General features: G+C 38.4%; 11 protein-coding genes and 1 long non-coding RNA gene across 25 annotated transcripts; 3 read left to right on the top strand and 9 right to left on the bottom strand.

Moving 5' to 3' along the window:
* Window positions 1–36,152: 36,152 nt before the first annotated feature.
* On the bottom strand, window positions 36,153–46,227 carry LOC110832712 (kelch-like protein 10). Its single transcript, XM_022069962.2, has 10 exons — window positions 44,698–46,227; window positions 42,650–42,804; window positions 42,198–42,449; window positions 41,381–41,660; window positions 40,621–40,860; window positions 39,592–39,761; window positions 39,113–39,285; window positions 38,071–38,232; window positions 36,914–37,115; window positions 36,153–36,425 (listed from the first exon to the last, which is right to left on the bottom strand). The coding sequence occupies exons 2-10, from the start codon at window positions 42,799–42,801 to the stop codon at window positions 36,299–36,301; spliced, it is 1,758 nt and encodes a 585-aa protein (XP_021925654.1). The 5' UTR covers window positions 42,802–42,804; window positions 44,698–46,227; the 3' UTR covers window positions 36,153–36,298.
* Window positions 46,228–46,260: 33 nt separating this feature from the next.
* Window positions 46,261–62,384, bottom strand: Orc1 (origin recognition complex subunit 1). 3 transcript variants are annotated; one of them, XR_015538025.1, is made up of 16 exons: window positions 61,782–62,384; window positions 60,827–60,954; window positions 59,887–60,056; window positions 58,836–59,310; window positions 56,729–57,987; window positions 56,000–56,122; window positions 54,567–55,538; window positions 53,190–53,386; window positions 52,698–52,806; window positions 51,770–51,940; window positions 50,874–51,023; window positions 49,772–49,887; window positions 48,751–48,918; window positions 48,193–48,317; window positions 47,155–47,413; window positions 46,261–46,382 (listed from the first exon to the last, which is right to left on the bottom strand). XR_015538025.1 is itself a non-coding variant. In XM_087359358.1 (15 exons), exons 1-15 carry the CDS (start codon window positions 61,865–61,867, stop codon window positions 47,256–47,258), a joined length of 4,407 nt encoding a protein of 1,468 aa, XP_087215484.1. In that variant the 5' UTR covers window positions 61,868–62,384; the 3' UTR covers window positions 46,514–47,255. The 3 variants fall into 3 exon arrangements, 2 of the variants coding, with proteins under 2 accessions (XP_087215484.1, XP_087215485.1); XM_087359358.1 differs by lacking the exon at window positions 46,261–46,382 and having other exon boundaries at window positions 46,514–47,413; XM_087359359.1 differs by lacking the exon at window positions 46,261–46,382 and having other exon boundaries at window positions 46,514–47,413; window positions 59,887–60,053.
* A 370-nt stretch (window positions 62,385–62,754) lies between these two features.
* On the bottom strand, window positions 62,755–80,214 carry jumu (Forkhead box protein N4 jumeau). 3 transcript variants are annotated; one of them, XM_022069976.2, is made up of 6 exons: window positions 79,725–80,214; window positions 76,959–77,891; window positions 75,315–75,547; window positions 74,648–74,904; window positions 73,327–73,509; window positions 62,755–72,963 (listed from the first exon to the last, which is right to left on the bottom strand). In XM_022069976.2, exons 2-6 carry the CDS (start codon window positions 77,870–77,872, stop codon window positions 72,784–72,786), a joined length of 1,767 nt encoding a protein of 588 aa, XP_021925668.1. In that variant the 5' UTR covers window positions 77,873–77,891; window positions 79,725–80,214; the 3' UTR covers window positions 62,755–72,783. The 3 variants fall into 3 exon arrangements, with proteins under 3 accessions (XP_021925668.1, XP_021925667.1, XP_021925671.1); XM_022069975.2 differs by lacking the exon at window positions 79,725–80,214 and adding an exon at window positions 79,120–79,495; XM_022069979.2 differs by lacking the exons at window positions 73,327–73,509; window positions 79,725–80,214 and adding an exon at window positions 79,120–79,518.
* Window positions 80,215–80,595: 381 nt separating this feature from the next.
* LOC110832721 (aminoacylase-1) lies at window positions 80,596–93,011 on the bottom strand. Its single transcript, XM_022069980.2, has 9 exons — window positions 92,851–93,011; window positions 89,970–90,139; window positions 89,408–89,579; window positions 88,827–88,973; window positions 87,891–88,078; window positions 85,802–86,031; window positions 84,876–84,936; window positions 84,365–84,546; window positions 80,596–84,281 (listed from the first exon to the last, which is right to left on the bottom strand). The coding sequence occupies exons 1-8, from the start codon at window positions 92,948–92,950 to the stop codon at window positions 84,388–84,390; spliced, it is 1,227 nt and encodes a 408-aa protein (XP_021925672.1). The 5' UTR covers window positions 92,951–93,011; the 3' UTR covers window positions 80,596–84,281; window positions 84,365–84,387.
* Window positions 93,012–94,162: 1,151 nt separating this feature from the next.
* Window positions 94,163–129,198, bottom strand: LOC110832728 (uncharacterized). 5 transcript variants are annotated; one of them, XM_087359354.1, is made up of 23 exons: window positions 129,082–129,198; window positions 119,748–119,888; window positions 119,004–119,661; window positions 118,719–118,848; window positions 117,723–117,873; window positions 116,856–117,018; window positions 115,861–115,908; window positions 115,410–115,603; window positions 114,726–115,018; window positions 114,070–114,330; window positions 113,711–113,959; window positions 112,694–112,911; window positions 111,894–112,224; window positions 110,602–110,858; window positions 110,076–110,364; window positions 108,950–109,141; window positions 107,483–107,891; window positions 106,890–107,074; window positions 105,756–106,190; window positions 104,329–104,841; window positions 103,294–103,576; window positions 103,065–103,208; window positions 94,163–102,743 (listed from the first exon to the last, which is right to left on the bottom strand). In XM_087359354.1, the coding sequence occupies exons 3-23, from the start codon at window positions 119,585–119,587 to the stop codon at window positions 101,887–101,889; spliced, it is 6,186 nt and encodes a 2,061-aa protein (XP_087215480.1). In that variant the 5' UTR covers window positions 119,588–119,661; window positions 119,748–119,888; window positions 129,082–129,198; the 3' UTR covers window positions 94,163–101,886. The 5 variants fall into 5 exon arrangements, with proteins under 5 accessions (XP_087215480.1, XP_087215479.1, XP_087215482.1 ...); XM_087359353.1 differs by having other exon boundaries at window positions 128,922–129,158; XM_087359356.1 differs by having other exon boundaries at window positions 104,338–104,841; window positions 128,922–129,158.
* Window positions 129,199–129,398: 200 nt separating this feature from the next.
* On the top strand, window positions 129,399–131,965 carry LOC110832722 (protein MANBAL). Its single transcript, XM_022069981.2, has 3 exons — window positions 129,399–129,619; window positions 129,862–130,003; window positions 130,589–131,965. The coding sequence occupies exons 2-3, from the start codon at window positions 129,872–129,874 to the stop codon at window positions 130,700–130,702; spliced, it is 246 nt and encodes an 81-aa protein (XP_021925673.1). The 5' UTR covers window positions 129,399–129,619; window positions 129,862–129,871; the 3' UTR covers window positions 130,703–131,965.
* A 911-nt stretch (window positions 131,966–132,876) lies between these two features.
* On the bottom strand, window positions 132,877–157,364 carry LOC110832723 (constitutive coactivator of PPAR-gamma-like protein 1 homolog). Its single transcript, XM_022069982.2, has 20 exons — window positions 157,090–157,364; window positions 153,671–153,983; window positions 153,299–153,471; window positions 152,940–153,053; window positions 152,532–152,678; window positions 151,903–152,070; window positions 151,464–151,659; window positions 150,179–150,303; window positions 149,873–150,062; window positions 148,889–149,022; window positions 147,736–147,891; window positions 146,929–147,085; window positions 145,373–145,511; window positions 145,113–145,238; window positions 144,728–144,842; window positions 143,913–144,213; window positions 143,289–143,575; window positions 141,114–141,269; window positions 139,916–140,022; window positions 132,877–139,644 (listed from the first exon to the last, which is right to left on the bottom strand). Exons 2-20 carry the CDS (start codon window positions 153,894–153,896, stop codon window positions 139,362–139,364), a joined length of 3,300 nt encoding a protein of 1,099 aa, XP_021925674.2. The 5' UTR covers window positions 153,897–153,983; window positions 157,090–157,364; the 3' UTR covers window positions 132,877–139,361.
* Window positions 157,365–158,862: 1,498 nt separating this feature from the next.
* cwo (transcription factor cwo) lies at window positions 158,863–181,665 on the bottom strand. 4 transcript variants are annotated; one of them, XM_022069951.2, is made up of 7 exons: window positions 181,528–181,665; window positions 177,314–177,385; window positions 175,450–175,525; window positions 164,327–164,516; window positions 163,293–163,511; window positions 161,908–162,156; window positions 158,863–161,383 (listed from the first exon to the last, which is right to left on the bottom strand). In XM_022069951.2, the coding sequence occupies exons 4-7, from the start codon at window positions 164,508–164,510 to the stop codon at window positions 160,491–160,493; spliced, it is 1,545 nt and encodes a 514-aa protein (XP_021925643.1). In that variant the 5' UTR covers window positions 164,511–164,516; window positions 175,450–175,525; window positions 177,314–177,385; window positions 181,528–181,665; the 3' UTR covers window positions 158,863–160,490. The 4 variants fall into 4 exon arrangements, with proteins under 4 accessions (XP_021925643.1, XP_021925639.1, XP_021925640.1 ...); XM_022069947.2 differs by lacking the exon at window positions 181,528–181,665 and adding an exon at window positions 180,699–180,937; XM_022069948.2 differs by lacking the exon at window positions 181,528–181,665 and adding an exon at window positions 180,699–180,937 and having other exon boundaries at window positions 177,326–177,385.
* LOC110832707 (uncharacterized) lies at window positions 181,256–182,679 on the top strand. Its single transcript, XR_002544023.2, has 3 exons — window positions 181,256–181,479; window positions 181,619–181,745; window positions 182,115–182,679. It is a non-coding gene; the product is annotated as an uncharacterized LOC110832707 (long non-coding RNA).
* Window positions 182,680–182,874: 195 nt separating this feature from the next.
* Window positions 182,875–199,414, bottom strand: scaf6 (SR-related CTD associated factor 6). 3 transcript variants are annotated; one of them, XM_087359400.1, is made up of 16 exons: window positions 199,243–199,414; window positions 198,056–198,226; window positions 197,289–197,572; window positions 196,342–196,577; window positions 196,045–196,119; window positions 194,241–194,352; window positions 193,624–193,903; window positions 192,752–193,036; window positions 191,532–191,683; window positions 191,278–191,411; window positions 190,525–190,710; window positions 189,903–190,124; window positions 189,529–189,639; window positions 188,987–189,131; window positions 188,421–188,587; window positions 182,875–183,807 (listed from the first exon to the last, which is right to left on the bottom strand). In XM_087359400.1, exons 1-15 carry the CDS (start codon window positions 199,265–199,267, stop codon window positions 188,459–188,461), a joined length of 2,547 nt encoding a protein of 848 aa, XP_087215526.1. In that variant the 5' UTR covers window positions 199,268–199,414; the 3' UTR covers window positions 182,875–183,807; window positions 188,421–188,458. The 3 variants fall into 3 exon arrangements, with proteins under 3 accessions (XP_087215526.1, XP_021925650.2, XP_021925651.2); XM_022069958.2 differs by lacking the exon at window positions 182,875–183,807 and adding an exon at window positions 184,929–185,231; XM_022069959.2 differs by lacking the exon at window positions 182,875–183,807 and adding an exon at window positions 184,929–185,231 and having other exon boundaries at window positions 190,525–190,695; window positions 199,243–199,413.
* Window positions 199,415–199,454: 40 nt separating this feature from the next.
* Window positions 199,455–201,087, top strand: LOC110832709 (DNA polymerase epsilon subunit 4). Its single transcript, XM_022069956.2, has 2 exons — window positions 199,455–200,073; window positions 200,793–201,087. The coding sequence occupies exons 1-2, from the start codon at window positions 199,861–199,863 to the stop codon at window positions 200,934–200,936; spliced, it is 357 nt and encodes a 118-aa protein (XP_021925648.1). The 5' UTR covers window positions 199,455–199,860; the 3' UTR covers window positions 200,937–201,087.
* A 942-nt stretch (window positions 201,088–202,029) lies between these two features.
* Window positions 202,030–215,100, bottom strand: LOC110832727 (uncharacterized). The gene is made up of 9 exons (XM_087359399.1): window positions 213,279–215,100; window positions 212,566–212,826; window positions 211,775–211,933; window positions 210,647–210,773; window positions 209,937–210,233; window positions 208,793–208,946; window positions 207,517–207,744; window positions 206,689–206,930; window positions 202,030–205,761 (listed from the first exon to the last, which is right to left on the bottom strand). The coding sequence occupies exons 1-9, from the start codon at window positions 214,684–214,686 to the stop codon at window positions 205,635–205,637; spliced, it is 3,003 nt and encodes a 1,000-aa protein (XP_087215525.1). The 5' UTR covers window positions 214,687–215,100; the 3' UTR covers window positions 202,030–205,634.
* Between the last annotated feature and the right edge of the window lie 564 nt (window positions 215,101–215,664).

Here is a 215,664-nt window from a genome sequence, read left to right as displayed (position 1 = left end):
TGTACTTCACAGTCTCAGCTGGACACGGTGACTGCTTTACACGGTGTGATTCTCTGTCTCTGCATGCTTCACCCGCTTCGTGCCGCAATCGGTCTCTAACGGACGCGCTGTCTGCCACACAGCCCCTACAATATCCGGTCTCTCATGAGACAGACACCGAGGGCATCGGTGACCGAGTCTTGCAAAGAGAGTGTGGGAAAATCCTCTATTGACACAGTTTGGAAACTTTCTGATCGCAACTCGTATGTGTCTGCAAGACACGGCTTCTATCCCACCTGTTTTCTGCCTACCACTGTGTGTGCAAAAACCGGCAAGTCGAAAATCACGAAGAGACCCAAGTCCTGAAAAGTTCCAAGTGAGAAGTCACTTGTCCCAAGTCTTGAGAAGTCGCATGTCTCAAGTCTTGAGAAGTCGCATGTCCCAAGTCGTTAGAAGTCACATGTCCCAAGCCTTGAGAAGTCGCATGTCCCAAGTCTTGAGAAATAGCATGTCCCAAGTCTTCAGAAGTCCCTTGTCTCAAGCCTTGAGAAGTGCGAGTCCCAAGTCTTCAGAAGTAACTTGTCCCAAGTCCTGAGAAGTCACCTGTCCCAAGTCGCGAGAAGACAATTGTCCCAAGAGTTGAGAATTGCGTGTCCCAAGTCTTGAGAAGTCACTTGCCGAAGTATTGAGAATTCATTTGTCCCAAGTCTTGAGAAGTCAATTGTCCCAAGTCTTGAGAAGTCACTTGTCCCCCGTCTTGAGAAGTGCGTGTCTCAAGTCTTGAGAAGCCACTTGTCCCAAGTTTTGAAAATCCACTTGTCCCAAGTCTTAAGAAGTCACTTGTCTCAAATCTTGAGAAGTCACTTGTCCCAAGTCTTGAGAAGTCACTTGTCCCAAAACTTCAGAAGTCACTTGTCCCATGTCTTGAGAAGTCACTTGTCCCAAGTATTGAGAAGTGCGTGTACCAACTCTTGAGAAGTCATTTGCCACAAGTCTTGCGAAGTCACTTGTCCCAAGACTTGATAAGTCACTTGTCCCAAGTCTTCAGAAGTCACTTGTCCCAAGTCTTGACATTTCACTTGTCCCAAGACTTGTGAATGCACTTGTCCCAAGTCTTGAGAAGAGCGTGACCCAAGTCTTCAAAAGTCTGTTGTCCCAAGTCTTGAGAAGTCACTTGCCCCAAGTCTTGAGAAGTCACTTATCCCAAGTCTTGAGAAGTCACTTGTCCCAAGTCTTGAGAAGTGCGTGTCCCAAGTCTTGAGAAGTCATTTGTCCTAAGTCTTGAGAAGTCACTTATCCCAAGTCTTGAGAAGTCACTTGTCCCAAGTCTTGAGAAGTGCGTGTCCCAAGTCTTGAGAAATCACTTGTCCCAACTCTTGAGTACTCACTTGACCCAAGTTTTGAGAAGTCACTTGCCCCAAGTTTTGAGAAGTCAATTGCCCCAAGTATTGAGAATTCACCTGTCTCAAGTCTTGAGAAACCACTTGTAACAAGTCTTGAGAAGTGCGTGTCCCAAAGTTTGAGAAGTCACTTGTCCCAAATCTTGAGAAGCCACTTGTCCCAAGTCTTGAGAAGACACTTGTCCCAAGTCTTGAGAAGTACGTGTCCCAAATCGAGAAGTCAATTACCCAAGTCTTTAGAATACACTGGTCCCAAGACTTAAGAAGTCACTTGTCCGAAGTCTTGAGAAGTCACTTGTCCCAAGTCTTGAGAAGTCACTTGTCCCAAATCTAGAGAATTCACTTGTCCCAAGTCTTGAGAAGTGCGTCTCCCAAGTCTTCAGAAGTCAATTGTCCCAAGTCTTCAGAAGTCACTTGTCCCAAGTCTTGTGAAGTCACTTGTCCTAAGTCTTGAGTAGTCTCTTGTCCCAAGTCTTGAGAAGTCACATGTCCCAAGTCTAGATAAATCATGTGCCCCAAGTCTTGAGAAGTGCGTTTCCCAAGACTTGAGAAGTCACTTGTCCATTTCATGAGAAGTCACTTGTCCTATGACTTGAGAAGTCACTTGTCCCAAGACTTGAGAAGTCACATATTCCAATTCTTGCGAAATAACTTGTCCCAAGTCTTGAGAAGTGCGTGTCCCAAGTCTTGAGAAGTCACTTGTCCCAAGTCTTGAGAAGTGCGTGTCTAAAGTCTTGAGAATTCACTTGTCCCAAGTCTTGAGAAGTCACTTGACCCAAGTCTTGAGAAGTCACTTGTCCCAAGACTTCAGAAGTCACTTGACCCAAGTCTTGAGAATTCACTTGTCCCAAGTATTGAGAAGTCACTTATCCCAAGTCTTGAGAAGTCACTTGTCCCAAGTCTTGAGAAATGCGTGTCCAAAGTTTTGAGAAGCCACTTGTCCCAAGACTTGAGAAGTCACTTGTCCCAAGTGTTGAGAAGTGCGTGTCCCAAGTCTTGAGAAGTCACTTGTCCCAAGTCTTGAGAAGTCCGTGTCCCAAGTCTTGAGAATTCACTTGTCCCAAGTCTTGAGAAGTCACTTGTCACAAGTCTTGAGAAGTCACTTGTCCCAAGTCTTCAGAAGTGGGTGTCCCAAGTCTTGAGAAGTCGCTTGTCCCAAGTCTTCAAAAGCCACTTGTCCCAAGACTTAAGAAGTTAGTTGTCCCAAGTCTTGAGAAGTACGTGTCCCAAGTCTTGCGAAGTAATTGTCCCAAGTCTTGAGAAGTCATTTGTCCCAAGTCTTGAGAAGTCACTTGCCCTAAGTCTTAAGAAGTCACTTGTCCAAAGCCTTGAGAAGTCACTTGTACCAAGTCTTGAGAAGTGCGTGTTCCAAGTCTTGAGAAGTCACTTGTCCCAAGACTTGAGAAGTCACTTGTCCCAAGTCTTTTGGAGTGCGTGTCCCAAGCCTTGAGAAGCCACTTGTCCCAAAACTTGAGAAATGCGTGTACCAAGTCTAGAGAAGTTACTTGTCCCAAGTCTTGAGAAATCAGTTGTCCCAAGACTTGAGAAATCACTTGTACCAAGTCTTGAGAAGTTCGTGTCCCAAGTATTGAGAAGTCACTTACCCAAGACTTGAGATGTCACTTGCCCCTACTCTTGAGAAGTGCGTATCCAAAGTCTTGAGAAGTCAATTGTCCCAAGTCTTGAGAAGTGTGTGTACCAAGTCTTGAAAAGCCACTTGTCCCAAGTCTTGAGAAGTCACTTGTCCCAAGTCTTGAGAAGTGCGTGTCCCAAATCTTGAGAAGTCACTTGTCACAAGTCTTGAGAAGTCACTTGTTCCGAGTCTTGAGAAGTGCGTGTCCCAAGTTTTGAGAAGTCACTTGTCCCAAGTCTTGATAAGTCACTTGTCCCAAGTCTTGAGAAGTCACATGTCCCAAGTCTTGAGAAGACACTTGTCCCAAGAGTTGAGAATTGCGAGTCCCAAGTCTTGAGAAGTCACTTGCCGAAGTCTAGAGAATTCATTTGTCCCAAGTCTTGAGAAGTCAATTGTCCCAAGTCTTGAGAAGTCACTTGTCCCCGTCTTGATAAGTGCGTGTCCCAAGTCTTGAGAAGCCACTTGTCCCAAGTTTTAAAAAGCCACTTGTCCCAAGTCTTAAGAAGTCACTTGTCTCAAATCTTGAGAAGTCACTTGTCCCAAGTCTTGACAAGTCACTTGTCCCAAAACTTCAGAAGTCACTTGTCCCATGTCTTGAGAAGTCACTTGTCCCATGTCTTGAGAAGTCACTTGTAACAAGTATTGAGAAGCCATTTGCCCCAAGTCTTCCGAAGTTACTTGTCACAAGTATTGAAAAGTGCGTTTCCCAAGTCATGAGAAGTCACTTGTCCCAAGTCTTGAGAAGTCACTTGTCCCACGTCTTGAGATGTGCGTGTAACAAACCTTGAGAAGTCAGTTGTCCCAAGTCTTGAGAAGTCAATTATCCCAACACTTGAGAAGTCAATGTTCAATATTTGGGACACGCACTTCTCAAGGCTTGGGACAAGTGTCTTCTCAAGACTTGAGACAAGTGACTTCTCAAGTCTTGGGACATGTGACTTCCCAAGAAGTGGGACAAGTGACTTCGCAAGACTTGGGACACGCACTTCTCAAGAGTTGGGACAAGTGACTTCTCAAGACTTGGGAAACGCACTTCACAAGACTTGGGACAAGTGACTTCTCAAGACTTGAGACACGCACTTCTCAAAACTTGGGACAAGTGACTTCTCAAGAATTGGGACAAGTGACTTCTCAAGACTTGGAACAAGTAACTTCTCAAGATTTGGGACACGCACTTCTCAAGACTTGGGACAAGTGACTTCTCAAGACTTGGGACACGCACTTCTCAAGACCTCAGCCAAGTGACTTCTCAAGACTTGGGCCACGCACTTCTCAAGACTTGAGTCAAGTGACTTCACAAGACTTGGGACATGTGACTTCTAAAGACTTCGAACACGCACTTGTCAAGACTTGGGACAAATGACTTCTCAAACTTGGGACAAGTTACTTCTCAAGACTTGAGACAAGTGACTTGTCAGGGCTTGGGACGAGTGACTTCTCAAGGCTTGGGACAAGTGACTTCTCAAGACTTGGGACAAGTGACTTCTCAAGACTTGGGACAAGTGACTTCTCAAGCCTTGCTACACGCACATCTCAAGACTTCGGGCAAGTGTCTTCTCAAGACTTGGGACAAGTGACTTCTCAAGACTTGGGACAAGTGGCTTCCCAAGACTTGGGACACGCACTTCTCAACACTTGGGACAAGCGACTTCTCAAGACTTGGGACACGCACTTCTCAAGACTTGGGACAAGTGACTTCTCAAGACTTGGGACATGTGACTTCTCAAGCTTTGGGACAAATGACTTCTCAAGACTTGGGACACGCACTTCTCAAGACTTGGGACAAGTGACTTCTCAAGACTTGGTACAAGTGACTTCTCAAAACTTGGGACACGCACTTCTCAAGACTTGGGACAAGTGACTTCTCAACACTTGGGACACGCAATTCTCAAGACTTGGGACAAGTGACTTCTCAAGACTTGGTACAAGTGACTTCTCAAGACTTGGGACACGCACTTCTCAGGTCTTGGGACAAGTGACTTCTCAAGACTTGGGACACGCAATTCTCAAGACTTGGGACAAGGGACTTCTCAAGTCTTGGGACACGCACTTCTCAAGACTTGGGACAAGTGACTTCTCAAGACTTGGGACATGTGACTTCTCAAGACATGGGTCAAATGACTTCTCAAGATTTGGGACACGCACTTCTCAAGACTTGGGACAAGTGACTTCTCAAGACTTGGTACAAGTGACTTCTCAAAACTTGGGACACGCACTTCTCAAGACTTGGGACAAGTGACTTCTCAATACTTGGGATACGCACTTCTCAAGACTTGGGACACGCACTTCTCAAGTCTTGTGACAAGTGACTTCTCAAGACTTGGGACACGCAATTCTCAAGACTTGGGACAAGTGACTTCTCAAGACTTGGGAAAAGAACTTCTCAAGACTTGGGACAAGTGACTTCTAAAGACTTGGGACACGAACTTCTCAAGACTTGGGACACGCACTTCTAAGGACTTGGGACACGTGACTTCTCAAGACTTGGGACACGCACTTCTCAAGACTTGGGACAAGTGACTTCTCAAAACTTGGGACACGCACTTCTCAAGACCTGGGACACGTACTTCTCAAGACTTGGGACAAGTGACATCTCAAGACTTGGGACACGCACTTCTCAAGACATGGGACAAGTGACTTCTCAAGACTTGGGACAAGAACTTCTCAATACCTGGGACAAGTGACTTCTCAAGACTTTGGACAGTCACTTCTGAAAACTTGGGACAAGTGACTTCTCAAGACTTGGGACACGCACTTCTCAAGTCTTGGGACAAGTGACTTCTCAAGACTTGGGACACGCACTTCTCAAGACTTGGGACAAGTGACTTCTCAAGACTTGGTACAAGTGACTTCTCAAATCTTGGGACACGCACTTTTCAAGATTTGGGTCAAGTGACTTCTCAAGACTTGGGACACGCACTTCTCAAAACTTGGTACAAGTGACTTCTCAAGACTTGGGACAAGTGACTTTTCAAGACTTGGGACAAGTGACTTCTCAAGACTCGGGACACGCACTCCTCAAGACTTGGGACAAGTGACTTCTCAAAACTTGGGACAAGTGACTTCTCAAGACTTGTGACAAGTGACTTCTCAAGACTTGGGACACGTTTTTCTCAAGACTTGGGACAAGTGACTTCTCAAGACTTGGGACACGCACTTCTCAAGACTTGGGACACGAACTTCTCAAGACTGGGGACAAGTGACTTCTCAAGACTTGGGACAAGTGACTTCTCAAGACTTGGGAGACGCACTTCTCAAGGCTTGGGACAAGTGAATTCTCAAGTTTTGGGACAAGTGACTTCTCAAGACTTGGGACAATTGACTTCTCAAGACTTGGTACAAGTGACTTCTCAAGACTTGGGACACGCACTTCTAAGGACTTGGGACAAGTGACTTCTCAAGACTTGGGACAAGTGACTTCTCAAAACTTGGGACACGTGACTTCTCAAGACTTGGGACACGCAATTCTCAAGACTTGGGACAAGTGACTTTTCAAGGCTTGGGACACGCACTTCTCAAGACTTGGGACAAGTGACTTCTCAAGACTTGGTACAAGTGACTTCTCAAAACTTGGGACACGCACTTCTCAAAACTTGGGACACGCACTTCTCAAGACTTGGGACAAGTGACTTTTCAAGACTTAGGAGACGCACTTCTACAGACTTGGGACAAGTGACTTCTCAAGATTTGGGACACGCACTTCTCAAGACTTGGGACAAGTGACTTCTCAAGACTTGGGACACGCACTTCTCAAGACTTGGGACAAGTGACTTCTCAAGACTTGGGACAAGTGACTTCTCAAGACCTGGGACACGCACTTCTCAAGACTTGGGACAAGGGACTTCTCAAGACTTGGGACACGCACATCTCAATACTTGGAACAAGTGACTTCTCAAGACTTTGGACAGTCACTTCTGAAAACTTGGGACAAGTGACTTCTCAAGACTTATGACACGCACTTCTGAAGGCTTGGGACAAGTGACTTCTCAAGACTTGAGACACGAACTTCTCAAGACATTTGACACGCCCTTCTAAGGACTTGGGACAAGTGACTTCTTAAGACTTGGGACACGTGACTTCTCAAGACTTGGGACACGCACTTCTCAAGACTTGGGACAAGTGACTTCTCAAAACTTGGGACACGTGACTTCTCAAGACCTGGGACACGTACTTCTCAAGACTTGGGACAAGTGACATCTCAAGGCTTGGTAAAAGTGACTTCTCAAAACTTGGGAAACGCAATTCTCAAGACTTGGGACAAGTGACTTCTCAAGTTTTGGGACAGCCACTTCTCAAGACTTCGGACACTAACATCTCAAGACTTGGGACAAGTGTCTTCTCAAGACTTGGGACAAGTGACTTCTCAAGACTTGGGAGACGCATTTCTCAAGACTTGGGACAAGTGAATTCTCAAGATTTGGGACAAGTGACTTCTCAAGACTTGGGATAAGTGACTTCTCAAGACTTGGGACAACTGACTTCTCAAGACTTGGGACACGCACTTCTAAGGACTTGGGACAAGTGACTTCTCAAGACTTGGGACAAGTGACTTCTCAAAACTTGGGACACGTGACTTCTCAAGACTTGGGTCACGCAACTCTCAAGACTTTTGACAAGTGACTTTTCAAGGCTTGGGACACGCACTTCTCAAGACTTGGGACAAGTGACTTCTCAAGACTTGGTACAAGTGACTTCTGAAAACTTGGGACACGCACTTCTCAAGACTTGAGACAAGTGACTTCTCAAGACTTAGGAGACGCACTTCTCCAGACTTGGGACAAGTGACTTCTCAAGACTTGGGACACGCACTTCTCAAGACTTGGGACAAGTGACTTCTCAACACTTGGGACACGCACTTCTCAAGACTTGGGACAAGTGACTTCTCAAGACTTGGGACAAGTGCCTTCTCATGACTTGGGACATGTGACTTCTCAAGACTTGGGACAAGTGACTTCTCAAGGCATGGGACAAGTGGCTTCTCAAGACTTGGGACACGCACTTCTCAAGACTTGGGACACGCACTTCTCAAGACTTGGGACAAGTGACTTCTCAAGACTTATGACACGCACTTCTCAAGACTTGGGACAAGTGACTTCCTAAGACTTGGTACAAGTGATTTCTCAAAACATGGGACACGCACTTTTCAAGACTTGGGTCAAGTGACTTCTCAAGTCTTGGGACACGCACTTCTCAAGACTTGGGACAAGTGACTTCTCAAGACTTGGGACACGCACGTCTCAAGACTTGGGACAAGTGAATTTTCAAGTCTTGGGACACGCACTTCTCAAGACTTGGTACAAGTGACTTCTCAAGACTTGGGACACGCACTTCTCAAGTCTTGGGACAAGGGACTTCTCAAGACTTGGGACACGCACTTCTCAATACTTGGGACAAGTGACTTCTCAAGACTTGGGACAAGTGACTTCTCAAGACTTGGGACAAGAACTTCTCAAGACTTGGGACAAGGACTTCTCAAGACTTGGGACAAGTGACTTCTCAAGACTTGGGTGTCTAGTCCTGATAGGGATGGGACAGGTCAAATTTAGAAGGAAAAATTTTCAAATTTTTCGAAAAATCAAAAAACGCTGCAAATCTTCTGAAATGCGCACAATACCAAAAATTTTCGGATAATTCGGAAAAAAATTAAAAGTTGAAATTTTTCAAAAATTCTTAGTTTTGTGCTCTTTTTGGACGATTTGCAACGTTTTTCGATTTTTCGAAATTTTTCGAAAAAATTGAAATTTCTCAAAGGGGTACCCCTTTGAGAATTTTCAAAATTTTTCGAAATTTTAAAAAAATTAAAAACGACTGCAAATGGCGTGAAACGCGAAGAAAACTAAGAATTTTCGAAAAAAATTGAATTCAGCTAAGACAGGTGAGGCAAAGCCCTAAACAAGCAGACAAGACTTGGGACAATAACTTCTCAAGACTTGGGACAAGGACTTCTCAAGACTTGGGACAAGAACTTCTCAAGACTTGGGACAAGAACTTCTCAAGACTTGGGACGAGTGACTTCTCAAGACTTAGCACAACTGACTTCTCAAGACTTGGGACAAGAACTTCTCAAGACTTGGGACAAGTGACTTCTCAAGACTTGGGACAAGAACTTCTCAAGACTTGGGACAAGTGACGTCTCAAGACTTGGGACACGCAATTCTCAAGACTTGGGACAAGGGACTTCTCAAATCTTGGGACACGCACTTCTCAAGACTTGGGACAAGTGACTTCTCAAGACTTGGGACATGTGACTTCTCAAGACATGGGTCAAATGACTTCTCAAGATTTGGGACACGCACTTCTCAAGACTTGGGACAAGTGACTTCTCAAGACTTGGTACAAGTGACTTCTCAAAACTTGGGACACGCACTTCTCAAGACTTGGGACAAGTGACTTCTCAATACTTGGGATACGCACTTCTCAAGACTTGGGACTAGTAACTTCTCAAGACTTGGGACACGCACTTCTCAAGTCTTGTGACAAGTGACTTCTCAAGACTTGGGACACGCAATTCTCAAGACTTGGGACAAGTGACTTCTCAAGACTTGGGAAAAGGACTTCTCAAGACTTGGGACAAGTGACTTCTCAAGACTTGGGACACGCACGTCTCAAGACTTGGGACAAGTGAATTTTCAAGTCTTGGGACACGCACTTCTCAAGACTTGGTACAAGTGACTTCTCAAGACTTGGGACACGCACTTCTCAAGACTTGGGACACGCACTTCTCAATACTTGGGACAAGTGACTTCTCAAGACTTGGGACAAGTGACTTCTCAAGACTTGGGACAAGAACTTCTCAGGACTTGGGACAAGGACTTCTCAAGACTTGGGACAAGTGACTTCTCAAGACTTGGGTGTCTAGTCCTGATAGGGATGGGACAGGTCAAATTTAGAAGGAAAAATTTTCAAATTTTTCGAAAAATCAAAAAACGCTGCAAATCTTCTGAAATGCGCACAATACCAAAAATTTTCGGATAATTCGGAAAAAAATTAAAAGTTGAAATTTTTCAAAAATTCTTAGTTTTGTGCGCATTTTTGGACGATTTGCAACGTTTTTCGATTTTTCGAAATTTTTCGAAAAAATTGAAATTTCTCAAAGGGGTACCCCTTTCAGAATTTTCAAAATTTTTCGAAATTTTAAAAAAATTAAAAACGACTGCAAATGGCGTGAAACGCGAAGAAAACTAAGAATTTTCGAAAAAAATTGAATTCAGCTAAGACAGGTGAGGCACAGCCCTAAACAAGCAGACAAGACTTGGGACAATAACTTCTCAAGACTTGGGACAAGAACTTCTCAAGACTTGGGACGAGTGACTTCTCAAGACTTAGCACAAGTGACTTCTCAAGACTTGGGACAAGAACTTCTCAAGACTTGGGACAAGTGACTTCTCAAGACTTGGGACAAGAACTTCTCAAGACTTGGGACGAGTGACTTCTCAAGACTTGGGACAAGAACTTCTCAAGACTTGGGACGAGTGACTTCTCAAGACTTGGGACGAGTGACTTCTCAAGACTTGGGACGAGTGACTTCTCAAGACTTGGGACGAGTGACTTCTCAAGACTTGGGACAAGAACTTCTCAAGACTTGGGACAAGGACTTCTCAAGACTTGGGACGAGTGACTTCTCAAGACTTGGGACGAGTGACTTCTCAAGACTTGGGACGAGTGACTTCTCAAGACTTGGGACAAGAACTTCTCAAGACTTGGGACAAGGACTTCTCAAGACTTGGGACGAGTGACTTCTCAAGACTTGGGACGAGTGACTTCTCAAGACTTGGGACAAGTGACTTCTCAAGACTTGGGACAAGGACTTCTCAAGACTTGGGACAAGGACTTCTCAAGACTTGGGACAAGGACTTCTCAAGACTTGGGACAAGTGACTTCTCAAGACTTGGGTGTCTAGTCCTGCTAGGGATGGGACAGGTCAAATTTAGAAGGGAAAATTTTCAAATTTTTCGAAAAATCAAAAACGCTGCAAATCTTCTGAAATGCGCACAAAACCAAAAATTTTCGGATAATTCGGAAAAAAATTAAAAGTTGAAATTTTTCAAAAATTCTTAGTTTTGTGCTCTTTTTGGACGATTTGCAACGTTTTTCGATTTTTCGAAATTTTTCGAAAAAATTGAAATTTCTCAAAGGGGTACCCCTTTCAGAATTTTCAAAATTTTTCGAAATTTTAAAAAAAATTAAAAACGACTGCAAATGGCGTGAAACGCGAAGAAAACTAAGAATTTTCGAAAAAAATTGAATTCAGCTAAGACAGGTGAGGCACAGCCCTAAACAAGCAGACAAGACTTGGGACAATAACTTCTCAAGACTTGGGACAAGAACTTCTCAAGACTTGGGACGAGTGACTTCTCAAGACTTGGGACAAGAACTTCTCAAGACCTGGGACGAGTGACTTCTCAAGACTTGGGACGAGTGACTTCTCAAGACTTGGGACGAGTGACTTCTCAAGACTTGGGACGAGTGACTTCTCAAGACTTGGGACAAGAACTTCTCAAGACTTGGGACAAGGACTTCTCAAGACTTGGGACGAGTGACTTCTCAAGACTTGGGACGAGTGACTTCTCAAGACTTGGGACGAGTGACTTCTCAAGACTTGGGACAAGAACTTCTCAAGACTTGGGACAAGGACTTCTCAAGACTTGGGACGAGTGACTTCTCAAGACTTGGGACGAGTGACTTCTCAAGACTTTTGACAAGTGACTTCTCAAGACTTGGGACAAGGACTTCTCAAGACTTGGGACAAGGACTTCTCAAGACTTGGGACAAGGACTTCTCAAGACTTGGGACAAGTGACTTCTCAAGACTTGGGTGTCTAGTCCTGATAGGGATGGACAGGTCAAATTTAGAAGGGAAAATTTTCAAATTTTTCGAAAAATCAAAAAACGCTTCAAATCTTCTGAAATGCGCACAAAACCAAAAATTTTCGGAAAATTCGGAAAAAAATTAAAAGTTGAAATTTTTCAAAAATTCTTAGTTTTGTGCGCTTTTTGGACGATTTGCAACGTTTTTCGATTTTTCGAAATTTTTCGAAAAAATTTAAATTTCTCAAAGGGGTACCCCTTTGAGAATTTTCAAAATTTTTCGAAATTTTAAAAAAATTAAAAACGACTGCAAATGGCGTGAAACGCGAAGAAAACTAAGAATTTTCGAAAAAAATTGAATTCAGCTAAGACAGGTGAGGCAAAGCCCTAAACAAGCAGACAAGACTTGGGACAATAACTTCTCAAGACTTGGGACAAGGACTTCTCAAGACTTGGGACAAGAACTTCTCAAGACTTGGGACAAGAACTTCTCAAGACTTGGGACGAGTGACTTCTCAAGACTTAGCACAACTGACTTCTCAAGACTTGGGACAAGAACTTCTCAAGACTTGGGACAAGTGACTTCTCAAGACTTGGGACAAGAACTTCTCAAGACTTGGGACAAGTGACGTCTCAAGACTTGGGACACGCAATTCTCAAGACTTGGGACAAGGGACTTCTCAAATCTTGGGACACGCACTTCTCAAGACTTGGGACAAGTGACTTCTCAAGACTTGGGACATGTGACTTCTCAAGACATGGGTCAAATGACTTCTCAAGATTTGGGACACGCACTTCTCAAGACTTGGGACAAGTGACTTCTCAAGACTTGGTACAAGTGACTTCTCAAAACTTGGGACACGCACTTCTCAAGACTTGGGACAAGTGACTTCTCAATACTTGGGATACGCACTTCTCAAGACTTGGGACTAGTAACATCTCAAGACTTGGGACACGCACTTCTCAAGTCTTGTGACAAGTGACTTCTCAAGACTTGGGACACGCAATTCTCAAGACTTGGGACAAGTGACTTCTCAAGACTTGGGAAAAGGACTTCTCAAGACTTGGGACAAGTGACTTCTCAAGACTTGGGACACGCACGTCTCAAGACTTGGGACAAGTGAATTTTCAAGTCTTGGGACACGCACTTCTCAAGACTTGGTACAAGTGACTTCTCAAGACTTGGGACACGCCCTTCTCAAGACTTGGGACAAGGGACTTCTCAAGACTTGGGACACGCACTTCTCAATACTTGGGACAAGTGACTTCTCAAGACTTGGGACAAGTGACTTCTCAAGACTTGGGACAAGAACTTCTCAAGACTTGGGACAAGGACTTCTCAAGACTTGGGACAAGTGACTTCTCAAGACTTGGGTGTCTAGTCCTGATAGGGATGGGACAGGTCAAATTTAGAAGGAAAAATTTTCAAATTTTTCGAAAAATCAAAAAACGCTGCAAATCTTCTGAAATGCGCACAATACCAAAAATTTTCGGATAATTCGGAAAAAAATTAAAAGTTGAAATTTTTCAAAAATTCTTAGTTTTGTGCGCATTTTTGGACGATTTGCAACGTTTTTCGATTTTTCGAAATTTTTCGAAAAAATTGAAATTTCTCAAAGGGGTACCCCTTTCAGAATTTTCAAAATTTTTCGAAATTTTAAAAAAATTAAAAACGACTGCAAATGGCGTGAAACGCGAAGAAAACTAAGAATTTTCGAAAAAAATTGAATTCAGCTAAGACAGGTGAGGCACAGCCCTAAACAAGCAGACAAGACTTGGGACAATAACTTCTCAAGACTTGGGACAAGAACTTCTCAAGACTTGGGACGAGTGACTTCTCAAGACTTAGCACAAGTGACTTCTCAAGACTTGGGACAAGAACTTCTCAAGACTTGGGACAAGTGACTTCTCAAGACTTGGGACAAGAACTTCTCAAGACTTGGGACGAGTGACTTCTCAAGACTTGGGACAAGAACTTCTCAAGACTTGGGACGAGTGACTTCTGAAGACTTGGGACGAGTGACTTCTCAAGACTTGGGACGAGTGACTTCTCAAGACTTGGGACGAGTGACTTCTCAAGACTTGGGACAAGAACTTCTCAAGACTTGGGACAAGGACTTCTCAAGACTTGGGACGAGTGACTTCTCAAGACTTGGGACGAGTGACTTCTCAAGACTTGGGACGAGTGACTTCTCAAGACTTGGGACAAGAACTTCTCAAGACTTGGGACAAGGACTTCTCAAGACTTGGGACGAGTGACTTCTCAAGACTTGGGACGAGTGACTTCTCAAGACTTGGGACGAGTGACTTCTCAAGACTTGGGACAAGAACTTCTCAAGACTTGGGACGAGTGACTTCTCAAGACTTAGGACAAGTGACTTCTCAAGACTTGGGACGAGTGACTTCTCAAGACTTGGGACGAGTGACTTCTCAAGACTTGGGACAAGAACTTCTCAAGACTTGGGACAAGTGACTTCTCAAGACTTGGGACAAGAACTTCTCAAGACTTGGGACGAGTGACATCTCAAGACTTGGGACGAGTGACTTCTCAAGACTTGGGACAAGTGACTTCTCAAGACTTGGGAAAGAACTTCTCAAGACTTGGGACAAGGACTTCTCAAGACTTGGGACAAGTGACTTCTCAAGAATTGGGTGTCTAGTCCTGATAGGGATGGGACAGGTCAAATTTAGAAGGAAAATTTTTCAAATTTTTCGAAAAATCAAAAAACGCTGCAAATCTTCTGAAATGCGCACAAAACCAAAAATTTTCGGAAAATTCGGAAAAAAATTAAAAGTTGAAATTTTTCAAAAATTCTTAGTTTTGTGCGCTTTTTGGACGATTTGCAACGTTTTTCAATTTTTCGAAATTTTTCGAAAAAATTGAAATTTCTCAAAGGGGTACCCCTTTGAGAATTTTCAAAATTTTTCGAAATTTTAAAAAAATTAAAAACGACTGCAAATGGCGTGAAACGCGAAGAAAACTAAGAATTTTCGAAAAAAATTGAATTCAGCTAAGACAGGTGAGGCAAAGCACTAAACAAGCAGACAAGACTTGGGACAATAACTTCTCAAGACTTGGGACAAGGACTTCTCAAGACTTGGGACAAGAACTTCTCAAGACTTGGGACAAGAACTTCTCAAGACATGGGACGAGTGACTTCTCAAGACTTAGCACAAGTGACTTCTCAAGACTTGGGACAAGAACTTCTCAAGACTTGGGACAAGTGACTTCTCAAGACTTGGGACAAGAACTTCTCAAGACTTGGGACGAGTGACTTCTCAAGACTTGGGACAAGAACTTCTCAAGACTTGGGACGAGTGACTTCTCAAGACTTAGCACAAGTGACTTCTCAAGACTTGGGACAAGAACTTCTCAAGACTTGGGACAAGTGACTTCTCAAGACTTGGGACAAGAACTTCTCAAGACTTGGGACGAGTGACTTCTCAAGACTTGGGACAAGAACTTCTCAAGACTTGGGACGAGTGACTTCTCAAGACTTAGGACAAGTGACTTCTCAAGTCTTGGGACGAGTGACTTCTCAAGACTTGGGACGAGTGACTTCTCAAGACTTGGGACAAGAACTTCTCAAGACTTGGGACAAGTGACTTCTCAAGACTTGGGACAAGAACTTCTCAAGACTTGGGACAAGAACTTCTCAAGACTTGGGACGAGTGACATCTCAAGACTTGGGACGAGTGACTTCTCAAGACTTGGGAAAAGTGACTTCTCAAGACTTGGGACAAGAACTTCTCAAGACTTTGGACAAGGACTTCTCAAGACTTGGGACAAGTGACTTCTCAAGAATTGGGAGACGCACTTCTCAAGGCTTGGGACAAGTGAATTCTCAAGACTTGGGAGACGCACTTCTCAAGGCTTGGGACAAGTGAATTCTCAAGTTTTGGGACAAGTGACTTCTCAAGACTTGGGACAATTGACTTCTCAAGACTTGGTACAAGTGACTTCTCAAGACTTGGGACACGCACTTCTAAGGACTTGGGACAAGTGACTTCTCAAGACTTGGGACAAGTGACTTATCAAAACTTGGGACACGTGACTTCTCAAGACTTGGGACACGCAATTCTCAAGACTTGGGACAAGTGACTTTTCAAGGCTTGGGACACGCACTTCTCAAGACTTGGGACAAGTGACTTCTCAAGACTTGGTACAAGTGACTTCTCAAAACTTGGGACACGCACTTCTCAAAACTTGGGACACGCACTTCTCAAGACTTGGGACAAGTGACTTTTCAAGACTTAGGAGACGCACTTCTCCAGACTTGGGACAAGTGACTTCTCAAGATTTGGGACACGCACTTCTCAAGACTTGGGACAAGTGACTTCTCAAGACTTGGGACACGCACTTCTCAAGACTTGGGACAAGTGACTTCTCAAGACTTGGGACAAGTGACTTCTCAAGACCTGGGACACGCACTTCTCAAGACTTGGGACAAGGGACTTCTCAAGACTTGGGACACGCACATCTCAAGACTTGGGACACGCACATCTCAATACTTGAAACAAGTGACTTCTCAAGACTTTGGACAATCACTTCTGAAAACTTGGGACAAGTGACTTCTCAAGACTTATGACACGCACTTCTGAAGGCTTGGGACAAGTGACTTCTCAAGACTTGAGACACGAACTTCTCAAGACATTTGACACGCCCTTCTAAGGACTTGGGACAAGTGACTTCTTAAGACTTGGGACACGTGACTTCTCAAGACTTGGGACACGCACTTCTCAAGACTTAGGACAAGTGACTTCTCAAAACTTGGGACACGTGACTTCTCAAGACCTGGGACACGTACTTCTCAAAACTTGGGACACGCAATTCTCAAGACTTGGGACAAGTGACTTCTCAAGTTTTGGGACAGCCACTTCTCAAGACTTCGGACACTAACATCTAAAGACTTGGGACAAGAACTTCTCAAGACTTGGGACGAGTGACTTCTCAAGACTTGGGACAAGAACTTCTCAAGATCTGGGACGAGTGACTTCTCAAGACTTGGGACGAGTGACTTCTCAAGACTTGGGACGAGTGACTTCTCAAGACTTGGGACGAGTGACTTCTCAAGACTTGGGACAAGAACTTCTCAAGACTTGGAACAAGGACTTCTCAAGACTTGGGACGAGTGACTTCTCAAGACTTGGGACGAGTGACTTCTCAAGACTTGGGACAAGAACTTCTCAAGACTTGGGACAAGGACTTCTCAAGACTTGGGACGAGTGACTTCTCAAGACTTGGGACGAGTGACTTCTCAAGACTTTTGACAAGTGACTTCTCAAGACTTGGGACAAGGACTTCTCAAGACTTGGGACAAGGACTTCTCAAGACTTGGGACAAGGACTTCTCAAGACTTGGGACAAGTGACTTCTCAAGACTTGGGTGTCTAGTCCTGATAGGGATGGACAGGTCAAATTTAGAAGGGAAAATTTTCAAATTTTTCGAAAAATCAAAAAACGCTTCAAATCTTCTGAAATGCGCACAAAACCAAAAATTTTCGGAAAATTCGGAAAAAAATTAAAAGTTGAAATTTTTCAAAAATTCTTAGTTTTGTGCGCTTTTTGGACGATTTGCAACGTTTTTCGATTTTTCGAAATTTTTCGAAAAAATTGAAATTTCTCAAAGGGGTACCCCTTTGATAATTTTCAAAATTTTTCGAAATTTTAAAAAAATTAAAAACGACTGCAAATGGCGTGAAACGCGAAGAAAACTAAGAATTTTCGAAAAAAATTGAATTCAGCTAAGACAGGTGAGGCAAAGCCCTAAACAAGCAGACAAGACTTGGGACAATAACTTCTCAAGACTTGGGACAAGGACTTCTCAAGACTTGGGACAAGAACTTCTCAAGACTTGGGACTAGAACTTCTCAAGACTTGGGACGAGTGACTTCTCAAGACTTAGCACAAGTGACTTCTCAAGACTTGGGACAAGAACTTCTCAAGACTTGGGACAAGTGACTTCTCAAGACTTGGGACAAGAACTTCTCAAGACTTGGGACAAGTGACGTCTCAAGACTTGGGACACGCAATTCTCAAGACTTGGGACAAGGGACTTCTCAAGTCTTGGGACACGCACTTCTCAAGACTTGGGACAAGTGACTTCTCAAGACTTGGGACATGTGACTTCTCAAGACATGGGTCAAATGACTTCTCAAGATTTGGGACACGCACTTCTCAAGACTTGGGACAAGTGACTTCTCAAGACTTGGTACAAGTGACTTCTCAAAACTTGGGACACGCACTTCTCAAGACTTGGGACAAGTGACTTCTCAATACTTGGGATACGCACTTCTCAAGACTTGGGACTAGTAACTTCTCAAGACTTGGGACACGCACTTCTCAAGTCTTGTGACAAGTGACTTCTCAAGACTTGGGAAAAGGACTTCTCAAGACTTGGGACAAGTGACTTCTCAAGACTTGGGACACGCACTTCTCAAGACTTGGGACACGCACGTCTCAAGACTTGGGACAAGTGAATTTTCAAGTCTTGGGACACGCACTTCTCAAGACTTGGTACAAGTGACTTCTCAAGACTTGGGACACGCACTTCTCAAGACTTGGGACAAGGGACTTCTCAAGACTTGGGACACGCACTTCTCAATACTTGGGACAAGTGACTTCTCAAGACTTGGGACAAGTGACTTCTCAAGACTTGGGACAAGAACTTCTCAAGACTTGGGACAAGGACTTCTCAAGACTTGTGACAAGTGACTTCTCAAGACTTGGGTGTCTAGTCCTGATAGGGATGGGACAGGTCAAATTTAGAAGGAAAAATTTTCAAATTTTTCGAAAAATCAAAAAACGCTGCAAATCTTCTGAAATGCGCACAATACCAAAAATTTTCGGATAATTCGGAAAAAAATTAAAAGTTGAAATTTTTCAAAAATTCTTAGTTTTGTGCGCTTTTTGGACGATTTGCAACGTTTTTCGATTTTTCGAAATTTTTCGAAAAAATTAAAATTTCTCAAAGGGGTACCCCTTTCAGAATTTTCAAAATTTTTCGAAATTTTAAAAAAATTAAAAACGACTGCAAATGGCGTGAAACGCGAAGAAAACTAAGAATTTTCGAAAAAAATTGAATTCAGCTAAGACAGGTGAGGCACAGCCCTAAACAAGCAGACAAGACTTGGGACAATAACTTCTCAAGACTTGGGACAAGAACTTCTCAAGACTTGGGACAAGAACTTCTCAAGACTTGGGACGAGTGACTTCTCAAGACTTAGCACAAGTGACTTCTCAAGACTTGGGACAAGAACTTCTCAAGACTTGGGACAAGTGACTTCTCAAGACTTGGGACAAGAACTTCTCAAGACTTGGGACGAGTGACTTCTCAAGACTTGGGACAAGAACTTCTCAAGACTTGGGACGAGTGACTTCTCAAGACTTGGGACGAGTGACTTCTCAAGACTTGGGACGAGTGACTTCTCAAGACTTGGGACGAGTGACTTCTCAAGACTTGGGACAAGAACTTCTCAAGACTTGGGACAAGGACTTCTCAAGACTTGGGACGAGTGACTTCTCAAGACTTGGGACGAGTGACTTCTCAAGACTTGGGACGAGTGACTTCACAAGACTTGGGACAAGAACTTCTCAAGACTTGGGACAAGGACTTCTCAAGACTTGGGACGAGTGACTTCTCAAGACTTGGGACGAGTGACTTCTCAAGACTTGGGACAAGTGACTTCTCAAGACTTGGGACAAGGACTTCTCAAGACTTGGGACAAGGACTTCTCAAGACTTGGGACAAGGACTTCTCAAGACTTATGACAAGTGACATCTCAAGACTTGGGTGTCTAGTCCTGCTAGGGATGGGACAGGTCAAATTTAGAAGGGAAAATTTTCAAATTTTTCGAAAAATCAAAAAACGCTTCAAATCTTCTGAAATGCGCACAAAACCAAAAATTTTCGGAAAATTCGGAAAAAAATTAAAAGTTGAAATTTTTCAAAAATACTTAGTTTTGTGCGCTTTTTGGACGATTTGCAACGTTTTTCAATTTTTCGAAATTTTTCGAAAAAATTGAAATTTCTCAAAGGGGTACCCCTTTGAGAATTTTCAAAATTTTTCGAAATTTTAAAAAAATTAAAAACGACTGCAAATGGCGTGAAACGCGAAGAAAACTAAGAATTTTCGAAAAAAATTGAATTCAGCTAAGACAGGTGAGGCAAAGCCCTAAACAAGGAGACAAGACTTGGGACAATAACTTCTCAAGACTTGGGACAAGGACTTCTCAAGACTTGGGACAAGAACTTCTCAAGACTTGGGACAAGAACTCCTCAAGACTTGGGACGAGTGACTTCTCAAGACTTAGCACAAGTGACTTCTCAAGACTTGGGACAAGAACTTCTCAAGACTTGGGACAAGTGACTTCTCAAGACTTGGGACAAGAACTTCTCAAGACTTGGGACGAGTGACTTCTCAAGACTTGGGACAAGAACTTCTCAAGACTTGGTACGAGTGACTTCTCAAGACTTAGGACAAGTGACTTCTCAAGACTTGGGACGAGTGACTTCTCAAGACTTGGGACGAGTGACTTCTCAAGACTTGGGACAAGAACTTCTCAAGACTTGGGACATGTGACTTCTCAAGACTTGGGACAAGAACTTCTCAAGACTTGGGACAAGAACTTCTCAAGACTTGGGACGAGTGACATCTCAAGACTTGGGACGAGTGACTTCTCAAGACTTGGGAAAAGTGACTTCTCAAGACTTGGGACAAGAACTTCTCAACACTTGGGACAAGGACTTCTCAAGACTTGGGACAAGTGACTTCTCAAGACTTGGGTGTCTAGTCCTGATAGGGATGGGACAGGTCAAATTTAGAAGAATTTTTCAAATTTTTCAAAAATCAAAAAACGCTGCAAATCTTCTGAAATGCGCACAAAACCAAAAATTTTCTTAAAATTCGGAAAAAAATTAAAAGTTGAAATTTTTCAAAAATTCTTAGTTTTGCGCGCTTTTTGGACGATATGCAACGTTTTTCGATTTTTCGAAATTTTTCGAAAAAATTGAAATTTCTCAAAGGGGTACCCCTTTGAGAAATTTCAAAATTTTTCGGAATTTTAAAAAAATTAAAAACGACTGCAAATGGCGAGAAACGCGAAGAAAACTAAGAATTTTCGAAAAAAATTGAATTCAGCTAAAACAGGTGAGGCAAAGCCATAAACAAGCAGACAAGACTTGGGACAATAACTTCTCAAGACTTGGGACAAGGACTTCTCAAGACTTGGGACAAGAACTTCTCAAGACTTGGGACAAGAACTTCTCAAGACTTGGGACGAGTGACTTCTCAAGACTTAGCACAAGTGACTTCTCAAGACTTGGGACAAGAACTTCTCAAGACTTGGGACAAGTGACTTCTCAAGACTTGGGACAAGAACTTCTCAAGACTTGGGACGAGTGACTTCTCAAGACTTGGGACAAGAACTTCTCAAGACTTGGGACGAGTGACTTCTCAAGACTTAGGACAAGTGACTTCTCAAGACTTGGGACGAGTGACTTCTCAATTCTTGGGACGAGTGACTTCTCAAGACTTGGGACAAGAACTTCTCAAGACTTGGGACATGTGACTTCTCAAGACTTGGGACAAGAACTTCTCAAGACTTGGGACAAGAACTTCTCAAGACTTGGGACGAGTGACATCTCAAGACTTGGGACGAGTGACTTCTCAAGACTTGGGAAAAGTGACTTCTCAAGACTTGGGACAAGAACTTCTCAAGACTTGGGACAAGGACTTCTCAAGACTTGGGACAAGTGACTTCTCAAGACTTGGGTGTCTAGTCCTGATAGGGATGGGACAGGTCAAATTTAGAAGGAGAATTTTTCAAATTTTTCGAAAAATCAAAAAACGCTGCAAATCTTCTGAAATGCGCACAAAACCAAAAATTTTCGGAAAATTCGGAAAAAAATTAAAAGTTGAAATTTTTCAAAAATTCTTAGTTTTGCGCGCTTTTTGGACGATTTGCAACGTTTTTCGATTTTTCGAAATTTTTCGAAAAAATTGAAATTTCTCAAAGGGGTACCCCTTTGAGAAATTTCAAAATTTTTCGGAATTTTAAAAAAATTAAAAACGACTGCAAATGGCGAGAAACGCGAAGAAAACTAAGAATTTTCGAAAAAAATTGAATTCAGCTAAAACAGGTGAGGCAAAGCCATAAACAAGCAGACAAGACTTGGGACAATAACTTCTCAAGACTTGGGACAAGGACTTCTCAAGACTTGGGACAAGAACTTCTCAAGACTTGGAACAAGAACTTCTCAAGACTTGGGACGAGTGACTTCTCAAGACTTAGCACAAGTGACTTCTCAAGACTTGGGACAAGAACTTCTCAAGACTTGGGACAAGTGACTTCTCAAGACTTGGGACAAGAACTTCTCAAGGCTTGGGACGAGTGACTTCTCAAGACTTGGGACAAGAACTTCTCAAGACTTGGGACGAGTGACTTCTCAAGACTTAGGAGAAGTGACTTCTCAAGACTTGGGACGAGTGACTTCTCAAGACTTGGGACGAGTGACTTCTCAAGACTTGGGACAAGAACTTCTCAAGACTTGGGACAAGTGACTTCTCAAAACTTGGGACAAGAACCTCTCAAGACTTGGGACAAGAACTTCTCAAGACTTGGGACGAGTGACATCTCAAGACTTGGGACGAGTGCCTTCTCAAGACTTGGGACAAGTGACTTCTCAAGACTTGGGACAAGAACTTCTCAAGACTTGGGACAAGGACTTCTCAAGACATGGGACAAGAACTTCTCAAGACTTGGGACGAGTGACTTCTCAAGACTTGGGACGAGTAACTTCTCAAGACTTGGGACAAGAACTTCTCAAGACTTGGGACAAGTGACTTCTCAAGACTTGGGACGAGTGACTTCTCAGGACTTGGGATGAGTGACTTCTCAAGACTTGGGACAAGTGACTTCTCAAGACTTGGGACAAGTGACTTCTCAAGACTTGAGACAAGAACATCTCAAGACTTGGGACAAGGACTTCTCAAGACTTGGTACAAGTGACTTCTAAAAACTTGGGACACGCACTTCTCAAGACTTGGGACAAGTGACTTCTCAAGACTTGGGACACGCACTTCTCAAGACTTGGGACAAGTGACTTCTCAAGACTTGGGACACGCACTTCTCAAGACTTGGGACAAGTGACTTCTCAAGTCTTGCGACAAGTGCCTTCTCAAGACTTGGGACAAGTGACGTCTCAAGACTTGGGACACGCAATTCTCAAGACTTGGGACAAGGGACTTCTCAAGTCTTGGGACACGCACTTCTCAAGACTTGGGACAAGTGACTTCTGAAGACTTGGGACATGTGACTTCTCAAGACATGGGTCAAATGACTTCTCAAGATTTGGGACACGCACTTCTCAAGACTTGGGACAAGTGACTTCTCAAGACTTGGTACAAGTGACTTCTCAAAACTTGGGACACGCACTTCTCAAGACTTGGGACAAGTGACTTCTCAATACTTGGGATACGCACTTCTCAAAACTTGGGACTAGTAACTTATCAAGACTTGGGACACGCACTTCTCAAGTCTTGTGACAAGTGACTTCTCAAGACTTGGGACACGCAATTCTCAAGACTTGGGACAAGTGACTTCTCAAGACTTGGGAAAAGGACTTCTCAAGACTTGGGACAAGTGACTTCTAAAGACTTGGGACACGAACTTCTCAAGACTTGGGACAAGTGACTTCTCAAAACTTGGGACACGCACTTCTCAAGACCTGGGACACGTACTTCTCAAGACTTGGGACAAGTGACATCTCAAGGCTTGGTAAAAGTGACTTCTCAAAACTTGGGACAAGCAATTCTCAAGACTTGGGACAAGTGACATCTCAAGACTTGGGACACGCACTTCTCATGACATGGGACAAGTGACTTCTCAAGACTTGGGACAAGAACTTCTCAATACCTGGGACAAGTGACTTCTCAAGACTTTGGACAGTCACTTCTGAAAACTTGGGACAAGTGACTTCTCAAGACTTGGGACACGCACTTCTCAAGTCTTGGGACAAGTGACTTCTCAAGACTTGGGACACGCACTTCTCAAGACTTGGGACAAGTGACTTCTCAAGACTTGGTACAAGTGACTTCTCAAATCTTGGGACACGCACTTTTCAAGATTTGGGTCAAGTGACTTCTCAAGACTAGGGACACGCACTTCTCAAGACTTGGTACAAGTGACTTCTCAAGACTTGGGACAAGTGACTTCTCAAGACTTGGGACAAGTGACTTCTCAAGACTCGGGACACGCACTTCTCAAGACTTGTGACAAGTGACTTCTCAAGACTTGGGACACGTTTTTCTCAAGACTTGGGACAAGTGACTTCTCAAGACTCGGGACACGCACTTCTCAAGACTTGTGACAAGTGACTTCTCAAGACTTGGGACACGTTTTTCTCAAGACTTGGGACAAGTGACTTCTCAAGACTTGGGAGACGCACTTCTCAAGACTTGGGACAAGTGAATTCTCAAGTTTTGGGACAAGTGACTTCTCAAGACTTGGGACAATTGACTTCTCAAGACTTGGTACAAGTGACTTCTCAAGACTTGGTACATGCACTTCTAAGGACTTGGGACAAGTGACTTCTCAAGACTTGGGACACGCAATTCTCAAGACTTGGGATAAGTGACTTTTCAAGGCTTGGGACACGCACTTCTCAAGACTTGGGACAAGTGACTTCTCAAGACTTGGTACAAGTGACTTCTCAAAACTTGGGACACGCACTTCTCAAAACTTGGGACACGCACTTCTCAAGACTTGGGACAAGTGACTTTTCAAGACTTAGGAGACGCACTTCTCCAGACTTGGGACAAGTGACTTCTCAAGATTTGGGACACGCACTTCTCAAGACTTGGGACAAGTGACTTCTCAAGACTTGGGACACGCACTTCTCAAGACATGGGACAAGTGACTTCTCAAGACTTGGGACAAGTGACTTCTCAAGACCTGGGACACGCACTTCTCAAGACTTGGGACAAGGGTCTTTTCAAGACTTGGGACACGCACATCTCAATACTTGGAACAAGTGACTTCTCAAGACTTTGGACAGTCACTTCTGAAAACTTGGGACAAGTGACTTCTCAAGACTTATGACACGCACTTCTGAAGGCTTGGGACAAGTGACTTCTCAAGACTTGAGACACGAACTTCTCCAGACATTTGACACGCCCTTCTAAGGACTTGGGACAAGTGACTTCTTAAGACTTGGGACACGTGACTTCTCAAGACTTGGGACACGCACTTCTCAAGACTTGGGACAAGTGACTTCTCAAAACTTGGGACAAGTGACTTCTCAAGACCTGGGACACGTACTTCTCAAGACTTGGGACAAGTGACATCTCAAGGCTTGGTAAAAGTGACTTCTCAAAACTTGGGACACGCAATTCTCAAGACTTGGGACAAGTGACTTCTCAAGTTTTGGGACACGCACTTCTCAAGACTTCGGACACTAACATCTCAAGACTTGGGACAAGTGTCTTCTCAAGACTTGGGACAAGTGACTTCTCAAGACTTGGGAGACGCACTTCTCAAGACTTGGGACAAGTGAATTCTCAAGATTTGGGACAAGAGACTTCTCAAGACTTGGGATAAGTGACTTCTCAAGACTTGGGACAACTGACTTCTCAAGACTTGGGACACGCACTTCTAAGGACTTGGGGCAAGTTACTTCTCAAGACTTGGGACAAGTGACTTCTCAAAACTTGGGACACGTGACTTCTCAAGACTTGGGTCACGCAACTCTCAAGACTTTTGACAAGTGACTTTTCAAGGCTTGGGACACGCACTTCTCAAGACTTGGGACAAGTGACTTCTCAAGACTTGGTACAAGTGACTTCTGAAAACTTGGGACACGCACTTCTCAAGACTTGAGACAAGTGACTTCTCAAGACTTAGGAGACGCACTTCTCCAGACTTGGGACAAGTGACTTCTCAAGACTTGGGACACGCACTTCTCAAGACTTGGGACAAGTGACTTCTCAACACTTGGGACACGCACTTCTCAAGACTTGGGACAAGTGACTTCTCAAGACTTAGGACAATTGCCTTCTCATGACTTGGGACAAGTGACTTCTCAAGACTTGGGACACGCACTTCTCAAGACTTGGGACAAGTGACTTCTCAAGATTTGGGACATGTGACTTCTCAAGACTTGGGACAAGTGACTTCTCAAGACTTGGGACAAGTGGCTTCTCAAGACTTGGGACACGCACTTCTCAAGACTTGGGACACGCACTTCTCAAGACTTGGGACAAGTGACTTCTCAAGACTTATGACACGCACTTCTCAAGACTTGGGACAAGTGACTTCCTAAGACATGGTACAAGTGATTTCTCAAAACATGGTACACGCACTTTTCAAGACATGGGTCAAGTGACTTCTCAAGACTTGGGACACGCACTTCTCAAGACTTGGGACAAGTGACTTCTCAAGACTTGGGACACGCACGTCTCAAGACTTGGGACAAGTGAATTTTCAAGTCTTGGGACACGCACTTCTCAAGACTTGGTACAAGTGACTTCTCAAGACTTGGGACACGCACTTCTCAAGACTTCGGACAAGGGACTTCTCAAGACTTGGGACACGCACTTCTCAATACTTGGGACAAGAGACTTCTCAAGACTTTGGACAGTCACTTCTGAAAACTTCGGACAAGTGACTTCTCAAGACTTGGGACACGCACTTCTCAAGACTTGGGACATGTGACTTCTCAAGACTTGGGACACGCACTTCTCAAGACTTGGGATAAGTGACTTCTCAAGACTTGGTACAAGTGACTTCTCAAAATTTGGGACACGCACTTTTCAAGACCTGGGTCAAGTGACTTCTCAAGACTTGGGACACGCACTTCGCAACACTTGGGACAAGTGACTTCTCAAGATTTGGGACATGTGACTTCTCAAGACTTGGGACAAGTGAGTTCTCAAGACTTGGGACAAGTGGCTTCTCAAGACTTGGGACACGCACTTCTCAAGACTTGGGACACGCACTTCTCAAGACTTGGGACAAGTGACTTCTCAAGAGTTGGGACACGCACTTCTCAAGACTAGGGACAATTGACTTCTCAAGACTCGGGACACGCACTTCTCAAGACTTGGGACAAGTGACTTCTCAAGACTTGCGACAAGTGTCTTCTCAAGACTTGGGACAAGTGACTTCTCAAGACTTGGGACACGCACTTATCAAGACTTGGGACAAGGGACTTCTCAAGTCTTGGGAAACGCACTTCTCAAGACTTGGGACACGCACTTATCAAGACTTGTGACAAGTGACTTCTCAAGACTTGGGACACGATTTTCTCAAGACTTGGGACAAGTGACTTCTCAAGACTTGGGACACGCACTTCTCAAGACTTGGGACACGAACTTCTCAAGACTGGGGACAAGTGACTTCTCAAAACTTGGGACAAGTGACTTCTCAAGACTTGGGACAAGTGACTTCTTAAGACTTGGGACAAGTGTCTTCTCAAGACTTGGGACAAGTGACTTCTCAAGACTTACCACACGCACTTCTCAAGAGTTGGGACAAGTGTTTCTCAAGACTTGGGACAAGTGACTTCTCAAGACTTGGGACACGCACTTCTCAAGACTTGGGACAAGTGACTTCTCAAGACTTGGGACACGTGACTTCTTAAGACTTGGGACACGCACTTCTCAAGATTTGGGACAAGTGACTTCTCAACACTTGGGACAACTGACTTCTCAAGACCTGGGACAAGTGACATCTCAAGGCTTGGTAAAAGTGTCTTCTCAAAACTTGGGAAACGCAATTCTCAAGACTTGGGACAAGTGACTTCTCAAGTTTTGGGACACGCACTTCTCAAGACTTCGGACACTAACTTCTCAAGACTTGGGACAAGTGACTTCTCAAGACTTGGGACAAGTGACTTCTCAAGACTTGGGACAAGTGACTTCTCAAGACTTGGGACAAGTGACTTCTTAAGACTTGGGACAAATGACTTCTCAAGACTTGGGAGACGCACTTCTCAAGACTTGGGACAAGTGAATTCTCAAGATTTGGGACAATTGACTTTTCAAGACTTGGGACAAGTGACTTCTCAATACTTGGGACAAGTGACTTCTCAAGACTTGGGACACGCACTTCTAAGGACTTGGTACAAGTGGCTTCTCAAGACTTGGGACACGCACTTCTCAAGACTTGGGACACGCACTTCTCAAGACTTGGGACAAGTGACTTCTCAAGACTTGCGACACGCACTTCTCAAGACTTGGGACAATTGACTTCTCAAGACTTGGGACACACACTTCTCAAGACTTGGGACAAGTGACTTCTCAAGGCTTGCGACAAGTAGCTTCTCAAGACTTGGGACAAGTGACTTCTCAAGACTTGGGACACGCACTTCTCAAGACTTGGGACAAGGGACTTCTCAAGTCTTGGGACACGCACTTCTCAAGACTTGGGACAAGTGACTTCTCAAGACTTGGGACATGTGACTTCTCAAGACTTGGGACAAATGACTTCTCGAAACTTGGGACACGCACTTCTCAAGACTTGGGACAAGAGACTTCTCAAGACTTGGTACAAGTGACTTCTCAAAACTTGGGACACGCACTTCTCAAGACGTGGGACAAGTGACTTCTCAACACTTGGGACACGCACTTCTCAAGACTTGGGACTAGTGACTTCTCAAGACTTGGTACAAGTGACTTCTCAAGACTTGGGACACGCAATTCTCAAGACTTGGGACAAGTGACTTCTCAAGTCTTGGGAAAAGGACATCTCAAGACTTCGGACAAGTGACTTCTCAAGACTTGGGACACGAACTTCTCAAGACTTGGGACACGCACTTCTAAGGACTTGGGACAAGTGACTTCTTAAGACTTGGGACAAGTGACTTCTCAAGACTTGGGACAAGTGACTTCTCAAAACTTGGTACAAGTGACTTCTCAAGACCTGGGACACATACTTCTCAAGACTTGGGACAAGTGACATCTCAAAGCTTGGTAAAAGTGACTTCTCAAAACTTGGTACATGCAATTCCCAAGACTTGGGACAAGTGACTTCTCAAGACTTGGGACACGCACTTCTCATGACATGGGACAAGTGACTTCTCAAGACTTGGGACAAGAACTTCTCAATACTTGGGACAAGTGACTTCTCAAGACTTTGGACAGTCACTTCTGAAAACTTGGGTCAAGTGACTTCTCAAGACTTGGGACACGCACTTCTCAAGACTTGGGACAAGTGACTTCTCAAGACTTGGTACAAGTGGCTTCTCAAATCTTGGGACACGCACTTTTCAAGACTTGGGTCAAGTGACTTCTCAAGACTTGGGACACGCACTTCTCAAGACTTGGTACAAGTGACTTCTCAAGACTTGTGACAAGTGACTTCTCAAGACTTGGGACAAGTGACTTCTCAAGACTCGGGACACGCACTTCTCAAGACTTGGGACAAGTGACTTCTCAAAACTTCGGACAAGTGACTTCTCAAGACTTGTGACAAGTGACTTCTCAAGACTTGGGACACGTTTTTCTCAAGACTTGCGACAAGTGACTTCTCAAGACTTGAGACACGCACTTCTCAAGACTTGGGACACGAACTTCTCAATACTTGGTACAAGTGACTTCTCAAGATTTGGGACAAGTGACTTCTGAAGACTTGGGACTTCTCAAGTCCCGGGACACGCACTTCTCAAGACTTGGGACAAGTGACTTCTCAAAACTTGGGACAAGTGACTTCTCAAGACTTGGGACAAGTGACTTCTCAAGACTTGGGACACGCACTTCTCAAGACTTGGGGCAAGTGACTTCTCAAGATTTGGGACACGCACTTCTCAAGACTTGGGCAAGTGACTTATCAAGACTTGTGACAAGTGACTTCTCAAGACTTGGGACACGATTTTCTCAAGACTTGGGACAAGTGACTTCTCAAGACTTGGGACACGAACTTCTCAAGACTGGGGACAAGTGACTTCTCAAGTCTTGGGACAAGTGACTTCTATAGACTTGGGACAAGTGACTTCTTAAGACTTGGGACAAGTGCCTTCTCAAGTCTTGGGACAAGTGACTTCTCAAGACTTACCACACGCACTTCTCAAGAGTTGAGACAAGTGTTTCTCAAGACTTGGGACAAGTGACTTCTCAAGACTTGGGACACGCACTTCTCAAGACTTGGGACAAGTGACTTCTCAAGACTTGGGACACGTGACTTCTCAAGACTTGGGACACGCACTTCTCAAGATTTGGGACAAGTGACTTCTCAACACTTGGGACAACTGACTTCTCAAGACCTGGGACACGTACTTCTCAAGACTTGGGACAAGTGACATCTCAAGACTTGGTAAAAGTGACTTCTCAAAACTTGGGAAACGCAATTCTCAAGACTTGGGACAAGTGACTTCTCAAGTTTTGGGACACGCACTTCTCAAGACTTCGGACACTAACTTCTCAAGACTTGGGACAAGTGACTTCTCAAGACTTGGGACAAGTGACTTCTTAAGACTTGGGACAAATGACTTCTCAAGACTTGGGAGACGCACTTCTCAAGACTTGGGACAAGTGAATTCTCAAGATTTGGGACAAGTGACTTTTCAAGACTTGGGACACGCACTTCTCAAGACTTGGGACAAGTGACTTCTCAAGACTTGGGACACGCACTTCTCAAGACTTGGGACAAGTGACTTCTCAAGACTTGGGACACGCACGTCTCAAGACTTGGGACAAGTGAATTTTCAAGTCTTGGGACACGCACTTCTCAAGACTTGGTACAAGTGACTTCTCAAGACTTGGGACACGCACTTCTCAAGACTTGGGACAAGGGACTTCTCAAGACTTGGGACACGCACTTCTCAATACTTGGGACAAGTGACTTCTCAAGACTTTGGACAGCCACTTCTGAAAACTTGGGACAAGTGACTTCTCAAGACTTGGGACACGCACTTCTCAAGACTTGGAACAAGTGACTTCTCAAGACTTGGGACACGCACTTCTCAAGACTTGGGACAAGTGACTTCTCAAGACTTGGTACAAGTGACTTCTCAAAACTTGGGACACGCACTTTTCAAGACTTGGGTCAAGTGACTTCTCAAGACTTGGGACACGCACTTCGCAACACTTGGGACAAGTGACTTCTCAAGATTTGGGACATGTGACTTCTCAAGACTTGGGACAAGTGACTTCTCAAGACTTGGGACAAGTGGCTTCTCAAGACTTGGGACACGCACTTCTCAAGACTTGGGACACGCACTTCTCAAGACTTGGGACAAGTGACTTCTCAAGCCTTGGGACACGCACTTCTCAATACTTGGTACAAGTGACTTCTCAAGATTTGGGACAAGTGACTTCTGAAGACTTGGGACTTCTCAAGTCCCGGGACACGCACTTCTCAAGACTTGGGACAAGTGACTTCTCAAAACTTGGGACAAGTGACTTCTCAAGACTTGGGACAAGTGACTTCTCAAGACTTGGGACACGCACTTCTCAAGACTTGGGGCAAGTGACTTCTCAAGATTTGGGACACGCACTTCTCAAGACTTGGGCAAGTGACTTATCAAGACTTGTGACAAGTGACTTCTCAAGACTTGGGACACGATTTTCTCAAGACTTGGGACAAGTGACTTCTCAAGACTTGGGACATGAACTTCTCAAGACTGGGGACAAGTGACTTCTCAAGTCTTGGGACAAGTGACTTCTATAGACTTGGGACAAGTGACTTCTTAAGACTTGGGACAAGTGCCTTCTCAAGTCTTGGGACAAGTGACTTCTCAAGACTTACCACACGCACTTCTCAAGAGTTGAGACAAGTGTTTCTCAAGACTTGGGACAAGTGACTTCTCAAGACTTGGGACACGCACTTCTCAAGACTTGGGACAAGTGACTTCTCAAGACTTGGGACACGTGACTTCTCAAGACTTGGGACACGCACTTCTCAAGATTTGGGACAAGTGACTTCTCAACACTTGGGACAACTGACTTCTCAAGACCTGGGACACGTACTTCTCAAGACTTGGGACAAGTGACATCTCAAGACTTGGTAAAAGTGACTTCTCAAAACTTGGGAAACGCAATTCTCAAGACTTGGGACAAGTGACTTCTCAAGTTTTGGGACACGCACTTCTCAAGACTTCGGACACTAACTTCTCAAGACTTGGGACAAGTGACTTCTCAAGACTTGGGACAAGTGACTTCTTAAGACTTGGGACAAATGACTTCTCAAGACTTGGGAGACGCACTTCTCAAGACTTGGGACAAGTGAATTCTCAAGATTTGGGACAAGTGACTTTTCAAGACTTGGGACACGCACTTCTCAAGACTTGGGACAAGTGACTTCTCAAGACTTGGGACACGCACTTCTCAAGACTTGGGACAAGTGACTTCTCAAGACTTGGGACACGCACGTCTCAAGACTTGGTACAAGTGAATTTTCAAGTCTTGGGACACGCACTTCTCAAGACTTGGTACAAGTGACTTCTCAAGACTTGGGACACGCACTTCTCAAGACTTGGGACAAGGGACTTCTCAAGACTTGGGACACGCACTTCTCAATACTTGGGACAAGTGACTTCTCAAGACTTTGGACAGCCACTTCTGAAAACTTGGGACAAGTGACTTCTCAAGACTTGGGACACGCACTTCTCAAGACTTGGAACAAGTGACTTCTCAAGACTTGGGACACGCACTTCTCAAGACTTGGGACAAGTGACTTCTCAAGACTTGGTACAAGTGACTTCTCAAAACTTGGGACACGCACTTTTCAAGACTTGGGTCAAGTGACTTCTCAAGACTTGGGACACGCACTTCGCAACACTTGGGACAAGTGACTTCTCAAGATTTGGGACATGTGACTTCTCAAGACTTGGGACAAGTGACTTCTCAAGACTTGGGACAAGTGGCTTCTCAAGACTTGGGACACGCACTTCTCAAGACTTGGGACACGCACTTCTCAAGACTTGGGACAAGTGACTTCTCAAGCCTTGGGACACGCACTTCTCAAGACTTGGGACAATTGATTTCTCAAGACTTGGGACACGCACTTCTCAAGACTTGGGACAAGTGACTTCTCAAGACTTGCGACAAGTGTCTTCTCAAGACTTGGGACAAGTGACTTCTCAAGACTTGGGACACGCACTTATCAAAACTTGGGACAAGGGACTTCTCAAGTCTTGGGACACGCACTTCTCAAGACTTGGGACACGCACTTCTCAAGACTTGGTACAAGTGACTTCTCAAGATTTGGGACAAGTGACTTCTGAAGACTTGGGACTTCTCAAGACTCGGGACACGCACTTCTCAAGACTTGTGACAAGTGACTTCTCAAAACTTGGGACAAGTGACTTCTCAAGACTTGGGACAAGTGACTTCTCAAGACTTGAGACACGCACTTCTCAAGACTTGGGACAAGTGACTTCTCAAGATTTGGGACACGCACTTCTCAAGACTTGCGACAAGTGACTTATCAAGACTTGTGACAAGTGACTTCTCAAGACTTGGGACACGATTTTCTCAAGACTTGGGACAAGTGACTTCTCAAGACTTGGGACACGCACTTCTCAAGACTTGGGACACGCACTTCTCAAGACTTGGGACACGAACTTCTCAAGACTGGGGACAAGTGCCTTCTCAAGACTTGGGACAAGTGACTTCTCAAGACTTACCACACGCACTTCTCAAGAGTTGGGACAAGTGTTTCTCAAGACTTGTGACAAGTGACTTCTCAAGACTTGGGACACGCACTTCTCAAGACTTGGGACAAGTGACTTCTCAAGACTTGGGACACGTGACTTCTTATGACTTGGGACACGCACTTCTCAAGATTTGGGGCAAGTGACTTCTCAACACTTGGGACAACTGACTTCTCAAGACCTGGGACACGTACTTCTCAAGACTTGGGACAAGTGACATCTCAAGGCTTGGTAAAAGTGTCTTCTCAAAACTTGTGAAACGCAATTCTCAAGACTTGGGACAAGTGACTTCTCAAGTTTTGGGACACGCACTTCTCAAGACTTCGGACACTAACTTCTCAAGACTTGGGACAAGTGACTTCTCAAGACTTGGGACAAGTGACTTCTCAAGACTTGGGACAAGTGACTTCTCAAGACTTGGGACAAGTGACTTCTTAAGACTTGGGACAAATGACTTCTCAAGACTTGGGAGACGCACTTCTCAATACTTGGGACAAGTGAATTCTCAAGATTTGGGACAAGTGACTTCTCAAGACTTGGGACACGCACTTCTAAGGACTTGGGACACGCACTTCTCAAGACTTGGGACACGCACTTCTCAAGACTTGGGACAAGTGACTTCTCAAGACTTGGGACACGCACTTCTCAAGACTTGGGACAATTGACTTCTCAAGACTTGGGACACGCACTTCTCAAGACTTGGGACAAGTGACTTCTCAAGACTTGCGACAAGTGCCTTCTCAAGACTTGGGACAAGTGACTTCTCAAGACTTGGGACAGGCACTTCTCAAGACTTGGGACAAGGGACTTCTCAAGTCTTGGGACACGCACTTCTCAAGACTTGGGACAAGTGACTTCTCAAGACTTGGGACATGTGACTTCTCAAGACTTGGGACAAATGACTTCTCAAGACTTGGGACACGCACTTCTCAAGACTTGGGACAAGTGACTTCTCAAGACTTGGTACAAGTGACTTCTCAAAACTTGGGACACGCACTTCTCAAGACTTGGGACAAGTGACTTCTCAACACTTGGGACACGCACTTCTCAAGACTTGGGACACGCACTTCTAAGGACTTGGGACAAGTGACTTCTTAAGACTTGGGACACGTGACTTCTCAAGACTTGGGACAAGTGACTTCTCAAAACTTGGTACAAGTGACTTCTCAAGACCTGGGACACGTACTTCTCAAGACTTGGGACAAGTGACATCTCAAGGCTTGGTAAAAGTGACTTCTCAAAACTTGGTACACGCAATTCCCAAGACTTGGGACAAGTGACTTCTCAAGTCTTGGGGCACGCACTTCTCAAGACATGGGACAAGTGACTTCTCAAGACTTGGGACAAGAACTTCTCAATACTTGGGACAAGTGACTTCTCAAGACTTTGGACAGTCACTTCTGAAAACTTGGGACAAGTGACTTCTCAAGACTTGGGACACGCACTTCTCAAGACTTGGGACAAGTGACTTCTCAAGACTTGGTACAAGTGACTTCTCAAATCTTGGGACACGCACTTTTCAAGACTTGGGTCAAGTGACTTCTCAAGACTTGGGACACGCACTTCTCAAGACTTGGTACAAGTGACTTCTCAAGACTTGTGACAAGTGACTTCTCAAGGCTTGGGACAAGTGACTTCTCAAGACTCGGGACACGCACTTCTCAAGACTTGGGACAAGTGACTTCTCAAAACTTGGGACAAGTGACTTCTCAAGACTTGTGACAAGTGACTTCTCAAGACTTGGGACACGTTTTTCTCAAGACTTGGGACAAGTGACTTCTCAAGACTTGGGACACGCACTTCTCAAGACTTGGGACACGAACTTCTCAAGACTGGGGACAAGTGACTTCTCAAGACTTGGGACAAGTGACTTCTCAAGACTTGGGACAAGTGACTTCTTAAGACTTTGGACAAGTGACTTCTCAAGATTTGGGACAAGTGACTTCTCAAGACTTACCACACGCACTTCTCAAGAGTTGGGACAAGTGACTTCTCAAGACTTGGGACACGCACTTCTCAGGACTTGGGACAAGTGACTTCTCAAGACCCGGTCTCTGATGGGCCGTCTCTGCAAAGCTCGGCTCCACTGCCTCTGCAACGAAAGTTTTCTGTAGTACTCATTTCCTCCAACACGGTGTCTCTGATTCACACGATCTCTGGTCTTCTATTTCTCTGCCGGTTTCAGTGTCTGCAACACGCAGTCTCCAGTAGACACTGCCTCTGCTTCGTCCTGTCTCTGCATGTCTCAGTCTCTGCAACACGGAGTCTCTGCTTGAAACGGTGCGTGCCTCAACCGACATCTGCTTGACTCGATCTCTGCCTCACCCAATCTTTGCTTGACATTCTCTTCGACCCACTAGGTCTTTGCATGACACTGTCTCTCACACATGTCTCTGCTTGAAGCGATCTGTGCCTCACCCGGTACGTCGAACCAGGTCTTTTTACAGACGGCCTGGCATATATAGGATGAGATCGGTTCGTGCAAGCCCGATCCCTGTAGAGAACGCGGACATTTCAGACAGTGTGCGGTACACACCGTGTCATGCAGATATCGGTTCTGGCAGGGATATTGTGGGGATGATATTGAAAAAATTATCAAATTTTTCAAAATTTTCAAAAAATTCAGGAATTTTTTTTTACAAATTCCCAATACAAATTTATAATAATAATTAATAATGTTTCCTTCTTTGCTGCAAACAATAATTCTCTTTATTTTTTGTAGCTCCTAGATCAACTCCCACATTTCTACATTTCGTAGGAAAGTAATTAAAATTAATGTGTTCGTCGTGGTTGGAATCAACTGCAAACTATTTATATTTCCAATATAGCATTTATTTACGATCTTCCTCCATCAATTTGTCTCTGTGTTTGTATGAGTAATCTCTTGCATTCGGTAGGTTCTTGACGACACAAGTCGACATCAGGAGTCTACTAATATTCATGTTTGTCACCTGGTGCCTGCAATTTTAAATATTAAAAGTGAAAACAAACCCTTTTTCATCATCCACCAGTATTATCTACACTCAAGACAAGTTTTATCACATTTCACTGACACAGTTACAGAAAATATGTAGCTCAACATGCGATGATGTAACTCATGAAGGAATACGTCTTCTACCATAAATAATTTGTTTAGTATAAATTTAATAGAAATGCAATTTGAATGTCAGTGCATTTATGTAAAGAATTTGACCATTTTCTTCATAATATATATATATACTTTCTCTTTTGGGGTTCTAAAATATCAGAGATTTCGGTGTGGAACAAGTATAAAAGAATTAACTTTGTGAGTCGTAAAATGTGTTGACCTAAAAATATCCATGTCTCATGGGCTGGCTCTGTCTTTGGGTAGAATGGAAAACTTCTTGAAGCTAAGGGCACAGGCTTCCACCGAAAGTAACAGTTTGTGATTATACAGTTCTGAACAATGAAACAAACAAACAAACCATTTATCTTCCTTGTCATTGTAACGTTTGACACTGAAGTCAGCTTTCCCTCTGCAAAATCCACCGATGACAAATATCGTGTCGTCGATCACTTCTGCATTTAAGTTATATGAATTGAAATTCATGGCATGGATCACGGTCCACTTGTCTTCTACAGGGTCGTACTTTTCGGTATTGAGCTCCCATGATGAGTTCTTTCCTCCTATACACACACACAAATTCCGTAATAGGTCACAGCATATAAAAAATCAGCGGGGCCCTTCTTGATATTTGTAACTCTGTCACCTAGCCACGAAATTTTTGGCCTTTATAGAGCCACAAGATTCATTACCTTATTCACAAAAGTCTGTAGTTGACCTCATCTCACATACTCTAGATCCTTAAAAACATTTTAATATTATACTTCCTTTTAAGGCTATGTATCACAACTGGTGTCTTATCTTAAACTTTACCAATTATAACTTTCTAGATGTTTGTATTTCTCGTATCTTTCGTGCTTCACACTCCGACCGTCTTACCCGACGGACGATACGCTCTTAAAATTTATCCGTAAACTGAACGAATGAATTAAATAAAACGAAGAAAATTCATTTCCTTTTGCAGTGTTAATATTAGCGGCAGGAACGAAATTAAGGATGAAATAGCTACAATATTATTTTCGTACTTGTAGCATCAGGGAATTGCGCCTGACATCTGTTATCTGCTTCATGAACTGCTTGCGAAAATAGTGTTCAACAACAACACAAGATGCGCTGTTCAAAACGGCGTTACAAGAACAAGTAACGGAAAGCAAAGACTGCGAAGGGACTGCTTTAAACCATCGGCTTTTTGGGGATAACAGCACAGCAAACTGAAATTTCCTTGCTACAAGAACAAAATATTTACCTTTAAAACTGGGACATACGTTACTTGAAATACCACAAGAGATTATGCGTTGTTAGTTAGGTAGTTAGTTAGTTAAGTGTTCTTTGTTGAGAATTTAATCGAAACCACGAATCGAGGTTAAAATTACTGACAAACTAACTCTGTAATGACAGGAGAAAAATGCTGTTCATAAAATATCAGTCACACAAAAATAAAACCAGGAAGACATTTCACAATAGCAAGTTCTGTAAAAATGATAGAGGAGCATCACTCGGAATGTCCAGAGTTCTCACCTAGGGCGTACAGACAGCCGTGGAACGCGACGCAAGAAAAATTCTTACGTTCAGAAAACATTGATGCAACGAACGTCCATTGGTCGGTGTCCGGGTCATAGACTTCCACCGAGGTTAGATAACTATACAAATCTGTAACTCCACCAGCGACGTATATTTTATCTGTAAAAACCAATTACCTATATGACACGAACTGTACACATATTTGGTGTAGGAGGAGGCATTATACCGGGTCATGTAGATCACAGACATGGGATAATCCCTACTTAAATTTGTAAATCTACTAATGATATTGTATTTAATCTCCCCCTTCGTGTCACAGAAACTGCACAAACACGGCTTTCTCTGTTCATCTGTTTCTTTGTTTCGAAATCAGACAATCAGCGTGTCAAAGAAAACGATTTTAACTGATAGAATTTAAAATAAACAGCATAAACTGATTAAATTAATGCATAATGGAAACGATGGTAAGTTACATCTTCTTTGAAAGGAATTTTATTTGATTTGGTACCAGAGATGTAAGGTACAAACTGCTAAAAGTGCTCTACATTTATAATATAATATGTTATTTACGTGAGATTATTAAATGTCTCAAAAAAACTTATTACATCTGTATTATATAAGAGCCAATTTGATAGTTTGATGGTTGTTTGCATTCACTCCTAGTGTACAATAAAAAGGCAAAAGATGATGCACAGAGACATCTTACGAGAGCAAAAGAAACCATCACGCACTCAGAAACTTCAAGCCGTTGCAGTCTGTGAAAAAACGTAGTACGTAGCACGGATAAGATAAAGAGGTATTAAAAGAATATGGGACAATAGAATGAGGGAAACTAAGACCAAGTTGAAGAGGAATGCGTTGATGATGAAGGCATAAAGTTCGTCTTTAAACGTCGGCAGAAGCCAAACGACAGCCATCTTTATATTAGCCACCTAACATAACCTAAAATCCTGCGATTCCTTCAAACGTTCTTGCGTTGTTAAAAGCGGACAGACTGACAGACTAATTCACACGTTTCTGTTTCACAGGATTTACGTACCATTCAGTACGGCCGCACTTGCATCGGATCGCTCTGTGTTCATAGAATCGATCCACCACCACTTGTTCTTCTTGCAGTCGTATCTTTCCGCCGTTCTGTGTTTCACACTTTTGCCACCGCTACCACCCATGGCGTACACTGCACCTCGCAGAACAGCCACACTTAAACCGAGTCTGAAACGAAAAAAAAGTACACGCTCTGCTATGCTCATTTATTGCTGATTAAAAGATGCATTTCCTCTCGCAGAACGCAATTGTTCGCTCGTCATTGTTAAATCATAATTCACATGAATTTAAAAAGCAAATCGTATTCTTAAAATCAACATTGTCGCATTCACACTTTTCACGATGCTCCTGTATGTGAGTGGTACAATTGTATATCCCCTTCCCACATTTATATCTTGACTAACATAGCGACTATCAGCTTTTTAAGAAGGACTCTGTTCCAAGGAGTTCCTTAGTTACCAAGCTGCATCTTACCTGCGTTCATGCATAGGCGACACCTCGCGGCATGTCTTCGTAACAGCGTTGAAACAGCGACATGAATTTAAACCTTCAGAGCCGTCGGAACCACCAATGACGTAAATGTCGAAACCGACCACTGCCGTGCCATAGTCGGATCTCGTACCGATCGAATCGACCCCCTCCACCTGCAGGAACGACAGATTATGGATTTATGTTTCTCTGGGTCATTCAGTCTTCTAAAGTGAAGTCCTTACATTAGAGTTCAAGCGACCAACCACCGGAGCACAGGTACAACCCGAAACAGTGGACCGAAATTGCTACTACGCAGATGACAAACATCGACACTGATCAGTGATTCATTTATTACGTTGAAATACACTGACGATCAACGATGACTTCGTTTCATGTCTAAAATCAGCAGACAGGTTGCCATGACAGTTTATGTAGGACGCTTATTTTAAATGGTATTTAAGGCAAACTTCACATCTTTGGTCGATTCCTGTTAGAACTTACATTGAACATGAGACTCGGCATTTGTGTAATTTATTTATTTGTTTATTATTAAGATAGTGTAGTTGCGTCATATTGTGACTTATTAAATTAAAATTAAATTATTTGGTTATTCCGTCAAATCACAATGTATTTAAAATAAGATAATTAAAATAATTAAAATAATTAAAATATCATTCTGTGTTCCATATCGAATAATCGAATAATCGATTGTAACTGTTCCAATTGTAAATCGATTATTCGATATGGAACACAGAATGATATTTTAATTATTTTAATTATCTTATTTTAAATACATTGTGATTTGACGGAATAACCAAATAATTTAATGTTGTTTATTATTTTTAATTCATGTATCTGTAGCTTCTCACTGCGATGGAAATAAACGAACACGAAGTAAAGAGGAAACGAGATGCTTGTGATTAACCTTAAATAAACAATTACTTATCAAGAATTAGCCAAACGGGGTGAATTTTTTTTCTCGGAGACGTCATTTAACAAGGCATAGTAAAAGTCGAAATTCGTGCAACTCACCACACTCCACCGGTCTGCTCGTACGTCGTACGCTTCGATCAAATCTGTATCTCTTGTGTTAGAACGCCCACCAATAGCAAAGAGAATGTCCAGTGGGATTCGAGGGTAGGCAATCTTTGGTGTCACGAATTCCTTGCGTTCTCCCTTCGTCATCATTTCCACGTCGTGCAGAAACGTCAGCGTCTCCGAGATCAATGGTCTGCACGCCTCATTCTCCGTCACGTAAGGGTGATTTGATAGCTGTTTAACAGTTCAATGTGGACCTTATAAACTTTTACGAATTGATTGCATGCTCCATTGCAGAGGAGACAAGAAATTCATACAAATTTTGGTTTGGAACTCACCGAAATAGACTATGGAATATACAGGTAAATATGTTTTTTGCTTTATATAACGACGTTCGTAATAAATGCACAGGTTGTAGAGAGAAGCGAAATCAAGATTAAATCGATCTTAGAAAATACTATTGAAATGTGTTTCAACCGAAAGTTAAATACTTCAGTAAGGTTTTCATTTTGAGTTACATTCAAAAAATGTAAATTATTTCTCGTCTCTCCCGCTCGAGATGCACATTCTTTTTGATTCGATAACTTTAATTAGTCGTCAAAATTACGTAACATCGAAAGGAAATTATGTCAATTAGTTGGAATTATACGTGACGAACATTTACATTAATTAGTTACGAACACGTGTGAATATGGAATTGAAAATGCGGGCTTCAATTCTCATAATCATCCACGATTTCAGGGGCAATACTGACCTCGTCCTTGAAAAATTTTGCGTCAAGTCGTCCCAGTCTGACGCCCTTCAAAAGGTCCGCGATGTGACCTTTCCTGTTGTCCGGGTCGTGGTTGATCCACCGGAGAATGCACTCCCACACAACTCTCTCGTCCGTCACGTTCAGTTCCTCGGTCCCGATTATCGCTTGCAGCTCCTCAACAGGCAGTTCCAAAAGTTCTTCGCTCTTCTGAGACACTTCCACGAAGTAGCGCAGAACGAAGCGACGAGCGGAAGTCTCGAGGTCGGCGATGAAGTATAACCTGCGACAGCGAGGGTAAGAATCGATCTCCTTCGAACTCTGAGATATTGAAACCCTGCAGCAGGAACTGGATTCTCAAGCATTTGCACACCAAAGTATTTCGCCTTCAGTTTTTAACTTAGCCCTTTGAAGCCCGAATGCGGGAATCGGATAATCGAGACTCGGTTAACAGAGGTTTTGCTGTATGCAGAAAGATATGGGGCTGATTGTTTTGGGAGGATTATGTAAGAAGCAAGGAATTCCCAATAGAAGGCAGATTTAATTATGACCATGCAATAAGGTCGCTTTTAAGCCACGGTGGTCTAGCGGTTAGAACGCTGGCCTTGTAATCCTGGGGGTCTCGGGTTCGATTCCCGGCGGTGCCCGAATTTATAACTTGTGTTGGGCAAGGCCGTGGTCTAGGCAACACGGAGTTTTCCTCCGTGGCATCCCAACAATTACTCCATTCACACACAGAAGAAGGCAATGGCAAACCACTTCTGGATCATCTGCCAAGTAAAGCTGGGGTCACAGCTAATGACAAATGAACATCAATTACCTTGCGAAATGCATGATGTCGATACAGTTGACGGCATCCATCGCGTCCTTGAGGAAGTCGCAGCAGAGTTCAGTAACGTCCTGTAAGCACAAGTAGTCAGCCGTCACGAGTAACTGACGCACGTTCTCGGAGTGGATGTCCATCTTACGAGAATAAACATAATTCAGTATGTGGGCCATCATGTCTGAGCTGACTCCGTGGAGGAGAATGTCAGTCTTCTCACTGGTGTGCAGTGTCGTCGTGAAGAGGGCCCTGAAACGTCGATTTGGAGAAACGGCGAGCAGAAAATTACAAGTCGTGCGCATAAACTTAAAGTTTTTTATGACTCACGTAGCCAAATTAAAGTATCCTTTTGTGTATGTGGTGGATAAAGTTTTGTTTCTTACATACACATATTAATTATTTGTTAATTATTTCACATATTAATCAACGACGTCATTAAATAGACAAACCTGAAATATGCGCTGAACGTCGAGAGAATTAATCTGCGGACTGGGAAGACGCCGCCGTCCTCTAACCTCAACACCGCGTCACATAAGAGGTTCTTCTCTCTCAGTACTGTCAGGGGGACAAACGTTTCGGTGCGATTTTGGTTTGACTCCATCTCCTGAAAAACATTCCATCACTGTTACAGATTTCTCTTCATACTGAGAGTGACTGAGAGGGAACACGATACTGAGAATAATATCTGGTCCTGCGAGAGATTTACTGACAAGGGAATCGTAAAAATTGCGTAATATGGAGCTTTATAGATCTCCTCACTAAATAATAAATTGTGGGCTGTCAGATCAAGGATGATTAAATGGGCTGGGCATGTAGAACACATGGCAAGAAGTACAACTTCTTGATCGTAAGACCTGAAACGAAAAGTTAACTCGAGGGTCCTCTGCGTTGTTAGGATAATATTAAAATGGATCTTAGAGAAGTGGGGAATGAAGGTGTGGCTTGTGGATGTGGCTTAGAGGCGGGATCTTGGAAAGACGAACATGAAACTTCATGTTTCATAAAAGGCGAGATATTTGATTACTTAGGTTACTGTTAGATTCTCAAGGACGACTTCGTCTCCAGCGACTCAATTTGTTTCTTTGTTACAGAAATGCCTGTTGAGATTCAATACAAAATGACAAATCTTTAAATATGACTGATATAACTAACTAACTAACTAGATGTCTTACTGAACACGAAGGTTCATCACCGAACTAACCAAAGCCCTCCACCAAACCCTGTCCTGGGCCAACAAAATCCAGTCGCCTTCTACTTACGTAGATATTACGTATAAAATTTCAATGTAATCTATAAGGTCTTAGACGCCTCTGCTTTGGTGAACCGATTTAAAAAAATGTACGACAAAAATATTCCATAGAAATTGCGTGACCTTTGATGCAGGACTAGACAGTTAAAAAATAAATTTTGGAAAAAGAATTCTACGCCTTTTCATAAGCATAAAGTTTTCGAGTTCTTTTCTCTCTGTAGAACTAAAAGTGCTTAAGAGCTCACATGATTAAGGACTTTCTGCCTAAGTTACACATTTATCTACACTACAAGCACAAAATGTAAATTAAATTTATCAAATGAACACGAGAAGTCACAGAACCTGTTCGTTGTTCTACCGCATGCGAAGATCAGGCCTACATCACGCTACCCACAATGCAATGTGCAGGATATTCTATGAAAAGTCGACTGGTACTCAGCTCGTCAAAGAATAGCTCACTTTCTTTACTGAACCAGAAGGTTCATCATCGTGTTCAGAAAGCCCGCCACCAGGGTCTATCCTGAGCCAGTTGCATCCAGTTCGCTCCATTTCCCAAAGATCCATCTTAATGTTATCCTCCCACCTACGCCGAGGTATTCCCAGAGGTCTCCTTCAGGCCTTGTAAACACTCAACTCACCCTAACATCGGGTGAGGACCACAGGCCTCGGAGCTCGTCATGCATTTTTCTCTATTATCTGTCTCACTCCCGTTTTGGGTACAAACATCTTCCTCAACACTCTGTTGTCAGAGACCCTCAGTCTATGTTCCTCCCTCAGAGTGAAAGACCACGTTTTGCACCCATAAATACTTTGCACTCAATATTAGCAATCATTCCCCGGATTTAATCTACTGTTGTAGGAAGATTCGTCGATAATTAGGCTTTTAAATCCGAAATAAAATGTCTTCACAGTTCCCTAAAACGCTTTAATAATGTCGATGTATCAACAGATGTAAAGTTTTAGAATTATTATTCAGAATATAAACCCCACTTCTTAAGATCAATATATTTTTATTAAGATTCTAGGATATGAAACACGTTTTATTCTTCTAAAATTTTAAAATGTTAATCGCCTACTGGATTATTATTTTACTATCAATGATGCCATGAAAAAACAGAAGTCAATCGAATATTAATTGAAATTGTGTTAAAAAGAAGACGAGCCTAATTCTCTTACACGAGTTCACAAATGCAGATGAAAACACGTAAATGTGATGAACAACAATAACAATAAATAGGAATCCCTTACCTCAAACTTTGTTCAGTTGTAAGAGACCACGATGTCCACCGGCAATTACCAATTTAATCCAAACTAAAATGGAGTATCACAGATTTCTTAATAATTCTTATAAAAGATAAGTACTCGTGTTATTCTAAGAGGTTTTTAAGAGCACAAAATTCTCTTCTCTATGACGCACTTCTTCTACAAGCGATTCACAGCTCAGCTCTTTCCGCAATGACGAAAGCGGATTGTTGACGGCAATAATGAAACACAACAATGCCGAGTAAACAGATGACGTAACAATTTGTTTCTTAGGTAATGGAATGGAGTGCAATACGGTTCATTCAGGCTATTATACTGCATGCATATTAAATGAGAAAAGAGCCTTACGGCATGCTCAGCCAATATTGTTGCAGGCGTGGGTTAGAAATTCAAATTGCATTGTTATACACGCAGGTGTTCAAATAAAAATTGACCATTGTCGGTCAATATTTACACATTGTTGGTAGTTGAGAAAACAACAAAGATAATTACTCTAACTTATAATTTGGTTACGTTCAGTCATAATAGAAAGTACTTTCCCTATGAGAAGAGGACACATTTAAAAATAATCGAAAGAGACGAGAAGAAAACTACAATTCCAGTTGCCCTTATTTAAAAATGACGCCCGGCTTCTGTACACTTGATTAATTTTAAAGATGATTTTTGAGGGGCCCGGGCGCTGGGCCAGAGAAAATGTTTCCTTCCTTCGAATCCCGCTAAAGATGTTTCATGTTGCTCGGACAGCAAGTACGAGGGAAGAATGGCGAATTCTGTTTCTTCCTGGGAAATGATTTGACTGACAAAGGTTACAAGCCCGAAAACTGTCTGAGACCCAGAAGATGAATTTGTAAGAAGCTGTCGTATTTCGCCTTAGTAAATACCGCAGAGTCTACTGGTCATGTGTTGACATTGAAGAAGAGACATGGAGCGATTATTCCTTAAGACAAATGAGAGAACACAAGTAGGTCGGAAGTCTGAGAAAAGTGTCCTGGGTTCGACTTCCTTCAAGGGCGGTTCCTTTAACTCCGAAACTAAGCGATACAGAACAATGGCGCCAGGATCAGAGTTTTTTTGCCTCGAAGGGGAGATTACGGAAACAAAGGCCTCGACACTGGGTTCGAATCCTGACTAGAAGAGTGGTTTCTGTTGACAGGAACGCAACCGCGATAAGTGAGCGACGCCAAGGAAAAATTCTTGCGTTTCAGAGAGGAAATTACAGGATCTAAGGTCACATACTCGAATACAGTCCTTGGTTTGAGTCTATCTTAAGATGTTGAAGCAAACTATTTTTTGGACCAAAAACCAATAAAAATGCCGTTTTGGAGACTGGAGTGTCCTAGATACAGCGTCATTCATTAAAAAAACAACGCCAATAAATTGTTGTGTCGATTGTTAAAACTGTTTTCTTTCATGTTGAATTAACGCATACTTTCCTGCGGTTAATTGTTCCCACATCAAAACACCGAATAAATAAAAAATCACGTGACACGATTTACGTGAATTAAAAAATTTAGATTTTCATAATGGGGGATAAAATCACGCACATTAATTTTCAGTTGTATTGATGCAACTCCGTGTCCGCACGATGAGGTCTCTGTACGACCCTTTCTCTGAAGTGCCGCCTCTGTCGGACCCGGTCTCTCCTGTTCCGGATGTCTTGTGGAACGACTCTGAAAATTCGAAAATTACATGGGAGTGACCTGGAAGAAACATGCAGTATGGAGAATCCTGACTAGAAACTGGTCACAGGGATGAGGAGTGTCTGGGATAAAACAAAGAGATCTAATTCCGTCAAGGGAAATAACAGTGCTCGGAAATACACGTTTATAGCATAAAAAATTCACAATATTTTCTTTCTTTCATAAAACGTTTTGCTAGTAAAAATGTATTTTGTTAAAACATTTAAGTGTCTTTCGCACATGCAATAACTGTATGTCCTCTGACAAAAAGTTTTGTGAACACAAGTAGTGTCTCCATCTTCTACCAAGATTTAGCTTCAAGACTAACAGTAATTATGGAGAGTGAAGCACATCAAGGAAGTTACATCAGAGATATTCGCAATAAGCATCGATAAATAATAATAATGGTTCGTCCACAACGGTCAGTGTTTTCGAGACAGTTACTGCACTACCGGGCCACTCTGAATCTTTGCCTGATCGTACCAAATCTGGTGCAGCCTGGGAACTATGGAATGCAGCTCACACAACTGGCGACTACATATCAAACTCCTTTCAACGTCGACAAACCTCTCTCTATAAATCTCCTTACCACTCCTTTCCCTGTCTCCAGCCTTTCTTATCCTCTTACGTCTCCCACGCACTCCCTAACTCCGTCTGCCCCCTCCCCCACTCCATCTTCAGGGAAGAACAAGTACGCGTTAGAACATCAGGTTACAACGTACAAAATAAATTAGACGAGTTCCTATTCAAGACTACAACTTACCAAATACATAACAAAATATTCCACCAGTACGCCAAATGTTACATGACGATCATCTAATCACGTGGCACGTACGTGACAAAGAAATTATCTGCGTTGAGATATCACAATACTTTCAGGGCATAGTAAAGGTCATCAGAACTGACATTCAGCAGAACTCGTTGATGCATATCTGCCCTGGAATGTTCAGTCAGGAGCAGACGACAGCTTCCAAGTCGTGCACAGATTCCAAGGGATTCCGTAACCGACGGCACCGCGTAGCCTGAAATAAAAATATTAAGTCCTGTTTCCTTTTTTTGGCTTTGTCAATATAGGTTATTCAGTGATGGACAATTGGATCACTGTAAATAATAAGTGAGGAAGGAGATGAAAGAGGCTACATCCTAATTTTAGGTCCTGTCGCACAATTTTCATAGAAAGGCCGAAGAACACAAAAACCTAATGCATAAATCTTTAAAAAAAATTACTGATAAGCTTCACACTGTGTGAATCTTGCAATCATTATGGACAGTAAGCAAAAAAAAAAATGCATCTATTTGTGAATGTAACAATAAATATTTCCGTTCAATTAGCGATAAATAAGACCTACGTAATATTACGGCTCTTGAATTGTCAACAAGGATTCACTGTATACTAAGAGAAACATTTTAATAACCACAATCTTCAATCTAATATAGTAACAATACTTTAACGCATTATGATATTAAAAAACAAAAGCACAGAACTCCATTCCTGTCATTACTCCGTTTCAGTGTGGCAGTTACAATCGTCATTAAAATCTGAGAGGTCATTCATTGAACGGTTTTGCCCAGAGACATTAATTTTTAAAAAGTGTCCTTCAGTCCCTCCAGGAAAATTTCAGATAGTTAATTAAAATAGCTCATGACCACCTCCTCCCAATCCTTATTTGAAAAAAAAATACGTAGTTAACATAGCATTGTAATATAAACCACGAAACATACTGCTCGCCTATTGCAGCCCATTTTGTACATATTTATCCATTTTCACCTACTGTATTCATTTTGATGAAACAAAACTCACCATCAAATACGCACAGAGTCCTTAACTGGATATAAACTTTGTCGAATACAGTCTCCTCGACACCCGTGCGCTGAATCTCAGATGCGACTGCTTGCAAGAATAGCTGTTCCATTTTGCTACAGTACCTGCAAAGATATAATTCTTGTCTATACGTCACATTTTTCATTCCGAAGTTTCAGCCGAAACATAGAGGCGGGAGAAGACGATACACGCATCAGTGCTTTCCCATTTGTGAAAAGCTGACTTACAAGGTTCGACTGATGACTTTTTTGAAAACATAATCAGAATTCAGTAACATGAACCCACTGTCTAGCTGAGTAACTTCTCAAGAAAAGGTCGTAAGCATATAATTATCTGACGAAGATGGCTGTGTTCTGGGTTGTAGCGCCACGTAGTCTGGTATAAATTTACCAATGTTTCAGAGGTTGCCCTAATGATGGAAGCAGCAATGACATCTGAAACGGCGGTAAACTTCAACCAGACTACGTGGCGTTACGACCCAGAACACATCCATCTTCTTACTCACAACCATGAGAACCTCAAATCCTACTCAGTTACCTGATGACTTGAACTTTTGTGGAAGCAATCATTTCAGCCAATGCTTGGTCCACATGCTGCATTGCTACTGTTCCATCACTGCCCTCGGCGTCCCCTTCGGCAAACTCAGTCGCTCGTCGGCAGATGTCTAAGGCTCGCCTTGCGTCTCCTGACACAGCTGCCACCTTTCTGTAGCAAACAGTACTCATTAATCATTTCATTGCTTCTTGAATATTTTTAAAATTTACATTTGACTGACAGTTCAGTGGGCGTATAAATGCTACATTCCTCTCCTTAGGCGAGATTCACATTGAAACAACTAGCAACAGGCAGTAATAAGGCTACTAAAGAATAACAAACTATTGAGCTGGTGCAAATTACAGAAAATGTTTTATGCAACTATCATTTCATTCATTAATGTTTACATAAAATATGAGTGTGATTGATCTGGTGAGAATGTACAGGTGATACGATACCATGCATCGCCTATCACTTGTTGCCTGTTGCTTCAGTGTGAATCCTGCCATAAACTTTATTGTCATCACCATCAATCCATTCGGAACTATAAATGTAGCAATTAATTATCAATTATAATTCAAATGGCATATTCTCCGTTATGCAACCTACAATTCAATACCCACGAAACAGCTCAAAAAATCAGAATTATAAAGACAAAAATTAATGGAAATGTGAAGGAACAGAGATTACATCAAGCAAACACTACCACTGTAAATGATGGTAGAGTATCACATCAAAATAACAGGAATTAGCGTATAACGAATGAGCTGACAGAAATGTTTTTAGAAAGAGGATATCAAAATTTATGTTTTAACAAGAAATGCAAGTAGAAAATTAGAAATAATTTTAATAAATATACAGAACATTAGAAACGAAATTATAATTTGTAAATCCTTCATAGTTTTTAACATATTGTTTGAACAAGATGGTAAAATATTTTGGCTAGGGGATGTTTTAGCATAATTATGAATTGAATGGTATATAAGACAGTTAGAGAACTCATTAACAATAGCACTTCACCTACCTAGCCACTAGCTGAATGGCATCTGGGTCAAATGCCTGCAGACCTCTAAGCCGCGCCATAACGATCTCCTGTAACTGCTTATGAGTATACGGGTGAAACGTAACTCTCGTCAGACCCTAAAAACAAAGCATCTGTTTCAAAACTTCAAGCACAACTGTCCAAAACACACTGAGAGAAGAAGTTCTCATAAAGTTATACAGTGTAATCTTTATTGCAAGCATCCCACATTTCTTATTTTTTTACACCCCTCTCATCAATCTTTGAGATATAACGGCATATACTGCAATATAATATTCACTAAAGTCTCAATAGATTAAAAATATTACTGTCTAATAAAGCAATGTGTCATCAAATAAAAACTGACACAAACCTCTTACATATACACAATAAAATTCCATTGCAACGACTTCGTGGCCTTCAAAATTAAACATGTTGCCAAAAAAAGTGACTAGTTCTTGTAAATCATATTGCACTCATGCAAAAATGTAGCATAAAAACAAAGACTGTGTGCTACTTCTCAATTCCGTGCCTTATCGGACATTAAGTATTTCTTTCGCTGTCAAAAGTTATGGCTACTGACGAACATCAAAATTCACAGTAACAATAACCATGAAGGATAGTTTTTTGGTACATATAACATCTTTTCCAAAAATATCAGGAAGCATATCAATTTTATACCCCATAATAACTCTGCTTTCGAACATTCTTCGAGCTTCGATTTACAAAACCGAAAATAAACCCGAACGAAACAACCAGCTACAGAGAATGACAATGGGACTTCAGAACAACAATTTGTTTGCACCTACAGTTTCCAGTGAAACTAGTACTACCAGTTCGAATAAACTTAATTAGCATTTTTCAGCACAATTTAGAACAGTAAAACTGTGTCTCAGCCCCACTAAGGGACATGAAGATAAAGTTCCAGACATTCTACACTTCAGTACATGGTTAGCTACATGCTCTGTGCTCTGACCACCTTTAACCCCATGAAAATGGCCCCTATTACCCACTGGATAGGAGATTGGGTGGGTCTCAAACCTGTTCTAAACGTAATAGAAATTAGATCAATTTCTGCCTCTGCTAGCAATTAATCACAACTTACCAGTCTACTGGTCACTCGCCCCATCAGCAGCCTCTCCGGTAAGTCCATCGTGTTGGCAATGGTAAGCACAACAAGACGTGATGCAGCTTTTGTAGGCCAGTCTAACAAGTTGTACACGACATCTTGCCGTCTGGTCCACAGCAGATCCAACTGTAAAATAATTTCATCAAACTGCACTGCGTGGCAAACACGGAATTTTCACTAGCGTCCACTTGTAACACTGGTTGCGAACAGAACTGCCTCGACTCTTAATCTATAATTTCAACTTCCAGAATAGATGTATCACTACTGAACTCAAAAAAATCAATGTCTTCAACTTCACAATCACAGCAGTCGAGTCATTTTTGAATTCCATGTTACCAAATAACATCAACAACTTGAAAGAATGTAACAGGCCAATTACTACACAAAGCATAAATAGGTAGCATCTGTCTGACTAGTGAACACTGGCTCCATATAGTGAGAAGAAGCTCAAGTTATTGCCAGGAATGAAAGAAATTTAGAGAACTCGTAGCGCCACCTCCCTCAGAATACAAACCCAGACATTTTCAACAATTTGAGAACCTCAAGTCTGACATTATAAAAAAATTGTTTCAATGATGCACATTGGAACAGTAATTAGTTTAAGTTAGTTATAGTTTTTTTCATTATTATTTACAATTTAAATAGACCTGTGTGGGCAATCACGCAAAAAGACAATTAAGACATGCATTACAACCAATGGAGTAATTCCCACTTGGCTTTTCATTACCCAGTCGCAAATACAATAAACGAAAACAGTAAATACAAGAAAAGAAACCCCAAAACTTGTATTTCTAACAAAGTCTCAGATTAGTTTATGATAAACATTTCTACAAAATCTATAGTATAATTCAAAAGGAACTGTGACTGGTTACCTCATCTACCAAAAGTAACGTAGTTATGCGTCTGTGCGCGGTACGAGAAAATCTGCGCTCCAGTAGCTGCTGCGCTTGTTCTGCTGTCACAGTCTGACCAGTGAGCGCATTCAGTAACTGCACGTACGCCTGCCTCGGTTCCGTAAGCCACATACCATTCAGCTCTATAAACTGGGGGGGAAGGAGAAAAAAACACTATATGAAGCGGCAGTAGGATTATATAGAATTAATTGAATAACACATTTCCTTTCAAAAACTGTGCGTGCGTAATTTTCCACTGAATATTACTTCCATGGCTCCGATAATCAACATACCATTTATGTTGTTTCCAGTTATAATCTCTAACTTTCTATTTTTTGCTTGGCTCTCAAAGGCAAGGGAATCCATTTCCTGTAACCATCCACAGGGCAGGAATCCATTCATTCCCAATCATAGAGATCAATATGGACCCCAAAGGATGGTAATACACGGTATTCACAAAGACCTGTCTTTGTCAGAGGTCAGGGACATGAAAGGGGTGCCAGGACACGGCAAGTAACAAATGCGAAACATTTGACACGAGATTTCAGTACCTCAGTGTAAGATCACCAAATCTCGTACTTCAAAAATTAAATTACAATGACCTGAGCACTTACCATCTGTAGTTTACTTTGTGTGTCATCCTGCATTGGTAAACTAGGTTCTGGTTTAGGAGAGACAGAGCGAAAGTGGCTGAAGGGAAGTAGACGGAATCATCAGAAGGAATGTGGAAAGACAGGAACAACACAACTCTGAAAAATATAAATACTATTATGAAGAATTTAACATGTCACACAGCAAAATTGTTTTTCTGTTTGTCCTATAAGTAAAAAAAACAAAAAATACAATGAAATATTTGGATTTCAACAATTGGGTGACGGAAGCAGCAAATATGGCTGGTTCAATTTACCTTAAAATCTGGAATGTCCCTTCGTGACACTGCCTCCTGCAAACTGCGAACAACCTCCTGTACTGTAGCAGTCTTCCCAGTCCCAGGCACACCGCTTATATACATACACCTGGAACATAATTAACAATTTTTTACTCATATCCAGCAAATTCATTTGACGTTATTTCTTCTGAGGTTTGCATTTTCTTGAAAGAAATTCAATACCCATGTTGAGCTCCTGCGTATACTTTTAGCCCCTGTTTACGGTTCGTTACAGGCCTCCAAGCTACAACGGTTACGACAGAAATCACATTCTTGTTTCATTTCACCCTGTCAGGGTTTTGAGAGACAGACTATGTGAACGAAAAGATCAAAGAATGAACATAGTAGACATGTAGAATGCTTATGAAAAAAGTAAAAAGAGAAATGGCACTGGTCATGTTTCCTTCAACTTTTTAATTTCTGAAAACTGACATCAATCACTGAAGAATCCATTTATCTAATGTAACTCACCCACCAGCCCCATCCAAAATCTTGCCTTCGATGAAACGATAGATGTTTTCAAACTCCTTTTCGCGGCAAGGAAGGGACATGGGTATTGCAGCAACATGTAGCCTAGAACGTGCCTCCCCCAACACACTACAGGGTGTTGAAACGGAACTGGCACGAGTAGGAACAGACGGAGTCAGCAGTGCACGTCGTGCAGATCCCTGCATGAAATAACATGTAGGATTGAAGGTTTTCACAGAGGTGAGTCAGAAGGTAGCCGTCTTCTGGGTTGTTGCGCCGTGTAGTCCTGTAGAAGTTTACTGACGAATCAGAGGTCCATCAGGGCAATGATGGAGGCAGCAAGGATCTCTGAAATGTCGATAAACTTCTACCACACTACATGGCGCAACATTCCAGAAGACAGCTACCTTCATGAAATAACATATCCTAATACAGATCTAAATGGAAAATTCAACAAGGAATCAGGTTAGAATCACAAACTCAAGTTTTCATTAACTTCCTAAAACAAGCTTCATATGCAAACAAATAGTACAGAAAAAAGCCTTGTACAATGTATATTAATTATCCTTTAGTATATTTTGTATTGTCTGCATGTCTTTTTTACAAGTACGGCGTTTCAGAAGCTGGTTTTATTTCTGTTTTCAGGTGACCACTAGAAGGAATAAATACTAATGTTACATATTAAGTATAGCAGATGACTCTGAGGGGTTAAAACATTTCAAGTACTGATACATTTAGTACGAGGCGCGTCCACAAAGTAAGTTTCCCACTCGTCCCACAGCTAGCAAACCTTATATTGCGCGAAGCGACTGTGCGTACGTGATAGAGCAATGACGTAGCATGGCGCATGCACTAACGGCACCTCCCGCGTTCTCACAGTAGCATCGTTGCAGCTGTTGAAGATGGAGGTTCTTATTCCAGCTCCCGCCGACTGTGAAGTGCGGTCAGTGATAATGCTAGGCCGCACACGGCTCGACGGACAGAAAGTCTCCTGCAGGAGTTCAGCTGGGAGGTGTTTAATCATCCACCCTACAGCCCGGACCTCGCTCCCAGTGATTTCCATCTTTTCCTACACCTCAAGAAATTCCTGTCCGGTCAGCGTCAGCGTTTTGAGAATGACAGAGAGACAGAGATGGTTGTCACACAGTGGTTCCAATCCCAGGCGGCAGACTTCTACGACACAGGTATTCAAAAGTTGGTCCCACGGTATGACAAATGTCTCAATTCCGGTGGCGAATATGTTGAAAAATAGCTGGACACTTGCTGTATCTGTTGAAATAAATATTTCCATGAAATTGTGTTTTGTTTCTGTAAACGGCCCCAGGGAAACTTACTTTGTGGACGAGCCTCGTATTTTGACATATTCAGCAGACCACATACCCTCTTAGAAACTGGAGTGGTAAATGCCTGTGGTGTAACTCCTGACTTTGGAGTATTAGGAGTGACCGGAGTCACATAAGTATCTTGCTTCCTCAATGAACTCTTAGGAGTGCCTTTAGTCCTGTCCATAACTTGATTTCTCAATGAACTCTTAGGAGTGACAGGAGTCCCATCAGCAACTTGCTCTCCCAACAAATTCTTAGGAGTGACTTTAGTCCTGTCCATAACTTGACTTCTCAATGAACTCTTAGGAGTGACAGGAGTCCCATCAGCAACTTGCTCTCTCAACAAATTCTTAGGAGTGACTTTAGTCCTGTCCATAACTTGACTTCTCAATGAACTCTTAGGAGTGACAGGAGTCCCATCAGCAACTTGCTCTCCCAACAAAATCTTAGGAGTGACTTTAGTCCTGTCCATAACTTGACTTCTCAATGAACTCTTAGGAGCGACAGGAGTCCCATCAGCAAATTGCTCTCCCAACAAATTCTTAGGAGTGACTTTAGTCCTGTCCATAACTTGACTTCTCAATGAACTCTTAGGAGCGACAGGAGTCCCATCAGCAAATTGCTCTCCCAACAAATTCTTAGGAGTGACTTTAGTCCTGTCCATAACTTGACTTCTCAATGAACTCTTAGGAGCGATAGGAGTCCCATCAGCAAATTGCTCTCCCAACAAATTCTTAGGAGTGACTTTAGTCCTGTCCATAACTTGACTTCTCAATGAACTCTTAGGACTTGTGGCACATGTATCCCAATCTGACTCATACCACTTATTTGGTTTATGTCTTCGAGAAGAGGATCGTACACAAGACGATACTTTATGATCAGTCTTCAGAGACTTTGGTGTGTGAGGCTCATGAGCTCTGTATCGCTTGGATCTTGATGTACTGCCAGGTTCATAGTCACTGTCATTGTCAATGTCACTGTCACTGATAACGTGCCTTTTGCGTCTCCTGGGAGTGGTAACCTCAATCTAGAAAGACAAAATACAGTAAGAAATTAAATTTAAGACTCTCTGAAGGTTTGTAAAAATGGCTGATTCATTATATTGCAATTACCTTGGCTTCTGTCCACTGTCTGAGGAAGAGTTAATATACAACAAACGAAAAGCAATAATGCTCACCAGTATCATCACACTCAAACCTAAATATATATTTGAACTCTCTCACACCTCTGGGAGAATGAACTCAATTAGTCTCTTATGCAGCCATTGATGCCTCATACTACTTGATCTCTAAAAAAGTTCTAACCATGCAGAATGTATCACTACATGATGCCTGAGCTGAGGGCTTCTTCTCTCCCTACACTTGGCTGGACTTAGAATACGTAAGTTCACTTTCATTTCAGCAGACTTTCGTATGGCTCATCAATTTGTTTGACCGAGAAACACATTTCCTAATCGGATTTAAATTTTAAAAAAACTGTGTATATTACCTCCTGAGTAATATCACAATCATTATGACCGTTGGTTCTGCACAGTTTGAGTCGTAACGATGACCTACAACTTGCAGCTTCACCATCACTGTTATCTTCTGGGACAGAAACCCAATAATCCTCCTGGAACACAGAATTCAGCTCCGCATCAACTTTTTTCTCAAAGAGATTCAAAGGTTTAACTTTGGATTATATTTTCCTCCTTAACACATCTTTCCTAAACAACACTTCCAAATGTGTTATGCATACTGATCTGATTATGAGCAAAACGTCTACAAGCATATAGTAATATTCTTGCACAAATGGATCCAAGAGTTTAAAATGCAGAAACTTTGCATTCCTCAATGGAAATGATTTTCATCCATTCTTAGCATAGTTGATAACAGTAAAGTAAAGTAAAGTTTGTCCCGCTACGTGCCATACAGGCGCTTGGGGTGAGTGAGTGGAGGTATAGCTACTCTCTTTCTTGACCTCGGCACTAAATGGGGGTGAGTGGTCGGCATCACGCCCCGGCCGGCTTTACCCCCAGGAAAGGACCCCGGTACCCATTGTAGAGGAGGCTGGGTGGGCCCCAGAGCCGGTCTGGACGCAGAGGCCAGAGGAAAAATCCTCTGCCCCCGTCGGGGAATGAGTCCTACTGGAAAATATTACTGACACACTCCAGACAAACAATCGGCAAAAAGCCGTTATGATCGAAAAGCATAAGTAATTTTAAAAACAGTAACTTACATTTTTGTGTTGAAGATTCTGATGCCTATTCAAAGCCTCAGAATTCTTCATGGATTCCAAATAGTAATCAATCACATGTGACTTATGAATAGTTTTCAGATTATTAACAACATTACTTGCACAATCTGTTTCAGGAGACGAAAGTTCTGTCCTGTTCTTAACCCCCTCTGATCCTTTGGTCCTTTTATCTTTCAATGAAATACTTGCATCAGTAACATCATTCCTGTTACAGCTCTCTAAACTCAGTAACTTCCTTTCTGTCCCATCGTCTTCATAAGAAAGCTTCTTCTTGGCAGAAGTATGATGATTTTTTGGTCTATTTGTACATGACTGTGATTCTGACAATTTGTCTGCTTTGTTGCCAGAGTGCCCCTCATTCACAACCAACGTGCGACCTGGCGTAGAAACTGAAGCCGATGTACGAGACCTCACAGAGTTTTTATGAGGTGATGCCTTCAAACACTTCAATTGTGCACGGCCTTCATCGTTTCGTTGACGCTGCTCTGGATGTTGTGTCTTGTTTCTTTTGTCTTGTTTGTTGTTTCTTGCAGTCTTAGAAGGAGATGCTAATACAGATGATACATCAGAATTATCTTTCTCAAAATCTGATATCTCAGAAGTGGGTTTTATGGAATTAATATCTGCTTTACTTTCACATTTATGGATGTTACCTTCCCTTAACAGTCTACCAGAAAAAATGAAACTAGAAGATCCTGAACTTCGCTGGACCTGTTTGGTTTCAACATCTGTAGTACTAGCTTCAGATGTCTTTTTGACACGTAAAACAGCACTTTCAGATTCCTCGGCAATTCTACGACGAGAGCTTTTCAGCTGAGAATTCTGGTCACATTTAGATTTATCAGTTACTTCGTCAGGCATAAAAACTTCATCATTAAAATCCTGATCATCCAACAATTCAAAAATGTCTTTGTCCTTTAATTTCGTTTTATGAGTAAAATTCTTCGTTTGTAAAATCTCCTTGTCTTTTGACATTCTGAATTTTTCTGTTTTCCCTGGTTTTGCATCATTCATCCATTTCTTTTTACATCTCAATCCTGCGATGCTCTCTACCTCGTCATCACTGCCTGACGTCAGATCTCCAATTTCTTTCAAGCTTACGCTCTTGACAGATGGCCGTGTCCTTTCACGTCCGATGCTTTTCAAAGGCTTCTCGTCTGAATCCCACGATCCGATGGGTATCTTCACTACTGAAAGTTTATTTCTTTCATCCTTAATTCCACACCACATCAAGCTTGGCTCTGAAAATGAGAACATCACAACACATCGGAAAGACAAAATCTTACTACAGCAGACAATAAATCTTTACAACATTGTGTCATGCAATAATAATTACTTACATGACTTACTGACAGACACTAGTAGCTATACCATCAGACTTAGACACACTTTTACATAACCTACCTCCATGAAACAGAGTCTTTCTTGAGAAGCTAATAGTATGCTCAGCGAGTGAAGAAATTCCCTCCCTTTCATGAAATAGAAACTTTCATTGCAGTCGACACAAGAAAACATTACTAGTTCCCATAAAAGCTACTTCTGAAACCCGGTAACATGCCAGTCTTTTACACTGAGGTAGAGGATACCCCTTGTCAGCTGATCTCTTATTCAGTACATTCACAACTATCCTCCATATCCACACGCCAACCAATTCATTCGCAACCTGCGGATATGCCATTTCGTGGTAACAAGGGACCTAATTAACATGCCCGTAGAAATGAATACCTTCCTCAAGTACATAGTCTAATGAAACCGAAACTGATTAACACATTTTCAATTTGCGCTGAGATCATCAACAGGCGATCCAGTAGTGTCAGAGTTAACTCTTCCTCTCTGACTTTTGGTGATCAACACAATGAATTAAATACAAGTAAAAATAAGCTTCCATTTTATGAGCTTCACAGAAAATCCTAAATAAAGGAAGGCAACAATCATAAACATTCAACATTGTTACAATTCCAGAAAGTACTTATTTTAATTCTTGTGTCTACACTACAACGCCGAAGCTGTTAACCTCACAGCAGAAGATGAACATTCAACATGCGATTAAAGTCCATAGAATTTGAAATAAATAACTATTTCCAGATACCTGCCAATGGTATGTCAGGTGAACTTGGTCGAACTCTATCTTCAATAAATTCCGGTCCGTCTACATCCAAATTTAACTTTTTGACACGAACATAACATAAATGTCCAAGCATAGCTTCACTTGCTTTTGTTTTAACATGTTTCATTTGTCCAGTTTCCATTTCTAGATCGACAGCATCTTTTTTAAGACTCCTATAGATGTTAATTCTCTTCGCAGGTGACGGATTTAATTCAGACTTCTGAATGTTTCCATTACATTTCTTTCTTTGTTTTTCTCTATCTGCTTCCATGACATTATCTTCTGTGAAATTAGATCCGTTCACTTCAATTCCATCAGAATCCAGGTATGGCCATATCTTCGCCGACCGGCTCGAACCCACAAGCTTGTAGCGACAAACAAACACTGGAACACGTACATGTCCCTCAACCTTCTTAACTTCAATAACTGGATCATCATCCACCTTAGCTCGTACTACCTAGAACAGTCACGGGAACACCAGAATAAAAGATATATATAAAGTGTAAATAAAAAAATTGTAAAAAATCTATAATCTACATGAAATTATTAAAAAAACAACTGAATTAAAGGGTCAGCTGGTGGTCTTGAGTTTCAACACTACTTTCATTCACAGGGTTCTGGGTTTGATATCAAGTCAGAACTGCGTGTGAATTTTTCTGCTCCGACAAAGATAAACCTTCAGAAATGTTAATGCCAACCTCCACCCCAACACGGTTTGGAAGCCATTTTAGGCTATAGGCCCTTTATGCTGGCTATCAGTCTCAAAATACAGAACAGAATCTGCGCTACGGGTGCTCCTACCTCAGAAGCACATTCTACGCCACTGCTGAGTTAAGCGGAGGCCAGATAGATGGCGGGCACACACTGAACCTTTCTATCGGTACTACTTAGCAAGGTAAGAGGAGCAGTTACATGCCAACATGAAACTCCACGGAATGCTTCAACTTTTAATCAAGGTCTTACATTCAACAGAAATTTTAATACCTCTGAAATGAAACCACCTACCCTGGTACACCTTTTAGCCACAACTTACCACACAGTTGCTGAAAAATGTTTCGATGCTGACATCATTATCAAATGGCCTCTCATCTAGTATAATTTCCACCTTACTGTCCAACTTCAGAGATTTTATACTTCTTTTAGGCACATCTTGTGGTCGAGAGTACCATCTGACTATGGCTCGATATGGGTCTTCATTGTCTGCTAAAATAATACATACACGACACGGTATATTAAATTTTAAAAATTGCCACCACAATTCTGTGCTATATTTCTATTGCTGCATATAAAGTGTTTGATAAAAAATGTATGTCTGTCTGTCTTTGTGTAAGTTTTTAATAACTTCAAACTTCCAGAGGCATAATGCCTGGAACTCTGATGTAATTAGGGCTTTCAAAAGCTCACAAAGGATAAAAGAAATTGATTTATAAGACAGTAAAAGCAGTTGAATGTCTACACACAACATGTAATAGTTTTTTGAGGGTCCTTTCACACATCTAACAACTTTTGATAACATTATAGTCAACACAGTTGAAGTGTTTCAAGCACAGAGATTACTCTTAAAGGCACTTTGAGTTCATAAGTTTTATATATTCTAATGTATAGCTGCTGCTGGACTGGTCTATAAATTCCTTGGTAAGATTTCAGGTTCTCATGGTAACAAGTACAGAGACAGCTCTCTTCTGGTATGTTGTGTCACGTAGTCTACTGCCTCCATTTTATCAGGGCCCCAATGATGGAGGCAGTAAACACCTCGGAAGTTGTAACCGACTACATAATCTAACACCCCAGTAGACAGCCATCTTCAAGAAATTCCTTGTTTTCATGAATCCAGAAGTTTATCGCTGTATTCATAAAAACCCATAACTGAACTCTATCCTTAGACAGTTAGAACCAGTCCACAGAAATCAAAACAAATATATAAGCACAAATATTAAAATAAACAATGTACCCTATACAAAAATCAAGTTTACCTGTTTCATACAGTTGAATGATCTCAGCTACATCACACCCCTCCGGTGTGTCTGGATGAACAGAATCTGCATTTGACACCAAAACAAACCCACCCACCTTGCCTTGAATTGACCCATATGTGAATGCACTGGTAGAAATAAAACAAATATAAGAAGCACTTGTCATAGACAGAACATATTACAAGGTTCCAAAGGAATAAGTTCCATGAATATCAAGAAATGTAAAACAGAACTCTGTATTAGCAACACAAATATTATCTCTTTTAAAATGCAAATTAAACAAGGACTTCTGGGGGAAAAAACTCATTGAACAGACATCCAGTCCTATAAAACTTTTGTTAATGTGATATTTACATATAACCATGAAAAATTAACTATAACTCTTAAAGTAAAAAAGTATGAATATTATTTTCATACAAAAGTATTGCAAAAAAATAGCTGAAATCAGTGAGTAGAACATGTGCTGTAATAACAATTTAATAAATCAACATAAGTTTACCAATGCTATAATTCAAATTCGGTAATTTCAAATTATGATCACAGCAAGGGCATGTATCATCAGTAGAACATTTCGCAAATTCATACATTTTATATAATGTTCCATGAAAGAGTCCTTGACAAGCTCACAATCTTGTCAAGACATTCACCGCCTAAATCACCTATCATTCATAACCCACCACCAATAGCTATCTGAAATCAAATAAAACCAATCCATAACCAATCAATTTTCCAACGAGCTACTATCTAGGCCTAGGTCTTCTGAATACATCTTTCCTTCATGCTAACCAAACAAACTTCTATATATCTCCCCTATACGTGCCTCTACCAATTTCATGATTTCAGCCTTGTTGATTTAATTATCCTAATATTAGGTGAAGTGTAACAATTATGAATCTCCTCATTATGCAACTTTGTCCAGTGAATAATAAACGTTAATACAACTATCCGCACTTGCCTGTAGAATGTTTTCTCCCTGTACGAATCATGGACAAATGAGATCGCTTCGCCTACCCATTTCGGGAGATTTCTTGTGAATTTCATTACAACAGATATTATTGACTCTTCTCAGACATAACACGATAAAACAAACGACCACTTGCAATATCACAAGCCTTTCCACATATATTGTGTTGTACAACACCACATGAAGTTTTCGCGCCTTGCACTACGATGCTCAGGATCGCCAATCATCATTGTCTTAAAACAAAATTTATTTCGTAAGATTTGAAATTCTCATTGCGGAAAAGATGTCGATGTTCTTATTTTGTACGGACTTGTGGTTCGCGGGTTAGCTCAGTCAGTATAATGACTAAGCTATGGAATGGACGACCGAGGTCCGATCCCCGACGCGGGCAGAGGATTTTTCCTCTAGCGTCTTATCCATTGGGTACCGTGGTCCTTCCCCGAGGGTAAAGCGTAGCCGGGACGTGATGCTAACCACCCCCCACAAGCGCCTTCACAGACAGTGGAGCAGTTTTACTCTTTCTTTTGTGGCTGGATATAAACGTTTCGGAAGAACATACTTCCTCCATTTTCAGACCTCAAAATGGAGGCAGTTTTCTCTTCCTTAACGTCTCCAGACCTGATGATGAAGGCAGAATGTAACGCTTTGTTTAATCTGAACCTATTCAAGGATGTGATACTGGGCAAAAAATAAACCAAACTACCTTACCTTCATGACCACTTAATGTGTTGGGTCAGAAATGAAGCCCCTAAGTAATTGCTGCAGACACTTTAACATTTCAAATATGAAAGACATTTTGAAGGAACAGTAGCAGACTAGAGACTCAGAATGTGAAACAAGAATGGAGATGAATACTGGAAGAATGTTTCAAAGGATTACCACACTGAATTAAAGTTTTAAGCTAACACAGGTTTTATAGTTGTAATGAAATACAAAGTGATTTGCAAACGAATACTCTGTCAAATACAGTTTTATCAATTATCAAAAGATATCTTTATTTATAAAGTTTGTTGTATTTTCTATTTTAGCAAACTACAGTATAATTCATTTATACATTGTTTTTCTTTCTCACAGCAGTCATTAGTCTTTAAAACAGTTGCACAAACACAGAATGCTTAATGTTAAACTGAAAAGAACTTAAACAGCAGTCAGATTCAATCACTAATTACAATTTGCATCACATATTCATCAAGTTCTTATAAATATGGTTCAGCTACCTTCAACATAATTATTACAATACTTCAGCTTCCTTTTAATATAAAGATATGTTTCAGTTTAATGGTGACTTCATGCTGTAAAAGTTGAATTGTGATTCCTTTGCCTGTCTATTTATTAAGTTTTGAAATGTATTCATTTGCTTTCCATGTACCAATTTATATAAAAAAAGAGTCCTGTAAATACTCTTTTGTATACATTCTGAAATGGAGACAAGTGATTAAATGTTTTTAAGTTTATGTTACTGGAAATACATGAAATCTAAACAAGTTTAGTCCAAGCAAAACTAATATTCCTGTCACTGCTAAGAGACTGGACTGGCTAGACTGTATTCTAGTCTTGCCTTGGATGAAGTAGATGGATTTTGGCAATTTCCAGTAACATATAAAAATATTATATAATGACATGATTACTTCAACAATCCAACTGATTAGTATAATAGTCTTTAAAACAAAAGACAAGATCAGGTCAAAATACAAGATGATCAAGGCAGCTGTATCAATTGAACCACTAAATAAAAACTGTATGCAGACAAAACTCATATTACACCAACTGCTAATTTTCTACTACAATGAATGGTTTACAAATTATTGTACTGTACAATATGGTCCCTGAAATATTCCGTAAACTCGGCCTTATCTTTAACGAGCAGGTGGAAATGTTCTTGTATAGCTAAATTTATATTCAGTCAGAGAAAACCAAGAGGTAGCAAAAAAATCTAAAAACATTTGTCACCAATTAAATATGATATATATCCACATATCCATGAAATGTGCAAAATACAATAAAATCGGTACATAGAGAAATTGGCTTTAGACATATTTCTTAATCCTCTGTTTTAATGAAAGGAAACAGCATTATTCACTATATGTCTAATTCAGATTTCACAATTATTCTATTTCATACGCACAAACAGAAGACGTAATCAGATAACTGTTACTTATTGCAGTGTGTTTGTAAATTCACATAAGTCTGGTAAATAATAACTTAGCATATACTGATGTGTATCCGGTTGTACAAGTAAAATAAGGGTGGGGAGGAGGGAGGGAGAGTGAGAATTAGTTCAGTCCAAACCACACACAATAAATTTACTCGTGCATCTTTTACACACTTCTTGGAATGCAGTTGCAAGATGAGAAAACACTGCACACTGCACAAACATACATCACAAATGAGAGTAAAATTATACATGTACAGTCTTGTTTTATATATTTCATATACATATCCCCTCCTTTCCATATCTGGTTAAACCATAAGCATATAGTCAGGTCATAGTCAGATAAAATAAGGGGCCTAATGTATTTGTGAATCGAGTAAAACTATTAGAACACAAATTTCAGTCATGTGTATACACAAACATAGATTATCCTAAAAATGGTGTATTAAAACCACACAAATTACCTTCCTTGCATCAATTTCACTCGTAAATACAAGCTATATTTAAAACGTACGTATCTCAGACCTATGGTAATATTTTGTGTATGTACAAATATACAGACTTGAACTCCAGTTTAAGCATAACTGTTCAAAATACAAAGAAAAGGCATTCTGTCTGTGTTCAACAAAGTTGTCGAGAGTTCATATCCTACAAATTTTCTGACAAGAGAGCATTAGGAATAGCATATTTTTAAAAACATGTCTATATCATGAAAATATGTTAGTGATATCTTACATCAACTATTTATATACTACATAATTCCTACTAAGAATTCCAGAGAGGTAGAAAGTATGTATAAAACATCCATTTCCCTGAATTAATTTCCTTTATATACACACAACTATTACAGTAGAGGGAAATAGGCCAACTTACAACTCATTTACATCTAATCGTGATTTATGTCAACTACAGAGCATTGCAGTGTGACAGGTTAAAGTTTACCCTAATATATTCCCAAAATTAATGTTTGTATTTACCACACAAAAATATTGCCATATGTGAGTGATAATTTGTTCCAGCATTGAAGCAGAATAAAAAGGAGCAAACTGTTAAATAAATACAGAGGAAATTAACACAGAAAAATATTAGTGGGAGACAAAAAACTTGAGTTCTGTTCACCTCAGATAAATAAGTTCCCACTGGATTTTTTTAAGTGCACCCAATTTCAGGGAAGTCTGTAGTTCAGCCAGCACAGTCCCATTCATCCCGCAGTATCCGAGTTCCAAGTAAACAATTACACCTACACAGGCTGGTAACGTTAATATTATCGATGTCGGTCTTATGGGTTTTAACGTCATGTGGACTTGTAGGCAAAACCAACAGCTTCAACCCTGAAAATGGAAACAGTATCTACCTACAAGTCCACACAGTGGGAGTTACAACCCAGAAGACATCATCATCTTCACCACTGTACGAACCTCAAATCACAATTTATTATTGGTTGTGGAAATATTAATCTCCTTATCAAATATTACTGAATATACAAATGCACTCAATAGTGACACAAAAAATAGAAAACACCAATTGGAAACAAATGAACACGTAGCAATTAACTCGGTGTTTAGTTGCGGCCTTTGATGTATTATAATCATCATGCATTCTCATTCCAACAAGCATGAAGATTTCCCATGTTAAATGTATATTTTAAAATGTTTATAAATATGCAAAGAATAAACAAAACGAATAAGAATAATGCAGTTCTACGTTACATTGTTATACAGTCCCTAGTCTACAAGTGTTTGGGTGCTTCCGCTGTATCCAATCCACCCTCCCTCTTTATGCCGTTTACTTAATTTCTCAAACACTGTGGGATGAACTGTAATTTGATTTAGCAATTTAATAATACAGAAGTCAATAAGACCTGGATTCAGCACAACAAAGCCGAGTTGCTCGAGAGCTCATGTAATGATTGGGAAACATGACACAGCAAACAGCAGGACTCTTAATGTGCTGAATCTAGGGCCGGTAACCTCCCGCACTTCGCAATCACCTGTCAGATGATCTTCAACAAGAATGAGTATATACTCCTTGAAACATGTAGAATGAATTTAAATACATTTGGATGCCAGTATTTTAAATGTTTATACATAGGACATTTTATATTGTTATTCCACATGAAAGTTTTCATGTTAACACCCATGCCTTAGCAATTATTTCTTATGCCTAATGGCATTGTTGTACTCAGAGAAACCACTTCGCATTTTGAACCCTATCTGACACACTACGTACCACAGAAATGGCATTACCATCTTGACCAAATTTCATAAGAATCTGTTACACAAAAAAAAAGCTTTAAAGTGCTGCCATTAGTGGTCAAAATGCAATCTTTCTAGAGAATTTTGAAGTCACGATTTCCCCTCCAGTCACTGGAAAATTTAACTGGAGTTTAAAAGAAACACAAGCTAAAGAACTCAAAGTTGTCAAAATACTGGGTAGCCTAGGACTTCAAGTATAAATAACAAATAGGACACGAACCTGATGAAAGTTACACTGCTTTCAACTATTGTCTGACTATGACCCAGATTATGGTTTACTTATGTACTTCCTCCTCATTTGCCTTTGAATATCACACATCTGCTGTCACTGGAAAGAAAATACATAACTACACATTACAATCTGAGAGTTGAAATATCAGGACAGCAGACTTCAACCTTCCTAACAAATAAATGACGTGTTAAATCTCAGGGACCAGCTAATGGTTCAGAGTAATATTTGTCACACACAACATGCCAATTACAGAGGAAGTAAACGTATAATTAACTCAAGACTGCCCCTGTGTTCAGAAGTACTGTACATGTACACGTTAGAAAACTCTTCATAAATGACATTTTTTCAAGAAATGTTCGTCATAAGTACTGATTTGCCAAGGCTAAAATGCCGAGATAAACTCTAAACAGACACAAAAAAACTGTAGAGTACATTTTGTAAGATCTGTGAAGACATCAGTATTTGTAATTTGAGAGACCCCGAACACGTACTTTTGAAATGGAAAAGCACCAATTCAATCTGTCTCAGGTTTACCAGACTGAGGTAAGTTTTAGCAAATATGGTTGATACCTACTCTTCCATTTCAAGTAATAATCATTACAGAAATCCTATTTACAGATCATGTAATACTTATGCAAAAATTTGTAAAAATGAGAACTATACAACACACAATTACTTGCTTCACTTTCATAAAAGCAATCATGCAGATGAAAAATATATGTATGCTGCGTGCAGACTGCTTCATAAAATCACTCAGCAACAAATCATAACATTTTGAAAAAGAATACCATACAACTCATATACAGTAAAAAACACTTATTTGTACACTTCTCACTTTCATGGCGAGAACACCTCAGATTTTATTTTTATAAGACTAGGATTTTGGCAAAGATCATTACAGCTAATTTCTATCAGTCTTTGCCATGCTATTCTTTTTACGACATTACTACCTCTGATTTCATTATTGAGATCTTGCAGTAACACAGTATATGCCAGACTCGAAAGACAAACAAAAATCATCATATCTCTCTCACTGACGGCAGTTATTACAAATCTTTGAACCATGGACAGAGAATCCTGAACTTTTTTCAAACACTAACATGTTAATTAAACATCACCTTTATTCAGAATCATACTCCACTGCCTAAAAATTACTCAAAATGAAGCACACGCACAAAAATCCAGGCCTAACCCATTTCAAATTTATCTCAACATTACCGTGAATATCACATCAAACCCAGAAGAACGTAAAAAAAAGAACACTTCTTTATACAGCTTTTATAGCAATGGAAACATCATCTCTCGTGTGCATAAATAAGGCAAAACATGTCAAACTTGTGTTCAGGTCTCGGCTTTGTAGTCTTGTGAGCTGGGAAAATGTACAGAGAAGACATGACATTGGTCAACAGTTTATCACTTATACCCAAAGCCATCACACTGAAAAGATGTTAGCAAAGTCAAGTCCTGAACAGTACCATACGCCTCTCCTACCCTGGTTATGTATACAAATTAACGGCACAGAAGAGATGTTTTACACAATGCAGACACAGGAAAATTTTCCAAAAAAGCCAATATTTATGGACAATTCTTTAAAATAATAGTTGCCTTGAAAACTTCAGTATGAAGATAATCCTATATCGGACTTCTACTCCATTCTGTAGGGAATCCCTACAGAACACAGCAGTATATTTTATTTGAAAATGGGAGTAGACATGTTAAATGGTATTTGAAAACAGTGATACAAGCAGCTGCAGAACTTTGAATGGAAGATAAATATTTAAACTCTATACAGGAGCTGTCACAAGATTCACTTGTTGGAGGGAAGACGGTTAACCAAATTAAGTTCTTACAGATCCAAATGACACTAAAATACAATCTGTAACCTATCTTCTGGCTAATAAATTAGCTATGTTTAATGTAAGATTTGAGGTTTTCACAACGGCGAGTAAGAAGATTTCTGTCTTCTGGGTCGTTGCGCTGTGTAGTCCGGTCGATGTTAACCAACGTTTCAGAGGTCATACTGCCTCCGTCATCAAGGCGATGAATGTTTAAATCATACTTCACCTTACTGAGATAATGATGAATACTAAGGATCATGAAGGAAGGATGCAGAAGATTAGGGCACTATCCTAGCATGTCTAAAGGAACTAACCAAAACAAGTTATGCAAAATTTTGAAGAGGAAACCAATTAAAGATCAAAGTACAGATGACAGAATAACGAGAGACTTATTCAAAATTTTTTACTTCCAAACATGTTCTGAAGAATGAAACAATCTTCCAAATGCAAGTACTGGCTCATGTATTTGTTAAACCCTTTTTACAGTTCTGTTCTCTGTCTCAGAGATCAAAGAACATGATAGCCCTACAAGGATGTACACGTTTACTGTCCAGGAACACGTTTTTGTGAAGACAAGCTGAGTCTTCGGCCACAAACTATCAGCACAGGCATACGCAACTGAAGATAAAAATATCCAATGCAAAACAAATGTTACACATCAGAGCATATATTCCTAATTTTGTACACATACAAAAGCAAAGTGACAATCTGTTGATTGATTCACTGAATTTCTCAGGTGTCCTTTGAACAGTAAATACAAACATGTCTGATATTTACATGACATTTGTAGCTGTTCTTTCCAAAAAAAATAAAAAAATTCTCTGTAAAAATATTCATGGAAAATTTTAAATAATACTTCAGTGGGTTTATTAACAGCTCAGAGTGATGAACTGCCCTGATGATGGAGGCAGCAAACACATTTGAAATGTCAGTACACTTCTACCAGACTACAAGGTGAAATAACATATAAAACTGAACTCTAAAATATATAAATTCACGCAAATCAGAAAAAATTATATGCAGTGCAACCCATTTGTATCATCATATGCTGATAAAACATCTCCCACAAAATCATGTTTTTTCTGGGTCCTTATTTAAGTAGACAGAACTGCATTCTAAAATGCAATGACACCAGTATAATAAAATTTACACGTAATGAGAATAGCCACAAAGCAAATATTTAACTACCGCAACTATGCAGTCATCCAAGAATTGATAGGAGCCACACAATCAATTGATGCCTCCACAAGTAGCTTAGGCCAACATCATATAGGTGTTATGGTAAAAGGCTTGCCAACTGCATGTCACCAAAACATTTTATCATGTGTGAATTATGTTTGCGCTGCCTGGTCATAATTCACATTCACATTCAGTTCAGTGCAACATAGTGCTATATATCACTGACAGTAGTCTAAATGTTCCCAAAATGGCACAGATACAATACAGATTAGTAACTGTGCAGTACACAGTCTGTGATCAGTGAGATGAAACACTGCATCAAACAACTGTAACTTTAATAATGTGTACATTTACACTACACATCACATTTCAGAATATCCAACAGATAATTAGCAGAAATCCAATAATTTAAATAATTCAATCTTATCTGAAAACTGACATTGTCCACAAAGCAATCTAAATCCCTATACCTGCTTCCACTGCAATCAGAACTTCAGAATTGACTCCCCACACAAAAAAAGCAATATTTTCATAGTGTGCCGAACATAAATAAACAGCATAACATTACAGTGAAATCCCCTTTCATAGTTTTCAAGGACCAATAAATGTGAACATTACAGTGAGGAAAATCTTAAATGGCAGAAATGTAACATTGAGATTACTAACTTGTGATAAATAAAATAAAAATGTTAAATGAAGAAAAACCTTAAAAAAGAAATAATAATAATCCGTGGCGTAACAGCCCTCCGAGAGCCAAAGCCAACTAGCTGGCCTCACGTTCACATGCCTAAGCAGAGGTGAACGATCATCCAACCAGATATAGGGTGGCGTGTGGTCAGCATGACGAACACCCAGCCATTGCTACTTTTCATGACTGGATTATACTACCCATTGTAGCTCCCCAATTACCGCACGATGCTGGGTTGGCACCGGTCCCATACACCGGTCGAAAATCTCACGAGAAATTCCTTTCCCCGAGACTCGAACCAGCGTGCATTCCGCATCACCAGTCCAAAGCATGATGCCTCAGACGGTGAAGCTACGGCGCGGGACAAATAAGAAATATTAAATGGGAATTTCACTGTAACTTCATACAAATCATTCCTATTTTTCATTAAGTCATATAACGTTTGTGTCAACTACAAATTTACATATTTGCAACTGAACACATAAATCTGTTGCACCACAGCCAAGATAAATGGTCTTTGCATTTTGAGTAATGTATGGCATGTTTAGGAGTTCATACATGAATACTGTTCTTGTTCTCAACCAGTAACTGTCCATTTATACTGACACAGTATTTGAGTCCTTGCCTGCACCACATTTATTATTATAAAATGACTGCGCGCAGAGCATCGTACTTGCACGGGTATTAGAAACTCCGCTCATATGGTTGGGTGGGTGGGTGGGGGGTGGCGAAACAGCACCAAGTCTTACTTAGGTACTAAGTACTCCTTCACAAGTAACTGTTGGTCCCACCAGCAAAAATATACTTGTCTGTACTATGATACAAGGCACTTTAAAACAATTTTCCCACAATACTAGTACAATGTGCAAAGTAACATAATGACGTTTGTTTTTAAAACTGACGTAAGTATATAAGCACAGTCACAAAACCATATGCTTTTCAGAACACAACCAGACAAACTTAAAATTATTGTCCACTTGCCTCCATTTGTCAATGCAGTAAACTGCTTTACAACTTAAAAAAACTAATTAAAATCAAATGTGTCACATTTACCAACTAACATTTACGTTAATTCAACAGAAATCACGTCCATGTCTTTGGCTCAAAGATACAAAAAGAGTGAGATTCTGAATACTTAAATGGCAAGAAAAAACATCATTGGGGGGAGGGGCAGTACGTTACTCTTTACTGCATTGAGCCTTATCCGTAACGGAGCACACGATGATGTATTCAAGACTTTCGAGCAAACGAGCAATATTCTGCATGGAACTACATTAAACACATTCACTGCCACTTGATGCACGTGTCCCATGGCTCTTGCCCCTAACACAGACACAACAATCCTGAACTACGGAGCAAGTTTTAGACTAATGAAGAGAGGGTAATGCTTACTCAAACTAGATTCTGCAAAATCCTAAGGAATGATCTTGGACCTTTTGCCACCTTGTCAGGTTATTTGCCAGCCGCAGTAGCCACGCGGTCTGAGGCATGATCCTAGTGTGCCTGACTGCTGCGACCGTGGGTTCAAGTCCCACTCAAGGCACGGATGTTTGTATAGGTAGAGGCCTTGCGTTGGGCTGATCACTCACCAAGGAGTCCTACCATTATCCAAACAGATCAATTAAATGAATAAATAAACCTTGACATCCACCGGTAAAAGAGGATATATAGAAAGAAGAAGTCAGGTTATTTGTATATTTTTAGGAAGAATTTTTCCAAGTCTTCTTATGCACAAATTTTGTCTGATGCAAAACTTAGTTTCTAAAACTTTAAACTTTTCCATATTAGTCTTCTCACTACAATATGCCCCCTCCCCAAACAAAAAAAAGAAACATATAACACTTAACCTGCAATCTGCGAGACAAACTTCTATAAAATTCTTGCCATTCCTGCTTGTCCCAAGCTAAGTTAGAATGGGGAAGACCTGCGAGCATGATATCTACTGAGCGCTATAAGCAAGTGGAAGTACGTTCAAAGCATCAAAGCTAGGGACTGTAAATAAAGCCCTCCACAAACTTTTTTAAACATACGCAACTCCTCTGCATATTTGACAAAGTACTGCATGTAACCAATTCAAAATGCATCGATATGCTCTTGTACGCTGAAGAGTTAAATTTAAATGTTAGTTGGGTTGGCCCCCTCCAGTTCTATTTTGGTACAGGTCACCCTGTTCTAATTCCTCATAAATCAATGACATGTACCTCATAGGTTAATTAAAATACAAAAGTACAGCTAGAATCTGGTGCATTATATCACGCAAAAACTCCTAAAACACATCGGGTCCTGCGATCAGTCACTTAGATAGGCAGTAGCGAACACGATAAATGATCAAAAGAAGACTACTGACAAAGATCGACAAGTCGAACTTGGCAAAGAGGTTAACGCTAATACTGCCTACATCCAACTCAATGCTGCTGCATTGTACAGTCACTCAAAAGCACTATGAAAGAAAGTTAAATAATGAATTACAACTTCAAAATGATTGAAAAAAATGCTTCAGTTTACAGTAACTTAATATTACACCACGTAACTATTAATTTCTTTCAGGTACAACATTTGAAGTAAGACTGGAGCCAGTGTTTCTAAAGTAAGGAGACAAATGGACAATGCTAAAATGACATTGCACTGCCATTAAAAGAAATTATCTTCTTATGGATCGTCCAGTTTGATTAATGATGAAGCAGACGGAGACGCTCGAAGGAGTAAGGGCGTTTTTCTTCTTGATCCTACGACACTACTAGTTCCACTGACTGTTGACGCTACTACCATTGGTTTATACACATAATTGCCCTGTATTGTGTTGCCATTTAATCTGCTTCGTTTAGTAACCTGTCAAGACAACAAGCATACTATTATCATATATCAATTAATGCTATGCAATTCAATTAACATGATATGACAGCTTCAGAAACACAATTTAATCAACTATCCACTTTATAAAATCAACTTGTTCACAATCCCACACCATCCTCCATAAATAAATACTTGCCAACAGATTCCATCGACTTATGTAAGGCAGGTCAGAGCAAGAGAACTTTTGAAGAAACAAGAATAAGTTTCAGAGCACTGAATAATAAAATTGCCTATGAACCGAATTTCTTCCATTAATTCTAAACAGCCGTGGTTATCAGATGCATAACGTTAAGCCAAAGAAGAAGGGAAAGAAACAACATACTAAAAATCAAATCTAACCTCAACATTTTCTGCCGAAGTACTGTCTTCCTGTTTTGACTTGGAGGAGGATGATGATGTAACTGGGAGAGAAATGCTACTGTAAGATGTTATAAGGTCACTAGACATAGCTGGTGTCAGAGTAATACCAAGATTTAGTTTTTCATCCTGTGCATCCAATTCTTCATAAATTCCATCAGCTACCTGCAGAGATAAAATAATTTTGTTTAACCCAAATGAAGGCTGACACACCATAACAAGACCGTGATCAAACACACGTAAAGCTGCCCTCAAACTACACTCTGAGCACGATGTCCGAGACAGAGAGTAAAGAATACGATACGGAAGGTTACCAGAACAGAACCCATACACAGTACTTTCATTATTTTAAATATTATAGTGAGGAATCTTGTCTTTGTACAGGTAATTTTAGTGAGGTACAGCTATTAACTGCAGTGTTCATTATAAGCTTAGTAATACAGGTAGACTCCGATTCACGCTGGGGTTACGTACGTTCCACCTTCTCAGGGTCGTTAGCCGGAGTGGCATAAATCGAGGAAGAATTATAATGTACTGTAATGGCAGACAAGGGGAAAGTAACTGACGCCGACACTAACGCCGCCCAGGTACCCACTTCCTATGCTGCGTTTACGCTTGCGTTTTCAAATTTTCTTCTCAGACTTGTTTTATTTTTTCAATATTATTTTAAAAGGGTGTTGACGTGAAACAGCGTAAAATAAACCGTCGTAAAGTGGGGCCTACCTGTATTCCTTTTTGGCCAAAACTGTCTTCCTTTCTCTCAAAGCCAAACCACGACATCCCTGTCATTGAAAAGGGGAGGAACCCTAAAATGACAGCAGGTGGGGCACGGGTAAAGCTGTGACAGGTCCAGGAGAAAGGGTGTGGGTTATTGTCTGATTGTTTTCCTCGCCTCTCATAAATCATGGACCAGGTAGTTTTAACATGATTTCCTGAACATACATAGATCATTCAACATTCATTTCATTGCCATATAGCCAGATTGATCGAGGGGGAGAGGTCCTCCAGGTTGGGGGTTGGTCGCAAGGCTAACAATCTTGCACCGTAAAAAGGAAGATGTTTCGAAATCTCAATCAGAGCCTTGGACAGACGGACCTAACAGAGGACCGAATACGGACCGGAGAATTGAGGAGGCCATGGACCGAATAAGGACCGGAGAGCAATAGTAGAAGAAGAAGAAGAAGAATAAGGCTGTAAACCATGCACTATTAAAAATATCTAGATGTGAGATAAGCCAGAAGCAGGGATCATGGGAATAAATGTGCGAAGACATCAAATGCAGTTCTAAAGCAATAATCATTACCTCAATATCAAACCCGGTAAGACTCGATTCATCAAACGAGTCTGTTCCGCCACCTCCATTGAGTTGGTTGATGTCGATGAACTCGGGAACATTCTGAGAGGCAGAGAGCGGAGTGAGCGGTGTGGGCGGTGCACTACCACCCAATTCATCATCGCTATCTTCGCCACCTGACAAACTTGTACCACATCCGCCACTCATATTCGAGAGACCTGAAAACTCGCGCTTCATCTCTCCCCTCTCCAACATCTCCAGATTTTCTGCACACACACAAAAAATCACAAAATGTACAAACTAGACACTGATTACGATTCTCAGCACCTACAAAAAATTTAAAATACTTAAAACACCCTATTTCCTGAAAGTTATTGATCTTGGTAACATCAGAGCTTTTCGGGAACCCAGCCCACTCCTTTGGTTGAAAAGGGATTGACTGTGACATTTATTTTTAATTAAATTAATAAAAAAATATACAACAGAAGATAGGTCTTTGTTCAACACAGTTTTAATTTGAGTGAATTTTGTCGTAAATGATGACATTTTCGGAGATGGACAAGAATGATAAAACATTTCAATTAATTTCGCTATATTTAAATTGTAATGTAACATGTTATTAATATTCCACTATTTTGTCACAAAATCTGACCTTAAACAAAACATGGATATTTACCTGGACAAATCATTGCTTTTCTAATTGCCATTGGATCTTTCTTGGACCACTTCTGAACCTCTTCATCCATTTTGGCAATCTTAGCTGGGTTCATTGCCCACAAGCAACCCTTGCGTTGGCTTCCGTTACCTGCCGGCTTCTCTATCTTTTCAAAACATTTATTCAAACTCAAATTATGTCGCACTGAATTTTTCCAACCATTTGGAGCTGTCTTGAAGTATGGAAAGTGTTCACTGTGAATAATTATAGAAGCAAGTCATTAATGCAGTCAAACTCCAACACAGTGCACTTCTATAGTGTCCAGTGATTTTGTCAGCACTTAAGGATCTAACTCCTAGGCCACTCTGTCAGAAACGATCGTAGGAGTCTGACACAAATTCAGAAACAGCCAAGAAAATTGAAAGAGATTTTATGTACAGCTTATGTGTCGAGTGTTCACTGCATTGTAAACGTCCCATGGCCTTGCATTCAAACATAAGACAAACACGTCAGCAGATCGTATTCCTTTGCATTTTGTGAATATTATCATCTTTGGTACTTGTTGGTTATCGGGACACAAAACGGGAGAGTCGAATATCTGGACTTGGATTGGACAGAAAACTGTGAATGCGTATCAGTATACCCGTATACTCGGTTGTTGTTATCTGTTGGTTCGTTGTTATTTATTGCTGTTCGGTACCATGTTAAAAATTTGGGATTTACCTAACAGTGAGGAAGATTCTGTCTCCTGTTCATGTGGCGGCATACAAATGATAACGCCGATATTTTTAAAACGATTCTAAAATTTATAAGCGAATTTTGGCCTCCGTAGACAGGTTGTAACAACAATTAACATCTCATGCATATCCAAATAAAATATAATAATTTGTCATTTATTGAAATAATAATAACTTTCAAGTTTATGTCATTTATCCACACACATTAGCCTAACCTAACCTATTTTTAAAGCGATGTGCCCTGATAACCCACAAGTACCTCATCTTCGTATAAATTCAACACAAATGTTTAAACACTTTCTAGAAGCACAATAGAGTAATGGAAGAGTAAACATTCCCACAAAAGTAAGAAAGGATCTGGCTGTCAAACGAAAGATGACCGCCACCTGTCAAAAAATCATCTTCTAAGGAATATGTACCAACTTTATAACAATGTAAAATTAACCCTTACAAAGCAATGTATTTGAACACTTCATTCTTCCAATATACTTCATACCTCTTCCCACAATAATACAATCATACCTCATGAGATCACGATAATACAGAGTTCCTGCCAGTAGGTGGCTCTGCCAGCAATATACTAAAGCACACTGCCCAAGCTCGTGGTATGTCTTTTAGCTATAAATATGGCAGAACAGAGACGATAATAACTTCTGCAAATACAGGGTCGTTAGCTGAAGCAGCATAAATCGAGGAAGAATTATAATGTATTGTACTGGCGGACGAGGAGAAAGCAACTGATGCCGACACTAGTGCCACCTAGGTACCCATTTCCTGTGCTGCATTTACTCTTGCATTTTCTTCTTATATTTTTTTTATTTATTTTTTCATCATTATTTTAAAAGGGTGTTAAAGTGAAACAGCGTAAAATGAAGCGTCGTAAAGCGGGACCTACCCGTAACATAACTAACATTAAAGAAATACTTACCACATGAAGTTATAAATTTCGGAGACAGGCAAACTTCCTGTCTTGCTGTTCTTTAAAGCCATCGCTATAAGACAAGAATAGGAGTAGGCAGGCTTCGGATATGGTCTTTCATCATAATCCACGTCAGCTGCAAAATGCTTTGTATTATTGTTCAAATGCGATTGTCTCTTATGGTTGCTTTGATGATGAGAAAGTGTCACAGTTCTCACATTGCTCACTTGAATATGAGCTAAGTGTTTTTGTTGGGATGATTTTGTACTACTACTTATTATCGGGACGGTTTTTATCAATGACGATGAAAGTCCACTGCAATTTGAGGTGCTCACATGACTTGACTGTGAAGATGATGTTGGATTTGTTACCCTTACTGTAGTAGATGTCAGCTGATGAGACTGAGTTGGCGAACCACACGATGAAGCTGTTGTGGTCAGAGTCCTCACAAAGTTAGATGTCTTTTCGGCTCTTGACGAAGAATCTGAGGGTGAAAATGTCTGTTCTTCAACGGGAGACAAAGATGATGCAGAGGATGAAGATGTTGTGATTAATAAATTTGAACTCGAAGAACTGTTATATATATTTGTAAATGCAGTCGTTGGCGGAACTGAGACCAAAGTCATTGGCATTACACTGCTGGGGTTCACCATCATGGCTGCTGCATCACTGCCTACAAAATCCAAGTTAAAATTTGAATTTGAAGAATTGCTGTTTCCACTGTGAAGACAACCATTACTCGTGAACCACATGGTCATGTCACCAGATCCACCTAAAGCTTCGTCTAAATCAAGCGGTGGTAACTCACTAAGCGACAGACTTAAATCTGTGCCTGCTAATACACTATCTATTTCTGTCTTTATATCACAATCCAGCATTTCTTGTAATGACAGCGTGTCCTGTGTGCTTAGATAGAGGTCCATCTTGAGATACCACTGCCTCCTAGAAAAGAATAAATAACAGTTTGGATTTTTGTCACATTTTCCATTCCTCCCACCTTAAACAACTTGCTTGTTGCAAAACCTTCATGAAATGCGCCTTTACTTTCTCGAGTGTTCTAACAGTTCTTATAAATAATCAGTAAACACCAAACTACAGCAAACGAACATAAGCACAACTCTTAACAGCACGTTAGACTTTCTACACATTATCGCAATGATGATCTTCATGACCTGTACTCCTCACCTGATATTTTTACAATGATTAAATCAACAAGGATAAGTTGGGTGGGACATGCGGCATGCATAGGAGAGGGGAGGGGAGTTTACAAGGTAATGAATGGTTAAGAGGCTTGGAGGGAGGAGATAGAGTGAAAAATTCCAGAAAAAAACTAGATGATATCTATTACATATTTGCAAATCACGGATGTCAAAACAACATATGCACTTTCTAAACACATTACAATTCTAACATACATTTCTCTTTTGCCAGGATTGCCACTAATGACAACTAGTCTTCATATCCATTAGTTATTTACAGAGTAGCCAATAAATAGTAATGGCATTTACAGTTTACTACAGTACTGCAGCAAAAATAATTATATACAAAAGCATTGCCATTATTAGTTACAAGTATTTATAACAGCTGTGAATTTTTGGTTAAGGTAAATTCTTCAATAGAGTAGGAGTGACATAAGAGACATTCTTTTAGTGCTGAATAAAACTTTTTCTTACAGTGATTTAGATATCTAACTGTAGGCAGAAGATTATGAAATAATTTAATCCAAATATAATAAATGTGGGTGCTTTTCATACAAAGTTTAAATAATTTCTATCCCACACAGAAGCTACGTACTCCCACTACTAGAAAAAAAAGCTTTTATGATCGAAGTATGCAACTCGTTTAAATTGGGTACAGAGCAATCATTCAGAACAGTGCAATTATGCCTCCAGATTTAAAATATCAGAATCACTACAATGTAGGCACTGTAGTAATTAAAAACCTCAACAGAAAATAACAATGGAAAGCTGTGTTTCAAGCAAAAGGGGCTGATTTATTTCAAAATATCGCAATGTCCCTTCATGTTTGATCTACTTATTAAATCTCTTCTAACAAGATATTTTGTGCAATATGTAATTTGGTGTAAAATTAGAGAATGAGTAATTTAAAATTCTACCTAATTATGAAACATGCAAGACATGGAATTTGTATAGTTTATTTACCAACTTACGCATTTTGCATGGTAAAAATTACTGGCATACATGAAATGAGCTTCCTGGGGTTAAATACATAAACCATAACCCTCAAAGTAATCATGTCAACTATAAGTCAAATATATTTGGTATATTGATATGCATTAAATCATAATTCCAACATGGATTGGGTATTTGCCAGTTCTACCTTCCACAGCAGTAATGAACAATACGTGGAAAATAAAATGTTCCGAACCACGAAAAAGAAATTAAACACACACATTTATCGTTGCCATAGTTACGATCAGATCCATAGCAACCTTGAAAATGGTGTTCCCGCCTAGACAAAAAGTGAACTCGTCCACAATTCACAACATTCTAAAACGCATATAACTCCCAGGAAAACGATATTATACATCTATTATAATAGCAACAACCACACTTTATACATGCAATATATACACAGTCAAACTATACACCTTTGATAAAGAAGTCAAATAAAATGTTGAATTTTAAATTTCAAGAGCGGGCTCAGCAAGTAACGAATTCCACTGTGCCGATGTCAAGTCATATTACAATAAATTTTGCACTATTTTAACATAAAGTAGACACATTCTGCATGCAATACATTTCCATCACTTACCGTATATGCACCTAGATAAATTAACAGACGTCTTCGTATATTATCTTCCCTTTCCACCATGTATATTTAACAATTTTCTGCACAAACCAAACTTACACACAACATCCCATTCTCCTATGGAAACCGTAGAATGTCTGTTGGCCCCGGACAAAGACAGCCTGAAATTTGAAATTCAGCGCTCGTCATTGGCTAGTACAAATCGTAGGATTTTCCCGGGTTTGCGTGATTGGTGAATCCATGAAAGGGGGATGAGGCCGTGTCCAAATCGAAAATGGTGCACATGGCTGACAGTAAATAACACCAACAAAATATTGTTTATAAACACATCACTTAGGATTACTTCTTAAGTCACACCACGCTTTGATATAATTATCATCGCTCCCGAAATTACAAAGTAAAAAACAGATAAAACAATGTGTTCTACCTGCATTAAACGTAACTCGGAACAACCATGTTTCACCAAGAGAAAGAACACACCCAAGACCCAACCCTTTAATCTTTATAAACATGGCCGTCACGAACAGGCGGCAAAATCATGAAAGGAACAGCAAATTAAGAAATTGAACAGAAGTTCTTACTTCAAGCTTTAAACTGACAACTACTACAAAACTTACATCAACAGAAAATAAACGTTTACCTATTATTCTAACTGAACTAATAATAATGATAAAATTAAAAGTATGTTTACCCCGGAACAGTCTATTACGGCTAAAAATGGAGGGGCGAAGGTAGGCGAAGTAAACAAGACAAAGGCGGGAAATAATTGCCTGAAGCACAGTTGAACCACGTGCTCCTTTTTAAATGCACGTGGTAAAATGGGCAAAGAATCTTACATATTAATTGAATATGGTACAATCATCGGAACTAAACATTAAGGATACATCAAATGTACTTTTTACTTTTACAATAAATTTATACAAATTAGCAGAAGTTGCTTCCATTACGTACCAACATTACACATTCTTATTTCATATACCAGTCATCATACACAATAATTCCCCGGAAAAATACATTCTGTTCATAAACATTTATGGCCAATTAAATGACACAAATATTTCACATGTGACCCATTTATTCTGAATGGTGAGGTGTCTAATTCTAGCACACTGCTGCTTCTTTCTGGACTATTAGGGTCAAGGGTAATTTCACCTCACAGTAAACAAAAATGTAAAATGGAATGGGATTTTTGGATGTAAGAAACATCTGCCAAAGCAGAAGTTCCAAAGCATCATAAAATCTAGTCTCTAAAGCAGACACCAGAGGAAAACGAATAAATCTGAATGCACATAAGCCATTACACCATTACACAATCAGAAGTACAATAACCAAAAACTTGTGTCAAATAAAATATGTTTGAACTAATCTATTACTAATTTTGAACCAATAAATATTTAACCAATAATTTTCCAATAGCCATTACCAAAAAAGTCTTTGAACTGCACAAGTACTAGAATCATGAGTTTGAATCCCACTTGCGGCACGGATGTCCACGCTGCCACATTCCACTGTCCTGTGTCGGTAGAGATGCTGCAAGAAGCAAATACCCTGTCCAAGGAATCCTATCAAGTGTCTAGGATTCATAGTTTCTTAAGCACTGACAAGTTATGATATTGATAGTGTTCCAAATTATATCAATAAAATCTTCTCGGGCAATCAGCCGCGTTAGCTGGTTACCATTACCGAGAAGATGTTATTGATTGTACTCGCCGCGAAAGTCTCAAATCCTATATTTAAATGTCACTTTCAGTATTATCAAATTGATAAAACTAAATTGCATGATGCTCCATTGACTGTCTTAATTAATTCAATTATAAATCTCTTACAAGGACATTATCTTCTGACATGTCACACCATTCCTCTTATAGGTGGCATTCAATGTTTTAAAAGAACACATCACCTCCATCTTCAGGGTTTGATGCCTTCATTTTCTACCATTCTGACAGAATCGGTACATCCACAACTAACTTTTACCGAGATGAAGAAGAAGAAGAAGATTTTATGAAAAATCAAGACTTTCTTTTCATTTTACATTTTTTTTTTTTTTACTTCTGAAATTGCACAACTGATTACAGGGTCAGAATTTCACGCATCTCAGAAATAGGCTGATACACAACACAGATATCCAAGTATTCAACAAACAGGTTATCTAAAAATGATTTACCTTCAACATAAAATTGTGATAATTTCAAAATATTGTGCTAATTGGTGCTCATACATTTTTGAAGTATCTCACATACATGATAATGGCACACTCCAAATTTTCATACATGTTTATTTAAAATGTTGATTAAATAAAAGTTCCAGATAAAACTGATATACATATAACAACAGGCACACAATTTTATATAAGTCCAACTTACACTTCAGTAGTCAAGTAGTGTCAAACGGACTTGTTTGCGGCAGTGACGCGTCTCGTATACTGTGCATCACATAAACAATGATGCAGAGCACATAAAAATGTCAAGCCACACAAGTTACTGTTCTTATATACTACCCATTATCATTCCTCACTAAGATAAATTACACAAATAGTGAAAAAGTAGGATAAAACATATTATAATCAAAAAATCGCATTTAAAATCGTAACACTTTCTCACAAAATTTTACAAATCTGTTCTGGAACTGAATCTGTAAAATATATATAAAAACACATGGAGAAGAATTCTGAGCAAATCAAATGGCAAAAAGCGCTGCTCTAACGAATGAACATATTTGGCTTTAATTACCGTAAATTTATGTTTTGGTATCTATTCTTCCTACGGAGTAATTGCTGAATTTGCCCCAGATTGCATTATCTAAATAGAAGCAGTATATGTGTATATATATACACACACACAAATATGAATTCCCTGATTTTGTATTAATATAATATTAAACATATCTCTAATATACAAACATGATAAACAATATCAAATCAAATTTAACAAAACAATATAACATAACTTACCAACACTCAAGCACAAAATATAAAAAAATTGGATCAATACAAAAGAACAAAGGCCAACAGGGATGATTAAGAACACCGCATACCACAACGTTATTCCTCATTAGGTTCTATACATGTTTGCACAATGGATGAAAAAACTGGCACCTTTCATCACAGTCACTTTCCAGACAAATTTTGTCAGTGAGGAGTCACTATACTCATCAACAAAGTTCACGGTGAATAAATATTCATATTACATTCTTCCAGCATCTTTAAGGTCCTTTCTCTCATAAGAGCTCATCTTTCTCTTAACAACCTTTATAATATCATTCAAATTATTTATACTTGTCGCAAGATACCTCTGAGCTTCATCAACTCTTACAAATAAACACGTTGGTGGCCGTCCGGCCAGTCAGCCAAGATATGCGGAGCGAGAGAAAGACTGCCATGTGAAAACATACTGTGTCCTGCACCCCCTTACCCTTTACATCCCCCGTTCCACTCTTACTATGACACAGCTCGCACACACAGATATTTTGCATTCAGCAATTGTATATAGCGCTGATAACGACTGAGCACGGCAAAATTAAAAATATGTCAACTATAAACATTATTAGGCCACCTAAGGATAGCAAGCATCTATCATTTAACATAAACTCTCAAGAATGAGTAGGAGCTATGCATCCCCTCCCCCAAGCGCCTACAAGGCGTATAGTGGAACAGCTTTACATTTACTTTTTTATAAATAAATAATAAGCGACGATAGTATAATGGGAATGTTATTTGTGCTTGATGCTAGCTCAGAATTTATATTGCTATACCTTAAGAATTTCCACGATGCACGTATTTTTGCATGTAATTTATTTATTCAAATCAGTCGCGATATCCTGTCATCTGCACTGTACAACAAAACTTTGAAAGAAAAAATATTTACTAACCATGATAGAATAACTTACATCAGAATAACCATAATAAAACACTTTGTTATTAATGAATTATAACAAAGAAACTGTAAGCTTCAAAATGGCACTAAGGCTGGGGCCATGCGACCGTACTAAGTACGTCCGTCGTAACGAAGTTCGTGACGTCCGTCATAGAATTATGAAGGGGCATATAGGGTACAACACACGAAGCACACGCACATGTGTGTTGTATCCTATATGCCCCTTCATAATTCTATGACGGACATCACGAACTGCGTTACGACGGACGTACTTTGTACGGTCGTGTGGCGCCAGCCTAAGACGTTAAACCACTATAAAATCACAAAGCAGTAAAAGTGCAAATGAGGTAATCAAATTTGAAGTGGGCTCTATTTCTATGGTCTGTGGAAATCAACTGAATATCCTACAAAATTAACCTACTCTTTACTAACGTATGATCAAGGCGGTAGCCCGAAAAGAATTTACTATACTCTTTACTAATTAAAAAAATGCACATACACAATTGGTTTTATCTACTTCAAAAATTAAAGACGTATTTTGCACAATGGCAAGTAAACGTACGTAAACAAAGTTCAGTTAGCATACAACAGGAAGGAGATTACTCAATACGGTAAAGGTGAATACACTACTGCTGACGCTGCTACTCACAATTTCAACATCACTTCATGTGAAGGCATCTTTGCAAACCTATAAAAATAGACATATCGAGTAAGACGGGGACATTGACAGAGCACTGGAAACAGAGCTTTGGATATTTCTGACAAACTTACATGACCCATGAAGATACAAACACTCATTTCTTTGCAGAGGGAACATTGCCAACAGCCGGGATAATCTGGTAATAGATGTCGATGCCCTTCAGGAACACATCTTCATTGAGAAATTCATCATGATCATGAAGCAGTACTGGAGTTTTATTCATTGGCGAGAACCCTAGGGCAGGTAAACCAACCTGAAAGAAAGCAGATTATATTTCAGTTTCTCACAGCAATAAGTATGAACACAGCTGTTATTTACGATGCTATGCCATGTAGTCTGGTAAACATTAACTGACATTTTGAGGTAATCACCTTGATGACAGAGACAGTGAGCTCCTCTGAAACATTGCTTAATATCTACCACACTACACAGCGCAAGATTCCAGAAGAGTCATGTTCATAAAAAAAAAAGCACTTTGTTTCCAGCCACTTTTAAAGTAAAACAGCACTTTTGTAATCCAAATATACACAGTTAAATGTACATTCAAATCCAATTGCACAAGATATCTTACTCTGAACTTACCCCTCTCACATAACGGCTATCCGTTCCACCAGGAAATATATCAGGTTTCAATTCTAACTTCCTAAAACAGGTAAAACACACAATAAAATTAATAAGAACAGGCAGATGTATTCTTAGCGGTGGCATTAAAAGACATGTTTATTCATTTCTGCAAGATGCCAACCTGCTGTCTGGGTATGTACGCTCATAACGGGTTGTAAACCAAGTAGATATCAGACAGGTGGTGGGTGATCATAACAGGTTTGACGATGTTTTTCCAAAGGGACCAACTTAAGAAGCACTGTTGTTATAACTAATTCCACAAAGCAGAGCCCCTGCACTTTGTGGAAACTAATGTTCAATAGTATATTCACAAATGCCTACCCCGAGGTAGTTGAATCCAGCTTGTATAAGTGGATCTCTCGGTGTGACAGAAACTGATTTACACATCATTTCTCTTTATTCCACAATCATCCTACTATTCAACACTACATAACCTATGTGGCTGAAACAAAGTCATTGAACACCTAAAAGTAAAGCTGTCCCACTATACGCCATGCAGGCGCTTGGGGGGAGTGGAGGTATAGCTCCTCTCTTCCAAAATAACAGTGATGACTTTTGTTTTAACTCTCAGTAACACATAATCACTGCCAAATTATTAATGACATTCTTCCATCAAGTAACTTAATCCTTTCCATGATAGATTTTATTAACACAAACTTTCCTTTGATAGTGTATTTCCAAGTTGGAAAGTCACATATAGTTAGGCTTACTTGTCGAATGATGATGCGATACACCTTCGTCAAAGATCCTTGCAAATACCATAGTAATTAGAATAATAACGTTCATAACCCATGCACAGCACGACAAGTTAAACCCTATTAATACTCCTTTCATAGTTCCAAATTATCAACATCTTAATTATATAAATCAGAATAAGAACTCACATATCATCACAAGCTCTCTTGAAAGCAAGCCACCACGGGTTGGAACTGTCCAGTTTGGTCACCTGTATTTTGGGTTCCTTCTGCTCAAACTCAACGTACGTGCCAGGCCCCGCTTCAGTACACCATCTATTCACCATAGCCTCAAACTCTGCATGATCTACTGTCACAGCCAATCGCACATCAAACACTACCACCAATTCTGGAGGAACAACATTTGATTGAACACCACCCTGTGACACAAAAAATACAACGGCCTTTCAGATTTTGTTCCATTTCAAAATGTCTCTGGCTGAGATTAAAAAAAAATGAGACAGTACGGGTCTACGAAAGGTAATTTCATTCATATTTGTTACAAAATGTAATTCTAAAAAAAGCCTTAACAATTTCATTCTTGGTACAATCGCTGATATTCACACTGCTTTTGCCACCGTTATTCCACCATATTCAAAAACAAAACACACTCAATCTCACATAATACCACATAATTACATTTTAGTATAATACTGGCAGAAAAACCTAACAGCAGAATTAGATACAATTATCCCTGGCAGAGTCACCTACTCGCAGACGCTTTGTACTACCATAATGTAGAATTATAATGTTTTAATTATATAGATCTATGATTATATCAAACCAGCATAATTATATCCACTAAATTATTACATTACGAACTAAACCGGCCAAAATTACGAAATATTTCATCAGAAATAAACCGTTCCTATGAACCCGCAAAGAATGTAACACAAATGAATCAACCACTACAAATTTCTGGAAATATAGATGTCAGTAATTTGATTCATACCCCATCACAGACTCAAATTCCTAATTATTTACTGGCACAGCGAAGCTTCCGAGTAATTAAAACTATTCCGGCAAACAATCTGTTGTACTTACCTCACCATTCTTACTGATCAGTGCAGACATGAAACAAAGATGCAACAATTTTCAAATTCAATTTCCGCAACACATTTCTTGTAATGCGAGTTGTTCGCACACAGACATAAAATAATCCATAATCATTACAAATTATGCAAGTCCTTCAGATCAGAGTTCGGCATCGTCTTCTTTTCATTCTACTCGAAAATACTATAAATAACAGGCAAAACTGGTGCTTAAACCGCGAATGCATTTCAGGACCAGACAGTGTGGGGGTAAAGCTCAATTCATTCCGCACCACGAGACTAGAAACAGCTGAATGATCAGCCACTTTATTCCCGTGGAATTGGCGTACATATTCACTAGATGTAAGGCTGGATTAGGACGAGAGACAGCTTGAATGCAGTAACAACAAAAAGGAAGATGTTTCGAAACCTCAATCAAAGCCTCAGACAGACGGACCTAACAGAGGACCGAATAGAAGAGGAGAATTGAGGAGGTCATGGACCGAATACGGACCGGAGAGCCATAGAAGAAGAAAGATATATAAATTACACGAGAGTCATTTTGATGATTTTGGTTGGATGTGAGATTTCACGTTCTCATGGCGGCAAATATGAAAATGACCAATGATTTTGGATGCTGTGGTGCATAGTCTGGTAGAAGCTTACTGCCATTTAAAGGTGCTTACTGCCTCCGGCATCAGGGTGTTGATGATGAAGGCAGCAAGCACCTAAGAAATGTCTGTAAACGTCTACCAGACTACACGACGCAACAACCCAGAAGACGGCAATTTTCAAACTCGCCGCCGTGAAAACCTCAAATCCTACAAAGAGAATAAGGTATTAAGATACTATTGCCAACTGAATTACAATAAGATTTTTACACTAGTTATAAGTAAAAAGAAAAACAACAATAAGAACAGATTTAGGCAATAACAATAAGCAATTTAAATTTAATGTTTCCTCCTCTCAGGTAACATCTGATCCACATTATATCCTAAATCATGGCATAAGAAACCATGTTGTGTTTCGTTCTAAATTAAATATTTTATCATAATATACAAATGGTAAAAAAAATAGTTGATCTTAATTTAGGATACATCACTTTTGGTGCCTGCTTCTTGTCGTGAACGCTCGTCTAAGGATTATCTGACTAGTCTTTTATAATCTTAGATACTGACATGTTTACCAAGAAGAATTATCATTATCACCTTAAGTTGCGTCAGGTTCACAGTAGTGATATCACCAACAGTTAGGCTTGGGTTTGACCCCAACTTCTTTTTCTCTTGCTCTCGAAAGTCCATGAAACGGTCTATAATGATGCGAACTTTCTCTCCAGCTGTATCTGGCAGCAGCAAGGACCCATGACCTGGAGTACCCGGGCAGTGTACGAACATATCTGACAATTAAAAGCACAAAACTCATTCATTACATAATACTAGAACTTGAAAGGAAATGTTAAATATTTTATTCAATTTACTTTCATAATTTTAAATATTGGAAGAACCCCCCCCCCCCAAAAAAAAAAAATCACGATAACCTCAGGTCATCCCCGATAATGCAGAAGAAAGTGTATATTACTGCAACACAATGGATAAATTACAAAACAGTACATTTAATTGAAGCAACCTATTTTCTGTGCATTATCTATCGTCCAAGACTAAATAGAAACCAATAAAATCATGACGTTTCAGAGATTGGAGTTTATTTCTGTCTTCAGGTAAAACATACTCTGTTGGGTCAAATCGACAGAGCTAATCCCTATCTGAAAGATACTTAATCACACACTCCTTTTACTCTATTGATGAATTTCTAATTTTCGCAAAGAAGTCGTAATGTTTATTCGGGTTTCTTTGTCTTCATGTAATATAAATGAGTAGTATAATTTATCTACTGTATGTAATGGGTGGATGTAATGTACCAATTATGTGAACCCTTTGTTTATAATATGTGAAACTTTATAAAAGTATGAATAATACGTAACTGCATTGTATTATTACAACTTATTCCCCATCCTTCTGTCATCTGACTTACTTATGGATCCACAGAATGCAATAAAGATGTACGTATTAGTTACTCGTTACAGCAAGCCAGCGTCACTCATAAGAAAAACACAAAGAATTGAAGAGTACGAAGATCATACTTACGCCATATACTCCGCTCTCCATAAAAGAGTGAAAATTGTTCAAAAGGACTTGCCATGCCTTCATCCAGGGCAAAGCCGATGTTCAAGTCACGGAAGTCAGGAGTGCTGACAAACTTAGCCATGCCATCTTTACCACCAATCTCTTCGTCTGAAATACCAGAATATGAAACTGAAATATTCCATCATTCTACGACCGACATTACTGGCAACACATTTAATACAGAGGATTTTAATATTGATAAAATTATCGGTTCTCAATAAGAAGTGATTCACGCTTTCATGGAAGTAAAAGTTTAGACCGTGATACTGTATAGACTTTCAAATGGGTAACAATGTTTCAGAGGAACCTTTAAGACTTCTTCATGGTGCCATAAGGTAGAATACCTTACAGTCCAGAAGTTGTTTTCTTCATTTAACTGCCTAACAGACTTCGCTTAATTTTACAAACACCCAAACAGCGATTATTATTACACCTAACTCTTCTTTTATAACGTGTTCATCAGTTACACTAAACTTTCTACAAAAACAACTAAAATATAAAAAAGTTAAGTTATTCACTATTTCAGAGTAATTAATAATCACCTGGCACAAATGAAATGTGAATTGTCCTTCTGAGTCGGACTCCTTCAGATTTGAGACGGCGTACAGCCTCCAAATACTGAATTCCCACGCATTTCATATCTTGTGCCCCACGGGCAAATATGTTCCCATTTTTATCCTTATCGGCACTAAAAGGGTCATGTGTCCATTTCTCCTAAAAATGAAAGGCATTTACAAGCGTGAGAGACAATCAACAAGACTGGAAAGATGTACTCTCTGAAGTACACTAAAAATCCAAAGGTGTTCTTTATATAGCAGGGTTACCAAAAGAATAACAATGGTACTGACGGTCACACTTGCAACAATACAATTCAAGGTCTTATTTATGAAAGTAGCAGAAATTAAGATGCAGGAACTTTTTTCTGTAACGGTTCAAGAAATAAACACAAAAGCTTCAAAATTCCATTACTTGTAACAAAAGCAATTGTTAATTTCGTCTCACAAGCCACATCTTTGTGACACCTTTTAAACAAACACGCTGATTTTTGTTTTATTTGTCGAGTGTTACTACTACTGCTCTAGTCCTTACATCAGCAGAACTTACAGGAAATACTGGAACTACATCCATGTGAGAGTTCAGCAGTACTGATGGAAGTCCTGGCTCCAAACCTTCCCATGTCAACACCACAATCGGTTTCCCAAACACTACAGAATAAACTTGTAGTGGTAAACCTAGTTGAACCGCTTGTTTCTTCAGGAATGCAACGCAGTCATCTGCACAGAATATGCAGACAAAAAAATTAACTCCTATGATAGTCTAATAATACAGCACATTGAGTATTTCAAATGTCGGTAACATCTGAATGTGCTCATAAGCGCGAAAAAATTCCATATTATCTTTCAAATAGCCCAAAGCAAAAGGTCTCGGGAAGGCAAGTCCACATATGAAGATGGCTATCTTCTGAGTTGTTGCACCATGTAGTCTGATAGAAGTTTACCGACGTTTCAGAGGTCATACTGCCTCCATCATCAGGGTGATGCAGCAGCAAGGACCTCTGAAATGTTGCTAAACTTCTACCGGTCCACAACAACCCAGAAGACAGCCATCTTCAGACTCCCGGCCGTGAAAACCTCAAATCCTACAAGTCCAGATAAAGATAAATTATACGGTCACCACAGAACTCTTTAAAAATGGCCACTGTGGAGTATCGCATGTGCACGGTTATACCATCTCACTGTAACCAGAAATCACATTCAGATTCATCCAGTATTGAGATGAAAAATGCGTAATCAGTACCTAGACAAGCTCAGCATTCGCAGCATCTATATACATAAGAAGCAATATTGGTTGGTGGTCATTTTGTAGTATACAGATATTGATACAGGTTAACATACATGCATTGATGGAAATGCATTAACTAATTATTACATTTCTCACAATTCCAGACATCTATCCTCCCAACCTGCATTCCACAACATGGACAAAAGACAATGATATATTTCTGTTACATCACTCTGAAGGGCCGACCATGAAAGTCTTAACAAACTGCCTGATACATATGAAACGAAAGAGCAAACATAAGATAAGTGATAAGATCTACCAACAATAAAACAAGAAGAGACCATAGCAGAAAACAGTCTTTGTTTTAAACCTACGAGACAGTAGGATTATGCATTAATTAGAAGAAAAAGATGCCACTATGACTTCTCTGAAAGTAAGACACTATACTTGATAAGCTACCCCAGCAACTATTTTTAATTTCTAAAAAGCATTGATATGCCATGAAAGGTAGAGGATTGGGTACATAACCTTGAAAGCCTGCATGTTCCACATGCAGGGTATTAGACAATAATACCTTCAAGATTTTATCTTCCTTATGAATTATTTGTACTTGCTGTCTCGTATCTATAAAGTCAGATTTAATAAGACTGTACGACTTCCATTGTGAAACAGTTTATCAAGAAGTAGTTTATGGCCAATATGATCAAGTGTTTTTCTTAAATACAGAAGGACAGTTACTAATTATTTTATGATTAACATTTTTAATTGCAATTTCTACAGTTCAGACTACTGCATCTTTTGCTACACTATGAACTACTAAGAATACTTTGATTACCAAATGTCACAAACTGATTTGATTTAATTTTACTCTCCTCAGTATCTCCGGATGGACGATAGTTATTTACTTTGTAGGATTTGAGGTTTTCACAGCGGCGAGACCAAACAAGGCTGCCTTCTGGGTTGTAGCGACCTGTAGTCAGGTAGACGTTTACCAACGTTTCAGAGGTCCTTGTCATCTCCATGATCAAGGGCAATGAGTAATCACCGTGATAATGGATTTTCCTATAACTCAAACCGATTCCATGCGTGCGGCTTATTTCTACCAGATGTATTAATGTCAGCATGCTCAGCTTAGTAATCTGACATCATTAGACTGTATTACTACAGTTATGAAGCACTGACCTGGTATATTAGTCATTACTGGTATAATGCCGATGCAGCAACATCCATAACTTAAGCTGGCTCATGAATAGTTAAAGTTAAATTATAAGTAACTCCACACAGCAGATTCCTTCTTGAGAAGCTGAGAGAATGCTCAGCTCTCAATAAATGACCTTTATTTTAAGGAAAACAAAGACACATTGCCATGTTCACAACAGTTCACCGCCGGTTCCTATCCTGAGCCAGATAAATCTAGTTTGCACCCCAAACCTCATTTCCCTAAGATAAATTTTAATATTAACCTCCCACCTATGCCTAGGTCTTCTGAGTGGTCACTTCCCTTCGGGTTTGTGAACCAAAATTTCGTACACTTTTTAATCGCCCCATGCACACTATATGTCATACCCATATCCCCCTCCTTGATATTATCACCGTAATATTTGGTGAAGAAGAATGTTAACAAGTTCATCAGTCCCTATTCCATCATCCACTTATACCCAAAACCTTGTATCCAACTACCAAAGATATCATGTAAGATTATTCCAAAGTAAATTTTCGTTACATTTCGTATTCTTAATAAGAATCGAACACGGCAACATCTACAATTACCAAAATTGTTCCTGACAATAAATGTTACGCATTTGCTGCAACAGCACCTTGACCAAAAAATTAGTCATTTTCTACAATGCAGGATTATGCCATTGTGTAGGTTCTACAGTGGGTGTGGTTGACATTGCAGAATGTAAAAGTTATCATTGCAAATAACATTACGTTCAAAATTGTATCACTGACAGACAAAGCAATTATTCTACATCGGATAAGTGCGAATGTTTGCAATATAGATTAAAACGAACATTAATAATATGTCACGTAATCAACATTCACAACTCACGTTTCAATAAGGGAAAGGTCAACTTGTCACTCATTCCCCCACTCCATTATACGGAAAGCGTATTTAAATAAATCCTCAAAGTTGCAGTAACCATTTAATTTAAGCAACATGTCCAGTTATTGAATACATCCAGTTTTCAATTAAACATACCGTAATTCACGTCCGGCTGAACGGAGGGGATACGTAAATATTCACGAAAATTAGCAACAGCTTCATCCTCTACACCTGCTTCTTTCTTCCCTGGTGACATCGCTAGCCAACGTTGCGCTTTGCACAGTTCAACTATTGCAGCAGACACCTCTAGTCAACCAATAAAGATCGACCATTTGTTGTACGTCACTGTACACAACCAATTATAAGATTTTCAGCTGACGATGTTGTGGGAGACATTTTATTTGCAAGCTTGAAGTAGCTTAGATATTTACCATTTATATTATGCCCTGCATTACTCAGCCATGTGCCATAAATAAAGTAATAATAACACACATCTAGCCCTACATGCTTATCAGCCTGTATTGTTTACAAACGTTACATCACCTCAGATACTAATTTATTTTGACGTGTGTGTGTGTGTGCATCGTCTTAAGCCGAATTATTACGTTAAATTACGCTTCCACGTACCTCATTTTGTTAATTTTCAAAGAATATTTCTGGTAGTGCACATACACATACTTGCTATCCAACACATGCATTGACTTTTATTAGTTGGTCCATTTAATGTATGATTATTGACATTGCTGTTTACTTTTGGTGATTTAACCAATCATAAGTTGCTCTACAACTTCTGGCATGAAGTTGGAGACAATGTTTCTCTGAAATGCTTGTATCTCACCTACTGGTCCACATAGTGTCAAAACCCTGAATGTCACCCTTGCCATTAACAGAACTTTCAATCTCAGTATGTTCCTGATTTTTAGCCATAAACCGGTGATTAAACATGGACAAATAATCAATACTTCACTTGTACATATAGGTTGTCCCACAAAATATTTTTACACAATACAATACAGTGGCCACTTAAATAAGTTGCTCACCGCAGTCAACTGTTCCATGATGCTAATGGTCATTCTGAACATCCACACTAGATTTGCTAATCCACCAAGTGCCAATGCTAAATTACGTAATAGTATAGTTTTGGCAAGGCTCTTCATATGAGGAATTAACCTGACACAAGCCCTCTACCTATACAGGACAACACGACACAGAAAGACAGACAATCATCTAAGCCTCGAGTAGGATTATCACATTGTTTGATTTATCAAAGCCCACACCCCTACACTGCACAGCCACTGCGACCAGCAAAAATAATCAATGCATACAGAAAATAAAAATGCAAAGTTTCATCAGGACCAATGTCTGTGGATTAACATAAATCCTTAAATAATTTTGTCATCTTCCTCCTACTTATAACTGTTCACTTTCAGGACTGAAAGGGGATATGGATTATGTTAACAGAGTCAGGTTAAATCTTTACCTTATGATATTTATTCTTCATGTAGTGCTTTGCTCCTAAGCTCTATTACAGTTTTCAGAGAATAAAAGTTTCAAATAATTAAATGTCAATAAACATTATGTACAAGTTAAAACCATACATACATAAAAATTCCTGTCTGCTACCTTTATGATAGCAATACTTTTATCACACCATATACACAAACACATTTTAGTATACTTGACACATGCATACTGGCAACCTACGCCAACTTTTGATTTAACCAGGTCAAGTCACCCTTTCATTTTATTATATAGCCTCTTTCCTAGCCATATTTTAAATGAAACATGTTTTAGTATACTGTTAAACCTCAAAACTGTTCATAAAATCTCCAGTGTTGACCACTGATTTCTTATTAATTTTCTGTTCCCACTATCTTATTGCACACAGTATTTTATATGTCAATTTGCCACAATTTGAATTATTTTTATTTATTACAATGTATTTTATTATATTACAATCCCACAAGTTGAGCACACCTTGTTTGTGCTATTACAAATTACTCCACTTTAAAATAACTATAATTTTTACTTGAAAATGTTCTCATATCAGAATCCATCATGAGGGTTGTGGAGTGTGTTTCTTTGTTAATGTTATTAGAAAATTCACTGCACCTTAAAATATTTACAACTGGATTTCAAATCTTGTTCCACTTGAACTGGTTCATTCTTTACATGCAACAGATGCACGGTGAGGGCTGCCAATTTATTTCCCTTTCTCCCATGCCGACCCTTTGTTATTCACAAAACAAGTGTTAATAATTTGTAGTTTTGTACAGTACGTTTGGTTTTCTGGCAGCTGGATTACATAACCTAAAAGCTTTCTTTTTAATACTGCTAACTCTGGAGTGCTATGTATTGTTTCATGCTGATACAAAAAATGTGTTGTAACTGTTTACATGTTGGCCATTTGTTGTCAGTCAGAGTATACAAAAACATGGTGTATATAGTGTGATACATAAATTACTATCAGAAGACACCACAGACATGTTTGTAGTAAATATTACTACCTTGTGAATTAAGCTATTCACCATTAAAATACTTATCCTATAGCTCAGAAAAGTTCCCTTATCACTATTTATAAACAAAACACATTCAATAAAAGGTAATTATATCATGTTCTGAATCTATGCAGAAGAATCTATTATATTTACAACACACATTACACCAATATTATAAAAATTGTTTTGTACTCCTATGTGCACCATTACTTTACCCATGAAAATACCTTTTTACTGAATGGGTAAAAATATGAGGTTTCTCAAAACCTGCCAATTATAGCCACATAATCCACAATGGACTACTCTACTAAATGCCAGTATTTAAGTGTGTGTGTGTGCATAGTAATAAATGTGTTTCATCCATTATGGACATATTTACAAGCACAAGAAAAGACATTTTTGTAAGTATGAGCTTTATTAACACTTCATATCTGAACTTTACTTACTACTACTCCACTTCAACCAGACAGCATACAATATTTATATATTATGCCAACAATACTATACAAATAGTATTACAGTACAAGTCACATTATCAGATAAACAGAAAAGACATTCCTTTTCAAAGTTTAACCAATAATGACTGCACATAATGAATGTCACTGTGAGATGGCAGATAGTGGTACAAGCATCAATAAACCATCATCATAATTCATGTCATTTTGTCAGAAAATATAATAAATCCTCACACATTTCAAATACATGAAGCAATTCTAAATAATTTCCAATATAATCCTTCCAAAATTGGACAAATTAATCTAAAACTGAGTAGGATCCCATAACCCATTTGCACAGGGAAACAACATTACATTTTTAACTTTGAACAAAATGAAAAATGAACAATACTAACTAAAACTTCAAATAAAAAAAACTGAATAGCATTCATCTCAAAAATATTAGTGTCTTTTTGTACCAATAAAAAGGAGTATGGAGTAATACTGGGCTTAAATGTCACTATTTCAAATTGACACCTCCAAGCTTACACACAAAAAAGAGATAAGCCATCCATTTTAAAGCATGTCCAATGATCACAAGAGCAATTTCCTGAAATGAAGTTCTCTTCATATACAAGACCTGAAATGAATATTAAATTTGAAGCAAAATACGTAAAGAAACACTGTATTTAAAAGTTCAGTAAGAAATTAAACTAAGAAAAGATTATGGATAAGTTTAAAAAAATGTAAACTGAAGTATAACTTAATGACATAACTAGAACAAGAATATACAACAAAAATAAAGCATTTCTAATTCTGAACAGTAGGAATCCATATGTTTTGACTTAACCCTTGCTGTAAAAGATGTTCAGCTAAATTATTTTATTGTTATTTTCATTGTAATTAAATGTGAATTTATATTAATATGCAAGAGTATTAGGCTCATTAAATGACTGGATTTTTCTACCTTCAGGCTTATTAAATTATTTCGCTGGATATTTCAGTCTCCTACCAATATCATCATTAGACATCGCAATGTTTTAGTATCACGTTTAAAATTGTTTCTCTCATTTTTCAATATCAAAACGTATGTGGTGAATTTATTCTGAACGTGAGATTCTTTTCTGATACAACACAATTTGTGATGGAGTGCTAGCTCACAACAAAATCAACATATAGTAAAGCAGTCTATTTGACGGACGAGCTTACCAATATATTTGAAAATGTGTTGGTACAATATACAAAGTGTGGGGTGGGGGAAGATGGTAATTCTTATTGCAATGAACTTCCAGTAGCATTCTTATAGTGTACATTCATGCAGTCTTTCTTATGGGCCTCAAGACAAAATTTTGAATATAAAACTGCAGGGTGAGGTATTAGGATTCACCATACGCAGCCCACATGCTACATTATCAAGACTTTGTGAAATCAACTTCAAACACACAGCAACAAAATTTTTATATGTGGAAGTTGCAGAAGGCCAATTTGTTTTACTTTCCAGTGGAGGATAAAAAGAACCAACCACTTGACAGATACATTAACTTGGAATAATCAAATATATTACCATTATTACAGCATAATGTCACCTCATATACTTATCTGAGATTCTGTATAAAAGTTCCAAGTGTATGTCAGATGAGATTCAAGTTTTAAATTAAATGGGATGTTATAACCAATCACATTAAAAATAATATGCACTAAACAACTTGCACTTAAAAGTTTTTGAAATACATGAAACTGCCTTAAGTGATTATTCACTGAACATCCCCTAAGGTGATTACAGATTTAATTAAAAAAAAATATTTCTGCATTACCTCCTAATGTGTTTGTGTAAAGTTCAAAATATAATCAGAGTACAAAAAATCTTGAATTTGGATTAATTACTGTTTTGTTTACTTGATGGCACTTAAACCAATTCAATTTTTATCAATTGCTGATATTATGACAGATAACACAGGACTCAGAATAATTACAAAAAATGTTTTCCCATATGACCGTTCATTACAGATGTAGGCAAATTTGTACAATAAAACTGATAAAATGACATAAAAGTCCTCTTTTTTCCTTTCTTTTTTTATCCAACCTTTTACCTCTACACAAAAATTTGTTGTTATTCAATGACCTAAGCTGCTATATATGTCTTGTGTTACATGATCATCATATATCTAATACTTTTGACTTACTTTTTCAAATTACACTGGCCAAACTTTTTGTGTCAATAATATGGACAAAATAAGCTGCTTATCTCTTCACTAAATCCGATATACTGATCATGAAAATGAAAGTTAAAAAATTTGTAACCCGCAGCTTTTTATTATCCCCTAAATTTCATTTTATTCAAAATACTATATGAACTTATATTACCTATTGAAATATGGACTTTATTTTGAGTTAACTTGGAATCACTATCAAAACATCATACGCTTACATTATGGATGCTAATATAACAAATCCACTAAGAGAAATACACAAAGAAATAAGTACTTGGATTCCACTAATAAAATATCATAATCTCGCATTATGGTTGACAAACAGAAAAACAGGCAAAAATACAAAAGTTAAAAAAATACTCTATTCTGACTATACATTCATACAAAAAGTTATTTTTCCTTCATATAAACAATGCTATCTTCTCTTTCCCATATAGTTTTTTGATTAAACTGATGTGCAAATTTTTTTTTAAATCCACATCTGCAATATGCATGTCAGAATTAACATAAAAAGTTAGTTTTCAAACATGTTATAAAAACCTTGCTGACTAGCACAATTATATTCACTGAAATGCAACAGCTTAAAAGCGATGATTCCTGTGCTTTTCAGTACGATTGCCAGCCTAAAATAAATTTTCTATTAAAAATAAAATACTCAAGCAGTTTCTGTACTAGAAGCATTTACTCTCCGTGCATACCAGATGAAATCACACAAACACGCAGTCTACTCACTGTTGCTACTATGACAGTGTTTCTGGCCATAATATTATGGAATGCCTTTAACTGGCCTGCTAAAACAAACACAATGAATAACTTTTCACCATTTATTTGAACACTGTTAAGCACCATTAAAATATCCTCCCCCATTCTACCGCCTCAAATTCTGGTGTGGGGTTATTTTTCATAATTTAGCTTTATCTGAACTAAAACTTTTGGAAAATATTGTTTTAAAATAAGCTTATAACTGCCAATTGAAGACAAGCACAAAAAGGGGGAAATGACATTTTTCAGTTTTTAAAGGAGGGACCAAAAACTGTTTTAAATGGCTAGTATCACACTTTTTTAGCCTTAATAAACATGCATAAGCATTTTAAAGAACACTTTGAACAGTACATGTTTATTTGATCAAGAAAAAGTAATTTTATTAATGGAATCATCTTTTTACTCCAAACTTACTTAGTGTCAAATTCTTTCATCTTCTGTTCACAAAATGTCACTTTCCACACTATTTACGGAAGACAAAGATTTTAGGAATTTGTAGCACCATGTCGCACTCAATGGACATGGTACTCTGCTTTTGTATTGCATCTTTGATTGCAATCCTGCCTTCGTACGCAAATGGAGCCAACAGTAAAAACACTGAATGGGCCGCATGACTTCAAAAACATGAAAAATAAGATGCATGAGCATATGCAGAGCATTCCAGAGTTCCATGTTGCCAGACACCGAACTAGTTTGGATCAAGAAAGGGATATGTTTCAACATCCTTCCCTTGCACAAATGTCGTGGATAAGTTTCGAACACCTGATCAGAAGCAACTTGGTGGATTTATCCATGCCTTACACAATAAAATTGGGCTATTCTTGTCTTTTAATAACTAAAAACACAATTTTGACCTTTTAAAGTTACCCCCTTCTTGCATCAAGATCTTCAGCTCCACCTAAAGAAGGTACAGCAACCACCAGACTACACAGTATCACAACCCAGAAAACCATAATATCCTCACCAGCATGAAAACCTAAAATCTCAAACACTCACAATTAACACATCATCATCATCATCATTTTACTTGTAACTCTGATAAACACCACCTCAAACAGAATTAATATTATCAGATCATAAAATAAAATAAAATGAAGCAGATAAACACTTCTACTCAAACAGCTTAATCACATTTCAGGTGTGACAGAATTGGTGTGCTGGGCGGGTTAGCGTATGGGCATGAAGAACAATTATTCTAAAGAAGAAACATCTGTTCCAAACCTTCTTCTCTCAAGTATTCAAATTAAAATACACTGGATCTATGCATCTATATATGTGCGCAAAATGTATCGACTTTCAAGCTATTATCATCTCGGGTTATATTATTAACTGGCAAACAGTATCATACCGATCCCAATAACAAAGTCAACAACATGAATTTTCAAAGCTATCTATGATTCAGTGTTACATGCAATGCCAAATTTGAACAAGTACTTATTACCAATAAGAATGAAACTAACAGGCTGACAGGATGAAGTATTCAGCAATGTCAATGAAACATCCAATTTATGGTGAAGTTAACTATACGAATAAAGTATTTAATTTGTGAATTACCAGTGTGTCTACGGAAATTCAACTACGTGGACGAAACATTCAGTTTATGTACTGTCAATACATTTATGACAAGTCAACAGTGTGGATGAGATATTCAGTTTATGTAACATCAGTACGTCTATGACGAAGTTAACTGTATGGCTCAAAAATCCGATTTACGTATCACCAGCATCTATAGAATTCCTTGTTTTTGGTGTTTCCTAATGCAGAGTATGTAAAGAAAAAGGAAACACAACTTTCAGACTAGAACACAACAAAGTGCATTTTAAATGTGTGTGAATATTAACAACCGACGACATAAATTGCATTTTAAATTAATTTATACAAATTTTTCTCATCATTCAAATTAATAAAAAATCTTAATAAAATGTATTCTCTCAAACTTCAAAACATCTAAACTGTGCTCTTCTGTGAACAGTTCTCAATGTTCGATTTTAACGTATATTTTTCATACTTGTATTAAAATTACTCAGAAAATATTAAAATTCTTCTTCTAAAATACCAGAAATAATGTTATTTCCCTGTGGCTCAATGGTAACTTTATTTTAAATAAAGACTTCAAATTCTGCAGTTGTTTAATACATAATTTTCAATTTTAAAGACATTCATATGTCATCAGATGTATTGTTACAGATCACCACGTGAATATGATCTAGAATAAGCATAACAGGAAAAAAAAAAAAAGAAAGAAAGAAAGATCAACTGAAAATAGCTTTCAAACATAGCACACATTTCACACTGTCATAAAAAAAGCTATATGCTTTTAAAGCATGTAATGAACTGGGTGAAGTCGTAGAACAATTAATTCAACATCAACATGAAATTCACTGGGTCACTTGCAAAACTTTCTTCAGTCAGTCCCCATTCTGATGGCACTGCACAAGTATTTTGTAATTCAATCACAAAGGTTCCTACGGGCTATACTCCCAAAAATTTAATTCACATCCGCAGCTGTGTTCATTTCTTCGAGACAACACGTTCTTCAGAGTAACACATTCAAATAGGTCCACTGTTGATCCTTCATGTTTTTACTCTGAGGTTCCATGGTGTTATTTGTACTCAGTGGCTTTAATATTATGTTAAGATTTACCTATTACATAGACACCAAACTATAACACAGAAAGCAAATTTGCATAGCACAAACACACCACACTTTTAATTATAGTGAAAAAATTATAGTTATATAATAAGCAAAAATTTGGACATGGAACTCTTACATTTTCATGCCACCTTGCCATTAAATGAAAGATGTTACTTCTTGAAACACAAACATGTACTCAACACCAATTACAAAATTAAATTTCCTTTTTGAATATCATACTTGTTTCTTCTATACAACTATTTACAGAGAAACTGAAAAAAAAAATAGATACGGGACAGAATACAGCAAGAAAAATTATACAATTACATTATTTACAACAGCTTAAAAACACAGGATAAACTTGTTAAGACGACTTTTAAAGTCTACTAATAGGATAGGGCTACGAAGAAATAGACAATTTTGCAAAACATGATACTTCATGGTTAACTGTATGACAAACTGAACAGTTCGTACCACGTCTGTTAAGTTCACACCCCCAAATTAAACAAGAAATACGAAGAGGAATCATGGCTGTATTCCTGGCCCTAGCTGATGAAGCTGAGAAGACAAGATAACAACCATAAATTACAAATACATATATTACTATCTCATCTGTGAAATAATTACTCCCACATATATTTGTACAAATATACTTAAGTTCGAGGTGGCAGAGGTGGTGGTGGAGGCGGAGGGGGTGGGGGGTAGTAGGCCTTTGCAGCCGCCACAGTAAAGAAGGTTGACGTACTTCCTGGAGCTGTCTGTTGCTGCTGGGGTGAAGAATCTGTCTGATGATTTATAGACGGCAGAGGTGGATTCACAAAATGTGTACTTCCTTGTGAAGTTCCATTATTTGGGATAGCTCTTCCAGGACCTACCACCATAACAGTCTGAGGAGATAAATTTGATGATGCTGTACCATACGATCCTTGCACAACAAACTGAGTATTCCCAGCATTTGGTGGCGGTGGTGGAGGCGGAGGCGGTGTTGTAAGGAGGAATTTCTGTGTTGCCTTACAACTTCCACTGTTGACCGCAGAAGACTGATACACTGTTGCCACTGAAGGTGGCACAGCAAGGCCCTTCACAGACGTGACAGCATTTGGCAACCCCTTTACTCCCAGACCAGCTGGGAAGGATCCATATGTTTGATTTTTCAATGGATTAGTAAGAGTGTACAGATTATATCCTTGTCCACTCAAGGGCTGGCGATTTGAGGGCGGCAAGTTTGAATTTGTTGATACGTAACCTGCATTACCATTGGTAGAAATGTAATTTACTGACGTACCGACAGGAACAGAATTGTTTGGTACAAGAATTGAAGGATATACAGGTGATAAAGTTGAATTGGCTTGGCCAAGTTTGGGTGCGGATGAATACATCGTAACTGAATGCTGTGTATTAGACACCAGTGATGGTGAAGTAGTTATTTCTGGTGGGGGGAGGGGGGGTGGTGGTGGCGGCGGTGGAGGCGGGGCTTTCTTCTTTCCATCCTTGGCATCTTGGACCAAACCTGTAAAACATACAAAAGGGTTCCTTTTAGCATAACTCACTTTGTATTCTTTAATCTTTCATTGCTATGTGGCTAAGTTCCCCACAAAGATCTCTATTTGCCATGTTAGTAAAAGTGGAAAATTCTTCCTCTATTCCAGTTTGAAGAAGTCTAGAAGGGGTTTTGGAAGCAGTCTGTCCAAATGTTATACAAGTAACACATATCATTACCCCCCCCCCCCCCTCAATCCCATATCTATTCTTATATAATTTAATGCACAAAAAACATTCACAACAGCTGCCAGTGCAGCGGTTAAGCGATGTAAGTCCAAAAACTGCTCACCTTGCTTACGTGCTCTTTCTTGTTCCTCGTCATCACTGAGAAAGAGCCCAAATTCTCTTCGTAGTCTCTCTGTGAGATTCTCCCTCTGACGCTCAACAAGAGTTGGAGCGGAGTTCCACCGCATGTAAGTTTCTTCCCCAACACCTAATCACAGAAACAGTAACACAATACGTGACAAGGTCCTTTAGAAATGTTGGAACACCTTAACACATTTCCACAGAAACGTCACCTCTTTTATCATCCAATGTATCCGTATGAAGAAAAAGTGGGAGTGCAGAGAGCGTTGGCGAGCTGTCAAGTAAAAGGTTCCTGCTGGCGACAGAGGCACCTGCATTAGGTGCGTCATCATCCGATGACACAGATGAGGACGAACTACTTGAGCTGTCTGTACGACCCCTACTCCCTCGACAAGCTGGCGAATTTCTAGTGCCTACATCACACTCAACCCCTCCAGAATTAAGTTCTGTACTGCTGTTACGCTGTTTGCGTTGACGATATTCAGATATGGAAAGCTGAAACAGAAATCAATGTCACTGTAAAAAGCAATTAATTCATAAACTCAATTAATTTTGTCATCAGAACCTTAAACAACACAACAAATCAAAAATCTCATTCATTATATTCTCATTATTTTTAACTCTAACAGGCAGACAAAACTGGACGCAACATCTCAAGTCTGAGGCTCTCACGGCAGTAAAGATGTTGACAGTGGTCTTCCATGTGATCTTGTAGGTCGGTACAAACATTTTGGAGGAATGTACCACCTCCATCTTTAGGGTAATGGAAACATGATAACCACCTACAAGAATGCACTCATAATACAGAAGACCACAACAGATGACATATTATTCCTACATCACATTTTTGGAGCAAACACTTTCAGGACTTTTACCCTAATTTTGTCCTTTGAGGCCACCATTTTAAAACCAATTTTGTATATATAAATTGTACTAAATGTTCCATGAAAATTCCTTTATATACTTAAGTCTTTACATGATTCAGGAAAGTAGATTAGCTTGAAATCTACCTTTATTTATGAGAAGTTATTAAACAGCATCGAGGAGCTACAAGCAGGATTTGAAATGAACAAGCTGATCATATAAGCATTAAGAACATCTGCCTCAAATTAGACAAACAAAAAAAAATGTTTAACCTAAATTATGACACAGGTAAACTCAACTAAACTAAACTAAAAATCAAACACATCCTAACTGAGACACAAGACATCTTAAATACTTTAGTAATAGTCTACATTAGTTCCTACCGTTCTAACCTTGCGCTTTGCGGGTTGGGCTGTCGCAGAGCTTACTACTGATGTTTGTGCGGCAGAAAGAGTTTCATCTCTTGATACTTGAGGATGTTTCAATGTTGAATCATGGAGCTCCACTGACATATCACCTTTACAGGAATCAATATATCCACTCTCCATATCTGATAAAGTTACTTCAGGCATTTTCTGATAAAAATCTGAGCATGACGATATTTCAGCAACTTCTTTGCCACTCCTTGTGAAGGAATGTTGCACGAGAGTTACATCCGAAGAATCCATACTAGCAGTGCCTTGTTCTTTCACGTTAACATCAACTACAGTTCTGTTCCCATTAAGTATCTCTGTTTCACTGCCAACAGTATCTTCACAACCTTGTTTACTGCTATCGTCATGGTTTCCAATACCTTCCTGATCTTCAAAACCTCTACAACCCTCTTCTTCAGTCTCTTCACTTGAATTAACAGATAATTCAAATCTGACATCCGCAATATTTTCTCTCAGTGTGGCCTGAAAAATACAGAGCATTTTCCTAAGCTGACAGCGCCTGTCACTTCCCTACCACCATCCAGTGACAACCCGCTATCTGTCTGAGCAGAGAACTGACTCGACCTTCAAACAGAAGAATCCATCTGCGCAGGCAAACAGCAATTCTAATGCGCGGATAACATCAGGTGACTCTCAACTCTTCATTAGATTTCTATCTTTCTAGTGTTTAGTGCCATTCTTGTACTTTTTTTCTATTTCGCATTTTTTACGTTATTTGGTATATCACCCAGGTCACTGGTAACACACCCATAGTATCAAATATCATGCAGATTCCATCAACAGTGGGAATATTTAAGGAAAGACATTGTTTTTTAGGACAGCATTTAGCATAATTTCATGGCTTCAAGGTCAAGTCAATTCTCTACTCGGACAATCATCAGGATGCAAGCTGCCGTACTCAAATACAAACTGAAGTTGGTATCATTAAGCCAAGCAAATGCTGTCTCAAGTGGAATGACGAAACACTACAACATACGCAAAATTAAACATCGTGGAATTTGTCAAATTTTGCCCAGTTTATCAGAAACTTTAGCAAAAGACACGCTTTATTAACATTTCAAGGTGACACAAAGGATGCTAAAATGAGCTATACTGAGATTAAAACTGTTTTTCAATAATGATTTAAAGCAATTCCACATCATAAAACAAATTTTATATTTAATGCAGAAGCACAAAACTGATGTGTTATACCTACATATCCATTCAGAATGCAGCGTAACAAAGAATGGTCAGTAATCGAGTAACAAGATGACCAACATGATATACTTATGTGGTTCAACATTAACATAACATAATAAGGATGTACCTTTTCTTTGCACAGACAATCAACATCTAAAATGAGAAAAATGAACACAAATAGAAATATTTTTACAAACCTCAGATTCAATGTCATGTAATGGAGAAGCTGGAGTTTCATCATCATTATCATCATCGTCGTCTTCACCATCCACCGAAGACTCTCTTGCCTGAATATGTTCTTCGATTTCCTCTTTTTCTTTCTCCTCCAAGTCAGTGTCATCTTGTTCTGATTGGTCGATTTCCCTCCCAATTAAAACTACGCCATCTGTACCCCCGTCCCTCATAATGGCATCATTTTCATCGCCTTGTAATAATATACTGTGAGTGGGGTAGTCCGTTACTGGCACGTTTTTGATAGCACCTTGTCTTGCATAACAATCATTTATAGGACTACAATGCCCATCAAAATTCTGTTCACATTTTTCTTCCCTGCCTTCATAATCACCATCATTAATCAAATGGGTTTCATCATCTACTGGTGAGGCAACAGTATCATCTTCCTCACATCCACCCTGCAGAGAAAAACAACATCCTAATAAAAGAGCTTACAAATGCTGACCTTAATATTCTGGGTTGCGGCACCACGTGGCGTTATAGGCGACTACTGTTTTACAAGAACTATCACCTCCAACTTCAGGATCAATTAAACCTGACAATGGAGGTGATTCATTCCTCCGAAATGATGGTAACCACCTGCAAGACCACGTGGCATCACGACTCGGAAAACCAAGAATTAAATCTTTTCTGCCGCGAGCACCTCAAATCTCAGATGACTTACTTTCGCTCACCCGTAGCAAAACATACCTCTCACCCCTCGACACATCAGATTGTAACATCACGATTATAAAAACAAATCATGTCTGCATCGAGTTCAGTTGTCTTCGAAGACTGACAATCACACAGACATTTCCAACTTGCACCACTGGCATCCAAGACCATCTGCAACTGACATCGGAAATTTTGCGCAAATGCAGCCCCAAAGTATCTTCACCGACGCTGGTCGATGCAGACGAAACTTCTTGTCGCAGTTCAATTGAGCGTACATTGTTCTTGTAAATTACATTAGCTCACAGACACGAAATACAATGTTAAAATTAGGGCATTTATGTAGGAACACACTGTACTTTTCCTATATTAGTATGCTAACAATCACGCAGTCCAGGGACACACAGAAATATGATAGAAGTAAAAGAATAATACTCCAGGCTCACCAAGTTCATACCGGTCACATCATACTGCGCACATTTTTGAGACAGCGGTGAGTTGCTTGACAAATGATGATCAGTTAACATTGTGGGAGTTGTAGGTGGAGTCACAGACTGTTCTGATGACAACGACTCCCGTGCCAATCGACGCTTCTTTAACGGAGTAACATAATCCGGGCAAGGTGGAGAACCTGCAAGCAACAATATTTTAAAAAATTTGGCTACGAAAGTCTTTCGATCTGTAATAATTACAAACAACAAAATATCCAGAATTCATGAGCATGACTATAAACAGAGATGAACGTTATTTTCATGGAAACTCAATTTTATTTCAAAATAAAACAACGTCAACATTACCAAAATTTTATGTAATATACTAAAAATTTCCAAGGTACGATCATGACAGTTTCTATAAGCAAAAGCATCTGAAGTAATAATTTATTTTCTATTTACAAATTGTCAATTTAAAAACAGTATTTATGGAACAAAGTATGTTTGTAAATTGAGGGAAAAGTAGATATGTAAAATTTCTCAACTAATTAATTTGGGCTTAATAAAATCATATAGCACAATGCTTTAAACAGATATTAAAATAATACCTGTTCTGCTGTTTGGACTGGCACAAGAATTTGTGGTAGGGGAATCACATTCCTCACTAATGGCCTGACGCAGCCATCTCTTCTTCGCAGAACCAACTCCACCTCCTGGAGCAGATGGTGCTCCCTTACTGCTAAGAGTTGTTCGGCACAAGAGAGGTGCTGATGGTGCGCTAGATCCCAATGCAACTCTGTTAGCTGCTTGGGTAAGAGTTGCCAGAGACTTTGAAGGTGAGTGATGAGTGGAATACCCATAGCTGTCAGCTACTTGTGGACTTAATACGAGATCTGTTGGATTAAGGGTGAGCTCACTTGGGCGTAAAAGGATGGGAGATGTCAAAGGGGGAGGAATAGTTGATGAAGGAGTTGATGGAAGTTCAGGTGACTTGTTAAGCCATTCATTCATCAGAACCTGGACACACAAAGGAAAGCGAACTTATGAAAACCCCACAGAAAGTTATAAAATAACCCCTTACCTGGCAATCATGTATATTTGATCCCCAAATGGCAAGACCACAAAATGTATGTACTAACACACAAATAACACTTATATGCTACTTTGCATAGACCCTCTCAGAGGGTCTTAAGTGAAGAAATAACTCGAACTTGAAGCCATGACATCATTCCGAATGCTGTCCTTAAAAAATTACCCACTACCAAAAATGTTCTCACTTTTGGAGCAAACTACATACTATTGGTGTTACCAGTGACTGTGCGTTTGCACAGATGGGCACTTTCGGTTGAACATCAAGTCAATTCTCCACTCAGACATGTACCAGTAAGTTTACTACAGTCACCTATTATACAGGTAGAAGAAAAGTGGGCGGGGAAAGAATAACATGCCAGTTAAGGAGTTAAGAATCTACAAATTACATACACATCCTTTACAATCACCTAACATTAGTGTTATTTATACAAAAATTCTAATTAATCCAATATCTTGTTACGATATGGATTTATCATCCTTCCTTTAATCATTTTACTTATGATACCAAAGCACATGTATTACATCTTGCTCATTGCGCTGCTATATACAACAAATGTTAAAAAACATAGGAATTCTATTACTTAACAAAATGGCCAACTCCCCTCGACCAAAAAGATTATATTAGAAAAACTACAAAATCAATAAAGACTGACAATAACAGACAAAAATCAAAAGGAACCATATTGTCTTCTGTTATATAAGGTATACACAATAGTATACAAAGATGGCTGTCTTCTGGGTTGTAGCGCTATGTAGTCTGGTAAAAGCAACCTGACTACAAAGCGCTACAACCCAGAAGACAGCCATCTTTGTACACATTACCATGAGGACCTCAAATTCTACAGAGTATGAGACTTTATGAATAGCATAAAAAGTGATATTAAGAACACCATACACAGAAAATATTTTCAAAACCAACTGATAATGGACAACCTAAGACACCACAATTACATAAACGTAATCAAAGAAATAAATAATCATACTTTCTTTGTCTTCGGGAACTTGAATCCAGGTGCAAGAGGCCCCACAGCTGCCGCAACCAGTAGGCAGGCCGAAGACAGAGGTGTGGGAGGCGTGGAGCCTTGCGAGCTACCACTACTACTGCTATTCGCACTGTCACAAAATAATGTGGGGTTTACGCCTCCTTGCGCCTGTGGTGTAGTGCTGCTTGGTAACTGAAATCCGAATTTCCAGGTACAATTACATTTATTCCCAGAACCACAACAAACGTTAGCACAGAACTTCATTAAATTAAGCAACAACATTCATCAAACATGGATTATGAAAAAACCTGCATATCAGGCACAGAAAATAATGAACAACCATTGCCTTATACTGTACAGAAGTTTGGGATCACATAAAATTATTACAAATGCTCAAATTGAAGGCCTTCATGTTAAATACACGTCATGTGTAAAGCCTACATGTGCGCCACACATTTTATACAATGTCCGGAGTTACCTTCTTTTATGATCTTATCCTTGAATTGTTTGATTGTTTGTCGTCAAAATTGTTAATGAAGAAACAGAAAGATCAACCTGCTGTGGGAGTAACAATACGTGACTCCAAAACTCTACACCACTGGTCCCAAACCTTTTTGGGCCCACGGGCACATTTGAGAGTTTATGAGATCGTGGCGGGCACCAACCAATTAACAAAGCCAAATTTTATTTTATCTGGACAAATAATACGCAAAACAACACGACGTTTAATGATACAAGAAACCATGCAATCAACAATACGTAGTTTTATAAGTACAATTATTATTACTCAAGTGGGAAGTTAGTGTGATGTTTGGCGCTGCATTTCATCGGCCAGTTTTTTCAAATTTGGGAGTGTAGGATGATGTTGCTGCTCGCAAACAATCGTCAAGATGGGCGTCAGTAAGTCGAGATCTGCGCTTTGATTTTATAATGTTCGTGGTTGAACGGCCTTCATTATTCAGTGTAACCTCTTTCCGTAACAATGTGGGCGCCATGGCGCCGGCGGGCACCGCGTTGGGGACCACTGCTCTACATCATCACAAGAATCAAAGTTAGCCTATAGTTCCACAATTCTATACCACTTTATATACAGTTAATAAGACAAATTCATTAATGCTCTATTTACCCTATCAAGATGTGGTGGAGTATGCTGATATGATGGAACTGAGTCTTGGTGTGGCGTACTGCCACTGGCCAAAGCCAGCAGCAAGCCTGCAGCTGCCGACACTGGTGAGGGCTGATGACTGACTGTAGAAGAAGCCTGTGGGGAATGAAGAAGTCCGGTGTTAGACGAAACCGCAACAGCTTCATCTGCAGACGTCATGTCCGAGTCTCCGGAGTTTAATCGCGTTCTCCTCCTTTGTGGAGGCGGAGGATGCTGTGACGTACTGTTTGCTCTTCCACGACCTCTGCGCCTGCATTAAGGACAGAGTTGAAAGTGAGAGTGACATCTCTGGTCTACAAGGGACATGAATGAGGTAAGTGACTTTTAAATACCTACTTCAATGCAAAAATATGTCTCATCAAAATGAAATTAATTTGGAAATCTGCTAAGCTAGGTTTCTATGACATCTTACTGTTATTTCCCCATGTTTAAATTATCTGATTCAGGCCCAGAAAATTTTAACGTAATAATAGTTTTCCCTTAATACCTCTTCCTCCTCTGTCTGTCAGCAGTAGAAGGCTTAACAGTGGACCCATGGCTCCTTGGACCTTCATCCCTGACTTCAACTGGAACTTTCTTTGTATCCAACACCGGTTCCTTCTTAGACGTGCTGCTGTTTGCGGCATCGTGCTGATGCTCCTTACGGTGGGCCTGCTTCGCTTGATTTTCTTGTCTTCGTTGTTCCGCTTTCTCTAATCGTTCAAACGCCTTCATAATTGCTTCCATTTTACGTTCTTCACGTGTCTATAAAGGCATTAAAACATTAGTCAGTAAACCGCTTACTACAAAATTCTGATTTACAATGACACTGTAAATACATAATTATTTTAAAAATATGGAATTTACTGACAGAACCCCCTTCAACAAGACATACTCACCAATGTAATTATGTTCAGAACATGTTTCACAAAAATCAATGTGTCTACAATGATAATTTCCCTAAATGAATGAGGAACATACATTTATGAAAAGGTACGAGCAAACTACTTGATGTGTGAGTCATCTGAATGTTCCGTTTGTGTTTGAAGATCTCACGTTACTGACAAAGAGTATTAAATCTGTATTAAAGCGATTCATTTCTAGAGATAAAACACATTTTTCACAGCTAGTAAAATTACTATCAACTTCCTAGAATTACGATGTCACCCACATGCCAAGTGCTCTGCCCAAATATACTGGTGATCATTCCAAAGAAGATTATCTGTTTCAGTCACATAAGGAAACACACATATTAAAAAATTTCAATCATACACAATCAAAATCCTTTTGAAAAAGATACTTGCGACACACAAGAGCTCCCACACTTTAGAAGTCAATGACAACATTAATTCTACAGCTTAGTGTTTTTAACATTAGCTAGCTATATAAAAAAACCACCACCCACAGAAAAAGCCATGACATTTAAAAAAGGAAATACAGATGTAACAATGTATAATTTTCATTACTAATTCTGCTGGGGTTTGAGTACCTCAGTAACCCCAAGAGATATGCTGGCGGTAGCATAGCTACTGGTAGGGCCTCCCTAGCCAAATTGGTCGAGGGGGAGAGGTCAGACTAAGACAGGTACCCTGGTCCTCCAGGTTGGGGGTTGGTCGCAAAACTAACAACCTTGCACCGTAAAAAGGAAGATGTTTCGAAACCTCGATCGAAGCCTCGGACAGACCTAACAGAGGACCAAATGGAAGAGGAGAATTGAGGAGGACATGGACCGAATACGGACCGGAGAGCCATAGAAGAAGAATAATTCTGCAAGAACATGTAAGCAAGCTATGAATTTACCAATTTTCTCTTCTTATCTTGTTGATCAGGAACTGAATCTGACACTGCCTGATCATGGTCTGATTCTACTTTTTGCTGCTGTTGCTTTGGTGGTGGTGGTGGCGGCGGCGGTTGTTGTTGTTGCTGCTCTGGCTGCTCATGTGGAATTTTGGTAGGTGAACGCGCACTTGTGGAAGTTCTCCTCAAAGGTAGGCCGTCAACACTATTAGTGTTCATTAAACCTTGACTGTTACCACTGTTTACATTGTTCTGGTGTTGTTGTAACGATACCGTCGAGGGATCGGCATCTTCAGATAAAGTTGTTCTCCTCCCACGTCGTCGACGTTCTCTACTGTTAAATGAAACCGACTATAATAATGTACTTGGAAACAAACTGCAAAAATTCCAATCATTCACATGTTATTCAAATGCAACAACCCTTTGAAGTCAAATCTCGTTTAAATACTATTTCGGTTCATACCATGAAAAGAAATAATCGCTGTTTACTGTGAGAAACAAACAATACAAAAATTCAATATGCGGTGTTAGTTCTCGTTAAAGCAACTGCCACATATAGTAACCACTTGGCTTTAAAGGGTTCATCACGCAGTTAATAATAGAATCTATTCAGCAATTCTGGATCAATTTATATTTAATCTCACAAACCTTCCAAACAAAGAAAAAAACGCAGATGATGATAATTCTTATTGCTCGGTGAGAGATACTGCATCTGGACAGAAAACATTTTAAAAAAATATCAAAATTTCATACATCCACTTTAAACTTAAGATCATCAATCTAGTACATATTAAAGCACTTACTCGGTTGGTTCATGAATGCCATTTCTCCTGTTAAGTGCTGTGCATTCCTTGGGATTTCCACATGCACATACAAACTGCTGAGGGCTTCCACCATTGTTCAACAACGCAGAAGCATCCTGTGTCCCATCATGGCTTATAGTAATCTCAAAGTTCTTTTCTACGCTGGATATTGTAACAACATACAAGTGCAGAATGCCCTTTTCGATGCAGTGACGTATCTGAACCAACACACACAAAAAAAAAGAACCATAATTAAAACAAACAAAACACAATAAAGTTAGTGCACTAAAAGAAGCAATGAAATCTTACTGAGCTCTTCTAAATGCAAAAGGATGTAACATCAAACATTGTTTTATAATTAACTGCCAACGTTCATTGTGATAAGAAAGGTAAATACCAAACATAGCTCTTTATGCATTAAACTATTATCATTGCCAACAAAACAGTAGCGAACATGTCATATTTACCCACATACGTGAAAACTTTTTCTCATAAATGCGTATCTGAGAAAACAAGTATCGCGTTACATGCTAGTGTACTCAAAAATGCTGTAGTAAGTGTAATGTTGCAGTAGACCAGAAGTATTTGTTCTGGGGTTGGCAGTGAAAGATGGAGGAAGCTTTAATATATACACATATTACGTCTACATTTATTGTGAAAGCAAAAAAGTCAAATGCCAGTTGTATAAACTATGGGTAAACATGTTGAAAAAAAAACAGAGGTTCTACACATCACAGATATCAAAAAGGGTTTACTGGGTCTACTGCAGCTATAATGCAAACAAAATCACAAACATGACTCAATATTACAGTATTAAGGTGTCTTCAGATTCACTTAATTACTGCACTTTCAGGGCACAGAGATAATGTATTAGTAAACATTAACAAATTTTAAATCCTGAATTCAAATTCTGGACTAGGTACAGCGATGTGATTGCACAAGAATTGCAAATTTTGAAGTATTAGGTTAGGTTAGATTAGGTTTAAAATGTTATCCTTCTCAAATGGTCACACTCACCTCTGCATTAGGTTTGCAAGATCTGCGTATGAATCTGGCATCATTACCGTACGTTCTCGTATCTACGCATACCTCTGTACCATCTTTAGGCAGCCGATAAAAGAAAATAAATGGTCCAGGAGGTGGACGGGTTCTTCTGTTGTTCATGACGGTTAATGACGGAGGGCGGTGCTGAGTAGAAAGCATATACTTTCCCCTCAGCTCTATCACTGGCTGGTTCGCTGATAATAACGTCGTTGAAACAAGAATCTAAAAATACGGAATATAATTTTGTTATTAAATAATAAAGAAGCTATAAAATTATAATAATGACATGACAGCATATATAATTAGGTTTCTCATAAAGTATAAAATCTCACCCTAACACTTGGTGCAAGCTGTGAAACTCTGCACTTCGTTGCTCCACTGGTCACACTATGAAGATTTCCTGCCTTCAAGTCAGAGTGAAACCCATTCACCTTTATACTTGAGATTCGAGCACGCAGTTCAGGGGAATAATGGTTTGTAACAGCTTCTTCATAGTTATCAATCCACTGACGAAGCTGAAGCATGGTGCCCGAGTTAGACACTGATTTATCCAAACCATCCTGACTCTCGTCTTCGCTTGTTCGGCCCTTACTCTGAAAATCGCAGAAAAAAACACATTTTCTGTAAGTACACGGCACATACTGTTCTTATGTTCAGACTTACTCATTTTCTGGTGCATTCACAACAGAAGCTGCAAAAATACGCCCACGGACATCATCTTGTCCATCAGAGCCAGTGTATGGATTTTCATAATTTAATCTGGAGAACTTCATCTGTTAAAATTTTTTGTCAAAATTATACAACAGACACTGTTTTTTAACCAAAACCATTTTGAACTTAAGCTGCTCTGTGACATATAAACTATCCTCCAAAAACCAGCACAAGTGTCTCATACTACACTGTGCTTAATCAGAAGAATACGGCAATATACGTTTTCTTCCGAAAGTTATTTTTTCCATTTATCGTTATCACATTTTCTATTACGTACCTTTCTTCTTGCAGGGGTCCTTTTATTTTCTGTGCTTGCCCTTGTTTCCTTCTTCCTATTCTGACCCAAACTGGCCCTTCTCTGCGTAGCGGACACAGCTGAAGGTGCAGATTGCGACTGATCTTTTGCCGACTCCCTTCTCTGTCTTTGCGGTTTTCTAACACTGGCCATATTATTATTGCTTGTCACATTTTTCTTGTTATTTGTACTAGTAGGCTCACTCTTATGTCTAGAAACTGTGTTAGCTGCAGCATGTTTCTTAGACGTCAGGGTTGAAGCAGAGTTGATTACACCTTAAAAAAAAAACATTTTAAAAATGAATACTTCATTTGCCGCTGTTCGTAAAACATTTAACGATACGTATCCCGAGAATAATGTATCAAATAAGCAATACACCAACTTGTAACAAAATTTTTGAACACGGCAAGTGTATACAACGGGAAGACCGTCATCAGACAGTGTTGACGAGTGAGACACTTGGAAATGTTGAAGATACGCCAACAAACAACCTACCTGTCCTGTTGTGCCGTCACCAAAGCTTACAAATGTCTGTAATTAGGGCTGAGTTTTAAACGGAAAATTCTGCATCTTGAACAAACAGGAACACTAAACTGCGCTCATAAAAAATTGGCTTCTACATACTAAAACCTATATGTCCCACAACAACTTTATGAACGCACTTACCACCATCTATATCGGCAGAGGATGAAGACGAGGTGTCGCTGGAGCTGTCCGTGTTAAGAAGCTCTTCTCTTTTCCTGAGTTGTAACGTCCGCGCGTGCTGACGATCTACGCGACGGGGCTGACACCTTTCACACATATATTCATCAGGGATGTTGGATCGATCTATACCCATACAATCTACGTGTTGCCACACACTGAAATAAAAAAACCAAAAGATGCTCAGTGAACTATTTAAAGTAAATAAAATTACAAATACAAAATTACTCTAATAATTAAAATAACCGACATTTTTGGCCCCACGCCATCTATTTCTTACAGTCCTTTCCAGTTCACAAAATTTGTACTGTAGGTACCTTACGAAACCACCGCCAATGATCAAATTTTCCGCTAAAATAACTACATCAAATACGTGACAAAAACAATACGCCCAACATAAAAAATGGATACTTACAAGCACTTATCACAGCATATCATATAGCCATCATCATGTTCAAAATCACTGAAAAGAAAAAAAATTGAAGATAATATACCATGACAATTTGAAAGGTTGGGGGGGGGGACTCCTGCCACACCGTGCATAAATCTAACACCAAGAGAGGGGAGAGAAACTTACAGTTAGGGTAATATTTTGCCAAGATGGAATTTGCTGAATGCAACTAGAGTCACTCACAAATAGAATAGTAATAATCGTCAAATACAAAACAAATCCCAAAACAAAAAACCACATACAAATGCAAATATAGCATTAAAATAAATAAGATAATAAAAACCTAAAATATTCAAAAACGAATAATGTTACTGGAACTCTATGAAAGAAGTCTCAAAAATTTTGATTTTGTAATTTAAAAGTTGACAGTGGAACCACGGTTCCGGAGAATCTGACGTAAATACGTCTCTGTAATGTAATGAAATGTAATAATTCTTATATAAGATAAGTACTTTTGATATTTTTACCAGCACAAAATTATCTAGTCTACGACGCACTTCTTCTACAAGCGATTCACAGCTCAGCTCTTTCCGCAATAACAAAAGCAGATTGTTGACGGCAATAAAGAAACACAACAATGCCGAGTAAACAGATGACGCAACAATTAGTTTCTTAGGTAAAGGAGTAAAGCATTGTTATGCACGCAGGAGTTCATATAAAAGCCGGCCATTGTCAGTCCATATTTACACATTGTTGGTATGGATCTTACACATCTTCGTTACGCTTTTTTGCCGAGTGACCCTTCCGTATAGACGTATTTACGTCAAAAAGACACCTATACTTAAAAGGTACATTAAAATAGTTTACTAAGCTGATGTAAAATATAATATCTTATTCATCTCCTTCCCCCTTTGATGACATTCAAGTCTTTTCTGCCTTTCGCTCAACTTCTCTTCCAGTGTTATGTTAATCACACAATTAGCCATAAATCGTTATTCACATGAAACAAGTCAACTAACCAGATGCAACGTGTAACACTATCTTCATCATCGCCTTCTCCCTCAGGAGCCGTTTCAGTCTCTTCTCCTTCCGGCTCAACTTCTCTTCCAGTGTTACTGCTAATCACACTATTAGCATCATCATCATTACTGGCCCCATCACGGAGAGTCAACAATCCAGAACCTAAAACCAACCACACAAAACATAAAAATCATCATGGCCTACGAAAGCAACCAATTTTGAAGGAAATTAATAAAACTTCCTGTTTCCTAACTAGTAACGTCATACTACTCCGATGTCATACCAACTTTCAATAACAAAATAAAATAAATCAAATAATCCTTAAAAGATGGAGCATAATTTACATAATTAACAGAAATCTGACAACACAGTTCACTTTATTCTCGTCGTTTCTTGGCTCTACTATCAGGTTGTGGGTTTTTGCCGCCTCCTTTTCAGAGGTTTCTTGGTCTTGAAGCGTGCATTTATGCGTAGTGAGTGACGAGCTCACTGACTGCACAATTTCTACTCAATCCTGATTTGACTGCCAGAGCCATCTAGCAGTGAATCAGGAGAGACTTGGGTGAGAACTGGAAGCTGAATTTTTGTTACGAAATGTCTCGTATCATGCTCGTAAGGTCCTTTTACGTGCCGTAAATCTACGACGTGGGACCGCCGGCTTTACTTCCCCTCCGAAGAAAATTGTGCTGTGGATTTTTATCACCCTTAAAAAATCCCTCGGCCGGGATCGAACCCGCAAACCTTGGGTCCAGTGGCAAAGTTCACTTTATTACTTCAATAAAAGTGTCCAAAACACATGTACCGAAATTTTACAATCTCGATACAGTGCACACACCCAATTTATTCGAAAAAAGACGAAGTCATACCATATTGATAAACCGATCCACCTGATGGTAGACTGTTAGGTCCTAACGTAACGGCACTGGCTGCTCCATTCATCGATTTCCCATGATGTGATGGTGACAGAGGCGGTGATGCTGGAGGAGGTGCTCCATAGTTATGATCTTGTAGAACAAACTGTAAAAACAAAATAATTTCTTACTGGAACACTCAAATAATATACAACCTGAGTTCTCGAGAAACTCCGCAAAGACGCTGAGGTTGTTAACACCATAAAAAAGATAAAGTTGGAATATTTTGGTCATATCATGAGAAATAGTGATAGATACGAATGCTTCAGCTGATAATCCAAGGAAAAGTATTCAGGCCAACAATCTCCTGGCTTCAGAACCTAAAAACTTGGTTCTCGATGTCCACTGGAGGGCTGTTTCAAGTAGCAGCCAGTAAAGCTCAAATTGCTCTGCCGATCGCAAACATCCGGAACGGATAGGTACTTTAAGAAGAAGAAATATTAAAACCAAACAAATGTAAGTAAACGTATATATCAACAGAGTCATACTTCAGAATGCTCCTGTATTTTAATAAGCGTTCATCTCACTTCCATTTATAAATACCAGATTTGCTTGGTTTTAAGAGTTTTTTCACACTTCAAAATGCCTTATATTTGACGGTATCAAAGGATCGACAAGGCACAAAAACCAATTAATAAATCAAAGGCACGTCTTAGCCATTTTGAACAGCGCTGAAATGGTGTGTTAAAAGAAAATAATTATTTGGGTTTAGTCAAGCTTATGGATGAGCAGCTGGAAGCAACAGAAAGTACAGCGTTTCAAGGTCTAATGATACAAATAGTACCAAAAAAATTCCAAGCTACGACACAGAAATCTCAATTTTCCCCAGAGCATGCAAACAGTGAGTACTGACTCAGGATACTGCCATTACGTTACATTTCAGGCATAACTACATACCCTGCCCTCTGGTTTGAGGGATTTAAAGCCTTCTAAGTAACAGACTCCATTTACCTTCACTATTTCCATCCTCCGTTCTTCTGTCAAAGCCTGATGCGAAACAGAAACGTTACTCAGAAACTTATGCCTCCCCGCCAAACCCACCTTCTCTTCTTCTGCGTTTACAACTCCTGCACGTTCTAACCTAAAATACAAGAAACCGAATTAATTTCTGTACAGACTTCTGCGACAAACAAGGCCTCAAGTACGAAAGAAGCTACAAAATTCTCGAGCACTGAACAACCTATGGAATAAGGATTATGTATTAAATGACATAGTCGTATACATACTAGTCCTTACCCCTGTTCATTAGTCGATGCCCTCGCATCTCCTACAGATTTTCCCACTGTAGCCGACTGTTGTGGTTGCACCACCTGCTGTTGAACATACAACTGCTGCATGCTACAATTAATACCGCCCTTAACATTGCTGTTTGCAACAGTATTTGTACTAGGTCTCTGTATCACTTGAGTGTGGCGAACGTGTTGCTGCATTTGGGCCGTCCCCGTAATTTGGTTCACTGCCTGGGGATAATTCAGACTGACATTCCTTCCAACGGGAAAAGTGGCACTGGCTGTTGGGGATGACTTTGCAATTGTCACCGATGAATTTGATGCCAACATCTGCGGCGTAGACGTAGCTACGACAGTCGTTCCCAACTGCACGATTAAACTCATTGGTTCTTCAGACAAAGAATTCTGAGTCTGATGGGGAATAAATGTTCCGAGGGAGGTGGCGGCTGCGTTCCGTCTACCGCTGGCATTCGCCGGAATGATAGTCGGTGAAGGTGCCTGACCGACCACAAAACTTCTCCCGCCTTGGGCGAGAGTTGTGGCTGTGAAAGGACTTCGCACAAGTCTGGCAGTAGTCGTAGTACGAACCATCTCAGCAGCAGAAGAAGCACTAACACTAACAACATGGCGCTGATGATGACCACCCGCACCGCGGTTCGCTGAACCTGCCAACATATTGAATAACATGTACAAACAGTAAATCACTTATACCTAATTTATATTCAAGAATATATTCTCCGGTTAATCCCACCTGCCGAACCACCACCGCCTGCCGCAGCACCACCCAACTTGATCACCGATGGGGCCGACGTCTTGAAGGCCGGCAATTAAATGGTTGCAGATAGTCTATGTGGTGATTATCATAAATATTCCTGATAGTACCAAGCTGAAACTAAAGACAAACAAGCAAATGTTTGCAGAAATATATGAAGTTACACAAATGCTTCTGGCTTCAATGCTCAACAGGTACAATGAAAATATTATATTTTAGGCCACTCTTAATAAAGTTTCATCAACAAGATATTCTGAAAAGAACATTCAACCATGGACCGAATACGTACCGGAGAGCCACAGAAGAATAAGAAGAAGAATACATGATTTACAATTGCTTATTTAACTTGAATTACTTACGCTTAATATGTTATCAAATTTGTGCACTTTAGAGTATCAATATTTCGTGCAAACACCATATCTATACAAGATTTTGATCTAGTAGTACTACATTCAGGATTTAACATCAACATTAAGCCAAACGTTTCCTCCATAAATGTGACAAAGCTTTGATTTTCCTCCTTCTTTAAATCAATGTTAAAATCTCCTGCCAATATTATGAGCATTGTATTATGACCTTCTGTGGCCGTAAATTTGGGAGGAAACCTTCCCAAAAGACTCAAAACAAATCTCCTACAATCATCAATAGGTGTGTTGTCAGAAATATACAGAGTAACAATTAAAACTTTTTCAACATTGACCACACACTCTGCCGCACAAATATCACCTCTCTTTTCAGCTGCAGCTATTCTGCAAACTGCTCCATCCTCCTTAGGTAATTTCATCAACAGTTGTGGGGGTAGCCATGGTAGTTGCTCCATGTTTCTCGTACATAGCCACTCCTCCTGCTATTTGTTCGTCACGCATAAATTGCGTGATGCATTTATAACCTTCCAAATTTACAGTTTCATTCTTGTGCATCAACGTTTCGGTATCAGTTATCACTGTATCCGTCGATATGTCTTGCACATAAGTTTTTAAACTCTGTACGTTTAGAGTAGTCATTTTTAGATCACGAATACCAGCACTCCTTATGAATGCTCTCACCGAAGCAGTCAACGTGGGCAATATGTGTTTCTAACCGCCACAGCTCAGTGCGCAAGTCCTTTACCTTTGTATTATTTTTTCCTTTGGCATGTGATGTACAAACCGTCCAACGATGTAACGCGAGAAAGGACAACGTACACCAACTGATGATCTAGACTCTTGTAGTTGAATACAATTTGTTGAAACGTACCACCCTGCGACTTATATTCTAAAACTTTTTAACAGCACAATATTATCTACTCTACGACGCATTTCTTCTACAAGCAATTCACAGCTCAGCTCTTTCCGCACTAACGAAAGCGGATTGTTGACGGCAGTAATGAAACACAACAATGCCGAGTAAACAGATGACATAATTATTTTCTTAGGTAAAGGAGTAAAGCATTGTTATGCACGCAGGAGTTCATATAAAAGCCGGCCATTGTCAGTCCATATTTACACATTGTTGGTATGGATCTTACACATCTTCGCAACGCTGATTTTGCCGAATGACCCTTCCTTATAGACGTATTTACGTCAAAAAACATATTTCACGCAGCTGCAATACATTGTCAATTTACATTCCATACACGGATAGCCTAACTAAAAATTACATACTTCACAAAGATAGCAAAAACATTTCTTCAGTATCTTGTGTGCATGGTCAGTAATTGGGTGGTGAACTGGAACGTATAAAGAGAGTAGCCTCCAATGGCAAGGCATCCATAAAATACTTCATCAAAAGTGGCCAACTGGTTTAAATATTGTGTGTGGAAGGGAAAGGAACACACCACATATTCATAAACATCACCTTTCTTATAGAATAAAAATGAACGTAACACTTCCAGGATGCGGGGTGCAAATTCTGTAATAACAGAAAATGAGGTTAAAACTGTGGCATCATCTCGATTGTGGAACTTAGAATACATCTCCTAACCTGAAAACAATTCTTTATGAAATGGGATTCATGTATATTAATGGCAAAACACTTTACCAAAAGCATGTTTGTAGCATCAATTACTTCTATTAATATCGGTAAAGGTAAAGTTGTCTCTGGTGTTTAACAAAGCACCATGTCATGCGGATGTATGGAGGAGTGGAGGTATAACGCCATTAACCCGAGGTGAGTAGTTAGCTTAGCGCTCAAAGCGCTTCTTCCCCCAGTGAAAAAACCTGGTACTAACTGGTTTGGAGGCTGGGTGGGCTCCAGAGCTGGTACGGACATTGTGGACATAACAATAACAAAGCCTGTCACAATAGTGAGCCACTTCTTCAGTGTGATCAGTCCCCGTCAATGCGTATTCCAAATCGGGATTTCGAATCGGTTCTCAGACGTAAACTGGAACAGCCAATCATACATCGGTCCACGCAGGCACAAACAATGGCAGACATTAATCGCTGGTAACGAGCGTATTCTTTCATATGACCTTCCTTGGCGGATAACTTTTTTTTCTCGGTTCCGAGCTACGTTGCCATATATTGATGGCACCAAAATAACAGTCGATCATTCAACATGGAAACAAAAATCAGGCAACCCCGATATTTACCAGTTCATGAGAAGTACGTGTTGTTTTTATAACGAAGATCAATCTTGGTTCACACTGAATGACTACTTGCAGATGCATAACAAGTTTGTTGCAGAATGTGCTCCCTCCATACCATAACAAGAAATAAAAGGCTATTGCATTAAATCAGATACTGCATAGAACTATACGTACACGTGACACAAGGGCAATGTAAGTTCTCTGCCAAACATACTGAATAAAAAAAACATATAAAATACAGTACAGAACCGGAGCAGAATTGCGACTTATTAACAGATGACAAATAATAGTTCAAATGTTTCGTTACATTTCTACTGAGATGAAAACTTTTGTAGCATCAGGACTGCGTCAAGGTGAAAGAAATATCTCGAAACTGACATTACCATCTACGAACGCAATCGTGGTGGGAGAAAGTGCCACCACGGATGCAAAGCTGATGAAAAGGTGTATGTCAGGGGTGGCCAACCCAAATGATCTTTCGGGCCACTTTGGAAATGCATCATAACTCCGCGGGCCACATATAAAATTATATATCCCCATATTAGATTTAGATACACTACAGACATTTTTTTGGAGTGAAAAATATTATTTTAAAATCAAAGTTAATTTTTTCTCATAATTTCGACAGATAATTTTTGAATATATGGATGCACAAATAATGTATTTTTTTAATACATTGGTTTTCACTACTTTGGCCATTATAAAATAAATATATTTTGTAAAAGTGTGATGAATCTCGCGGGCCGGAAAAATGTTCAAGGCGGGTCACATGCGGCCCGCGGGTTGGCCACCCCTGGTGTATGTAGTAAGGAAGAAATTCACTCACAAACGCCAATCTTAAAGTGTAACGAGGCTTCCAGTGTCGATGGATAAAAACTACGTCTGTCTCCACTCTGCACGTTTATCTTTTCAACTACGAAAACTGAACACGTCTGCCAGCAAAATACTAGATATGTGTGGCTGAAAATTGATCGACATAAGCAACAAACATGATGTATTATTTTGAGTTGGGACCCGTGTAGTCTTTTGTAGTAGGTTACCAATGTTTGCAAACACCTACAAGCCTACACGACATAACCCAGAAGACCACAATCGACATCTTCACCGCCGGGGGAACCTTCCACAAGGATTTTGACAGAAAATCACGCCCCCGAGGTGGAATTGGTCCTTCCATCTTTTCCTTGGTTGGCCAATGTCACAAAAAAGTTTGCCTGTCACGGTAAGAGTTCGGGGAATATTTGTCCCATTTCTTTGGTATTGTCTTATGACAGTAACCTAATTTTTTTTTCGAAAATGTCTTTCAATTACTCCGTTTAATTTATATATTTTTTTTAATATTAATCCCAAAATTCATGTTAATTTTCATACTTGATACACGGCATCCCATAAACTTAAACGAATTCACCTGTTCCACTATTTATTAATTTATAACAAAGACACGGCTGTAGCGCCGTAGTCTGGTAGTTTACCAACGTTTCAGAGGCCCTTGATTCCTCCCCATCATCAGGTCAAGAACCTCAAAACCAATTTATAATAATTTTAACTCTGCCCATGCAACTCCCGCCCACTTTGTTTTCCTAGCTGATACTGCCATTTGGTTGAAATATTTTCTTCAATCTCAGGATATATTCATCTTCATTTTCTGCCCCGTCAGAACCTCAAATCTAAAATATTTTGTAAATCCTTTTCGTATTATGAACTCAAGCATGCTATGCATCTTTCAGGTTATGTGCAATTTACTTTGTGTTCCAATAATAGAGGTCAACAACGATTGAAAAAAAATCTAGTTTTCTCTCCGCACTTCCTGACAAACCGGCAACATTGGTCCCGGTTGTCGAGCAAATAAAAATGGCCGCCGCTTGCAATTCACTGCAGAGCATAGAGGGGCTCCGATTAGGAGAGGACTTTTTAAGTGTGAGCATGCCGAGCCAGCAGACAAAATGGTGGGCGGGAGAGTACGAGAGAACGATAATAAACAGACACAACCGAGAGAAATTGGAGAGAAGAGACAAGCTCAGTAATGGGTGGGGCAACAGTGTATAACGCAAAACGAGAACCATCACGGAAACTAGGAGAAGTTTTTCAAGACATCTGTTGGATTTACTGGAATACATGCAACACTTTGGGGACATGTAAGGAGTTGCAGAGATTAGTAGGCTCAGTCTATTTTGAGCAAGCAAAATATGCAAATAAAGGATATAGCCGACTCAATCCCTCATTGTGTTCGCCACTCCTGCAAGATATTTAGCAATGGATACAATAAAGATTATGCAGAAAAAAGTAGAATCCCACTTAAATACCCATCTAACTGGAAAGTACTTTATCTCTGACACTGTGCATGATGATAACGCGTTTCAAAATATTTATAGCATCTTCCCGTAAAAGTGTATGAAAAATATTCCCATAACCTACTGCAGGAAGTGAGGAATGTGACGTCACAGACATGATTGCGAGAAAATCAATTTATGACACAGTACAGAGAATGCGCCAGACAAGCCTGGAAGACGTCACTGTCATGCGCAAAGGCAAACATTTGAGCAGACTCGACAAACCGTAGTTCTCGAAGTGCTATTTATTTATTTAATTAATTAATTAATTTGCGGTTTATTTCATGACGGTATCAGTAGTGTCAAATGATGGGAATGAATTGCAAAGGTTATGGAAGGCCACAGTCGTAGCTTTTAATTTTAATTATTATCCCAGCATATGCCTGGATAGACTGAGGAAAACCTATCAGAATAGATGGACCACGATTTAAACAATACGAAGCAGAAGGGCAACTTTTTATATAAATGCAACATAATGCAGTCTTCTTGATTCAATAAATGAACCTGATACCATCAGTCAGTCTTTAGGAAATGTAATACAGAATTATCCCCCTACAGCTGTGTAATATACGTGTTCCGGGACAAGCAACGTTCTCTTTTGGTACGGTACACTGAGCAAATGGTTTTAAGCTATTATTAAAACAAATAAGTGTTAATGTATGAACACGTTTTCAGGCATATTAATGAACACAAAAACAATACAATAAAAGTAAAATAAATTTAGTGTGTAACTAAAAGCATCATAATTTATAATATTAATGCAACAGAATTATGTTAAATTTTCAGTCACTTTCATGAATCTTGAGGTCAGTATGGGTATGTTACCACCACTAATGACAAACTATTGTCTACCTGAAAAAGGTAAATATACAGATGAAATTCAAAGTAATCCAGATGCAACTTCACTTTGCCTCAATTAGTTACCCACATTTCCACATCCGACCCCAATGACAGATGAAAGGGGTGAGGTACGTTCATGTTTAATTTCATGTTATCAAGTTATATTGAGCTGTTGTAAAAATCATGGCTGATTGCTGAAAAATGATTTTTCATACTATGTAATACAAATACATTTTTAAATTTGTATCAAATGCATAAATTCCTTGTTCAGTTGTATACACAAATTTAGCCATACATATAACTCACTGGCAGATACATACATGGGCAATTATGTATCCCTTGTTCAAAAGCATTCAGACACAACTTCCCACTAACACCTTTATTTAATATGTCCTTTAGAGTTTTTTCTGCAACATTTCTCTACAAATTTTTGGAGAAAAGTATAAGATGATGGCTTCCTCACAAACCTTCTCAACTTCAAATCACAGAGTTACATATTTTGATCCTGCATCAGCTTGCATCTGACAGAATTTTCACCCAGACAACCTACATTTTACAGTAGGGTTTAAAATTCAATACCATATGTGGCATCTGTATGTAAAGCAGCAGACAAGACAAGAATCAAAGTTTGTTTTCAAATCCTTCTGATTAAATAAAATAAATGAGCTTGTAGGAACTAGTAACAAATAATTCTGTGGGCCCATTTACAAGTGTTTTCAGGACGGATGTGGCCTGCAGGCCACCAGTTAGACCATATTGTTTAAGCCAATAAAGGTGATTGGTTACCTTATGGTAAGAGGAGAGAAAAACTCAATGGAAGGAGGTTGTTGGAAATAATTTTGTTTGTACTTAAACTGTATCTGTAATTAATAAGATACAGATTCTACAGACTACAAGACATCCATAAAGTCTGCAGACTTCTCCAGCATTAATAAACAATTATGTTTTACTTGTTTTTGTTTGTTGTTATTATCGTTATTTTACTTGCCAATTAACTTTTAAATACGTTAAGCTATATTAGTATAACTAAACTGAGTGCCAAAGAGGCCAGAAAAAACTATCAATGCATAACATACACAAGATATGTTATCTCATGAGCAGTGCACTAACATATAATATTTTCACCAGTGAAGTGAAAGTGAAGTAAATAAAACGTTAAAATAAGATTATGGAATTTTTCTAGTTACTTCTATGATATTAAATCACACTCAAAGTGATCCTAAAATTCAAAAGCCATGATTTTGTCCTACATTCATTTCTAAGGCAGCAAATATTTCACTAGAATTTTCTACAGTTCTTTGTTTCTGCACAATAATATTTCAATATGAAAGTAACTGATTTGAAACAATAAAAAAATTATCCAGTTTATCAAACTGAATATAGCACTATTCCAAATGTTTTTTTAAGGTCGCCTGCAATTGAAATTATAACAAAATATTCTAGTAGTTTAGAATTAAGACTAGTCAATATTTAGAATGAAAACAGCAACAAAACAGTTAAAATAAACTTAGCTTCCAGAGAGATTAAAAAATAAATCCAAACTTCAGAATGAAACTTGGAAACACTATAAACTAAGTTACTTCTCACGTTTTAATTGTTCGGCAAAATAGATTCCGGCTGCATTTGAGTCACTAGTCTAGATTCAACGTGTAAAATTTCAATAATCACCACAAGTTCAACTTAAAATGTTATATTCAAAATTTCACAAACCAATAAATCTCCATTCAATGTTATTAAAAAACTACACACTGTTGTGTGTGCCACCAACTTTTAACAATGCCCAACTACATGGATAATGCTAATTATATTTTTACTTTACCATCAAAGACAATCATTTTTAACATTTCTTGTTAATGCTTTCAACATAAATAAAATCACAGGAACAGAATTTTTTCCCCAGAGAATACAAGTAACACCATGAGGTAGTTCACATGGTATGAAAATGTACTTCCTTCTTCCAACAATACTACATTATTGAAAAATGATGCCATGGTGTACAACTTTCTTAAAATTCTGTGCTTACTAATTTGTTTGTCACGTCTTATTCATATTCAAAGGCATAATTAACAAAACGCGCTAATTATATGTTTATATTATTTTACAATGATTATCAAAGCTGAAGGAAATAGAAGGATCCTATCCAGAACTTAAATCAAACTTTCAAGAATCTATGAAATACAGAACACAGATCAGGTAGGTAGAACCACCTTACTCCAGGCTAGGCAGATTACAGACAGGGCTTCACACAACCAATCATGACCTCTATACGCAGCACTTACAGAAGATGTTCATATAGCCATCAATGTTATGCATTATTTTAATATAATTACCTCTACAATCTCCAAGATACTATCCTGAAGCATATCTCATTTATAGATAACACCAATATCCTTATAACACAGTTATATCAGTACTGATAAAATTAAAATACCAAACAATCAAAATATTTTGAAAATGCCGAACAGATTATTTTACTGTACATCTGGAGAGCATAAGAATATAGCAGACAGAACTTTAAAAATTATAAACCAAGTATCTTTATATGACTTATCTTGAAACAGCATTGACAACCCACACAAGATAAGCTCGAAAAATCTGTGTGTATACAACATGACTGGATACAACAGATATTAATGCTTTCCACCGAAACTGTGGATTGCCTTTACAATATGGTAACCACGTACATGTTACAAATTTCAGCTTTAATTATTCATTTCTGGACACCGTAAAACAATTCTTATCTCCTTGAAAACCCTAACTTATCAATGATTTTGTGTTTTATTTATGCTTAAAAGACACAACTGGTCACTACTGTCAACAGCACTTTACAAGTGTTTTAGATGTAAACACCAATGAGAATGATACTAACACAATAATGTATATTATAAGGACCTATACACAGAAATAACAACTAGTTATGAATTTCATGTTAAAAGCACATATTTTAAATTCAGGGAAAAATTTAAACACATGCTTGTAAAATGCAAGTGAAATGAGTTGTGGTTCGCGATTTAAAGTATCCGAAATAAATCACAATTCTAGTCTTTCATAAATAGGCCTACACTTTATCTAGTCATAATTGTCTGTTAATACGTTAAATGAAAATACAAACACACGTACACAAATAACTGCCAACAGTTCGCACATTCGTCAATTTGTGGATGTAAAAAAAATTGTGAACAAAGTAGTTTCCCTCATAAGAACAGGCAAAATTCCTTTACGTGAATGCAAAGCTGAATTGCACTTCGAAGATAAAATGACTTTTCTTTAAAAAAACCACAAACTTCAAAAACTTTTTGTGTACATGTATTGCGGTTTAAACAAAATGCAAATATTGCGTGAAACTTACAAATTACTTCTAACATACTGATACATCTTCCTTTTCAACAGAATTGTTAATTTATTACATAAACTTACCTACAACTGACAGCAAAGCAATCGTACACTTCAAACTTCAATGTAAACACTGACATTCTAATACATATAATGCAAAGGCAACTTGAAAGAAAAATTAGATATTAAAGGAAACTCAATCCCTTTAATTATTATGCTACTATAAGTGAAGTTTATCACACACCTTTCACCAAATAACCTCTATTTTTGTATCACACTAAAAATCCTCCATCAATCCTAATCATGGCGGCTATTCTTTGCTACAAAACAATGGTTTACATCCACGGACTCCGGTACATACATACTCTCACACCCAGGGCAGTTCTTCCGTTACCAAGTGTAAATAGAATTTGTCAAAATAGTTAATACATTATACCACCTACACAGAAACAAAGGATTTAAGAGATAAATTATTATTCATACTACTCTCAAATTTGTTTATAAATAACATTAATAAACTGTATGTTTAAAGGGGAATAGGTCACTCTTGGCTACATTCTACTATTAAACGTGCAAGAAATATGGTTAAAGTTAGTTCCGCAGTCTTGCTGGTCCGACCACAACCTCTTTATGATTTATACAGAAAGGTGCCAGTTTATAAACAAGAAACGTGTTGCTCGTACAAGTGTATGATGGCTTTGACAGCTAATGTAACTTTGTACTGGATCGGCTGAAATAACCATAATAAGGAAGCAGTATCGTGTGGTCATCGTAAGAAGAATGTAAGACAAGACCAGAGCTAAGAAATACAGAAACCCATGATTAAAAATTTCAAAAGCAATATTTTGCGCAAATGTATCCATTTTTAAGTATACAGATCAATTACTGTATTGTTATCCTTAAGACACTAAAAAGTTGTGTAATGAAGTTGATCCCTTACCTGCATTTGAGAGCAGAGGCATAGTATGGTGTTTAGAAAGACATCACATTCACATTTTTTTTTTAATTATATTCCTTCTTGCAGTAACCTCACCATGACCGAAGATTTTGTTGAGTCAGTTCTGCGCTGTGGTTTATACCTTGGAGCCATATTCCAGCTAATATGTATCGCAGCTGCAGTTGTTATGCCTGATAAAATGTGTGATTCTAATTCCAGCTACTGTAAGGTAATGCAAGATAGTGTTCATTCCTAGAATGTCTGTAATCCACCATGGCCATACATGACAGTATATGTAACCTAACCTAGTATGAAGGTAAATTAGAAAGGTACAATTAGGAACTTACTGATGAAGGAATTGGTTGTCTGTCTTTTAATGATTGATATGCTGTGTGCATGGAGAGGGGCAAAGACTATATATATTGAATGGATATAAATGGGTGGCCAAAGATAGCATATAATTACAAATATATAATGCAAACAGAAGAACTCCGGGTTTGTTGGCTCTTGTAAACACTCATTTCTAATTTCAGCTTCAATTTATTATTTCACATGACCTCCATATCCAAAAAAATGCTCCATCCCCTACTTAGGTTTGCCTCTTACTTTCCTATGTCCTTGTGTTGTTGCATTAAGGCTAAGAGAAAACAAAAGTTTATCAAATAGAATGGCATATAAATTAAAGCAGTTTAATTGGCAAATCCTTATCTGTTCGGCACTCAAATCTTCCAGTCGTAATCAGTGTTCTGTGACCTATGCAGTTGAAAAATTATCTAAAATTCAATTGCCATGAATCTTGGTTTCCTGTTGACAGGAACTGGAGCTTAGTGATGATGAAGGATCTGATCACAGCACACCACAAACCACACCTCGTCGTCCATATGCTCACCATCGACCTAGAAAGCAAGAAAAGAAGAAACGCAGATAATTTTTATGGCACCAATGTCTCCTTGAAAAAAATGTGTGAATAGCAATCAGGAGGAATACCATTTCTGCTTTACGTAGTTATTTATAAAATTATAATAAGCCAGAAATTGTTATTCTCTGTAACATCTTGGAAATATGTGGTTACTAATTTGTGATGTAGATAGGATTTGAGGTCCTCACAGTGGTAAATACAAAGATGGCTGCCATCTGGGTTGCAGCAGCATGTAGTCTGGTAGACGAGTACCCATCACCCTGATGATGGAGGCAGCAGGACCTCTGAAGCATTGGTAAACTTCTACCAGACTACAAGGCACAACAATCAAGAAGACAGCCATGTTTTCAGTGCGTATCAGGAAATGTATTCTATGGGTTATAACATTCCTTCTCCATTCAGTATGTTTTGATTACTGTGTCGGGTGTGGATCTCTCTATGTCTTACCCGACGTGATTAACTTCCATTCTTCTGTATGGACATCCATACCATCTGGTGTTAATTTTTTATTATTTACTGTACTATGTAACATATAAAATTATTATTTCATTCATACTTTTACCTTGTGTGAATAGCAATCAGGAGGAATACCATTTCTGCTTTACGTAGTTATTTATAAAATTATAATAAGCCAGAAATTGTTATTCTCTGTAACATCTTGGAAATATGTGGTTACTAATTTGTGATGTAGATAGGATTTGAGGTCCTCACAGTGGTAAATACAAAGATGGCTGCCATCTGGGTTGCAGCAGCATGTAGTCTGGTAGACGAGTACCCATCACCCTGATGATGGAGGCAGCAGGACCTCTGAAGCATTGGTAAACTTCTACCAGACTACAAGGCACAACAATCAAGAAGACAGCCATGTTTTCAGTGCGTATCAGGAAATGTATTCTATGGGTTATAACATTCCTTCTCCATTCAGTATGTTTTGATTACTGTGTCGGGTGTGGATCTCTCTATGTCTTACCCGACGTGATTAACTTCCATTCTTCTGTATGGACATCCATACCATCTGGTGTTAATTTTTTATTATTTACTGTACTATGTAACATATAAAATTATTATTTCATTCATACTTTTACCTTTTGGTCTCACTTTGCTATTTTTAAATCTCATTTCTGTTGTGTTTGGTTGATAAAGGCTGTGGATGATTCATAGCATCTTTAAGAAAGAAAGGAAGGAAAAAAGGTCTCTCTTGTAAGTCAGTTTCTGTGAAATTTGTAGTAAATCCTATAACACTGGACTTGGAAATAAATGGCTTAAAGACTTTCTCAGCAACCGCTAATTCTACCCTCCTCATCACACCTTTCACCCATCCTCAATTTCTTCTATCTGACCTCTTTCTTTACCTGCTCCCATTTTTATCTTGGTCTCCCTGTTGGGCAGTCCTTTCACTTTCATGTTCTTAACCTTCTTTGTGATTCTTTGTTCATTCTTACATGTCCATACTATCATAGTTGTTAATCTTTAAATTCAACGTCTGTCATATCTTCCTTCATTTTTCCCTTCTATATAACTTAAATTCCCATCCCTGCTTGCCATTAGTCATCGAGGCTCTCCGTAATGATGATAAAACTAGATCCAGGCCACGGACTACATATATGATGATTCCATCACGAAAGTGAAATCCAATCAGTAAATCTGAAGATCATTAAAGTGATGAAAGGTGTTGCACACAAACATTAAAATCATGTTCACTGAAAACATACCTATGGTCACAACCTACTTCCCTAAAGCCTAGTATTAAACCCCCACCTCCTCGCGAGTGGCTTCCCCACCAAAATTCTGTATATATTCTAGCTGCTCAACCTATTTTGGCTTTGAAGACTTCACTATCTTCAATAATACTAGATCACTTGTGTAAATCATTAAGTTTATAATAAACTGCTAACTTCATTGTATATGCATCAAAATATTTTCTTCAGTTGACTGAATATCAATTAATTACAACATCAAGAAGTTTTGCAACCTTTGAATCTCCTTATTAAATGGGTTCCAAGAATGCTTTCCACAGGATTAAAGGTGCTGGTCTGCCTACTTACTGATCCTTGCTTCAATGTCCCATGTTTATAAATGGACAGCTTTACATTCTGTTCGTGCAAAAGTACACTGATGACGTGTGCTCTCACAATAAATTACATCAGCACTAAAATCCCTTAGCAAAAAGAACAAACATTACATAGAGTACCATCCTTAATTTTTATTACACCACAAAAACTTGACTTTTTTCCATGCCAATTTCAATCCAAATTTATTCCCTTGGTCAAAGCAACATGAAAGAAACAATTACTAAATATGAATGAACAGAAACAGACATTACTGTCTTGCCAATTAGACAGGAGGTTCATTACAGAGAAAATAATAATCAGAGGTTTAATGCACAAACAAGATATCAGAACAAATGACATTATTTAACTTGGAAATAAATGTTATGTAACTTGTGGCTTCAGAGATGAACATCCAAAATTCACAGCTGGTGATAAAAATGTTGCTTAAACCAAGAGAACATATACATACAATCCATCAATCCAAATGTCTCTAACCATCAGTTATTCTATTAACTAAATCTCCATTCCATAAAAGTCTATGTTTCTGACGACAGTATTCTGACCAGTTAATCGTTTTCCACAAAAGAAACAAATAATCTTGTTTTTAAAAAAAAAGTTACTTTAACATACAATGTTAGCTACTTATTACATAACCTTGAACTTTTAAGCTTAATTTTTAAAGGTTGCACACATACATGATTTCAGTATTGATTTAAGTCTTACTTTTCACTCATCACCAAAATTTAAGCCTGCAATTTGAATGCTACATCTAATTTCATATCCAAGAAACCTCCATATTGATTTGGTAAGACATAAAACTTGAGATACCAATAATATGCAATATATGTTTTTTTAACATTTTACAGATAAGGTTACACTGTATTATTAAAAGCAAATGGAGATATAAAGTAATTCTGCTTGTTAAAGATAAAATATTTTGCTTACTTTCTCTTTTAATGCTTTTACATTATGGAAAGCCGTCATACCAAACCAACGAATGGCACAAGGTGACTGTTTTACAGTAAACATGAAGAAAGAGCTGAACTAAAATTTCATTCTTCTGAACTATATTTATAAAATTAAATGTCTCCATATGCTTTTACTTGAAATTCCTACAATAACAATTGTTTTTAGAAACACAACAAAAAATGAACGCTATTTTAAAATGCAGAGAACAAATATTTCATTGAAGACTTTTTTGTCTTTCTGTGGTTTAGCTGTAACAACCACAAGAAAAGTGGGGGAGAAATTTTAGGGGCCCACTGTCATTAAACTTTTTTTGATACTTTTTATGTTTCTTAGATACATAAATCCTTATTTATAGAACTATTATATGGCATGATGCTTACTATGTACGATAAAAAGTTTCAAATGTGAAACAAACATTACAACTAGGGGAAAAGAGCACAGCATAAAGCCCCATTTCCCCCAAAATGCAAAAAACAAATATCTGTTTGAAACTGCAAGCAACAATCATCACACATTTACACATTTCTTCCATAAAACTGTGTAACAGGAAAATCTGTATATTACTTCCTCTTGAAACCAGATCAATAGAAACACAATATTTTGTTACTTTCTTGTATTTCACACCTTCTTAGTGCATGCTTGCACTCCATTCAAAGACAAAAAGACAGCCTGCCCTACTTGTGCATAGAGGTGAACCATTTCTGATACACATTTTATACACACGAAAATACAATTAAACGAAGTTAAGCTAGAACATTTTCAACTGTCATATATGAATACGAACAACTGCCTTATTATACAAGCTTATACTGATAATGTATTAATAATGCATTAACTTTAATTAAAGTCATGTTTATTAAAAGGAAAAAGGCAACGCTAAAATAAGTTTTAACTTGCTCTGCACCAATGACTTACCTGGGCAGCATAAAATTTAAAATGAGCTCTTGGTCATGATGATAAGTGACACATGCAACACTCAATCATCACTTAAGCTCCTGTACAAAATAGTTTGTGACAGTTACTTTACGCCCCAATGAAGCATTCCACTCACTACGTGACGGGCAAGACCAAAATAAAACTATTATAACGCAAGTTCTTTCTCCAATTTTTAAATGATTACTGTGTCCACAAACTGCCTTCAATCATCTGTATTTTAATAATAAAAAGAGCAGTATTACTTAAACCAAGTCACAGTGCAAGCAAGTTCACTATAAGTTTTATGTAGACAAAATCCTAACAAGACTACAAAATAAATTGATTCTGGAATAAAAATTACTATTTGTTCATAATTTTGTGGACCATGCATTCCACTAAAAACAAACCTGTCATTTCCATAATTTTATTATGTTCAAATACTCTCTTTATGAAACATTCTCTTTTTGTATATTATACAGTACCTAAATTATGTTCACGAGAAAAGTCATCATGATGGTGTCACCAATTTTAAATAAATGCTGCATCACAGAATGAAAAAGGTTTAGCAGCTTGCATTTTCCATCATTGGACTGATCAATGTTTACTGTCAAAAAAAAAAAGAGAGTGTGGGTTCCATTTCAGTACCTTCTATGCTGTTTATACTAGTTTCTGAACAATACACTTTGTTCTAAAGCACACTGAAGCAGAAAACCAAATAGTTTTAAAACAGCTAAATTAGATTCACACACCATCAGTTGGACTTACTCAATTCTGTAAATAACTGCTTCTATTTTGTGTTCCTTCTCACTCATGAAAGGTTGACTTCTGTTGTAATATTTATATAAACACATGGAGAAAATGTAATTATAAATATATGTCTTAAACCTAAGTGCAGAAGGTTGTAATTTCTTATTCCTTACACTTTTCTTTATAAACACATTACCAAAAGACATATAGTGGGCCCCTACAAGGAAAATAATGTGTTATCCAAGATACTTATCATTCATTTAAATATAACAATTAACTATAGTATGTTCAAGAATGTGACACAGTTTTGGGGGAAAAAATTCATGTTTAATTCCCTATCCATAGTGTTCAATTGATTAGTCTGACATTATATATATGAGATAAATTCATTTATCTTTCCATTTCTTTTACCTAGACGTGCATTAATACACGTACTGGAGGTTTACAAAAAAAGTTATCTTGAGATGAAATGTTTCAAATTTGTTTCCTACATCTGCATGTATGAAAAAGGATGCTCCCAATATCAACCTAAGGAAAGGATCCCATATAATTCCATACTCTTTTCCCCTGAAAGTTAATTACTTATAGATGTAATTACATATTTATGAAGGCCAGTAATACCTTCACAATATTGAACTTATTCTGATGATACGCATATCCCTAGCGCGTCTTAAATTTTTGGCATCAGCCATGTTTTATATGGTATTTCAGAGCTTCTGATTAAGAAACTACCGTGTATTATCAAGGTTTCTGGCATAAGCTTTATTTTTTAATGAGCTTGTAGTAATGTCAAGACATTAAGGTGGGTATATAATAAAAGAAGCTATGCATAAACATAGTTTCCTATTCATCTGATTTGTCAGAAATGTTGTATTTCACTTTTCCAACCTACTCATTTGTATCAGAATCAGAATATAGCAATATCAAGGAATTTTACAGGCATGAAAATACCACATTAAATGGAACAAACCACTGCTTAGTATACTCTTCCCTTCCACAGTAACTATATCAAAGGAAATCTTGAGATTCCTATAAATTTGTTAAGTAGAAATCACTGACTCATGAGCTGGTCTTGAAAATTACAGAGGAGGTGTACATAAGTTCAATTCATTTCTATCTTCTATTCTTTCAATAATCCATTCCAGATTCCAATGCACACAGGCATCTTTCAAGTATTTTTTTTTTCTTCGTAATAGCATACACACCAAAATTCAGTATTTCACCAAATCTCAATAAATGTTAAACAACCTTCATTCATGCTTCAAAAAAAATTCACAGCTTTAAGGGTGGCCTCATCTCTTCCTATCACCTAAAATTCTTACCAGTTGTACGTATTCCGATAGCAATCTACACTGCAAACAATTCCCTCTTTTAATGCTTTCAGTCAGTGCCGTAACAGGTAGGAAGGATACCTCATTCAACTGCCAGGAAAAAAAAAGATAAATACACAACACATTGCCACTTTATCTACAGCAAATGATTTCCATTCTATTATTCTTCCCCACAATTTTAACATTAAGAACAGTTGAATCTTCCAAACACTGTTGAAAATGAATATACATAACCAATACAAGTCGGTAATGCAACAGAAAATTTCTTTCTACGCTTGTCAACGTTCGTCATTTCTTAAAGATACAATTTCCATTTCAAATGGAGCATTAAGAAATTTACATCACTAAAAATTTGCATTTAGTGACAAGTCACATTCTAAGGTATTTAATATCAGTAAATGGTCAATACAAAAAAGGAAAACAGGATCATATTATTTCAGATAAACACGCAATTACAATAGAAAATAAAAAGCATATTCAACTGCAAACAAAATGAAAAAGTCCTCGAGACACAATAGCAAACACACACATGAAATTCACAAAGTTATATAATGAATTTTCTTATTCATGTGGCAATACTGAAAATTATTGATTAAATGAACATTACAAAGACATGCTGACTTCACAGTATTGTTGATAATCAGTGAAAAGTGGTTACAGATCAGAGTGACATTTACGTAACTAACACAAAGTAAATCCACAAGACATTTGCCTAGGATAGCCATATTTTAAAATGGTAGACGTGGATAAGAAAAATTTAACTGCTAACAAAAATTAATATATGAAACTGAATACTCACACTGGTTATGCAAATCAGGAACAAATTTGTGTTACCCTAAATTGTTTTCACTGGCAATGTTAACTTCCATGCAAGTTTGTTCTGCTATAAATTAATTACAACTTTACATTCCTGGCTGCTAAGGGTTACATCCTTCCCCACCTGCTTCTTCTTGCATCAGACTTCATTCTTGGCAAATTGCATTTTTTAAAGTTACATCATATGAATACAATGTATATCTTCGTAACAATATAACAAAACATAGAAAAATAGATCATCGATTTTTTCTTCATATTCTTTCTTCAATTTTTAAATTATTCTCTTTAAATAGTTTTGAATTCAGTGCTGTTGTTTCACAAGTCTCCCGTTCCATATCAACTGTCACACGAATGTCCAGTTATGTAACGAGCGAATCGCACCGATAAATTTGACTACAACTAACACTCTTGAATTCGCATCGTCTGTTCTCGTTAACGACCGCACAAGCTCCACATTTCCCCGAAGAAAGTCTTTCGAAGGAACGTGCACTTCCTTAAAATTGAACACACAGTAAAAGCATAGAGTCTGCTCTCTTTTTCTGGTTCAGATGACAAATTTCTCACGTCGAGTCCAATGCAGAGAAACACGAAACATTGCCATTAATAACTTACCTTCATCGTTGTGTTATCCAAAATTTGTAAATGGTCACTGCAAGTAATGCAAACTAAGTCATGTTAATAGGCTTCTGTCATGGAAGATGTTACCCTTTAATTCCAAGACCACACACTGCAGCCATTACAAAGGGTAACAGCGTAGATGCTTCCATGTTTATTCACACGAACTTAGTTTGCCAGTTGAACAAATACGATCATGGGCATGTATATATGATGAAAAATATATATATAAAAAAAATCATCATCATAGGTCGACTTCTGTGATGCGAAACTCACATTTTTAATAATCAAATTCACAGCAAATCAACAAAATCCATGCCCAAAATTTATCCATGTACCATTTAAGTTGTATGTAGTTTGGTTAACTTTGTATATTACAATTTTTGTGATAATCGTGAAACATTAATTCAAAGCTGTCATTCTGCTGTCAGGTAGAGTTTGATAATGTCCAAAAGGAGATTGAACTAAACACATTTCTATGAGGACTCAAATGTATGAAACATAAACATATACACAGCCAATAAAATAGCGACGATCATGAGACAATTACGTAGTCTTCGTCTTAACTTCGTATGATGAATTTCTGTATTGTAAGTTGTTAATCTAGAATAGCCGTGAAATATGAGTTACATCGTCCACTAGTCATAAGATTCAAAATATCCCTTGAAATCATTTCAAACTGCAGCAACATCCCTCTTTGTTAACCACATTGTTCTGATTTTTAATACAAATATATAACGAGTGGCTATGTCCATTTCTAAATTCAATTTCAATTTAACAAAAATTTGAACAGCAACCAAGGTCTTCCATACAGAAGAAATAATCAAAAGAAAAACTGTATCCATTACGTAACTTCAGCCCATGCAACAGTTCTTGCACAGAATAAAATGAGAATCTTTTTAGTTGCGCTAGAATCATAAAACCAATGTCCATGCTAACATACGTTTGGCCGTCATCACATTTAAAATAACATAACTGAAAAAACAAGGGGGTTCATTTAAAATAAACTAAACACTGCTCACTTAATGCAGAATAACACTACACACAATTTCTTCTACTACTTTATGTCAGATCAGTCCAATACATAAAACACGTCAAAAAAAACACCAAACACTTTAAAACTCACACCAACATATACAATTCTGCATAATGAAGTCAGTGTACTATCAAACATGGAAATGTTTATTTCCATCTCCTTTTGGACACAAACATTTACTACATAACTTAATTTTCAGAAGTCGGTACACCTGCTAATACTGATGTAGCAGGCCCATCACCCTGACTTTTATGTTCAATACCATCTACAAGGGTAAGGGAAATTTTACCATCTTTTGGTATTTTTGAACTAGATAAATCACATTTATCGGGAATGGTTACTGTAGTAGTTGTGGGCAAAACATCATCAAATTGACCAGGTGTCACTTTGTTTGCTCCGATGACAGAGTCGCCACCTCCACCAGAATCACCGATGTCATTACCTAGGAGCTCTGATGCAGGGCGAGCATCACTGTAAAAAGTTTAAAAAAATGTAATTGTAATTCCAGCACTCAAAAGACAGGTAAAACCCGGTAAATTACAAATTCGAAGGATTCAAATAAAATAGTGTGACCTAAATACAACCCCACAATCAAAATCAATTACATCTTCCAGTTTAAAATAATCTCTACATTGTATATATAAATAATGACAAGACTTTAGCTCTCGTAATATTATTCATGTTCCCACTACTTCTGCTTGCTACAATTCAAATCAAAGCAAGCAAAAGTTTAAATTCTTACCTACTATCTTGGGCTTCTACCGTCATGCCTCGGCCCCTGACCCTCTCCGAATCTCTGTGAATTATTTTTTTGCTGCCAGATGAACTCTTCCTTTTATTGCCGCCAGGCTACGATAAAACATTCAAGCACACCTATAAAACCTGAGTGACCAAGTTCTGGTAACACTCACTACTACGTGGATGTGAAACGTCACAAAATTTAAGTCAAAATAATAAACTAGTCAACATATGATACATAAATTCTATAATCATTTTTAGACATTCTTGAGTTACCTCTATACATGAATTTGTGAAGATGAAATCAGTGTGCCAAAGTATTAGTACGATAGTTCAGACCTAATTTTTTACCACTCACATTTGGACCTTCTACAGATTAATTTATATGATAGCATTTCTGTACTCTTCCCTGTATGAAAAGTAATATAGGTTGTAAACACAAAATCCCCACTTAATGGTACCTGCACCTTGTTGTGGTGGTGGGGCTTGAGTACCTCAGTGACCCCAAGAGCTACTGGTAGGGCCTCCCAAGCCAGATTGGTCGAGGGGGAGAGGTCAGACTAAGACAGGTACCCTGGTCCTCCAGGTTGGGGGTTGGTCGCAAGGCTAACAACCTTGCGCCATAAAAAGGAAGATGTTTCGAAACCTCAATCAAAGCCTCGGACAGACGGACCTAACAGAGGACCGAATGAAAGAAGAGAATTGAGGAGGTCGTGGACCGAATACGGACCGGAGAGCCATAGAAGAAGATAAACACAAAATAAATAGGCCTCTGACCTACGTTTTCAAAAACACTCAAGAAAATTTATATAATTATCCTAAAGCTGTAGTAAAGCAAAGCTGTCCTGCTACACACCACGGCACCTGCGACAAAGAGGAGGCATAGCTCCTACTCATTCCCAATCTCGGTACAAGAATGGGGTGAGTGGTTAGTGCCACGCCCTGGCCACACTTTATCACTCGGGAAAGAAACCTCTGTACCCACTGGATAGAAAGCTTGGTGGGCCCCAGAGACAGTCTCGATGCAGAGGCAACAATAAAAATTCTTTGCCATCAGGGATCAAACCCTCGTCATCAAGATAAGTAAAAATACAGCAAACGACAGCCACAGATAAAGATGCTACTTTGCCGACCTCTTCTTACAGAAACAACGCCCCACAGTTTCAAAAGTGTCAACAAGTTTAAATTGTGCACGACATTACCTGACTCTTCTTAGCTCTGCCAGCCCCAACTGAACTCTTGCCAGACACACCACGTGTGTGAAATGTAGGACGGCCAGCTGGACCGAGAACTGCCATATTGTACCCAGACATGATGCCACTCTGTCGATATGTTTTTAAACCACCAACTGAAGTAACCTAAGAAGACAATACAAATAGAATTAAACACTTTACTGCGTGTGCATTAAACGAGACAAGGTAAATGTCAATAATAGTGGAAAGATAAACTCCAATCACGAGTTTGCATATTTTCCAAATGTATCCTTTCAAAGTTTCAGAGACCACTGATGTATTTCTGTACGTGTTTATGTGTAATTTTCAACTTATGAACCAAAGATCAATTTTCACAGAATATAGAGGACACCCAACTTCATACACTTTTGTAATCGCATTACATTTACGACTCACGAAGTGGAAGCAATACTACCACCAAAATTACACATGGTGATAGACCTTAAAAAACATGCAACTGCTGTTGAGGTAATTTATTTTTCTTTTACAGAATATAAATAAAAACCTGGCAACATTTCAATTTGGCTTTCAGTTTGAAAGCGTTAATTACTGAACCACAAGAATTAGGAATACAGAAATTATTATGAAGATACATTATAACTTCACCTACAAAGTATGTATGAATATAGTAATACACTGTAACTTATTTACAACTGCAAGCAATATAAACTCATTCATTCCAGAAGGAATCGATTCTACAACCATCTGTTCACAAGTTCAGACTACGAAGCCACCGGTTAAATTAAATTGCCTTATATTGTTGAACTACAGTACAAAGATACAGTATGTACATATGACAAAGACAAGTCTTGAATTTTGCCCAGAAGAATGGCAAGAGAAAATTTAGAAAATAATGAACTATTTTTAACTCATCACCAAAATCATATTTGCCTGACAACTTTTGTCTCAAGGTCACTAACGTCAAATATAATCAAAATCTGATTGGTATTTCCTGAGATGCAGTTAAATAGTACAAATAAGGTTTGGAGTAGATAATAAACATATTTATAAATTCTGTCTATGAAACATTTCTTTATATGTTAAAAACTACAAACTTCAAAATCATACATCGCAGGTTTCAAGAAATGCAAGTTATTCACAGAAATAGATCTCTAAGACCAACTGTTAATTCATCCCGCTGGCCTCTGTATGCAGATGAAGGATGTCAAGAAAAACAGGGATTGTAAACTACTGAAAAAAATTATCTGTTGGAAGAATTACCATTGCATTTCATACACACTATGCAAGTTAAAAGCAATTCTTCTCTTCGCTATTGCACCATGTGCAGACCAGCTGCTCCACAGTGGAACAGAGGTTGAATAAAAGGTGCTTAAAAGACAACCACATTACATTTGGAAAGCAGAAATTAACCTGTTCCAGCATAACAAAGCTATATAAAATTAAACATGTTCTGCTATCCTGCATAATGAGAGGTCCAAATTCTTCTAGCATTCTTGTATCTGTTTTTAAACATTTCTTCTAGGTACGTCGTAGTCAAAGCAAAGAACTTCGGCTTGTTACGCGAATGGTAATGTGTGCTCAAATGAAAGCTCTCACTTTATGCTTCTGATACTACTTCATGTCACCCCTTGGATCAACAGCTTATTAGCCAAAGATAAACCAACTTCTCAGATATCGTACCAAGTAGTGCCGTAGAAATTCATCAATGTTTCAGACATGTTTGCTGCCTCTGAAACGTCTGTGAACTTCTACCAGACTACACAGCACATCAACAAGATAAGTCATCTTCATATTCACCAATGTGAGAACCCGAGATCTCAGTATATTATTCTTTTACGCGTCAAAACGTTTTGTGCTAGCACCAGGGACTTTCCATAATATTACGAGATACAAAATTCTGTTACCAAGAGAGCCATGATGGACTGTGAAATTCTGCATTCGTTCAATTTCACGACAGGTTACTAAAAATTACTACATTCATGGGGGCTGAATATTTCAATTTTCTCCAAATGCAAATTAAGGTTCCTTTCAAAAGACTTACATCATCAAAGGGTTATATCCACAAATTAAATGTAAACACTGATTATGAAGGCCCTAATGGATTCACCAGTCATGCTGTACTATTTATTATAGATAACGCAATATTACATTGGTTCACAACAGTGAATCATCTTTAATTTCTACCTGTGGAGGAATAAGTCTAATGCCTCTGTGCGCAGTAATGGGTCCAGAATGTGGTGGCCCACCCAATCCACCTCTGGTGCCATAGTTGGGACCCCAACTTCCAACAACTACACCAGCAATCTCTAACTGCCCACCTCTGGTAGGAACAGACCGACGCAGCATACCTCGAGCAACACCATTGTTTGCGGAATACATGTTACCTCCTCGCCCCACGGGCAAAGTGCGGGGGCTCACCAACGCACCACCCGCTGGCATAATATTGGAGGGAGACAGAGAAATGCGGTTACCTGCACAGAAAATAAAATTATTAATTTCGTGCGAACAATATTACTGTAGGAAGTGACTCCATAGCAAGACATGCAACAAATATCAAAGATTGGCAAAGAAAGTATCAAATAAAAACCAGAAAATGATTTTGCTTTGGTTTCATTTACATTATTCTCTTTCCATAAAACTGCCTTCTGAATTGATGTAGTTTTTAAAATGCTGAACCCGGGTCTTCCCACCATTTACAGTGCATGCAAGACATCACTTCCGAATCATAAAGAAAGCTGAGAACAAACATTTACTCTCTGTTTCATGTCACATCGTTTCACAACAACCGAGTCGGTGTCCGCAACTTACTTGCCATCTGGGGAAGCGGAGGTCTCGCAAACTGTACATCAAGTCCCTCCAGGACAGCCTTACGCATTCGTTCTACCTTCACAACGTGGTCAATGTGATGGTCACATAGCTCCAGGAGGTTTTTCACAACACTTGTTCTTGCAAGTTTATGATGGAATAACTTTCCATCAAAAAACAGCCACGGGCAGCACATGAGCCACGGGATAGGGGCGCCACAAGCGTCGTTTGCGAGCAACGCTGTCTCCACCCCTTGCATGAACAAAGCAGCCAACTGGACGCCACGACTAGTCACCATAGGGAGCTAAAACAACGTTCAAGAATCGATACATTTGAGATTATCTTCAACATATCGAAACAGCAGTATTAACACTTCTTACACTTGTCATGCATGATTTTGTATGTAGCAGATACGTCAGACGTCATAGTACAATGAACTCTTGCAGATACTGAGAAGGAAAGTTCAAGACTTGGACAAGCTTTATCAGTTCTGCCTCAATAGTTTCAAATACAAAAAAAACTCATTTCAAAATATGTTGTTATTATTATTAACACAATAAAAGATTTTTAGGTTAACGTTTTACAGTTCCAGCACAACATTCTTTTAACATTCAAACCAGTTGTCCATAACAAATACAAGAAAACTAAAATTATCAGACTGGCTAAATTCGCCAACTTTCAGGCTGGGGCCACACGACCATACAACGGACGTACTTTGTACGGTCGTGTGGCCCCAGCCTTAATGTAACCACTCCCAACTTACATAATCACTCTACCAACCTGATATTAAAAAAAGAACAAATTTACATAAAATGTACCTGCAATTCTTGAAGGTAATGAGCATTCATCAGTTCTGGGGAAAAAGCCTGTGCAATGAACGCATCAAGTTCTGGTTTACGGAGAATTTTCTTGTCAGTAAATGACATTATGTATCTAAAATGCAATATAAAACCACATCATTTACATTCACAATCAAGAACACAAATTCTAATAATTGTAACAGAATTTCAGAAAAGGTTTGACAAACAATTTCTATAATAGATTATATAAATTCTAATAAATATGTAAACTTTGCTGTATTTACTCCTAACCTCCATTATGATTTATTTACAATACAGTAATCTCTCACAAACTGAGGTTTTGCATGCGCATACATTATTTAATATGTACGCACAGAAAATTTTTTAAACATTGACCACATACCTGAGTACAGAAGCCATAACAAGCAGATGTTGCGGAACATAACCAGGATTCAGCATCAGTGGAGTATCGGAGCGCATACAAGTAAGGAACGCCCGAAGGCGGCGACGCTTGTCATCGATCGCAGATCTAGAGGATCAAAGAGCACAGCCTATTAATTCAAGAACGTAAAAACAAACCAGGTTAACACTTAAAAAAGTCTGCGCACGAACTCACGTGAATAAATCTCACAATACGTCCCATGTTTTATACAGAATACATACCCGAACCAAAGTCTCTGAATAGTCGGCACTCCCCACCCAATCTGCTCTGCTTTGATCAAGTCTGGAGTGTGATACGGATTGCTTCTGGACCAAACCCATTCTTTTACGTGAAGTTCTGGAATGTCACACTTCTCAGGATCTAAAAACAAAGAAAATAAAATAACTGAAATGAAAGACGTTCTCACTTTTTACAGAAATTCAATTCAATTCTTTTTATTAGAGTGCTGCATCAACAGCCAGTCGGCCAATTACAGATGCAGCACAACAATAAAACAGGAATATAAACTGTGGTCACTCAAATATAAGCAACGACACACGTATTGGGCACTACATTAATAATTACTACTGTTCAATCCGACAAAACGCTGGTCGATTATAAAACACTTTCAGCACTGAGAAGATACAAATTTGTAGCCTTTGAGGGCATACAAACATGTTACTGGCACTGGCAGTAACTGTTTAACTGTTGAAAACAAGAATTATAATATTGGCAAGCAAATGCCTAATATGTTCATTTTATAAGATCTTTGAAATATTCAATGTTTAAATTATACACGTCTTATTACTAAGTGGTGTGACGGGCAATTCTGTATGTAAACATTGAAAAATCATATGACAGCCAAGTAAAAAACCTCATGATAGTCATACGTCTCTTGTGAAAATTTAAAATATGACTGCATAACAATCCTAATTACAGAATTTTTTTAGATTGGTTAAGTTTCATACGCCTACAGCCCACCAACATGCGGAGAGGTTGCCACGTTATAACCCCAAAATACTGGAATATCCAGTCCAAGAGCATTACAGTGTGAATAAGAAAGATATATCATTTCTGCATATCAGAACACCAAAGGAGGGCCTGTACATTTATGGATAGACAACGTACATTCCACCACAAGGCTTGGTGTGGCGGCTGGCATTTGTGCGTGATAATTCAGGATTTCCCCGTCTTTCATCTCAAACTGTTCTTTGACATACCAGTCATATTATAATCCCTAAGGATACCAAGTCCAAGAAATCAAATGTAGCGAATAGCCATATTTATCTAACTAGCTTTTATGCAACAAAGTCTGTAAATTATGTACCAAATTCTCACCAGTCAATAAGTCATCATCGAACAAACTGACTTTCTCGATTCTGTCAACTTTTAATGTAGTCCATTAGCGAAACCACGAGAAAGAAGAGTATATCTCATGGTATTAGTATGGACAAACACATATCACACTTCCTATGACCTACTCCTCACACAGAAATAGTTAAATGACCTTTCTCTGGAAGCAAAACATTTGCTCAATTCCAATTTCCTTGCTCTTCCATCAAATTAAATTCACTGCATTTCCTCATTTTTAAGACACCATCGACTGTAAGATGCACCCTTGATTTAGTAACGGGTTTTCAGGAAAACAAGCGACACTATAACAATTCTCAGATCCTACCAAATGTAAGATGCAACCCGATTTCAGAAACTTTATAATGGGGCGGGGGTGTCCGTCGTTGTCGTCAAAGCAAGGAAATGCAGTAATTCAATTGATGCATCATGCCATCCCAATACTCACCACCTTTTTCTTTGCTCCTGGAAGCCATATACATGTAATGATGAAGGTTGAACAGAATTGCATACACCATCTGCCTCACAGGTCGATATAACAGATGAATACTGGGCAATTCTTTGTTAGTTTCATCCTCCATTAACACGGGAAGTTTTATTTCACCCTGGGATGAACAACAATCGACAATTCCAAAAAAACAAATTAATCCTTCCAAACAAACAAAAAAAAAACAGCAAAGTTTTCTTTTTTACTCGCTACTTAGCCGTGCCTCGGACAGCCTCGAGACAGACCCAAACACTGAACCTCCCAGATAAGAAGCAGGAGTGTAAACCTCTCAATTTCAATGCTCACACATGTAACCAAAGCATCAGAAATATGATCACTCAATTGCCATGTGAAAGATAACATGTCACTTCCATCATCAAGGTGACGTGCTCCTCCAACAATGGCAACCGTCCACACGACTATACAGCATTAGAATGTACAAGACCACAATCAAAATGTTCCTGCCATAACCTCAAATTCCAGTGGAGCAAGACAGTTCTCAAAGACTCAATTTTCTTTTTGAATTATTTTAAGTAAGAAAGCAACAAAACACAAAACTTTTTATAAGAACGTTCTGAAGCGTTATGTGATGCACCATTTGATTTTGTCCTTGTAACCTAGTACAAGAATATGACATAAAAATGTATAAAAGTGCAGAGTAAAATCTACTGTGAATAAGCACTGATAAATTCCAATGACAATATTTTTGACACTAATTAAATATTTTTGACATCAGCCTTTCATTCCCACAAAATGTAAAATGCCTACCTGCGTTAAAATTTGGTATATGTATGGTGACATGAGTCCTTTCTGGTGTCTCTCGCTGGCCGTACGCATCACTTCAGGTGGTATGTTTGGCAGTGAAGTAAGTTTATTGGGAGAAGGTCCAATCACATCCTCTGCACCAGCAACTGACTTAGAATTCTCAAACACATACAAGAACTACTGTAGCATATTCTCCATTAGAATAAATGTCACTTCAAATTGCATTTTAATCTGCTGAAACTGTCTTTAAAATTACAGTTCTCGTTTCCAAATCAAAATTAAAGACGAGTCACACAGAGCAAATCTTTCATATCACCAAGATACAAGCCTTTTTTTCCCCCGTATCCAGCACACACCGTTCAGCATGGTGTGCATTGGTGGTTAGCAGGATTCACGACCCATCAGTACACGGGTTTGATCGGAACTGCGACATTTAACGCTCCTGCTGTGACCCCCTTTTTTGGGAGATGATGATAAAAGTGGAGTAATTGTTGGGATGCCACGGAGAAACTGGGGAAACCCCGGAGGAAAACTCCGTGATGCCTGGACCACGGCCTTGCCCAACACAAGTTGTAAATCTGAGCACCGCCGGGAATCGAACCCGGGGCCCTGGTTTTACAAGCCCAGCATTCTAACTGGTAGACGACCGTGGCGGTATGATACGAGCCGTTTAGTAAATATGACACAGTTTCGTTGGAAATTTTATGAGTTGTAAACACTTTCAATGCAAGTTCAAGACTTACGCTTACCACGCAAACGTCAGCACAATGCAGCATAATCTGAATACCTACACCAGTAAACACCAACAGTTTAAAAGGTGTAATTGTTAGAGTATACCAACATTCAAAAAGCATTTTTCATACATCACGCAGGTTGCCGTTGCAATATCATGATCCTGGTTCAGTTATGAAACATTCTTGAACTGATGAGCCCAAATTCAACAATTTCCTCGCGTATTTTCTGCTCTAACTTCATTCAAAGTCCCACTGTTGAGTGGGCGATGAGTCACTCAGACTTCTGAAGGGTCGGTTAACTTCTACCAGATTACCTGGCGCAACAACTCAGTAGACACCCTTCTTCGACTAACAAGTGACTCTCGACCTTCAATCTACCGCAGTATTACCACACACACTCACAAGCACGCTTTGATATTTACCTGATTGTTCCAACCAACTTCTGGTGTAAGTCTACACGGAGAAGTAGCACTGGAACTGCTACTTGAACTCGACGAACTGATTAACAAATTGGCCGCGTGATTGCCACCGTTGACGGCGTGAGAATTCGATACCCCTGCCAACAGAACACGTTCATCATGGACGTTGCAAAACATCCAAGATTATCGACATTTCACCAAAATCCATTACGCAAAATACATCTTAATTATGCATTCACTTAATGCACTGTCCAAGGAAGACATAAAATGCATTTAAAAACATAAACTGTTTACATTACTTTGACCAATAAAAGGCTTTTACTGATAAGTTTCCATGACACCACATGACTACATTTGAACTCGCGCAATTCTGATAGGCCCTCCACAATTTACAAAATCGTAATACTTCAAATTGTAGTACATATTTTCCAAATTTGTTCTTTGTCATTTCACATCCATCATGTCTGTTCATTGTTGATATAAATTCTCACGTGTCTGTAAAAGTCCCAAAGTAACATTAAGTTTATCACTGAAACAAATTACTTTTTCCTTCGTGTTATCGCCGCGCCTTATACAATGCTCAAAATCAAACAAAATAACTGCAGTGCATCCAACAGATTCACCTTAAAGATTAAACAATATAAACAGCTAATTTCAAAACCAAGCATTGATTGCCAAAATTATGTTCACAAGACGGCAACGGACTCAAGTACACAGCAGATGAAAAGAAATCCAGCCATACAAAGAAAGACACAAAACCTGGAAAATTCAAATGAAATAAAACACATTTTGTGGGGAAACAAAACTAAAATGGAACAAAATTAATGTAACTGAAAAAAATTACATAAATTACAATAAAGTGTACATTCTGAGAATGTAAATACGAGGTTTTCAATATATTTTAGGCTCAGAATTTAATCAAATATTTACGATAACTTGTGACTTATACAAGCAAGGCACACGAACAGTTTTTTCGCTAAAACATACCAACGGTCAAGGCAGTGTCATCCTCGTCAGTACCACCAGAGTGATTCTTCGCCTCGCAGTTGTTCAGGTCCTGATTAACACCAGTTTTTGCCGTATCACCCTGGCTACCAATTGTGGGAGGTTCAATTACTATCTGCGGAGCTTTATTGGCACTCGCTGTAGCTTCATTATATGCCGCCAGGCTATCCCTCTGTGGTATGAAGCAAAACAAAACAAACGTTCAATCGAATCGAATTCAGATAACCAAGATTGAAATTTCTAATTAATGTTTCTCTGGAGGTCAATTAACCTGACACCAAAACTTACCTCACTCTCAGCAGTTTCAGAAGCAAATTTAGAAGTATCAAGATTTTCTGAATGTTTGCCTTTGGAATTCGTGTAAGTGGGTGGTTTGGATTGTCCAGTGAAGTGAGGCACATCTGATCGCTTCGCTGCAATCACAATACATAAACGAACGTGTAAGACGAAATGTGTTCATTAGGAAACTGACATTTTATTTCCCTATAAGCTGTAAATCAGTCCAAAATATTTTGTCTTCCCGTCTGATTTCTAAGAACCTGAAAATTAAAGTATACAAAACTATAACTTTGCCTGTTGTTTTGTATGGGTGCGAAACATGGTCTCTCACTCAGAGGGAGGAACACAGATTGCAGGTGTTTGAGAATAGGGCGTTGAGGAGGATATTTGGGCCTAGGAGGGAAGATGATGGGGCATGGAGAAAACTGCATAATGATGAGCTTATAAATCTGTACTCCTCCCCCAATATTGTCAGGGTGATTAAGTCAAAAAGAATGAGATGGGTTGGGCATGTAGCGTGCATGGGTGGGACAAGATGTGTTCACCTGGTATTGGTTGGGAAGCCTGAGGGCAAGAGACCGCTGGGAGACCTAGACATAGATGGGAGGGTAATCTCAGGCGGGATCTATGGGAGATAGGAGTTGAAGGAGACTGGATTTCGTTGGCCCAGGACAGGGTCTGGTGGAGGGCTTTGGTTAATTCGGTGATGAACCTTCGGGTTAGGTAAGCCATCTAGTTAGTTAGTTAGATAGGCTGTAAATAAAAAGAAAAGACTGCTGGCTTGTTGCAACTGAAAAGGGCCTTGTTATAATGCACTCTTTATAACAGCCTCGCATTATAATACAACTATAACATGTTATTCTCCCATCTTTTTCCCAGATGTCCAAGTGGATGTTCTCCAAAAGGTTTCCCCACCTACATTACATATGCATTTAATGTCTCCTTAATTACATTTCAGCTCAGCCTGAGAAAATAGAAATGGAGGATTTGTTTTCGTACTGCTGTTAGACGTAAATACTCACATGACATAAATCTTTCCTAATTATCAGCTAAACCACAGTAGAGACTACAAAATATTCCTACAATATAAAGATTTGCAAATATTCAAATGCAGATGCAATGTACATTGAAATTAGACAATATTGAAAATAATTAAACTAAAGAACAGAATGTGCAGTAAAATAAATTTATACTTTTTGCCTAGAAGTTTTTGAAAGAACTCTTCCACAACAAAATCTCTCTTACAGTGTAAGTCTTTCAAAATTAAGTCCCTGTATAATATTCAACACTTTACCCGTTGGTTGTGGTCTGTAACGTAAGAAACCGTCCTTGGTACCGTTCAAGTAATACTGTACACTCTGCTTCAGTTTTGATGCTCGTCTGTCAGATGACGACCCAAAAACCTGAACCGCTATCAAGTCCAAATTATCGACAGAAGGCAAAGTCTTCACAAACCCAGCAACATTCTTTACCAGTACATCAACTGGAATCTGAGGAGATAAAACAAAGTCACATTACAATCTACGTAACAACGAACAGAATAATATAATTTGAAACATGCTACATATGGTATAAAGACACTAAGCTTTACAGACTTAATAAAATATAAAGTTTTCACAGTGAATAAAAATAATGAAATCCTTGGATGTGGCTGATCACCCAAAAGGATTTTAGTACTGAAAGTTTATTTTACAAATAATTCACAGATTTTTTTTTAGCAGATAAACTTTTACCTTTCCTGGAATCTGATTCATGCCCAATTTACGATAGAAGTCCGCCAAATCCTGTTCTGTAAGCAAGTAGTTGCCTAGAAGCGCTGCCAGTAAACAGAACCTATCAGCGTGTAATCCCAAATCTTTTGCGACTTCAGTAAGAATATATTCCTTAGTCTCTAGGGACCCCTGAAATAAAAAAGGCACATAAACTCACTTCCATAAATTGCAACAAAATACGGTACCAATCCGTGAAACGTCCAATGAACAAAAGGTCTCACTGCCTACACACATTTCAGTTTCACTCATGACAAAGAGTTATTAAGAAACGTAGACTTTTCAGCTTTACGTCTACCATAATTCCCAGCTCTTTCTAATCATTACAAAACCAGTAAAGCACAACGAAGCTTATTTTCAGGACTGATCAAACAGAATACGTTAGCTAGAGATATTCCTCGCGCAACATACAGAAAAGCCCAAAATAATTAATACCTCTATGCACTAGCATAACGTTTAGTTTAATTTCAGCATCATGACATTTCGTGTACGCCCCAATATCAAATTCAATGGAAATCCATCGTATCATTTCCAACAATTTCCTCATATGCAATAATTATACATTTTTTAAAACATCTGGCTTCAGACCGTACCTTGTAAGTTAATTTAAGATGTTCGGCGGAGAAGTATCGGGGCGGGTCAAATACGGCATACTCTCCATCATCAGCCATAAGACCATGAAAACCATTTTCTCTGCAATACGCTATCACTTCTTGATGATGGTCATCCATTGTACACAGCTATAAAAAAAAGATTCTAGTGACTAAAGCATTAACAAAGAGCAAAAGTACAAACGCACTCAGAGAATATAAGTATATCTGTGAAATGGCACAGAAATACAAATATCTACTACTGGATCTACTCGTGAACGAGGTCATCCACTGCAGTGATTTTCTTACATTACCTACAGAATTCCAGCATTAATTCTGTTCCTGTCCACCAGATTTATAAAATCTTCAATAATTTTGCAAAAAACAGAAATCGACAAAAACCGCTCTTACCACACTGACACTGAGATGTCGCAATGCCATGCGCAAACAAGTTCTCAGACACACAGGTGCAGTCCACCAGACCTTCGGTGGCGGTGTGCCCTTAGTATTGATATGTTTCAACACCTAAAACAAGAAACAGTCACTTATCCTCCATTTCCCTGCCAACCTCACACAAAGGAAAGCAATTCCTTATTAGAAAATGGAATTTTTTAAATGTTTCTGATGAATGTCAAACTAAAATGAAATAAATGTAAATATTTCTGAAACACGACACAAGAAGGCATTTCAAATGTAACACTTAAAATATTTATAAAATCCAAAATGACCAATCCCACAAATCAAGAGTAATTCTTAAGGTAAACGTGTACCTGATTGATTTTCTTCCTCACTTCTTGCTGGGATGCGATCCATTCGGCCATTCGCTGTTGTTCCAAGCAACCGTTGAAGAAAATCGCAAGTTCTATGTGGCTCGTCTGTACCGTTTGTATTAGAACTGCTAAAAACTGAACCATACGGTTCCACTGGCCTCCACATGCCCAATCTAAAAGGGGTAAAAATTGGTAAATCCACTATTTCATTCTTGAACAATACAGTAACACATACAAATTAAAAACACCGCGAATCTGATGAAAATAGTGCTTAAACAGGTTAATTAAACAATGACTGATAAACACAAAATTTGTCATTCAAAAACATTTGTTCAAACACACGACATCTCCGAGTTTATCACAAATTCATACCTGAGAAATAACCTCCATATAATCTATCGAGACAACATTCACCATCTACAACAAGACTCAGCTTGTTGTTAGGAGCGTGATGGGACCCGCTACTCTTTCCACTTCGCTGCTGTTGGCGAGCCTGTCTGTGAGCAAGGCCACGTGCAATTCGCAGCAAATCTACGGGTACTGATCCACCTGTCACTTGTGGACCTTCGAGGAAACTCTGTAAGTCCTGCACCCCCATGTTTATGGACACCCAAACTCACTACAGATTCAAACAATCTCTTCAGACTGTCACTATTTAAATAAATTCAGATCTCTTCATTCAGTCCTGTAAGTTAAAAACAACAAAAATAAATCTCAAACTTTTATGGCGACACCCAACGTAGGATAATCTGTGATAAGCCGGTTTTTACAACTGACATTACACAGAATCCATTTTTAATATTAATACTTTACATTATCACTCATCATTTAACATTCCATCCCAAATTATTGTTAATGTGATAAGATTGTTCAATTAATTGTAATTCATATTACAAAAAAATTATATCAATTAAAATCGTGAGTGTGATGAATATGAACGGTCTGCAACCATATTTTAGTGTCAGAGCATTGAAAACGCTGAAAAACACCGACATACACATAGAGAGTATCAAACAAATAGCTTCTTCAACTTACTTGATATTTATTGATGGGATTTTCAGTAGCTCAGACTATACAGGTTAAAAAAAAGTTAAGTAACAAATTATAAATAAGAAATACGGAAGGAAATGAGCATGACCTAATTTAAGAAATGATCCTGCTATTTTCCTGGAAGACTGAGGAAAACGATAACCTTCAGAATATAAAGTAAGACTGCAGAGACATCTGGTGGATTTCTCAAATGGCTGACATTAGGTGCTGATGTTACAGAGTGAACACAAAATGTGCTCAGAGGTTTAATTTCCTATACTTTCAAAACCAAGACATACACAAATACATAAGATGATGAAATTCAAAGGTTCATACCAACCTCTAAGCGATGTTTTTCAATCAACCTGTCACATACAACACAGCATACAAACCTCTTTACAACATCAAGAGGCTACACATAAATTTTTATTACGACACCCTTTCCGTTAACAAATCTTAAATTTTCTTGCCTCATATTCATCAAAAGTCTTGGAGTGACAGCAGTTTGTGATCTTATGCCACCTAGTTATCATTCATTCATGCTGGGAGAATGGCAATTGTCATTATCACATTAACGAATAAAATATTTAGAAATGGTTAAGACACATACTTGTTCCAAACTTTAAGAACAAAACCGAGAACTGGCATAACTTAGTTTAATGACTAGCCTACAGGCTGGACAAGCAAGAGTTTCATCACAACATCCAGAATGGTGCACACCTGAAGAATCAAAAGCTATTTCAGCAACAACTGAACACTTCATCCGTAACCCACTTAATGAAAACGACCCTAATGAATCAGTATGAAACAAGTAACACAAAATAACTCATTCATTCAAATGATGGTCCTACTAACATTCACTCTTCCGTTACCAGCCATGTGTACACTTTAAAACCAGTACTAACTCCATGAAGCAGAAGCCAACAGTCACTTAGAAAGTCAAGAAATTCCCTGCCTTTTGTTGACACCAATCATTCATTAAAATGGTCAAAAGAGCTCTCACCTGTCCCTGAACAAAAATGTTTAAATCTTCCTCTCACTCTTAACAAGTAATTTTCTAGTAATCATATATTATGATGGGTAATTTACTGGTAGCCATATTACGCAACAACTTTGTCTTGGTATGTTCTTTTGTTCACATGTATGTTGCAGTAACAATGGTTTCTTAAAAGATATACTTTTAATGTGTGTCAACAGCATTTAATATATTTTTTTATAACTTTCATTAAGAATTACTGAATTTTGCACATGACTTAATAATTAACATGACCGACTATATGCATACACGCTCAAGGATCAAACTGATTAGTGAAATTGTTTCAAATTTTACATCAACAATGATGCAACATACATTCCCCAAAACGTTGTACTATGATATGAATTTCTAGGGAGAGAAAATGAAAAAATTCTTTAACAACTGCTAATCTTATTAAATTATAGAAACTCTGTAACTGATGGAAATGGTTTCATGTTTGTTTTTATTTTGTCAGTATTTCTTTTCTACATACTTTGACACCATACATGGTAATTTTAGCAGCAAGCTTAAAGCACAAAACTGGTACGGTATTGTTGCCTGGTGTAAAATGATAGTTACCATCATAAATGAAGAATGCTGTATTCTTAAGATACAAACTCTTGTTTGTGGGCTTCTATCAAGAGGAAAATAAGTAATTCAAAGTACTAAATAAACAGAATATGTCATTTCCACATTACTTTCAGTCTTAAAGTGAACAAAGAAATTCAAACAACATAAAACAAAATAGGTTTAGAGCAATGCTTCCAAGTTCCCTGCTATAAGGCCATACAAACATATATGGCCATGGATCCAAAAGTTAGTCAAACTGTCTTCGCTGTGAAATAAGTCATAACCACAAAACATAGGGATGAGTACAATTTGAAACGTTTGATTTCACAAACAAAGGTTAACATAAAAATATAAATACATTAAACTAAATAAACTAATGCTGAATGAGAAATGATGTACTGGTATACATAAGAAAATTAGTGAGGATATGGAAGCAGTTGTGGCCAATTTTATTGCATTATTCTAACCATCTGCCTGCAAGAACTGAGGAAAAACACTGAAAGTCTCAGCTGGGTTAGCATCTTAACCCAGTCCCCAGAATTAGTGGTATACATAAATAACATTCTTTCCATTCCAAGCTTTCTTTATTCTTATGAGAATAAATATGTTCTATTAATTGTGGGATGGTTGACCTATGGCAGGCAGAACACTACCAAAAATATTTTCATACATCCACATGGCTCTAACAAAATGTTTAACTGCTGCAGTTACTTATATTTGCCACCAGCTGCAAACATTCAACATAAGACTTCAGAAATAAATTCTGCAACACCATGCTTCTATGTGCATAGTTACCGGCTATAACAACAGTCATTAAACCAATAAACCAGTAGTGTCATTACTGTCCAAGGAGTGTGTTCTAAATTCACTATTTCCTTGTACAGTGTAAAATAATACATTAATCTTATACAAGTACACTTGACAAACAAACACTTTCCTGAGTTCTGAAATAGAATAAAATGATAGCAAAATATTTTATATCATGCAATATTCCCTCGTGAAGCTCACTTTTACCACCCAGAAACGTTTTCGACCGGCATGGCCTCCTAATCAGCCCTACCCTTCCCAACATTATTCATTATACAAAGCAAATTCAACGTTTCTTTTTTACTTTAACCCTACACACACAACAAAGATGCATCTCTCGACAAACTTAACAATCAGACTTTGTACTTACATCAAATATTCCAAATACCTCATCATTCAATGTAACCCACCATTTTCTTCCATTACACATACACGATGACGTAGATTTCAATTACATCATAGATAGCACTGATGTCGTTTAGCGCCTAAAAACATCACTCAACATAACAAATCTTACTTTAGTCAGTGTAAAGTTAAAGAGTAAACAGAATTCTTTGTCAATAAATATGCATTTCATTCTGTTCTACTCTAACCATGATTCCTCTGTGTGCTCATCCGATGAATCTATAATGTGATAGAAATGTGCATTTGTGGGTTGCTTTCCTTGAGGAACGTAAGGTGCATCCGGAACAATAAATTCGATGAGTTAAATCTGAGGTTAAAAGCCATCGTTTGGAACACGCAGATATAGGCATTGGGTACCAAACAGCTCATCGTGTTTCTCTTGTATTCATTATTTTAGTTATAGTGATAATTGATAGGTTTGCTGAAAGTGAGAATGCAATAATCAGAGATAAACCAAAGCTGTGGCAGGGATATATTAATGGCCAAACCTCCTTATGAAATATAGCAAGTTGTCAGTCAAGAATGATGAGGAAAATTCAAAGCAGTACTTCATATATCGAATTTATGTTTCAAAAGTCTAAAAATTCAGCATATTAGGTAAATCTGTTGCACTTTTTGATTAGTGTAAGATTATAATACAATTTAACGTACTTCCATGTATAGAAGTACAAATCCCTAGTTTGCCTTGGATGAGTAAACAGCTACAGTGCATAATCTCCACAGAGTAGCATACAAAGAAAAAAAATCACTACATGCAAATAGTGAAGTCATGCTAACATCTGAAGAGACATTGAATAATTAATTATTGCATTGCCATAGCCACGTGTACGTCATTCATATCAAAATTATGAACAACCAACCAGACGTAGCCTTCGTAAAGATCAATCACAAGTTCGGTGGTGACATCACGTTTGTCCAGAGGATCATGGGAAACGGCCCCATCATTTCCAGTATCCATCACATTGGTACTGCCTAGTTTAGCGACTTGAAATTTTTAATTTATGATATCCTCTTATCGTAAAGCGTCCATCTTAAATTTCACGAAAATCTGTCAACCCTTACTTCTGATGCAAAATTCGAACAGCACAGATTTCAGATGTGAAGGGGTGTGGCAGAGAACCGAGGTAGCTCAGCCAGCATAGTGACTGACTGCAGAGCGGATGACAAAAGTTTCATCTCTGACAGAGCAGAGGATTTTTTCCTTTAGTTTCAGTGTCCAGACTGGCTCTGCCCCCTCCACACCTCCTATCCAATGGTTACCGGAGTCCTTTCCCGGGGGGGTAAAGAGCCGCTAGCGTGTAACCCTGACCAGTTAGCCCTTACCTCGTCATCCCTCAAGTGCTTATATGGACTGTGGTAGTGCAACTTTCCTTTATAGGGGTGTGCCACTTCTGAAATGGGCTAGTAGATTTATAATTTACTTCCTCCTTGCTTTCTGGATAGATAAGGATGTCATTAATGATTTTGGGTGTTCTTCATGCTTGTCTGCCCAAGTTTACTGCCTCCATTATATTTTTAGCTGTCATTTTTCATTCATCATGACTCCCGTTGTCTTAAAATAGCTACCTTAAAATATGTATAACCATTTATTTTTGGTCTGTTATGATTGTTATGTCATCCTTGTCACTCCTATCCATGAATAGGAAGAGGACAAGGGACTTTTCTCATGTAATGGTCAGGGATGAAACTATAAATATTGAGTTATTATTGGAGGATTTTTCGAAGTAAAACACAATGGTTTAATTTAATTTAGTTTTGTGTTAATATATTCTCTTTACAATTACAAATATATACATGTAGAAAACTCATCAACGCTATACATGTAATGAAATACATCAAATATCTTCCCATCAAACTGGGATATTTACAAGATGTTTCTATAACAGTAAAATTCTTAAAATATGCAACTCATTCAGAGTGCTCAGTCAGTTCACATTTCTGTACATATAAAAACTATCTTGTCACTCATTTCTTCACAGCCTGAATTGTTAGCTTAAGATAATAAACACTGAAGGACATCTTTAAATTCAAGTAATATTCTGTGATCAGTTATCCAACAATATGCAAGCCACTTACAACTTAACTGGATATCATACTTTCTAACCTATAAGACATTCTATATTTTAGAGACAAAACCGCTGAGGAAAAAACCCTGCTATGCCTTTAGAGTATAATATCCACAGGTAGCACCACCCAGGAAAGAAGCACAATTTATACTCGGAACATACAGTAATATCACAACGACCTCCTACCACCATATTTGAATCCATTTTATTATAGCTCTCTCTCCACCTGATTCAAGATCTTCCAAATGGTCTCTTCCCTTCAGGTTTTCCAAATAAAATTTTGTATGCATTTCTCATCTCTCTCACGTGAAGAGTACTTCATGGCTCTTTGATTTGATCAGCCTAATATTTGATGACGACTACAAGCTGAGAAGCTGATAACTGTGAAATATTCTCCACTCTCCTCTCACTTCGTCTATAATATTGTTTTACCTTGTTCTCAAATATTCTCTTTCAAACTGATGTTAACCTAATTTTAGGTTACACATAAATAACAATATTTTCATATCTTCATTTTGACCTGTTTCACAAACCATCCCATCACATTCTTCCTTCCAGCTTAAAATATCACAAAAATCCAGTATCTATTTTATTCACATCTCATACAAACTAGCAATATTCTTTCTGGAACAAGTGTAAACAGAAGACTGTCACATATTTTCGAATGTGGAGGCCATACAAAATTTGACATATCATAAAAGACAACACTGGTAGAAGTACGCTGCCCCACCGATTAAAGTCGAATACTGCCTGAGAAGTCAACTAATAATGATAAACCTCGCATATCATCCCGATCAAAACCCTGGAATCCATAGCAATGTTTGTATGAAATGTACTTTTAGGTTAAATAAGGACATATGAATCAAGATAATTTCAAACATAATGTACGAGATGTGACTTTGAGCAATATTTTAAAGAGATTAACCCCTTGTGCTGGTATTCAAATGATTTAATTAAAATTTTCAGTGCGATTATTCACAAGAATATTGTGTATCAACACATGATCGAAAAGGGAAAAACTCAACTCAAGAAATAAAATTGTGTTGCCATCTGTTGATAATAATTTAAAATACTGTGTCTAGGTTACTTGAATTGGTCATTACATTAATGCTACGTTGCCCAGAATGGCTTCCATTTTATGTCGAGATTTCTGATTAAATATTCGAAAGAAAGGGGTTAATTTCTTATTGCATATAGAAGATTGACTGTAAGCCGGGTGCAATACCTAAATAAATATTGCCAAATTTTGAAAAATGAGTTAATCTTCTAAAACATGTATGATCAAAGGTGTCATAATAATTCAGTTTCTGTCAGGTGAATATATGGACCACTTGGGCATTGGTAAAAAATCATTCAGTTCCCTTTTCCATGACGTTACGGAAGAGTAGAAATTATTATGTTGCCTTGAATGATGCTGATGATGAGTCCTGTGATGATTTGTTTGCTGAAAATTGACAGAAATAGTAACAGGATGAAGGACCACCGAGTCTGATACTGACGAAGTGTTTCCATTCTGAATACCATTACCATCAGGGCCAAATCCAACCGCTGCCAAATAAGGAGCCAGGATTTCAGCGTCCAACGTCAACGGAACATAAAACGAGCCTTTCGAATGTAAAGCGAATATTGGAACCCCATAAGAAGGATTAATCAATGAACTGTGTGGCGGTGGAGATGGCGTACAAGGGGAATATTTTGGAGTGGGCGGAGAGGGGGGAGATGACGGGACGGAACAGGTATCACTGTCACGGCGTTTTGGATTCGCTGAACTGTTTCCTGGCACGTGTTCACGAGTTGGTTCGAACAGGCATCGCTTCCTTTTAACACCGGAACAGTCACTCGAAGGTGCGACTGCCTCATCACCGTCTACATGATGCTCTGCTGTGAATCGTTGTTTAATATTATTTTTAAATTTGTATAACGCCGCGACTGACCGTCCACCATTTAAGCTGCTCTGATCTGTACTCGCGGAAGGATACTGGAGACTTGACGCTGTCTGTACAGAGGAAGGCGGAGACTGAATTAGCTGACGAGAACCTGTTACCGAGGTCGTCTGAGGCATTCCGGCCGAGACGGCTGTGGTTTGGCTTCCATGGAGTGATGTCAGGTTTGAACTCGTAAGCATTTCTCTTAGCTGGCTTGATCCGTGGAGGTTTACGATACTATCTTCGCAGCAACTGTTATCGCCAACATCTGTAATAAACGTAATTTACAACGTCTGTATTAAAGTATGTAAAAACAATCTTAATATTTTTTTAAAAAAAAGTTTTTGGAGAAATTAGGGGGAAAAATGCACGATGTTGGCGACATATTATGAACAGGATCCTTCCATCCTTTTCTCGGACTGGGACCTGTTCATATACGTTCTTGGCAGATGATCCAGAAGTGGTTTGCCATTGACTTCTTCTGTGTGTGAATGGAGTAATTGTTGGGATGCCACGGAGGAAAACTCCGTGTTGCCTAGACCACAGCCTTGCCCAACACAAGTTATAAATTCGGGCACCGCCGGGAATCGAACCCGAGACCCCCAGGATTACAAGGCCAGCGTTCTAACCGCTAGACCACCGTGACTGTCTTGCAAATTATTACGCGATTAAACATTTAAATCTCGCTATGAATATTACGCAGTACTTGTGGGCACCCTGAAATTCTTCTAGGTGCACCATGGATTACAGGAAATTTGAATACTAGAGTAACAGACATGTGCAGTCGAATACCTGTTGAAAGAATTGTAGTAACAGGCTGGGGAGGACTAGATGGAATGCCACTCGCTATTCCAGAGTCCCTATTATCCATTCGTCCAGAATCACTACAGGATCCAGAATTTGGGGAACTCGAACTTAGGCCAGATGACCCAGAAGGGACGCTACTGCCGTGGTGATTGCCGTAGCCACCACTCCCGCTGCTGTTGGACGACGTGCTTGTCGTTTCACCGTGATGCATCCGTGGAAAATTCAACCTGTCACCTACAGAAGAGTAACAAAATGGAATAATACATTTTTAACGTTGAATAACGTTTATAAGATCACGGGACACTCGACGGAACTTCAAACGCCAATAACTGGAGACCTCGTTCAACTTCAACCGCTCGCCACGTCTAAAGCGTAAGAGTTAGATCTGGACATATCGCGAGTGAAATACGTAAATAAACACGAGCTTTCCAAATCTGCAAACTGATTTCAGCTAACTCTTACGGTTTAGGAGTTTTGGCCCATTTATTTGGTATCAAAGAACGGTTCAAGAGTGTGTTGAGTACGTGACTCAACACGTACTGTCCACAGATGGCGAGAAAAACCCTGCTGTGTGAAGTCGTTTCTGGTGCGGTGCGGGGGGGAATGTTACTTATCAGCTGGAGTAGAGGGCTGCTATTGGTTGAAGTGTGACACGCCACAGAGTTACATTACTACACATAGACTGAAAACATCACGCAGTAAAGAGTAGTTTGTAGTGAGTGAGTGCACCTTTAATGTGTTCTGCAGGTGTTGCGATAATATTCTAGATTAAATCGCTGTGCCACTGTCTGTTGTTCGTTCGGTGGTTGTGGAACGAATGCTTTTAGGATCGGTCGTCACTCGCCGCGAAATCTTGCGCATGCGCGTATATCGAATTCCTAGCAGGGTTTTTCTTCTATCTGTGTGTACTGTAACTTCTTCAAACGCAAATAACTCGAGACCTCGTTCAGCTTCAACCGCTCGCCACGTCTAAAGCGTAAGAGTTAGATCTGGACATATCGCGAGTGAAATACGTAAATAAACACGAGCTTTCCAAATCTGCAAACAGATTTCAGCTAACTCTTACGGTTTAGGAGTTTTGGCCCATTTATTTGGTAACAAAGAACGGTTCTAGTGTGTGTTGAGTACAAGATGTCGGCGGATGTGTCACGTATAGATAAGACGTAAAGGTATACGTAAATGTGTAAATAAAATTTTATTTCACTAGGGAACCGTGGTTCCAATGTCAGTTTCTTGTTTCTGATGTGCCCTGCCCCTTCCATGCCGTTACTTCCTTTTCGAATTCTTTCATTTATCAATCCTAATGTACGTGAGAGTTAAATAAATATTTGTACTTGGAGATCAGGTTAGGTATATATTATTCCTCTCACCTTTTAGAATCTTGTCGCAGTGCTTCTGAAGATGGTTAATAAGTTGAACACACAGCGTATCACCAGCAAAAAAGCCCTCGACTTCAACAAGAAAATGCATCGCCTCTGAAAGACATTCTTGATACCCGAGTCGATAATGCTCGGTTATTATGGGCCCTCCGGTTGGGTGTGGTTCAACTCCTTCTTCCTGGCTTTGCTGCTGTGCAAGTTCACACGAATCTGTAAGATGCAAAATCATTTCCTACACTTACGATAAAGTACGGGTTAATGTCGCACGTAAATAAATGTATAAATGTTTTCCCCTATCATTACATTTTATAGCATTAAATATTCTTTTAAGTATACGCCGTAATACTTTTTAAATCAGCAGATGTTGTAAAACACAAATTCTCAGCTCATTTATGTCTGAATATAAGGACATACAGACTTTTTTTTTGGTATTTGTTGGTTCTCGGGACACAAAACGTGAGAGTCGAATATCTGGACTTGGATTGGACGGAAAACCGCGCATGCGTATACCCGTATACTCTGTTGTTATTATTATCTGCGATATTTTTAAAACGATTCTAAAAATCTATAAGCGAATTTTATCCTCGGGAGACAGGTTGTAACAACAATTAACATCTAATGCATATCCAAATAAAATATGTCATTTATTTAAATAAAATATAATAACTTTCAAGTATACGTCATTTATCCACACATACTAACTTAACCTAACCTAACTTATTTTTAAAGCGACGTGTCCCGATAACCCACAAGTACCCTTTTTAATTTATAGAGTTAAGAATAAACAGTTTAAGGTTTTCATGCGTCATGTTTGTGTTTTGGATTAAAATATATAATAAAATACAGGTCAATACACAAAACTATATTTGGGTGTTAAAATTTTAAATTTTAAATTTTAACACCCAAATATAGTTTTGTGTATTGACCTGTATTTTATTATATATTTTAAGAATAAACAATTTATTTACATTTTAGAATCTCGCTCTATTTTAACACGAATCATCATACAATGAATATGAAGTTACCTAATTGCCGACAAGCATGACCTTGAAGATGTTTCATGTGCTTGATTGCCATCTCGATTATCTCCGTCTTTTCTATCCGTCCTCGTCCTTTCTTGAGGTAGTCTGCCGGAATAAGACGAGAAAGGTCGGCCAAACAGTTGTTCATGCGATCTCGTCGCCTCTTCTCAATGATACGGTGTGACATTGGATCCTGAAACATATATTTTGCAACGTGAGAGGTTTTAGCCCTGAAGACGGAGACAACATATTCCTCTAAGGAATTGGAAACCAAGAAAACATCAGACATACTTTTTACAATACTCTCCATGATATAATGTTATTTTCCTTTTTCAACTCTTTTGTATATTCTCCATGATAATTAGCAAAACAACAGTTTATGTTACGAAGTTTTAACCATTTTAACTGCCACAGATTTAAGTCATATCAAACAATTCCATATCCAGTTTACAATGCATGTAGTAAGTAGGTTATGTCTCGATTTCAAAACATAACCTCTTAACTCAACTACGCAGTTATTAATATGGAGATGGCTGGGGGAAGTTTTTGCGTAAAAAAAAAAAAATTAAATTAGGAAAGATTTCGTGATGAACAAATCAATATTAATGACACTGGTACTGTTCATTTGTGAATAAATGTTAACAAATTATGAGTTTTGTATACTATTGTTTGAAACACCTTTCTGAATGAAATACTACGCTTTGGGGGGGGGGGAAATGTTATTAACGTAAGATTGACTGTAGAAGATATTCTGTTATTTTTACTATCAGTACTTGTACATAACACACAAAAACCAAAATCACTACTACTATTCATAATGTATTTTAATTGAGTTACAAAAGTAATACACAAATGCCTGGAAATACGAAACTGATGTCAATTGTATATTGTGGCATTGACTAAATTATGACAACTGAAGAATAATGAATAACATGGCTGAATGTGTCTTTAAAACTTATTGAAAAAAAAACACAATATTAAGACGACGATGGCTTCCTCTTCAATTACCAAGACATTACCAACAACTTTCATTTAACTGCCATGGTTTCGATTTTATAACTCTCGATTCCAATCGATATAACATTACTATCTCGAAACTTTCGCACTCGAATGCGAATACACTATCTTTTTTTTATATCACGTTCAATGTCACACGACTAAAGCGACCTTGTGATATCCCCTACGTCCTGATGTTTAATCGTACCTCTTTATGGAGTAATCGTCTTTTACACTGTCGATTTATCACTGGAGATTTTGCTGCTAAGAGTATTTGCTGGTCTAATATTGTTGCTCTATGTGTCACCATAACTAATATGTTACACAACCAACACCCCGTACAAGCAAGCGATATTTATCGACTGATCGAAATCTGGGGTGCTCTAGCTTTATAAATGAAGACTTGTAGCATTGCTCACGTTGGTCTGTCATGCTTATGTTACGGAGGAAAGTTCCAGCCCACTTTGTCACGTTGTCCAATAGTCTTTTGAATTTCAAATCCCAGACTACATCGCATATCGTACATAAATTAATAAATGGTAGACACATTACTCCATTCTATATGGAGATGGGGGGAGGCACTGACATTGTTTCTAGCCTTCTCATTGGATATTTCTGGGGATCTCAAACCAGTAAGCCTACAGTAGATAATCTTTTCGTCCTACTATTTTAAGCTTCTCACCATATACCAAATAAAAACCATCCAAAGTTGGTCTATTCATTACGCAAACTGAACGAATAAAAAAATCATGTTATTATAAATGCAAAATTTTTATTCACACTCAAGTTCAATATCGGAAAGAACGTTGGAGGGGGGTAAATTTCGTCTAGGGGGCACCAATTTCACGTGCACTGGCCCTGAGGCCATCAAGAAAATATGTAACAAAACAAGACTACAAATCTAGCTTGAAAAAGAATTAACCTATCTCTTTGAACAACATTTTCTTTAGGAAATTTACACATTTAAATCCTGAAGATGGAGACGACATGTCCCTCCGAAACGCTGGTAATCACCTATCACGACGTGACAACCCAAACTATCACGCAGTCCTCAACATTTCTGGTAAAAAGAAATACGAATTTTGTGAAGTTAGGTTCTCAAGACCACGAGATTGATGATGATTATCTTTATGGGCGATGGAGGCGCCAAGATCCTCTGAAATGTCGGTCATTATCCCTGAAGACAATCCATCATCATTAAAGAATTTCAGGTTCCCTCTCTGTCTCATATTGAAGGGTACAAAATATAATCTTGAGAGAGAATTATCAGATTTTATAACTGAAACTACAATACAAAAACATTGCCCTTAAAAATGGTATTAAAATACGTTCCCCCATCCGGTTTTAAACATTGCCGATGCCACGATCAGCGCAACTGCACTGAAGGCGATAACGAATACAGTGCAAACGCAGCTAAAATCAGTGTCATCTGAAGGACATCGAGGGCATCTACTACTGACAGTCGAAACCTCTGTCTAGCCTGGGGCTAATTGCCTACTACGGGCAGGATTTCGGGGTCGCGTTCCGATGCATGTACATTCCCTGTAAGATGCAAGCACGTCACATACGATAGTTTGCTGTCTTAGGGTACGTACAAGACGGAGCCTAGAAGGTCGCCGGTAGCTAACCAATTTAAACTAATTCTGAGCTGTTAAACACGAAAATGACATTCATTTTTTTGCATGATTGATCCGCATTTCGAATATATTCATACCAAGCTGTTTCGCTCAAATTTACGTAATTGTAATGGACTACTTACTTCAGAAACAGCCTGTACAAGGGTGGATAAGGCATTGCAAATTAAATTGGGTCCGATGACAAATTTTGTAGAAGGACCGAAATGGAGAAGCCTTTCACAAATTTCCCTGACTAATTTATTTATATTATTATTATTTAGTGTTCTGTCTGACGACAGGTCCATATGAACAGGATCCTTCCATCCTTTTCTCGGACTGGGACCTGTTCATATACGTTCTTGGCAGATGATCCAGAAGTGGTTTGCCATTGCCTTCTTCTGTGTGTGAATGGAGTAATTGTTGGGATGCCACGGAGGAAAACTCCGTGTTGCCTAGACCACGGCCTTGCCCAACACAAGTTATAAATTCGAACCCGAGACCCCAGGATTACAAGGCCAGCGTTCTAACCGCTAGACCACCGTGGCTAAAATCAAAGAAGGAATTTTCTTGGAGACAACAGGGCGCTAAACTATAGGGAATTAGTAGACAAATTGTTGAAAGCATACAGTAAAATGGGGTGCAATGTCTCTTAAAATGCATTTCCTCCACTCTCACTTGGACTTTTCTCCTGATAATCTTGGATCGGTTTGTGACGAACGATTTCACCAAAGATATTTCTTCTCTTGAAAGGCGTTATCGGGGGAAATGGAGCTGATTACTGCTGGTCGGTGGTAAGAGATGCCCCTGAGGTAAAATACAAAATATAGGTGAATTTTTTTTAAACATTTGCATATCATATGGACGAATTTATTGGTGATATTTAACAAAGTACAAAATATCTTCAAAACGCTAATTAACTAAGCTTTTTTATTGTCATTTTCGAATTTATCGGACGAAAATACATAGGAATCGAATAGTTTCATTTCCGATATATAAAACTCATTAAAATTTGTCGTCTAATAGCCGTGAAGGTAGCATAGCAGAAGCCGTGGAGATTGAGAGTAAATACTGAAATCCTGAACACAGAAATTGTATTTTACATTTAACTGAACAAAATTACAAAACATTAATGATTTTTTTTTTTAAAAAAAAACCTGAGATTGCTTCTAGAAAACGCAAATGTACTAAGTTTGCTTAACAACTAAAAACTGTAAAAAAAAGTCTTAATTTAATCTTAGTTTAAGCTTTACATGTGCAAAAATGACTCGCCACTGTAACTCGTGACCCGAGTTTCGAATTCAACAGGTTCTGCGTGTACTGTTTCAGAAGACTGCTGAGACAGTGAATCTGGGTAAATCAGGGATAAGGCACGATCGTCGGGCTGTTTTAAGATCTTTCATAAGCAAACTGATGTACCAACACTTGAACTTTGGACCGGAAAAGTAATTTCCTCTCCGACGTAATTTTGGCAACGTGAGGCAGTAGACTTTCGAAAAAAAACAAAAAAAAAACAACTAACATCTTCATTGGAAAACTCCTTCAATTTCCTTGCATTTTTTTTGTTTAGGGTAATCAAATCCTTCTCCAAGTACTGTGTTGGGCCGCTTGAGGGCCTTCTGTAGTAGTGAAACACGTGGCTCGCATTCAACTTCTTCGCCAGTAACCTCCTCCCGTGTCTCATTGCCTGGCTGCGTGGCTTGTGAAATTCTATTCTTAATCTGGTCTTTCACAAAGAGCAGTAGTTTATAATATGGCCACGTTGGCGTTACGTAGCTGGAAGCATCTCCTCCTGACCGTGACTTTAAAATTTTGACATGTTCCGCACGGATCTTCTGTAACAATGTATTCAAAATAAATAGAATGAATTTCATTGTTTACAACACGTAAGCATCGGCGCCCACAGAATTTACGTCAATCTGACAAAGCACGGGCACATTATTGTGAGCTTACTTATAAAAATTACTTACTGTTCGTATTCATTTCGGCTGCAATTTCTTTCCACAGTTTCAATATTGTAAAACACAGGCGATCTCCACTTTCATTTTGCACGGCATTGAAATTCGTTACCCGCATCGGATACAAATCGTACTGTGGTGCTTTGCGCATGCGTGACTTCCAAGGTTTGCTATCGATCGGTCCGGCCTCGTCTTGTTCACTCGTATTCCCCATTCTTCATGCTAGGCTATCATCCAGACTACCAGCGACCTTCTAGGTTACGTCTTGTACGTATCCTTTATTTTAGCAACTTTGCGAATGACTGTAGTATCCTTACCTTCTGTCTGAAGGCAATCAATCGCCCAGTGTCAAAACCTTCTGTCGAATGGCCATGACCTTACGAAGTCAACGAATGGGTAATTCAAATTACAACAGCTAACTGCGTTGTCACTGAACACAATTTCGTTTCGTATGTGATAACGTAAAACAAAACAATAACGTAAAAATTGCTTTATAAACACTGTATTTTCATATCCATTACTTAGCCGTTTAAAAGTCATTGGTAAGCATATGTACCACCTACTTTGCTAATAAATAATTATGCATTTTGTCCACAGAGTGTAGTTACATATTTCCTACAATTCTTATAATAAAAAAACGACTACTTCCTTAAACGGTGTTCTAGTTTATCTTACTAATGGTGAAGTGTTGTGTTTTCTTTGCGGTACGGTCTTAATTATTATATATTATTTAGACGAGCTTAGTGTGTTTTGGCAGAAACTTCGACGTATCATAAAGTGCTTACTGTTTCCAGCACCAATGCAATAAATAATAATTAACGTTTGTATATAACATTTCTGAGCGGAAATCTGAGGTGAAGGATACTTGAGATTCAGGAAAATATGGAGAAACCTAAAGTGAATCTTACAAAAGTTGGGGCGAAGTTGCTACGCGATGCAACTGGCTTACAGCACAATCTAGCGGCAGGAATTTTAATGACCAACCGTAATCTCCACAAGAAATCCGGCTACACACATTGAGTCATGCAAATATTTTTAATTATGTCCTGGGAGGTAACGGATGGATGTCTATGATTCAAGGAGCGATAAAACACCAGTGGTTCCCCCCCCCCACATTGTAATCCCTACAATACAAATAATAATCAACAAATATTCTTACTACTACTGCAGTATTCAAAGTAAATTAACTGACTCGTGGAAAAATAAAAATTATATTGAATTTGCTTTGTAGCTAAAAAAGAAATTAAAAATTCTGCAATGTGCAACACAGTTTCTTACATTGTACCTCACTAGAATGTGTGAACCGGTCCGCGGACCACTAGTTTATAAAATACGAGGTCCAAGGATTTATGTACCAAAGCGATGTACGATCATTGGGACGCAGCCCTCGTGAGGTCATTGCGAGCGACAAGTGTGCCACCACGTGAGTGTGATCACGCGTGAAACAAAAAACAAGCAAGCAGCGGCCGTCTGTCTACTCACCCTTTCCCCCTCTGCAACACGTTCCATCCCGATAAAAATAAACCTATCGTCTCGTAATGTAAAACTTAGGCAAACGGAGATTAGCCGAGTTACAACAAGCTATCGATTTTGAAACGCTTCGACGAGCAGGTCAGGACGAATATATTTTGAAGGGGTTTATGAAGCCTTAAGCATAACTATGATTCCTTGTAAACAAATGGGTGTTATGTCCTCGTTTACATATTTTGTATGTGTACATTGAAGTGTTCTGTGTAAGGACGTGTTAACTATATTTTCCACCCGCCTCAACAATCAGCAAATCTTCGTTTTGTATTAATGTTTTTGTATTATCCTCAGTACAAACTGCAAAAACCAACTGATTTCTGTAACGGTCTAGTGTTGTGTTTTCTTCGCGGTACGGGCTGAATTCTTAAGTTTTATACCAGCTTCGGCTTCAGGTGATTAATAAGTGTCTCTGATTCATAATTTCACAAAAGAAATTCTTAAATGGAACAGTATCAATGCCTATTCTGTAAAATCAGGAAGAATTAATATAAAACGCCATTCCCACTATTTTAGTGCTACCTACCTCCTAAATCTCACGGTGTCGGTGGCCGTCAATGGTCCCGTTTTAGACAGGTGTGACGTGTTTGTTTTTAATATACATACCCATGTGAACATGTCAATCAGTTAACCTTTTAGAGAACAACCGTAACTATATATACCACCTGCTTTATTTTAATACATATATCCATGCGAACATGTAAATCAGTTAACCTTTTAGAGAACAACCGTAACTATATATACCACCTGCTTTAACCACCAGTAACTCTGCATTTAGCCTACAGAGCTCAGTTATAACTTTCGTATGACTTTTACAAATAAACAGCCATTATTTTCTTAAACAGCATTAACCAATTCATTTGTTTAATGGTGAGTCCCAAGATGGCCGTCTTCCGGATTGCAGCGCTGTGTAATCTGGCACAGGTTTGCCAACGTTTCAGAGATCCTTGCTGCCTCATTATCAGGACGATTAATCGACTTATCGTCCTGATAATCGACCATCATGAAATTCTCTCTCATTAACCTAATTCAAAGACTAGTTTATTTTCTTTATAGTTTTATTCAAATTTGAATTAAGACGTCTGCCCGTATCTTCCAGAGTTAAACAAAATTCCGTAGTTCCTTAATATGAACGGAATATTTTCATTATCATATAAAAAACTTGTGTGATTTGTCACGATAAAACTGTTTACTTCGTGACTAACGACGTATTTGATTCTGATACGAAGGTCGCAAGCTTCTTTCACCTCGTGTCTGTATACATCAAGACTCAATGTCAAACATGACGTCTTTTATTCTGGCTGACGTAGTGAATAAAGAAACAAATTATTTGTTGTTTGTGATTCGTTTGAAACCCAAACCCCACCGAAGAATTTATTTATAAAACGACGTCATATTGCCAGGAGACAAAGCGAATCATCGTTACGTAAGGTCAAGGTCATAAGGTTATTAAAAATACGTATTACAAATAAGTTAAAGTATGGTAATATTTGAGGTTCTCACGAGTTTTGCGCTATGTAAAACAACCCGCCCTGATAATTGAGGGAACTAAAACCTCTGAAACGTCGATAAACTACCAGACTACACGGCGCTACAAGCCAGAAGACAGCCATATTTTTCTCACAGCCTGGTCACTACATTGACTGAGCTATCCTGCTCTTCAAACAAGAACAAATTCTGGATATAATTTTTAATTCAGTTAAGTGTGTCATGATCTCTTTTTTTGTTACAACTGAGTAAGTAATAAACCATATTCCAATCTGACTGATTAAAAATTGTCTCATGACTAATCGGTTGGTCTGACACGTACGTACGCAATTAACATTTCTGATAAAGAAACCCGCAGGTTAAAATCTGCAAATACGAGGCTAATTTGACCACCTCTCGTCTTTAAATCAACGCAGAACTATTTAGATTCTTTCAGACAATGAGGGTTTTGGAATTTATAATTATTTTCGCACAGCAAATTAGTCGAAGTGGGACATAAACATATATTTCACTTCCTTAACCCATTGAAGCCGAAGCTCGTCTTCATAATATTTACGAATCCAGACCGTACCGCGAAGAAAACACTTCACTTAACCATTAGAAGTCGAATCAGGCGGTACCACGTAAGATTTAACAAAAGAACATCCCGGTCAAAGCCTTAATGACTAATCTCCTGATTTTCGTCTAAATCTCATGTGTTCTTTGTATTGAGAAAGTCGAATTCCATACCAAGTTTCAAATCCAAAATTTCCCGAATGTGAAGCAGGGGTCCCAACACTCGACAGCGAAGTTTATAGTCACGCACGTCAATATCACAAACTGTTAAGCGCTGCGTAAATTTACCGGTGGCATTCAAAATTGAAATCTGCGGTCATATAACGTGCTTTGCATACATGTCACGTGACATTTCCTCCGTTCTGCTTTTCTTGTTAGCAACCCTCGGTTATCGACACTCACGTGTTCTTATTTCTGTTACACATTTATATAACGACCTCTCTTTAAAGGAAACATTTAATTAAATTCTTTGTTGCGGAATATACTTCTGAAACAGAGAGCAAATGAAGAATCTAACAAGAGTTTTTCAAACTTACGAAGTTGTTAGCGTCAGGCGTTTGGATCACATTTGAGGTTTTCATCTCGACAAAGCATCGTCATTAGTGATCACACAGAATGTGTTTTTTAACTGTTGTATATCATTTACTTAAGCGTAATTTACAATTGCTGATTCACTACGAAGTGATTTAAGAGATCACGATTTGCCATAAGTCAAAATATATATATTCTTGCAAAATTTTGGCGAAAAAATTTATAATTAATTTGCAACAGACCAAAAGTTCTCCATTTCTTTATGAGGACACCTACTTCAATCAGTGGATTCGGAAATTGAATAGTACTTAAAATAGCAGAACTTACAAATTTCAGGAGATTCTACTTAATCTTAGAGAGAGAAAAAAAATTGCAGTTATTTTCGTGAAAACGTCAATCGTGTATAGTATATTGAAATTAAACAAATTTTTTTGTTTTGAATCGTTTAATTCATTTGCAACTTACATTTTATATTATTTTTTCTTAACGAAAATATTAGTTAATAATTAATAGTTTAACTTAGGGATATTGTAAATATAATCATTTTTATAAATGATTATTTCTTAATTGGTACACATCCATACTTGTCCCAGGCTCGTCAGATGCCGCCTGAGTTATCCGAGCGCGTTTACGTTGCCTATATTCGCGGCAGTACTGCGCGTTGGTTTTGGGTCCGGGCCCGGCGTTTTCGGTGTCATTCTCTTTGGAATTTTGTGCTCTACGCATTCGTGCCCAATTTTTTTAATTCTGGTTTTACTCTGCCCTCATATATCGCGACATTTTAAGAAAATCGGGAAATTTTCAAACTTCTTCAAATTCACAGCCTCGTATCTTTTTGAGTTTTTGAGATACACACTTGGAGGCCAGGATGAGTTGTAACATATACCCTCCTCTTCAAAACAACACTTGGTTCACAGGGATCGGATAATTAGTCTCTGAGACATGATCCCGTTTATGGACACGTGTCGAATCCGGAAAGTCGAAAATCGTGGGTTCGCTTTGCGCGTGCGCAGTTCGCGACGTCCGGCCGCCACGAATGTCGGAGCGGTACTGGCACAAACTTTCATCCTTCCTCTTTAAAACGAGACAAAGATCGCGGCGCTATGTCTATTTTTTAGCCGAGTTATTGAAGTTTGAAATTACTTCGACAAAAACTGTCGCTCATTTGGGCGCGATGGCTTCCCCACACCCGGCATCGATTTTAAAGACGTTTTCACGTCAAAAAATCCCTATCGATTAGAATAAACAATCTCTGCGAGGTACACTACGTCATTACGTGGGCCTAACATTCACCCCAAACTTAAATATGAATATTAAGTCGTCCGGTGATAGGATATAGCGAGAAGAAAGGAATTCATGCTATTTTAAAGCTATCCTATACATCAGTGAAATTTATATTTAATTATTAATATATATTTTATTTAGTGTTCTGTCTGACGACAGGTCCATATGAACAGGATCCTTCGATCCTTTTCTCGGACTGGGACCTGTTCATATACGTTCTTGGCAGATGATCCAGAAGTGGTTTGCCATTGCCTTCTTCTGTGTGTGAATGGAGTAATTGTTGGGATGCCACGGAGGAAAACTCCAGAGAAGTATAGTGTTTTCTTTGAGGTACGGACTGAATTATAAATTATTTAGACGAGTTTCGGCTTCAAAGGGTAAACCAGTTGATCTTTGCAATGGTGAAGTGTGGTGTTTTCTTCGCGGTACGGACTGAATTCTTAATTATTTAGACGAGTTTCGGCTTCAAAACATTTATGATGTAAGCAAACACGTTGCCAGGGAACCTACATATCTGAGTAAGTTTATTCCGTAAAAAACAGGATCAAACATCTGGCTTACAGATTAGAACCACAGGCCTCCAAATTCAAGGCAGACAAGTTAATTGTAAGAGAACACTTTTAAGTTAAAACTACATTCTAGTAGTGGGGGAAACAGACCAGTTTGATAACCTGGCCTTGAATAATACACGCAATTCTTCCATAATAATAAAAAAGACACTCAATCACACATCGACTTATTCACTAGCATATAATTTTTCGATAGTAAACACTTTTCATACGAGATGCTCCTAAGAAAAATACGACAACGTTCGATTTTGGTTAGGACTGTACATAAAGAACAAATAATGAACTGGCCAGAATCTTTTTTGTTCAAACCCGATATTAAATGTTCTTGAAATGAGATGAGATCAGCAGTTTTGGATACGGTCTCCCTATTACGCATTTCATTTATTTAAAAAAACCGAATATGCCTAAATATTAAAAAAAAAACTCCATCCGCATACTCGCAGGACTCCGTAGCTAGAAACAAACAATTCTGCCAACTTCGAATAAAAACATGGAAGGCTTTATTATGGAACGAGGTGCGGAGCTATTTCTCTCAAAGTGTTGGTAATGGGACACACAAAGCAAGCAAGTCTTGTTAGAAGGCCATTCTGCGTTCTAACCTCACTTACCCTGGAGACTTTCTTCTTGTGGTAAACACTGTACTCGTCATCTTCACTAGTAGCAGCTGTAGCGAAATTCAGATTCCTGAAACAGAACATTAACATACGAACATTGCGTTCCACGCATGCAAATTATAAAATTCGTATATTTAAAACATCTGATGTGGCAAACAATCGCGTAATATTTACATCAACAGACACCTCATATATTAACTACGTAATTATATAAATTTACGACATTATTAAATAAATAAAATCTCAAATTAAGAAATAATAACGTGGTTAAATACACATTCCTCTTCATATATGTAGGTACGTAGATATAACGCGACCGAAATTAATCAAATAAAGAAATTAATGTAAGTAAACGCAGGTATTAAAATTATTATGCATAAGTTATGTATTTGAATTAAATTAACGTAACTCCTCCACAACTTCATTTCTGGATAATACAAAAACAACAACAAAACGTTCACCCACACAAAATCATGTTAAGCACGACGTACATATAGAGAACAACTTCGAATACGATATTAAAAAATACAATAAAATCTGGAAGAAAATATCATTTGAAATCTGATAAACATCTGACTAAAAGTTGCATTTAAGAAATTATATTTAAGTTTATATAATTTTATACACCTGAAGATGGTTCTTTTAGAACTGAAACATATCGTGTAAAAAAGTGATGATCTAATGTAAATCGAACATTTCGATAGAGAACATCATTTAATAAATTTTAAATATTTAAATGTCAATTTTAGTAATATTTTAATATTTAATAGGAATTTTATTGTGATTAGACTGACAAGACTTAAACAAATATATATTTATCACAATATGACGCAACTTTATCATCTCATTTAAATTAATGTAAAATTACATTTGTGAAGGTGAATCCGAACTACGTTCATAACCCCTTATTTCGAATTGAACCAATGTTTTCTACAACGCGATTATTCCACAATGAATCTTGAAATAATTGCAAAAACAAGCTTATATGTCAGATTTGTCCGGAGGAAAAAGAGATCTGAGTAGACTTCGTAAGCGATGGGAGGCTTATGTCGGAACACGAATTACTCCGCGTCATAATTCTTCTTATCTTCGCAGTGCAATCCTTAATTCTCGTGTAAATGTAGGCTTCTGGACATTATGTAAGGATATCATGGTTCGTACTTTGTTGTTAAGGTGTCGAAACGTGACGGGATGCGATTCAGCTGACTTCTTTGAAATGCTTACTTAACACAGCCAAAAACAGTCAACAGAAATTACGTCTGTCCGAACTTTGCACTTTGTACAACACCCGTTGCCAGATCACGGCTCGTACTAGGTAAAATAAAAAATTCCTACACTTCAGATTTCAAACACGTAAATTTTTATTTTTATTTTTCCATATTCTGACAAACAGCAGAATTCTCATATGGTTCCTGACTTATAAAATTGCTCGTATGCTGACAAGCTAATGGAAAAGGATAAAGGGGTATAAATTTCTTAATTATAATTTTAATCATAATTAAATGGGTTATTAACAGCGCAAAACAAACTCAAACAAACCAGAAAAGACTCCAAATAATTCTTGAGGTTCTGATAAAAATAAGTTTTACTAGGCTAGTCTACCTCAGTCAAAAATCAAAATACGTGCCTGATGACGGGGGTTCAGTTCACGGTAGAACAGGAGTTATTTTAATCGCTACATCCAGACCACGCGTCATTAAATACACCAAGAAATAACACTACACTTTTCCAACATCACACACATTAGAAGGAACAAAAATGTTCCATACGAAAGCGTCACATAGGACAACGCTCAAAATGGCAAAGAGAAATCATTTTGAAAGCGTCACGTACTGGAATATGATAAATTAAAACTCACCCGTCACAGTACCTGAAGATGCTCTGTTCTTCTTTATAAGGCCTGGAGGAACTGCCCTCTGTCGAGCTAAAGCTGAAATAAAACAAAACACGCAACACAGTAAACCCCTTAACCGATAAAAGTTTGCTACAATAAACTGCACTCCCTTTCACTTAGCCGACTCAGCCGACGAGGCAGATTTCGATTCACCTACCAAGGTCAGACCAAGTTTACTTCAAACTAGCGAAAGTACGAAAGAAATCCACCAGGTTATCGGTTGTCTAGACGAGATTTGAACCCGTAACCTCTCTGTTATTTACATGCCTGTTGCGTGTTTAAAATTTGTGTGTAAATTTTTAACATGTACCAAAATAATATATATATACATATATATATATTCTCGAAATTAAACGACGTAAAGTACAAAATGACAAATTTAATCAAAATTCGTTTTCATAACCTCGGTTCAATAATTCCTCAATGCATTCTCACACAATTTGGAAAAGGGGCAAAAGACATATTTTAATTCTTCTGCACGAATTCACTCGAAGTGTCAGTCCTCCCCCCCCCCCCGCCCTCGCAATTTCAAATGTCTCTGTGAAACACGCCATGAGGACGTATGGTTGAAGGGAGAACTCCCAGTGATCTGCAGAAGCTATAGCTTGACACCAGAGTCGGCCTGGACGTGATGGCGAAGAGAAAAATTCTTGCCCCTACAGGAAATCGAACCCCGGTCGTCTAACCTGTACCCTAGTCAGCACACTAATTAAATTACCATCACATATAATCCAGCTTTAAACATAAATCACACAGATCAATACGGAATGTATCCCGAACCTAGCCTCATTGCACGAGACATATCGAGAGATATCTGCCTGCATTAAATGAACGAATCGATAGAAATCGATAGAACAGCAACATTCGACTTTTTAATTTCTCGTAGTGACACATGGACTCTGCCGCTACTTTGTGTATGGAGAAATAGTCTGGAGTCCTCTTAAAAGGTACAAGGACGAGAAACAACTTTCGGGCGTGTTCTTTCCGTCTAAAGCAAAAACTAAACTAGTTAAATCAAAGAAATTTCCAACGTACAAGCCTCTTTCCTTGAACATAACCTCTTTCAACGACTTAAAAAGATGGCTGTCTTCTGGGTCGTAGCGCCGTGTAGTAGAAGTTTACTTAAGTTTCGGGATGATGCAGGCATTAAGCATCTCTGAAACGTCGGTAACCGTCACAACCGACGCAACAACCCATGAGACAAGCCATCTTCGTACTCACCACCGTCAGAACCTGAAATCTCGACGTTTAGCAACGATTTGAAAGTCAGGAATAATTTGGGCATAGCACGATTGTTATGCTGATATTTTCGCACAAAAGTCGACTCTCGTTATACGCGCTTTCACGATCCGCGGTTTTATTTAAGTATTATAAGGAACACAAATATCAAATATCCTATCCGCGGCTCGGCTGTCAGTAGCTTAAATGAACTAAAAAGCTTGAATGTCTATTAAAATAATGAAATGGAAAGGATTTGGAAGGAAGAGGTCGTGACTTTATTAAAAGTGCTATCCCGGCATTTGCCCGGAGAGACTGAGGAAAACCAAACAAAATATCGGTCAGGACAGTCGGTCCCGGGGCAGAGATTTGAACCTAAGACCTCTCGTGTACAAAGCATGAGACTTAATAGGGTAACCACTCAGCCACAGATTCAAAAATTGCAGAAAATTTCATGAAAATTGCGTGGGGTGAAATTTTTCGTTCTGCGATACTGGGGGCAAATCATTAAATAGTGAAAATGAATTAATGACGTAACTAGGGGGGAAAGCCCGCATGTTCCATAACAAGAAATGTCCCCAAGGGGTAACACCCCAGGCCCCGAAATACGCAGTGCCTTATTTCTTATGCAGGCAACGTCGAGCCACGTCCGTCTCGTTTTTCCTACGAGGTTAGGCAACCTGCACGACCGGGGGCGGGCTATTAGTCTAAACACGTTTTTACGCAAGTGTCCTGGGATCACAATGCAACAATGACCTACGTGATGTGGCGTGAAGAACACCTTCTAACATCAATTTACTCCAAAGAGTACATCTTATACCTTTCCAATCTTGTTCAACTCCAATTTCTGAATCATTTAAAGTTGAATCAAAATCTCTGAAACCTCAATCACCTGTGTTTTCGTCATTGTTCAAAAATTAATACATCTCAATTTTAATCTCGACCTTGAAAAACTAGGTTCACAGCTTTACACGGTAAGACGCAAGCAAGTACTTAATGAGTGTTACAATTTAATATTTTTACATATTTTTATATTTAACATAAAATAAAAAATGAATGAACCATATTTAAAACCAAGACGTCTAGATTTTCGATTAAAACAGGAATATTCGTTTAGACTAAAGTAATTCCCTTTTTTTTTAAACCCACCATTACACAATTCTAGTTACAGAACACAAATTTAAAAATGGCGTCTCTTATTCCTTCTTGCCAATTTGTTACACACCTTCAATATATAAACCGCTGTCGTGAATAGACCGACCTTCTACGTCCTTGGGCCATATGGTTATCACGTGAGTCACGTGAGAGACATAGTTAAGAATTTCTTACGTGATATGTACTTCACAAGTACGTTACTTATCTCTACAAGGAGGGTTCAATGGGTGTGAACGTGACGTCATCAACAAACAAACCAATCAAATCAATAATTACCAAATTGGATGGTACTGTCCCACACGATGAATCCATTCTAATTTAATTATCTGTCTTGTCTAGACACGCATGCGCGTCTAGCCTTCCGTGGTAGATTTCGAGTGTGTATACAATACATCTTGATTACTGTTTAACGAATCGATAGCACATTTAAAACTCTTTACATCGTTAATCTGTCTGGCACAGTTCAGATTATATACTTTAACGTAATATTATGACGTTTGCTGTCGAATTTCGGTAGAAGTTGGAGTTTGAACATGAAAATGTTAAGACAACAAACAACAGTGATGAAATGTTTGGGGGTGGGGGTGGGGGGATAAGTACAGAATCCTCATTCCATCTTAATTCTTGAGAAGAAATGCTCAAGATATCTCATATGTTATTGTTTTACTATGGCTTACAAAATGGCCTATGTGTGTGTGTGGCGTGAACATTAAGTGAATCAGCATCCTAAAAATAAAACCTCTTCAAGTACCGGTATGTTATTTGTAAAACACAGACTAAAATGTCCAGGTAATTTACTTTTTTTTCAGGCACGTTACATAAAACGTGACTGCCCAGCTATACCCTACAGCACCTCAACATGGCATCAGTTTTACAAAATACGTCAACATGTCATGCATTTCATACTTATTTCATAAAGCATAATAATTTCCGTGGGGTGAGATTCCTACTAATCTCTACAAATTTTATAACCAACCTTTCGAACTTCACATGTTGATGCACAGATGATGAATCTTCCCAAAATGTCGACGATTCCATCTGTAGATTAACATCAGACAAAACTTCACTGATCCAAACGCCAATATAAGATGTTTAATTAACACAAACTTTTCAAACTTTTCCACTGAAAGCCCACAAAAGCTAACCTTCAAGAAAACACTAACGTAAGCATTACTCAGACGCCGTTCCGCAAATGAGCAGTCGGTTGTTTCCACGCCTCGCCACACGTGCCGATGTTAAATGACGTCATGTAGTCACACGATCGCCATGTGCCCCCCGCTCTGAGGTCACGTGGAATTCAACGCGACCTACTGCTACGGTATCAAACCAAATGAATATCGACACGCGTAGCCAAGAGTTAATAAGCAGAGATTTATTTGCCGTCTTATCTGAAGAGTAAGCGGGGATATGATAGTGCTGTACATATCGGAATAAAGAGTTCTTAATGAAGTTTATTATGCAGAATATATACAAATTAACCAGGGCCCATTTATGTCTATTGACACCTGTAGTGAAAATCGCTTCACATTCGATTTTCACACCAGGTGTCGATTTTAATCGAATCTGACATGATACGAATAAAATATGCTGGGATATAAAATGTCCGAAAACAATTGTTTCAGAAGACTCGCTCGTATTTCATTTATTTTGATTGAACAACACAACATAAAGGGGGATAAATCTGCGAAAGGAATGAATATCCATTCACGTTTCTACTCAAGAAAACAGAAGTAACTTCTGAACAGTGCCGAGATCAGGTGTGTATGTGGGGTTAAGTTTAGCATTCCATCTTAACCTATACGCACCTGGTTTAATTTGTTTTCCTTCCTAAGTTACACAATGTTTTCCACTTCTGCTCCTACACAACTCGCTCTTATTTTCCGTATTTTGTTATAGTTCTTTGTAACTGAAAGGACGTAACAGGAGAATTACGAAGATGTTTCACAATTCGCAAGCAAGTCTACACCTCACGCCAACATCATTATGATGTGAAGAACGAAATGCGCAAGGAACCCATAGATAAGTAAGAAACGATATTGCCAAATTTTGATTATAAAACCTGATGGAAAAGCGTAGATGGATTTTGTAGTCACAATTTGTTAAGATGGTTGTAGGATCCTATGAAGACGGCGTGAACTTAAAACTTAATTTCCGTAAATCTTGGAAATCGAAAAAAATTGATGTCAGCTGCTTGTTAAAGATGCTGTACTTTAGAATGTATTACTCTGGTGACAGAAATTAGTCCGAACGCCTGTCTCCGGCAGAATAAAGTTCTGAATGCTAGCCTTAGCGATTGACGAAGTTCTGAAGATGTTTTCATGAAATTATATTGAAGGACAACAGAAATGAACTGGTTTGCGTTACTTCCTTTTATTGTTTTTTTCCCCGGTAGGTGATGTATGCTGAAACACGTGACTGTGCCCATTATAGAGACAAGACTGTGAACACAGCTACTGAGAAGTGTGAACCGGGTACAAATTTGCAACAATTTTATCAAAGTGGAGCCAGTCCGCATTTAAGTACACACAAATTGTATCTCGTCATTTAGTGCTGTAGTCTGAGTTATTGACAGCGTTCTTTAATATACCATCATTAAATAAAGAAATACAGATACGTAACAACCAAGTTAACAGATCTATATTTTTGTGGAATGTTGGTACAAATGATTCTATTCTCCATTATCTTACGTGGTCTATTAAGCATGTTACTTACGATTCACCTCCAAACTTTCGTATATAAAATTATAGTTTTAATGTAATGCTGTGTGGACTTCTAAGTATATACTGACCCTGAAAATGGAGGCAGTATGTTCTTCCAAAACATTTTTAGTTACCTACAAGTCCACATGGCATTACATCCCAGAAGAATATTAAAATCTTCACTGCTTTGACAACCTAAAATGTATAATAAATAACACTTTTATTGGCAAAAAATAAAAGTAAATTGCTATTAATGTATGTAGTCTTATATTTTACTATATACAATTTGAGAATCTGCAAATATTTTGATAGAGTCAGGACGTATTCGAGACCTCTGACAAAAATACCTGCAATTAAAGTTATTCCATGCCAAATTGAGGTGGATAATGAATGGTATGTTGGAGTGGATTTTCTAAGGAATCTCTTATTTCTGCTGTAAAGAGTGACCTCTGGTACATGTACATCATCATTTATTTTCCAAATGATTGACATGATCTGTTCATAATCACTCTTTCTCACCTAATTTTATACTAATTTGCCTTTTTAAACTAACTAAAACTATGCAAGGTTTGCTTATCAAGAATATCAAGTACACACGATCTTTCTGGCATCCATCAACTTCCTTCCGTGCCACCTCACAGAATCCATTTTAATTTTGATATTTAAATATCAAGTGTAAACCTAATCCGACACAAATATCTGTTTGGCGTACAATTGGATCGAAGGTAAAGTATACTTTGTACCGCACAAACAGCGCTGAATTATTCTGAATTGCTTTTATCCATTAAAATCAAGGTTATAATATATGAATTCTGGTGGGGTAAGTCAAGTTTGTATTGAAAAACTGAAGTTGCTTCTTTTTGAAGTGCAATGTACAATAATTACGATTAATCAAAAGAACAAGCAATCGAGATTTGTTTCAAATAAAAAACTATAATTTTTCGTATATAAATTAATATTCCCTTCTCATCTTCTGGGTATTTATTTTTGGAGTTCAATGGCGTATCCATTTTGTTCAATTTCATGGTCAAATCAGCGTTGTTTCCGCCAACAGCGGCTCTTCCAATCGGAAACGAAGTTAAAAAACCCGGAAAATATCGACTAACGTTCAGTTATTTATCACTGCAGCTGAAAAACTGATACACGCGCACTTAATGACCGTCACTTCCCTTGAAGCGCGATTACGAAGAATTCCCCGCACGAGGAACTGAAACATTCTCACATTGTCTTTTACGCGACTTTAAAACTTTAAGAGATAATATATTTCTGTTTAATATATGTTTCATACAACATCCTAATATCGTACACATAAAGTCTATGGCGTTGCCCCATTCTCCGGAGCTATTAACCAACTTGGTTAATATTAACTTCCAATCCTGCTGCTTGCTGAAATAAAGAAGACACGAATTGATTTTATAGAAATTCAATTTCTTGTTAATTGTCTCATGAACCAGTAATAAATAATAAATACATAAAAACTCACTCATTAACAAATATTAACATATTGTGTTTAAAATCAGTGGATAGGGGGGGACGAAGGGGAAAACGGCTCCTTAACAGTACGTGGCGTATAGAATGATTACTATTTTAATTATTCATGTGACCTGAGATCCTGTCAATTGCATGCAAAGAGACTAAAATGCTTTAGAAACAGTAAACAATGCCCAGATGACGGAGGCAGTGAGGACCTCTGAAACGTCGGCAAACTTCTACGAGACTACATGACGCTACAACTCAGAAGACAGTCGGTCGTCTTTGTAGTCACCACTGAGAACCTCTAATCCTACTCCTAAACACTGATTAGAGAAAATCAAAATTTTGGGTTTCGTGATATTGAAGGAGGAGGTGGAGGGGAGAAGGAGGAGGACGAGGAGAAGGAGGAGAATAAGAAGAACAACAACGTTTCATCTGTAGTCTTCAAATGACATTTTAAAGCGAATACTCCAAAGAGAATGAAGACGTGTACATCATAAAAAGACTGAATGAAGCGAAACTTGACTTTTAAACACTACACATACCACCAGAAACTACAAGTGTCTGTACAGATGCGTGTTCTGGTTGTAATTACAATTTACTACTAAGATATACAAAGATGAAGATTATGATTACATATACATAAAAAAGGATAGTATTTACTGTCGGACAGAATTAATACACTAGAGCCGGGGAAATTCTTTTATGAACCAATACAATATTTCAAATTACATAAACAACCACAGAACAACGGACAACCTACAGAGCCAGGCGACATTTTTTGCAGCTGGAGATATATGAAAATGAAGCGCATAAACAGATGGAATAATTTTATTTTACTACAAGCCGATTCAGATTTGCAATGGGCACAACAAAGTATGTTACTCAACATTTTGATGCGTAGAAATCACGATTCTCGCTCCCGATCTTGAATAGTGCCAAGAGTTTGGGTCAGGAAGATTTATTTCCCTAATTAGAAAATCTTAGGTATATTATTTTATGACAAAACAACATAAAAATAAAGGCGACAATGCTTGAGGTTATAAATATTAATTTATTTTGTGTCTCTTTCCCATACATTATAAATGTATCCATTTGCATCTTCCTGTGTAAGACGATTACTTCACGTGTAAAAAAGATGAAAACAATAAACAGAGCTGCTGATGACCTACAACTGATTAAGTTCAGAATGATGTTTTTAGATACAACATATAATCGTAAATCTAAAACAAAGCTCTGCAAACTACTGAAAGGAAAAGACCTGGCGAGGTAATCTTTATTCCATGTTTGTCCCTTAGTCTGGTAAGTGCTCATTCATGTCTTCCCTTAATTTTAATCTGAAAAACATAGGTTGAAGATTAAAATATGAAAGGAAAACATGATAAGGTTATCAAATATATAAGACAAAAAACAGCAGACTGTAAGTAAAACGTACAAAAAAATAAATAAATACTCTTACTAATTGTTTTACTCGTATCAGCACAGTGAAAAAAATCTGGTAAACGAGAATAAACGTATGGTTAAGTAAGAAATTCTGCATGGATGTTCCTACAAATGAATTGCGTATTTCAGGAATTATTTGGCGATACAAATTGTTCCCGTAATTAATTTTCTTGATTAGACCCGTAATAACCGTAGCAGTGATAATTTCCAGTACCTTCGAACATTCTATTTTTATCCTGAGGGCTTAAACAGGCAAACGTTTTCAATAGACCAAGTTCTCGATAAATGACCGAGAATCCAGATGTAGATAAAATCGGAGTACAAGAAATAACCCGTGGTCTTTATTCCATGTGGAACTTCTTATTAAAAATACACATACAAATAATATTACAAATACCACTTTTCTCTATATAACTTGATATCTTGTTTCATAAAAAATTCTCGTGCTCAAATGTACAGAATTCTGAAAACAAAAACTTATCACATTTCATTACATACACTGAAATGAATGGGTACTTATTTGGCACTTAATCATTTAAAAACATCGATTACAATCACGAAAACTATAAAATTTGTCAATTCTTAGAACAGGCGAAACTGTCATTGGATACAGGATGATTCAGTAACCCTTTGAGAATTATCCATATATTTTATTACATCAGGTACTGAGAAATATATTATTATATTTAAAATTCATTACTCATCAGCAGACGTGAAACTTCGATTCCATCACGCACGGCCTTCTTTCCGGTTTGCTTTACAACCAACATATGTCCCATAACCGCACTTAATCGTCTTTTAATGTACCTTCTTGTGTAAAGCTGTTATGTGAAATTATCATACAATATTTTTATGAGTCTAACCCTCTGTTCCCCTACTTAATGGTACCTGCACCTTGTCGTGGTGGTGGGGCTCGAGTACCTCAGTGACCCCAAGAGCTACTGGTAGGGCCTCCCTAGCCAGATTGGTCGAGGGGGAGAGGTCAGACTAAGACAGGTACCCTGGTCCTCCAGGTTGGGGGTTGGTCGCAAGGCTAACAATCTTGCACCGTAAAAAAGGAAGATGTTTCGAAACCTCGATCGAAGCCTCGGACAGACGGACCTAACAGAGGAGAATTGAGGAGGCCGTGGACCGAATACGGACAGGATAGTCATATAAGAAGAAGAACCCTCTGTTCTGTGACTTCTCATGTTAACCACATGTTTATACAGAGAAATTTGAAAACATAACAAAAAAATAGGGAAATGATCATTTGATCCAGTAAAAGGTAATAACATTCATTAGTTTGTGTTTTTGTTTCACAGTGGATATACCATGATCCAAAAGTCTTATGCTCAGAGATGAGAAATGTAAAGGATTTAGAATTACTGAGAATATCAATAATTTGGGCTGCGTGCTAAGAAAGAAAGTACATTTGCCTTTAGAAAGTGAAATATAAAGGCAGCTGGATGGTTATTCTGTGAAATCAGACAATTATGGTGCAAGATGCATCGACTGAGGTCATTAAATAGTGTACGGTAGCATGTCTCATGATGACACGCGGACCTGTTAATGAGACATGCTGTCTTCACCTTCAGGGCTGAAGAAAACATTTCCTTCCGTTCATTTAATAACAATAATTTAAACTGACAAAGTAAATTTTAGTTACCGCTTCTAATAATTTTATACTTTACGTTATCCACAAATAACGGTAGACGACTTGGGAGTGTGGGTTTTATTTCTTACGGACGGGTTGGATGCTTATCTATGCATGTATGAATTATCTACTGCAGACGATTGTCACTGTACGCAGGTCTTATTCTGGGCATTTCAACGTTGCTACCGTCGAGGTCTGACCAATTCCCTGAACTACAGAGAACACTACCGCAGTACTCTTAACCAATCAGGATCCCACGTCTTTAATCATGAAACGCCAATAGAGAGAAATGAAAGAAGAGCCCGTAGCTTGTAAAATCTCATTTTAGTACGCAAAAAAGGATCTTAGATATTTATTCGTTAACCTGGAAGTACTTTATAATTAAAGTAATAAATGTTAAGTTGATCAATTTATTTTCAACGAAAAGTAATCATAAATACACATCTAAAATTAGGATTCAATAAAAAAACATAAATCAGACCCTTCGTACAACAAAAACCGAATGTTGGCAGTAACTGCATTTCAGCATCTGTTTGGAGAAATGGTAGTCCAGACTAATATGGAAAGTAGCGATGTGCGCAAGACATACCAACACACATGCACACAAAACTCATAAAAATATGATCATACTCACAAAAATGACAAAATATTAAAATATTCAGATTTCAGAAATTTCCAAAATGAAGCTGAAATATCAAACACAATAGCAGAACGTGTGCAGCCAACAAACCTGATAACATTCACGTGGAAATTCGTCATTTCTATATAGGACAATGTTGGTAATAATAATAATCCGTGGCATAAGAGCCCTCTGAGAGCCAAAGCCAACTACCTGGCTGCTGGCCTCACGTTCACATGCCTAAGCAGAGGTGAACGATCATCCAACTAGATAGGGGGTGACGTGTGGTCAGCACGACGAACCCCCAGCAATTGCTAGTTTTCCTGACCGGATTACGCTACTCATTGTAGCTACCCAATTTCCTCACGATGCTGGGTTGGCACCGGTCCCATACACCGGTCGAAAATCTCACGAGAAATTTCTTTCCCCGAGACTTGAACCGGCGCGCATTCTGTATCACCTGTCCGAAGCATGATGCCTCAGACCGCGCGGGACGGACAATGTTGGTCCCCGCTTTAATATATTCTCAGAGCACGTGATGGTAAAACCTGTAATGTGCTCACAGTACAGATGCCTCACCTTCTTTATTCACCTGTATGAATCTAACTTTAATCATAAGTTGTTTTAAGAATGACTTCTGAAGTCGATCGTGGAACAAATTTTCAGCCGCACAAATTTGCCTCGACAGTTAACGACCGACAGCTGCCTAGTCCATTTAACAACACTTCCCGTAGTTCATATCATATATCAGATAGGGGATGATAGTGAATAATAAAAGGGGAAGGATGTTATGAATGACTTTTATATGACTGCAGTTATCTTACATACCTGACTTAACTGGAGTCAGATGGAGACAGAGCCGACTGCTATAACCGTTCCTCTGCTCTCGCCTTCATCCGGTTGATAAAAGCCTGACCCTTGCTCTTGCGGAAATTCTCATATGGATCGTTCAAATTGATACCAACACCTTTGTACATATCCACTTTGTCCCGAACCTATGTCCACAAAATGATCACAACGTAAAATTACGACAAACCTGGTAAATTTCATAATCACTCTACTTTGACAGACATGAGTAAGCAGTCTGACAGAAACTCCTTATACACAATAAGTTCTTTTAAACGTGAACACTGTGCGTATATCATAAATTAGCCTTACATTATTTAATAATGCTCTTTCGAAAGCGAATATTATGGATGACTGCGTATTAAAAAGCCCTGAATTTTTCCAATCCACACCAGTTAATTTAAATATACAACAAAATTTCTACAAACAGGATCAACATCTGTTTATAAAATAAAGAAACTGCTGTACAACAAAACCGAAAATCATTGCTGTTTCATGGTTTTACCACGGTGAATTCTGATATAAAGCGAATATTTCACGATACCAACCTCTCCGCCTGAAATCGGTTGCTCAATGCCTTGTTCCTTTGCGCCCAAACCGGCTCCACCCCATCCCATTTTCCGAAGCATCTGATGACCTTTATTACTCTCATCCAACTGCCTCTGTGCCTCCGTCTTGCTGTAAGTTGAACCTCTAAAGAGAAAAGGGGGGGAAAAAACCAAAACATTTACAAATATACTTCTACTCGTCTGATAAATTACCAATGAGTGTGTTCATCGGTCTTGCAAGATTGATTTGTGTTATGACACATTTATTCAGGTACGTCAGAAAATAGCACGCAACAGTCATCATCACCGACTTTGCTATTAATACCCGATTTAAGGCATTAATTTTTCATCATCAACTCTGCTAGTAACACCCAACTTACCCCTTTAAAACCCACCTACTTAATTCTCTATTTATGGGTTTTGCATGATTCTCACTGTGAACAGGGATTATTTCCTTAAAGAGCGTTAAACAACTGATCATATTAATGGTGAAGTGTTGGGCAGACTGGCATGAAATAAGCCACACATTATAATTTACTAACAGGAAAGACGGTGGTGTCGGACTCCTTTCAGGACTTCGTTGCTGTGATGCCTGGTGACCATGGGGACTTCTAGATCGTGACCTTGAACCTGACCTAGACCTCGACCGAGACCTAGAAGAAGACAGGAGGTGAAAGATGAAATACAACGCAACTCTCCCAATACCAAAGCGAGACACAAACAATTTGCATGAATTAGTCTTAACTGAGTGGTAAAAAGAACTCGACATAAATAAAAGCTCTATTATGAAGGTGATGTGATAAAGAGGTAAAATTAGCATCTCTGCTCATAAAACTTACCAGATTTTCTGCATTTTGACCAAATTAAATACTGCACTAAGAATAAAAACAATTTTCTTTCTGGCGTGGCTTGTTACCTTGAGCGAGGCTTATATGTCCGGTTTTGTCTTCTTGTTGGAGATCTCCTATTATTATTATTGTTGTTGTTATTGTTGTTTGTGTTGCTGCTATTAGTGTTGTTGGAACTGTTTGTCCTGTTGTTATAATGTTTCACTGCTGAGGGTGGTGTTCTTGATCGAGATCTTGATTTTGATTTAGATCGGGTCTTTGAATTGGAACGACTACGACTCCGTGATTTACTGAAATAAAAATAAATTAGATAAACACATACAACGGCTGCAATGTAAATTACACATCTGAATCCATGTAAAAAGATTTGTGGACAAGAACTCTAGGACGTGAATCTCGATCATACAGCAAAACTACAATTTCACAATACAGCGAAGTGTCATCAGTACATTCTTCACAAGGATTTTTGATGTCCAGGATGATAAATTATTGTGTACTGTACAGAACACACACAGTTTAATTAACTTCATGATTATTTTTGACTTACGCAAATAACAGAAGAAATTCGCAAGAAATCTTCTGTATCAATCAAAATCTTGATCATTATTTGACCTTGTACATTACCAAACATTTTTTAAGGGAAAAAAATTACATATATTCCATTGAATAACCATAACACTTCTACAATACCTGCGATATCGCTTTTTAGGTGGTGAACGGCTTCTTGATCTAAAACATATGACTGGCGATGGTGATTTGGAACGCTCTCTTACGCCCTCAAGGATATCATCAACTTTCTTTTTTCTGGCAGCGTTCTTTGCTCGGTAATACTCATAAAGTCCCAGCTTCTCCCAGCCTTCACTGTCAATAATCAATCTGAGCACGTTAGTATACGAGATGCCAAACAAAGGTTAATACTTCATTATAATACCGTATTCCTTTATTTCAAGACACCATTGATTGTAAGAAGCACCTCTGATACAGAAATAGGTTTTCAGGAAAAAATGCATTATTGATTCTTAAGACACCGTCAGATGTAAGACGCTCCCTGATTTCAGAAATTTTAAATGTGAAAAAAGTGAGTTAAAATTGAGGATATATGGTATATACTATTCAAAACCCTTACACTTAAATGGTCACAATTTAAAAACTCATAATACATAACCAACAAGCCATAAAGCATGCAATGATTTTTTAATGCCACGCTTTCTCGTCACTTGCGGACGATTGGTGAACGAATCTCACAATTTAAACAGTTTAATGTATACGTTAAACATGGTCACGTCGATGGAAAAGCGATTAACAACATTTTCCAACTAAAAGATGTTTTTTTTTCATTTACCACTTGTATCCCTTTATACCCAGTAAAATACATGATAATAAATTTTCTTGTCGCAAAAATTAATTTCATGTCAGTATCACTACACTAGAGATTAGAAATACCTATCTCTGGGCCGGTCATGGCAGGGTGGAGCATAAAAAGCCTCTACAGCTGCTAGCAGTCGCTCACTAGGCGGAGCGGGAGGAGGGAGTCTGATGCTGTCTGGATCCAGAGGCTTGTATTCTCCATCCTCCAACTGCAACCACAGATATCTCGCTCAGCCTCATACTAACAAAATTCTAATGAAGTGATGCAATAAACTTTAAAAAACACTAATTACAAAGGGAACATGGATATATAAGGGATGTAAGATTACCTTAATGAGAGGCACCATGAGTCCTGCTGGGAGTTCAAAATATGGAACGCTGGGCATCAATTCATCCAGCGCAACCTCTGGAGGTACCTGGTTATTTAACAGAGGCAATGGAAATCCTGGAGGCGGCTTACTGAGATCAGGAAGTTCCAGACCTGGAAAGCAACGGAGTCCGTACATTTAAATACGACAACTTCAATTAAGATGGCATTCAGGTGGAGCTAAGTCAGTATACTGATTACGCTACTGGACGGATGACCAAAGTTTGATTCCCGGCAGGGAACAACTCTTCTCTTTGCTGCAATAACCAGACTGTCTCTGGGTCTTTACTTTACATTATAGAAACATGAAGGATCTGAGGTTTTCATGGTGGCGAGTCTGACGATGGCTGCCTTCTTCGTTGTTGTGCCGTGGAGTCTGGTAGGCTGACGACGGAGGCAGCAAGGACCTCTGAAATGTCGATAAACTTCTACCAGACTACATGGCGCAACCCTGAAGACAGCCATCCTTATAAAACACGGCGAAGAATCAATCGTTAAAAGAAAGCCTGCAGCTAGGAGTTAAAACTTCGTTCAATAAAGTGAGAGGGCTTTCCTACTTGTTTCTTACTTTGCATGCTAAAGCAGCCCATCCATGTACGAGTCTGGCTTGAGAGTCCAGCTCGGCTCGGGTTCCATCAAGCCAAACTTGTTTGTGGGTGGGGTGTCACAAGCCGAGTCTGCGAAATATATCCGAGCCCGGCTCACGAGTCAAGCTCGCAAGTCACTCGTATGTGGATGGGCCGCTTAATGCTCTCTGAACTGTTTAGGTTAATACAGTGTCAAGTAGTAGGATGACTATGAATTATGAAATGGAAAGGATATGGAAGGAAACGGTCATGGCCATTTTACAATAAAGGACCGAGGGAAAATACCCAACTAACCTCACACACATTAAGTGGCCAGTTGGTGAAGAACCAATCTCAAATCTCAAAAATACAAAACCAGAGTACTATAAAGTTAATCATGACAGTTCTGCTTAACAATTTGAGGGAAAAAACTTAGTCTTATTAGTAAATAAAAATTCAGTCCCTACATCAGAGAAAACTAAACACAATCTTTGTTACATAGACAAATTGCTTATGCTGTTTAGGGAAATAATTCCTGTCTATTCTAGCAAAATGCAGAGTTTGTGATCATTTTGCTTTAAAGAGTAAACAGCAGATACCAAATGGTTGATCTTACCTGGCGGAAATGCTGGCAAATATCCTGGTGGAGGTTGACTAAAGTTAATTTCTGGGGGGCCATGACTTGGGGGTATGGGAGGTCCATGCTGATGAGGTGGTCCTGGCAGAGGACCTGGTGGGGGACCGTGTTGTGGTGGACACGGCAGTCCATGTTGAGGTGGGCCTACTTCATTCTGAAGAGGCGGTGGTGGAGGAGGGGGCTGCTGTGCCGCTGACATCACCGCTAAAGCCGGCGGCGGTTGCTGCTGCGGTTGAAGGTGAACAGGCGGCAGTGTCTGAGGTTCTACGTAAAAAAAAGTAAAAGTACAATAAAAGGGTAAAAACTGAAGCCTTCTCTATAGCTTCTTAGATTATTCAATATCTTCTCAACAGCACCAAATGAGGATAAAAATGATGCACTGCAAGAGGATCTTGAAGGAAGACATTACTACCGAGACAACACATGCAGGTATGCCTGATATGTTTAATTCTGATACAATAAAAAATTCATTAAAATGTTTGAGCAATATAAAATTAATTGGATGTGACGTAAAAAACACCTCTGGAACATATGCATATCTACAGAGTACACCTTTCCAACCTTAAATTATATTGCAGTGTCATGGCGTGGATGGACGTAACTGCATTAATATTAAATAACTGTCTCCACACAACAATATTTATATATTTATGCACCACACATTCTTTTACCATCTTGACATTATTCTTTTGTCAAATATTTTGGACTTATCGAACATATAGGAATATGAAGCCATCATTTGAGTTTTTTTGTACAGTAATGGTCACAGTCTTTATTTGACTAGCTAGGTAAAAAAAGTTAATTAAAAGAATAAATATGTATAAAGTAAATTCTGATCTTGTCGTCCTTACCTGGAGGAGGGATATTCACAGCAACTGTCTGTTGCTCTAACTGCTGTTTCTGCTGCTCCAGTGTTTGAATCTGTTGCAATGCATGCTGGACAAATGCTTGATGCTGTGCCTGATACCCCTCGTATGTCAGTTTGGTAGCTGTCGTGATGGGTGTGATTACAGCCGCATGCTGGGTAATGAGCGTCGCCTGATATTCCGACCACGACCGAGACGGATTCTTCAACTTTTCAACAATTGAAGCGTCAAAATAGTTGTTCTTTGATTCCCAAAGATTCAGCAACTGCAGGTTGGATAATGGTTAAGTAAGACACTCTTAAATATTTAGATTTAGTACAGCCATACAAAAATTATAAACCTTCTATTACCGAGGTAATACAGAAAAGTTTAACACTACAGAAAACACAAGTGGCGGCAATTAAAATTTTTAAAAATGATGACAAGAGCATTTGTTAAGCCCCGATAACAGAAATAACTAAGTAACCTCACTTCTTCTTCTTTTTCTTTGTAATCCTTCTCTCCATTCCAACTGTCAGTGTCATACAATTTTCTCAACAGCAAAGATATAAAAGAAAATCATCACAGATCGGACAAAAAAAAAGTGAGATGTCATAAAATACCTTGTTCAGTTTTGTTTGCTGATCCTCTGTGATGCCAATAGAGGTGTTGCAGAACATAGGGACCACGACTTCCTCCAAAGCCTTCTTCAAGTCCTCTGCATTCTTCCGTGCACTGTACATTTTTTTACAAAACATATACATTCTAATCTTGTAAGATTTGAGGTTTTCACAGCGGTGAGTATGAAGATTTCTGTCTTCTGGGTTGTTGCGCTGTGTAGTCTGGTCGATGTTTACCAACGTTTCAGAGGTCATACTGCCTCCGTCATCAGCGCAACAACCCAGAAGACAGAAATCTTCACATTCTAATCTTGACTAATAAAATATCAAAAATTACTGTCTTTTCTGGGATGCTTCACCACATAGGGTATAAATTCCCCTGATGACAGAGGCAGAAAGCAACTCTGAAATCTCAGTCAACAGACTACATGGTGCAACATGCATCATGGGCTAAAATCCCAACCAGGAGACTAGACCGAGGATTTAAGTGACTTCTGTCATTCCCTCTATGCAAATTCTGGGATACGGCTTTAAATTAGGCCACAATAGCTTCTTTTCATATCCTTTTCAATTCATTCAACACTATAAAGTATGAGCTACTGAGTGTCATTAAATAAACCACAGGTAAATTACAAATTCCTGCCTGACCGGCGAGTATAAACTTTCTTCGCACGCCTTTTCCTTTTATTTTAGCAGGCTAATAAATTCTTGTCTTCACACTAATTTCTCCCAAATCTAAACTTTACATTCTTTGTAGCCCAAGAAATAAGTGTCAGAACAAACATTACATATAACAAATTAACAAAGTATATACAGGTAAATCTCAATTTGTGCCGGTTCAATTTGCGCCAATTCAGAATAACGCCGCTTTTGAAACCAGCTAGTCAAAAAGTAAAAAAAATATATTTTACTATTGTTTATAACGTTTAACAATGTTTCTCGTACTGATTCTTATACTAAATTGTAATTCTTACATCGCTGATTTTGAATAAAAATTATAAATACAGTCACCTCTGCACTCATCGCTAAGTAGTTACAAGATAATCTCCTAAAAATTCACCAACATTGCGCAACAGTCACATGAGCATTGGTCACTCTTCACGGTGAGTCATTTGCATTCAGCCTGATAAGGGAGTTGGAAAAAATGCGCTCAGTTCGCTTCTTGTTGACACATTGAATGCGCTGAAAACTGTGTGCTAAACGTGTTTGCGTTGTTGTTCGACCACTATTCTGCAGTAGCAACTGTTTTATATTTATATATTGTAGAAGAGCCACCATGTCTGGTAGGAGAAGTGAGTGTGTTGCTAAAAACTTGCGTAGTCTATTGTGTTAGAAGATAAGATGGACGTAATTCATAGATTAGACGGTGGTGATACCCGTCGTAATGTGTGCAGAAGTATGAAGTTGCCTCCTTCCACTGTGACGACCATAATGAAAAATTCATATAAAATAAAACAGTCGATGCAACAGACTACGAGAGTAAGTGCAACGCAAGTGAGTTATAGCAGAAGTAAACTTCTAGAAAGAATGGAGAAATTACTGTCGCTATGGGTGGATGACATGAATCGAAAAAACATTCCCTTGACTGAAATTGCTATCACGGATAAGGCGAAGTCAATCTTTGAGGAACTCAAGTCGTCAATGTTTGGGTGCCAGGAACGCGAGTCATTGACTTTCCATTGATTTACATTATAACAGAGTTTCAATTTAAGCCGGTTCATCCAGGAGCGCATCCCCGGCGTAAATCTAGGTTTACCTGCATATCCACAAAACAACTTTTTGATAAAAACTTAATTTATGAACTTACCAGTGATGCAAAACATCATTGACTAAGTATATTATATGCAGTTTCTGTGTAAATGGAGCTCCAGGACTGATAACTCTGTAAAAAGAAAACAATTATTTATGATGATACACGAAATAATAACAGATGTACAATCTTAATGTTCAACGTAAAATTCAAAATGCCTTACATCATGCTAACGTTATTATAGCGATACATACATACTTATGTTGATAAAACACATTTATGTGTTTATAATTGTAATTGTAATAAACTCAGTCATATTAAGATATTTTTTGAACAATCATGAATGTCACGTACTTCTTGAGAAGATACTGTGCCAACACTTGATCTGCTTTCGGTGAAGAAGAACGCTGTAGAATCCACCCCTTGCCTGACGAGATGGAATCTTTGGTGCATGAATCAATAATTGGTTGTAGTACAGAATCTAATTCTGTAAGACTGATACCAGCCTCATCAGCAGCTTGTTGTTGAGTATCTTGCTGCGCTTTACGCAGGGCATCCTCTATCTGCCCTTGTTGCTGCTGCATCAACACCTGTAACAGTAACAAAATAAAGCAACTGACGTTTCGTTCAGTGCATGCTAAACAAACTGTAATGATCGGTCTAGTGACCGCCACGGTGGTCTAGCGGTTAGAACGCTGGCCTTGTAATCCTGGGGTCTGAATTTATAACTTGTGTTGGGCAAAGCCGGGGTCTGGGAAACACAGAGTTTTCCTCCGTGGCATCCCAACAATTACTCCATTCACACACAGAAGAAGGCAATGGCAAACCACTTCTGGATCATCTGCCAAGAACGTATATGAACAGGTCCCAGTCCAAGAAAAGGATTGAAGGATCCTATTCGTAATATGTCGCCAATCTCCTGTAAAGGAGACTGCGTAATAAAGAAGAAGACAGCCATGACAGCTCATTCTATATGGCAAATACTTTCTTTCACCTGAGGCCGTTATAACCTAAAATCGAAACTTTATTTCCCTCTAACGTAATAAACAGAAATCACTAGAACACATTTGTTCACTGTCATACACATCACATATCTGCTTGTACTCTATATAATCTCCGTTTTCCGAAGAAATATGCCATGGTCGCACAAATCATTAAGAACTGAGTAAATGTGTACAAACACGACGTAACATAGTTGAAAAATGTTAAAAAGCTTGAACATTAACATTTCCTGCGTGCTTTTATCAATGAATGAATTCAACCACGCTGCCTCCAGAGGTTAGAAATTAACACTACCATACCGTATGCTGAGCTGCCAAGTTTTGTTCACTCTGTCGTATCTGTTCCTGAAGCTGGTTCTGCTGGCCTATCAGCGACTCTAACGTGATGTTTGGAGTCGCTGCCACCTGTTGCTGCTGCTGAGCTACTGCCAACCACTGGGCTGCGGTTACAGCGGCTGCAGCCAGTGTCAGAGGGGTTGAAGCGCCCGTCACTCCCGACACCACGGGGCTACCCATCATCAGCGGAGGTATCACCGCACTTGCTGGAGCCAGTCCACTATCGCGGGCTGCCTTCTGTTTCAAAACTGGTGTGACACAATACTATGAAGTTACTTTCGTCCAAAACAAATGGACTTTACTGTGGCCGCAGCCAAAACTTCCTTCTGAAGGTAAGGCTGCTCATGCCCCCAACATACGTGTGATATGAGACAGTCTGAATGTGATTGTAAGAAGAAATGTCTGCCCCTGACAGGAATCAAACTCTACCCATCTAGCTTACAGCTGGTCACATAATCCACATGCCCTATGTTTAAGATTTCTAAATCAACGTGTTAGTTCGACATTTTCATAAAATGATGATGTGTTATGTGTGATACTGGCTAGCGCTACGAGATAAGGTTATGTATTTATTTTTATTTTATTTAATTATGCTTGCAGTATCTCAAATAATATAACATCATATGAGAGGATGACAGTGAATAATTATTTGGAAAACTTTTCTAAAGTTTCTGACTCACACAATGACAGCTGATTATAAAATATAGCAAAGATATACGAAATATACTTACTTGCTTGTTCAGTTGTAACTTTGTACTGATAATAATTGAAGTGTTCACCACCAAAGAGGAAACCAAACTTTGGATTGCTCTTTTGTTTGTTTTTCGTCATTTGTTCGAATTCAGGTCCATTACGAGCAACAAACTGAGCTAACTTGTCAATAATGTTACGTAGTTCAACTTCTGTAACAAGAAATCAAAGTAATGTTTCTTGTCATAGCAATTTATTAAATTTGCTACTAAATAAGGTATATTACTGCAAACAGGTTCACATTATACTAAATAAGTCATTAGTAACATAACAGACACTGGTTTTGTTTGCTTAACCGTTCAATATCAGGTTTAATTTGTCACACTCCTTCATGTGGTCATTAGTAAAATATACGGCAGTTTTTCATTTCATGTTCTTCAATTACGGGTCGGTAAACCCTGGATTAAAGACTAAGGAGGATGCAATGGTGCATGAATAATATGTAAAGTATTTACAGAGACACATATATACAAAAGTAAAGTAAAGCTGTCTCACTATATGCCATACAGGCGCTTGGGGGAGAGGAGGTATATCTTCTACACATTCTTATCCTCGGCGTTAGATGGGGGTGAGTGTAAGAAAAAAATGCTTTGCCCCATCGGCGACCGAACACGGTTTAGTCTGTAGTCAGTTACTACACTCACTTCAGCTACCCCAAATCCCATATATATATATATATATATATATATATATATATATCCAATACAGTACAAACAGAGATGAATAAACATGGTTAAATTCACCACTCAAACAGAAATATTCCTCAGTAGATACACTTACATTTTTCAATCTATAAAACACATGTAGTAAGTAATAATTTTGCATTCACCAGTGAGTACATGACATAGTTACCATTAATCAACCATACAAACTGTACAATAAAGTCAATAAAGTTTACTTTCAGTAGATCTGGATACAGGATGCATTTGCATATGGTAGTAACGCAAACATACTAAAAATTGTATCACGTTAAAATTGGAAACGCTTTTTTATGAAAATAACTTCAACGCGTGTTCTGATACACCTTACTGAATAATAACTTTTATACTTCTCTTATGAATATATTATGTATTTTCAAACTACATTTTTATTGCATAAAGATGATACTTCCAAATTAAAATAGGTATTACACGACGATGTCGTCTAGCACAAGAAATTACGTAATTACCTTGAGGTGGTTTAGGAAGTTCCATTGTAGTACAAAATCTTCAGCACGTATTGGACACAGGTACTTTGTACCAAATAAACACACGCACACAATCAAAAGTACAATTCTGTAACCACTCATAACAACCATCAATTGCCGGCAGCCATTAACGCGTTTCTGCTACTACTGTCGACCTCTGTTGGGATATACCACAGTTCAGTTATATATCTACATATCGGTGGTTGGTAAACTGCAATGCACGTCCAGACGAACTGCAAAACGCTGTATATTTGTGTGGTTATTACATGAAAAATATGTGTTAGATTCCTTGGATATGAAACAGGATTTGAGGTTTTAATGGGGGTGCGTCTGCAGATGGCTGTCTACTGGGTTGTAGCGTCGTGTAGTCTGGTAGACGTTTACAAACGTTTCAGAGGTATAAAAAATACTTCCTGCCTTTATCATCAGGGAGATCAAACGTAGGTTGGCGAACTTGATTTGTGATGCTTTGTACTACCGTGTTGTGTTGTGAGTTCCGGATTGCAGGTCGTCGCTTATTGGTCAGGTGATGAATTTGATACGAACGCGGTTAATCTTTGTCATTGAGAAAAGTTTGTGCATTTGTAAATTGTCAATATAATGGACGAGTCAGAAGACTCTTTGGTTGTTAATTCGAAGGATGATTCGTCAGGTAAAGATGCGGAACATATTCAAGAAGAAAACGAACAAGAAGAGGAAAAGTCAGAAAAGATTTTGAGATTGCCTTTCGCAAGAGTAAGACACATAATGAAAATTGATCCAGATGTTCATCACGCTAGTCAAGAAGCAGTATTCCTCATTACGAAGTCAACAGTAAGTGTTTGGAAATGTTTAAGCATTTTAAGATCGTGTACTGCTAACACAATTTCTTCAATAAATTTTCTTCACATCAACAGTTTTCTTTTCTAATAGTCATCTGATGAACGTAAAAATATGAGTTGATTTAATTCAGAAACTTTTTAAAATTGTCAAGTCAAACTGATAAGGATATGGAAGATATTAGGCCCTTTATTTTTAATTAAAGAACCTCACAAACTATCCACCATTTCACCACCATTGCATACATAATGGCTTTATTGGTGAAAACCTGGGACCTCTAGCAAGATGATTATCTTGTAATGAAATTCAGACATGAGACCAGTGTTATGCCATTATATAAATACTGTTTCATATCGATAAACATGTTCCTGAAATGCAGATAAATGTCATGACTTTTCTTATTTATTTATGTGGTTGAGAGATCTGTACAGAGGCTGTGTCCACTTAATAGTAGAGACATGGCATTAACACGTTTATATTTGTATGCACTTAGACTATAAAGGTGAATGTATAAGGGGATATTTGTCTTATCCGCAATTCATTTGCCAAAATCACTCGATGAATGTGGAAGAAATTCATAGTGAATTCCACAAATTTCATCAACACAAATTAAATATGTGACTTTGTTCCTGCTAATGACTTCCTGTGTATAAATCAAATACATAATGGGTGATAATTATTACAGTTGTAATTCCTTATTGTATATGTTTCAGGAACTTTTCATAGAGTCCCTTGCTAAGGAAGCTTACGCACATACAGCACAAGGCAAACGGAGAACTCTTCAAAAGAAAGATTTAGACAGTGCAATAGAGTCTGCAGATTGCCTTGCCTTCTTAGAGGGAGTGCTTGATACATGAATTTGAAGCACATAAAATGTCCATGTTATTGATAACAATGAATACCTTGTCATAATTCATAATGGAATCTTTTTTTTTTTTTTTCTAGACTAATACATATTTGAAGTTGTGTAAAATAAAATATAATAAAGATATACATATTCATAAGAAAGTGATGTTTTAAAATCTTATTTTATTATACTGACTGTATGATCCTGGATAGCTGTCACTACAGTGCCTGATTATGGGTGGGATGACAAATTTCTGGTTCTGCATATACATAGCCCAAGGCCAAGGAATTTGAAGGTTAATGTATGTCATATGGTTCTGAAATTTGAAAAACAGAAATACTGTGCAATAGAAATGATATATGCTATTCAGTAAAACCTGCCTAGACAGGAACATGGATTGAAGATAAATACCTTCATCAGAAAACTTTTAATTACACTTAACAAAAATGGAAACTTTCTGTGGAATTAGCTCCATGGGGTAGAGTCCTTCAGAAGCTAACTATGCTCAGCTAGTCATGAAATTGTTTCTTGTATAACTCAAGATTCATTACCATGTTCACAAGAGTCCACCTCCTGTCTGTCCTGATCCAGTTTAATACAATTCATACCCTTTACCCCCGATCCATACAGTTTGTCAGGATAACCTAAAGAAAAAAGACCACTTAGGAGACTGAGGGTGTAGATAGTATGGCAGTATTAAGCACCTGAAGAAACAGGTGAGCGTGTAGACAGGATTCCACTGGCACAGAATAAGGTTCAGTGGTCTGCTCTTAGAATCTTCCACTTGCATAAAAGGGAATTTTTTACGAGTGACTATTCTTGAGGACTCTGTGGTGTGAGTCATATTTTATATTACACTATCGTATGTGGAATTTATCCCACAAGGAACACTCCTATCACAGCTGGGAAAGAAATATGATCAAATATAGGTAGAATATTTTAAATACTTTCTCATGATCAATGCTATGCATGGATTAATGGCATGATTTGAGTCATAAAGACAGTGGGTAAGTAGTACATAATAGTGTTAAACTAAGAATTCATTTCTACGGATTCTGTATAAGCAGGATTTATCTATTAATTAAGTGGAGGAAAATTGTTCATTATGATGTTTTTATACATTTTATTTTCGGCAATATACAGACAATGTTTAATGGACTGGAATGTGATTTTCCATAAATTTCTCATAAAGAACTGCATTTGGTTGCGTAATTATGAGTTTTCTATTGAACATACAAGCAAGATATTGAATTTGCTGTTAACTGTTCAACATTGACATAATCCATGTTCTTTAACATCATTGTAACACTTTGCTCCGGTAACAGCCTGTTCTTATGGAATAAATTTACTCATATTAAAATATTAAAGAAAGTCAACTTTGTGTACTACCATACAAAAAGTTAATACAAGAATATAAGTAATATTGAAACCAAAATATAAACCTTATATTGCTTCATGTTTCACGAGTGTTTGAAATACACTAAAATCCCCATTTAATGTTTCTTTGAGGGGCAGTAGATTTGAACACCAAACTTTAACCCTCTGCCATGCTACAAAATTCACTGTAACCCGATGCTGTCAGACCAGTTAATTTAAGTGCCTTTCATGCACTACACTTTAGTATATTATATCTGGTAAAAGATATATATAGTTATGACATGTTACTGCAATAGGCATGACAAATGGAGCAAACTTTACAGCGAGAGAACCATAGAAATTGACCTTCAAATGATATGGGAAAGCTGTCTCTGGTGTTTAACTAAGCATCATGCCATGAAGACATATGGGTGGCATTTAGGTATAGCTCCACACATTATCTTCGGTAATAGACAGAGGTAAGGGGTTAAGTTCATACCTCAGCCATTTCACCCCCACGGAAGGCTGAATGGGATCTCAAAGCCAGTCTGAATGTTGAAAAGAGAAAAATCTTACTTTGCAGGAATCAAACACGACTCATTCAGCCTGGCTTCCATTTTAAAAAGAGCAAATCTTAAATTCAGGAACATTAAGTGGGGATTCCATTATACTTAAAAGACTTGTGTCATTTATTTATTCAGTACACACACACTACATATAACTATGTATTCAGAAACACTCACCTTGATGGCTCCTTCCCATATAATTCACTTATTCCACTGCCATTCCAGATACTATATATTAAATGATCTGGCAAAAAGGATGTTACAGTTTGAACAAATGAAAATAGTATATTCATTTTGTTTGTTGTACATTTCTTTTGTAAAGCGCATTAAATGACTTTCAGGTTCATTTTTAAGGGACACAGCATACAACTCACATACTTTATTTAATATATAGTTAACTGTTTCAACCCTTTCAACGTTGCCCTATGATAGATCAGCCATCTGCTCTGAGTCTTGTGGAAATAGCTACCAGCTCGTCAATATGAATTCAATTACAGCTGCTTGTCACAAAGAGATTAGAATAGGAAGACAACACTGCAAAGCGCGACTCTTCCCGGTTATAACAGATGTCATATGAATATAATATTCGGAGCAGGACATGTTACAGTGCTTGAAATACATACTTGAGCTAACAAAGTGTAGTTAGTCTGTGTAGACCTAGTATGTACAATTAACACTAAAAGGGTTAATATACATAGAAATCATGAGACTATTATTAGCAACTGTAGTGTATACTTGGATAATGAATAACTTGAGTTTAACTTCAAAAGGTCAATAAAAGTAATTTTGTAATTATTGGAAAATATAGATATTTATATTAAGTAAAATGAAATAAAAATGCAAATAAAATTAACTGTTGGAAAATGTAATGTTTCTATCACGTCAAATGAAACAAAAGACACTAGAATAATAATAATAAAAAAATCTTCCATCCTTTCACGTGAAGGCAGATAACCACAACTTATTCACAAAGACGTTCAATTTAAAACACAACCCAAACTACTACACACAAAATTAAAGCAATGTCAATATTGAAATATTGCAACCATATTGCATTGCTGTAGCTGATACAGTGCCTTCAGTTGGTACAACTGTAATCTAAGCTGTTTTGTTGCTCAATGAGCACTTGTCACAGACAAACACTTCCTGTGTCCTGAAATGTTATTGCTGCTTGGTGTATCGTCTTATTCAGCAATTCTTTGTCAGGATACGAGTTACTCTGTGCAGCTTTCGCATAACTGGTGCGTGGAGCAGGCTAGCAACCAAGTTGATCTTGACACAATTGTCACAGGGAGGTTGGTAATCTGTTACATGGAGATGTACGCACTTCTGATTTCATTTTTATATAGTAGTATTTGACTGTCGTAAGGCTGTGTTTTAAATGATACTCTTTGTATATTACTACAAGCATAGAATCTGTACAATACGTAACTTCTTTCCTACAGTTCTATACTTAATTTTTGAGACTGAATGTCAGACGTATCTCAAGACAGCAGAAACATCTTAAAATAAAAAATAAATGAGAAATGAAACCCTAAAATCCTACTACTATTCTTATATCCTATCAATACTTAGTAAAAACATGCACCATGTAACGTATGCATGTCAAGGAGAATAAATTACAGTAAAATTTGCATTTGTTCTTCAGGAGGATAATGAATATGAATTGAATAAATTTAATAGTAAGATAACTGGACTAATACCACAAAAATTAAACTTTAAATTAGGGATAAACACATTATGAAATATTAAGTGAAATTTAATTTCTTTCATGATGACACTTACTGCACAAGTGTCAGACTCTACTACAGTCACATTTTTAGGAGTGCTTCCACAAATCTTTTAACCCCTCAGGAAAGAATTGGTCCCACAAATATTTGGACTCCCCCGAGACCATACAAGAGTGAATAAGGAGCAGAGGTGGAATGATAATGACATGGTAAAACTAAGGACTTGGAGGAACAACTGTCCTAGTGCCACTTTATCTACTAAAAATCTTACATGGACTGCCCTCAGAGCAAACCTGGGTGGAGCTGGTAACGAACTGTCTAAGCTATGTCATGGCCTCCTTCATATATGTACTGTACCTTCTACAGATCTACAACAAAATTTAATTTCAGATTTACTTTATGTAATTGAAATAACAGACAAAAAGAGTCCAGCTGTCTTACTTTAAATCTCCGCACCTGAGATACAAATGTGACTTAGCAATGAATAAATATGGCAGTTATAAAAATGAAAAGTCAGCATGTACTTTAAGCATGTGACATATTTTGTGTTATAAAGATTTAATCAAATCAAAAATAATATAGGAAATCTGATAGAACACAGTATTTCTGGGTACAAACATATTCTAAGGCAGCTTCAATAAGATTTGACGGTATAGGTGCGTAGGTGTCTGTAACATTCAGACTTCCCGTATCTCTGATATATTCTCATTTTACAATGTTAATTATTAATGGTATCCACCTAAAAATTCTGCAAATCACTGCACAATATTAAAATCCACTTTCAAGACATACAGCAGTGTTTTTCTGTATAAATATATGAAACCCACAGAGAAAAATGATGCTTAATCCTCAAAACCACATCTGATCTTCACCTGCTCATACCAAGAACCAAAGAGTTGTTATAAAAATCGTTATAAATAAGGGTGGGGTGGGGGGGTGTCTGTGAATATATTAAATAGTTTCATACTACTGCATAGTTTCAAATAATGTGTTCCAGAGCAGCAGTAGCCGAATTACTTCTTGCTAATACCATGATAATATTCCTACAAGTTCTAATCACTTTTTGCGTTTGCCTTTCCTACGATTTCGTCCCTGATCGGAGTATCCTCCTTCTGCAGTGCCTACTCCACTTCCACCTGACTGGCTGTAAAGGTTATTGAGAAAGTCTTCCAAATCAGGTTCACTGAAAGAAATTAAAAACATACAAGAACATTTCCCATCTAATAAAAGTTTCAAACATACTATCAAAGAAATTACAAGATCAAATCAGATGTCAATGTTCTGAGTTTTAACTTTTAAAATAACTGTGGCATGCAGTGCTTTTAAACCTTCCTGACTAAAACATTTGCAAAACAGGATGTCATTAATTACTCATTACAAGAAATACAAAAAAAAATATATTCAGGTCAGGTACAGTGGTGGTCCTGCCGAACAAATTTATACAAAAATGACATTAAAAATTAACTTCAGGGATTAACAACAATACCAAATTTAGTCAAATTTTGTTTATTCAACAGTGCTGTTAACATACTGTTTAAAAACATGCCTAAATATGATATTTAAACATGAGACTGTATTTTGCAAGATGGTATGAATTTTCACCAATTTATTCAAAAGGAAAAATTCATGAAGCATTGATAGGAAGGAATTTGAATAAGGGAACAGACTGATACAGTTACACAGTTCCAATAGGAGAACAACGGATGCGTGAAAATGGGAAAACCATGAAGAGAGATTTTTCATTTGTATTATTAGATTTATATAATATAAATCTAGAGATACATTTGCAAAGTTACTGATATAAATGATAAAGATATGACTGAAAACCTAAATAGTGAACACTAAAGGGCGACCAACCATGAACCAGATATTATGTATCAATATGTAATATGTGCTCCATAATATTTATTCATTCATTCACAAACAGGATACAGAAGGAAGTGGCCAGACGCAATTTCAAGTACTGTCCCAGCATTTTTAAAAAAGAACTGATAAAAACCACGAATAACATCAATCAGGACAGCCTGTCTCCAGGCTGGGGTTTGAATGTGGGACCTCATAAATATGAAGCATGAGTGACAGCAAGTCCGCTGCAATGTTCAGTGCTTACCTATTCGAATCTGGGGCATTCCTGGGTGTTGTCCTGTTACTATGATGCCTTCCATGAGATTGCTGTTGCGTCTGTTTCCCCAGGACTATGCGATACTGCACAATGTGAGTGTTGGCACGTAAATGGCGCAAGTTATCGGCCTGGCAAGCGGCCCATTCAGTAATGTCATATACTCCACCATCCATACAGGCATAGTAGTGCCATAAGAAGCCAAATATCGAGCTCTCGGCCCAAATATCACCCTGGAAAATTTGCATACAATTATTAAGATTCACACAAAAACATAGAGAAGGGATACCTCAGTCAGCACAGTCTGACTGGAGTCTGATTCCCGGTGGGGACACATAATTTTTCTTCTAGCAAAGTGTCCAGACTGCAGCCCATCCAACCTCCTATCCAATGGGTACCCTGGCTTAACTAGCCTCGAAACTGGCCCAATATCTACCTGAGTACACTGTGCAACATCCTAGAATACAGCAATCTTCATCAGCTAATCATCACCATTGGGAACCTGAAATCTCACCATTTTTAAAATAATCTTATGATCCTATCAACCATTCTGCCCTCTGCCATTTCAATGAGATGAAGCATCCATTCTTGACGTGGCAGTCTCCATGATGTAGATTCCAGAAATCCTGATGATAGGATGATGCAAGAATGATGACTCTTAAACTAAACAGGCCCTGAACCAGAAAGGGACCTTGTTATTAGCAAAAATGGAAATACAAAGCTTATATAATATAATGAGTTTTGATGGGCCCCTGTATTTATTTGTTACAAAGAGGCGATACTTTATGTTTCCATCGAATTAATTACAACTTATCTCACCTCTTTAGCATTATGGTGGATCTTGCACTGTGCACAGAACCTGGCTGCATAGCAAGGCCGATTCACATGAATGCGACGGTGACGTTTACCGCAGTTTGTGCACCTGATGGTATTAGCTGCATACTCCATTTTTTTATGAAGTTGTGACAATAAGTCACTCAATTCACTCCAGGCTTGTTCCACTTGCTGTGTTTCTGCCACTCTCCTGTCGTAAGCCGTACGTCGTTCCTAAACTCGGCAAGCAGAAAACACACGACTGTCCAACTGTATCAAGATAATTTTTTTACAAAACAGTAAACTCTTATTAAAAAAATCTGAACTTTTATAATGGCTTTCAAAGGTTTCTGTCAAATATGAACATGATCCTTCTACAAGAATTCATGTTTCATAGAGAGAATCTTAAAGCTGAATGATTAGTTCATGTGCCACCTACGCACATCCTTATTTGGTTAATTAAATTTTTAAAGCATTAATCTCTCAGGTAGGCCCTATACATCCAGAGATGAAATCTTGAATTAAAAAACAATAAGCTTGGATAAGGGATAAAAATAGCATTCACAAAGTACTTTCATGTTTGAAGATAAAAATACAAAATTCACACACAACACATTAATAGCACTCATTATCTGTGATTATAATTACAAATTAAAACACTATCTGTTGAGCACTGATCATACATAGGAAGCCAGGTAGCTCATGAGTAGGAACTATACCTCCACTTCCCACCCTCCCCCAAAGCGCCTACATGGCATATAGAGGGACAGCTTTACTTTAATTTATTTACTGTTCAAACATATCCTGATTCGCAAGGAGGATATGCACAGTACAGCATAAAAGCACAAAATTAACAACAATCTGTAGAAAAACATAAATTACAAAAATTTGTATAGCAGTCGTCAGGTAACTTGCAAGCTGCGCTCCCCAGTTCCCAGACCGTACTGGATTTAGAATGGTCAGGTACAGATAAGGGGCCATCCGGTTCTGCGGTAGCCATTTCAAAAACAATGCCATTGTGGATGGATTGTTTTAATTGCTTACCGACCCTCACTATGAAAAACTATGTTGTACCTTGTTTGCAAGCACCACCCTCAACCTGCTACTTCCAAAGTTAGATCTCAGTACCACACACAACCAGAAGTTTGTAAATAACAGAAATATTATGTGTTTTAATGTATGCTGACGCAGGTTTAGCAATTTCCATTCTTTGCCATGAGATGGCAGGTTACAAGGAATCTGATGACTATCATATTCAGTATCAAGATTATAAAATACTCACAGGTTCTCCAATGAGTTCGAAAGCATGGACAAGTATCTTGAATGCTTCTTCAGCACCTGGCTGATTGTTTTTGTCTGGATGAACCAGGACTGCCTGACGTTTATAGTACTTCTTTATATCGTCATCTGTGCAGTGAAGAGTTACCCCCAGAATGCTGAACAACAAAATGTTTTCTCATTATTAACAAGTAGAGTAAATATAAAATGCCAAAACATGAGTAACACATTATTTGTATTACATAAAAGCCAGAATCAAGCTTTCTCGCTCACTTGTTTACAGCGAAAGGTTACTTGCTGTCACAAGAGGAAACACACATTTAAATCGAGGGGAAAAAAATTTGTACAGAACTTAATATGTAATACAGATTTCTCAGTAATAATGCTATGTGACTGTAAAATGTTCTGTACAACAGCACAAAGAGTAATTTGCCATGATATTCTTTGGTTTCACAAGGTTTTGATGTGACATGGAGTAAACATTTTCAAGATCTGTTTCATGGATATTATTATATTACAAAGTCGAGGATGACATTTAACTATGGCAAGCAGCAGACCCCAAAACCTCGTTGCAATTTCTTTCGTACTTTTTGTTCCATTTCCTCTAGCCTTTGGTACTTCCCACTTTACAGCTTTCCTGCCTTCTGTTTGAACACGTGGTGCGTTAAAGTGTCATTCATCGATTCCTTTGTCCATGTGTAGGTTTAATTCAAAGGTAAACTTGACTTTATTTATTACAGTAATTGTTTCCTTTCGGACGCATGGTGAGCCGTACTGGCACGAGAAGCTCAAGTTCTTTGAGAATGAATTAAATTAAAAGTATGATGTGATTTACACTGTGCTTATCACTGCATCAGTAAAGATGCTGACCCAAGAGGGGTTCAAGTCTCAGCAGGACCGATGTATACCATCTCAAATTGCAGCGGAACATTCTTTGATCTGTGGACCTCTGAGTTATGGGCCCAGCAAACAGTCAAATCTATTGATCAGTTTCAGCAATAAAACATGAGCAGGCAGATGGAGACGCACGCACATTTGAAGCGCTTTATGACAAAATACATAAAAATAAGTTTGGGGAGGGGAAAACAACGGGCCAGGGAAGATAATGTCTGAATTAGGTATGCTGTGAATACAAGCCAGCCAACTACCTGTAAGGATCTTTCCCCTTGCATGCCAGAAGCCTCCTCATCGCCTCATCACCAGTGGAGGGGAGAGAAATATTATTCTCCAACCCACAAGGAAAGCCATTCTTAAAATTGACTCCATCCCCACTGCCTGACGACGTCTGTCCTCCAGTGGAAGACTTTTCCTTCCTTCTCCACAAATTCCACCAGCCAGCACGAAATTGCAGTACTTCAAAGACTTTCAAGTGCAGCACCGCGCCACTTAGCTTCTTCCACGAGTGGACTGTCCATGTACACAACCAATCATAGATAAATGCACACCTGCCAAATAAAAGAAAGCATTTAACATTTATAGGACTGGCCACTTGCTAAGAAAAATAAATAAATAATAATCACAGCTCATAAACTAATCCACATACCTGAAAGATTATAAACTGGAGTGTAGAAGAAAGTCCTTTGAGCCTTTTGTACAGAAGTAAGTATATTTATATAATCAGTGGCTTACGACCAACCCCCAACCTGGAAGACCAGGGTACCTGTCTCAGTCTGACCTCTCCCCCTTGACCAATCTGGCTAGGGAGGCCCTACCAGTAGCTATGCTACCGCCAGCATAGCTCTTGGGGTCACTGAGGTACTCAAGCCCCACCACCATGTTAGGTATGAAGCCACTTAGTTTTAAAACTCTACCAACCCAAAAAAAGTGTCAAACTTCTATGCATAACAGGAATACTTACAGATGTGCAAACAGACGAACACTCATACTAAGGACATCTGAGAGCAGATGGAAGAACCAGAAGATTATCTGTACAGCTATCTGACCCCAATGCGTCACATGACGCTTCACAGGATGAAAAAACAGTGCTGTAATGGAGGGGGAGCATGAATAACAAAACAAAACAAAACAAAATTAAAATTGCACAATATAAAACATGATAAGTAAATTTTAGCATTATATTGAGAATTAAAAACATGTACTTTAAAACCATCACAGATTATATGACAGCACTGGCTTTAATATGATGAAATATAGATCACAGACTGATTCAAGTACTTGTACTACCTGTAAGTTGGCATTACCAATAATGAAATAAACTGTTGGTTGGAGGAGAAACTCTTGCTGTTGTGTACAGATGCTGACAAGTTCGTTCATGTTAGTATTGCCAAACTTACAACTCTGAAGGATTGGTTAGTTGGCATTCTACAGTACAAAGAAAAGGCAGTAACCTACCTAACTAACTAGATGGCTTACCGAACCCAAAGGTTCATCACAAAATTAACCAAAGCCCTCCACCAGACCCTGTCCTGGGCCAACAAAATCCAGTCTCCTTCGACTCCTATCTCCCATAGATCCCGCCTGAGATTATCCTCTCATCTACGTCTAGATCTCCCCAGTGGTCTCTTCCCCTCAGGCTTCCCAACCAATACCCGGTACACACCTCGTCCCACCCCTGCGCGCTACGTGCCCCACCCATCTCATTCTTCTCGACTTAATCACCTTGACAATATTGGGGGAGGAGGAGTACAGATTTTTAAGCTCATCATCATGCAGTTTTCTCCATGCCCCATCGTCTTCTCTCCTAGGCCCAAATATCCTCCTCAACACCCTATTCTCAAACACCTGCAATCTGTGTTCCTCCCTCTGAGTGAGAGACCATGTTTCGCACCCATACAAAACAACAGGCAAAATTATTGTTTTGTAATCTAAAAATTAAAAAAAAAATGAACTTTCAAACTAAGATTTTTTTTCTAGATTCAACCTTCAAAATCTGAGACTTGCACATGCATAATAATTAACTGAATTAATCAAATTATGCAATTCTTGTAACTACTTTTTACTTATACTACAATTACTCCAACATTACCTAAGGGGGAATGACACTCCTTTTTCTTTCCTCGCCTCTTGCTGAGAGCAGGTTTCTCGGAGCTTCCTGAACTGTGGGTACCCGATGTGGAACTACTTCGAGCTGACCCTGACCTTGCAGAACCTGTCCCAGCTGATCCAGTTTTCACATCACTTTTGCCTGTGCAGGAGGTATAACTATAATTAGTGCAGTACGACAAAATAATGGAATTATCCTGTGCACCTCAAATTTTAGAATGAGTATTAGGCATCTATTCTTGGGCACTAAACTCATGTAACCTGTAATTTTTAAGAGTTGTCTCCTTATATTTGTCAACATGTTGTTTTATAAATATCAATAATTATTATTGGAAGGGACATATTATTGAATCTTATACAGTAACTGTTGCGATGCTATATAAGGATTATTTGCCCAGTGAATGATGAAAACATTGGTTAACAGAACCAAGGATCACAATCAATCTGGCACTGTCGATGAAGAACATAAATACGTATGACTTGAGGTTCTCATGGTGACAAAATGCTGATCATGACATTCTAGGTTGTGGCATCATATGGCCTTGTAGGTGGTTAACAATGTTTTGAATAACACTGAAAACCAACTTATAAGACCATACTGCATCACAATGTAAAAGATCATAATCAACAAATAAATTATTGGTTGCCAATAAAAACGCTACTGTGACCGGGATATTCATTACTACCACCATCCCGATTTTTGTCATAAACTCTGAATCAAAAAACTTGCAAGTTCAGAGTCATAAATTCTAAATATAACAACAATAATAGTACCTTTCTTATCATCCGGACAGTTTCTACAAATCCTAGCTCCACCACTTCCTTTAAGAATATTCTTTTCTTCTGTTCCAATGCTGCCAACTCCTGTTCCTCCTGCAGCAGTTCCAGCACCACCCCAAGTGGATGTGCCAAGATTGTTATTGATATGAATAGGTGGACGTTTAGTTGTTACACCACCTAACCCACCCGGGCCTTTGCCACCTGGGGTGCATGCTGGTGGCTTGTGGTTGTTCAGTGTAGTTCCTAGAGAGTCATCTAAAGCAAACAGATCTCATTCATGCATCAAAAGAGAAGACATCATTAATAAACAAATTATATAAGCAAAGCTATCAAAGACTATATCCCTTTTCAAGAATATAATGATGATGATAATTTTGTTACACAGTTCAGCCCTCTTTAGAAAGTGCTAAAGGAATGTAGATATGAGTTGAGCAAAGATGTCAAGGCTATGGTGAAGCAGAAGTCCACAGTTCTTTGTGGAAAGAATCCATTAATTATTGCATCAATGAGATGCCTTCTTCAGTACTCATGGAACCAATTTCTAATGGTCTCTACTCCTATGCCCATAGCAATCCATAAATGTCATTCACCTGAACAAGCCTCACATTATAAGAAAGCTGATTGCTTGGGTGGCTGGTTATCACTGAGTCCAAAGTCCCTACAAATTCCCTTCACTACAATAACTACTATACTGAGATAACACTTACCCTGCTGTCCACACTTAGATTTCAAATTAGGCACTGCAATAGATTTCTTGTTGCCGCCTTCACCAACAGCATTCCGTGATCCACTTTGCAGGTTTCTTGATGCTACTACATCTTCTGACTGAAACATTTCTTCACCTAATTCTCCTGTCATTTGCTTATCACTATCCAAATCATCTAATGAAACCCATTTTCGTGGAAGAGAATTGAACCCAATACCAGAATTGTAATGCTTCAAGACATTACCCACAGATTTTTGGACTAGGACTGGATTCTGAATCAATTTGCTGGTATTTAAATTTCCATTAGTATTATGCTCATCACTGCCAGAAGAATGCTGCCTTTTCAATATGCCACTTTTACTGTTCTTTTTGCCATTACCACCTTTCGAAGCACAAACTTTGGATTTTGCAGGATTTGTAAACTCAGATTTGTTACTGGCTGCATTTGTATTATTAGAAGTAGGTTTAACTGCTGGTAATGTTGTAGGTGCTGACTTTGCAAGGACATCAGAATAAGTTGGTCTCATAGGACGTACTTCTGCAACTATCCTTGCCTTTCGAACACTGCGTCCAACCCCTTTATATTCCATTTCTGCATCAGAAGGTACTCGAACTGTCTGGATTCCCTGCTGGTTTGTTGATGGTACTGGTCTAACACCACTATCCATACATCCAAATGGACTATACGTGCCACTCTGATTTGGTACCCAATTTCCAACCAGGTTTTCAATCAACTGTGCTCGATTACTTACAGTTCCTTGGAAGTGTTGTGGTTGGTGCCTACAACTCTGCGGGGACTGTTGTTGTACATCACTACTATTGAAAAGCCCATAATCCCTCAAGTGGTTGGAAGAATTGCCAAGATTACCACTTTGGTAAGGTATAAATCCTCCTATTGGATGCTTCATAGGTTCTCTGTTATCATGGGCCATCACATGGTATGGCTGTCGTGACATATTGGAACCACTATACACAACATTAACAATGTTCCCTCCACCATCAACCATAGTTCCAATTATTTCATGATTCTCTCCCATTGTGTTCAATTGCTGCTGCCTTGGAGCTGTTGCGTAGTAGAAACTATGATGTTGAGGAATTTCACTGCCCAGTTTAGGCAAATGGGAAGTATTAATCTCATAATGGACACCAGAAACATCATTAAGAAATATGTTATTTTCTCCTGAATTCATTGTCATTGGTGTGTGAGGAGAAAAGGAATGATTATCGTTACTTTCACTTACAGGCATTGCATATTCTGACCAACCATGTGGCACTGTGGCATGTGCAGGTGGTGGTGTAAATCCCAACGGTATATACTGGCCATCACTAGTTTGTATATCTGCAGTCATATGTTCAATAATTTCATCGATGGATCGTTTCTTCTGTGGGTTATCATGGTCCCCCATCATAACATGTAAGAGTGATGAACTTATTTGTTGCTGGCGTAACAAAAATTCTAAAAGAATATACTGAAACAACTAAAACTTAATTGTTGCTGGTATGTGCAACAAAAATTATACATAAAGATATTGTAAGTGCAGTTTCTCGCATATGTTGCCTGTCGATCTTGCAGTTTGGGTCATTAACAAAAAACCTGAGGTCACCAACATCAATCAGCCTTCTATGGTTCAGGAGAGCTAAAATGCAAAAATACCTTGAACATATGTAATATTAATATAAATCACAAATCAAATATGTATTTAACAGTTTCAGCATAAATCCGTAATATTGTGCCATCCCTCTCACAATACACAATTCATACATATACGGAGCCATTTTCTTCCAGCTATTCGTGCCATACGCCGGAATCAAATCTTAAAAATCAATACAACTTTTATAAATCATTCTCTATAATATCCTAGTGCCGCTGCAAAATATCTTGAATTATTAAAAAATGTATTATTTTTATGTTCACTCATAAATACTACTATACGGAAAACTACTGTTAAGAAATACACAGTTGCAAAGTTCCTATGCATTTTTCAGATAGAGTTTATTCCAAATTGATTTATCATTTATCATTATACGCTAATTAAATAGAGTTCTTTTCAATATTTACTTCTTAAAAAAGTTAGTTTCTGACCTATTCCGTCTTCATTTGAATTCATTTTGCAACTTGTCTTGGGTCTTCGGAATCCTTCCGGTTTGCAATTTAATAAATTGTTCCTACGTCGTCTTTTGTTTTATTTCCTCATTTAGATAATACATTTTTAAATAATTTACTGACACATCCCTACATTTCTCTTAAAATCTAGGAGGGCAATATTTACTTTAATACATACATAATTTCGAGCTCTGTATTCTTGGCATACTAGCCCTTCATGGTACCAACCTTTTTACTGGTCTCTAGATATTGCTCAAAAGAATTCCTATTTGGAGTTTCATGG

The sequence above is a fragment of the Zootermopsis nevadensis genome, unplaced genomic scaffold, assembly GCF_977971745.1.
Source record: "Zootermopsis nevadensis isolate Lab colony 2312 unplaced genomic scaffold, Znev_1.0 Znev_ptg000031l, whole genome shotgun sequence".
In the NCBI taxonomy this organism is placed as follows: Eukaryota; Metazoa; Arthropoda; class Insecta; order Blattodea; family Termopsidae; genus Zootermopsis; species Zootermopsis nevadensis.
The sequence above is the reverse complement of the archived record's forward strand: the minus strand, read 5'-3'. Positions and strand labels throughout refer to the sequence as shown.

Excerpts from the sequence above, each read along its gene's own strand:
- LOC110832722 (XM_022069981.2), top strand. The coding sequence starts at position 129,872 with ATGACCGAAGATTTTGTTGAGTCAGTTCTGCGCTGTGGTTTATACCTT. Across the intron at positions 130,004-130,588 it reads CTAATTCCAGCTACTGTAAG|GAACTGGAGCTTAGTGATGA; the intron begins GTAATGCAAGAT and ends TCCTGTTGACAG.
- cwo (XM_022069947.2), bottom strand. The coding sequence starts at position 180,760 with ATGGAATCGTCGACATTTTGGGAAGATTCATCATCTGTGCATCAACAT. Across the intron at positions 164,517-175,449 it reads ACAAGAAGAAAGTCTCCAGG|GATCCAATGTCACACCGTAT; the intron begins GTAAGTGAGGTT and ends TATATGTTTCAG. Across the intron at positions 163,512-164,326 it reads TCATGCTTGTCGGCAATTAG|ATTCGTGTGAACTTGCACAG; the intron begins GTAACTTCATAT and ends TGCATCTTACAG.
- scaf6 (XM_087359400.1), bottom strand. The coding sequence starts at position 199,267 with ATGGAACTTCCTAAACCACCTCAAG. Across the intron at positions 196,578-197,288 it reads ACTTGGCAGCTCAGCATACG|GTGTTGATGCAGCAGCAACA; the intron begins GTATGGTAGTGT and ends TTACTGTTACAG. Across the intron at positions 194,353-196,044 it reads AATGATGTTTTGCATCACTG|TGCACGGAAGAATGCAGAGG; the intron begins GTAAGTTCATAA and ends AAAAATGTACAG.
- LOC110832721 (XM_022069980.2), bottom strand. The coding sequence starts at position 92,950 with ATGTCACCAGGGAAGAAAGAAGCAGGTGTAGAGGATGAAGCTGTTGCT. Across the intron at positions 86,032-87,890 it reads TGAACCTGACGCAACTTAAG|GGTGGTGTTCAATCAAATGT; the intron begins GTGATAATGATA and ends TTTGTGTCACAG. Across the intron at positions 84,937-85,801 it reads AAGAGAGCTTGTGATGATAT|GAAGTTAGAATTGAAACCTG; the intron begins GTGAGTTCTTAT and ends TACCTGTTTTAG.
- LOC110832712 (XM_022069962.2), bottom strand. The coding sequence starts at position 42,801 with ATGGAGTCAAACCAAAATCGCACCGAAACGTTTGTCCCCCTGACAGTA. Across the intron at positions 38,233-39,112 it reads AAGTGCGGCCGTACTGAATG|ATAAAATATACGTCGCTGGT; the intron begins GTACGTAAATCC and ends TGGTTTTTACAG. Across the intron at positions 36,426-36,913 it reads AATGACAAGGAAGATAAATG|GCACCAGGTGACAAACATGA; the intron begins GTTTGTTTGTTT and ends TTAAAATTGCAG.
- jumu (XM_022069975.2), bottom strand. The coding sequence starts at position 79,205 with ATGATTACTTTGAGGGTTATGGTTTATGTATTTAACCCCAGGAAGCTC. Across the intron at positions 77,892-79,119 it reads ATTTTTACCATGCAAAATGC|GAGGCAGTGGTATCTCAAGA; the intron begins GTAAGTTGGTAA and ends ATTCTTTTCTAG. Across the intron at positions 74,905-75,314 it reads AAAAGCAATGATTTGTCCAG|AAAATCTGGAGATGTTGGAG; the intron begins GTAAATATCCAT and ends GTGTGTGTGCAG.
- LOC110832728 (XM_087359354.1), bottom strand. The coding sequence starts at position 119,587 with ATGGTTCGTACTACGACTACTGCCAGACTTGTGCGAAGTCCTTTCACA. Across the intron at positions 112,225-112,693 it reads GGCATTCATGAACCAACCGA|TAGAGAACGTCGACGACGTG; the intron begins GTAAGTGCTTTA and ends TTCATTTAACAG. Across the intron at positions 109,142-110,075 it reads CTCCACCACATCTTGATAGG|TTACCAAGCAGCACTACACC; the intron begins GTAAATAGAGCA and ends TTCGGATTTCAG.
- LOC110832727 (XM_087359399.1), bottom strand. The coding sequence starts at position 214,686 with ATGATGGGGGACCATGATAACCCACAGAAGAAACGATCCATCGATGAA. Across the intron at positions 207,745-208,792 it reads TCGAACTCATTGGAGAACCT|GAACGACGTACGGCTTACGA; the intron begins GTGAGTATTTTA and ends TGCCGAGTTTAG. Across the intron at positions 205,762-206,688 it reads AATGCCCCAGATTCGAATAG|TGAACCTGATTTGGAAGACT; the intron begins GTAAGCACTGAA and ends AATTTCTTTCAG.
- Orc1 (XM_087359358.1), bottom strand. The coding sequence starts at position 61,867 with ATGAAATTCACAAGAAATCTCCCGAAATGGGTAGGCGAAGCGATCTCA. Across the intron at positions 59,311-59,886 it reads CATTTTTCAGCAACTGTGTG|GTAGTACGAGCTAAGGTGGA; the intron begins GTAAGTTGTGGC and ends TGACTGTTCTAG. Across the intron at positions 49,888-50,873 it reads GGCGAGTGACCAGTAGACTG|GGTCTGACGAGAGTTACGTT; the intron begins GTAAGTTGTGAT and ends CTTTGTTTTTAG.
- LOC110832709 (XM_022069956.2), top strand. The coding sequence starts at position 199,861 with ATGGACGAGTCAGAAGACTCTTTGGTTGTTAATTCGAAGGATGATTCG. Across the intron at positions 200,074-200,792 it reads TCCTCATTACGAAGTCAACA|GAACTTTTCATAGAGTCCCT; the intron begins GTAAGTGTTTGG and ends TATATGTTTCAG.
- LOC110832723 (XM_022069982.2), bottom strand. The coding sequence starts at position 153,896 with ATGGGGGTGCAGGACTTACAGAGTTTCCTCGAAGGTCCACAAGTGACA. Across the intron at positions 153,472-153,670 it reads ATATGGAGGTTATTTCTCAG|ATTGGGCATGTGGAGGCCAG; the intron begins GTATGAATTTGT and ends TACCCCTTTTAG. Across the intron at positions 151,660-151,902 it reads TGAATCAGATTCCAGGAAAG|ATTCCAGTTGATGTACTGGT; the intron begins GTAAAAGTTTAT and ends TTATCTCCTCAG.